We start from the raw sequence: 242096 nt of genomic DNA, 5'->3' as shown, positions 1-242096 counted from the left end.
CCAGGGGACCCTGAGGGCCACCCTGGGCCCGTGGCATGGGCTCGCCTGCGTCCCCGCACCCAGCCCTGACAAGGGCCGGGTATAAATAGCAGCCAGCTCTGTCACCTCCTGTCACATGCCCGGGGCTGGCAGGGTCCCCCCACCATCGGCCAGGGACACAGCTGTTCCCAGGACAGGAGGGACAGCCGTGGGGACACCCCATCCCCTCCCGCCAGCCCTGCAGCGGGGCCACAGGGCCACTGGGGACAGTCCAGGGGGGGACCCAGGGGTCTGGGCCACCCGTGTGGGGCATCGCTGTCACCTCCTGGGGAACACAGACCCCAGCACGGGGCCCTGGGACAGAGCCGGGATGGCCGGACCCCCCCCACCCCATGGGGACCCACTGCCAGCGCTGGGGACTTCCCTCTCTGGGGACAAGTGACCCCAAATTTCTGACCCCAAATCAGAGCAAGAAGGGAAACTCCCGGCAGGGGCTGGCGGGGTCCCAAAGCCGCCACCCCCCCCTCGCAGCGCCCGCTTCCGTGGGCAGAAATTGTCCCCGCCGGTCCCCGGGGGGGCGGCTCTAAAAATACCGCGTCCTCCTGACAGTGACAGCTGGGGGACAGGGCGGCGGGGGCCGTGGGGACCCGTGGCGGGGGGCCGGGGCCGTGCAGAGCAGCGGGGCTGCCAGCCCTGGGGTCCCCCAGCCCCCTGCCCACCCGTGTCCCCTCCGAGTCGTGACAGTCCCTCTCGCTTCCCACGCTCCGTTTTGGGGGCCCCCCCCCTCCATCCCGCCCCGCCGGGCCTGGCCCACCGCGACGCAGCGAGCCGGTGGCACCGTGCCCGGCCGCGGCCCAGCATGGGGCCTGGCCCCGGCACGCCTCGGTGGCTGTCCCCGCGCTGTCCCCCTCCCCGCAGCCCCTAATCCATCGCTCGCAGCAGGACGTGCCTAAGCCGCCTTTTCATGGCGCCGCGCCTCAATGGCGGGCGCTGGCGGGGGCCGTGTCGGACACGCGGACGGGACCCCCACCGCCAGCGAGGTCAAGGGGGGCTGATGCCAGCGGCCTCCCCCGGTCTGCGCCCCCCAGCCCGCCTCGCCGGGGGGTTGGTGTCCCCCACGGGCCCTGGGTGGGGGGTTTGGGACGCAGCGGGGTGTCAGGACAGTGGGACCCTCACCCGGGTGGGGGCTTGTCCCCCCGACCGCTCGCGGGGTCACCCTCAGCCCACGGGTCCCATCCTGGGGACCCTCCAGGGCTGCCCCTGCTGCTGGGGTGCCCCATGGCCCGCCCCATGGGTACCCCAGGGCATGGCTCACCCCACAGCTCACCCCATGGGTACCCCAGGGTATGGCTCACCCCCCAGCCCACCTGCCCAGTGCTGCTCACAGACCCCTCCCACCCCACGGAGCCATAGCAGACCATCAGACCAGTTTAGACCAGTACAAACCAGGCCCGAGAACAGCAAGCACTGGTTCCTGCCCGCCCCAACCCACAGGACAGCGTGTGTGCAACCCAGCTGGGCACAGGTGTGCAAACACGCACGCACACGCGTGCCAGCAGACCTGTCACACAAGCACCCCCCAACGCTGTCACCCCCTGGCCCCACACTCGCCTCTCCTGCGGGCGCTGCGTGTACGTGTGCACGTGTGTGTGTGCACGCGTGTGCCCGCTCACGCAGAGGGGTGCGGGGGGAGCCCCGCGGTGCCCGTGCCAGGGGCCCCTCTCTGTTCCCGTGGTGACAGACCCCCGTCCTCCGCTGGCACCTCGCGCCTGCCGCCAGCCAGGGCCTTTGTGCCTGGTTTTAATTAGAGGCTCTTAAGTGTGAAACAAAGCGGAGGGCAGGGGCCGGGGGGGCCCTTCCTCTGAGCTCCTGGGGGACCCCCGGGGGTCCCCGTCCCGCCTGGCATCGCCCGGCGCAGCCGCTCCGTCCCCCGGTTCCTGCTTCGCCCTTTCCGTGCCCGTCCCCCAGGGATGGGGGTGCTGGGAGCTGGTGCTGCCACAGCCCCCCCCAAAATATTGCCCTCCGAAGCGGTGCTGGCCGCCAGCCCAAGAGCAGGGCAGCGTGCGGGGCCGGTGCCACCCCAGTGGCACCCATGGGTGGGCACCGGGGCTCCTGTCCCCGGGGAGGAGGCTCGGAGAGGGGCCGGAGGTGCCCGTGGCTGGGCTGGGGGTGCTGGGCACCGCTCGGGGTGCTGTGAGGGACCCAGACCAGGAGCTGGGGGGTTCCCAGCTGTGTGTCCCCCTCCCGGGTGCAGGGAGGACCCCACAAGCACCCCGTGGCACCCCGTGGCGCGGGAGGAGAGGGGCTGCATGGGGACCATGCCCTGCTCTGACAGGGACACCGCAGCCACCAGCCCTCCGGAGGTGGTGGCACCCATGGGCCATCCCAGGGTGCTGAGGGCAGGCGACTGGCAGCACGGGGTGCCCACCAGCATCCCCCAGTGCTGTACTGGGATGAAGGGAGAGCGGAGCAATGGAGGGATCCAGGGTCCCCCCCACGCCAAGGGGACACCCCTGAGCAGGCGGGACCCCACCGGGTGCCTCCCTGGGGTGTCCCCTGAGACCCCCAGCCCACCCAGGGGTGCTGGGGGCACGCTGGCAGCTCTGCTCCGCGTTTCCCCCTCCCCACGAGGGCTCAGCACCCGCTCCGGGTGGGACCACGTCCCCGTGCGTCCCCAGTGCCCAGAGGTCCTGGGCGTCCCCTGTCCTGAGCCACCAGTACCCAGTGGCACCCGGGGGGACGGGGAGCGCGGGGACAGCCCCTGCCACCTCCTCTGGCAGTGACATCCCCCCGTCTGCCCCGGGAAAGAAGCCAAAATCCGAAGCTTTTGGGAAGCCAAGATCCACGTGGCTGCGCAGACACCCCACACCCCCTCTGTCCCCGTCCCCCCGAGGCTGGGGACACCGGGGGGGTCACACAAGCCAGACCCTGCGCCCCCGGGGCCGAGGGGAGCCGTGGCCGGAGGATCGACCCCGCGGGGAGCCGGGAAGGGGCCGGGGAGCAGCCGCTCGCCGGGATCCGGCCTCCGCCGCGGCCCCGCAGCCCTGCCCGGCCCGTGGCCAGCGGCTTCGCTGGGTGGCCGCCAAGCGCCGGCACATGGCGGCCGTGGGCTCGCTGTGTCCCCAAAGGCAGCACCCCTGGGTGCCCCAGCGGGGGGACGGGTGGGTGCCGGGCCGCTGTCACCCATCCCACCCTGCAACCACCACCCGGGCACCCCTCGAGCCCCTTTGCGAGAGCCACGAGCCCCCCACCATCCCCCCAAGCGCTGCGGTGACACGGGGACAGGGGTGCGGGGCCAGGAGCGGGTGTGCAGTGTCCCCCCCCACCCCGTAACCCCCCAGTTTGGGTCTGGGAGCCCCCCCCCGCCCTTCCCCCTCGCCCAGGAGCCCGCAATGGTTTCAATTACGCTCTGAAAGGCGCTGGGGCCCCTCTGCTGGGGCGGCCCCGCGCCTCCTGCTGCAACAAAAGCTTCAGTTACAGGAAAGGGGAGAGAAAGGGGGGGGGCACGGGCAGGGAGCCCCTCGCTGCCCCCTCCCCAGAACGGAGCGGGGGGGGGGGGGCGCTGGGCTGGGTGCTGCCCCCCAACCCCAGCACCCATCGACCCCTTGGGATGGGGCTTTGGGGAAGGCAGCCCCCCACCCCCCCCCGGGCTGTCCCAGATCCCCCCAGCATGTCCCAGATCCCCCAGCATGTCCCAGTTCCCCCCAGCGTGTCCCAGTCCCCCCTGCATGTTCTGGACACCCCCAGCCTGTCCCAGATACCCCCAGTGTATCCCAGTCCCCTCCTAGCATGTCCCAGATCCCCCCAGTGTGTCCCAGATCCCCCCTGCGTATCCCAGTCCCCCCGTGATGTGTCCCAGTCCCCTCCTGGCATGTCCCAGATCCTCCCAGTGTGTCCCAGTCTCCTCCCGGTGTGTCCTGGTCCCCTCTCAGTGTGTCCCTGTCCCCCCAATGTGTCCTGGTTGTCCCCCCGCCCCGATGTGTCCCAGTCCCCTCCTGGCACGTCCCAGATCCCCCCAGTGTCCTGGTCCCGCCTCAGTGTGTCCCAGTCCCCCCCCAGTGTGTCCCAAATCCCCCCAGTGTGTCCCAGTCCCCCCCTGATATGTCCCAGTCCCCCCCAGCATGTCCCAAATCCCCTCAGTGTGTCCCAGTCCCCCCCTGATGTGTCTCAGATCCCCCCAGTGTGTCCCAGATCCCCCCAGTGTGTCCCAGTCCCTCCCACAGCGTGTCCCGGCCCCCCAGCTCCCTCTCGCCGCCCCAGTTTTGGGGACGGAGGTGCCCTTCGCCACGGCTGGGGTGGGAGGTGTGGGGCCATGGTGGGGGGAGGGTGCGGGATGTCCCCTGCCACCCCCTGCTGATTTGGGGACCTCGGGGACACGCCTGGCTGTGCAGTGGCCTTCTGGGGCCACGAGGGGCTGGCTCCGGCAGCACCCCAGGGTGGCCACGGGTCCCCCCATGGGGCAGTGGCACCGCCTGGGAGATACCCGGGGACCGAGGGGTGTCGGGCCGAGGCACCCCTGTTTGGGGGGGCTGAGTGGGACCCTCGTGTGGGTGCCAGGGGCCAGGGGGGCTAATCCTGCCCTGGGGCACCCTAAAGGGGACCTGGGGACAGCGGGGGACCTGCTGCAGTGTGTCAGGGGGCATGTGGGTCCTAGGCTGGGGGGGGCAGGGGGGGAGCAGCCCCAGGGGTGGGGGGACACAGGGGGGACAGGGGACACAGGGGGCAGGGACACGGGGGACAGGGACATGGGGGTGCAGGGACACGGGGGGTAGAGGACACGGCGGGTGCAGGGACATGGGGTACAAGGGCACGGGGTACAGGGGACACGGGGGGTGCAGGGACACAGGGGGGAGAGGGGACACGGGGTACAGGGGACATGGAGGGAACCGGGGACATGGGGGGTGCAGGAGACACGAGGGGTGCAGGGACACGGGGCACAGGGGACATGGGGGGCACAGGGGACACAGGGGGTGCAGGGACACGGGGGGACAGGGGACACGGGGGGGACAGGGGACACGGGGGGGGCAGGGACACGGGGGCCGTTTCACCCCGTCCCCCCCCCACGCCGCGGGGGGGAGTTTTCACGGCGCGGAAAAAGTTGGCGGCAGGGGGGGCCCGGGCTGTCCCCGCTCCCCCCGGGCTGCCCCCGCTCCCCCCCGGGTCCCCCCAGACCCCCCCCGGTCCCGGCCCGTGACCCCCGGGGGCGGGGGGGGCGGTGCCCGGGGCGGGGGGGGGCGGGGCGGCCGCGGGGTTTGAATGTGATTGGCGGAGCGGCGGGGGCGGGGCCGGCCGGGGGCGGGGCTCGGGGGGGCCGCTCCGCCCGGCGGGGACGCGGCGCTGCCCCGCACAAAGGCGGCGGGAGCGTCCGGTGCGGCCGCTCCGCTCCCCGCGCCCCCCGGTACCCCCCCGGTACCGCCCCCCCGGCACCCCGCCAGCGCCACCGCCCGCCCGGGGCTCCGCGACCGCGCACCGGGATCTGCTCCCGCGGAGCACCGGGTCGGGACAGCGGGAGCACCGGGAGCGCCAAGTCCGGGCGGAGGGAGCAGCGCTGCGGAGCACCGGGAGCGACTGGTCCGGGCAGCGGGAGCGCCACGTCCGAGCACCGGGAGCCGTCCGGCCGTGCGGGGTGGACCAGGACACCGGGAGCCGTCCGGCCGGGCACCGGCCACACACGCTCCGGGCACCGGGAGCCGTCCTGAGTGTATCCAGTCACCGGGAGCCATCGAGGCAGCACCGGGCACGGCAGAGCCGGCCAAGCGGCCGGCTGGGCACCGGGCACGGTAAATCCGGGCGCAGCAGCTCCGGGCACGATGGGCCCCCGCCGCGTGCTGCCCGCCCTGGCCTGGCTGCTGGTGGGGCTGAGCGTGCCACCGCCGTGCCGGAGCCAGCTGCACGGCGAGAAGGGCATCTCCATCCCTGACCACGGCTTCTGCCAGCCCATCTCCATCCCGCTCTGCACCGACATCGCCTACAACCAGACCATCATGCCCAACCTGCTGGGGCACACCAACCAGGAGGACGCGGGCTTGGAGGTCCACCAGTTCTACCCTTTGGTGAAGGTCCAATGTTCGTTGGAACTCAAGTTCTTCCTCTGCTCCATGTACGCGCCGGTCTGCACGGTGCTGGAGCAGGCCATCCCGCCGTGCCGCTCCATCTGCGAGCGGGCGCGCCAGGGCTGCGAAGCCCTCATGAATAAATTCGGTTTCCAATGGCCGGAGCGATTGCGGTGTGAGAACTTCCCCCGGCACGGCGCCGAGCAGATCTGCGTGGGGCAGAACCATTCGGAGGACGGCGGTTCGCCGGCGTTGCTCACCAGTGCCACGCCGTTGGCAGGTCAGGGCACCCCAGGTGCCCCTCGTTATGCCACCCTTGACCACCCCTTCCACTGCCCGCGGGCGCTGAAGGTGCCCAGCTACCTCAACTACAAGTTCTTGGGCGAGAAGGACTGCGCGGCACCCTGCGAGCCCACCCGTCCCGACGGCCACATGTTCTTCAACGAGGACGAGATCCGTTTCGCCCGTATCTGGATCCTCATCTGGTCCGTCTTGTGTTGCGCCTCCACCTTCTTCACCGTCACCACCTACTTGGTGGACATGCAACGTTTCCGCTACCCGGAGCGACCCATCATCTTCCTCTCGGGGTGCTACACCATGGTGTCGGTGGCCTACATCGCCGGCTTCGTGCTGGAGGAGAGGGTGGTCTGCAACGAGCGTTTCCAGGAGGACGGCTACCGCACGGTGGTCCAGGGCACCAAGAAGGAAGGTTGCACCATCCTCTTCATGATGCTCTACTTCTTCAGCATGGCCAGCTCGATCTGGTGGGTCATCCTCTCCCTCACCTGGTTCCTGGCCGCCGGCATGAAGTGGGGTCACGAGGCCATCGAGGCCAACTCCCAGTACTTCCACTTGGCCGCCTGGGCCGTGCCGGCCGTCAAGACCATCACCATCCTGGCCATGGGACAGATCGACGGGGACCTGCTGAGCGGCGTCTGCTTCGTAGGCCTCAACAACATCGACCCTCTGCGGGGCTTCGTGTTGGCCCCGCTCTTCGTCTACCTCTTCATCGGTACCTCCTTCCTTCTGGCCGGCTTCGTCTCCCTTTTCCGCATCCGTACCATCATGAAACACGGTGGGACCAAGACGGAGAAGCTGGAACGGTTGATGGTTCGTATCGGGGTCTTCAGCGTCCTCTACACCGTCCCGGCCACCATCGTCATCGCTTGCTATTTCTACGAGCAAGCGTTCCGCGAGCACTGGGAGCGGAGCTGGATCAGCCAGAACTGCAAGAGCTTGGCCATCCCCTGCCCGCTCCACTTCACCCCCCGCATGACCCCCGACTTCACCGTCTACATGATCAAGTATCTCATGACTCTCATCGTGGGCATCACCTCGGGCTTTTGGATATGGTCGGGCAAGACCCTGCACTCCTGGAGGAAGTTCTACACGCGACTCACCAACAGCAAGCAGGGCGAGACGACGGTGTGACCCCCCCGCGCCCGGCCGCCGCCCTTTGGCTTGAATTTTATTTTTTGGCGAGGGGGATTTATTATATATTTTTTATTTTTAGATTTATTAACGGTTAAGGGGTGTCTCTCTTTCTCTTTGTGGTTTTTTTTTTTTTTGTAATTAAACCTGTAAATAGCATTTGTAAATTTAATTATATATTTGTATTTAAGATGTGAAAAAGAGGGGAAAAAGGAGAAGAGGGAGGAAAAAAAGGGAGAAAAGAGAGGGGAAAAGGGAGAAAAGGGGGGGAAAAAGGAGAAAAGGGAGGAAAAAAAGGAGAAAAAGGAGGAAAAAAGGAGAAAAGGGAGGAAAAAAGGAGAAAAGGGGGGAAAAAAGGAGAAAAGGGGGGAAAAAAGGAGAAAAGGGGGGAAAAAAGGAGAAAAAGGAGAGGAAAAAAGGAGAAAAGGGGGGAAAAAAGGAGAAAAAGGAGAGAAAAAAGGAGAAAAAGGAGAGAAAAAGGAGAAAAGGGAGGAAAAAAGGAGAAAAAGGAGAGAAAAAAGGAGAGGAAAAAGAAAAACTAGCAAAAGGGAAAAAAGAAAGAAAAAATGAGAAAAGTGAGAGAAAAATGAGGGGAAAAGCGGGGAAGGAAGAAAAAGGAGGAAAAAAGGAGAAAAAGGAGGGAGAAGAAGGAGGAAAAAATGGAAAAAAGGAGGAAAAAAGGGGAAAAAAGAGGAAAAAAAGGGGAAAAAAGAGGAGAGAAAGAGAAAAACCCCTGCCGGGACTGGGAGAGGGTTCTCGCCCTCCCGCTCCCTGCCCGTCCCCTGCCCGCACCCCGCTCCCTGCCCGTCCCCTGCCCGCACCCCCCGGGCACCAGCTGCTCCACCAGCCCCTGGAAAAAAATACGGGGAAAAAAAAAAAAAAGGGCAAAAACTCCATAAAAATCCCATTTTTCTCCCTTTTTCTTTTTTAGGAAACTCCCCCAAAAGTGGATTTTTTTATTAAAAAAGAAAAAAAATTATTTTTCCTCCTTTCCTCCCTCCCCCAAAGTGCCGGGGCTCTGCCTGTACCCCTGCCCGCACCCCCTGCCCGTACCTCCCCCCCCTCCCCGGAGACTTTTCCTCCCAAATAACTTTTTCAACAGCCCTTTGTGAATGCAAACAACACGCTAATTTATTCCTGAGGGGCTTTTATTCCCCCTCCCCAAAATAAAAAATCAAGAATTAAATGGGGTGGGTGTGGGGGGGGTCCCCATGGGTGCTACCGGACCCCCCACATCCATAGGGATGAGCCAGCGTCTCTCCCCAGCTGGAACAAAGCTCTTGGCAGGGAAAAAAATATCTATTTAACCCCAAAAATAAGGATTTTTAGGGTTGGGGTGTGGGGGTGCCTCTCCTGTGCCCCCCCCCCCGGAGGAAATAACTCGTATTTTCTATAGGATTAGGATTTTTGGGGGGCTGTGCATGGGGTCCCCCCGCCCTGATCCCAAATCTCCAGTCCCGACTCCGGTTCGGTTTAGTGGGATTTGGGGGATGTTGGAGTTTCAGCTGGGGGAGGGAGGGGAAGGATGGATTTAATCAGCTGGATTTAATTGTAATTTATATATATAAAAAAAATACTCTTCCCAAAATGGAGAAGGAAACCTGGCCGGGGAAGCGCTGACCCTATGGGTGCCCCAAAACCGGCCCCGCGGAAGCTCCGAACCTTTTTTGTCGTCATCATTTTGGGGGATTTGGGGATCTTCTGAGCACAAAGAGGGGGGGGTGGGGGTGGGTTGAGCTGTTCCCTTTTCCCCAGCAAAACCCCTGGGCTGATCCTAAAACATCCTAAAAAAAAAATCCCATTTCTCCTTGGGAGGCGAGAGGGTTAAGGCGGCGCCTTAATCCTCGGCAGCGCTTTTTGGAGAGGAAAAACTTTGGATCCGGTTGAATTTTCCAGCGATGACTTGGAAGGGGGGAGAGAAAAGGGGGGGGAACATATCCAGGGTGGGGTTTATTTTTTCCCCCTTTTTTTGGGTTTAAGAAGCAGTATGGGGGATGGGCTGGGCTGGCTGGGATCCCCCCCCCCACCTTGACACCCCCCTTAAAATTAAAATCGAATTAATTTTCTCGCTGCCGATGTCTTTGCCACCCTCCTGGGGCGGGGGGAACGCGCTGGTGGTGACATCGGCAGGATGAACCTCAACCAAGGGGACAAGGGACAGGGGACAAGGGACAGGGGACAAGGGACAGGGGACCCCCCCCTGCACCCCACAACTCCCTACCCCCAAAGATCCCGTCGCATGGGGGGGGTCACCCTTTCCATAGGGTGATGCCAGGGTCGCATCCAGCCCCAGCACTGGGTGCTCTGAGGGTGCTGCCGGGGGGTTCTCACTGTCCCAAAAAAGGGTCCCCCCAAAAAAGCTGCTCCCACCCAAGGGCGCTTTGTTTGCCGGAGCTCGTCGGGGTGGGGGGGGATGTAAACTCTCCGCCCAGGAACGCGGGAGCTGCGGGATGAGGGTTTTTTTGGGTTGGTTTTAAAAGCTTCGGTGCCGCGGGTTTGGTTAAACTGAGCTGGAATCGCCCCCGCTGAGCACCCCGTGGGTGCTGCTGGCACCCACCCGCGGGGCTGCCGCTGTGCCCCCACCCTCTCTCCAGCCTCACGGGGTCCTGGGACAATCAGGGAGGGCTGGAGCTGGAATTGGAGGAGTTGGGTGGGATCCTGCCCCCGCGGCGGGTGCGGGGCTCAGGCCAGCGCCCTTCCGAGGTCTTTTTGGGGGGATTTGGGGTTTTTTTGGAGGTTTTTGGCTCTCGGGGCTGTTTGAGGCCTGAGGCGGGGGGTGTCTGCAAGCAACGGTCAGTGTGGTCCTTCCGTCCCCTGGTGTGTCACCCCAGGGATGGGTCTCCTCAGGGATGGGTCACCCCAGGACTGGATCACCCCAAGTCTGGGTCACCCCAAGTCTGGGTCACCCAAGGGATGGGTCACCCCATGTCCAACTAACACTGGGGACAGATCACCCTGGTGATGGGTCACCCAAAGTCTGGGTCACCCCAGGGATGGGTCACCCCAGGGATGGGTCACCCTAGGTCCCACTAACACTGGGGATGGGTCACCCTGGGGACAGATCACCCCAGATCTGGGTCACCCTGAGGATGGGTCGCCCCTGGGTCCAAATAACACTGAGGACAAGTCACCCTGGGGACAGATAACCCCACATCTGGGTGACCCTGAGGATGGGTCACCCTGAGGATGGGTCACCCCAGGTCCCACTAACACTGGGGACAGGTCACCCTGGAGACAGATCACCCCAACTCCAGCTAACCCCAGGGTTGGGTCCCCCCATGTCCAGGTAACCCTGGGGCCAGGGGATGGGGACCTCCTCGCTGCACCCCAGCCCTCCCAGGCTGGGGACTCCCACCCTCCTCTTCCTCTTTTAAGCCAGGCCGAGAGGGAGCAAACGCCGGTGGCGTGTCCCACCGTGTCCCCCGCCCGGCCGTGCTGGGGGTCCTTTGATGTCCCCTGAGGAGCCCCCGCTCTGTTTTCACAGCTGCCCAACGCGGCAGAAGTTAATTAAAGCGCCCCCCCGGCCCCTCCTGCCCACAACCCCCCCCCACCCAGCCCCAGAGCACCCACAGCTCATCACACCAGTGCCCAGGGGGGCTCACAGGGCTTGTGCCAGTGGGGACGGGGACAGGGGTGTCCCCAGGAGGAGCAGCCATGGTCAGGTCAGCCATAGGGTGATGGCGCTGGGCTCTGTCCCAGTAAGGAGACAGCTCCAGGGGTGAAACCAGTGCAGGGGAGGGGGTGCTGGAGGAAGGAACTGGTCTCACTGGGAGAAAGACAGGTCTTGGGATGTCCCCAGCACTGGCTGTCCCAGTGCTCCTGTCCCCCAGGCCACGGTCACTCCTGTCCCCTGGTTATCCTGGACCATGGGCGCCCCATCCCCTGGCCACAAGCTCTCCTGTCCCCAAATCCACGGGCTCTCCTGTCCCCTGTCCCCTGGGGACCCTGTCCCTTGGGCTGCCCTGTCCCCATGGCCTTGGGCTCCCCTGTCCCCTGGGGACCCTGTCCCTTGGGCAGTCCTGTCCCCATGCCCTCGGGCTCTCCTGTCCCCTGGGCTGTCCCATCCCCTGTCCCCCAGGGGCTCCCCCCCTTTGCCCCGTGGGGACCCGTCCCACCAGCTCAGCCTCGGGTGACAGTTCCCTCGGGGCAGGGGGGTCCCCAGCACTGACGCAGGGGGGTGGCAGAGGGACGGGGAGGTGTCAGGGAGGTGACAAGGGACAGCTCGTGGTGACACATCATGCGTCCCCACTGATATTAGCCCTTAATGGTGTGACAGGTCCCAGGGCCTCGGTGGGGACATCGCTGGCTGTCCCCAGCTCGCAGCCTTCGTGTGCCTTAACCTCCACAAGGACGAAGCCAGCAGGGACCTGAGGCCACCAGGACCAGCACCCATGGGTGCTGTGAGCAGAGCGGGTCCCCCCGCGTGTTCCCAGCCCCACTTAGCCCCGATGTCCCCCCCCCGGCCCCGATGTCGCCTGAAGGGTGTGGGAATGGAGGACGTGGGGCCACCTCTCCATGCCAGCACCCTCCTGGAGCACTGGGGATGAGTAGATGGGATGTCCTGTCTCATTCCCAGCGTCCTTCCTCGAAAACATGGGACATGCAGGTGTGGGACCTCATCTCCATCCCAGGATCCCTCCTGGAGAACTGGGGAAGGATGGAAGTGGGATGGGTGAGCATGGGACCCCTCTCCATCCTGGTGTACCTCCTGGAGAACATGGGATGGACAGACACGGTTGCCCACCTCCATCCAAAGAACATGGGATGGATGGACATGGGATGGGTGGCCATGGTATCCCATCTCCATCCCAGTATCCCCCCTGGAGAACATGGGATGGATGGACACAGGATGGGTGAGCATGGGACCCCTCTCCATCCTGGTACGTCTCATGGAGAACATGGGATGGATGGACACAGTTCCTCACTTCCATTCAACACCCCATCCAAAGAACATGGGATGGATGGACACGAGATGGGTGGACATGAGACCCCATCTCCACCCCAGTGTCCCCCCTGGAGACCATGGGATGGACGCACACGGTTCCCCCCCCCAGCCCCTCTCACCCCCCCCATGCCCCCTCCTGCCCTCACAGGGCCCCACCACGGGGCTGACCCCCGGCCCCGCGGTTCCGGCGCAGCTGGCCCGGCCGGGGGGGCCCGGGGGGGGTCGGAGGGGCCCGGGGGGGCCCGGGGGGGCTCGGGGGGCTCCGGCCCGGCCCGGGGCTGGGGGGGTTCGGGGGTGGCTCCGGAGGCGGCGGGGACCGAGAGTGCGGGAGTGTTTGTGCAGCTGGAGGCGATGGGGGGCGGCGGGGGGGGTGAGGGGGGTGTAAGGGGTGTGTAAGGGGGGTGTAAGGGGGGTATGTGTAAGGGGGGTGTAAGGGGGGCATAAGGGGGGTGTAAGGGGGGGCGTAAGGAGAGGCATAAAGGGGGTGTAAGGGTGGTGTGTAAGGGAGGTGTAAGGGGGGGCGTAAGGAGGGGCGTAAGGGGGGTGTAAGGGGGGGGTGTAAGGGGGGGGTCTGGGGGGGTGTGTAAGGGAGGGTGTAAGGGGGGTGCAAGGGGGGTGCAAGGGGGGGTGTAAGGGGGGACGTAAGGGGGGTGCAAGGGCGTTGTGTAAGGGAGGGTGTAAGGGGGGTGTGGAAGGGAGGGTGTAAGGGGGGTGTAATGGTGGGGTGTAAGGGGAGGGGAGTGTGTGTGTGTGCAAGGGGGAGGTGTAAGCAAGGTGTAAGGGGGGTGTAAGGGGGGTGTAAGGGAGGTGTAAGGGGAGGGGTGTGTGTGTGTAAAGGAGTTGCAAGGGGGAGAGTGTGCAAGGCGGGTGTGCAAGGGGAGTGTGTGCGTGTGCAGGGGGGTGCAAAGGGGTGTGTGTGCAGGGGGAGCACGTGTGTGTGCGAGGGGAGCGTGTCAGGGCACGTGTGTGCACGGAGGGGAGCACGTGTGAGCGCGCAGCGGGGCGATGTGCGAGGGGTGCGTGAGTGTGCGCAGGCGTGTGAGGGGAGCGGGTGCCCTCGAGGAGAAACGTGCGAGCGCGCGCACACGTGTGCGAGGAGGGGACGCACACACCATGGCCGCGTGCTCGTGAGCGGGTGTGCAAACAAGGGTGTGCGGCACGGCGGGGCTGAGCACATGTGACACGGGCTGCACATGGCATGGCCACATGTGTGTGCATGGCCACGGGTGTGCAAGCAGCCACGCATGTGCTCAGGCTGCCTGGGGCTCACCGTGCCCCCCCCGAGATCCCTCCCAGGCACCCACATGCGTGTGCACACGCGTGTGCAGTGTGATGAGCTGGCCCGTCCTCAGCCTGCTTGGCCGGCTGTGACGTGGCCCGAGGCTTGTGCCGGGCAGCGGTGACACGGTGAGCCCCGGCCATGGGGACACGGGGGACACCGGGCCTGGTGTGGGGGGGAGTGAACGGCGCAGCTGTGCACACATGTGTGCACACGAGCACACGTGTGGGTACCGTGCTGCATGCCGTCGCCTGCGTGTCATGCAACCATGTGCGTGAACATGTCTGGGTACACAGGGATGGGCACATGCACATGTGTGCAAGCATGGGCGCACACACGTGTGCATGTATGCACATGTAGGCGTGCACACACACACGCAATGGAGGTTCCCCCAAGATGAAGGTAGCTGCCATGACGGAGGAGCGCCCCGTGATGGAGGTTACCATGTGGCTGAGCTATGCCATGGACACGCCATGCACACGCCATGCACACGCCAAGAACATGCCATGCACAGATGATGCACATGCCATGCACACGCCATGCACAGAGTATGCACACGCCATGCACACGCCATGCACAGAGCATGGACACACCATGGATATGCCATGCACATGCCATGGACATGCCAAGCAGACACCATGCAGACACCATGCACACGCCATGCACACACCATGCACATGCCATGCACACGTACACGCACACGCACACGCACACACACGCTCAGCCTGGGGTGAGGCCCTGGGGTCCCCCCTGCGAACGGGAGGAGGAGGCGGGGCTGGAGGCGGGGCTGGAGGCGGGGCTGGAGGCAGGGCCCCCCCGACCCCGCACCGGGACGCCCCGCCCCATCCCCGGGCCACGCCCCCGTCCCCGCCCCCTCCATCGGCTCCGCCCCCTCCCCAGCCCCGCCCCTTCCCCTCGGCCCCGCCCCCTTCCCCTCCCGCCCCCCTCAGCCCCGCCCCTCGGCGCCCCGCACCGGGACTGCGCCTCCCGTCATGCCGCGGGGCCGGAAAAGGGCGAGGCCTCCGCTGGCCGCTTCCGGGCTGGCGGTGAGCAGGGAGCGAGGGAGCGGTAAGATGGCGGCGGCGGCGGTGCTGGAGTTCCAGCGCGCGCAGTCCCTGCTCTCCACCGACCGCGAGGCCTCCATCGGCATCCTCCACTCCATAGGTGAGGCACCGCCGGCCGCCCCCGCCCCACCGACCGCCCCCGGCCGCCCGCCGCCGCCTCCCGCCCGCTACCGCCGCCGGCTGCTGACTCACCGTGCGAGCCGGACGGGAGCGAGGCCTGGGCCCGCTCCACCGGCCCCGACCCGGCCCGCTCCACCCACACGGCTTCTCCACCCGCACCGCAGGCCGGCGGGACGGGGCCCGGCCGCTGCCCGCCGCCGGTGAGGGCCCCGCGGGCCCGAGCGGCAGGGAGCTGCCGGGGTGAGGCGGGCGGCCGCGGCGGAGCCCGCTCGGGGAGCCTGTCAGCGGAGCCCCGGCCGGCTTCTCCTGCCCGTACACCGCGGTGTTTCCCCCGGGGGCAGGCACCGGCACCGGCGTGTGAACCTGCCCGCCTTGAAGCCCGGGGAGCGGCGGGTACCGGGGCTGTCGCGGGCAGGAGCCTGCCTGTACCGGCTGTTTGCTACTGGGGATCTCGGCTGTGGTGTTAGAGCGTCTGGGTGTTCGCGCTGGTGGCGGCGGCCTGCAGCGGGTACGGGGCGTGCGGAAGGATGAGAAAGCTGCTGAAAGTGGTATTTCCTCGTACGGCGCTAAAATACAGCCGCTGTTTAAATGACACTTAAAGTTCTGAGGAGTTTTCCTGGGTGCCGTGTGTGGAGTTTTACCTTCTGCTTCTTTCAAGACAGATGCTGTTTGCAGCAGTTACTTTGTCAGGCTGTGCCGGACGTTTAGCAGTGCCAAGGAGATGTTGGGGCTATAAAGTTGTTCGTAGGCATAATGTGGACGTCTCTGTTTATGTGGGGGTCGAGGCGTACGGGGTAGGGAGAGGGAATCCTTCAGAAACTGCTGTATAAAAGAGTAATTCTTGATTCTCATACCCTGTGGTGAACTCTGAAAAGACACCGTGACCCGCTGTCACCCCGCTGTGTCGGGCGAATAAGCCGTTTCCTGGTGTCCGTGGTAGACCTTGGAATTGCTCTATGGTCTTTAAAAGTTGCTCGTCCCTCTTGGTGTCGCTGTGGTTAATTAGTAGTTGGTGTTCTCAAGCCTGTCAGCACACCTACAGCTTTGCGTCCGGTCAGCCTCCGTCTGTGACAGCTCGTGGGGCTGGGTGGTGTAAGCTGGAGCAGTCAGAGAGCGTTGCTGCGATACTTTCCTGCTTGAGAGCAGAGTTACTTTCCTCTTGATGCTGCACATGCTAAATTAGGGGGGCTGAAAGCTGCAGTCTGTGCTCTGGGGCAGCGCGGAGGGTTTCGATTCCCTCTGTAGAGCTTGACAGCGGATTTTGGCTTTATCCGTGTAGAAGTTGGATGAACTGACCTGTGCGGGGGATGCTGGAGGTGAATATTTACAGGGTAGCAGGTGACAATATTTTGTGGATAACTTACGTGAAATTGGTGTTGTGTAAGCCCAGGTTTGGTGCTGCTGTGTGTCATTTGGCCCTTCGACGTGCTTCAGAGCCAGAGTTACTCACGCTGTACACAGAGTGACGGTGAGATTGTCAGAGCTCGGTGTGGGAAGGAGCGCTGCCTCCTGCAGCAGTTCTAACACCTGATCCGCTCCTGAGCGAAGGAAGCGGGCGAACTCGTGGAGCTGCTGTTCTTGTGCTGCATTTTGACCACGGGACTGCGACTTAATACACAAAGCAGCAACGTCAGAAATCCCAATACCAGAATACCCGACCCTGGAAATCCCATTAAACGTCTTTGATTTGGTTTTGTGGCTTCAGCGGGAGAAGGTCTGTTGGGTGGTGGTGTTTTTGAAATAAAGCTTGAACAGCTGAATGAGCTATATGAGACTACTTCAAAACTTAAATTATATTTGAGTTGGAGCGTGCGGTTGTATCTATCAGCTGGATTAAAGCCTTCGTGAAGCAGAGATCAAACGCTCTCTATAAGCTGTAATTTAACCTTTCCGCAGAATCTGCTTTCCAGATCTCACAGACCACGCTGAATTCACTAGTGCCTGTTGTAACAGTTACTTTTTTTCGGTGCCTTTCCAGGAGCTGGCTAGTAATGATTCTCTTCTAATTGAAATAGCATTAAAGGGAACTTTTCCCCTCTTTTGTAGTGAAACGTGATGTCCAGGAAAATGACGAAGAAGCGGTGCAAGTCAAAGAGCAGAGCATCCTGGAACTGGGGTCGCTTTTGGCCAAGACTGGGCAGGCGGAAGGTGAGTCTGAAATAAATAACTGAGGTGTCGGATAAGGTACATGCAAATAAATCTAGCTTCATTATTTAATGGAATAGGACTAAAAGCAGATTTTGGCAGGAAATGTTCTCTCAGTGATAGGACAGAAACTAAAAAAACTAGATAACATAAAATGTTAATCTCGTGTTACTTAGCTCAGTATTCCAAACGGTTGCTGGTGCATTGGATGGTTTATTTTATGACCCTTTGACCTGTGGCTGTTTTAGTACAAGTGACAACAGTTTTGTTAACTTGCCATGTTTGAGATGAGAAGTTTCTCTTGGTTTGTTTTTAATAATCTCAGAGCCTCGTTTCAAATTGGAGAGTTTGTCCCAAAAAGTCCTTTCTCACTGGTAGCTTCTTTCTCAATTAATTGATTTATCTACTGAAACGTTACATCAGAATATCCTCCTCACAAGAGCAAGACTTGACAGTCCTATTGTGAATGTGTGAAAGGACAGAAATGGAGTAAAATTCTCTATTCGATATTTTTGAGTTGAATCTGTTCACATCTTCTCTTCCCTGGGAAGCTCAAGGCAGCGTGTTTGTTATTTTGTACTCGGCAGTTTAGTTTCGTTTCTTTTGCTGTAGAATGCTTGTGCCTTTTCTGGAGCACCTTTCACCTCAAGCCTTTTAGGAGCTGATACACCACGTCCATACAAAGAGCGTCCTCTCCGTGGCAGGCAGCTGGCTGTGGTGCAGCCCTGATATTTTCTAACCGTGTGTGACAATAATTCAGAGTGGGAAGTGAAGCGTGTGTGCTTTTAACAGTCTGAAACCGGTTGGGGAAAAAGAGACCAGCAAATTTCAGTTTAATTAAACTGAAATTCGACTGTGACGCCAGAGCTAATGTTAGAGTAGTTCATGGAAAGCGGTATGAGGTCTCAGACAGCAGCCGATCAAGATCATGGTTTTATATTTATTCTGAAACTTGGTGTCCTACTATCCAGTCTTTGTAAACATCTATTTTGACTTGCTGTACAAGTGCTTGTTTCTCTAATTGAATATCAAAGGACCTGAAGTCAATTAACTCAGGGTCAGGTGTCTGTGCTGTGTGGGTGCCCTTTGCACTCTGCTGTTTGCTTCCGTAGAGATAACGAAACGTGGCTTTGCTCCTGGGCCAAGGAAGATGTGTGTGTGTTTGGGCTAAAAAGGGGGAAACCATCACGAGAATCTCTTAAAGTAAATGTGCTGCTGGTGTGCGTAAGCCTGAGAGAAGAGTTGTTGGGTGCACGATGGCCTCCTTACCGCTGCAGAACTTGGAGTAGTTTTGAGTTTAAAGTCTTGCACGACCGGAAAAAAACTTCCATGTATTCTCAGAGGGTGGCTAGCTAATAGGGAAGGCTAAATAATTGAAAATGACAATGTTAACTCGTCAAACCCAGATTCATGAAGGAGCAAATGTGAAATGTATTAAAGGGAACGCTGAACTGCAGAGCAGCTCTGTTCTGGAGAGAAGAGACTGAGTTTGGCAACATTAAGAAGTACGTGTATGTGTAGGTCGGAGTGAGATCACCAGGTTGTGCTTTCTGGAGATGCGATGAAGCTGGGGGATGAAGAAAGGAGATCCTGCAGCTTAGAGATGTGTTGATCCTGTGGGAAAGACTGTGTCACCTTCCCTGTCTGTCTGCTTTCTAGGGTGAAGGAGCCTAGTAGGAGTGACGAGCAGTCTGGAGACTGAACGAAATAGATCTCATCGTTGTGGCTGCACATGTTTTAGTTTTAGCTAGCGGAATTTCTTTGACGGATTCGAGGTGTTGCAGTGGCTCGTTGTCTGCTTTCAAGTCATAACTGCCCAGAGATGAAAGGGTCTGCGTGCTGCAGCCTTGGGGAAAAAAAATCAGCTGCAGTTTGGTGGGTTTGGAAAGCTACAACTGCTGTGCTGCTGATGGGCTGAGGGTGTAAAATGAACGTGGAGTTTTTAGAGGACTAACCTCTGGTGAACCTACAACCTTTGTTTAAAAAAAAAATAATGCTACAAATGACCCTCTTTATCTGCTTGATAGAGATTAAGGATTGAAGTGGTAGATTAATTACTTTCGTTTTTTTTTTTAGGACAGTTCTAGATTTTTATAGCATTGCTTAAAACTATCAGATTGGAATAACTCAGATCAGGAATTCAGATCCATGCTTGTGGAAGCACTTCCTCTGAGGATGAGCAGCAAGAGTTCATTTCCCAGAGCTGCTGCTCATCACTTCTCCAGAGCTGTCAGTCACACCATTACCAAGCATTGCATTTATGGAAAAAAAAAAAACAAAACCTAAAAATAGTTGACAGTCACATTGGTGGGAAAGAGACATTTCTATGGGAACTTTGTGCTTGCGTGTCTAAATGTGCAGTTTGCAAAATGTGCAGATAGATTCTAGCTGTTGGCTTCGAATCTGCTTTCTAGTGAATTCTGGGGCAGCTGTTGAGCAAATCAATGGAAAGATAAGTACTGCGGTATATTTCATGGGATTTTTTTCCTTTCTTTTCTTCTAAAGTTCCTTTCCCATGTGGAAGAGAGTGTTTAGCCTGGAGAAGAGGAGGCTCAGAGGTGACCTTAGTGCAGTCTACAACTACCTGAAGGGAGGTTGTAGTGGAGTGGGAGTCAGCCTCTTCACCCAGGCAACCAGCGATAGGACAAGAGGACACAGCCTCAAGCTTCGCCAGGGGAGGTTCAGGTTGGACATTAGGAAGCATTTCTTCTCAGCAAGGGTCATTAGCCATTGGAAGGGGCTGCCCAGGGAGGTGGTGGAGTCACCATCTCTGGAGGGGTTTACGAAAAGCCTGGACATGGCACTTAGTACCATGATCTAGTTGACATGGTGGTGTCAGGGCAATGGCTGGACTCGATGATCCCAGAGGGCTCTTCCAACCTGAGTGATTCTGTGATTCTGTTGTGCACTAAAAACATGATTCAGCTGGTTGTGAAGAGGCAGCAATGCACGGTATGAAGTACCAGGTACTTAAGAGCTGCTGGATCTTGGCGAGAGTCTCGCTGCCTTGATAAGAGAGACTGAAAGACTGGCAAATTCTTAGTTACAGAGCTCAAAGCTAAGGATACAGTGCTGTGACCTGATGGAAGCAAACCTGTTCCCTCTGTTAACTGCTGCGGTTTTAAGTGTTTGTGTTAATTGCATCAGGGAAGAGCGCAAGAACCAGCTTCTGGGCAACCTCAGCTTTAGTGCTGCTTCTCTTCTGAGCCCACCAAGGTGATGTGGAGCCCACCTTTCTCAGCTCACATTCAGAGAAGGGACGTTTGGGAGTAGCTTTGTGCAAAACTGCTGTGTTGGAAGCAGCTGGCTGCTGCTGTCATGGTAGTTTGCTTATTGGATGTGAAACCAAAGTGTTTGACTTTGATTAAAATGGTTGGGATTTGCATCCAGGAGTGGCACTGCAGATTGATGGTCCTCAGGACAAAGGCGGTGTGGGCGAAGTCATCGTCTGCCACGGGGCAGGAGGTAACAGTTCCTTGTTGATTGGAACGGTCAGTCAGCGGGGCTCAATCTTAAATATTCACGTAGCTGTACCTCAGTTCTGGAAAAACCTGGACATTTATTCTCAGGCAGAAAGCAAAACGTTTATGAAATCTGAGGCATGGCAGCCGTAGCGTCTTGTTTTGTTCCCTGTGCAAAGTCCGAGTGGTTCGTTGTAGAAGAGTCACGATTTGTTGCGCTGCTGTTTGGCAATTGAGGCTTCTCTGAGGATTCGGGGCACACTCGGGGTAAGTTCCATTTGTTCAAAACCTGCTCTTTCAGATGTGTAAAAACGCCAATACGTCACCGTGGGCAGTTGGATTGGAACACCCTGTGAGTTCTGCTTCTTAACAGTGTAAGAAATGAGTTGTATCAGGCTTGATTGAACTTTTAAAATAAATAGGTTGAAAAAGTAAAAAAAAAATATAAGGAATATTTTTTAGCTATTATTAAGATGTTCTTACAACAATTCTTTTGCATTACTGCTAAAGGAAATATGAAAGAAATCTTGTTTTCAACTGTTTTTATTGGAATCCTCCCAAACTGAAGTTCTGCTGATGCTCCTCTGTATGCTAATTTAAATAAAATTAGATTAGCCTCTTAGTTTTAGTTTTGATTTCGATACCAGTTTGGTATAGAGTATTTTGAAGATTTCTGAAACAGTCATGACAGGTTTTGGTTTGGGGTTGGTTTCTTTTTTTGTTTTCACTATCAAATCTTGTCCACATGGTAGTGCGAGAACTAGCTGATATTTGGGTGAAACTTAAAATTCTGGGGCAGATCAGCTGGGATTTCAGTGTGCGTCCCCACCTTTGAGTCAGCGCTGAGCCCTGTGCTGGCACAGCGTTAGTCTGCTGGAAGTATCATCTTCCCCCGACTGTAAACAGACATCGCTGCAGTCTGGCCCGCCGGCCGCGTGTTATTTGTTGCAGGAGAGGACTTTTAGCTCGTGCTGTGCAGTTCCAACACGTAACTCCCTTCTGCTTCCACCGACGCCGAGCCCTGAAACCGCCGTGACGTTGTCTGCTGCATCCCTGTGCTCTGTAGGAACGACATTTTTAGTGTATTGATTCATTCATAAAGACTTTTCCTTTGCCAGCCTGAGACTAGGTTTATAACTGTGAACTAGTAAGGACACTAGTAGAAATCTGGTTAATTAAGGTAAGAGCTGATCAGGTAATGTGGGGAGTTGAAGTGTTCAATGTCATTTTTTCAGCCGTGGAGCGCGGGGGGTGTCTGACTTTCTAGGGCGGGCAGATTAAAACCTCAAACTGTGAGTTAATAAAAACATACGTAAACTATAAACTCCATTGCCCATTTTATAGGAAAATCTCAAAGCGTTTAGCAGATGCTTACACTTTTAAAACGTGCCTGAGGCAAGTGTAGTGACAAATGGGGTTATAACTGGGCAAACTGGAGTAACGGGAAACATGCGCTGTGTGGGTAAGGCTGGAGCCCAGCAGTCACCTGTGCCAGTCCCCGTGTTCACTGCAAGGCATTCCTCCAGGGGATGTTTATCGCTCTTTTCCTGACAATGATGTTGAGAGAGCGCTTATAAAATATTTGGTGTCATAAATACTGCTGCCTATAGACGTGTCAGGTGCTCCCGCTGCGGTGGAGCTCTTGGCTGGGTGGTTGTGTTTCACGAGGTGGTTTTTCTCGCATACAGAGCTGGGAGGACTCCTGAAGTACGTTCGACCCTTCTTGAACTCCATCAGCAAAGCAAAGGCAGCCCGGTTGGTCCGATCTCTGCTCGATCTGTTCCTCGATATGGAGGCAGCTACAGGACAGGAGGTGAGATTGAAATTTTGGCAATAGGCTGTTCCTCAAAAGCCTGTAACACCGTGATCTATTTTGCTTCACGCTGAAGAATTATTCATGTCAGGAAACATTCGTTTAATGCATTTGGACATATTCTATTAATAAAACAGCAGATAATTTAATTCACTCATAAGCATGTTTTTCTGCAAGCCTCAGACTGCTGCAGGTTAGGAGTAAACTCTCACCCTGGGTGTTTTTCTTAGATTTGTGTTGCTCGCTGTTAGATGTACAGGATCAGTAGCATTTTGTGGTGTGATTAGCACTGAGGATACGAGAGGTGAGAGGTGCCACACTTGTTCTGGGGAGCCCGGTCTGGTGGCAAGGTGGGGACAGTGTGAGATGGCACAGAGCTGGGGGAGGGGGCGTTCAAGGCCTGTTCAGGAGTTGGGGGGATTAGATGGTGAGTATTACTTAGCATCCTTCACCTGGAGACATGAAGGTGCATTGCACGGGGACACAGTGCCGTGGATGTCTTATCCTACAGAGGGCTTCTGAGGCATGAAAGTTACTCCTGAAGTGGGAGTGGAAAAAGTTTTGCAGTTGTTGAGTGTAAAATACCTCCAGTGGATGAAATTATCTGCTAGAAAACCCATTCAATCTAAGATAACCCACAGTTAGGATTTACTCCATTCTCATTAAAGGCTACAGTTGTTTCTCTTCTCTTTTTTTTTTTTTTTTTTTTTCTGTCCACATGATTTGTTGTTATTAGGGAATGGGAGAAGGACAGGAGCAACTTGTAAATGATGAGCAGCCACTTACAAGCAGCGCTGACCTGCAGCAGTATGGGTTGTACTGGCACACCAAAGCTATTAGATGGAAAGGGGAGGCAGGGAGGGTCTGAGCAACAGGTTAAGGACAAAGCCCACGTAACAGTTACACACAGTGACTGACACATTAGTCTAGAAGAGGCTCTGCCATGTTGAGAGGCAGATGGGATTCTCATGAGCCAAATGAGCGCAGAAGTATCATCCTCCAGCTCAGGTTACCTCGCAAATGTTCTTCGTTTGCTGTTCAGTTCTTGTGGCTTGTACGATTGTTACTGAAAACAGTGACAGAATCTTTTGCTCCTCTTCTTTAACACAAGAGGTTAAGGGAAGCGGGGTGGGATGTGCAGGTGAGAAGGGAACCCCTAAAGGGGTCAGGAATAAAACCAGTGGCTTCTGCCTTTTTCTAAAGGTAACTTGATGTAAATGCTGATATTTGGATGCAGTCCCTAAAGGTGGCGTTTTATGGCAGGGGAAGAACTTGGAGTAGCAGCGATGGAACACAGCCCAGTTAGTCAAAACGTTCACTTTGAAGCATATTCAGAAGCCAAACCCCAAACCTTTAAGGAATTATAACACCTAACTGTGAGGTTCTTGATGCAGTAATCTGAATACTTTCAGAATTGTTCAGGGGGACATTTGCTTCCTCGATGTAACGTATATTAAGAAGACTCCCAGGAGTCCAGTAAAGCGATGAAATGAGAGATTTCTCCAGCTCCTAATGCTCCAGCTATCACTGTGCAATAAATTGCAACTTCATAATGGCTTTTCATGAAATGTCCCCATTTAATAAGCAGTGAGGAGGAGCTGACAAGTCCTGCAGCGTGGCACACTGCAGAGCTGTGATCCATAGATTTTGGGAAGAGGCATTCCTGAGCCTGGCACCTCGGGATGACTTACTGTGTGTTATTGGCCAGTTCTAAATCGACACCCTCTTCTAATTGAGGTGGATCATGACTACAACTGCTTTATCCATCAGGGGAATCTCAGCAGTCTTAAAAATATGAGAAGCCATTGGGTTCCTTTACTCTGCTTTGAAGCAATAGATAAAATATCCAGTGTGACTGACTGGCTCCTGTCACCTAACTCAGCTGGAAATAGTGGAGCCCAATACCTCTATTGCTTTGTACTACTACAGGACACACATGGTCTGACATATTTAGGCCCTAAAACACGTGCACTTCGTTTTCCTTTCTTCCTAGAGCAATTTAAAATACATTTTTCTCTATGGCCGAATGAAATGGTGCAGAACACGCTGGAAGGGACCTCAAAGTCTTTTAGTCCATCCCTTGCCCCTAAGGCAGAATCAGTTCTCGTGTATCCAGATGTTTTTATTTCAAACACAAACACAGCTGTTTAAGAAACGCTATTAGGATTTCAGCAGTAATTTTTACTGGTGAAATTTCGAAGCCAACTCTTTAGTTTCATATTCCAGTGTGGGTGGATTGTCCCTGGTGGTCAGAAAGAGTTATTGGAAGCCAAATGTGTTAGAAAAGGAATCAAAGAAGGTGCTCTGTTGGGGTTATTTTGTGACAGCTTAAACTGAACCTTAGTTTGCCTTCTGAACTTTACTTTCTCTTGCAATAGGTATTACGAGTAGTATAATACAGTGAATGTTGTTACAAAGTGCAGGAAGTTAATCTAGCTAACAGAATATGAAAATAGGTAGCACAGTGTAGCTGTTCTAGATGGTTTTGTGCAACATTTTGGTGAGTTTACCCTCTGGTGGCAATGTGATGCAGCCTGAGGTTAAAGTGTATTGTGTGTGGTTACCCCAGTGAGTCCTTGTTGAAGAGAAGTCCCTTCACCTTCCCCCGGTGAGCTGCAGTTCAACAGTGAACTATGCTTTACCCTGGTGATACTAACGGTGTCGTTCAGAGACCATTTGGGGTAGGCACTAACGATGAAGGCTAATCTGCAGGCTCATTTGAAAGTAAAACTAATTTGATGTTTAGCAATGCTGCTGTTCAGACAGGAATGACTTATTTCCTTCAAGTACATTGTGGAGATTCAGGCTTTGTTGTGTTTTTTGTTGCTTTGTAGGAAATGATTGAACCATAATGCTGTTTTAAAGAGGGGCAGCAGAAGGCTTTACAAATTTCTTTCTGCTCCCTTTAAGGTTGACCTGTGTTTAGAGTGTATTGAATGGGCCAAATCAGAGAAGAGGACTTTCCTACGCCAGGCTCTGGAGGTATGTTACGTTGCAGATCCCAAACCTGTGTGATTGCATCTTCCCTTTATCGGATTTAATACCTGTAAAAGTAGGGAATTTGTAGTGTGTTGTCCAGATCTTTGTACATGTAATGGACGGGTGATAGTGATGACACTAAAGTTAGTGACTATAGACAGGATTTTACCTGTTGTGTTTAAACTAGCCAGTCTTCCCCGATCACCCCGCTGTACTCGGCACTGGTGAGGCCGCACCTCGAATCCTGGGTGCAGTTTTGGGCCCCTCACGACAAGAAAGACCTTGAGGTGCTGGAGTGAGTCCAGAGAAGGGCAACGGAGCTGGTGAAGGGTCTGGAGCACAAGTGTGATGAGGAGCGGCTGAGGGACCTGGGGGTGTTTAGTCTGGAGAAAAGGAGGCTGAGGGGAGACCTTCTCGCTCTCTACAACTGCCTGAAAGGAGGGTGTAGCGAGGGGGGGGTCGGTCTCTTCTCCCAAGGAACAAGTGATGGGACGAGAGGAAACGGCCTCACGTTGTGCCAGGGGAGGTTTAGATTTGAGATCAGGGACAATGTCTTCCCCGAAAGGGTTGTCAAGCACTGGCACAGGCTGCCCAGGCCAGTGGTGGAGTCCCCGTCCCTGGGGGGGATTTAAAAGCCGTGGAGATGTGGTGCTGAGGGCCATGGGTTAGTGGTGGGCTTGGCAGTGCTGGGTTAACGGTTGGACTTGATGATCTTAAAGGTCCTTTCCAACCCAAACGTAATTAATACAAACTAATTTAGTGAAGTCTGTACAGAGGAGAATATCGTTTCATTTTACAAAATCCATCTGTACTACCTTTCTCTGGCTTTCCTCACGGCAGTTCCTTTTCTGTTCTCCAGGCGAGGCTGGTCTCGTTGTACTTCGATACCAAGCGGTACCAAGAAGCGCTGCAGCTGGGTAAGTCTCCCACTAGGTGGTGGTAGCTCTTTGCTTTGAAATTAGTCTGGAGGCTGACGAGGGAAATGATCCACTATGTCATGTTCCTTGATAAGTTTTGTAGGACTTGGGCATGAATTTCTCAGTGCTGTACCAGCTCTACCATCTTTTGCTATAGGTTGGTGATAAAAGCTTTTAGAGATCTCTTTGTTCTCCCCGTTTGTTCATTTCAAATAATTTTGGGAGCAAAGAGGAGCTGTATCCAGTTGAAGACCATCAGGTTGGGCTCCTGCTGGCACATACGTAGTATACTGCTGTGGTCAGGGAGGCTGAAGGGAGAAACCAGCTTCCTTCAGCTTGCTCCAGTAGAAGCAGTAGTAATGCCAGGAAATGGCAAACCTCGAAGGATGTAATTAGACAAGTTCTTGTGAAGTAGTGTCAAGGCTTTAAGAATTTGCTTCTGCACCACCTGAGATATGGTAATTAACCATGTGAACTCCTCTGCTGCAAAGCAGAGTAAAGCAGGTCATCCTACACAGCCCGACTCCCTTCGGTGCTTTTCAAATGCTCATTTTGCAAATGACTGCGGTGATGTAAAATGAGATTTTAGCTGTCCAAAGCGTATTTGTACAGACTGCTCTGTCAGCTCAGCGCGTGGGCATGAGCAGGGTTGGGGGATGGCTGCACTGACACGGGCAGAAGTGCTCACCCGGGCAGGGGTGATGCCTCACCAGGGACCTGGAACTTCTTAAACAGTGTGTTGGCAAGAGCATGTGTCATGTCCAGAGTCACCTGGGTGACTTGTGTCTGATCAGAATATCAAGTTAAGTGCTCTGATACATGGAATTCAATATCAAGTTAGAATTTGAGTGTGTACAGATATGTAATAAACTGGGGTTTAAACTGATCGGAGTCCACACTCCAAAGCTATGCTTAATTAACTGAACCACTGGGAAGGTGGGGGTACGGCTTAGGGAGTTGTGAAGGCCTGTACCTATAGGACAGCCTCTCTGAAAGCTCTGTCGAGGTGTCAATGGTGTGCGCTAGCGTTTCTGTGTGGCTGGCCAAGACATGGTTATGTCTGTGGCCGCGGGGAGCAGATGTGAGGAGAGAGTCTACGGGATGTTTCTAGGGAGAGTCCGTTCTCTTCCACCTCATTGTGCAGTTGCAGCTGTGGTTTTCAGCTTCTAAGCACAGCAAGTATGGATGAGGTTCTCACCTCTTCTTGCCCTAAGTTAGCTCTTTAGTTCATAGCTGGGGGGAAAGAAGGGGAAAAGTTTCCTCTAAGGCTGGCTCCTTCTGTCCTCACAAGGCTTTAACGTGATGGTTTATCTAGGCATTTCGTAGGCTGTCCATTCCTGCCTCCTGAATTTGTTCTGTAGATGTCTTGTGCTTAAAACATTCCTTCCTCATCCCATTTTCTTAGGAGTTGCTTGAAAATCCTCAGGTCCCACCCTAGGGGAATGATGGAGGAATGGGCAGTGCTTCAGGTTTGCTCAGAGCTCTGAATGTAGGTGGGAAATCACGCTGTCATCTGGGGAAGGGGTACCAGAGTGACCATCTGAACTGCACAACCCATCCTTGGCTTTCTGCTGAGTGTCTGCTGCCCACGATGAGGTGGCAGAGACACACTGTCCCCACACCCAAGTATTCTCACTGCCCTCTAACACAAAACTGGTTCAGTCTTCTCCAGCTGTGGACTGACACACTATTATTTCCTGTCCTTTGTTTCTTCTTGGAAGAACAGGTTGTGGAAGCCTGGCCTCCGTTCCTCAAAGCCAGTACTGCTGTGGGGGAAGAAGGGTGTCATCTGGAAAGACTTGGTTTGGGTTGTTGTTGATAGCAGGTTTCAAAGGTTCTTGTTCTTCCCCACTGCTAGGCTCCCAGCTTCTTCGGGAATTGAAGAAGATGGATGACAAGGCATTGCTGGTGGAAGTGCAGCTGTTGGAAAGTAAGACTTACCATGCCCTGAGCAACCTGCCAAAAGCAAGAGCAGCCTTAACCTCTGCACGGACTACGGCCAACGCAATCTACTGTCCACCTAAGCTGCAAGCAGCGTTAGACATGCAGTCAGGTAAAGCCCTGCAGCAGAAGGGGAGAGTCTGGGACTCATCGTGATGCATCAGTTGACTGATACTTGTTCTTTCCTGAGTGAATCATAGAAAATGATGCGAGGTGGGACCTCAAGTTACCCACAAGTCTGCCCAGCTGCCTCAAGGCAGGATAAGCTATAATTAGTGTCCCTGACACATGTTTTTTCAGCCCGTTTTTGAAAGCCTCCGGTGGTGGAGGGTCCGTAACCTCCCTAGGCACTACAGTGTTACACCGGGTTAGTATAACTGTAATGTTTTTCCTGACCTCGTTTACAGGCACTTGACTGAAGTGCTACAGGCTTGTCTTTCTCAACATGTCCTCTTAAGAGGAGGGCATGGATGTTCTTCTGATAGAGATAAGGTAAAGGGAGGCACAGAAGGAAAGGATTCCCTTTACTGAAGTACCACATAAAGCACCGGGCACCCAAATTGTTCTGTCCTCTTCCTGTCACATTCCAAATTAACTCTGATCCTGCCTGTTTGTTCCTCTCACCAGGTATTATCCACGCAGCAGAAGAGAAGGACTGGAAAACAGCCTATTCGTATTTTTACGAGGCGTTTGAGGGATACGATTCCATTGACAACCCAAAAGCCATCACTGCGCTGAAATACATGCTGCTCTGCAAAATCATGCTCAACATGTACGTGGCAAATGGTTCTGCGAAGAACACTTCCTACATTGAAATGGGGAAGGCGTTTTGTTTGTAAGACTAATGAAAGAACTCGAGCAGACAAGCTTGCTTGTTTGCCTTTAGTTATAACCTAATCGGTGCTTCTGATACGATGTTACTTGAATTGTAGTAATTTGCTATCAATTGGAAATTTTTCAGGCACACTTGGATTTAAACTGACCATGTTGTTGAATAAATGTTCTCTTCCCTTCCCTCCCCTCTCTAGCCCGGAAGATGTGCAAGCGTTAGTGAGTGGAAAGCTTGCTCTGCGGTATGCTGGAAGACAGGTATAGAAACCTAATGCTTTCTATCTTCCTGCTATCTCTGAGAATATCATGGTAGTCTTTTTGTCAAATACTTTGATCTTTTCGTACCAAAATACCCTTCACTTCTGAGTGTCGTGAACGAGATCCAGAACTGATTAAATTACCAGAAGTAATTACCAGAAGTCAATTGCCTTCAAAGGGAATACAGTGACTTTCACAACCTGAGAATCTGGCCTGCTCGCTTCATTTTCTCTGTTTTTCTCTCTGCTTTCTTCATGAACTGCTTAATGCCATTAAGCTACTCATGTCTCAGCCCTCACTAACTGCTCTGCAGCCACAGATCTGATGTATTTAAATCCAAGTCGTTCATTGTTTTTACTCCTGTGGTAGCAAATCCTGAAAATCCATTCACAGCAGTGTAGCTGAGCAGCTTGAGACCTAGATGACTGCAAGGTGGAAGCCAAGCAGCTGGGGAGTTGTTAAATCAACTGTTTATTCTAACATGTTAACTTGCCAGTCCGTGAATGCCACCCCCGTGTTAAACCCAGGGATGTTTATAATAAAGTACAGGGCCAAAAGCCAAGCGTGCCAGGGTCTGAGCCAGGCTTACGCGCTGCTGCCCTCGGTGGCTTTGGTCAGCCAGCTGTTTGCTTTGACGCAGGAGCTAATACTCACCTACTTCACAGAGGATTGGGGAAGCTGTTTAGTAGAGGAGGTCAGTGAGCATATGTGCGTAGAAAAGAGCCTGAAGTGGGGATATCCCTGCTTTATCCCTCCTGGATCACAAAGGGCAGCCCTGGTCCTGCCTTATCCCCTTCCCCTGAGCGACAGCTGAGTTGGAGGCTCCTTTTCGGACCAGGAGGGCAGTCTACCATGGAGGAGATCTCAGCTGTTCCCTGCACTGTCCTCCTGAGACAGCAGCGAGCATGAGTTCCTACTGTGGAAACTGAGATTAGGGAGCAGAGAGAAAGCGGGCAGCCTTGGGGACAGCTCGGTGGGAGAGATGGTAGCAGAAGCCCGGGCCTTGTGCACTGTAGCCACTGGGCTGTCCTGGTTGTCTCGTGCACTTGTGCCTCTCACCACTTGGAAACTGTTCTAGTGGTGTTACTGTTCTAATACAAATGTGGTAGGTTGGCTGTGGCTGAGTCTTTTGCCTTGTTACAGCAACTGTGGAGTAGACAAGAAATGTTTTCTGATGCTGTCCAGGGTAGGGTATCTGTAGGACTTCTGCCGTGCTGCTGCTGCTCAGCGGAGGCAGCGTGGCGTGCTGAAGGGGAGAAACCCAGCTTTAAGGGCTGAAAATGGCCACGTTCATGAAGCAAGTGCCAAAATGGGCCCTGGCCTTAAAAATGGGATCAAACTTGCTCCCAACCTGCAACCTGATAGGAACTGCAGCTGGTATTTTCAAACCTTGCAGAACTTGAGTTCTTTGTTCCTGTGAAGCTGATTTCATGCTGTGTCCTGCAGCTGTTCTGCCTGTTCTCCTTCTTAGCAGCTGTTCTTACTCCGCCTGGGTGGAAATAACACTGACAGGGCTTTGTAGCAAAAGGAACATTCCTGCTTTGCTTCTTAAGCACGTTTTCAGTGTGCTGTTGGCATAATAGCACTGAGATGAGAATCCAGAAAAATAACCTACTCTCATTATCTCTCTCTGCAGACAGAAGCACTAAAATGCGTGGCACAGGCCAGTAAGAACCGATCGCTGGCAGATTTTGAAAAGGTGAGTCAGGAGGCAGAAAATGGGGCCTGGCTGGACAAAAAACATTTTATTTTGGAAAGTTGTAGGAGCTGCTACATCCACAGCAGGAAACCATGGAAACTTTCATAGACAGCCACAGTGCATCAAGCAAATACCCCTCAATAATCAGCCGGTTTGGTTTTCGCAGCATGGGCAGTAATAGCTTGCTTGAAACTAGGTTTTTTCCTTTCTTTCTTTTTTTTTGAGGGTGAACTCAGAAGCAGTTTCTTGTGCTTTTGGTGCTGTTCACTGCGATGTGTATCTTCCTAAAATTTTTCTGGCTTCAGCAAGAACACCACAGAGGGAACGGAGGGGATTCCCATGTCAGGGAACAGTCTTATGCCATCTCTTGAGTGTAAACTAGAGATTCTGGCTTGCTAAGCTAGAGCAGTGTAAAGATGAAAGACACTTGCTGCACAGTGCTTGGAAGCCTGCTACGGTGTCATGACCTCCTGGCCTAAGTTATGGGATTGGATTAACCACTGATACTGGGCAGGGAGGGAAGACTCTTTCATACTCAGAGGGCCCTGAGGACAGGAGACCTGTTGCTACCTGAATGATTTGTTCCCTCTGTATCTTCGCAGGCTCTGACAGACTATAAGGTGGAGCTCAGGGACGACCCCATCATAAACACTCACTTGGCTAAGCTCTATGATAACTTATTGGAACAGAATCTGATCAGAGTCATCGAACCCTTCTCCAGAGTACAGGTAAATGTTTCCAGCGAGCACACCGACGTGCTGGTACCTCTGTCTCCTGCTGTTGGTGGGTGAGGGACTTGTTCCCATACAGAATACTTGTAACTCCAAGCTGCTCAGCGCTTCCAGAACTCAGGGTTCGTCATGTAGAGCTGAAAAATGATAAGGAGGGGGCTGAGAGGAGCTTTGGAGAACCACGTTCCAGAGTCAGTGCCCTTTCCACCTGCGTCACTCACACACACTGAAAGGTGGACTTGCTTTTGACACTGAAGGTGACAGCGTTTGGCTTTTAAGGGCTCTGACAGGGTGTGGGTAAAGCTGCAGTGATCTTGGAGAAGCAATGTTCTTTCGTATTTCAGAGTGAAATGGCTTTAGGTGTCTAGTCCCTCTTCAGTTAAAATTGGGTGAAACCTGAAGGACGTGAAGCTGCAAAGTGGAGAAAGCTGTTGGAGATTTTTAGGCCGGAGCATTTACAGGCCCTTGAGCTGTTCTGTGGAGGAGCCCTGTACCTCAGTGTTGTGTGACAAAAGTGCAGCTAAAGATTTACTTAACTCTGTTGGTCTCTCTTATAGATTGAACACATATCCAGCCTCATCAAGCTCTCAAAGGTAAGAACATCACTAGAAATCAGTGGCACATCTTAAGAGGGCAAAGGAATTGAGGTCAAATGGCATTTGCCACTGGGAAATAAACGTAGGCTGTTGGGTCTGACAGGTCAGCTCCACAGCATTCACAGGCAAAGATCTCTCTGGGGAACTTAACTTTAACATGTACAGTTTCCCTGAGGCATCAGACTGGCTTTGCTCTAACATTGCCTTCCTTCACAGGGGTTTTTACTCCCTGTGTTAGCACTTGCTTTTTATTGGAGACAAATTTTCCTCTGCTGTAGTAACAGCTCATGTTGTGACCAGCTCAGTCTTCCCTGTTGACCTACATTTAATCCTCGCGAGCGTACCCAGAGGAATCTTCCTTAGGCCCTTAAGATACAGGATCCAGCTAATCACTGCAGTTTCATTAGGGGTGCGTATGTCACACTGACTGTTGCAGTAACTGCTTTACGGATAATCCCACCCAGATTAAGTTTTAGGAGAATCCACTGCAGTTGGATCCTGGAGTGCTTTTGTCCTGTATGGGCATGAAGGCCAGAGGTTTGGAAGTGTACTGAGCTCGGCCTTTATGGTCGTTACGTCATCTATCCCCCCTTTCTGTGCAGTCTTTTCCTAGACTAGCCCTTGGTGTTTAACACACAGTTTGAGTAAAAGCTGGACTGCAGTTGTTCCTTAACTGCAGCGTGTGTCCTCTGCCCAAAGAGCAGAAGAGGAGCTGACTCCTGCGGGCTTTGCCTGGCGCTGGGCAGGAGGTCACCCCGGTACTGAGTGGCTTAGATAAAGTTTGGCCAACACTTGACTAAATACTTGCTGAACCAACTGGGCTGTTCCCCATCGCCTAATGAGTGGTGCCTGTATGAAATGGCAGATACACCGTCTTCTGCGGAACAAGGGGGCGAGACATCCTGCTGCTCTCATCATTAAAAGCTGCTGCTTCATTTCTGATGTCATCTAAAGTCTCTGGTAGTATCAAAGCAGCGTGCAAGGAGAGATCTGTCCTGGCATCGTGTTCAGGGATAAAAGAGCGGCTTTTAAGCAGTGCTTATACCCCACCAGGGCTGTTGAGTGTGGAGTAGTAAAATTCGCATTTCTTTATATAGTTCCGGGAGACTTTTAATTTTTCTGCTTCAATTTCAGGCTGAGGTAGAAAGGAAACTGTCACAGATGATCTTGGACAAGAAATTTCATGGTGAGTCTCTCCATCCTTCAGCCTTGCCTGCCTTGCCACCCAAGGCCGGGTCGTGTATGAGCAAGCTGTGCATAAGACTCCTCTTTATCACTGCGCCTTTGAACCCCGAGGGTCCTCAGACTGCTCTGCTTCAGACAGCAGAAGTGCAGGGTAACAGGCGCTGTGGGAAGAGGACTGAGCTGTGGAGTTCTTCGTTACTCTGTCCTCATGAAGGCTGTTCCTCTTGCTCCATCTGCCTTCATTAATCTCGAGGCTTAATTTCTCACAAATCACAAACCACGTTTAAGCCCTTCCTTGCTGCTGCTACATCCCAAGGTCAGTTATGAGACCCACAGGTGGGCTGTCTAGCAAAGATGTGCTCTTGCCTTGGAGCTAACTGAAATATGTGGTCACCTTCCCTGGATAATTTATGGCGAGAGCATTTGGTGCGTTGGTGGGGGGCACCCACACAGCCCAGCTCGTTGGTTTGGGTTTGGGACCACAGGAGGCTGCTTCTCTGATAAACCCTCAAGGAAACAGCTCTGTTCTTGTTTACATTGTCCCCAGTGTTGATTGAGAAAGCCCTCTTGATCTAGCTGAGCAAGATGAATGGCTAAAAGCAGCATATTGGTTAGAGAATGGCGCAAAAATGGCAGAACCCAGCTGGCACCTGGAAATAGTTTAATTACAAAATGGCTTTTTTTCCTTTTAACTTGCACCAGTGTTGTGCTGAGCCATCCTGCTGGGCACAGGGGCCTCGAGGAGGAAGGTAGCTCGCAGGGAATGTGCAGGCAGAAGCATCAGGGCAGTGGTGGAGTCCCCATCCCTGGGGGGATTGAAAAGCCGTGGAGATGTGGTGCTGAGGGCCATGGGTTAGTGGTGGGCTTGGCAGTGCTGGGTTAACGGTTGGACTCGATGATCTTAAAGGTCCTTTCCAACCAAAAGGATTCCATGATTCTGTGATCTCCCGGATGTCTTCTCGAGCCCCTCTCCAGGACGTGTTTTTTTTTTTTTCCCTGGGTAAGCTACTGCCAATGCAGTGCAGCCAAAAATCACTCAGCCGGTCCAGTACAGCTCGTGAGCCCCCTCCAAACCTGTACCAACGGGACCGTGTTCTGGGTAGACCCCTCAATTCCCGCTGCCTGGCAGACGTGATCTGCCGAGCGTTCGCCGCTGACCGCAGCTTTGTGCCCGCAGGCATCCTCGACCAAGGCGAGGGAGTCCTGATCATCTTCGACGAACCCCCCGTAGACAAAACGTACGAAGCCGCCCTCGAGACTATTCAGAATATGAGCAAAGTAGTGGATTCACTCTACAACAAAGCCAAGAAGCTGACATAGGTGAGTGGAGGCGGGAGCCGGAGGTCGCAGCTGCCCCGGACCTTTCGCTCCTCCCAGGCCAAGGTGCGGTTTGTGTCCTCGAGGCTGTTCTCTCTCCATTGACGTGACTCTGTTTTCTTTTCGCAGAGTTGAATTTGCTAGCTGTCGTTTGGCGAGTGTGTGTGACAGGAGAGTGAAACCTTTGGGAAAATGTTAGGAGACTTTTTTTTCCTTCTTTTTTTTTTTTTTTCCCCTTCTTTGTTCTACTTTTCGCTCGGAAAGTTTTTAAACTTCCCCATCCGGTGCATCTTGTATTCCATACGAGGCGTGTTCCAGTTTCCATGTAATCTTTACTGGCCGAACTTTGTATCTGGGAGTTGGGAGGGGGGTGGAATATTGTTTAAACAAAGAGGGTATTCTAAATAAAAGGAAAAAGGCTTACACTACCTAAACATGTGCTTTCCACTTCCTGAGGGATGGCAGAGAGTTAAGCAGGGACAAAGTTTTGTTACCGGTAGGTGCCCAAAACAAATTTGTTTCATCTCTCCCTCTGCTCTGAAGTCTGAGACTGACGCTGTGTGAGCAGCCAAGTTTATTCCATTTGTGCTGAGCCCCAAAGTACAGACTGCTGGTGTATTTTTAAATGGAGAAGGCCTCAGATCCCCTGAAAGCAGCTCTACAATGATCCTCCCGAAGGCTTGTGTGCACCTGAGGAACCTGCTTCAGGATGATCATTGTGCTGCGCTAGCCCAGACCCACCCCACGGCAGCCAAAACCCCCCGAGACGGCTGTGGCCACCGTCTGAAGCGTTAGGCCAGTTTCTAGTGAAGGGAACAGCGCAGGTTTCCCCGGAGGCCTGGTTTTGCATGCTCTTGTTTTTCAACTAGATTTAGATTTTAAATGTTTTCTCCAGTTTTTTCTGCCCTCCACCTGCATCGATGGGAAGAACAGAGGAGCCAGGCGGCCCCGTGCCCTCGCCTCCCCAGCCCTGGGCCAGCACAGGGGCGAGCCGCTGCCCCGGGCGCTGGGCGCTGTCGTTATTTAACCTCTGGTGCATTGGTATTTTCTTCTTTTATTTTTATTCCGACATCCGATGTGAGACAGCTTGGCCCTTCTGGAATAACCTAGTGCAGCGCTGGCTGGGGAGTTCTCCTCATTATTGTTCCCAAATCGTATCTGTGGGGGTTGGAGCACGGTGTATTCCAGCATGTTTCATTTGTACAGTGAGGTGACTAGCTAGGGTTTTAACGCCATTTGGGCAGTGTAAGCTTCTGCATCTCTGTCCTGTTGATCTTCCTTTTTCTTTTTTTTTCCTTTCCCCTCTGTCTCTCTCGCCACGTTTTTTCTTACAGAATTTATATTTTGTAAAAGGATTCTGTTTTATCAGGAAATATTTTGCCTTCACACTGAATCTTAGACTGGCTGATTCTTTCTGCTTTCTGTTCACATTTTAACCTCTTCCAACATTTTATTTTATTATTTTATTTTTAAATTTCCATCTCATCCAGTCAGTCGCTGTTTGGGTTTTTTGGCACCATCAATATCAAATGTACAAACGGTTCTTGCTAACCAACACCAGGTATATCTGATGTTCAGATGAGTTCCAATAAAATAATTTTTTTTTCAAAAAAAAAAAACAAACCAAAACCTGTCTCCTGTCTTCAGCTACCGAGGCAGATATGGCCGTGGTCGGTGCGTTTCTCTCTTCGCTTAGGGAAAGCTGGATTGCAACCCAGGCTGCGCGCGGGGACGGAGCTGAAAGCGTCGTCGGTGATGATGTTTGAGTGTGAGGGACCATGTTTTAAGCAGCATCTCAGGATTGTGACCAATTCCTGGCACAGCGAGTTTAAGTTTCACCAAATCAAGTGATGGTATTATTATTATGGTGAAAATTTAATTGCTTCTACCCTCTTGTACCTCTAGCCTTTCTTGAAAATACCCTGGTGCTGTGTTGGAGAGTCTCAGGTCGTGCACAGGCTCCTCTTAAGGCTGGAGAGGGGGTTTAGGGTGTAATTGAACTGATAAAACATCTTTAATTTTCATCTCTGAAACTCGTGCGTCTCAGACATCACCTGGTTGAGGTCTTTTGGGAAAGACGTGGCCTCGTAGGCAGGAAAACGTGCAGGGCTGAGCTCCTGCTCTTAGGCACGGCTTGGACCGCAGGGGAAGTGCTTGTCGAGTTTTCTCCATAGGTTTTTTGAACTATAACTGACTCAGAAGATATTTCCCACCTCACCCTAATGCCACTTCAGCGGCGTTTTCCCTGGGGATGCTTAGCTGGGGCTGTGATCTGCTGAGTGAGGTTGCTCATCGTAGGTGAATGAGGGGAAATTCACTCACGGAAGCAGAGCTGAAGCCCGTGTTGCAGCGGTGACGGTCGCACGCGTGGTCCTGAGGTGGGGAAAGGTGGAGATGGCCGCGACGTCCTGCGTGTCCTCATCGAGATATCGCACCCAGCTCCAGCTGGCGTCCCTCGAAGGGGACAGAATTGGTCCTGACCCAGCAGGTGACAACGGGGGGAGCAGACAAACCCCTGTGCTAGAGGTGGAGGAGACCCAACCAAGAGCGAGGGCAGTGCAGCAGGCGTCTGAGCGCCTGCCTTCCACCTCCGAGGGTATTAAGGCCAAAAAAAGCTCAGATCGGAGGGCTTGTTAAACCCTTCCAAAGGCTTAACTGAAAGAGCAGGCTTTAGCCCAGAGGCGACTGCTGGGCTCCGTGTCGTGTTTTTAATGGACAACAGGATTTCTCGGTGCGAGCGGTGCCGCTCGGGTGGGACTCACCCAGTCCCTTTCCCATCATCACACCGAAAAGCCTCCAAAACTGGGTGTAAAGAGGATGGAGGAAGGGGAGACCTTGTGACCATCCCTTCACAAACCAGCTCTTACCCCGGGCTTGGGGGCACTTCCAAGGACTTGGGGGGTTTTTGGGTGCTTTGGGAGTGGTCCTGAGCTGCCTCTGAGAGCTGCCCTGGAACCGGGATCGCAGCACGTGGGGACAGGCGGGTTTTTGAGCTCTGTTCCTTATTTCACACGGCTCCTGGGCGTTGGCCTCAGCACAAGCTGCTGTCCTCGGGCTCGAGGTGCTGAGGAAATTGCTGCCCTGGCTTGGGAGGGGGGAGAAATCAGAAGTGGATCAGAAAAATCTCCCCTGGTTTTTGCTACGTGGCTGCAGCTTGGACCCGCACGGCCGTGAGCGCCCGGCCCTGCGCAGCACCAGCCCCCTGAGGAGCAGCAGCTTCAGCAAAGCTTTGACCCAGGGTGAGATTTTTTCTTTACCTTCCACATGCTTTAAACCCCAAGCGCGCGGCGGGCTCCTCCCGGGTGGGTGCCCCTGTGGCGCTGCCTTGGGACAGCAGTTTTGGGGACAGACTTTTCCAGTGTCCCCCAGCTTCCTGGGCAGTTCGTGCTCCCCAGGCGCTGGGAGGGTGTGGTTGTGTCTGGATGAAACGGGTGATTTTGGGGGTTTTTGAAGACTTTTGTGTTGTGGGAAGGGGACAGGCAGCTGCACATGGGTGGCAGTGGTGGCTTCTGGGGAGTATAAATAAGCTCGGCGTAAGTCACGAGCCAAACCCTCATTAGTGCGGTGTCAGGATGAGACCTTTCCCTATTTTATTGCCACCAGCATCACCCGGGGGAGGAGGTGACAGCTGGGGACTGCTCTGGTCACCATGGCCGGAGCTGGAGCCCAGCAGCCTCTGCTGCCACCGCGCTCCACCAGCTTCGGCGCGGTCCCTGCCGCGGTGGAGCCGCCTTTGAGTGTCGCTACAGGTTGTGCGGAGCGGGGTGGGAGTGGGGCGGCCGCGCGCTGGCTGCTGCTTCCAGCTGGAGCTGCTGCTCCTCCCCGGCCCTGCGGGAAAGGGGTGCCCCTAACTGCGCTCCCAGCTGGGTGCTGGCGGTGGCCTTACCCGCCAGCGTGGTCCCTGTGGGGCCGTGGCACCCGGGGGCACCGGTGCTGACCCTCGGCCTCCCGGGGGCACCTCGGGCCTTGGTGCCGTTTTGCTTAAAACCCGCCCTGGCCCTTAAACTTCGGTACTTTGCACCCCGGTGCCTTGGGGGCGAGCGCTGGGCCCAGCGCCTTGGCCCGGGGCCGGCTGAGGCACCCGGGGGGCAGCCGGGGGGTCGGGGCTGGGTGGACGCGATTATTTTATAACCTTTAATTATTTTTTTTTAATATATTTGTCTTTGTTTTTTTTTTTTTTTTAAGTTTCCCCCCCCGTCGGGCTGGCCGGGGGCTCGGGGCACCCCCCGCGGGCCCTGCCCGAGCCGGTGGCACCGCGGGCGGGGGGGGGGGCGGGAGGCTGATCCCGCAGGGCGACCCCGACTGCGGGACCGCGCGGGGGGCGGGGCTTGGGAGGGGGCGGGGCTTGGGCAGATGGGCGGGGCTTGGGCAGATGGGCGGGGCTTGGGCAGATGGGCGGGGCTTGGGCAGATGGGCGGGGCTTGGGCGGGGAGGGGCGGGGCTTGGGCAGATAGGGAGGGGAGGGGCGGGGAGGGGCGGGGCTTGGGCAGATGGGGCGGGGCTTGGGCAGATGGAGGCGGGGCCTGGGTGGGGAGGGGCGGGGCTTGTGCGGGGAGGGGCGGGGCTTGGGCGGGTGGGGCGGGGCCTGAGCGGGGCTTGGGCAGGTAGGGGCGGGGCTTAGTCAGATAGGGGCGGGGCTTGGGCCGTGGAGGGCGCGGGGCGGGGCGCAGCCGTTGAGGGCGGGGCGGGAGGGAGGGGGAGGGGCGGGGCGCAGCCGGTAGCGCAGCCGCTGGGAGGGGCGTGTTCTGCGCGGCCGTTGGGGCGCAGCGGTTGGAGCAGACGCCTGTAGGGGCGCGGCTTGAGCGGTGGAGGGGGCGGTCTCTTCGCCCGGACGGGGCGGTCCCTCCCGGACGGGGCGGTTTCTCTGTGTCGGTGTGGCGTCTCCCTGTCGGTGCGGCGGGAGCACGTGGCGGCGGCGGGGCGGAGCGGCGGCGGGCTCGCGCACTGCGCCGCCGGTGAGCGCGCGCGGCGGCGGGGCGGGGCGAGGCGCGGCGCTGAGCGGTGGCGGCGGCGGCGGCGGAGCGGGCAGTGAGCGTGGGGCCGCGCCGGGGCCGGGGCCGGGGCGGGCGGCGGGGCCCGCCGCGTCGGCCGGCGCCATGGGCACGGTGCTGTCCTTATCACCGAGCTACCGGAAGGCCCCGCTGTTCGAGGATGGGGCGGCCACGGTGGGGCACTACACGGCGGTGCAGAACAGCAAGAACGCGAAGGAGAAGGGCCTGAAGCGGCACTCGCTCATCTCGGTGCTGCCCTGGAAGCGCATCGCCGCCGTCTCCGCCAAGAAGAAAAGCTCCAAGAAGGTGCAGCCCAACGGCGGGTACCAGAGCAACGTCACCCACCTCAACAACGAGAACCTGAAAAAATCCCTCTCCTGCGCCAACCTCGCCACCTTCGCCCCCCCGCCGCCCCCCGCCGCCGCCGCCGCCGCCGCCCTCGCCTCGGCTCAAAAAGCTCCACCGGCCGCTCCCGCCGCCGCCGCCGCCGCCGCCGCCGCCGCCGCTACCCCGCGGCGGGTCGTGGTCCAGGCGTCCACCAGCGAGCTGCTGCGCTGCCTCGGCGAGTTCCTCTGCCGCCGTTGTTACCGGTTGAAGCACCTTTCGCCCACCGACCCCGTGCTGTGGCTGCGCTCCGTGGACCGCTCGCTGCTGCTGCAGGGCTGGCAGGACCAGGGCTTCATCACCCCGGCCAACGTGGTGTTCCTCTACATGCTCTGCCGGGATGTCATCTCGGCCGAGGTGGGCAGCGACCACGAACTGCAGGCAGTGCTCCTCACCTGCCTGTACCTCTCTTATTCCTACATGGGCAACGAGATCTCCTACCCGCTCAAGCCCTTCCTGGTGGAGAGCTGTAAGGAGGCCTTCTGGGACCGCTGCCTCTCCATCATCGACCTCATGAGCCCCAAGATGCTGCAGGTCAACGCCGACCCGCATTACTTCACCCAAGTCTTCGCCGACCTTAAGAAGGAAAGCGGTTCCGAAGAGAAGGGGAGGCTGCTCATCGGCCTCGACCGGTGAGCGCCCGCCTGCTCCCGCTGCGCACCGGGGGATGCTGCTGGGCCCGGCCCCGCTTCGCTCCTCTCCTCCCCGCCCCGGGCTCCCAGCCGCTTCCCGGGGGGTTTTGGGGAAAGGTGGGGGCTGCTGCTGGCTCTGCGGCTTGGGGGGGGGGGGGGGGGGGAGGTGTCCGCCGCCGGACCGGAGTGCAGACCCCTCCCCCCCCCCCCCCCCCGGCCGCTGCTTCCCAGCCGCCGCCCCCTCCCCATCCCGCGGGCCCGGGGATGCTGCGGCTCCGCCACCGGCTTGATTTCATCGAGGGATGGAGCGGGGGCGAACCCCCAACCGAGCCCCTTTTCCCCCCAACCCCCGCGGCTGGCGGGGCGGAGCGGAGAGGATCGGAGCGGGGAGGGGGGGGTGCAGGAAAAACAAAAAAAAATATAAGGGAAAAAAATAAATATATGGAAAAACAAAAAAAAAAAGTAAGAAAAAAAATTGAGGGGGAAAAAAAAGCTCTAAAGGCTTCACCGGAGGTGGCTGAACGGGGCCGATCGTGACTTACCAGCGTCGGAACAGCCGGTAACCAGACAGAGACGCGCACGGCCCGGGGACCCCGGCCCCCCTCTCCTTTATTTATTTTCTTCGAAAAGACTCGAATTTCCCGAGCGGGTCCGGGTGAAGGGAAGTCACCGCTACTGTCTCACGGCATCAATGTGAAGCGTCTTCGTTCCCATCGTGCACTGACCATGAGTATTCGTGTAAAGGATCGACCTGAGTGTGCAAGCGAGGAAAGGATCTACATGCTGCTATAGGAAATACTTGGAGAACAACAACAAAAAAATCCCCCCAACTCCCCCAAACTACAAACCTACGGGGCGAGGTGGTGGGGGAAGAAAAAAAAAAAAACAAACCCCTTCTTTCTTCTTTCATTGTTGCTTTTACAGTGATATTGCGCATGCGACCAGGAGCATTTTGTGTCTTCAAAAAATAAAAAACATGTAAAAAAAAAAACCTTAAGGAGAGATGGCTGTAAAAAAAAAAAATACACCGATGCACAAAGACCTGACACCACCCTGATACCGCAGTCTTGAGCTGGTTATTCCCTTATCAGGCCTGGGGACTGATAAGTTATTTTGGGTTTTATTTTATTTTATTTTATTTTGCTCTCCGTGTGCACAGTTGTAGTTTAGTTCTGGTCCGTCGGGCGTTAAACCGGGAGAGGAGAGGGAGAAATAACGTGCCATTGTTTTTTTAATTATTTTTTTTATTTGTCACTTGAAGCTCTTCATCGCTGTACATTGGACCCTGCTAACGACATGTGTACATACGTTTTGGGTTTGTGGTTTTTTTTTTTAGTGCAATCTTTCTGTAGATCTTTGTTGACCAAATTGATGGGTATTGTTACTTATTAATTTATATTTGTCTCATTTCGTATGTATGTGTATAGTGTGTTTGTAAGTATGTGTGGTTTATAACCTGACCGACTGTGTCATGGGGCTCCGTGTGCCTGTAATTTAATCCCCTCCCCTTATTTTTATTTATTTTTGTACTGTGCTGATGAAATAAAAAAAAAATGCACTGACCATCCATTACACGGCAGCGGGTCGTGGTGGAGTCTTTTCTGCAGTCCCACACCTCTGGCCGGGGGGAAATTGGATTTGCTTTGACAGAAGAGGGGGGTGAGCCGCAGCCGCCGTTTAATCGCGTTACCGGCGTCGGGGTCACCCCTGGGCTGGGGCCCGGACGAGCGTCGAACCCCGCAGGCGAGAGGTGAAAAAAATCAGGTTATTGGGACGCCAAAACTCCACTTTCCATCCGTCCGTCATGAGCATCATCTTCCCCGAGCCACCGCGCCAGGCAGGAACTGGCACTGCCAGAGTGGGATGCAACTAATAGTGTTTTTTTTTTTAAAATTTATTACAGTGAATTATGTAAACAAAAAAACAGGTCCATGATAGCAAGTTTGTTTTTTTTCCCTACTCTTTTACACATTAAAATACCAGCAATTAAAAAAAAAAAAACAAACAAAAAAGGTTCATTGCATTATTGCCCCAGGCTGCAAATTGAAATTCAATTTAGAAATAGTTAATTTATGGGAAAAAACATGAATATATATATATATTTTATATATTTTTATATATATATATATATAAAACCAGAGCAGGAACAGATATTTTATAAAGACACATTTCATCACATACAATATTGCCATCTCGTAGTCTTAGAAGTTTCCTAACCCTGCGATTTCTTGCCGTCCATCGTGACTCGATGCGGCCGTTGCGTTGGAGGGGCAGCGTCTAAAAGTGCTGATTAAATCTCCTGCCACTACCTTGCCTATAGATTAGTGTTACCGGGGTGGGGGGAACACCGACGGTGGGACTAGTAGATATAAAAAAGCGAGAAGTGCAAATACGAAAGGCACAACAACGGCGAGGAGTTTCCGTCTGGTGCTTCCCTGGGAGGACGCAACCAGGAGTTGGGTTGGCCCATGGCATCCACGTTGGCGTTGCTCCTCCTGAGGAGGGATTAAATGAGGAGGTGGACTGTCCTCGGTGGTCCCATGTGCTTGGCGGGGTCAGGAGCTGTCGTGCGGGTGGGATGTCACCTCCTGATGGCCCCGCGGTGGTGGGTGACTTGTGTGTGCCAACATCTGGAAGAGCGTTGTCATGGGGACTTGGGACCGGTGGTCGGGACATGGCGCTGGGCTGCTGGCGGGGGCTGGTCCGAGGCCACTTGAGTGGGAGGGCTCTGGCGTGGGGCCTCCCCGGCAAAGGGCACAGGAGCCTTGAGGCTTGTCCCACCTAAATGCAGAGCTGGAGCTTCTCTCTGTTCGAGGTGCCCCTCAACCGCGGGGCTTGGTGTTGGGGGGGGAGGTACGAACGCTGCAGCGACCTGTTCCCTGTGTCCATGGCGTGGCTTTGGGAAGCCTTTCATTAACGGGTCGTTAGGTGACGAGCCTCTGCCAGGCTCTCCCATTCCTGTACTCAATTAACCTTGCGCCTGGAGCCAGGCAGTCCCCGAGGTGGGGGGGGGTCACCATGCAGAAACCCCCTCCATGTCCAAGAGGCTGCAGATCCTGACCTGACCAGCAGTGCCAGGACTCGGTATGCACCATCCCAACGGCCCCGCGGCCTCCTGCGCAGTGGGAACAAACCGCGTGTGAGGACACACGGCCCTCGCGTAAACACCAGCTCGGGGTTATCTGAGCCGGGCAGACGTGGGGGAACGTGGTGCCACCAGCCAAGCCGGGGTGATGCACAACGGCCCAACACCCAACGCCTGCAGGAAAACCCTTCAAAGGGCAGAGCCTGGATGGCCGCAGCCGGGTTTGTGCCGCTGCCCCTCGCCTGGCGCGGACGGACGTGCGCGGATTTAGTGTGAATTAGTGCAAAGTGAGGGAGCCGTGGCCTCAACCCCCCAAGCTCCACGTGTTTCCAGACTCACCCACCAGCACCGGGTCCTTTCAGCCCTCCCTGAACCTCAACGTTGGGACTAACATGACGCCACGTAGATCTAAAAAAATTCAGCGAGGCCACTTGGTCCACCTGGGACCCCACTGGGTTTTTAGGTGACCAGAGAGGGTAATTAAGGCAAAACCAACGTAGGACTAACAAATAAACCCTCTGCACTGTGAATCCCGCTCTCCTTTCTGCTGGCGGACCTGTCTCCAACCAAGGTGTCTCCATGGGTTAATGAGCTCCAGGCAGGAAAGCAGCAAGTCCAGAGGTGCATGGCCACGTACCATCCCAACCCCGCGCGCCGGCAAGGCTGGCAGAGCGGGAGCGTTCCCCGGCGTGGGAAGCCAGCCCTCCTTGCCAAACCTGCCCCCGCTTCCAGCAGGGTTTGGTCTCCCAGGACCAGCCTCCCTGAGCCGGGTCTCTTTGGTTCCTCCGGTGGAGGCTGCATAATATTGCAAAAAAAAAAAAGACACAAAAAGAAACGCGGAAGGGAATAGCAGAGAGGGTTCAAGAAATCAACGTGGGAAAGGGTCTAAGTACCTATAAATGTTTTTTTGGGACTAATTCAGAAGCATTTTCCTGCTATTCTGGGCTGGGCTGTAAGCTGGATACAGGTCACCGGCTATTTTAAGCCTTCGTTGCACCCTCTCCTGAATTTGGGGTTTGCTAAACCTCCGGCTTTAGAGCTCTTTTTAGGCGCACGACGAGTCACAGCTGAGCAGCTCGAAATCAGTCCCCTCGAAAAGGCCAAGCACGGGGAGGGCGATGGAAGCCCCGCTCCATCTCTCCACGCTCGCTCTCGTTCTCTCCGGGCTCGCTGCGCCAAACGGAGCTGGGGGGGGGGGGATGCTAATTTCCCGGCACGCAGAGGACGAAACCGGACCGATGTTTGGTGAAATCCGGTTGGGATTGGTTAATCTTGGTTTCCACGGAGACGGTGCATTTCCGCCCGTGGAGGCTGCACTGGACCGGGTTGGTGACGCTGACTTGCAGGACGCGCTTCTCGCTGCGAAGGAAAAGAGAAAAGAATCAGGCGTGAGGGCTGGGATGCGCTTGGCACCGGCGCTCAGCCCCCGGCACGAGGCAGGGAGAGGGGGTGTTGGGTCAGGACGCATCCTGCATCCAACCGAGGAGGCTGCGTTAAGCCACGCCTCAGCTCTAAGCCCAGCTTTTGGGCTCGACTGAGCCCCGCTTTGCACATGAAGGTCTCCCACGCAGGGAGAGGCGCACCCAGGGACGTTGGCATTGGTGCCCATGGGGGAATATTGCTTCATGGGCGAAGCAAAGGGTGGGTTGGAAAAGGCCGGGGGTCCACAGCCAGCTTGGCCACCCGTGCACTGGGTGACCTCGCAAGCAGTCGCCCCTATATCTGCAATTAGAATAACGATGATCACAGAATCAATGAGGTTGGAAGAGCCTTCTGGGACCATCGAATCCAACCGTTGCCCTGACATCACCATGGCAACCAGACCATGGCACTAAGTGCCATGTCCAGTCTTTTCTTCAACCCCTCCAGAGATGGTGACTCCACCACCTCCCTGGGCAGCCCCTTCCAATGGCTAATGACCCTTGCTGAGAAGAAATGCTTCCTGATGTCCAACCTGAACCTCCCCTGGCAAAGCCCTCCAGCAGATCAACACTCCCACCCAACTTGGTGTTGTCTGTGAACTTACTGAAGGTGCACTCAATAGTCAAACTCTGTTGACCCTTTTGCATGGCGATAAGGAGCCCAAACCGGGGGAGATGAATGTCATTCACCTGAATTCTGACCACAAGCAGGAGCCAGGCCTGGAAATCAGAAGGTCTTTGGTGTATTTGGAGCCCTGCGGTTGTGGGACCTTCAGCAAGAAGCTCAGTCTCTCTAGGTCTCAGCTCCTGCTGGAATGAGGAGAATCAGCTAAACCCATGTCTATGTGAAGCTAATGTGTCCTGGGATGGCGGGCTCTGGAGAAGATGCTCTGATCTTTGCTCCATGTAACATTTCCAGTAAATAAGGGCTTCAATTCCTCCACCGTGTTTTCCAGATCCCAACCTGACAGTACTCATTCACGCGTGATCATACGTTGCTTTTCTTCACGTGAGAAGAGGTTTCAGCCTCAAAACCTTTTGCTGGGGGAGCTCTTGAATGGCATTTAAAGAACAATCCACATTGGGATTTGCAAGTTCACGTAGAGATTACAAACCCCGTCCCTGGTCTTCCTTGCAAGGCAACGCAATGCTGAACCCTGCCACCAGCTCCAGGAGCAGCTGGACATGCTGGGACCTTGAGTCCCTTGGATGTTGTTCCTCTGCTTGGTCAATCGCCAACAAGGAAGAGGTTGGAAGAAATGTCAGTTTGGTCTCCAACCACATCATCAGCATCACAGCTGTTGGTGCGCTGGCAAAAAGGGGAGATGACAGCTGCTGCCTGCCCTGGAGGAAGATGGTTTATTTATTGACTGAAAGGGAGAAAACAGCTGCCTGCATCAGCCAATAAACCGGACTAAAGACCTTCCAAATCTCACTGCTACAATGAGATTTTACCCAGTAGCACAGCTGGGGAGACGCCTCCCAAGTTCCTGCAGAATTTAGATCCCAAAGGCAGAGTCTGAGATGAAGATGGCCCAGCATAATCCTGGCAGTCCAACAAAGCCTTTCACAAACAAAGGCAACACACAGTGAAAATACCCTTTGGGGATCACAGATGCTCTGTGAGACACCGAGCAAGACACCGATGGCAGCAAAGAAAGAGTCAAGTCCCACTTCCACCCAAACTTGGGCTAAAAACTGAGTTTTCACTGTATAAGCCTGTCCCACCACGGTACTTTGCTCTTCCACCTCTCCATCTCAATAAGACAATTCAGTGAGGAAAAGGTCGTTAAGGTATAATTAAGGTGGAAGAAAGTTTGCACTATTGAATTTCAAGCTTGGAAGCACACCTATTCACCACCCATGCTTTAATTCCTTCTGTATTTCAATGGTTGCTACTATTTAAGGAACATTTACGCATTTACTAATTACTTATGAATAATCTTCTGGCCTTCTGACAATTTAAAGGACCACCTGGGTTTCAGATTAGATGTGGAAGATCTTGTCATTCAAAGCCTTAAGGGCAGAACTGAATGTATTTATGACTGTTCTGCGGCTGAAGGCACAGTCACAGCGCAGAGCTAAGTGACATGACCAAGGGCACAGAAAACAGTGTCAGAATTAAGAGTTAAACCCAAATTCTCCAACTTTCAAGATCTTTTAACTGCAGGTGAGCAACCCACCACAGCAGTCCAGACGCCAGTCTCTCCTTTCATCCTGTAGATCTACTTGATTCAAGGATCTTGTGTTGGTTCACACATGGTTTCTTACCAAGAGCAACGTTCAAATTTAACAGGCAACGCCTGCCTGCACGTTACGGCCTCAAAAGACAGCTGGAAAGTTCTTGTTGCCTGGAGAAGACCCTTGCCCTTATCCTTTTGCTTTCATTCCCCTTGTCCTTACTGCATCCCAGCACCCCTTGGAGGTGCTGTGTCTGCCGGGGGGAGAGCCCTTCCCTGCAGATCCGACAGCGGGATGGCCAGGAGCCTCCAGAGCTGTCACTGCATTGTCCCTTACTACAGGCTGGTCACGGATGGAGTGATGCCCTTCACTCGTAAGAGAGAAGAGCAGTATGTTTATTGATATAAAGCAGCGATTTAACAACGTTGGATAGTAAATGAGACTGATTTGAGAAGATTTGATGGCAAGGCGCACTTGATTATTTACAGCATAGAAGACAGGGTCAGGCAAAACTGTCAGGAAGACCTTCTTGTTCAGTCATGAGGTTCAGAAAGGACCCCCCTTGCTTTCTAAACTCCTGCTCAAAGAGGAGTCCAGGTGCAGCTGGATCCAATCCTAGTCCTAGACTTGGTCAATGGGTTATGTGTAAGAGATACAAAGGGTAAGGAAAGGCTTCCCGTTGGGTCACGAGGTTCAGAAAGGACCTCAAAGAGGAGTCTGGGTGCAGCTGGATCCAGTCCTAGTCCCAGATTTCACCAGCGGTTTATCTCTAAAGGATTATATGTGTGCACAATCAATCCTATATATCACAGATAAGAGTTCAAGGTTTACTGTGCTACTAATCCCTTAGGGAGAATCTGTTGAGAAAGGAATCTCTCGACCTCGAGGAGTAACCCTGAGAAGTGTCCCTACTCAAGGGGAGAACCTGGCGTGCAGCCTGCTGTCGTTTCAGGAGAGCCCAATGGGCCCTGAGCTGTCCACTATTTATGGAGCAAGATAATTGACTTATAGTCATATTTGCATATTTCACTTGGCGCATGCTCAACTAGTCCATGGCTATTGTGGTGTTATCCGTCTACCCTGAGTCCACTCTGGACCAGATGAAGCCATCAAGACCACCACCAGTGGCTACTACTTCAGCAAAAGGGACACTTGCCTTTGTGGCCAAGGTGGTGTGGCCAATGGTGTCCTGGGGTGCATGAGGAAGAGTGTGGCCAGCAGGTTGAGGGAGGTTCTCCTCCCCCTCTACACTGCCCTGGTGAGGCCACACCTGGAGTAACTGTGTCCAGTTCTGGGCCCCCCCAGTTCAAGAGAGGCAAGGAACTACTGGAGAGAGTCCAGCGGAGGGGTACGGAGATGGTCAGAGGGCTGGAGCATCTCTGCTACGAGGAGAGGCTGAGGGAGCTGGGGCTGTTCAGCTGGAGAAGAGCAGACTGAGGGGGGATCTTATCAATGCTCACAAATACCTTAGGGACGGGTGTCAAGGGGATGGGGCCAGACTCTTCTCAGTGGTGCCCAGCAACAGGACATTTAGCCTAAACCAGGCCAATTTTCCTTTCAGTGATTTTTACTTTCAGCTCAGTCTCCTCTAAGTAACTGCACTTTCTGAAAGTAACTGCATGTTTTGCAGACAGTGTCTGCTTCCAGGACTGATAACGCTCGAAGTTTGTAGTTATCACTGAGGCACCGGTAGGGATGTTGTGCAGAAAGGCTCTTGCTGTGCTTAGTCTTAGAGAAACCAAGGTCACTGCTGAATTCCTCACTGCTTACGAGTGAGGAGCCGAAGAGGGGTCGCACCTGCAGGGAGGAGCAGACAGGGCAGGTGACCCAAAACTGACCAACGAGGGTATTCCATCCCATACACGTCATTCTCAGTATTAAGCGGGGGGATCACGAGGGTCTCGCCCCTTCGCCTCTTGCCCCTTCCGCCTTTCCCTTGCTGCTTCTGCTGTGTTTGGGTGTTTCTGCTGCTTCGGGCTGCTTCTGCGGCTTGAGCCTTTGGCCAGTGTCCAAGGAGGACTCTGTCCGTTTTCCTGCTGCCCCCAATCCCGATCCGTGCATCCCTGAATCCAGCTCTCGACCGTCGCTGGGCCCAGCCTGGGCCTTCCCGGAGCCTGCCCTGCAGTGCCGGTGGTGACGTGGCCGACATCGGAGGAGCTCGATCTTGGTTTTGTGTATATTTGTATATATTTGATTATTCCAATATTATTATTATACTCTTTTTCATTATTAGAGTTTATTAAAACTGTTCTAACTTTCCAACCCATAAGTCTCTCTCCCTTTCCCTTTCCCTTTCCCTTTCCCTTTCCCTTTCCCTTTCCCTTTCCCTTTCCCTTTCCCTTTCCCTTCGGGTGGGGGGGGAGGGTTAACAGAGAGCGTCTGCCACAGGTTTAATAGCCGGCCCAGCTTTAAACCGTGACACAGGACAAGGGGCAATGGGCACAAACGGAGACATGTGAAGTTCCATCTCAATATGAAGAAAAGTTTCTTGACTTTGAGGGTGCCAGAGCCCTGGCACAAGCTGCCCAGGGAGGGTGGGGAGTCTCCTTCTCTGGAGATATTCAAACCCCACCTGGATACGACCCTGTGCAACGTGCTCTGGGTGACCCTGCTTTGGTCTGGATGATCTCCAGAGGTTCCTTCTGACCCCAACCAGGCTGGGATTCTGTGACACCGTCACAAGGCTACGTAGGAGAATCTGTCCCAGCCATCAGCCTCTATTTTAGCAAACCCTTAACAGGCCTCTGAGGCACTTCTGCCCTCTCTCTTGTACAGACACATTTAGGAGACCATCTACAAGACGTCAGAGCTCATGTAGGTACCAAGCACAGCTCTGCCCGAGACCAGCCCTGTCTGATGGCAGCTTTGGCTCCTCACCAAGCGCCGACGTAACTCACACACCGACGGAAGTCAAGTCAATTAGGACAAAATGACGGATGCTGCTGCCGGGCATCTTCTGGGAAATAAAATTACTTATTTTTAACAACGATTCTATTAGAAGAGACAGTGAGATGCAAGCGCTGGCTGAGACTGCCAGGGAAGAAACGCCAGCTCCCAGCATCCAGGCATGAAACCGCCTGCAAAATGTAAAGGGAAAAAGAGGGAGCTCTTGTGGGGAAGTCAGGATCGACCCCAGCGCTTGCTCCAGCCCTGCCAGGGAACCACGTGATAATTTTTGTAGATAATAACCACCAAGGTGTTGGTGTTTTCTGAAAACACAGGTCTTTTTATAAAACCACAAACAATATTTCTGGGGGGAAACAGCCTCTCTTGCCATCCTGGCGGTACGAACCACAGCCACTGGTCGCAGCTGGTTGTGTGTGGCTTCTCTTTGCTCTCTGGATTTCATGGCTTGGTGAACTCTGCAGGACTGGGTGACTTCTCTCCCTTCATCTCCTCCAGTCCACCCCAGCACACAAACCGCCTTTCTCAGTTCCCTTCGCTCATCTATTGACTCACGCTCGTTAGAGGAGTTAACGGCAAGGAGTTGAGGCGATGGCTCCGGGTGTGAGCACACACGTGTGGCGAAGCACCATCGCGTGAGCAATGTCTGTGTGTACAGGAGAACCATGTCCTGGAGCCAGAGCATCACTAGAAATACGGCACGAGCTGAGCAGATACCTGGGTAAACGCCGGCAAAAGGGCAACCAGCAGAGAAGGGATGACTCCAAGTGGAAGCAGACCACTGGCCCATGAAATATGAGGGTTTTGACTAAGCATTTAATCCAAGACCTCAGGGAAAAGACAAGCCAAGTAGCGCACAAATGGCCACGGACATCTGTCAGCACTGTTGATGATACAAAAGCATCTCCGTTGCCAATAAAGCGGTGGGAAGCGAAAGAGTGGAGAAAGATCAGAGGGAGTCTTTGCAAAGACAGTGGTGTGAGACTAGAATGTTAAATAAATGTATTGTTAATTAATGTTAAACAGACGAGATGCTTAAGAGCAAACACCGATGACCTGGAATACCTTTGCAAGGAGCTGTAATAGGCATAAAAAAATACAGCAAACCACTTGTCAATGAGATGTTCTGCATTCGTAGCTGTGAGCTCCAGCAGGAAGCACAGTGGGCTGCAGAGACCCGGGAGGATGCAGTGCCCAGGGCCAGTGGTACATGACCCCAGAGTCTGGGGTGCTCTGGAGATGCAGCCCCATCACTGACAGGGCTGGGAAGATGGGCAAAAAAACAGGTAGTTGATGCAGGTTTTCCAGGATCTTTAAATGAGATGCTGCCTGCCTACAGACAGAGCTAACGCAGTCATGGAGTAGGAAATAAGTTCATAGAATCACAGACTGGTTTCGGTTGGAAGGGACCTTAAAGACCATCTAGTTCCAACCCCCCTGCCACGGGCAGGGACACCTTCCACCAGACCAGGTTGCTCCAAGCCCCATCCAACCTGCCCTTGAACACTGCCAGGGAGGGGGCAGCCACAGCTTCTCTGGGCAACCTGGGCCAGGCTCTCACCACCCTCACAGCAAAGAATTTCTTCCTCAGATCTCATCTCAATCTCCCCTCTTTCAGTTTAAAACTGTTCTCCCTCGTCCTGTCACTCCATGCCCTTGTCAGAAGCCCCTCTCCAGCTTTCCTGTAGCCCCTTCAGGTACTGGAAGGTGCTAGAAGGTCTCCCCAGAGCCTTCTCTTCTCCAGGCTGAACAGCCCCAGCTCTCTCAGCCTGTCTCCAGAGCAGAGGGGCTCCAGCCCTCTGAGCATCTTCGTGGCCTCCTCTGGACTTGCTCCAACAGCTCCGTGTCCTTCTTGTGTTGGGGCCCCAGAGCTGGACGCAGCACTGCAGGGGGGGTCTCACAAGAGCGGAGCAGAGGGGCAGAATCCCCTCCCTCGCCCTGCTGGCCACGCTGCTGGGGATGCAGCCCAGGACACAGTTGGCTTTCTGGGCTGCAAGCGCACGTTGCCGGCTTGTGTTGAGCTTCTCAGAATCACAGAATCACAGAATCGTTTTGGCTGGAAAGGACCTTTAAGCTCATCGAGTCCAACCGTTAACCCAGCACTGCCAAGCCCACCACTAACCCATGGCCCTCAGCACCACATCTCTATGGCTTTTAGATCCCTCCAGGGATGGGGACTCCACCACTGCCCTGGGCAGCCTGTGCCAGTGCTTGACAACCCTTTCCGTGAAGAAATCTTTCCTAATATCCAATCTAAACCTCCCCTGGTGCAACTTGAGGTCATTAACTTGAGGAGAGATGGTTCTCGTCAACCATCACCCCCAAGTCCTTCTCCTCAGGGCTGCTCTCACTCCAGTTCTTCCTAAGTTCTTCTTAGGAAGCAAAATTTGGGTAGAAGATGGCAAAGCTGAGTACATGAAGTGCCTGATTTTCACGACAACAAACCAGAGGGATTTAAATGAGGCTAAGCACGCAGCGCAGTGTGAAATGAGGGCTCAGCAGTAATAAACCGAATGGGATGTATTCTGGAGGGGATTTTTTTTTTTTTAAATGATCAAATCTTTCTACAGTTTAGATCAAGGCCTCTTTCTGGAACGGCTGGCATCACTGCGGACTCCTTGGTTAAGGCTTCAAGAGAGCATGCAGCTGCATCCAAGATGTTAGGGAGCATTAGGAGCAGGATGGAGAATACTGAAAAACCGTTAACACCTTATACAAGTCAGTGCTGCAGTCTCATCTGGGTACCGGCTGTGGCCTTCGAGGGGGCTCGGCGATGAAAAAAATAAATACAAAAAGGCTCACAGCTAAAGGGAGGCCATAAAAAAGAAACCAAACCAGCAGCAGCTCTATCCTGAACTAAGAAAATACGTAAGAAGAGGAGAGAGAAACTAGAGAGCTCTAAAAAAAGGGGCGGCTTTCAAGGCTCTGCTTCCTAACAACAGCCAAAGAGACAAACACTAATACTGAGAATTTCGAGGTGGGTTACAATGGTTTTCCAGGCAACGTGTCATCTCGCTGCTGCAGCTCGCTCCAGGCTGCGGCGCTCCCCGCTAGCGGTGGCACGGAGGTGAGAAAAAAAAGGAGCAGGGTCTAAAATACCATCGGTTGTAACATAGGTAATAAACATTTACATATCTGAGTGCCACCAGGTGCCATTTTCGGAAAAGATAAGTGTCTGCTGCGCGGGGTTTGGAGCCCGCGGGCTGGGCAGCGGTGTGTTTGGCAGGGGAGCGATGCGGGGGAAGGTGTATCTCGTGTGACCATGCGTGGCTTTCTGCATCTTGCAGGACAATGATACTGGGGATCTTTGGGCTCAAAGGAAAAGCTGTGAAAATTAACCCCACAATAGCTTAAACGGAGACAAAAATAGGAACATTTAGTTTCTCAACGTGTACAAACCGCACCGAAACCTCGTGTGCGTTTTGTAACCTCTCAGCTTTGCACGAGGAGCAGCAGGACCAGCACCGGCCACGCTGTCCTCAGCCGGCTGCAACCAGAAGCACCCCCAGCTTTGGGGAGCAGGGGCAAGCGCCGTCCCTGGGGAGCCACGGCATGAAGGGTGTCCCATGTCAATAATCCGGGGGGATATTTTATTTCAGAGAGGGAGACACGTCCTGCTGCAAGCATTCAGAGCCCGCGGGCTTGCCGGCGCTCCGGCACGCTTCATCCTCTCTGCAATCCCGCTGCCTCTCGGGAGGGCAGGAACATTTCAAGTGTGCGCAGCTTCAAAGCACCGGCTCCCACTTCCAGAAGAGATTTACACACTCGGAGCATAAATTTCCCTAAGTAAGAGTCTGATGGTTTCTGACAGCATCACCCCTGTGACTCCTGGGCACGCTTCATCCTTCTTTGCTTTGCCATCAGAGGGAGAAAACACCTTTTCCCATCCTGCTCTTATTAACACACCCTGGCTCACGTAGGAGGTAAAAGTGATGATTTACTGTCCTGAGCACCCGAGAAAATAATTTAATGTCCTCTTTGCCTCCTTGCGCTGGCTGCTGGATTGTATTAGCACCACCAAGGGAAATCCCCCTCCATCCAGCGATCCCTTTTCAGCGCAGCCCTGAAGCTGCAGCTGGCAACACTCCTTCATCCCACGGGTTTGGTTACCAACACGGAGATTAACTGGGACCCATTTTCGGGTGCAGATCATTCCTCTCTGCTCATAACTCAAGAGCGGCCGGATCAGGAGGGGATGAAGGTGGTAGCGTGACGCTCATTCAGCGTGCGCCGCATCGCTCGCACGTGCACCGAAGGGACGCGACAACATCCTAAACCACAACGGGGGTTTCAAAAAAATCTGCCTTGTGAAACCCTCTCTGACGTCTCGCAAGGCGAAAGCACAAAACAAACAGGATGTTTTTCTCCAACCGTTACTTGGTTTTTAGAGCTGGAGGGTTGCTGGTGTTGCAGAGCTCTTCTGTATCAGGTGGTCTCGGCAGAGAGGAGACGTTAAGATGGATCAAAGCTATGGAAAAGAGAGACTACAAAGGAGTCAAACACGAATAAAGGCGATCTCAAGGCAGGATCAAAAGGCAAATTTCCATAGTCGAAGGTCAGAACAAGTCCTCCAGGCATTTTAATACCAAGAAAGGTCAGCTCGGTTAAACGTGGCTGTGGCAGGTCCTTTCTCACTGGATGATGGCTCAAAATTATCTGCAGTCAAGTGACACTTGATACCATGAATTTTTTTTTTTTGGCCTTAAAAACCAGCAAATTTTTACGGCTTATTTCTAATACAGTTTTATACCTTATGGTCTATGTTCAGGCAAATCACCCCAGAAGCTGGAAGAAGTGGCTTTTCAAAAGCAATTTTTTAACCTGCAAGAGAAGGCCCAGGCTACAAACTGCAATCCCACGTCGCTCCACTGAAAACCCAACCACTCCACTTAAAAAGTGGTTTTCAATCTTTTCTGGCTCAGACTTGCCCATGTGTCATTTCTTTCTCCGCAGCTCACGCTGACATTTATTTACCAGCCCAAACCACAGAGCCGCTCGCCCTCGGTTTTGGGAACCGTACGGTACCACAGATTACAACATCACGCTAGCGAGTTGCGTCAGCAGTTCTATTTTTTGCCCTTTCAATGAGAAACAAGCCTTGTTAATATCTATATATTCCCAGGGAAAAGCGTTATGTACATCCAATACCACATAGCAAGGCAAAAGCACAGTCAGCTATTAATACTCGGGTCTGCTGGCGGCCGGTCAGTGCACCGAGACGGTTCCTCTTATTCATGTCTGAACCATAAAAGTCACTTTCCGAAGAAGACAGCAGCTGCCACAACCCTGATGGCCCTTTTTTTTTTTTCATGACGTGTCTGCGGTAAAATTCCTTCCCCTCTAGCTGAGGTGTAAACCTAATCCATTAAATGTTTGGCTCTCTCATTCTTAAAATGCGTTTATTCCTACTTGAACCCAAGGTCAGGCGGTCCCAGAGCAGCGTCGTCGCCCTGCGGTTTGTTCTTCATTTATTTAGTAACTGGGGCACTCGTGCATCCGTCCTCGCTAGCCAGAGAGTGCTTTCCCGAAAGTCAGCGAGCTGTAAAGTATTTCTGTCTCTTCCAGCAAACCCGTTTGGTTCACGTGCTGCTGGGTAAAGGAGGATCCCCAGGGTGACGGGGCAGGAGCTGCTCCTCCTCTCCCCTCTCCAGGGCTCTTCTCCTTCATCGGGAACTTGAGGTAACATCCAGATCTCAATAAAATCCCTACGCAGCTAAAAAGCAGGTTAATAGAGGGCAGGTCCCAGCCACACAGCCTCGCTACCCGTGGGGACTGCACCCCCGAAGCTCTTATTTTATGGTGGGAAAGCCCCAAAATGTGAATTTGAGGCGTCGCTTTGCAAGCACACTGCGTGGTGTACCCCAGCATCCCCTTGCCTCCACCCCTGGGAAATCTCATCGAATTAAAAAGTGAATGTAATTATCCCGTATTGCATGAAAGCCAAGAAAGGGATCAAAAACTCATTGAAGCTTCACCCTCCAGCCGAACCGGGGCGACTGCTCGGCTCCCAGACCCCAGCCCTAACACGACCACCATCTCCAAGCTGAAGGAGTTGGACTTTGGGGTGGGGGAGATGCACTTTAGGCACCTAAGCTCAGGTATAAACCGCACCCTGATCTCATTACCACACTTGGGCTGTTAATTAATCCCCTCTCTGCCCACCCCAGCACCGTCCCCCCACCCGCAGCAGGCAGGAGGCATCGGGTTCCTGATGCTCCCCAAGTTCTGCTCCCATCGAAGCTGAGAATTCATCTACACACTTCAAAACAAGAAGCCTCGGTCTTTTATTCTCCCCTCGTGTCGTCAGCGTTCAATGCCTGATGTAATTTAGTCCTTACAAAGCACTTGCTAAAGCCAGTCAACGGTTTTCTGGATGAAAAACGCGCATTCACTTAAACAGGGTGTTTTCTGGGAAATCTCATCAACAGAGCAGCTTTCAAAAAAAAAAAAAAAAGAAAAAAAAGCACAAAATGAAAAATTTCTAACCCCCTGAGCAGTGGAGGGAGAAGGCAGCTCCCAGCCGCCGTGGCAGTGCCATGACAGCACCCACCTACCAGGGCTGTGCCTAAAGAGGTGGGTGATTGATCTGACACCCTCACAGAGGCACCCCAACATGCTGCACACCCAGCTCGAGTGCTGGGGACTGCAGGGAACCCTAAAAACCCTAAAACTCCAGTTCTCTTTAATGTCTTTATCAATGATCTGGATGAGGGGATCGAGTGCACCCTCAGTAAGTTCACAGATGACACCAAGCTGGGTGGGAGTGTTGATCTGCTGGAGGGCAGGAAGGCTCTGCAGAGGGGTCTCGACAGGCTGGATCCATGGGCCAAGGCCACTGTGTGAGGTTCAACAAGGCCAAGTGTCGGGTCCTGCACTTGGGGCACAACAACCCCCCGCACCACTACAGGCTGGGGGAAGAGTGGCTGGAAAGTGCCTGGTGGAAAAGGACCTGGGGGTGTTGGTCGATGGCGGCTGCATATGAGCCAGCAGTGTGCCCAGGTGGCCAAGAAGGCCACCAGCATCGTGGCTTATGTCAGCACTAGTGTGGGCAGCAGGACTAGGGCAGGGATCGTCCCCCTGTACTCGGCACTGGTGAGGCCGCACCTCAAATCCTGGGTGCAGTTTTGGGCCCCTCACGACAAGAAAGACCTTGAGGTGCTGGAGCGAGTCCAGAGAAGGGCAACGGAGCTGGGGAAGGGTCTGGAGCACAAGTGTGATGAGGAGCGGCTGAGGGACCTGGGGGGGTTTAGTCTGGAGAAAAGGAGGCTGAGGGGAGACCTTCTCGCTCTCTACAACTGCCTGAAAGGAGGGTGTAGCAAGGTGGGGGTCGGTCTCTTCTCCCAAGTAACAAGCGATGGGACGAGAGGAAACGGCCTCAGGTTGTGCCAGGGGAGGTTTAGATTGGAGATCAGGGACAATGTCTTCCCCAAAAGGGTTGTCAAGCACTGGCACAGGCTGCCCAGGGCAGTGGTGGAGTCCCCATCCCTGGAGGGGGATCTAAAAGCCATGGAGATGTGGTGCTGAGGGCCATGGGTTAGTGGTGGGCTTGGCAGTGCTGGGTTAACGGTTGGACTCGATGATCTTAAAGGTCCTTTCCAACCAAAACGATTCTGTGATTCCATGATTCTAAAATCCACCTACTGCTCCTTCTCCCTCCCCTGCTCGCCATGTGCAGTTTGATACCGCAGGAATTAAATTCTCTCCAGAATTCAGTGTATTTTGCATTTGCTACAGTTAAAATTGTAACTTTTTACATCAAACCTTCAGTATTTACAGACCACTGATACACAACCGTGTTGTGGAGGAAAGGAAAAGGCTGGGGAGAGCCAGGTATGAGACACAGGGGGTATGTGGTACCTGCTGACATGGGAGCGTGGTGGCAGGAGGGAAGACACCACATCGTTTCCATCCTCTCAAACACCCGTGAGATTTCAGCAATAGCACAAGAAGAAGCATCACCCGGGGCTCACCCGGCAGCCCCCACCCCTGCCAGGAGCGGAAACCAGTTCTGGCGCAGGATGATGAAACAAGTGATCTCCTTAGGTAAGAAACCCTTTCTACGGCTGCGTAACATCCTCCCCGCCGTGGCTGGCTCTGCCCACCCGCGTGGTTCTGGTGTGCTCTGCGCCTCGTTTTACATATTTTTGGATAAACAGAGGAATTTCATTTCTGAGGATGACGGTTACACAGGTTATTGTCCGGCGACACGTGCCGCTTGCCTTCACCTACTCAACCCAACCCAGTTCTCACATCACCAGCGTTCCCTGGGGTGCAGCACCAATAGATAAACTACAGCTTCTTCTGGGATCTCCATTTACGCCTATTTTCTCAGCTATTCTGAGTCCTGGCAAAGCTTTTGAGAGTCAGCTCTCATCCGGCTTTCTGCTTTAGTAGGAGCAACCGTGGCTGCAAGACGCTGGAGCGTTACATATTTTATGAAAACCACTATGCCAAAAATACGACTCAAAGTCCTTGGCTGCAGACAGGATAAAAGCAGAACATCGGCTCATTGACGGGGTTATGCCAAGAATCTTGTGTTATAAATGCAGCAGCACATAAATAAAATAAGAGCACTTAGAAGATGAGTGCAGACTTGCCTCCCGTTTAGGACATCATGGACCTCGACTCCTGGGCAGGCTGAGAAGCAGCAAAAAGTCTTGCCTTACATTTTCTTTTCAGCTCCTGTCCTCGCCCTCACCCAGCCAGTGGGCTGAATTCCCTGGACCCACATTTGTTGGGGCGTATGCAGCCCATACTTGCAATGTCCCTCCTGAGAGGATGCTCTTGGCCTGGTTAGCAGACACTGATAAAATTCTGCTGGCGGAATTTTTGAAGTTTAAAGAAAGAAGAAAATCTGAAAAAAAAAATACTTCAAAGGGAATCTGGCACCTTTCAGTCATCTGGGATTTATTGATTCAACTCCTGCAAGAACGTGAGGTACTGGGAGCTGATGGTGAGGACAATGAGTATGGGATTATTCAGCTGTTTATCACTCAGATTTACAAGGGGGCAACAATTTTCTAGTATCAAACAGTGGTTGAAACAGCTGATGGGTGAATTACATCAGAAAATGATGCCACAGTGAAGTGCTGCTGTTGCCCGACCGTTTCCCTGTGATACAGCCATAACCTATAGTCAACCCGACGGATGAGCAACTCCCCGTCCCCACTGGTAGGTGCAGGGCTGTCAGTTAGTTTTAGAGTCTGGCAGAGGTCTGAAGGCACAAAATGGGGTAAGCTGTCACCGAGCTTCATAGAGATCCCCTAAAACTATTATATAAGCTCAGCGTCTGCCGGCACCGATGGCTGCAATGCCACCAGAGCCGTGGGAAATAAGCAGATCTGGGGGCTCGCAGCCACGAGGCCGACGGCGCGAGGGCTCTCCCCACGCGGAGGGGCTGGGAAGCAAGGTTGCGCCGTCACATCCCACCCACGGCTCCAAAAGCTTCAGTTCAATAACAGCTCCGTGGGGCGGCCGTGCCGAGGACCCAGCTGTCATCGTCCCCTGCCGCCCTGGCTGCGCTCCCACCCTGTAGCCTGTGAAATGTCAAGCTGCTGCACGGGCAAACGGCTCAGATCCATCAGCCACCCAGAGGGACCTGGACAGGCTGGAGAGCTGGGCCTTGCGAGCTGCATGAAGTTCAACAAGGCCAAGTGCAAGGTCCTGCACGTGGGTCGGGGCAATCCCAAGCACAAATCCAGGCTGGGCAGAGAATGGATTGAGAGCAGCCCTGAGGAGAAGGACTTGGGGGTGATGGCTGATGAGAAGCTCACCATGAGCCGGCAACGTGCGCTTGCAGCCCAGAGCCAACCGTATCCTGGGCTGCATCCCCAGCAGCGTGGCCAGCAGGGCGAGGGAGGGGATTCTGCCCCTCTGCTCCGCTCTCGGGAGACCCCCCTGCAGTGCTGCGTCCAGCTCTGGGGCCCCAACAGAAGAAGGACATGGAGCTGTTGGAGCGAGTCCAGAGGAGGCCACAGAGATGCTCAGAGACAGGACGAGGGGGAACGGTTTTAAACTGAAAGAGGGGAGATTTAGACGAGATATGAGGAAGAAGTTCTTTGCTGTGAGGGGGGTGAGACCCTGGCCCCGGTTGCCCAGAGAAGCTGTGGCTGCCCCCTCCCTGGCAGTGTTCAAGGCCAGGTTGGATGGGGCTGGGAGCAACCTGGTCTGGTGGAAGGTGTCCCTGCCTGTGGCAGGGGGTTGGAACGAGATGGGCTTTAAGGTCCCTCCCAACCCAAACCAGACTGTGGTTCTATGATGATATTCCGCACATGTCGCTGCTGAGCTCATTAAAGCCGGAGCTGGGAATTTAACGGGCGGGTTCTGACACCCCAGGGTACATCGCCTGCCAGGTGCACCCACACCGCACCGCACCGCGGCTTCAGCATGGGCAATAATTCACCCCTCTCGCCTTTGAACAGCGTGTGAGAGCTCATGTGTGCGTGCGGGGACGGGGGGGTGATGGAGAACGACTGCTTTTAGCACCACGGCTCTCGGTCGCTATGGCAACCTGGATATTCATCATCCCATCTGATGCTGCATTTCTGCCAGCCAACCCAGGGCTGATCAGAGCAACGAGACGGGTTCATTTACCGCCTCCGACGATCGCTGCTCGGTGCACCCCGGATAACCCCTGTATAAGCTAATTCTCCACGAATTCCCCTTTCTGAGGTTTGATTTCAGGTTTCCCGGGGCTGGTCCTGCTCAGCACCGCTGCAGCAGCAGCAGCGTTGGTGCAGAGGACGGTCAGGCAGGGTGTCACCGTGACCTACTTAGCGCAGGACGAGGTGACATCACGTTAAATTGCCAGTGGCTTCCCGATCCTCTGGATCACTTTGTCCAGCAGCGACGATGAACTAATCTGACCCCGAAGGCAGATTTCCGACCAGGAGGCACGTACAGTACAACCTTGCTTTGTCAGCGTGAGACACGTCTCCCCTTCCTCAGCTCCTCTGACCTGGAACAGCTGGGCTTGATCCTGCCTCTCTATTTCCAGATCTGATCTGAAAACCTAGATTTTTTTTTCTCCTTTTCTAATAGAAAAGAGAGAAATTAGCTAAAGCTTCAGGGGATAGAAAAATGCCACAGGAAAAAAAAAGAGGTGTTATTGTGCTGTATTCTCCTGCAGCATTTCTCCCAGAGAGAAGCAACGTTCCCATTCCCGTGCGACGCAAGATTTTTATCACCAAATGCCTGATGAAAGGCATTTTCACAAGCAACCAGCGACACACACGAGCATTTTCCCCAACGATTTCAGCAGGCAGCCCCAGGGCTGGCTTAGCCAGCCCCCCCCCAACCACCAGCTCGCTCCTCAAAGCTAACCCAGGAGTTTTTCTCGCCCGGAGGGGTGGGCTGGGCTCAGGTTATCGTATTTATGCCGGCGAGGCGACGGCTCCTCCTCTCCCAGCATCCCCACTGGGACATTTCAGCTGAGGAAGCTGAATCATCCTTCAGCTAACAACGGCTTTTAACCTGATGGTGAGGAGTCTCGCTGAGGTCTCCCTCCTATTAAAAACACCTCTTTCTATGGCCAAAAGAAGAATCACTCGAACACAGTGATTTTTCCACCCCTCGGGCTGACGCTGTCCCCTCCTCGGGAGCCATGCGATGGGAAAGGACGTGGCAGCAGGGACATCGCAGGCAGCGCTCGCTGTGAACACATCGTCCTACCAGGTGCCTCCCAAACCAAAGGCGGTTTAAAACACGTACCGGACCCCGTGGAACGAGGCAGGGAAGAATCATGAGGCGGAGGATGACGAAGGGGAAGGGGAAGCAAGAGGTCAGGGTGACTAAGGGCACAGGCCTCTTGATTGCTCCATCAGCACATTCAGGTTTTAGCTTTTTACAACTGCTACTTCCCTTTGGTGAGGCCACACCTGGAGTAACTATGTCCAGTTCTGGGCCCCCCAGTTCAAGACAGACAAGGAACTACTGGAGAGAGCCCAGCGGAGGGTACGGAGATGGTCAGAGGGCTGGAGCATCTCTGCTACGAGGAGAGGCTGAGGGAGCTGGGGCTGTTCAGCTGGAGAAGAGCAGACTGAGGGGGGATCTTATCAATGCTCACAGATACCTTAGGGGTGAGTGTCAAGGGGATGGGGCCAGACTCTTCTCAGTGGTGCCCAGCGACAGGACAAGGGGCAACGGGCACAAACTGAAACATGGGAAGTTCCATCTGAAAATGAGGAAAAACGTCTTTGCTGTGAGGGTGCCAGAGCCCTGGCCCAGGCTGCCCAGGGAGGGTGGGGAGTCTCCTTCTCTGGAGATATTCAAACCCACCTGGACATGACCCTGTGCAACGTGCTGTGGGTGACCCTGCTTTGGCCGGGGGTTGGACTGGATGATCTCCAGAGGTGCCTTCCAACCCCAACCAGGCTGGGATTCTGTGATTTCCTGGGGCAAGAACACAGCCCTTTTTGGAGGAGCCTGAAGAGAGAAAGCAAGTATGCAGGGCAGCGGAGTGAAAGGGACCTGGGGGTCCTAGTGGACAGGAGGATGACCATGAGCCAGCAATGTGCCCTTGTGGCCAAGAAGGCCAATGGCATCCTGGGGTGTATTAGAAGGGGTGTGGTTAGCAGGTCAAGAGAGGTTCTCCTCCCCCTCTACTCTGCCCTGGTGAGGCCGCATCTGGAGTATTGTGTCCAGTTCTGGGCCCCTCAGTTCAAGAAGGACAGGGAACTGCTAGAGAGAGTCCAGCGCAGAGCCACGAAGATGATTAAGGGGGTGGAACATCTCCCTTATGAGGAGAGGCTGAGGGAGCTGGGTCTCTTTAGCTTAGAGAAGAGGAGACTGAGGGGTGACCTCATTAATGTTTATAAATATGTAAAGGGCAAGTGTCATGAGGATGGAGCCAGGCTCTTCTCAGTGACATCCATTGACAGGACAAGGGGCAACGGGTGCAAGCTGGAACACAGGAGGTTCCACATGAATATGAGGAAAAAGTTCTTTACAGTGAGGGTAACTGAACACTGGCACAGGCTGCCCAGAGAGGTTGTGGAGTCTCCTTCTCTGGAGACATTCAAAACCCGCCTGGACGCGTTCCTGTGTGACATGATCTAGGTAATCCTGCTCTGGCAGGGGGATTGGACTAGATGATCTTTCGAGGTCCCTTCCAATCCCTAACATTCTGTGAGTCTGTGAAAAAGGGTTTTAAATACCAGTGATGCTCAGAACGTCAGAGGGAAGGGTTAGGAACAGATCGTACCAAGGTTGGTGCTACTGAAAAAAACACTGAGAAGAGGTCGAGAGTCTCAGGAACAACAACCCAGATCACAGAGTGACTCTGCATTTAGATTTGGCTGCCAACATCCCCATGGGCTGTCAGAGGAGTCCCAGACGTGGAGGGTGTTTTAGGAATGACGTTTGAACAAGTTTACAACCATTCTCGGAATGTCAGGGGCTGATGCACCTCGTCTACACTGAACTTCCCCAGCAACGCTATTTTGGTTTTGAAGGATTGAGAAGATTTGGCCTCTGTTCCCCAGCACAGGATGGCCAAAAGATGGGGGTGGGTGCTCATAAACCCAGAGGAGAGTTTGGATTACAGAAAAGAGAAGACAAGAGCAATAACCGCAGCAGGCAATCATGAGGTGGACAAATGAAGGAGGAAGTGGGGGGATTTCAGAAAGGTCAGGAAGGAAGAAAGAGGCTAGTTGGACTGTGCCGGGTGGTGAGCAGCCTCCATTCCCATAACGTAGGTAAAAGGTGCTTCTACTGCCTCGAAAACTCCATCGCATAAAATTGTCCATGCAGGCAAGTCCAGCTAGAACCAGTCCTGACATCACCTCTGTATCAGCATTACAGCATCCCAGTGAAACATTTTGGGTCTAATCAAATTTCAGGCATGATGAAAGTCATTACTGCTCCGGTTGAAAGCATCAGAGTGACTCAGGTTTGAAGAAGCGAAGCCTGGAGAGAATAAATGATGAAGCGGATTTTGTAAGAAAGATTTTCCTTCCACCACGAGACTTAAAAAGTCACGAAACAAAGGCCTTGCAGTAGCGCCCGGCACCACGCAGGTAGTTCAAAAGAGGAATTTCATTCTGGACTCCTCATGTCCTCTCCAAGGACCAAGAGCAGTCACATCAGCCTAAAACACCGTGACAGCTGACCTGCCCGGGGCTCGGATCAGCCACAGGCGCTCCCCGGAACGAAGAACCGAGCTGAAAAACAGCACCCACTGACTAATGACTAAAGGCAGCCCTATTGCTCTACATTTCAAGCCAGCCACTTCCTCAGAGCACCAAACTTTCACTGCGTTTCCTTAATATTATGGATTCCTGATGTCCTGCAGGGCGTCAAGGCTGCTGCTTAGAACCAGGACTTAGCCTATCCCAGGAAATCAATTTTTTTTATGCGATAAAACGATGGGCAGGTTTTTAAGTGAATCTTGTGTATTCAGAGAGGTTGAGCGGCCAATTCAGTTTTTGTTATTTCAGGAGTATTTGCTGAGATGTCGCAGAGAGGTCTGGGTATCACTTCTGCAAATTAAAGGGCTCTAAAGCTGCAATCCCAGAAATAAAAATGCTGGCCCTTCTGCTTCCCTTTGTTGTCTCGTCTGTATTCACCGACACATTAGCACGATTCACATCGCAGGCAAAAAGGCAACTTGCTGTGAAGACAGACAACTATGTCTTATTTCAATATCTGACCTATTTCTGCTTTTCCTTCGCCTAACTTATTCAACAAGAAATTTAGATTTGCAGAAATAGCTGAAATAACTGTGTTGGATCACATGAAAAATACTCTGCCTTGTGGCCAAGCTGGCATGAAAAACAGGTGCATAAACAAAAAGGTTTTTCCTTATGGAAATGAAAAGTTTGGAGGGGAAATGCACATTGCCAGGCTGACCCCCACTATATTCAGCATTTGCATTTTCATTGCACCAACAGATGATTTTCATTTGAGGTGACTCCACTGGAGGACAACACCGATACAAACACAATGTGGACGTACACATTCCATTGTCTGTCAGCAGCTGCCCAGCCTGGGAACGCAGCAGATCAACTCCTTGCTCGGTAGGCGGGGTGATCCCACATTGGAAATCCCAGCCTATAGCAATATCCCTGCCCCATTAAGCTGGGCTTTTAAACGAGCTCAGGAGCACAACACACAGGAGAGGCCTAGGGAAGGTGCGAGAGATGATTCAGATCCAATGGAGAGAGCAACAAAGAGGAGGAGGAGGAGGAGGAGGAGGAGGAGGGCTGAGCGACTGCTCGTGACCCACCAGCGAGGCTGTCGGTGCCCTCCATCTCCCCGGAATAAACACGGGTCTGTTCCCGAGCAGGCCTGGGATGAGAGCTTTAGAGCGCAGCCATGTTACTAGGCACAGTAAAATGCTTTTAATTACTGCCTGGCACAGTGTGCATTCTCAGCTGCGAAAGAATTCATCCTTCTTCCTATCTTTCCTTGCAGCAGAGGGTAGGGTTTTTCCTTAAATGCTATTTCTGTTGATGAGCCTCTTTCCTTCCCACCCCACAACCTGCTGCTTCGTGGAGACTGGAGCTCATGCCAAGGGCTGAAATTCCCGGCAGTCACAGGCAGCACCACGCCAACAATGTCGCCATTATACCAAACAACCCGGGACCCTCCGGGCGTTTGGATTCGTCCCTCTCCTGCGCAAACACCCCGCAGAGATTCTGCGATGCCCCGCACGGGCGCAGGAAAATGGACCTGGTGACCTACGGGGTTTTATGCTCCTATATAAATTTTATTGAATCATAGAATCACAGACTGGTTTGGGTTGGAAGGGACCTTAAAGACCATCCAGCTCCAACCCCCTGCCACGGGCAGGGACACCTTCCACCAGACCAGGTTGCTCCAAGCCCCATCCAACCTGGCCTTGAACACTGCCAGGGAGGGGGCAGCCACAGCTGCTCTGGGCAACCTGGGCCAGGCTCTCACCACCCTCACAGCAAAGAATTTCTTCCTCATATCTCATCTCAATCTCCCCTCTTTCAGTTTAAAACTGTTCCCCCTCGTCCTATCACTCCATGCCCTTGTCAAAAGTCCCTCTCCAGCTTTCCTGTAGCCCCTTCAGGTACTGGAAGGTGCTAGAAGGTCTCCCTGGAGCCTTCTCTTCTCCAGGCTGAACAGCCCCAGCTCTCTCAGCCTGTCTCCAGAGCAGAGGGGCTCCAGCCCTCGGAGCATCTTCGTGGCCTCCTCTGGACTCACTCCAACAGCTCCGTGTCCTTCTTGTGTTGGGGCCCCAGAGCTGGACGCAGCACTGCAGGGGGGGTCTCACGAGAGCGGAGCAGAGGGGCAGAATCCCCTCCCTCGCCCTGCTGGCCATGCTGCTGGGGATGCAGCCCAGGACACGGTTGGCTTTCTGGGCTGCCAGCGCACGTTGCTGGCTCATGGTGAGCTTCTCATCAACCAAATATAAGCAAGTTTGGCAAAATGGAGCTATTCTAAGAATAAGACATGGCTGATACATCCTTTGGTTTCCAGTCTAAGAGGGTTACAAATCACTTCACAGGGCTGGGGCAAGGATGAATAACTACAATCCCCGAGCCATGCTGGATGCTATTTGGAGGTACCAAATGGTGGTGGGCTTACCATTATCATATCCATCTTTTAGGAGGCAGAATGATCAATATTTTATGCTTCTATATTTCAGAGTCCGTGCTAGGAGAACTCAGCAGATTTACACATGGCACTGAGAAATTTGCTACATCAACCAAATGCCTGCAAAGCTCAAGCCATTAACAAATCAAATATCTACGGCGCAAGCATTCAGTATTAATTTATTTTGCTGCAGTCATTCCAGCTGAGCAAAATATCTTCCCCCACCTCAGTTCCTAATCAGCTTCCATCCTCCTCTGGGCTTACCAGAGTTAAATCTTTCACATTGGTCTCTCTGATAAATTGCAAAATTGAGCTGCGAATGGGGAAAAATGAGTTGCAAAGCAAACGCTTCCACTAGTAATAGAGTAACTCCTTGTTCCAAGGCTACCACATCATTTCAAGAGGTTTGCTATATGTTTTCTGAAGAGCCACGGCACTGACAAGATAAGATGCCACCACTGTGAAATAATCTCTGGGCAAAGAATCATTCCTGTAGCCTTGAAGGGTACGCCCTGCACGCGAGCTAGCTGGGGAGCTCAACGGTAGCGCTACCAAAACGGCATGTTAATCCCTCATCTCAAGACCTAACTTGCAAGAGGAGGATCTTACACTCATCTCAACACTTCCAAATACTTCCCACCAACATCACCACAAGGGATATTCTTCAATCTAATTTAAAAACTGCATCTGGATGTTCACGACGTGATTTTTTGTTTGCGAGTGACAGAGGTAGCTGAGGAGGGGTTTCAGTATATAAGATAAAAACAATGTATTTGCAAAACAGATCTGCTCTGAGTCTCATGATTCTCTCTTCCTGTCTACAGTGGAGTGAACTGGTCTTCCCCTTCGCAGTCCCGGAGCTTCTCCTTTCTAGCTCCAACAGCTCTATACACAGAATATACTAAGAAGAAACCAGTTGACAACATTCAGGGCATCTGTTAATACAACAGGTAGAAATTAGGAGATGGCAGGAGAATGACACAGCAGTCAGATCTCTTAATACGAGTGGCCGATCCCCCAGCAGGCCGTGCTGCCATTCAGCGAGACCTGGACAGGCTGGAGAGCTGGGCAGAGAGGGACCTCATGAAGTTCAACAAAGGCAAGTGCAGGGTCCTGCACCTCGGGAGGAATAACCCCACGCACCAGTACAGGCTGGGGGTGACCTGCTGGAGAGCAGCTCTGTGGAGAAGGACCTGGGAGTTCTGGTGGACAAGAAGTTCTCCATGAGGCAGCAATGTGCCCTTGGGGCCAGGAAGGCCAATGGTGTCCTGGGGTGCATGAGGAAGAGTGTGGCCAGCAGGTCGAGGGACGTTCTCCTCCCCCTCTACACTGCCCTGGTGAGGCCACACCTGGAGTAACTATGTCCAGCTCTGGCCCCTCCAGTTCAAGACAGACAAGGAACTACTGGAGAGAGTCCAGTGGAGGATATGGAGATGGTCAGAGGACTGGAGTATCTCTGCTACGAGGAGAGGCTGAGGGAGCTGGGGCTGTTCAGCTGGAGAAGAGCAGACTGAGGGGGGATCTTATCAATGCCTACAAATACCTTAGGGATGGATGTCAAGGGGATGGGGCCAGACTCTTCTCAGTGGTGCCCAGCGACAGGACAAGGGGCAACGGGCACAAACTGAAACATGGGAAGTTCCATCTGAAAATGAGGAAAAACTTCTTTGCTGTGAGGGTGCCAGAGCCCTGGCACAGGCTGCCCAGGGAGGGTGGGAAGTCTCCTTCTCTGAAGATATTCAAAACCCGCCTGGACACAACCCTGTGCAACGTGTGACCCTGCTTTGGCAGGGGGTTGGACTGGATGATCTCCAGAGGTCCCTTCCCACCCCAACCAGTCTGTGATTCTGTAATACATGAGCACGTGGTCACCGGACCACAGAGCTTGGAAACGTGTTGTACATAAAACTACAAACCCAACATGAAAAGCCAGAGGATGAAAAGGAGTGAGCGTAGGTGTGACCCCTTGTGAGGAAAGCGCTAATGCTCTCCCTGATCTCGTGTGCCTTGGTGCAGATCCTGCCCTTACCGAGGCGATGCATGGAACAACGTCCGTGTTATGCCAAGAGTTCGGTATTAAGCAATCTTCTGTATCGCTGGGTGAACTTCTACAGTTTGCGCAGTCAAGCGATTAGGTTAGACGATTAGAAGAGTCTGCCTGAACTCGAGATCAGTGACAGCCCTCCTTAACTCAGGTAAGTTCTCCAGGGCTAAAATCCTGCCCCAGACACGAAGAGCCAACGGGCTTATTCAGATCGCTGAGAAACAGAGGTCATAGCAAGCCTACTGCCACCAAGATCAGCTCAGCATCACATGACAGCCAGCGCGAGCTACTTAGGGAGCCAGTCTGCAAAAAAACCTACAAGAAAATGACCCAGCAGCTTATAAATTTACTTCTGTGCTTTTGTAAGGCACCGCCTCGGCAGCCCTGCTTATACGCAGCGAGGTCAAGCTTGCGGCGTACTATTATCATACCCCGGTCCTGATGCTGAAGGGAGATAAAGGCTCTTTTTAGAAGAGCTCTTCCCAAAGGTGATGATACTCACTTGACTCTCTTCTGGTGTATGTATCTTCACATGACACTGACATTCAGGGAAGAGCTACCTTTAAGTTGCTGCACATAATTATCTCTGAATTCCTGCAGCACAAGAGGGAAACAGCTGGAATGGCTGGCTCCATGTGTAAACACTTGTGACCAGGAGAAAGCAAGCTGCTGACAGGTAATTAAGTGCTCCTTAGCTAGTGTAAACACTTAGGTCACTAATTGGAGCAGCTTCTTACTCTTTTGCTCTCTCTGTCCCTCCCACAAGGAACTGAGCCACTGCCAGCAAAAAGTCAGCATAATTAAAGCTTATTAATCTGCAGTTCTAGACTCAAAATTAAAACCTTTGCAACTATTTTTCATACCCTCCGTGATCTCTGAGCTCAGATGGTGACCCACGTGCACTGTTGTGAGGATGAGAGGGGCAAGGTTCAGTGCTTGGAGAAGACATGGTGATAGAGGAGCAGGACCAAAGCCTCAGGACCCCACAGAGCGTTACCTGGGAATGATTTGGTTCCCGTTGAGTGAGGCTGCAGCCAGCACTTGTCAGCCCGCAAGTGTTGCTACAACTTTCAAAGCTGAATTTTTTGATACGTTACTTAAATTAAAACCAAGTTCTGATGTTGACTTTATAAAGGAGGCCTTCCCTGTACACACAGGCAAAAGCTCCCCAGGCCTGCAAATCTGATGCAGCCCAATGCCCTCACTTTTTTGAAGGTAATTCTATTAAACCCAAGCAGGGGCTGTATTAACTTGCCTGGTGACACCAAATCAATCCAACTGTAACAAGTATTTCAATATTATCATGCCAAGCGGACAGGTCATACATCCAAACACTTACAATTATTAGGAATCCTGGGTGCAGTTTTGGGCCCCTCACGACAAGAAAGACCTTGAGGTGCTGGAGTGAGTCCAGAGAAGGGCAATGAAGGTGGGGAAGGGTCTGGAGCACAAGTGTGATGGGGAGCGGCTGAGGGACCTGGGGGGGTTTAGTCTGGAAAAAAGGAGGCTGAGGGGAGACCTTCTCGCTCTCTACAACTGCCTGAAAGGAGGGTGTAGCGAGGGGGGGTCGGTCTCTTCTCCCAAGGAACAAGCGATGGGACGAGAGGAAACGGCCTCAGGTTGTGCCAGGGGAGGTTTAGATTGGAGATCAGGGACAATGTCTTCCCCGAAAGGGTTGTCAAGCACTGGCACAGGCTGCCCAGGGCAGTGGTGGAGTCCCCATCCCTGGGGGGATTTAAAAGCCGTGGAGATGTGGTGCTGAGGGCCGTGGGTTAGTGGTGGCCTTGGCAGTGCTGGGTTAACGGTTGGACTCGATGACCTTAAAGGTCCTTCCCAACCAAAACCATTCCATGATTAAGCGTTTGAAAACAGAGGTGCGAAGTGAGAGGAAGGCAAGGCTCACGCTACGGGTTTTGCTCTGCTCCTCGGGTAACCGCTGGCTCATTATCACATTTTCCCTTACACAGACAAACCGTATAAGTGAACCCTAAACACTCGAGATCTGCTCCAGAGATAACTTCCACTTGAGATAAAGGAGCAAGTGGTAACAGGAGATGATTAACAGCCTGACATGGAAAGTGAACCGCCAGCAGCACGGCCAATGCCTTACAAACTATTCTCCAGAGTGCGCTGGAGTGGGAGCCCAGCAGCCCGACAGCTAGTTAGAACAGCTGTTAACGACAGCGTAACGAAGCACGTTGAAGAGGTGTATTCAATTTCAAAGGCATTCTGGCTGGAATGGGGCTGGGCAGCACAAGAGGCTGGGCTCCTGCTCCCATCGCTGCCAAAGCCCCCTTCTGCAGCCGCCTTCGGTACGAGCACGCTGGCCGCTTGCCTGCGTGATAAAAGATATGAGACATCCAAAGAAACGATCAGAGGAAAGAGAAGTGAACTTACTGGTTGACTTAACACTCTTTCTGCTCCCCAAAGACAAGTTTGACAGCCAGGCACACAGCTTCCTCCCAGCCCTCCGTTAAAATACACCCCACCAGAAGGCAGGACTAGAAAACACAGTTTGTTCAAAGCCGCGAACAACCAACAAACCTCCCTTTGCACACACGAAATTTAAAAGAAGCCAGTTGCTTTATGGAACAGAAAAAATCCTGAAGCAAACAGGATATTACAGTGAAACCGCACTAATTGTTGTCTCTAATTTGCAGCCCGGGACAGGAGAGCACCTGAAAGCCGTCGTTTTATACGGACCACAAGTTCCACTTTAGTTCCCACCGTCGTTTAAGAGAACCCCAGAAGTACAGTAAGGATGCAGTGAGTTTGTGTTGGCCTATTAGTCCTTATTTTCACTGCCGAAAGCATCCATGTGCTCCTCCTATTACTCCTTTATATGCTCTCTCTTGGGTCTGTCACAAAATCCCCAACCTGCCCTACTGATCCAGCGTTCCCAGTTGAGTTTCCTACTGATCCAGTGCTCCCAGTTGAGTTTTAGAGGAGAGCTGGAGCCTCCTGTGCTGCAGAGGTTTTCCTGGGGCAGAAGCTGGACAAAGCACAGAGCAGCTCGTGTCACCTCTCCGCCGGCACCCAGCTGCTCTGCATCCTCTTTCGCAGAGGAAACCACAACCCAGACCCGGCCCCGCCATGGACTCACGTGGCCACAGCCCCCGAGCTGGCTCATGTCTTTGAAGAATTACACTATTTGGGTACATTTCTCTACGGGGGGGAGCACTATAGATGTGTGATGTTAACACCTGCTACCGCTTCTGACTATATTACAATCTCTTTTTTTTTTATTTCCAGGTTTATCCAACAAGGAAAAGCCAAAAGGCAAGTGCTGGGCTGCGGTTTGGCCATGAGCACAATGACAGCTTCAAAAGGGATTTTTCCAAAAATTCCACTTTAGCTTCTATACGCAAAGGTCAGAGCAGGAAGGAAAAACCCTCCGGTGAGCCGGGACTTGTGACGAATCTGAAACCCTCAACAGCACGATCCTGCTCAGATCTGTCTGTGCTACCCCGCTCTCTCAGGCAGTAAGAAAAGCCAAGATGTCTCTCCAGCTTTTTTCATGCATTTTTAATCCACTGCCTACAGGTTATTTTCCCAGCTCTGGAGGACGAGCAGTTCCTGCAGCCCATCGATACTGTTCAGCTGTCCAGAAGAGCTGTTATCGATGAGACTGAGCCAGCCACCCGAGGCTGAATGTGCACATTACCCACCCCCGCCCTGCTCCCAGCTTCTGGCTGCCCCAGAAAGCGAGAGGTGCTCCAGCTCAGTCCCAGCTCACCCCAGCTCAGTCCCAGCTCACCCCAGCTCAGTCCCGCACCGTCTGCTCTTCCAGCCCTGGTCCCTGAAAAATAAACTGACAGAATAATTCCAGCTGGAGGGGATTGCTGAGGTTACCTGCTCCAAACCCTGATCCCAAATGGGGCCAATTTGAAAATTAGAGCCAGTTCTGGGACTAGGCAGCAAGTAAATCCTATTATGGGTGATGGCTCGGGGAGGCTGCTCAGGGCCAGGTGCCCCTGAGCTGCTATGGCCAACCCTGGCCGAGAGCATCAGGACACAACTTGTGAAAAGCCGTTGTTGTCTATTAGCTGCCACTTCACAACCTTTAAGGACAAGGAGATGTTGATCCTAATCCAGATGAATTTAAGATTTTCCTAGAGGCCTCCAGACACAGGACTGCTTGACGTCGACAGCCTACAAGCTCCACAAATGTCAGAGCCAGGATGGGACAGAAAAGCTGTCGAAGGAATAGCCCACACCACCGGGGATGGAGGCAGAGTAACGGTTTTAAACTGAAAGAGGGGAGATTGAGATGAGATATTAGGAAGAAATTCTTTGCTGTGAGGGTGGTGAGAGCCTGGCCCAGGTTGCCCAGAGAAGCTGTGGCTGCCCCCTCCCTGGCAGTGTTCAAGGCCAGGTTGGATGGGGCTTGGAGCAACCTGGTCTGGTGGAAGGTGTCCCTGCCCGTGGCAGGGGGGCTGGAACTGGATGGTCTTTAAGGTCCCTTCCAACCCAAACCAGTCTGTGATTCTATAGTTCTATGAGAGCCAGCTGCGAAGGGGAGCACCTCCCACATCCCCAGACCTGCGACAAAATAAAAAGCAGGACTGGAAAAACGGAAGATGGATTTACTGCTGTGAAGTGTGACAGCCACCACGTTGCTCTCCAGAGACAGGGATGTGCCGGTGCTCATTCCTGGTGCCCTGAGCACCTCCTGAACCAAGAACAGCACCGATGGAGGCAGGGACAGGGTACAGCCACAGCTCTTGGCAAAGAGGGACACCCAACTGGTTTCAAACCTGAGGGCAGAGCCTTCAGCTCCAGGAGGACTGGAGGAAGATGGGATTGCCAACAGCTCCTCCTGTGAATCTCTAGCCTCGGGGCTGATCGCTACAGTGAAGGCTCCTTCCTTTTCTTCACGCCTTTATCTCTTCTCCTCATCTGCAGGATCCAAAGGAGATGAAAACCGAAGAGGAGGAGCTGTCTGCTGCCTGGTTGCACAAGGACACAGACAAAAGGGAGAAGAGGGTGCTGTGCTATTTAAAGCTGCCTCCTCCTCAATTCCGAGGGGTGGAATTTTACCTCTGGCACGTTGAGTGCTTTGTAGGAGGGATTTAAAGACTACTTATACAAAAATGATCATTAAAACCTAAATTAAACCTATGCCTAGTCAATATTTTCCATTTCAATTGTTCTCAAAATCCAGAATAACGCATCCCATTTGCCACAGAGATTTACTGCTGGTTTTCTACCATTTTACTAAACCAAAATCAAAATGCTGTTTTTTTTAATTATAAGTATGCAGAAAGCCCCTTTGACAATAAGCTTACAGCATGATTCCTTAACTCTGCAGCATCTAAAGTGACTTCAAATTAAAAGAATTTTGAAGTACTATGATTAGTTTGATTACTAAATCAACAACTTGATTTAGTAAAATTACTGGCAGCTCACAAAGTATTAACCAGAACAATTAACAAGTGTTGGTAGTTGTATTTACAAACTGAATTCAGACTAGAATAGATACAGCTGAAATCCTACCTTCTCTAATTCTTTTAACCTTTCTGGTTTGACTTTAGAAGAATAGAAAATGCTCAAAATAAGCAGCATATACTCTCAAGGTTAATGCTAATTACCTGGGCCAAAATGCCTTTGGTAAATCAAGAGTCCACAAAACCCATCGTCCAAGAAACTTGAATTTTTTTAGGTCAAAGATGGCTTTTAAAACCCCAAAATAGATTATTCCAGCCCATCTACACATGTGCCACTTGTCAGGAGAAATTAAATTAATACTTGGATGCCTAGGTTTGAAAACTGGAGGCATAAGCCACAGCAGGGGAGCAGGACATTGGAAATTAAGATGGTTTTAACAAAGCACGTGCGGGTTCAGCACTTGCTCAGGTTAAATTTAATGAGTCGTTGGGTTTTGATAACGTGAAGGCAATAGAGCGTGTGCCTCTATATATTCTTAAGTGTAAACAGATTTCATGAATAAGCATTTTCAAGTCATAAATGGGCTTCTCGTTAATAAAATGTGAAGTAATAAGTTGCTGTAGTGATGGGGATTGATGGCCAGTGCTGCCTCTGGCTATGGAAAGAGAGGGCGCAGTGCTCGCTCCGGGTCAGCCCTTCTCTTGGCACAATTTCTACCCATCTGCTTCGCAAGGAAACCTACAGAACTAAGGGAGAAGCTTTGCGCTTGGATCTAGGAGAGCTTCACCACCACAAACCCCCACCTGAGATACCAGCAGGGATGCTGCAACCCTCTGCCTCCCCAGTGCTCCCGAGGATGCGTCCCCGTGGCTTCCTGGGCATCAGGAAAATTTAAGTGCTCTAATTCTTTCCTCCTGAGTTGCTGGAAAAGTCATCTGTGCTGCCAGGAGGGCTGCGGGAGGGCTGCGGGCATGCTGGCGGCTCTGCTGCGGGAGCAAACTGACGGGGGCCAGCGAAGGGGCAATACCCAGAAGCCAAATTAACCTTCCTCGGGTGACAAAAGCCTTGGCCAGACAGCCGCCACAGGCAGGTGAGAGCAGGCGAGCTCGTGCTCGGCGTCATCACCTTCGAGAGCTGCCGGAGCTGTTTCACCCAAGCACCAAGTAACCAAAACCTGGTCTGAAAAGGGATAAAGCGGAGCCGGCTCCGTGGTTTAACAGCAGCTTGATTTAGCTCAAGCAGCTTCTTTATCAAGTCAAAACGAAACCAGGCCCAAAGCCAAGCAAGTGCCTCCGCACGGCTCTGACGCTGCTCAGGTGAAGCTGTTTTCACGCCCGTTCAAGGTAAGTGCAGCACCACGCTCATGTAAAGGTTTATTTTTTTTAAAAAAGAGCCAATGTGGTTCTTGGACAGCATGGGAAAGGAGCAGCAGATAGCAAAGGGCTAGGAGTGTGGTGGGAAGGTGGGGAGAAGGATGAGGGCGGACAGGGTGAGGGGAGCGGAGCGATGAGGCAGGGGACAGGCACACCGTGGGGCACCACTGCCAAACAACCCGGGACCCTCCGGGCCTCTGGATTCGTCCCTCTCCTGCGCAAACACCCCGCAGGGATTCTGTGATGCCCCGCCACGGTCGCAGGAAAATGGACCTGGTGACCTATGGGGTTTTATGCTCCTATATAAATTTTATCGAATCACAGAATCACAGAACGGTTTGGGTTGGAAGGGACCTTAAAGCCCATCCAGTTCCAACCCCCCTGCCACAGGCAGGGACACCTTCCACCAGACCAGGTTGCTCCAAGCCCCATCCAACCTGGCCTTGAACACTGCCAGGGAGGGGGCAGCCACAGCTTCTCTGGGCAACCTGGGCCAGGCTCTCACCACCCTCACAGCAAAGAATTTCTTCCTCATATCTCATCTCAATCTCCCCTCTTTCAGTCTAAAACCGTTCCCCCTCGTCCTATCACTCCATGTCCTTGTCAAAAGCCCCTCTCCAGCTTTCCTGTAGCCCCTTCAGGTACTGCAAGGTCCTAGAAGGTCTCCCCAGAGCCTTCTCTTCTCCAGGCTGAACAGCCCCAGCTCTCTCAGCCTGTCTCCAGAGCAGAGGGGCTCCAGCCCTCTGAGCATCTTCGTGGCCTCCTCTAGACTCGCTCTTGCTGTATTTCAATTTATACTGCCCCGAAGATACCACTTAGTTACCTAGGAATGTAAAAAGACACTGGAGAGAAGAAACCAATTCCTCAACACGCCTCTCCTAACACTGAGGGAGTATAAAGGGAGACTCCACATTATCCCATCTTTTTGTTTAATGCTGACAATTAATATTTATCATATTAATGCAGAGAACCTCTATGCCATATTATGCTTCAGTACAAACAACCAGCTCAAATTCCAAGAGCCAAGGTTGTTCTATCAGTGTCGACCACGCTGGCCGCGGCTCCCTGTAGGATTACCCTGAGGATATCAGTGATCATCCACGTGGGTTTACATTTCACAAGGGAAGAGGAAAAGAAAACACCAGCCCTTGATCTGTGCCACGTGGCAAAGCTAACGCTGCCAAACCAAACTCAACGAGGATATCCTGCACGTACTTTTGTGTACACATGAAAATAGACTATTTTTCTTTCCAGTAGAAACTTAAAAACAACGATATGAAATAAATTTCAGTCTTTTCTCACTGTGATTGATATTAGCTCTGAGCACCGTACTTCCCCAACTCCTACACGTAGTGTTTTGGGGAAGGGGCGAGGATGAACAGACTTCCTTTGGGAAGTTCAGGATTCTGTTTTGACCAGCTGCCCTTCATTTTGCATCAGCAAATGGACATTCAATCACTTTTACATATTCAGGCAAGATATTGCTGAGCAAATGCTTAAACACTCAAGGTAAAATAATCTACTGCCTGTTCTTAAGCTCTACTTAAAACAGACCCTGGCAACCAAACAGACTGTGGCCACTGATCTCTCAAAACCTTCATTTTGGGGTTTTACTCAAAGGGGTCATTTTGCTTTAAAACATGACCAGATGACTCCTGGTGTTCTTCACACACAGCGTGAGCCTCTACGGCTCATCCCACGCTGAACGTCACGGACAGGACTGCTGTAATGTGGGTCGATCACAGAATCACAGAATCAGCTGGGTTGGAAGAGACCTTTAAGATCATCAAGTCCAATCTTTGACCTAACACCACTGTGTCAACTAGACCATGGCACTAAGTGCCATGTCCAGTCTTTTCTTAAACACCTCCAGGGATGGTGACTCCACCACCTCCCTGGGCAGCCCCTTCCAATCTCTAATGACCCTTGCTGAGAAGAAATGCTTCCTAATGTCCAACCTGAACCTCCCCTGGCGAAGCTTGTCCTCTAGTCCTGTTGCTAGTTGCCTGGGAGAAGAGACCGACCCTCCCTCGCTACACTCTCCTTTCAGGCAGTTGTAGAGAGCGAGAAGGTCTCCCCTCAGCCTCCTTTTCTCCACACTAAACACCCCCAGGTCCCTCAGCCGCTCCTCATCACACTTGTGCTCCAGACCCTTCACCACCTTCGTTGCCCTTCTCTGGACTCGCTCCAGCACCTCAAGGTCTTTCTTGTTGTGAGGGGCCCAAAACTGCACCCAGGGTTCGAGGTGCGGCCTCACCAGTGCCGAGTACAGGGGGACGATCCCTGCCCTGGTCCTGCTGGCCACACTAGTGCTGATACAAGACAGGGTGTTGGTGGCCTTCTTGGCCACCTGGGCACACTGCTGGCTCATATTCAGCCGCCATCGACCAACACCCCCAGGTCCCTTCCCACCAGGCACTTTACAGCCACTCTTCCCCCAGCCTGTAGCGGTGCGGGGGGTTGTTGTGCCCCAAGTGCAGGACCCGACACTTGGCCTTGTTGACCCTCACACAGTGGCCTCGGCCCATGGATCCAGCCTGTCCAGACCCCTCTGCAGAGCCTTCCTGCCCTCCAGCAGATCAACACTCCCACCCAACTTGGTGTCATCTGCGAATTTACTGAGGGTGCACTCGAGTCCCTCGTCCAGATAATCAATAAAGATTAAACAGGACTGGGCCCAGTACTGAGCCCTGGGGGACACCACTAGTGACTGGACACCAACTGGATGTGGTACCGTTCACCACCACTCTCTGGGCCCGGCCCCATCCGATGGAGCAGAGCTGGGAGGCAGACAAATCCCATGCCAGGAAGGATGCTCCAAAGCAGTTGGAGCACACAGGTGCAGCCCTACCAAAATCCTCTTCTGAAAAAAAAATTGAAAATCCAAAGCTCGGCACGCCAATAACGCAGAGAGATCACAGGGATGGGGGATAACTTCCGCACTGTCTGAAAGAGGAGAAAAAGAACTAAAAAAGAGAATTTGGCATAAACTCAGGCAGCCCAGGAGACTTTGCTGGGGAAGTACCTTCCACCAAGAGATGTTCCCTGGCACTGGCCTGTCCGAAAGGCTACCAGGGCTATTTATTTGGGCAGTCCAGTCCGACCAGCACTACCTGTACTGTGCCTTACTGTATTGGCACGTGACGTGCTCAGACTTGCATCTGCAAGTGTTTCAGAGAGGAATTATGATGCATCCGAAGCGCATCACTTCTGACAAACACGCCACCTGCTTTCATCTCAGCACGTAGCTTTACTCGCAGGTCAAATCAAAGACGCCAAGTTAATTGCAGGGACAAAGAAAATCAACTAGGAAAAACAGAATATTTCATCAGGTCTGAAAAGCATCGGCGGATCTGTCATTGGATGTGAAAATAATGAAGACAGACGTGGTAACATGAACAGGAGAAAAAAAATGACAGGACAATAAAAACGTCATATGGACTGTTTAAAAATAGGTTTCAATTTATATCTGAGCAGCAATGTCCCCTCGTAGACATATTATCTGTATGGAAATGTGGGCACAGAGCTTATGTTTATTTCTTGAGTGAAACCTTCAATGAAGATGGAATATGAGGCAAGACAGGGAACACTCTGCACTTCCACAACAAGAATATTATGCAGAACGAGATGCAACGGAAGCAACCAAGGAGTCAAACATTTCCACCTCAAAGCTGATAATACAAGAGAAAAAGAGAAATTCTCTGACACCGCAACCTCTTGGTCCCACCGCTGTTAGATGCTGCAACTCTGTTGGGTACGAGACCACCCCACAGGGACCCGTTCCTCAAGCTCCCTGACATTCAAGACAGGCAAACACACAAGAAGGGAAAAATTTGTGAATTAAATTCGTTTTAGTCTGAGGCCCGAGATTGAATTCTGGAGTGAAATAAGTGCATTAAATAGACTTCAAAGTATTTATCCTGTCTTAGACTAAATCGCTGTTTTAATAACAGGTTTGTACGCCAAGGGTTTAATAGCTTCAGCAAAAAATATCTAAAACGTACGAGATGATATATGTTCTTGTAGGAGCCTTACAAAATCCAACCCACCTTCTAATAATAAACTGTTTGAGGCTTTCATTTTCTAAATTGTATGTGTACTTTGGCGAGAGGTTTTCTTGAACCTGCCGCATAATGAGAGATTGCAATAAATCTTGTCAAACCAGACAAACAGAACTCAATTTTAATTTTACTTTTAAATTGCAGCTGAGTGCTCCAGTAGATGTATTTTTTTTCCCTGTAATTGCCACATAACTAAGGCGGAGGAGTTTGCTTATTTTTAACAAGATAGTGTTATTGGCTCCATGTGTTAAAACATTTAGTTGTCTATAAAAATTGAACCTTTATATAGGCAGAAATAGATTTGTCTCCCCTGCTCTAGCTCTGGCCAGTCAGGGAGAGAAAATATTACAGGAGGGAAAGGGAGAGAAATATTATAATAATTGGAAAGGACACTTGAACCCCACGGTAAGGCTCAGTATGAAAAATTATACATTATCATATCATATAGCGCTGCACAGACTCACAGCCATGGGTAAAGCTGGGTGTAGTTTGAGAAGCGAGACGGCTTTTGTCGTTAAAGAAACAAAAGAGACAACCGAATTCATGGTACTTGTGAGAAATGGGCTTTTTGGGGCTATTTCCCCGTTTCTGTACGGTCTGAAGAGCCTCCAGCAACTCACCGCAGTTGTGCATGATGAGGGGGAGTTTTCAGAGCACTGAGTAATGTTCACGTTCAGGGTTTCTCGCCAGCACGCCGTATGGAAGCACAGTGCTAAAAATAAGGGAAAATGCCCTCCCTTGCAGCCCACGAGGATGCAGGCGGGTTACCTCCACCGCCCTCCTCCTCCTCCCCATCCCCGCTCCGGGAAACCCGAGTGTGGCTTCTGTGTGGAGAAAGGGGCAGCAGCGACCCCAAGGCCCCTCCGTCACCAAAGCCCCCCCCCCCCAGCCATTTTCATATTATTATTATTATTATTTTTAAGGATTTGGGAACGAACTCGTTAAATCACCAACGTGGTGTGAACAGCGGGCGGCTGAGATGCTGCTGCTGTAGCCATGGGAACCGTCCCCCTGCTCAGGGGACCTCGCCAGCCCCCTAATTACTGTCACCCCAATCAAGCACGGGCAGCCAATGCCACCGCGTGCCATCGCCATTTTCCCCTCCTCTTCACCAGCAGAGTCCCCGTGCACATCTGTATGCCCAGTCCCCGTGCACATCTGTATTCCCAGTCCCTGTGCACATCTGTATTCCCAGCCCCTGTGCACATCTGTACGCCCAGCCCAGGCTTTCCCCCCCGCATCCCTTCCCCTTCCCATCCCTCCCTCGCTGGCTCTGCTCCAGCGGTTTCCTAGAAAGGCTGAAACAAAAGATGCTCAGGCTGCGCCGCAGGATCCTTTGCGAGGCACCGCAGTGCCGTGCGGGTGATGCCGGGGGCTGCTCCCCTCCTGGGGGGGTCAAGGCGATGGGGATCGCTCCCAAGGCAGGCAGCAGCCACCCAACCCACCTATTTGGAGAAAAATATTCCTTGCCAAGGTTTAACTGGCAGGGACTGAAGTCCTGTGTTTGCAGAGTTAATAAAGCTGATTAAAAATATTCTACAATACTGAGTTTTTTTTAAAAAAACACAGCTTGGATTTGTATTGACACTTACGGGGACCTTAATCCCCACTCATCTAAATTAAATGGAGCACAGCGAGGGCTGCAGTGGACACAGCGACACATCCCTGCAGTCAGGTGGAAAGGACAAATGCTGAAATGCTTGTGCTGAAGAGACAGAGTCAGGCAGGGAGTGGGCAAGGCAGGGAGGCTGCAGGCAGGGCAGGGAGGCTGCAGGTAGGGCAGACAGGCTGCAGGCAGGGCAGGGAGGCTGCAGGCAGGACAGGGAGGTTGCAGGCAGGACAGACAGGCTGCAGGCAGGACAGGCTGCAGGCAAGAAGGACAGGCTGCAGGCAGGACAGGGGGGCTTCAGGCAGGACAGACAGATTGCAGGCAGGACAGGCTGCAGGCAGGAAGGACAGGCTGCAGGTAGTGCAGGGAGGCTGCAGGCAGGACAGGCAGACAGACTGCAGGCAGGAAGGGCAGACTGCAGGCAGGACAGACAGGCTGCAGGCAGGACAGGTTGCAGGCAGGACAGACAGACTGCAGGCAGGACAGGAAGGCTGCAGGCAGGACAGACGGTGCAGGCAGGACAGGGGAGCTTCAGGCAGGACAGACAGACTGCAGGCAGGACAGGAAGGCTGCAGGCAGGACAGACAGACTGCAGGCAGGACAGACGGTGCAGGCAGGACAGGGGAGCTTCAGGCAGGGCAGGGAGGCTGCAGGCAGGGCAGGGAGGCTGCAGGCAGGACAGGAAGGGTACAGGCAGGGCAGGCAGGGTGCAGGCAGGGCAGGCAGCAGCTCCTTCCCCAACATCTGCACAGCCCAGTGCTCTCTCCATGCCGAGCTGAGTCAAGGCTGCGTAAGATGATTCGATCCCAAACATTAAGAGCAAATCCCCCCGTCCGTGCTAACACCCTCCCCTTACAGACACACCATGAAACTCATATTACGCCGTCCTACAGATGCGGACCCTTGCCAGGTAAGATTATTAATAGCGTTTAAGTAAACGCTACCATCTTGTTGACTAGATCAGAAGGGTTTATGATAGTATCATCTCCGGTGTGGGGATCAGTTAAGTTACCGCTGCCACACGAGGAGGAAGCGAAACATTTGCATAAGCTAAAAATTGTATATTTTCCCATGCAAAGCGATGACACTGCAGCACGCCCCCGCCGTCACCTTACCACGGCAACATCCTCTCCCTGCTGTATCACTGCTATTCCTGCTCTACATCTCCACGCCTGAGTCATGGCAGAACAGAACAGCCTTTCTTTGCAAAAATATGTTTTCCCAACACACGCCGTTACAGGATGTGCTCGACTCCGCGAGCTCCCTGAGTATTTTTAATGACGCTAAAATAGAATAATTAAGTCAGGAGTTGCAATTAAGATGCTCTCGATCATAATTCTTACTTTCAGTCAGACTTTGACCTCGAATTCCTACTCTCTTGAGCTCAACTGACAACACGGAGCAAAACCAAGCACAGGATGTGGACGCTGTCAGCAGCTCGACGTGCGAACGACCCCACCAGAAGATCGTCACGTTTCTCTTTAGAAGAGGAATTTAAAATCCGACGCGGCGCAGCTTTAACGTGCGACTTCCCGCGCGCTGGTGGAAGCCCTTTGCGAGGCAAACGCGGGAGCTGGAGGGCAGCGTGTCAGCCAGGGCAGCGCGGCTCGCGCTCACGAGCACCCGCGGCTCCTCAGCTGCTGCGCGCGGCGGTTTTGGCCCTCCCTGGCTAAACGCTCCCGGGGCCTCGCAGGAACGCTGCAGGGCCGTTTGCTGGAGGATGCTGTCGCTGTCCTGAAACGCTCTGATAGATTTGTGCCACTCTCCCTATTCCTGGTAGAGGATGCTGTTCAAGGGAATATTTATCATGGAATGGTTTTGGTTGGAAAGGACCTTTAAGATCGAGTCCAACCGTTAACCCGGCACTGCCAAGGCCACCACTAACCCATGGCCCTCAGCACCACATCTCCACGGCTTTTAAATCCCCCCAGGGATGGGGACTCCACCACTGCCCTGGGCAGCCTGTGCCAGTGCTTGACAACCCTTTTGGGGAAGACATTGTCCCTGATCTCCAATCTAAACCTCCCCTGGCACAACTTGAGGCTGTTTCGTCTCGTCCCATCGCTTGTTACTTGGGAGAAGAGACCGACCCCCCCGTCGCTACACCCTCCTCTCAGGCAGTTGTAGAGAGCGAGAAGGTCTCCCCTCAGCCTCCTTTTCTCCAGGCTAAACACCCCCAGGTCCCTCAGCCGCTCCTCATCACACTTGTGCTCCAGACCCTTCACCACCTTCGTTGCCCTTCTCTGGACTCGCTCCAGCACCTCAAGGTCTGTCTTGTAGTAAATTTAAACACCTCGAAAGCAAACGATTGATTCTTGGGTCAGGTCTGTACTATCGCACGTGCTATTTCAGCAACAGATGGAGAGACCATCCCTTTTCTGTTCCAAAGCCCTATGCCATCAGCTGCACGACGCACAAGCAGCAGTCGAGAGGATCTCCTCTTTCGAGCCTTATTTCCCCACCAGTGGGGCTCTGATGCCGCTTCCCTGATCCTGCAGCATCTTGTGTGAGCCCCAGCTCAGGATCTGCTCAGCAGCCTGAAAGCTGAAGCCGTCGATTACAATTCCTTCTGATTCAGCTCTCCTTCGAGCGGCCTTCCCGAGCCGCCGCCCCTCTGACAGATCACGCTGCTGACCCCTTTCCAAGCCAGCTGAAGTACTCGAGGATTTTAGGATATTACACCCTCTCTCCATATCCATTTTGTTTCCCCAGACAAAAGGTTTTCCACTAATTTTTGGTCTCCTCCCTCCCTCACCTCCTCTTTCTCATACAGTTTCTAGCCTCACCTGGAGACCACGTTATACGAAATAGAAGGACTAAATTTAGCTTGTAAGGTCACCACAGTTTTTTTCTGTGTTTATCGCCGCTGTATTTAATTGCCTGCATCACAAGGATCAAAGACGGGCGAAGTGGGAAATTTAGTAAGCAGCAAACAAGCACCAATATAATTTGATGGCTGACTTTCTGCTCGTTGTTTTACGCTCATTAACCCCATTCCTTTGAACTCAAGCAGGAGAGGCAGTAACGCATCATTGGCAACCAGCCTCCTAAGGATGCCAAAAGGGCAAGCTGGAGAGAGACGAGCCGATGCCGTCGGAGTTTCCCAGCCTACATGGGGGTGAATGAAGCAGGAGCGCGGATCCCACATCGGTCTGCCGGAGGGGCTGCCGACACGGGGAACCTTGCATGAACCCTGGGTTCCACGCGCTTTCCTTCACATCTCCACTTTCCTTAGAAAAGAGCTTGTGAATTTAATGAACGGATTTGTTGATATTCTGTATCGTTCCTACAATATAGGGTAAGATCAACAACACCCCATTTAAAAGTATTTTAATAATTTAAGAAATGGCCCTACTGCTCCATATCTCAGAGCAAGCACTGGAAGCCACAGCCAGGTATGACGCACCATAATTGTGACTAAAATTCCTCCCTGTAACATTGTCCTCATGCTTATCTGGTATGAATTGGGTAACACAGATGAACAGGAACTCAATTTGATGATAAAACTGTGCTGCATCCTAGGAAAAGAAATGGAGTCAGACATTGGTCTTCAAGTCGAAGACAGGCAAGCATGGCTTGGTGTGACCTCTTGCTGGGTCGCAGGATGAAAGCTGGTCGCTGGTTGCTGTGATAAATGGTCACTGTCTCGGGGGTGCTGGCGAGATGGGGGCATGAAGGGACAACGTGGCTGGATAAAACCTTTTGCCTTTCAACTACTCTGCAGAAAAAACACCTCTTTATTTCCCTTTTTGAAATTCATGAGTTGGAAAAACCAGCAGAGGCTGCTATGCATAATCACACGTACATACCCACGGTCTGAAAACAGTCATTGCTACCATCACCCGTGACAACACCCGCTGCCACCGGCCAGCAAAAGGTGTTTCAGCTGACACAGCCGAAGCCATCAAGCTCATTAGCAGCGAGGATGCCTCAGAAGCTGGAGAAAGGGCAGCTCCACATCAGGGATCTAATTTGCTTCTTTCCTCGCCTTCATTTCATCACCTACCCACCTCTTCCTTCGCTTGTTACCTTTGTTTAAAAATTTATACAGCCCCTGCTTAAATATTCTGGTGTGCTTATGGGAATCTGTGAATGTGTGACTTGGGACTTGATGCGTATTTAGGGATATTCCAGCTGGGCAAGTACCTTGAAAAAAGCAGTTCTGAGTCTGTTGGAAACGAAACAAGGCGGATGACAGAGCTTCAGATGAAACAAAGGCCATTAGCCCTTCTTTCAACAGCGTCTGGGTAAAGCCCGGCACGCCTCAAATGAGACGGGGCGAGTGCGCCAGTCCGGGCAAAGCCACGGCCGAAGATCCTTCACTAACTGGCTACACAATGAAACCCACCTGCATTCCCAACCTGTCTAGACACAAAGGAACTCCGTTTTAATTAAAACTATTTAGCTAATCCAGCGCAAACCCCGTGGAGGCATTCAGTCCAGTAAGGCTTAGCCTAAATACAAACCTTCCCAGGAATAGCTGTCAGCAAGAGGTGGGAAGCTGCACAAAGAGACTGAGGCGGCGCTGAAAAAATACTTTTTATATAGACACAGCTGTACTGGCACAGCTTTTTTTGGCATGGGGGAGTGAAATAAATCCAGGCTGGGCAGAGAATGGATCGAGAGCAGCCCTGAGGAGAAGGACTTGGGGGTGATGGGTGACGAGAAGCTCAACATGAGCCAGCAATGTGCGCTTGCAGCCCACAAAGCCTACCGTACCCTGGGCTGCATCCCCAGCAGCGTGGCCAGCAGGGCGAGGGAGGGGATTCTGCCCCTCTGCTCCGCTCTCGTGAGACCCCCCCTGCAGTGCTGCGTCCAGCTCTGGGGACACCAACACAAGAAGGATACGGAGCTGTTGGAGCGAGTCCAGAGGAGGCCACGAAGATGCTCAGAGGGCTGGAGCCCCTCTGCTCTGGAGACAGGCTGAGAGAGCTGGGGCTGTTCAGCCTGGAGAAGAGAAGGCTCTGGGGAGAACTTCTAGCACCTTCCAGTCCCTGAAGGGGCTACAGGAAAGCTGGAGAGGGACTTTTGAAAAGGGCATGGAGTGATAGGACGAGGGGGAACGGTTTTAAACTGAAAGAGGGGAGATTGAGATGAGATCTGAGGAAGAAATTCTTTGCTGTGAGGGTGGTGAGAGCCTGGTCCAGGTTGCCCAGAGAAGCTGTGGCTGCCCCCTCCCTGGCAGTGTTGAAGGCCAGGTTGGATGGGGCTTAGAGCAGCCTGGTCTGGTGGAAGGTGTCCCTGCCTGTGACAGGGGGGTTGGAACTAGATGGTCCTTAAGGTCTCTTCCAACCGAAACCAGTCTGTGATTCTGTGAAATGTGATGTTCAGGACAGTTGTGCGCATAAATAAAGGGCACAAAAAGCCTTTAGAGAGCTGGATGCTTTCCCCTTCACAGCAAGTCCCTTCCACTCCACAAAGCTTCAACCCTCCATCTCCCCTGGACATTTATACTTGCTAAGTCATTTGAAATCCCAACCTGGACGCCCACGTCCCCAAGTCTGGTCAGATCACTGCTCTGAGGAACGGAGATAAGCGAGCTGTGAGGGACGGCCTATTTGAAGGACAGCGAAAATTATGCAGCAACCCAAGACCTAACAGGCAGGAATTCAGTTTGACCCATCGCAATTCACCACGAGGTTACCCCGGGCAGGGCGAGGGTCCAGCGGATCGCAGAGCACATGGAGGCAGCTACGGTTGGGCTGGCGAACGCTCCAACTGGAAGCAGGACTCTGCAGCAGAGATTTGCAGCGAGGCCTGCTTGGGAGGGGAGCTGAGCTTTTACAAGCGCAGAGGAAAGTCAAGAACTATCCCCTGAAATTTTAGAGTTAAAAATAAGCTCTTGGTAAAAAAAAATAACAAGATATTGTATATTTAACCTTTTCCTTCTTAAAATCCCCTCTGCTGACATTTGATATTTTGGTGGCTTGGGACTGAAAGAGGAAACACAGTTGTGTCTTTTGAAAAAGAAGGTTCTTTTCAAAGAAAGAACCATTCCAGCCTGGTTACCTTTGCTTGTACAGTCACGCTGCCCGTCCATCTGTCTGTCCCCACTCCACCCCCAAGTCTGACAGAGAGAGAAAGAGAAGACTAATAAATAAACTAAATGAAAAATTAACTGCCAGAGATATCCAAATAAATCCCTCGCTGACGGAAAGGCAAATCAAACCCAGCCCTTCCGTGTCCCTTCTGCTGGCTGCTGTCACACAAGCACATGTATTTCTCTGCACTGGCCACGTAACGCGCTGCCTCTTGCCTGGGAGGTTGTTGTGGGAGGATGAGCAGAGAGAGGAGGAATCAGCTGTTACACCAACAGTGCTGGTGTTTAGAAGAAAAGGAGCCAATCCTTAGGCAACCTGGCTTGATCTGTTCCACTGCTGCTGGAGTGCTACTGGGAGCAATGGACACCTCTGTTAAAAGCCACAGCCTCCATAAGTGAAAAATAAATGCACCATTAACCTGTAACGTGCCTTTTTCAGGCTTACATCTTAATCCCTTCTCTCCTTATTACTCATGAACCACCTCTAACCCAGAACTGAGGATGTTTTTGTTCTGGGTTAATAAGCTTTAAAGTTAGAAGTGAATTCATTTCCAAGCATCCAACGCTCGCCATGTGCGCAGACCCGACGGCCAAGTACCCCAGCTGAGGTGCTCCACTGTCCTGGTTGGGACTAAACCAGACCAATTTTCCTTTCAGTATTTTTCCTTTCAGCTCAGTCTCTTCTATGTCACTGCACTTGCTGAAACTCCCTGCGTGTTTTGCAGACAGCGTCTGCTTCCAGGGCTGACAACGCTCGGAGTTTGCAGTTATCGCTGAGGCACCGGTAGGATGTTACGCAGAAAGGCTCTTGCTGTGCTTATTGCCAGAGAGACCAAGGTCACTGCTGAATTCCTCCCTAATTACAAGTGCAGAGCCGCAGGGGGGTCGCAGCTCCAGGGAGGAGCAGACAGGGCAGGTGACCCAAATTGACCAACGAGGTATTGCATCCCGTACACGTCATCCTCAGTATAAAGTGGGGGGGTCACGAGGGTCTCGCTCTCTTCTGCTGTGGTCAGCGTCCCAAGAGGACTCTGTCCATTTTCTCCTACCCTCAATCCCAACTCGTGCATCCCTGAATCCAGTTCCCGTCCATTGCTGGGCCCAGTCTGGGCCTTCCCGGAGCCTGCCCTGCAGTGCCGGTGGGGACGTGACCATCATCAGTGGACTTGATCTTGGTTTTGCATATCTTTGTACATATTTAATTATTTCCACTATTATACTTTTTTTTCATTATTATAGTTAATTGAAACTGTTTTAACTTTCCAACCCGTAAGTCTCTCTCCCTTTTCTCTTTCCCTTCCCTTTCTGGGGCGGGGGAGGAGGGTTAATAGAGAGTGTCTGCCACTGGTTTAATCGCTGGCCCAGCCTTAAATTGTGACATCCAGGACTGGGCTTTTGCGTATCCCCATTTGGGGGGGCTGTCCCGGAGCAGCCCAGTAACCTCCCCAGCAGCACCGACAAAGCAAAACCTGGGCTATGACAGATGAAAACGCCCCAATTTTGCAAGCGCAGTGAATGATCTCAGGTTTTGCCGCAGAAACTCTTGCACCTTGGGCTAGGCTAAATGCAAGCGTTCAGATCCTGGCACCAACCGCCTTAGTAAACTGTGCAACGCCTCAAGCTTCGCCAGGGGAGGTTCAGGTTGGACATTAGGAAGCATTTCTTCTCAGAAAGGGTCATCAGACATTGGAAGGGGCTGCCCAGGGAGGTGGTGGAGTCACCATCTCTGGAGGGGTTTAAGAAAAGACTGAACATGGCACTTAGTGCCCTGGTCTAGTTGACATGGTGGTGTCAGGGCAATGGTTGGACTCGATGATCCCAGAGGGCTCTTCCAACCTGACTGATTCTGTGATTCTGTGATTCTGTACACAAATATTTTCAGTTCCTCCTTAGGACAAAGGCTTTAAGGTGATTTACGTATATAGGAAGAAAAATGCTGGGTGAACTCTGCAATGGACAGAGGATCACTGAATGTCTTACAGATTTCCTTCCAACCTGCAGTCAAGTCTGTATTGAGCTAAATTTGGTTGAGTTCTTTAACAGAAGCCAAAGGAAGTTGGCTTATCAGGGAACAATCTCCTGCAAAGAGAGCATCTCTTCAAAGCTGACAGGCAAACAGCTTTTATCTCTTTTACTAAGTCTTTAAAACAAAAAACAAACCACCAAACCCAACAACTAGGTCAGTGGTGGCCATCCTGCCATGTCACACTTTGTCTTCAGCTCTAGCTACTGGCATACAACAGAGTGAACACATTGCTATTAGCTATGGACAACGTGTGACCATAACTGACGTGTGACCTGCATGAAGAGTCCACCCTACACGATGATCCAGAGTCTCAGCAAGTTTATAAAGGCTGAGCCATCAGCACTAACCTCCCCTGAGTTCATGTAACATTCACTGATTTTGCTATTTTTTCTCAACATAAATATGAACAAAAAATGTCTCTAATCCCCTAAAAGCCACTTCAGATGTGAGTTCAGCAGCACAACTCCCTAACTACGAGGTGCACCCATTAACTGTTGGGAGCACAAGCAGATTTACAGCTCCCTGGCTCTGAAGATGAAATATTGGAGGCTCACAAGGATACCCAGCACTTCAACAACTCTAAAGCCACACAGCTCCAACCATTTATTGGCTCCATTCCCTGTCCTCCCTCCAGCACACATTGCACATCTGCAGAGGGGGAAAGAACAGCAAGGCCCTTAAAGAGAAGGAGGTTTCCTTGATGTTTGTAACATGCTCATGGCCATGGGAGGATGAGAAGGAGCTCAGGGCTGGCAGTCACAGCTAAAAGAGGTGGTAACAGAGTTCTGGGTGTAACCTCAAAGTCATTAATCATACCTGGTATCTCAAATTTCATAAATACAAAAGCACGTCCATTTTATTTAAAGTAAATATTGGGGCTGTTCAGCCTGGAGAAGAGAAGGTTCCGGGGAGACCTTCTAGCGCCTTCCAGTACCTGAAGGGGCTACAGGAAAGCTGGAGAGGGACTTTTGACAAGGGCATGGAGTGACAGGACGAGGGGGAACGGTTTTAAACTGAAAGAGGGGAGACTTAGATGAGATATTAGGAAGGAATTCTTTGCTGTGAGGGTGGTGAGAGCCTGGCCCAGGTTGCCCAGAGAAGCTGTGGCTGCCCCCTCCCTGGCAGTGTTCAAGGCCAGGTTGGATGGGGCTCGGAGCAACCTGGTCTGGTGGAAGGTGTCCCTGCCCGTGGCAGGGGGGTTGGAACGAGATGGTCTTTACGGTCCTTTCCAACCCAAACCAGTCTGTGATTCTGTGATTCTATGAAATATGTGGCAATAGCCTACACAGGAATAACAGTGATGACCCTGCCTTGTTCACCTCATTATCTGCATCAAGGCTTCTCCCATCTTGCACCCCGCCACCACCGCTCGTAGGCAGCGATGGCAGCAGCTCCCAGCTCCGTCTCAGACTGGGCACAGCCACACAAAACACACACCTCTCCCTTGCCCCATTGTGTGTCCCACAGCTCCCTAAACCAGCATTTCAACAAGTCCTGCCGCTCCCCGTGCGCACACTCCACGTGCCCTTCAATCTCCACCTCGCCCTGCCTCGCTTCCCCCGCAGGTCCCAGCACACGGATGCTGCTGGGAGGCCGGAGAGGTGGATTTTCCTGCCGAGCTGCCACCACCGGCAGCGCTCCTTTATAGTTTAATATGCACATGAGAAAAAATAAAGTCGAAGCCCCCAGCACCAAGAGGAGTCACCAGCACTAATCATTCACCGTGCAATTACTCAGCTACTCATCCTCCAGCCGCAGTCGGTATCTTCACACCAGTGGGAGATCCTTACAGGTTACTCATTGCATGACGTGGCGCATCCTCAACAGCTACTGTTTGCAAATGGGTACATGAGTACAACGTGGAGTTAAGCTGGGCACTTAAGTCTCACTTTAGTCATGCTGAGGTAGCAGGACTGGACTAGCCTAAGCTTTCTTTAAAGCATACTCCCTCCAAGTTGTTTTTTCTGCCCTGTTCTGAGCTCATCCGCATGCGCCTTGTTCCTTTGTCTTGTCATTCACGGTTTCTCCTGGCCAATTTGCAAGATACAGTACCAGTGGAACTGTAGGAGAGGCACAAGAGGACTATTAACATTCAAAAGTCTTCCTGTAAATCCTTATTATAAAGAACATTAATTCCACTCTGAGCCAAACTCAACCCAGACCAGCAGCTGGGCAAACACATACGCCTCCAAACTGCAAGCATACAACTAAAGCAAATATAAGGAGCTGATGAATGCTTTGGGAAATGCCATCCCTATCCCATTTGCCCCAAAGTAGTATCAGTTAAAACTAGTGGAGACATCTCCTGCTCCGATTTGAAGATGGATGGGGGAATTAAGGTTCTAAACACAGGCTTCTAGGGCCATTTTAGACACCCTGGGGGACATCCCCTTGCCTCAAGCTGCCACTGCGGAAAGGCACAAGTCTCCTTTAGGTCCTGTGTCCCACCTACCAGCCCTGCGCAGATTGTGACATACCCCAAGCATTTAAAAATGGTACTGAACACCTCTGCTTAGGCAAATCAATTTCACTCCCATCTATCAGTTCAGTCTGCTTCAAAACCCAGCTTCATGCTTGAGCTGAGACACGACAGCACGTGCCCATGGTGGGGATGCACCTTACCTTGACTAACTCTGGAAACCACAAGATCCTCTCCTGTGTCACCCTCAAACTGACAGATTCAGCAAGGCTGATTACGTGACAAATTTATGATTAAGTGTTTTACTCACCCATTTTACCCTCTTCAAAAGTTCCTGGGAAGAAGTGTCACTGCTCAGATGTGGATACTTACACCAAGCCCCTCCCAGTGCCTGTGTCTCTATCTCACATGTAGCTGAAAAGTTTGCAGCAGCTCAAGGTCACTGGGTTCAGGCACCCAAATCTGTTTCCTTTCCCCTTTTCTACAATAAAAAACAAAAGGATCCATCCAGCAGATGCTGAATGCAGCCCTGCACATGGCTGGAGAGCACCCCGAAAGCATCTTTTATGCTTCCATTAAAACCATCAAGCAAGATGCTCTATGACTGAAGGAATGACTACAGCCTGCTTTCCTAAAAGAAAACCCCAAAAGCCCCCACAAATCATGCCTTATACCACTGCCTTGTCCCTCAGCACCCTGCCCTCACACCGAGCTCTGCAATTCCATGCTGTGATACTTGGGGCCAGTCCTGTTCAATATCTTTATCAATGATGTGGACGAGGGGATCGAGTGAACCCTCAGTAAGTTCACAGATGACACCAAGTTGGGCGGGAGTGTTGATGTGCTGGAGGGCAGGAAGGGTCTGCAGAGGGGTCTGCACAGGCTGGATCCATGGGCTGAGGCCACTGTGTGAGGGTCAACAAGGCCAAGTGTCGGGTCCTGCACTTGGGGCACAACAACCCCCCGCACCGCTACAGGCTGGGGGAAGAGTGGCTGGAAAGTGCCTGGTGGAAAAGGACCTGGGGGTGTTGGTCGATGGCGGCTGAATATGAGCCAGCAGTGTGGCCAGGTGGCCAAGAAGGCCACCAGCATCCTGGCTTGGATCAGCACTAGTGTGGCCAGCAGGACCAGGGCAGGGATCGACCCCCTGTACTCGGCACTGGTGAGGCCGCACCTCGAATCCTGGGTGCAGTTTTGGGCCCCTCACAACAAGAAAGACCTTGAGGTGCTGGAGCGAGTCCAGAGAAGGGCAATGGAGCTGGGGAAGGGTCTGGAGCACAAGTGTGATGAGGAGCGGCTGAGGGACCTGGGGGGGTTTAGTCTGGAGAAAAGGAGGCTGAGGGGAGACCTTCTCGCTCTCTACAACTGCCTGAAAGGAGGGTGTAGCGAGGCGGGGGTCGGTCTCTTCTCCCAGGTAACAAACAATGGGACGAGAGGAAATGGCCTCAGGTTGTGCCAGGGGAGGTTTAGATTGGAGATTAGGGACAATGTCTTCCCCAAAAGGGTTGTCAAGCACTGGCACAGGCTGCCCAGGGCAGTGGTGGAGTCCCCATCCCTGGGGGGATTTAAAAGCCGTGGAGATGTGGTGCTGAGGGCCATGGGTTAGTGGTGGCCTTGGCAGTGCTGGGTTAATGGTTGGACTTGATGAGCTTAAAGGTCCTTCCCAACCAAAACGATTCCATGATTCTACGACTCTTTTTCTTGGTGGGCTGACGAAGCAGCAAGGCAGCACCTCCCCACGGGGACGGAGCATGGCTGAATCCCCCTCCCTTTGGCTATGCAGAGATTTTAGAGTTTGTCTCTTTAACCAAAATGAGTGATTTTTACGAAACTTAAGAGAGAATGATCTTTGCTACCTCTCTCCCTCCCTGTCAAATCTGAGGATAGAGCAGCCACATAAAACCATGTTTCCCTGGGAAACCAAGCTAAAAATAGCCAGGCTGCCTGGCTGGGGCGGCTGCTCTGGAGTTTTTGAAATTGCAGTTAGGATGAGATAGCACTGAGGGTTAATTATCTGTGTTACCGACCCTGAATGCTAAAGACCCCAGTGTAAAACATTGCTGTCCCCTGTCTAACTGGTGGCGAAAGCTGCCCTTCGTCCCCAGCACAGGGAAGAGCTCGGTCGTTCCAGCCGCCATCCTCTCTGCAACCCCAAAGCAGCAGGTAGTCTCTGATCTGCAACCCCAAGCTGGGGGACGTAGCTTGGTTTGAAACCACCTTCAGCCTGGGCTCAGCTTCCAGCACATGTGCAGCACGGAGGGGACGGCTGAAAGCAATCTGGTCACCGGTGCAGCTCAGTGGTGAGGGAGCGCAGTCACCGCGGGGGTATCTGTCCTCGAGGTGCGGAGGTGGTGGCAGCCGAGGTCCCGCAGGACCCACAGCTCAGCTGTCGGAACTCTCCTCCGATGGGCACCTCCACACCGAGATGAGCAAAGGAATGAACTTGTGCTCCAAGGAATTGGGGCTGGGGTGGATCGAGGGGGTAGAAGAGTACGGGCGGGGGCTTTATTTTATTGCTTTTGGCTGTTCTCAGCTGTACATGAATGAAACATCTTATACTATCAAAGCGACCTATGCAAACACAAATATAACGTATTTCTGCAAGAATAGAATAGAATCATGGAATCGTTTTGGTTGGAAAGGACCTTTAAGATCATCGAGTCCAACCATTAACCCGGCACTCCAAGCCCACCACTAATCCATGGCCCTCAGCACCACATCTCCAACGGCTTTTAAATCCCCCCAGGGATGGGGACTCCACCACTGCCCTGGGCAGCCTGTGCCAGAGCTTGACAACCCTTTCAGGGAAGACATTGTCCCTGATCTCCAATCTAAACCTCCCCTGGCACGACTTGAGGCCGTTTCCTCTCATCCCATTGCTTGTTCCTTGGGAGAAGAGACCGACCCCCCCCTCGCTACACCCTCCTTTCAGGCAGTTGTAGAGAGCGAGAAGGTCTCTCCTCAGCCTCCTTTTCTCCAGACTAAACACCCCCAGGTCCCTCAGCCGCTCCTCATCACACTTGTGCTCCAGACCCTTCCCCAGCTCCGTTGCCCTTCTCTGGACTCGCTCCAGCACCTCAGTGTTACAGCCAGTGGGGTTTCAATGTACACCATCTTCATAGATGCCAACTGACCTCATGGCTGTGTATACTCTGATGGCTGATTTCACCTTAATGTGCAGAGAGAGCGTGATCCTCGTTAAGGAGCATTGATCAGCAGTAGTGTCTTATCTCCTTATTGTCTTTAATTTCATTTAATCTTCCAGAGCCTGTGGTATAAATTAATATTCCTAGTCCACAGGGTGCCTTGTATAAAGCATTTTTACATATAAATGGCACAATATATCCTGTAACAGAGATGTGATTCATAGGCTATTACATGTTAAATCTTAGGTGGAAGCCAGCTAACTAATTTATAGGAAGTAATTAGATTCTGAATTAAATGCACAAAAGACTATTTTTTTTTCCCCTTCTTGCTTTTCCTTGTGTGAACTCTGAAGATGAGCTGATATTGGAGAAGGGGGTAGTGTTTCTTCCTTCTCTGTCGCCCTGTCCTGGTATCTGCTCGAAGGTCTTGCGGGGCAGGCTAAGGGAAGATGTAACGGAGCTGGCTCCATCCTCAGGGGGACTGTTCCTCCTTTAGCCTGGAGAAAAGAAGGCTGAGGGGAGACCTTCTCGCTCCCTACAACTGCCTGAAAGGAGGGTGTAGCGAGGGGGGGGTCAGTCTCTTCTCCCAAGTAACAAGCGATAGAACGTGAGGAAACGGCCTCAAGTTGTGCCAGAGGAGGTTTAGATTGGAGATCAGGGACAATGTCTTCCCCAAAAGGGTTGTTAAGCACTGGCACAGGCTGCCCAAGGCAGTGGTGGAGTCCCCATCCCTGGGGGGATTTAAAAGCCGTGGAGATGTGGTGCTGAGGGCCATGGGTTAGTGGTGGCCTTGGCAGTGCTGGGTTAACGGTTGGACTCGATGAGCTTAAAGGTCCTTTCCAGCCAAAACAATTCTGTGATTCTACGATTCTAAAGATCCTCTGATCAACGATACTGGAGCTGTTTCCTTCTGCCTGCTTGCTCTGGATGCTTTTAAATACTCCGTTTAACCTGCCCAGATTAACTCCTGTGGACACAGACCCAGGCAGACAATATTCCTCACCGTAATCTTCATTTTATTCCTTCCAGCAAGCCACATTCTGTGGCAAGAACTTTCCTGGCAGCTCTTCCAGTCAGTCCCTATCTATTTCCTGCCGATTTGCGAGCGCCACAGGGAAGAGCAATGAGAACGACCACGCCACGCTCTTCGTGCCTGAAAACAGGCACGCGCACCCCAATTTCCCTAACGAGGCAGCGACACCCACTGCAAAGGGTTCTAATTCACTTTGTAAAGAGCAGTCATCATGCAGGAGTTATTCCACCCAAAGGACAGGGCAAACAGCCACAGGCAGCAGCTGACTAAGGAGTCACACCAGGAGATGAGGTTCCTCCTCCTGAATCAGCAGTCTGCAACTCCAACAGCACGAAAACTCTTTTCATGTTTATGCTCCGTCCTGACCAGCTCCTCCTCACTACTTAAAAGAGAACAAAACATTACTTACAGTCTAATTTTAAGCTGCTGCCCTGCAGCCAGAAACTGAATTAATTTCCATAGATACTGAGTGGTTTTACCAGTATAGTGGAGCTAATTACCTTTTCTCCACCCCCATCTCCATTATTATTGTCACCTCCTGTAGGGACACCCCAGAAGCAATGTCCTACTCTACGAACGCAGCAGTAACCCAGAACTGTCGGGGAGAAGATGGTAAATGCTCCCTTAGCATCTCAAATATGCCAGAGAGCCCATGAAAATAACCCCTAACGCAAAAGTGTTCAGTGAGAAAACAAGAATTATCTGGACTGGAAAGCTTAATCTATTATATATCCCTAAAGACAACAGGGCTTTGCTCCAGTAACACACAGTCGGGGCAATCCCAAGCGCAAATCCAGGCTGGGCAGAGAATGGATCGAGAGCAGCCCTGAGGGGAAGGACTTGAGGGGGATGGTTGATGAGAAGCTCAACACGAGCCAGCAATGTGCGCTTGCAGCCCACAAAGCCACCCGTGTCCTGGGCTGCATCCCCAGCAGCGTGGCCAGCAGGGCGAGGGAGGGGATTCTGCCCCTCTGCTCCGCTCTCCTGAGACCCCCCCTGCAGTGCTGCGTCCAGCTCTGGGGCCCCAACACAAGAAGGACACGGAGCTGTTGGAGCGAGTCCAGAGGAGGCCACGAAGATGCTCAGAGGGCTGGAGCCCCTCTGCTCTGGAGACAGGCTGAGAGAGTTGGGGTTGTTCAGCCGGGAGAAGAGAAGGCTCTGGGGAGACCTTCTAGCACCTTCCAGTACCTGAAGGGGCTACAGGAAAGCTGGGGAGGGACTTTTGAAAAGGGCATGGAGTGATAGGATGAGGGGGAACAGTTTTAAACTGAAAGAGGGGAGATTGAGATGAGATATGAGGAAGAAATTCTTTGCTGTGAGGGTGGTGAGACCCTGGCCCAGGTTGCCCAGAGAAGCTGTGGCTGCCCCCTCCCTGGCAGTGTTCAAGGCCAGGTTGGATGGGGCTTGGAGCAACCTGGTCTGGTGGAAGGTGTCCCTGCCCGTGGCAGGGGGTTGGAACTGGATGGTCTTTAAGGTCCCTTCCAACCCAAACCAGGCTGTGATTCTGTGATTATGCACCAAGAAATGTAGAAGCCATCCAGCAGTAATTTTTTACATGTTGTGTTTTTTATACATCTGCTTAGAAATTCCGTTTCGATTTGAGAGAGGGGAATTTAGACCGGCACAAAACCACGGCACGCTTGATGCGACTGAAGTTATAACACCAGAAGGATTTTCGAGTCACTAGAAATGAACACTTTGGGTATGATCCGTTATACACGTGTTTCAGTGGACGTCTACACCCTTCTGTCGATGCTCTTTGTAAAGGTAGGATCAATTTATCCAGACCATGTACACGTTCAATCACGAGCACCCAAAATAGACAGTTTAATCCCAGTATCCACATAGACAGAGATGTGTGCCAGTATAACTACGTTCTTTTTGTCTAACAGCACTGGTCTGGTGCACACATGAGCAAGTAGGAACATCCAAGCCTTCTTCTAAAGGATTTTGTAAAGAAGAACATTTGAGAGATGCAATATGACCAATGCTGATAGCTTTCCACCCTGGACTGCAAACCCATTTACAATAACCCTACAAAAATATACCAGAGTAGGTATAAAGGGTTCGCTAAATAATCACCTCTGTTGGATTGTTTTCACCAGAAAAAAAAATGATGCTCAACACAGGCCTTTGATAACACAGCTCAGACTCTCCAGGATAGAGCTAGAAGCCTAATTTTCCTAAAACAAAAAAAGACTAAAGCATCCCATGATTTAATGGCACCTCTTCAAACAACAGCACTGCTTGCAATCAGAACACAAAGGCTTCTGAGCAGGGAGACCAAAAATGGGAATAATACATCACACGTGGAGGGGAGAAAGAAAAAGTCTAAATGATGCAATAAAAAAATAAACCATGTCTTTTCAGAAACTACTATTAAACAAACGAGGGGCCACATTTTGTATTCATTATCATTCTGCTAGCAATTTCTCAGAGTCTGCAAGCCAGCCAGCATTTTAGCACACCCCCTAAATGAGGATGAGAGAAGAGGATTTTAAGTAGGTCACCAGTAAATATGATCATGACGGAGCTTTTTTCTGTTCTTGTTTTTTGCTGTCAGCCACTGGAATCCTTATTTGAGAGAAATGCTGGAGAAGAAAAGAATTCAGGCAACAGCAGCGAGGCGGGGAGCATATCGAGAGGAAAATGCGTGTGACCTTGCTGAAACCAGCCTTGTACGTCTGACACGGGGAGGTCTTCGGAGCTGAGCTCGCTCACAGGGCTGCACGCACATCGCCACCACCACCCGTCATCAGGCCGAGTTGCCGCCTGGTCTCCGAGTGTGGAAATGGGAATTTAGAAGTAGCTGCTGCCAAGGAATATGGGGAAATGCAGGTTGCCCAGAGAAGCTGTGGCTGCCCCCTCCCTGGCAGTGCTCAAGGCCAGGTTGGATGGGGCTTGGAGCAACCTGGTCTGGTGGAAGGTGTCCCTGCCTGTGGCAGGGGGTTGGAACTAGATGGTCTTTAAGGTCCCTTCCAACCCAAACCAGTCTGTGATTCTATGAAATGCAGGTTATGATTTTATGCCAAGTGGATTTAATGGAACCAGAGCATTATCCTCTTTTCTTTCCGATTCCCTTTCCACACCCGTCAGGCTGCTTGGACTGAGAAAATCAACCTCAAAGTGCTCCTTGCTGCCTCAGTCGCCCCCCTGCCCAGGGAGCTTGTTCTGTAATGCATTTGGGGAAGATAAAAAAAAAGAGAGAATTGAGAAGAAAACCAAACTGCCCCTTTGTTTGGGGATCACTGTGTGTTTTCACAAAGATGGGACAGAGAAGGGATGGGAAAAGGCGAGGGAGGATGCCCACGGCAGTAGCTGTCGTGCCAGGAAGCCAAGGCCAGCAGAGCGAACGGAGGGACACACGGAGGCCAGAAGAAGAGCTTCACCATGTGGATGGATGCCCAAACTGCAGCGGCCACTCAAACCCCAGAAGAAGGATGACAACCCATCAAGCGAAGCCACCTCATCTGCCATTTTCTGAAGCTCCTCACCGCAGAGCGGTCTGTGGTGCTCTCGCGCTGCGGTCCACGCGCAGTACGCACTGGATCCAAGATGCTGCCGTGTTTGGCACAGGATCCCACCGGCTTCAAAGCAAGACCAGCACTGCGAGCTGCTCAGGTCCCATCTTTGCGTGGCTCCTTCCCCTCTGGCATACGAATACCACGCTCTGCCAGCCTGCACGGGTTGACAGGCACCAACACGGTTCATTTGGAGAGGGAGCTTTGAGAGGGAAGAAAAGGGAAAATAAAGGAGAAAAAGATATTCCCAAATATTCCACAAAAACTGGATTGTGGTTGAATGAGCAGGAAGAAGGGACTAGCTTGGGTTCGCTGTCAGATGCACAGGAGTAATGCTGCTGTAACTCTATTTCAAACCCAAGTTTATATCCTATACAAATCCTGCCTTTTGAAAAACAAACTAGCACGTTGTTTCTAAACCTTGGTTGCCAAGTTGTCTGAGAGCAGGCAGGGTGCTGGTTCTCTCGAGGTCCTCAGGGATATAAGCAGAGATGGACATTTTAGATAATGATGCTCCTAGAAAGTTTCAGCATTGCAGGAGTTTTCTGTTCCTGGAGGAATATCTGGCTGTTCCCCATGCCTGGCACATACTTGGAGCTCCTTCTATCATAATTTTCCCCATTAGTGGGGGAAAAAAAAAGGCCAATGAAAACAGACAAGCTCATACACCTTCGAGGCAGAGCGCAACGTCAGACGTGATCTGAAGGTGGAAGCAGCAGGTGCTATCTGGGCTTTTCCTAATTTAGTTTTGTATCATCTCGATTGCATTTAACTCTCGGTGCTGCAGCTAAATGAAATCCTTGAAGGAAACGAGCTGTAATGAAAGAGCCTAGAAACATAGAATAGAATCACGGAATCATTTGGGTTGGAAAGGACCTTTAAGATCATCGAGTCCAACCGTTAACCCAGCACTGCCAAGCCCACCACTAACCCATGGCCCTCAGCACCACATCTCCACGGCTTTTAAATCCCCCCAGGGATGGGGACTCCACCACTGCCCTGGGCAGCCTGTGCCAGTGCTTGACAACCCTTTCAGGGAAGACATTGTCCCTCATCTCCAATCTAAACCTCCCCTGGCACAACTTGAGGCCGTTTCCTCTCGTCCCATCACTTGTTCCCTGGGAGAAGAGACCGACCCCCACCTCGCTACACCCTCCTTTCAGGCAGTTGTAAAGCATGAAAATAAAAAAGAAAAAGAGCATAAATTACCCCCTCATCACCCATTAAGCCGCAGACTGCGGGGAGGCAAAGGGCTCTGCAAACAAACCTTCTCCCCTTGCCTACGTGGGTACCAACCCCATCGCATGAAGCGCCTTTTGCCGATTATTTCTCAAAGCAGCGAGTGTCGCTTGAAGAAAACGGCTCCTTGTTTTCCCCCGGGTAACAGCTGCAGCCGAACACCGCAGCGATACCGAAGGCACGTGTAATCGCAGCCGCTCCCACGTGAACCCCCAAGAAAAGCCAGGGTGCTCTAGCGTGCCTGAAGGACGCCGCGGAGCTGCTGGAGAGCCACCTACAGAGCCACCAGGCTCGAGCTGGGTGGCAAGATAAGCGCTGGAGCCACTGGGTGAAGGATTAAACAAAAGGATTGTTATGGCAGATCCTCCTTTGCAACAGTTCAAATACCACCGTTGGGGTTAGAGCTCATTTTGTCCCTGCAGAGAGAAGCAGCAGTTGTGCTGCGAGTCGTCTGCCGTCTCTCCCCACACACATCTCTCCGAGGACTTGATGTTCTGCCTCGAAAACCTGGGTTTTTCAGGCAAACCACCACGTCACTTCGATCATTTCCAGGCTTTACAGCTCTAAACGTGACCTGCCCCATTAGCCTGGTACCAGCAGCACTTCTTGAGGCCAGATTCTTTAAGGTGACATTTTCTAACGTGGAATTATTTTTTTTTTAAAGCGTCTCAAAGCGATCACGCAGCTCATGGCGCAGCAATCTGGAACAACACAGCTCATGGCAGTGTCATCCTTCAGAGCCTGTGATACACAAAGGCACGATCCATCCATTGCATCTGGGAGGGGAGAGATGTTTGAACCCCAGCTGGCTCCACTGAACTGACAGTTATCCCAGACACACGAACTCCTCGGGATGTCGCATACTCAGAAGATGCAAATTGACTGTTACACATTGGGGCTGTTCAGCCTGGAGAAGAGAAGGCTCCGGGGAGACCTTCTAGCACCTTCCAGTACCTGAAGGGGCTACACGAAAGCTGGAGAGGGACTTTTCACAAGGGCATGGAGTGATAGGATGAGGGGAATGGTTTTAAACTAAAAGAGGGGAGATTGAGATGAGATATGAGGAAGAAATTCTTTGCTGTGAGGGTGGTGAGAGCCTGGCGCAGGTTGCCCAGAGAAGCTGTGGCTGCCCCCTCCCTGGCAGTGCTCAAGGCCAGGTTGGATGGGGCTTGGAGCAACCTGGTCTGGGGGAAGGTGTCCCTGCCCGTGGCAGGGGGGTTGGAACTGGATGGTCTTTAAGGTCCCTTCCAATTCAAACCAGGCTGTGATTCTATGATTTATACACAGCACATGCATGACGCTACTGGAAGCTGATGGAGAGCAGTGCAGAAAGCCGTGGCAATACCCAGTGCTGAAGGAGAAACCCTTGGAGCAGCCCTAAATCTCACACCGCTCTCTACGGGGTGTCAAAAATAGCATCTTGAAAAGGAAGAAATTCTACTTTCTAAGAGAGAAAACTGTAAGGGGCTTTGCTCAGAGCCCGTCCTTAGCAGTGCTGTACTACAGAAACGCTATATTATGGAGGGAGAAGCCATCCAGGGCATGATCCATCCCCTGACGGATGCCTGGCCTTATCACTTATCCCTGGCCATATTGATGCTCTGTGCCTGCAAATCCTCAATTCTAGCACAGCACTTCCAACCCACCCCCCGACAGCAGGTTACAAACCATCCCCGACATGAGTTACTGATGGCAGAGCAGATAAACATGAGAGGGGACAAGTCGCTGGCGGGTAAACACGAGAGGGGACAGGCCGCAGAGGAGCAGGACAGGACTGGCCATCGGCCCTTCTGCGTGTGAGACTGGACACACCAGCAGGGTTTGTTATACTGGAGGCTCCAGCAAAAGTGCTGGGTAAGAAATGGAAATTGAGGAATTCACACCAGCACTCTCCGCTTTTTTTTGCCCCCTCACTTAGCATTAAAACATCCTATTTGGATAAAATATCTAACGAGCGATGGGCAGGAGCAAACAGCTTCAGTGTGACTTCATGCACAAAGCAGATTTACGGGGAAATTTGCCTCGGATCATTCTCAACGCATCTGTTTGGAAAAAGGGGGAAAAAAAAGCAATGTTGAAGCAATAGGAAATCAAAACTGATTTAGGGATCTGAAGGACTGAAACGAAGCCAACACATTAAAACTAACCACAAAAATTATCATCACTACGCTTATGCAAATCGTTTTCGTATTACATAAAACCCCCAACACAGCTTTATTTAGGAATTTGGCACGCTAAAGAGCAGAGCCATGGACAAAACATGGGAGCTCTTATTTCACTCAGATATTCGGGTGAGAAACACAGCAGCAGAATGACAAGCTGGCAAAGGAGAATTTCTAAGGAGAGCAATACACCAGGCTCGATATATTAAGTAGATATACTTCAATTTCATACTGGGAACTGGATTCTGCAGACTGGCTTTGCTTTTTAACACGAGCTTTAAAACCTGAGCTCAGAAGTTCTGGATCCATTGTAAAAAGACAAAATAAAAGCTATAAAGTCTGACAAGAAATAAAAGGTTGGGTTTTTTCCTCCCCCCCCCAAGTCAGGTTAGTACAGCCACAATTAAATATTAATTTATTTGACCTTGGCTTCAGAAGGAATTGCTGGAACCCAATGTTTTTACCAAATATTTAGTCTCTATGTAAAAACCAGAGTTCCTCAGCCATTTCCAAAAATGCCAAGCACCAAGCTAGAGGTCTTCACCACATCCAGATTTTATCAGACAGATGCTCCACACTTTCCATTGAAAGCAAAACAAAACCTACCCTCTAAGCAGAAAATTTCAGTTACGTGCCAAAGTCACTAATGCCTTTTGAAAGAGCAGCCTCAGAAACACCAAGTGTTGGGAGAACAATTCAAATACTGAGTTCACAAGATGCAAAGAACCAGGCGAGGGATAAATGGAAGGAAAGTGAGCTTAAAAGACAAATTTTTGGCTCTGCTGAGGATGCTATAAAGTAGAAAACCAGCAGGAAAGTGTTGTTAATGGGTACTTTTACGATACTTTGTTTTACATAAGAATGTAAAAAGTAGCAGAAATATTTCTGATGGGGCTTATCAAATACCCAAAGACCTCAAGAGAAAAATGTGTATTTTTCCCCACTGTTTCAGACATAAGACAAACCTAGTGAGCCTGTTTATTTTATGCCATTTTCAGCCCTTTAAAAATCGTATTAGAGCCTTGAAAATATTTTTTTTTGCCCTCATCTTTGCAAAAAACATCTTGTTTGATAGCTAGCAGCTCTCCAGAATTGAAGGTGTGCAGTTAAAAGGAAGAAGCCTGGAGCTGGATCTGATCCACAGAGCTGATGAACCGGCAGCCACTGAACACCTTTAATCAGAAATAATGAGACTGAGGGTAGGAAACCACCCCGCGAGTGACTCGCTATGAACAAATGGAGAATGCATCAACCTATGCTAATATTTCAGCATCACTTATGAAACATTTTTAATCTCTGACGGTTTATAACCAGTAGCTCCTGGGTGCTGATAACCCCAGCAGCAGCAGCATCCCACGTTACAGGGAAGGGAAGAGGTTACCCCATCGTGGCCAAGATCTGCCAGTCAGTGGAAGAGCAGAAGACCAAAATTCGCACAAGTTTGAAGTTGTGTTGACACCAAAACCGCACCTGCATCCCTTTTGAGTCCAAACCTGCATTTTTTTAAAAAAAAAGTTCAGTAAAACACGCTGGTAAAGTTCTGGCAGATCACAGGCTACGAGGGAAGCGTAAAAGATTACGTCTCTCTAGTAGCTTGTTTTCCAACGTAATATCCCTTCGCTTAAGCATGAGGCAGATGGCATGAATTACAACCCCCTCCCCAAATAAAACAAGAATCTAAAAGTTTTATATGCCTGAGATCGAGGAAGCAGGGAGGTTCCCAGCACATGGATCGGCGGATGCCAGGACAGCTGCTCGGGGCAGATGGGTCCTTTGACAGCTTGATAATACTGACTTGCTGGTGAAACTAAGCCCTGGTAAGGCCAGCCAACGTGGGGCCATCTGTTTGCTGGAGAGGAAAGGCTCTTGGAACAGCAGGTAGCCAATGCTTTGGTTGAGAATTCAACCAACAGCAAGATCATCACTATTTACAACCTTTACTTGCGCAACCACATACGTACAGCTGGCAGCAGACTGCTCCCGCAGCCCCGCGCTCGGTGTGAAGACACGGCTTGGGATTTTGTACCATGGTCTGTACCACCGAAGGCTCTTTAGAAGATGCTTTCTGCTTCTGTCTGTTTGTTAGCGGCGGGGAAAGGTGATGGTTCATGTCAAACTTTCAAGAGTCTTAAATGAATGCCAAGAGCTGGAGTTCAAGACTGCAAATATACAGGCTGGGTGGAGAATGGATTGAGAGCAGCTCTGAGGAGAAGGACTTGGGGGGGATGGTTGATGAGAAGCTCACCATGAGCCAGCAACGTGCGCTTGCAGCCCAGAAAGCCAACCCTATCCTGGGCTGCATCCCCAGCAGCGTGGCCAGCAGGGCGAGGGAGGGGATTCTGCCCCTCTGCTCCGCTCTCCTGAGACCCCCCCTGCAGTGCTGTGTCCAGCTCTGGGGACACCAACACAAGAAGGACACGGAGCTGTTGGAGCGAGTCCAGAGGAGGCCACGAAGATGCTCAGAAGGCTGGAGCCCCTCTGCTCTGGAGACAGGCTGAGAGAGTTGGGGCTGTTCAGCCTGGGGAAGAGAAGGCTCCGGGGAGACCTTCTAGCACCTTCCAGTACCTGAAGGGGTTACAGGAAAGCTGGAGAGGGGCTTTTGACAAGGGCATGGAGTGACAGGATGAGGGGGAACAGTTTTAAACTGAAAGAGGGGAGATTGAGATGAGATCTTAGGAAGAAATTCTTTGCTGTGAGGGTGGTGAGAGCCTGGCCCAGGGTGCCCAGAGAAGCTGTGGCTGCCCCCTCCCTGGCAGTGCTCAAGGCCAGGTTGGATGGGGCTTGGGGCAACCTGGTCTGGTGGAAGGTGTCCCTGCCTGTGGCAGGGGGGTTGGAACTGGATGGTCTTTAAGGTCCCTTCCAACCCAAACCAGTCTGTGATTCGATCAAAATGATAATATGGTTAGAAAGGTGTGATAATGGATACACTAAGTGTAGCAGAGAGCCCGTAAGAAATGTTTTTGTACGATGAAACAGTCCCATTCACCTATTCCCACAGTAACACCTTCTCTGGAGGAAAGCCACAGTACACAGCATCAAAAGGGAAGCACGAGTGGGAAGGCTGGAGCAGTAGCTGGGGAATGCAGAAACTCCCTATCGCTGCACCATGACGACTACTCAGGTGTAATTTCTTTAATTGTTTTTATATTCTGATCATCTCAAGGACAGGTAGGAGCTGGACAGAGCCTCGTGAAAGAGCACAGAAAATATGAAGTGCTCTAAGATGTTAACATGTTCATGCTTAGAAGTATGATGGCTTCTGTAACACCTAGAGAGGAAGAGGAGGAGGATGGGTTTGCATTTTCTATTCTAGGACACTGCAAAACACTTATCACAGCTTCTGACAGCCTAAATGCTATTTTTTTTCCCCCAGACCACAAATATTCCTTCCAGTTTCACGCTGCTGCTATAGACTGTCCAAGGACAGAAAAGATTCACCTGTTTAGCCCAGTAGAGCCACTAGCTGGAGAGAGGGAACTCAAATAGCCCTCTGCAAGAGGCTAATAAGGCAAAACATCATTTGTTAGTGATACATCACCCTGGTGTGGTGGGCTGGAGAGGACTTTTGGGTCACTGGAGGGCTATCTTCATAAGAATTACAGTTACTGTGGCAATTTGGTTTTAAATTTTCAAAGTAATCAATGATTTTTTAAGTGCCCTGAACAAGACTTCCCAAATACAAAGGAATTTCAGGAAACACCAAGCAACTAAACCATCGGAAAAGTCAACCTCCTTCAAAGCACATCAAGCTCTGATAACTTCTCATGTCTACCAAGATCTCCATCCTAGGACGACTTGGAACATTTGCATGGAGCTTTAGCACGTAGGTGCTGCTTACAGAACAGAAAGCACCGAAGTTACATGGAGATGCTGGTATAAAGTAACTCAAACATGTCCCAGCCACAGCAGAGACTGATTTCCAGGGGATTTTAGACAGAATTCATGCTGACAATGGGAGTAGGACCTGGGCAGGCCAGGGAAGGGAAAACTGACCACTGAACCCCTTCGTACTCAAAGGAAGGCCAGAAAATACAATAAATTGCTACGATTCACGTTATCGGACAGAAGAATTGACTTTTAGATGTAGAGGGCAAGTACTCAGCTAAAGGATTCACAACTTTGCTGCAAAAATTAAACTCAGCCTCTTGAAAGCCCAAGCCCTTCTCTTGAGCTCATTTGATTCTCAATATAACACATCCAGGACCGCAGGAGGCGAAGTTATTTTTGCCATGTCAGGAACATCCTGACATGTATAATAAAAATCTACTCCACTGGAATGTGAGATGGAGGAAGACTTGCCTGGCCAGGGAGTTCAGGACCCATTTCAGAGACAGGGAATGAACTCTGCCACAGCAGCAGCATCAGGAAGATGAGTTTTAGGAAAGGAAATTATTGTCTTCTGAGTCCCTTAATGAGTTCCCTTCTAGCAGGACAAGCGTTTAGAAAAGCTCCGTAGCATCAACAATTAAAGACATGTTTTCCAAAATATAAAAGAATTAAAAAAAAGAGAGTGCACTTCATCAGGGTGCTTTAATTCTGCCTCTTCACACCCAGGAGTCACTGAAAGCAACAAATCTTTAATCTATGCAGTGTATTTTCTGAAGGAAAACTAATTTCTTAACCCAAACTACAACTGTGGGGTTGACAAACCGCTGCAGGAATGACCACAGATGATTATAAAGATCATAAATCAGCCAAAGGTAAAGCTTAGAAAAATTTTTTGAGTCACTAAGACAAGCTAAGAGAATTAAGTCAATTTTTCCAGTTTATATATTTTTTAAAATTTATTTTGTATACGGAAACTGTTTTTCCTTTTGCCACTACTCTTCTGCAGGATCGAGTACCTGGTGCTTAAAAACCTGACAGTTAACTGTGGGTTAGGGATCCCCTCAAAACCCAGCAGAATTTGACTAAAAATTCATTATGAATAGAAATCCTGTATAAAAACAAAGCTCAAGCACTGAAAGAAACGATAGGGAAGAGTCTGATATGAATGAAGTCTGGTCCTTTGTCAGGCTCCAGCCGCCGCTAACAATGGTGTCAGCCACAGGCACAGCTGAATCAGAGCTAAACACGGGTTAGCTGGCAGCGGTGACAAAGGACATATCGTACTAAAGAGCAAGTTAGAGGCAGAGCGTTTCCAGCTCGGTTTGCCGAAGCAGCGCTCAACTCCTTTGCCGATGACCCCAAGCTGTGTGGTGCGGTCGCCACGCTGGAGGGAAGGGATGGCATCCAGAGGGACCTGGACAGGCTGGAGAGCTGGGCCTGGGCAAACCACATGGAGTTCAACAAGGCCAAGTGCAAGGTCCTGCACGAGGGTCGGGGCAATCCCAAGCACAAACACAGGCTGGGCAGAGAATGGATGGAGAGCAGCCCTGAGGAGAAGGACTTGGGGGTGATGGGTGGCGAGAAGCTCAACATGAGCCGGCAATGTGCTCTTGCAGCCCAGAAAGCCAACCGTGTCCTGGGCTGCATCCCCAGCAGCGTGGCCAGCAGGGCGAGGGAGGGGATTCTGCCCCTCTGCTCCGCTCTCCTGAGACCCCCCCTGCAGTGCTGCGTCCAGCTCTGGGGACACCAACACAAGAAGGACACGGAGCTGTTGGAGCGAGTCCAGAGGAGGCCACGAACATGCTCAGGGGGCTGGAGCCCCTCCGCTATGGAGACAGGCTGAGAGAGTTGGGGCTGTTCAGCCTGGAGAAGAGAAGGCTTTGGGGAGACCTTCTAGCACCTTCCAGTACCTGAAGGGGCTACACGAAAGCTGGAGAGGGACTTTTGACAAGGGCATGGAGTGATGGGACGAGGGGGAACGGTTTTAAACTGAAAGAGGGGAGATTGTGATGAGATATTAGGAAGAAATTCTTTGCTGTGAGGGTGGTGAGACCCTGGCGCAGGTTGCCCAGAGAAGCTGTGGCTGCCCCCTCCCTGGCAGCGTTCAAGGCCAGGTTGGATGGGGCTTGGAGCAACCTGGTCTAGTGGAAGGTGTCCCTGCCCGTGGCAGGGGGTTGGAACTGGATGGTCTTTAAGGTCCCTTCCAACCCAAACCATCCTGTGATTCTACGATTCCTTTTGATCCCATGTAGCCTACAAGAAATCACCAGCATCGATGGAAACTTCCAGTTCTAGAGCACTCATCACCGTCCCAGCTGCGGGCACTGCTGACACCCATCATCAGTTAACGGATAATTTTCATAGCATTCACAAAGCTGAAGTGACAGATTAATTCGATACCAGCAGTTGTAACACCCTTCCCCTTTGTGAGCAGCACACCACCACGTTTGTGTTTTCAAATACCACTTTGGACTTATCTTTCTTTCTTTGTCCCAGAAACCAAGAGTGTGAAGCCTCATCGTTTCCTCCAGCCTGTCCCTGACTACAGAGGAGATGCTTCTGCTTTAACTCGCACTGATCTATTAGTCTCAGCAGTTAACCAAGGTTTCTACAAGAGAAAGGTAAACGGCTTTAAAAGAACGGAACAATTTTAAACCGATTAAAATCAGTGCAGTTTTGTTGTGAAAGAGCATCTGTATGAGAAATTGAAGGGTTTTTAACCTGTTGCGTGATACCTGGGTCTGAGCTGGAAGGTCCATTTCTTCATATCAGTTGAAAAAAGTCAAATAAAAACTATTGAATCGATTTTAATCAAATTAGGCTCTCCTATGTAATGATTTGTGTTGCAGACCGTGCTCATAATTGAGCTGAGGATTTGCTCCTAAACAAGAAAAAATAAAATCGTGTTGAACCTCCTCTGCCTTTTTGTACAGACAGCACCAAAAATGTATAAAATGCTCGTCCTCCCCCTTGCACAACGGGTTGAAAATGTGTATTTACAGAGTGTTTCTTTCCATTTATCTGACAAACATCTTGGCGTTCATACTGTTAAGAACAATCACCCAGCAGGCAGCACTCTCGGAGCTTAACCTTAAACATCACTATTTAGATAATGGTGAATTTTAAAATCTTTCACTTAAATGTGTTTGCAGGAAGCTTTGTTTGCCACAACATGAACTGCTGCAAAGAGTAAAAAAAAACAGAAAAAACCCATTTGTGAGTTCTTTGATTTGTACCAAATATATTTAATGTCCCCAAATTGCCTGTGACTCTGCTTAGTGTTTATTCTGACGCCTGATTTCACAGAATCACTCAGGTTGGAAGAGCCCTCTGGGATCATCGAGTCCAACCATTGCCCTGACACCACCATGGCAACTAGACCAGGGCACTAAGTGCCATGTCCAGGCTTTTCTTAAACCCCTCCAGAGATGGCGACTCCACCACCTCCCTGGGCAGCCCCTTCCAATGGCTAATGACCCTTGCTGAGAAGAAATTCTTCCTAATGTCCAACCTGAACCTCCCCTGGCAAAGCCTGAGGCTGTGTCCTCTTGTCCTATCGCTAGTTGCCTGGGAGAAGCAGCCGACTCCCACTCCACTACAACCTCCCTTCAGGTAGTTGTAGACTGCACTAAGGTCACCTCTGAGCCTCCTCTTCTCCAGGCTATGCAAGATTAGCACGGGGAAGTGCGTCCTTACAACACGCACCTTTCTTTGCCTGCCATCGGCGGCGTGGTGGCACGTAGGGGATGGATCTGGGCATAAAGCTTTCTTATGATAAATACTATTAAACAAACTGATCCTGGTCCAAAGAGTTTATGGTCTAAGTGGACTGGGGAGGGTGGAAGGGGCAGCAGCAGCTTTGCGTTGCACTGGGGGAGCAGAGGCTGCTCAGCCCTTGGTATGGATTTAGGGGAAACCACTTAGCTTTGCTTTAGGACATTCAGAAAAGCTTTTCTTTGAAAGAAAAGTGCACTTCTGACTGATTTCCTGGTATTCAAAGCTTCAGCCGTAAATACTGATTTCACTAGAATTGCTTACAACTTTGGATGAGTGCAGCATGCCCCTAATCGCCCCGAACGCCATAAATCAAAGTGGGAGTCGGCCTCTTCTCCCAGGCAACTAGCAACAGGACAAGAGGACACAGCCTCAAGCTTGGCCAGGGGAGGTTCAGGTTGGACATTAGGAAGCATTTCTTCTCAGCAAGGGTCATTAGCCATTGGAAGGGGCTGCCCAGGGAGGTGGTGGAGTCACCATCTCTGGAGGGGTTTAAGGAAAGACTGGACATGGCACTTAGTGCCCTGGTCTAGTTGACATGGTGGTGTCAGGGCAATGGTTGGACTCGATGATCCCAGAGGTCTCTTCCAACCTCATTGATTCTGTGATTCTGTGATAGGGAAGCCTGAGCAAACCGCACACCTCACACCACACATGTTCCTATTTCAGTTTGTTTTGAAAGGCTTATGGCACAGATTTTCCCCCCAATATTTTTTATATATAGGTATATACGTATATTTCCCCCATTTTTTACATATGTATGTATAAATCATACATACACATTCACACTCCTGCATTACATACACACGACACACGTGCACATGACGCTAAGCCCAATAACCAAACCTCTTCTTTTCCACAATCAAATAAATCGCTCCCGTCTCAGCCAATGTAATGAAATGCACAGAGGGAGCAAAATTATAATACTTAAGGCGCGTAAAAGAGAAAGTCAAGGAACGTCATCTTCCGAAAGACACCTTCGTGCCAAGCCCTGAGTGGAATAAGAACGGGTAAGAGGCTTTAAAGGAACCTACAGCCCATCGCATTGGGCAGTGGGGTGGGTTGAGAACTGTCTGAAAGGCAGAGCTCAGAGGGTTGTGATCAGTGGTGCTGAGCCTAGTTGGAGGCCTGTAGCTAGTGGTGTTCCTCAGGGGACAGTATTGGGTCCAGTCTTGTTCAACTTACTCATCACTGACCTGGATGAAGGACTGAGTGTACCCTCACAGCAAGTTTGCTGACGACACCAAACTGTGAGGAGTAGCCGATACCCCAGCAGGCCGTGCTGCTCTTCAGCAAGACCTGGCCAGGCTGGAGAGTTGGGCAGAGAGAAACCTCATGAAGTTCAACAAAGGCAAGTGTAGGGTCCTGCACCTGGGGAGGAATAACCCCACGCACCAGTACAGGCTGGGGGTGACCTGCTGGAAAGCAGCTCTGTGGAGAAGGACCTGGGAGTTCTGGGGGACAAGTTCCCCATGAGGCAGCAATGTGCCCTTGGGTCCAGGAAGGCCAATGGTGTCCTGGGGTGCATGAGGAAGAGTGTGGGCAGCAGGTCGAGGGACGTTCTCCACCCCCTCTGCACTGCCCTAGTGAGGCCACACCTGGAGTAACTGTGTCCAGTTCTGGGCCCCCCAGTTCAAGAAAGACAAGGAGCTACTGGAGAGAGTCCAGTGGAGGGGTATGGAGATGGTCAGAGGGCTGGAGCATCTCTGCTACGAGGAGAGGCTGATGGAGCTGGGGCTGTTCAGCTGGAGAAGAGCAGGTTGAGGGGGATCTTATCAACACTTACAAATACCTTAGGGGTGGGTGTCAAGGGGATGAGGCCAGACTCTTCTCAGTGGTAACCACTGACAGGACAAGGGGCAACGGGCACAAACTGAAACATGGGAAGTTCCATCTCAATATGAGGAGAAACTTCTTGACTTTGAGGGTGCCAGAGCCCTGGCACAGGCTGCCCAGGGAGGGTGGGGAGTCTCCTTCTCTGGAGATATTCAAACCTGCCTGGACACGACCCTGTGCAACGTGCTCTGGGTGACCCTGCTTTGGCTGGGGGTTGGACTGGATGATCTCCAGAGGTGCCTTCCAATCCCAACCAGTCTGTGATTCTGTATTTGTTTGAGATCCATTTTTACTAATTACTGCTTGGTCAATAGTGCAGCAGTGCCAATGCAACCGGCTCTAAGTCATGCCAGTTTAAGGACCCAGAACTAAAGAAGATTAATCCAGTACACACTGACGATAAAAATTGGCTGACAGGTTTCAAAGTGCAATGGAAAATACAAAATTATCCTCAGGCAAGTGATTTTCTGCTGGAGTTCTGCAGTGATTGCTTTTTACTGCTCTTTTAACTCGCCCTTCCCTTCAGCAATCCTAGAAGAAAACCAGCGACTGGGGTTGCAGACAATACTGGGATTAGGGGAACAGAAAGCATCGAAGAGAGCAGGCCACTGATACACATTGATCTGAACCGCGTGGCTAAGTCAGACAGAAAAGACCGTGTGTGTTTTAGCACAGACAATAAAAATAAATTCTTTGAGTTAGGGTGTGCTGCAGAGCGGAGCACAGCGCTTGGGAACAAAGGATGGGTCTCGGTCACCTTTGGTGATGACATCTGAGCTGCCTTTACAATCCATGGTGTTTAAATCATGATGCCTCCACGCTGCAGGGAGGTGGTGACACACACAGTGCCAGAGCCACAAGAGGATGAGAGTAAAAACAATTAGGGCTTTGGAACCTGGCTATGATCAGGTCTTCTCTGGTGACGTACAGCTCTGAAGCACATCCAGAAAGAGTCCTCAGGACTGATCAGTTAAGACACCTTCTAGAGGCTTAAGGACCACCCGTTAACTCGACTATATTCAATTCACTGTCTTAACCAGCAAAGTCGCTACTCCAGAATTTTATAGCTCGTGGAAGCATCATGTTAGTTTTATGCTATATAAATAGTGACTTTTGACCACAACCTGAAAGTAAGAAAAATCCTACAAGGAATAATTTTAAAAATTGTTCAGCCTGGAGAAGACAAGGCTCTGGGGAGACCTTCTAGCACCTTCCAGTACCTGAAGGGGTTACAGGAAAGCTGGAGAGGGGCTTTTGACAAGGGCATGGAGTGACAGGATGAGGGGGAACAATTTTAAACTGAAAGAGGGGAGATTGAGATGAGATATGAGGAAGAAATTCTTTGCTGTGAGGGTGGTGAGACCCTGGCCCAGGTTGCCCAGAGAAGCTGTGGCTGCCCCCTCCCTGGCAGTGTTCAAGGCCAGGTTGGATGGGGCTGGGAGCAACCTGGTCTGGTGGAAGGTGTCCCTGCCCATGGCAGGGGGGTTGGAACTGGATGGTCTTTAAGGTCCCTTCCAACTCAAACCATTCTATGATTCTAAAAAGATGCAGCCTCAGGTAGATTCTCACAGGCAAAGGGAAAAGACGTGAACTCAGGCAATATGTTCCCAAATTCGAAGCGTTTATGCAGTGTAACTTCTCCAACAGCAGCTGCCAGGATACAGCATCTAAAGACGTTATCGCTAAACTTTATGCCTCAACTATTTTTTTTCTGAAAATTTCCCAAATTTTCCAACAGCATCGAAGTTCCCAGTTCACAGAGTTTGGAAAAATAATAAAAATTAAAACAAAGCATCTGAATTAGAAGGTTGAGGCATCCTTGGCATAGATGTCACCACCAGCTGCCTCCTCATCTTTCCTACACACAGAATGGCCTAGAATTTTACATTATTTTATTACACAAGTGTTTCAGTACCATTAATACCATGCTGCACATAACCGAGGGCAGCTGTGCCACCTTACCCCTGCCAAAACATCGTAACAGGAGTTTAGGACTGGTATCGAGATGGCTGGAAATTACTTTGTATGTTCAGAGACCTTAAGTGAGACCCTCCCTGTAACCCAGGACGCTGCTCCCCACGTCCCAGGTGGAGCAGAGCTCTGAAGTCCCATTACAGGGTCACCCGGCGATTGAACTTTCAGGCTCATGATTTTACGGCCGGATCCACTTTCTTTTCACAGCAACCACCTTCTGACGGGCAAGACAGAGAAACCTGACACTCACCATGAGGCACACGGTGACTTTCGGCTAATCCCGTTTAATGAGGAATTCCCAAAGTGCCTCTCAAGCAAGGGGTCAGCTAATCCCATTCCCTGACAGGATTTTTTTAACTCTTAGAAAACGGAAAGTGGCTGAAAACAAGAATATTTCCTTTTATTTTGATTTACAGATATTGCTTTGAACAGGGAAACCATGATATTTGGATATCTGGAAAATTAAACATGAGCTGTTCCTGTACATTACTGTTAAACCAGTAACTTTTATTAGATGTTGGAGAAAAAGGGGCTTTTAGACCAGCTCTCCCATTTAACCAGCTGTGCTGAGATTTGTCATTTGAAGCAGCAAAAAAACGCTAATATTGTTTTAAGTGAAGATTAAACAGCATATAACACTATTTAACCACCATTCTTCTACAGTGATTAGATAAAAACAAATTCTTTTTAAAGATCAAAATGTCATCGTTAAAATCCGTATAAGAAATTGGAAATCAATAGTTTATACCCTTAGGTGAAAGGCACAATATTTTAGACCGATGGCTGTACCAGATACACGACGGGTACTTTGTAGTAAGGGCCAAGCAAAAGGAACAGCAAACCAGGGCAGTCTGAACACTGAATATAGAGGATTTGGAGTGTAATCAACAGTTTCACAGCTCTTCCCAACATTAGAGACTTGTTAAGGCACTGAGGAGCATCAGCTGTCTGAAGATGTCACCTGTGTTCAAAACACGCCAGACATGAGAGAACTCGAGCTACTTCACAGGTTTCCTGAAATGAAGTGTGTTGCTTTACAACAGCTACCTTTGAAATTAAACTATACTTAGGGAAAAGCAAAACCAGAGAATGTTTTCTGTTGCTTTTCAGCACTGAATTTCTCCAAACAAGTTATGTCAATGCTGAGAATTCACTTCAAATGAACTTAGCACCTACCTCCAGCAGTACAGACAGCAGGGAACTTCACACAGTAGTGGTGAGGAGCGGCTAAACCGGCACGTTCGTCTTGAATTCACGAAAAAAAATTACCCAGGGACCTAATGTAACCTAAACTCACTCTCATTGTCCTGCCACTTGTAGCTCTGTATGAATATTTACCTATAGAGACTCCTCTTTATCGGTCATAAATGGAGGATGATGTTGTGAATGGCAAAACGCACGTGATGCTGATCAGCATCAGTCCTTGTGAGAATCTGTTCCATGGGAGCAAGGGACCAACTCCGAAGGTCTGTTCGCTCCACGCACCGTTTCTCTACAGAGTTACCTTTATGTGATTGCCTGCAATGAAGTCACAGCTGTGATGCTTGTCTGGACAGTCCTGAACTTGCTCGATGGTATAAAGGTGATTATTGCTAGTTCAGGTGTAGCTACAAGAAGCTCAATGCAAGACAACCGCTTAAGTGTTCGGTTCACCAATAAAACAGCTTTTGCACATGGATTTACAAGAGAGACAACTTTCAGGAAACAGAGATGACACTTTACAGCTCAAGCAATAAATCATCTACTGATACTGGGGGCAGGGGGAGCAATTTGAGAAAGGAATATCTACATCTAAATTCTACATGTTGAGAGTCTGACTGTAAGAATTATTCAGGAGACGTTGTGACACACTCAAAATGCATCTTCAGTGATATTTGTCCCCAAACAGCCATGCTCTAACACACACACACAGGGAAGGTACAACGGGCAAGTGAAGTGTTGTAGCTAAAAAGTACGTCCCAAAAATGCAAGGAAAAAGATGTTGCTCTGGTATCCCAGTAACACAGTGAAGTAACACAGATAAAGCTCAAGACTGGCATCAAAATGACTTCAGGAGAAGTTTCCGATTTGGCACGGTAGACTGAGGATTCAACAAAATCCATCCCCAACACTGACCTCTTGAAGTGACTTGCCAGGACTCCCACCAGCTCGCCAATCCTGCTGTCGTTAGAGGGGTCTTTACTGAAGAGACAGACAATGAGATCCTTGTTGTCTTTCGTGTGGAAGACCACGAGCTGGTCCTTTCCATTGGAGACACTCAATCCTATCAACTGGGAAGAGAAAGCAAGAACAATGTTATACACGTTGATATATCTTTGCTACTTGCCAGGCTAGTTCTTTCCAGGATGCCACGCTCACTCTCAACGTCTGCCTCTACCAGAAAGCTCAGGGCAATGGCAGCGTGCAGGTCCTCACACCTGCTGAAAAAGTGAAGGTTTTTCAAGTCAACAGGGTTTTTTGGAAGTCAAACGTCTCAAAGGTGCAAGGAAATGTTACTGTCTAGACTGGGTTCACTCTGAGATAACTCTTAGAATCATGGAACCATTTTGGTTGGAAAGGACCTTTAAGATCAACTCCAACCATTAACCCAGCACTGCCAAGCCCACCACTAACCCATGGCCCTCAGCACCACATCTCCACGGCTTTTAAATCCCTCCAGGGATGGGGACTCCACCACTGCCCTGGGCAGCCTGTGCCAGTGCTTGACAACTCTTTCGGGGAAGACATTGTCCCTGATCTCCAATCTAAACCTCCCCTGGCACAACTTGAGGCCGTTTCCTCTCGTCCCATCGCTTGTTACCTGGGAGAAGAGACCGACCCCCCCCTCGCTACACCCTCCTTTCAGGCAGTTGTAGAGAGCGAGAAGGTCTCCCCTCAGCCTCCTTTTCTCCAGACTAAACACCCCCAGGTCCCTCAGCCGCTCCTCATCACACTTGTGCTCCAGACCCTTCACCAGCTCCGTTGCCCTTCTCTGGACTTGCTCCAGCACCTCAAGGTCTTTCTTGTTGTGAGGGGCCCAAAACTGCACCCAGGATTCGAGGTGCGGCCTCACCAGGGCCCAGTACAGGGGGACGATCCCTGCCCTAGTCCTGCTGGCCACACTAGTGCTGATACAAGCCAGGATGCTGGTGGCCTTCTTGGCCACCTGGGCACACTGCTGGCTCATATCGAGCCACCATCGACCAACACCCCCTGGTCCTTTTCCACCAGGCACTTTCCAGCCACTCTTCCCCCAGCCTGTAGCAGTGCAGGGGGTTGTTGTGCCCCAAGTGCAGGACCCGACACTTGGCCTTGTTGAACCTCACACAGTGGCCTGGGCCCATGGATCCAGCCTGTCCAGATCCCTCTGCAGAACCTTCTTACCCAGCTTCTTGCTGGAAGCAGCACTCTCCCATGTTACTGCAGTGCCCTTCTGCATATCCAGTACCACGGGCCACCCACCAAGGAGTGCACCAGGTGGATTTCTACCGGCTGAAGCTTTCTTTCCCAAATATCTCACACTGGATGACACCACATTGCTCAGTGGCAGAGCCACAAGCCTGCTTTTTTTTTTGTTTTCAAAGGAAACCAACAATCATCATGAGTCTGAGCAACAACCATCTTCAAATTCACACACGCAGCACTGGGAACACAACGACACGCAGATAATGTAAGAACGAAGTTTCTTAGTGAAAGTCTAATCATCTTGGTGAATAAGTTGCAAACCCTGCAAAGCCGTGATGATTCCAGTATTTAGACATGGATTAAGGTCTTGCTGTTCTGACAAAATAAAAAGGTGTGGGGTTTTGGTGGGGTTTTTTTGTCTCTTAAGTAACTGCTACTTGGCACATTAAAAGCTTTGTCCTCATCATCTCACACAGCAGAAGGAGGAAGTTTTTAGGAGTAGCAATCTGGCTACAGAGGCTATTCAGATGAATATTAGAAAAAAGCACAAAATGAATCTGTGCTGGGGAAACAAACTATAAGGATGGCAAAAGAAACGTCAAGAGGCAAGTACATTTAACAAAACGGTGTTTAAAAAAAAAAGGAAAAAAAAAGACAGAGAGGGGAAAAAATGATGAGTACAGAGAGAGAATATAGCAGACCTTCCCTGTCCAGCAAAGGACTACACGACTCCTTCGAGTCATCCAGAGATTTGCAGAGAGAAGCCACATTCTCCTAAAAGTGAGAGGCACCAATATACCATTTTGTGGAAATGAAAGTCTCATTATTCCCTTCTTAAGGAAAAAAAGCCTTCTCTGTAACCCCCTGCCTGGGTTGGAAAGGATATTAGCACAAATGGAGCTGGAGACTCACTCCTTTCCGAAGCAGGAATGATATTCAGCAGCAGTGTGGGTCCGTGTGTTTGCTTTAGCAGTCACAGCGTGTTATTTCCAAGAAACCTGTTCCAGCCCTGGATGTCTGACACGCATCAGACAGCGGCACCGTCCCAGAAAAGCACGTCACAACCACCGTACAGCAGTGCGGTGTGTGCCCTATTTTCTGGATAAAACACTACACAAGTTTAGGATCACTCACCTTTTGTTGGTTTATTATAACACTCTGATGGTTTATTATAACCCTCTGTCTTCACTGCTGCAATCTCTGATATTTTAAAACCTGAGCAGAGACCTTCTGCTACCAGTTGCATACATCCAGTAGAGGTGGAGTTTATTCTCTGCCATTCACGCTATTTTGAGGTTACAAAATACTTTAAAAACAAGCTACACTTCATGCACAGACATTAACAGCTGCCTGGGTTTATAGGGTCCCTTAAAATTAATTTGCATGCTTAAATAACATCCTGTGAGCACAATAGCACCACAGGGACCACTGCCATCACGGTTTTAAATGTGCACCAAGTGTGAAAGATGACCGAGTTGAAATCTCTGGGTTTGAAAAGCCTGTTTAAACAGTAATTATTCAACAGAACCATGTTAGAAGTCCAAGAGCCCTTTAAAATTTTCCTATTTCACCCCTCCTCATAAGAATGAATAAATATATTTATTTATGAATGAATATTGAATTCCTATATGAATGAATTCCTCCTATATGAATTCCTCCTATATGAATGAACAAATAGAATACAAAAGAAACCATTTCAGAGAAGGTGCTTCTCTCAGTATTTACAAACACTAATATTAGCTCTGCTTGAGGATCAGGAAAAAATTCCCAGCATCAACAGAACATCCTTTATTACATTCACAACTGGCCCGGGGAAGGCAGTTGCCAGATCCTTTCTGCTATTCAGTCCATTTAATTCCTTTCTGCCATTCTCTGTTTATTTTCTCTCCAGGTAAGAACAAAGATAATTGTATATTGGTACTTCAGAACACTTGCACACAGAAAATCCCTCAAAGTAGCACCTCAATCCAGCAAAATAGGCAGGGTTGAAAGGAAAGTCATTGCTTTTGCTCATGATTTGCACAAAATTACAGATTCCTCACACAGGAGACGAAATAACAGGGACCCGAGCAGGCGTGTGGTACGGGCTGGACTTCAAGCATTTACATGTAAACATCTTTCAAGGAGATGGGGAACTGTGGTGCGATTTCTTCAGCTGAAAACAAGTTTATGGTGGTAACAGACATCAGCTGACTGTCTCCAGCGAGATTTCCATGGAAACACCATCCCTGAGGATGCTGCCGTGTTGACAGGGTGCTTTCGGGACGCCGACGGCGAGCAGCACAGCTCACAGGCAGGCGAATTTCAGCCGGGTTCACCTTTACGTGTCGGAAGGGCAATCCATCCCCCCCAGTGAACGCGCATCCTTCTAGTAGGACATATCTGACACACTGATATATATCAAGACTGGTGTAATTATTATCCGTTTGCTTCTCAAAAATCTTCTTATCAGCTCAAACCATTGTTCTTCCCCCCAAAGGAAGGAATATCTATATCACTAATTGGCTACTTACACCACCTCCTGTACCCTGTAAATGGGTTTCCACACAAGAGGGGATCGGGCACACAGGAAAACGAGAGAGAGAGATGCAAGGCAGCTCAAGAGGTGAAAGACAATGCATCTTTAAATCATTAAGTAACAAAATATAAAACATAACTACAAAAAGGAAAAAGCAACTGCATTACAGCATTAGCCTTTTGCTGGAGTTCAATTTAAGAAATCCTGGCAAAAGAAATATGAATATTTCATGTACTGAAATATATGTATATGTTCACATGTATATGAATCAAATACGTTTCCACACTGTCTCCTCCTCTCTTCTCTTCCTGCGGCACAGAGAGGGGTCAGCACTAAATCAAGGGGAGCAGTGAGCATGCCCTAGCACCAGGATGCAATCCTGGGGTGTACGTGCAGATTTGCTACTGTTTCCCAGGACCACAGCGCAGGAGAAGCAGGTTAAAGGAGAGGCTGTGGCCAAAAAAGCAGGAATTTATCACCACAGCATTTACCAAAGATAGCTTTCCTCAAATTTCCACACTGGAATATTATCCTGACACCTGTATGAGTCCCTGAAGGGTCTTTGGGAACCATCCTTCCTGCGCAAAGTATTCCAGGACCACTTCACAGTTACTCAGGTCCAAGAAACTGTTCAAGGTCAAGAAGCCTTGTGGTAGGTTGCTAAAGGGAATAATTGCAGATCTACAAATAAAGCTCATTTATATCCACAGGAATTTAAATGTTCTAAGAGCAAGAGATCTAGATGCACAGACCAGTTGTGGTTTTGCTGCCAGAGGAACTGCAAAGCAGACAACCAACACACAGCCTGCGCTACAGCACTTGGTATGAATGGATACTCTATTTTAGACACCTGTTTTTTTCTGAAAAAACGTTAATTGTTAACACTTCTAAGGAACAGATATTCTATAGGCAACCTACAAATTGTATCTGACTTAGAATCATATGGTTTGGGATGGAAGGGACCTTAAAGACCATCGAGTTCCAATCCCCCTGCCACGGGCAGGGACACCTTCCACCAGACCAGGTTGCTCCCAGCCACATCCAACCTGGCCTTGAACACTGCCAGGGAGGGGGCAGCCACAGCTTCTCTGGGCAACCTGGGCCAGGCTCTCACCACCCTCACAGCAAAGAATTTCTCCCTAATATCTCATCTCAGTCTCTCCTCTTTCAGTTTAAAACCGTTCCCCCTCGTCCTGTCACTCCATGCCCTTGTCAAAAGCCCCTCTCCAGCTTTCCTGTAGCCCCTTCAGGTACTGGAAGGTGCTAGAAGGTCTCCCCGGAGCCTTCTCTTCTCCAGGCTGACCAGCCCCAACCCTCTCAGCCTGTCTCCACAGCAGAGGGGCTCCAGCCTTGCTTGCCTCCTTTAATTTTTAAGGCATTAAGGATTTCAGAGGAAAATGTTCAGGCTACCAACACAGTGAGCTCATCTCTTGCTGTTACATGAATGTACAAGCTCCACCTTCAAACCCATCAGGCACACAGGTAAAGCAGACATTTTTCTAGAGCTGTGATAAATACAGATTTACCTATCACTACTAATGTAGTAAGTGAGTTGCAGCGGCCTAGACAATTTGTATAGGGTAACAGCTCAGAAAACCAACGCTGAGAAATTGTGATGGACAAAATTCCACCTTGCCCACTTGCGTTCACCTTGATCCTTTGCAAAAACCCACCCATCCAGGAAAAACACCCTGCTTAGAGTCTGTATGTATCTGAACAAGTCGGTTTGCACAAGCAGGAGTCGGCCATTTAGGAAGGTAACCTGCTGACACTGCTTTGCCACAGCAAACACTTACTGGGACCAGTAAACAAGGCAGACGAGGACGTTGCTCCACGCAGACGCTGCGGTGGGTGGTTGGTGCACAGCTTAGGTGGGGGACCAGCAAGGAGGTTAGGAGAGGAGCTATAAAACCAGCATGAAGGATGCAGCCTGGGCTAATCGTTCACTCCACATTTGCAGATTAGATTTTACCGTTACCCTAATCCCATCTCCGGCTCTTTTAGCAATATGGGGCCGCCAGGTTTATTATTTCTCCAACTGCAAACGTCCCAACAAATTTGCAAACGACATTTCCAAGCAACCCAGCCAGGTTCTGTAGGTTTAAGATAACCGTAGTAGCGTTACCTCAGGCTGAGGAAAACAAGCAAGCAGTTGAATCCACACTCCAGGATGAACTAAAATGAGGTTTTTTTCCCCCCCCATCCCCCTTCCTACCAGTGATAATCTGCTGCTTTGTCACTGGCAGCTAAACTCTGCTACCCCGAAGGCCAGATACCTCACCATAATTCCAAATTTAGCTTTGATAAGATTTACATTAAACATGAACAAATATAAAAAAAAAAAATTCAAACACGACACGAAGGATCAAACAAACCCCCAGAGACACAGAAACAGTGTCATAAGCTGCTGCGAAATGCCAACCCCCTCATGGGGCCAAGATTTTGCAGCACACAGCAAATAAAAAACAAAACAGAAGAACGAGCAGAAAAGGGTGTGATAAGCAGTTTGGCTTTTAGCTTTTATTTTATGCACTGAAATTAAAAGCTAACATGATGCATCAGTGTTGTAGATAATTGCACTATAACTCTTTTAAAGACATTAAATATAGTAAAAATTGTAAACCAAGGTCTTTTTCCACTGTATGGATATGAAAATAGAGCTAAACAGTAAATGCATGGCCCGTGACTACGAGAGCCTGAGATGAGATTCCCCCCTCCTCGTACTTACATTATAGAGGGGGATGGTCTTCATCACTTTGTACTGCTTCATGGGGTCCATCTTATAGAGGTGTCGATCAGTGATGAAGATCGCTCTGTCCTCCACCTTATTAAAGCGATTGACCTGTAAAGAAGCAAATTTTCAGTCCCACTAATCACTGCAAGAACAAGCAGAACAAAACCTTGCAGCAGTAAATACAGACAAGGAATACTGGAGAGAGTCCTGCAGAGGGGTACGGAGATGGTCAGAGGGCTGGAGCATCTCTGCTCCGAGGAGAGGCTGAGGGAGCTGGGGCTGTTCAGCTGGAGAAGAGCAGACTGAGGGGGATCTTATCAGTGCTCACAGATACCTCAAGGGCGGGTGTCAAGGGGATGGGGCCAGACTCTTCTCAGTGGTGCCCAGCGACAGGACAAGGGGCAACGGGCACAAACTGAAACATGGGAAGTTCCATCTGAAAATGAGGAAAAACTTGACTTTGAGGGTGACTGGCACAGGCTGCCCAGGGAGGGGGGGAGTCTCCTTCTCTGGAGATATTCAAACCCCACCTGGACGTGACCCTGTGCAACGTGCTCTGGGTGCCCCTGCTTTGGTCAGGGGTTGGGCTGGATGATCTCCAGAGGTGCCTTCCAGCCCCAACCAGGCTGGGATTCTGTGAAGGTACTTACAACTAAGAAAACCATAGTGCACTTCAAACAGCTTTAATACTGGCTTCCAAAAAGAGGCAAAGGTGTTTTAATCTTCAAATGACTGAACCCTCTGACAAAGGTGGGGTACAGAGGAGATGGAGCTAGACTTCTCGGAGAAGTACAGCAAAAGGACAGAAGGCAACGGGCAGAAGATGCAGCAGCAGAAACTGGACATAAAGGGAAAAAAATCTCCTGAGGATGGTGGCAGCCCTGGGGCAGGGCTCAGAGAGGCCGTGTAACCTTCATCCTCCAGGATTTTCAAAAACTCAGCTGACTCAGAGTCTGAGTGACCTCATCTAATGCTGAAGTCAGCCCTGCTTGGTGCAGGAGGTTGGACCACAGAGCTCCAGAGGTCCCTTCCCCCCTAAATCATCCTGTGATTTCATCGGCCCATACGCTACCATGAAAATAAACTGAAATATTCTGACAGTTTCTAGTAGTTCAGCAAACGCAGCTTAGTGTCACCATTGGGAAACATTAATATCATAATATCTTAATGTTGTCACTGGGCTCTGCAGTTGTAAATTTAAGACCAATTAGAGATGCATGTTATAATTCAATGAAGAACCATTAGCTGCCTGCTGAGGCAAACCACTATATTATCACCTGTAATCTCACTGGCAATCAACAGCAGCAGAGATTATCTGTATATATGTGTCCTAACCCTCACAAAATAATCTCAGGCATACCCAAGAAGTCGGTTTGGTTTAGTTTGAACTCAAAGTACCACCTGCCTGGGGTATCGCTTGCATAACCAGGCACTCAGTGCATGGGGAAAATAAGCTCCATCTTGTAATGTATTTACATTTTTTGTGTGGATCAACCCTAAAATGTTTTTTTCTTTCCCCCCTAAATACCAATTATATGTAACAGTTCTGATAAGGTAAAAATTAACTGTTGGAAGACAGCAATATGTGAGCCCCTCACCGTTGCAAACAGCCACAGGCACAGCCCCACCTCCCAGTATTTTGTTGCATTCATGCACCCAGTTTCTGTGTCATAAGAGTAATGGGAGAACAGATTATTGAAGCACCAGCTAATGATGCAAAATAACAGACAGCCCAGCAGCAAGCGATGTATAGGGGTCATAATTATATAATTTTCCTTAATTCTAAGTATTCTAAAGTTCTGAATTCATGTTTATTTTTGGCCACCAATCAGGTCTCCAGCAACATCATCCCTCCAGTGCCTGACAGACTAAATCACCGAAACCGCTGTCAAACGCCACAGAAGCACCTCTGGAAAATTATTGCAAAAATATGCAACTGTTTATTAAAAATGTACTCATTCAAAGGATACAAGATACTACATGGTGTAGCTGCACAGTAATATCTGATCTGGGGAAGATCCAGGAAGACTGAAGATAATAAATGGGAGACCCCCCCCCTGCAGTGCTGGGTCCAGCTCTGGGGACACCAACACAAGAAGGATACGGAGCTGTTGGAGCGAGTCCAGAGGAGGCCACGGAGATGCTCAGAGGGCTGGAGCCCCTCTGCTCTGGAGACAGGCTGAGAGAGTTGGGGCTGTTCAGCCTGGAGAAGAGAAGGCTCCGGGGAGACCTTCTAGCACCTTCCAGTACCTGAAGGGGCTACAGGAAAGCGGGAGAGGGACTTTTGACAAGGGCATGGAGTGATAGGACGAGGGGGAACGGTTTTAAACTGAAAGAGGGGAGATTGAGATGAGATATTAGTAAGAAATTCTTGACTCTCAGGGTGGTGAGACCCTGGCCCAGGTTGCCCAGAGAAGCTGTGGCTGCCCCCTCCCTGGCAGTGTTCAAGGGCAGGTTGGATGGAGCTTGGAGCACCTGGTCTGGTGGAAGGTGTCCCTGCCCGTGGCAGGGGAGTTGGAAGGAGATGGTCTTTAAGGTCCCTTCCAACCCAAACCAGTCTGTGACTCTATGATAAATCACTGTTCCACACCTTAGGGCATTAGTGCAATTGTTGACAAAAACAGAAGTGGGAGGATCGTGTTATGGCAGGAAACAAAATTATATTCTCTCCAGAGAAGCGTTTTATACGCCTTTATTCATATCTCCTCTCTAAACACAGATCATTTCAATTCCCCCCATCCCACCACAACTCATCACAAATATTATTCTAGGCTGCCGGGAACGTTAGGCTCCAGCAAGTGGGGTTTTCACAGAGGAAAACGCGTCTCACTAACATTACAACTAATTTGTCCAGGAAATACAACATCAAAGGAGAAAGTCTGATGCCATTTAGACTTTCAGATGCCCAAACAGGCCGGGTACTAAATAGTCACCAGGCAAGATGCAAAGTTCTGTCAAAAGTCAGTAAGAAAGTAGGACACAAAGTAGAAATTCTTTTTCACTAAGGCAGAACTGGAGTCATCGGTGTATCACAGTCACAGAGATATTTAATAATCAATTGAGATGGGTAGACAAGGCTGAGACGTGATGAGGTGGATGAATATAAATGGGACTTTCCTAGGTCAAGTCAGGAGACAACTGGAGAACTTCAATATTCTCAGTCAACAGGCAGCAGAGCGGCAAAGTTCAGAGCAGACAAAGGCACAAGATGCAAATTGGAGAGCTACATGACAGCTTTAAATTAACGGCACCAACTCAGAAAACTGTAACTGAAGATGATGTTAAGACAGTTCTGGATAGATCTTGGCACAAACACACGAGGCAGCTGAAAACAAGCACGGCAGTAAAGACTAGCACGGGGAATGGTGTCCTGGGTGCCACCATCTCACTGGGAATGGTGTGTGAAGCATGGGCATGGTGGACGTCAAGGAGACTCTAATAGTTCAGAGAAGGTAAAAAAATGATTGAAGGCCTGGAAAATCTGACAAGAAGAGATGCTGAATAACTGAGATCATTTTAGGAAGAGATGAATGGGAGGAAAAAAAAAATAAAGGCTCTGAAACACTGAGTGGCCCAGAGAAAGTAGGTTAGGAGTGTCTGGTGCTACACGCTGAGTTGTTCGAGCAGAGTAGCACAGGCTCCTCGAACCACCATTCGGCTGTGCAGCTTCCAGCACACCACACCCCGCGTCTTGGGAGCTGAGGCAAAGGCTTCTCCAGCCTGTTAGGCTGTGAGCTGCCCCACGCAGAGCTCAGCCCTGACGCTCTGTGGCCACGGATCCCAAACATGTCTCTCTGATTTATTTTTTTTGAAGAGTCTGACAACACCACCTGGTCACTGCCATGATCCTCCTTGTTGCTCCCATCACAACGCCCTGCCTGTTGTCTGTGCCCACCTCCAGCATGGAGCCCACAGTGGCGAAGGGAGCAGACCTCACTGAGCTGTGCAACCAGAGCCAGCCCAGCGCAGAGGTCCTGCAGCTGCCCAGAAATCAGGGTTGGGAAGCAAGTCTAGCTTTTGCAAGGCAATATAATATTGTAGCAGTTCTACAGGCATGTTTTAAATTCCACTTCTTTTTTGTGGTTACCTAGTTTTTAGTGTTCACACTGAACAACAAATTCAGCTGAACAGCTAAAGAAATGTACTGAAGGGCAAGTTCAGCAGCTTATCTCAGAAGTAAATTCTCACTGCTCTACAACTCGTGTCATAGAATCATGGAATCGTTTTGGTAGGAAAGGACCTTTAAGATCATCGAGTCCAACCATTAACCCAGCACTGACAAGCCCACCACTAACCCATGGCCCTCAGCACCACATCTCCACAGCTTTTAAATCCCTCCAGGGATGGGGACTCCACCACTGCCCTGGGCAGCCTGTGCCAGTGCTTGACAACCCTTTCGGGGAAGACATTGTCCCTGATCTCCAATCTAAACCTCCCCTGGCACAACTTGAGGCCGTTTCCTCTCGTCCCATCGCTTGTTCCCTGGGAGAAGAGACCGACCCCCACCTCGCTACACCCTCCTTTCAGGCAGTTGTAGAGAGCGAGAAGGTCTCCCCTCAGCCTCCTTTTCTCCAGACTAAACACACCCAGGTCCCTCAGCCGCTCCTCATCACACTTGTGCTCCAGACCCTTCACCACCTTCGTTGCCCTTCTCTGGACTCGCTCCAGCACCTCAAGGTCTTTCTTGTCGTGAGGGGCCCAAAACTGCACCCAGGATTTGGGGTGCAGCCTCACCAGTGCCAAGTACAGGGGGACGATCCCTGCCCTGGTCCTGCTGGCCACACTAGAGCTGATACAAGCCATGTCCTTTCCATCTCTTTCCAAGCAAACACTTTGTTTGGTTTCTCATGCACCTATGGAGTATTTATGTCAATAATACGTGCTGTGTTTTTAGAAGGAAACCATCACGTTGGTAAGCATGGACAGAAGAGATTCAGACAAATGCCAACACCATTGCAAACGCCACTATTATTCTGATTTTGTAGGAGTAGAGACAGTCCTTCCTTATGTTCTCAGATACAGCTTATACCCTCCCGGAGAACAGCCCTTCGTAGCATTGTGTTCTCTGCACCTTCTGGGCATTTTTTATTTATATCTTTGTTGATCCAAATGTGAATCAGTCCTAATTTAGCTTCTCGACTAGCTTATGGGGGAAAATGAAGGTCTGGCCTATAGCAGAAAGACCTCTAAACGAGCTTTTCAGGTCTCTGCCAGGGGCCTCTAGACACCGCAGGGCACAGGGCTTTGGAAGAGATGGTCCTCTCAAGGGAGCTTGGTGCCACAAATGACAAGGGAAAAAGTGGGAAGAAAAGCCTTATTTAAAAGAAAAAAAGAGAGAAATTGTTGTTTCCTAGGTGATACAACAAAATCTGGTCGTACGCATGAAATATGCATTTGGTTTCCCAAGGCAAAACAACTTGAAAATATCCTTTGACAAACAAAGAGCACCACAGTGCTCAGAAAAGATGTATTTTTCCGTAGGCAGAAATGAAATGACCTGCTTCTACCTATACCTACTGCGAGAAAGCAAGCACATGTACCTCCCATCAGCGAGACTTCAAAGGCTCTTCACAAACCTCCTATAAAAAGAGCTGTAAAAGCTTCAGTCCAAACAGATTCACCCGTTATTATTCATCTCAAGCTGTTGAAATTAAGACCCCCCGTACTCAAGCTAAAGAAAACTTTACCAACAGTTATCAGTACTTCAGGAGTAGTTCCCTGGCTGGTGAGAGCTGGTATCACTTCACTAGAACAATGTCAATCATCAGCTAAAAAAAATGTCTCAAAGAATTTAATGGTTAGCAAATATCTTACAGGTCATAAGATATGTTCTATACAAAAACATTTGTAAATACATGAACTCCAGGGTTAACTTGTGTCTATTCAAGTTGCCCAGGACTTATCTTTTTTATTTCTTTTCTTTCCAAGGGAAGAAGTGTATTAGACTGCAATTATCTGAAAATTTTAAGAAGCAGACACCTAATACTGCTGTTGACAGTCAAGAACCACTTCACACGCAGCGTGATGATTTGGTACCTTACTGAGAGCCCCAAAGGAAGGCTGATGCTGCTCCTGGAATAGCACATTCACCTCGACTCACCAAAGAGCGCTCTCGTGACTAGTAACACCTTCGAGCCTAAAGGCCCAGCAGTAACAGCACAGTTTTTGGTCAAGAATCCTCAAATAAGCTGAATCATGAAAATATACCACAAGTGAACTTGAGCAACCTTAGTCTGTGGCCTGATGCTTTGTTACAGAGCATTATTTAAGGGAAGCAATGAAATCACCTGATAATTAATTACATTTTCATTTCTATAACTCACTCTTCAGTCCCCTACTGAAGCTTTGTGTGAGCCAAATTTCAGCTGAGAAACAAACAGTAACAGCCAATTTGCAAACCCACAACAAACCAGGTTGAGCACAAGAAATCTGACAAACCTCCCTGCAGCAAACCTTTCTTTCCAATGCTCTGACCACCAAGACAGCCCGCACATGCCAACACCGAAGTGCCACACTTGTGCGAAGAACGTTTGGGATGACATGGGGAGGTTAGAGAAGGATAAGGCTAAAAGGAAAAAAAAAAAATTTTGTTTAATTTTTTTTAAATAAAAGGGAAGAATGTAGCAATCGGAAGAAATTCCCCCTGCCCCATAGCACTGAAAGCTGATCCTCAGACTGCCGTGACTTTTTGGGTAAGAGGCAGAATGCTACAGCTTGTATTTTTGACAAGAGAAACACCTTCAGTTTAAAAAGACAGCTTAGGATATAAATGGTTTAATGTGAAGAGAAAAAGAAGGCTAATGCTGTTTTCAGGGTAAAGACTCTGTTCTCGTAGTCAAAGCACGGAGTCACTTACAGGCTCTACAACAGTTTTCACTGGTGCTCAGCCTGCAAATCCGACGTTCAAATTTAAGGCACAATAGATTACCTACAGAAGTGCATTGGTTGGAAAGTGAAATGCTAAATCTTGAAATACTAAATCTTTGTCTTCTGAGCTTTCAAAGTTCAGGATTGTTTGTCTTCTCTCCTTTGTTCACTTCAGGCTTGCCTGGACATTGCTTGTCCATGCAAGAGGGAAGACAAATAGTTGACTCAAAAAGATATTACACGAAGCATGGATTTGAAAGGGGTCATTTGCTTTTGAGTTTCAACATGGAGATGTACTGAAATCGCCGGGCTTACACACGTCATTAAGGATCCTATGAACTTGCAGTCTTGCCCTCAACAGCAATGCTGAAATTATTTTATCCATTGAGGTGCTGGAGCAAGTCCAGAGAAGGGCAACGGAGCTGGGGAAGGGTCTGGAGTACAAGTGTGATGAGGAGCGGCTGAGGGAAAAGGAGGCTGAGGGGAGACCTTCTTGCTCTCTACAACTGCCTGAAAGGAGGGTGTAGCGAGGGGGGGTCGGTCTCTTCTCCCAAGTAACAAGCAATGGGATGAGAGGAAACGGCCTCAAGTTGTGCCAGGGGAGGTTTAGATTGGAGATCAGGGACAATGTCTTCCCCAAAAGGGTTGTCAAGCACTGGCACAGGCTGCCCAGGGCAGTAGTGGAGTCCCCATCCCTGGGGGTTAAAAGCTGTGGAGATGTGGTGCTGAGGGCCATGGGTTAGTGGTGGGCTTGGCAGTGCTGGGTTAACGGTTGGACTCAATGATCTTAAAGGTCCTTTCCTACCAAAATGATTCCATGATCCTATGATTTGTTGGAGGAGAGGTGCTCCTATTTGCTTCTTTAAGACCATCATTTTCCTACAGGCGATGCTGCATTTTCACTAAATTTAGCTCTATTTTTTCAGTCTAACACAGATCCTTAAGAATGAAGACCAGAAAAAGTACTAACGACCTCAAAGACTCGGGCACGGCCAGGTTGTGGACAAGCAGCAGTTCCCCAGTGCCAGCTGACCCATCACCCATGGCTTGGTGCACGTCTCAAGCTGCAGGTCAGCTTGTCTCACCTTAGCCCCGCTGTCGCTGAGCCTACGTACTGTACTGCCACGCTCGTGCACGTGCTTCCTCTACTGCTGATTTCAAAAGCCAGGCAAAGGTACCCCTAACTAAGGAGGCAAGTGGAGGATTAAGCCTGACCTCTCTGATAGAAGAAAGTGACCAACAATTTAACTTTAAAAAGATCCAAAAAGTTACAAGAGAATTTAAAACCCACGAGACAGTAAGTCTAGAACCTCGCAGTCTCTGCGGTATTTTCTGGTTTCAGCTGAGCTACTTTTTTAAGCACCCAGGGTAAGCTAAAGCTTTCTTCACCTCTGAAAGCACGGCAAGTAACCTTTCAGGCTCAGGAAGAAATCCACTTGATGATAGGTAACACCTACTCCATCTCCAGACTGCTTTTACTATTGAAGCCTGGGACATCAACGCAACAAACCCCAGCAGAAAAGGGATTTTTCCAGCAAGTAAACACAGTAACAGGATGTAAGAAACAAGGAACAATCCTTGTATGCTCAAGGATTTCTTCATACACCATAAACAAAAAGGAGCTGCTCAGACACTGGCCTAAAGGCAGGAGCTCTGGGCTTCCAACGACCGAACAGGTTAAGGTATGGATCCATGTCTCAGAAATCTGCTTTCCCCTACGCTTGCCCAGGAGATTGTCCTTTGAAGCTGAATCAGGAGCAAGTGAGAGAAATATAAGGACTTAAAAGTTGCATAACAGTGAGCAAAATTAAACTCCCACACCAGGTATACACATATTATACACCCTACACGCCCCAAGCGATTCCCCTCAAATTCCCCTCCACTCCCATTCAAAACAAGTCCTATAAACTTTAAGATTCCTACATCTTTTAGAACTGAACATTGTATTTTTACAATTTTTCCAGTTTAGCTAGAAACAGCAACAATTAGGAAATAGCTCATTAAATGAATTAGAAGAGGAATTCTTTTGTTTGCAGCCTGAAGTGAAAAAAGCCAGGGGGAAATTCTCCTGCATCTCCTTGTCCCTCACAGAGGTTCCAGCCAAACTGCTGCAAGACTGTAGAGAGGAGGTTTGGATCCAGCCCCACCTGATCCCCCTTTAATCCTAACAACAGAAACCAATATTCACTCAAACCACTCATTCAATTAGCAAAAAGCTAATTAGCTAAAAGCAACAGAACACTCCACTGAAAGATTTTTGTTTGGAAAACAAGAAGAGATTTCTATTTTTATATTCACAAATCCCTGTTTTATAAATCATATAACTCCCTACCACCAGGAAAGAAGTTTTGTTATACAGTGAGATTTTATGCTGCAAAGTGAATTTTGTTCTTACTGTTAAATCTAATATTTGCAGAATCACAAGCAATAATCACGCACACGCTCCACTTCTGGCAAGTGGGGACCAACTGCAAAAGCACATTTTTAGAAATAAAAATAATATGCAGCTTCTTAAAAACACTTGAACATCAGCAGCCCCGGCCTGCCATTGGATTTGTTTTTGTCTGTTGGCTTTGAAAAATTCAAAATATCCTCTGCTGACAGACATTTAAAAACAACATCATTTAGATAATTATGATCTACCCATTAAAAAATCATGCAAGTACATTTTCCTAATTAGTTTTTTAAACCTTCCAACCAATTTAACAAAAAAAACCCCATTCTGCTATGAAAAAAGTCAGACCCAAACCAGTTACACAGAATCAAGTGAATTTATTCATGTCTCCGACACGAAGAGGCCAAGGCCACAGAAGCCCCTCACACAAAGCACCCCTCGGTGCACGAGGCTCAGAGTTACGTATCCATCAAAAAATCACTGCTACCATTCACGGAACAGGGTGGCGTTGACCTGCTGCCTGTTAAAGCATCTCCAGGACAATCTCCTCGCCCTCGGCTTCCCAAGATTTCACCTTGCCCACAAGAAGCTCCCCCACCCAACCCACGCGCCTGCAGCCCACGCAGACGCCCGTTACCTTGCGGACGTGACAGGAGAAGAGGACGTTCATGTACTTGTCTTTCCGTTTCAGCTCGTTGGTGACGGGGATGAAAGAGCCCGTGGTCTGAGGGTTATCTGGTTTCTGAAAGAGCAAAGACGGGCACGTAACTCTTCTTGCTTACTGGAGAAAGTCATTGCATCGTGTCACGGCAGGCCAGAGAGGACTGCAGCTGCACCACCTCGTCCGAAGGCTTCCTCCAGTCTCTGCCTCGGCGAGGAGCCGGCAGAGCGTCAGGAGTCTGATGTGCTTTGTGAAAGAAAGCCTTAACAAAGCAAAATGCTTAAAGGAAGGACGGAGTAAAAAGAAGCGATGCAACTTGCCTAGAGAGAACGGCTTTGTTCCTTTTCATTTTGTGCTATTTTTTAACATCCCTTTATATCTAGAATTTTAGTTTTACATCGACTTCTTTCCTAGCTTTGGCCATTTGAAGAGCCAGCTGACGGCATTACTCATTATCTTTTAACGCTGCTTGTGATGCTCAAGCTAGAGAAATTCAGCAAAAGCACTCAAAGACTCTGAAACTATTTAAACCCGTTTACAGACGAAATTTCAAAGTCCTTCTCCCTCCCAAGAAACCAACAGTCACTTTTTCAAATTTCCACCCCTGTAGCATCCTAAGCCCCAGCCATCGCATCCATCACTTCACTTGTACTCACCAGTGCGATGTAATTCCCCTCCCATGCTCTTTGTAGGCCGATATCAGCTCTGTGACCCTTCAGCACTTCCATGGCAGCAACCTTGGCCCTCAGTTGAGGTAGGACTTCTGGTGGGACGCTCCGGATGAGTTCACCTGCTCTCCACCTGCCACAAAACGCCTGAATCAGTTCCACAGTCTGTACCACATATTATGAGGACTACTTCTGCCAGCTCAGCACAACAAGGACACCCCTAGACTATAAATGTCAGGGGAAAAAGAAGTCCTTCCATTGCATTCATAAAGCTGGAAATATCAGTTATCATTTTAAAGTCACATATAATCTGACTCCTAGCAAGTTTGGCTGGAGTACTCCCCGTCCCATACCCAGAAGTCAACTACTGGCACATCTGTTTGCAATAAAGTATTTGCAAGCCCATTTTTTTGGCTCATTTACAACATCATTCTCCTTTAATAGCTGAATTTGGCCCTACAATTGAAACCTACCCAACTGTAACACGAAACAGGGCAGGGTAGCCCATCCGTTACTCCACACCACGCTCCAGCCTTCAGCAGCAACACCAGGTCTCCAGGATTAATGCTATGAAAAGTCTTTCAGCAACTAAAATTTTATAATTATGATAATTGAGCTTATTCAGAAAGCGGGACTCTCCACCCAGCTAGGTTGTGGATGGCTTTCAAGAGACAGCTGGGGAAAAAAACAAGGCTGACTTGATCTAGTGCTGGTGGTGATACCCCTCCAAGCAGATGGCTGCACCGGAGCTCTCCAGAGGCCATATCCAGCCAACATTTGTCTTGTTCAGTGACATTCACAAGTCATCATTTTTCAAATTGGAATCGTAACTTCTTTGTCTACAACTCACCAGATAAAAAACCACCAGCTTTTAGATATTAGGAGGTTGTAATAAAGGTATAAAATACCTCTTCTGCACATAGAATACGGGCAGATAGTAGAGCATTGCTTATTCTAGTGCAGAAAAGTACTGACTTACTATAAGAAGACTTGATGAAGTCTAAAAGATTCCTTTTCTCTCCCCCCACATCTAACAGCAGCGGCTCTTTTCTTTCAAAACCAACCAGAAAGGGGCCAAGGAAGGAAATACAATGTCCACCCTGACTAGATCTTTGAAACAGAATAATTATTTGCCTGGTCAAGGGTACCAAAAGCCACCGACATCTTCATCTATGATGTCCAGTTCATTTTATTCAGTCATTTTTCCAACTTTCATGGACCAAGCAGTAGCTGTTCACTCCTCTAGGCAGACTGAAAAGACGAGAGGTTTGCTTTGTACCTATGGTAAATGGTCTGGAGGGCCTCTTCAAACCGGCGCAGCACTTTGGGTGGAGTGGGCCATTGCACGTGCTTGCCATAATCCTTCATCTGCCTCACGTTGTGGAAGCGTCGGGCAACCTCACGGATGTAGGCCTTCACCTTGTAGCGGCGGTAATACTTGAGTATCGTGAGGGCGGCCTTCGTCCTCTTGTAGCGAAGGCGAGCCAAAGTGCCCCTCCAGACCTGAGAGTCAGTGGAGAAGACAGTTTGAGCAATAAAAAGCAGGATTTTTTTTTTTAATTTCTGGACTCCTTCTACACTGCTCAAATCCATAACCATATTAGTTTTATTTTAAAGTGACTTCTCTGTGCTCATTAAATCCAATTAAAACATTGCTGAAAAAACACTGTGTTTACCAGTGTAGCGAGAAACAATTTTAACACTGATTAAAAAAGATTGCTTTGAAAATAGTTTGGGGAATATCTATTGAGGCCACGTGCTGAAAAGCAAGCAGATATGTCGTACAAATGGTATCTCCAACTCGCCGGCCGGGAGGTCAGCTCTGCCAGCACCACTGCGAGTCTCATTTGTGCCTGGGGAACTCCACAGGTAGGAAACACTCCACATTCTGGACTTCTCCTTCCACCACCCCGTGCAAAGAGGCACCTTGGGACTTGGTGTAGGAAGATGTGCAGTGCTGACGTGACTATACGGTGCTACTAACTCCTAACCTGAAGCCCCCCACGCATGACGCAGCGCTCGGCCGGGCTGGGCAGGTTGGGCTGTTTCTATCCCGTAACCAGAGAAATGCGTATTCACCCCAGCGCTCTCGAGCCGACGTGCACGACACCTGAGGGATTTGTCAACAGCTGCACTTTCCCTCTACTATAATCTGCCAAGATGAAGATTGTATTTTTGTTTCCTTGTAGAATTAAACTGGAAGGATAACGAGGCTCCTACATGTGAAGAGTGTTTCACTACCCGCTACGGGCCCTTCTGGAGAGTTTACTTCCCTCCTGAGAAACATCCCATAGCATCATCGATGCATATCAAGCCTTCTATTTACAGAAGAATTAATTAATTAATTACCTGAGGCAATTTTCAATGTGATATTCGCTTTGTGAAGCCGATGTCAAAGGTGCTCTTGACAGCTTTACTGACAATCCTGATATGTGGCTGAGAAAAACTCTATGTAGCAAGGAGTATAGCAGCTGTGAGGGGCTGCTCTTCTCTATATATTCAAAATTCAAAGAGGAAATAGAGACTTTGGGTTCCAAACCCCTCAAAAGCAGAGGACTTTCCTCTTCCAATCTCTGTCAGAGCAACCCCTCCTCATTCACCTTTGGCCTCGCTGTCCTTCTGTAGGATATCTCCCGTTCACAACAGACATGGCCCACGTAGCTCTGGTAGAGCCTGAGGAGGTGCTTGAGCACCCACCACTTCACTCATGCATTCGATGCTCCATAAAACACATTTGTGTTCTAGTCAAGACCCTACATAATGCTGCCCCAGCATCCAACAGTACGGCTGAGCCAATCCATCCCTCACTTGTATTTTATTGTGTCCACTGACTGTAAGAATACAACCTCCAACATTAGTGGGCCCCGCACCTCAAGCAAGATGTTGAGGTGTTGGAGCGAGTCCAGAGGAGGGCGACCAAGCTGGTGAAGGGTCTGGAGGGTCTGACCTACAAGGAATGGCTGAGGGAGCTGGGGGTGTTTAGCCTGGAGAAGAGGAGGCTCAGAGGTGACCTTAGTGCAGTCTACAACTACCTGAAGGGAGGTTGTAGCACAGTGGGAGTCGGCCTCTTCTCCCAGGCAACCAGCGATAGGACAAGAGGACACAGCCTCAAGCTTCACCAGGGGAGGTTCAGGTTGGACATTAGGAAGCATTTCTTCTCAGCAAGGGTCATTAGCCATTGGAAGGGGCTGCCCAGGGAGGTGGTGGAGTCCCCATCTCTGGAGGGGTTTAAGAAAAGACTGGACATGGCACTTAGTGCCCTGGTCTAGTTGCCATGGTGGTGTCAGGGCAATGGTTGGGCTCGATGATCCCAGAGGGCTCTTCCAACCTGATTGAGTCTGTGATTCTGTGATTATTCCAAGATAGAAACCAATCCTCAAAATAGTATGAAATCACCCTACCCCCTACCCATTCTGTGGAACATTTAACATGGTGAAAAGCAAACTGCAGCTTCTCAGTCCCATACGGCTGAGAGGCAGATGGAGCCCAGCTCACTCCTACACTGTACGTTGTATATTGTTGGTAGGAAGAGGAGGAGGGAAATGAAGCACAGCAAGCAACCAGGGAAACAACTCAACACATGCAAGGTGACCGAAGGCAACGTGCTCCTTACCAGGCCCCAGCCCCTGCCAGGAGCCCCTCTCCTAAGGAGGGTGGGGGAACAGAGACTGTTTCAGTGATCACAGGGAAGAGACGCACAACATGGGACAGCGAAGGGAAAGGTAAGAGCAGGCAGCCCAAAAAGCAGTCCCTGTAATCACGGCAGGAAATCAGCACTGCTGTACTGACCAGACAAATAAAACCAGCTGGAAGAGAAAGCACCAGTTAAGCAGTGAATACTGGACTGGTACTGAAAATCTCAACACTGCATAAATGTAAAATAATATGTAACATTTCCCTTATTTATTCTTTGAAATCATAAGACAGATTGAGCGAAAGCATCATCCTTTGCTTAACATATGCTGTTCTTAGTAGTCACTTTTAGTGCACTTAATTATAATTGTAGTTTTAGTTCTGTATAACCTGCATATCAGGAAGAGATACAAGAACATTGCCATACAAAGGGCATCAGAGCTCCTGAGATGCTCAGCGCTTCCTGAAGCCACAAGCAAAAAAACCAGCCTGCACAGGGCCTGGATTTCACCCAAGGTGCGTAAGGCTGATTTAAACCTCAAATTTCCACGTCTGAGGGCATAACAGACTCAGAAACGGTATGAATTTGACAGAATCAGCAACTAGGATAAAACAATTGAGCATCTAAAAAGTACTGAAGTAATTTGTGCCCTTTTTTAAAGAAAAGTGAAGGCGACTTGCATTGCTCGAGACATTTAAACAAAGACTGAAGCGTCACAAAATGTACCTGCAAGGAAGTCCAAAGAAGGGCAATGAAGCTGGTGAAGGGTCTGGAGCACAAGTGTGATGAGGAGCAGCTGAGGGACCTGGGGGTGTTTAGCCTGGAGAAAAGGAGGCTGAGGGGAGACCTTCTTGCTCCCTACAACTGCCTGAAAGGAGGGTGTAGCGAGGGGGGGGTCGGTCTCTTCTCCCAAGGAACAAGCGATGGGATGAGACGAAACAGCCTCAAGTTGTGCCAGGGGAGGTTTAGATTGGAGATCAGGGACAATGTCTTCACCAAAAGGGTTGTCAAGCACTGGCACAGGCTGCCCAGGGCAGTGGTGGAGTCCCCATCGCTGGGGGGATTTAAAAGCCGTGGAGATGTGGTGCTGAGGGCCATGGGTTAGTGGTGGGCTTGGCAGTGCTGGGTTAACGGTTGGACTCGACAATCTTAAAGGTCCTTTCCAACCCAAACGATTCCATGATTTGATGATTCTATGAATATACGTACAGTAAACAAGATAAACTGGGTAAAAACCTACTGCCAGCTTCTCATTTTTTAATTTAATAAGAATCGAAATGAGGAACAAAGGGTTCCAGGTCGCAGCTAAACACCCCTCTGAACGTTATAAAGGATCTCAAGAAAAGAACATGGACGGTAAATTTGTATAAGCTGGTAGTAACTTTGCAGAGCTTCCCTTCTGTCACAGTTTTTCCCAAAAACATTCTGAATTGTTTTCAGATACAGAACAAGGTCTTGATTTTGCTTCCTTGCGCTCGAAGTAGGCACGCTCTTGAGGAAAGTCTCTTGCTGTGGTTATTTTTTTTACACCAGTCAGACATCTGCGGAACAAAGGCGCTGTAACAGATTGCCCCGATGTTGTATCCGCTGCATCGCTGCAGAAATTGGCTTCACAGCAAGAAGTGCCACCGTTGCTACAAACACCAGCCTTCCCAAATCCAATTATCCAGCCGAGGCATGCCCCTTGGCTACACACAAGCAGGAAACTATTAATGGAAAGTGCATCCTCAAATCAAGTTGTTTATCCACAACTGGATAACTTCACTCCTAGTAAGGACCTTTCTAATAGCCACAATGGCAGCTCCTCCCAAAAGTAAGGAGAAAGCGAGAGGTAAAAACAAACCTCTCCCAGGGAATGGGGTACAAGTATTTTTAAAATTAATTCACCTCGAGGGAGTGGATTCTGCCCCTCTGCTCCGCTCTCCTGAGACCCCCCCTGCAGTGCTGCGTCCAGCTCTGGGGCCCCCAACACATGAAGGACACGGAGCTGTTGGAGTGAGTCCAGAGGAGGCCACGGAGATGCTCAGAGGGCTGGAGCCCCTCTGCTCTGGAGACAGGCTGAGAGAGCTGGGGCTGTTCAGCCTGGAGAAGAAAAGGCTCCGGGGAGACCTTCTAGCACCTTCCAGTACCTGAAGGGGCTACAGGAAAGCTGGAGAGGGGCTTTTGACAAGGGCATGGAGTGACAGGATGAGGGGGAACGGTTTTAAACTGAAAGAGGGGAGATTGAGATGAGATATGAGGAAGAAATTCTTTGCTGTGAGGGTGGTGAGAGCCTGGCCCAGGTTGCCCAGAGAAGCTGTGGCTGCCCCCTCCCTGGCAGTGTTCAAGGCCAGGTTGGATGGGGCTTGGAGCAACCTGGTCTGGTGGAAGGTGTCCCTGCCCATGGCAGGGGGGTGGAACTGGATGGTCTTTAAGGTCCCTTCCAACCCAAACCGTTCTGTGACTCGATGAATTGTTTTTCTGGGTCAGGGTTTTCTTTCCAACCCCAGGGCTCATTCCTGCTTACAGCAGTCCATCAGGAATGTTGAACTGCCACAGCAAGCTGACTGCCTGATGGTCTCGCAGTCTCTTCCAGAAACATGGACCCTTCAAACCTACAAACAAGGGGAGGCTGTCAAAGCAACAAGCTCCTTGTTCAGCAGCCACTTTGTGTACTCTGCATTGTGTAGGTGTGAGCAATGGGTCAGAATCATACACAGACAAAGGAGGAAGCTGGAGTGTTTCCTACCAACACACGCCATTCTCACACACAAACGCTGGGAGAGCACTACCTCTCTCAATGTACCTTCCCAATTCTTCCCTCCACCTCCAGTTCATAACTCAAGAACCTTAAGCACTGTAAAATGAAAAAAAAAAACAAAATAAAAATCAAATTTCCAGGGTTAAGTTTACCATGGCATTTAGCAGATATTCTACACAGGTTCTCATGTTGCAAAAGATACTTTTCTGTTATGTGCTGCAGGACAATAGTAGAGCCATGGCCAAACACGGGAGACCCACATGCCAAAAACCCAAAAGCAAGAAGATCTGTGCATCCAGGATTCTACTTTCTTTCTGCCCTCTGTACCCAAGATAACATCCAAGTCATTTTCATACATAGTTCAGAGAGGATTCAACAGCTCACATGCATGACCTTCCTGAAACTCAACCCCCAGTGAACAGCTTGAACTTAAATCAAGGCTACACATCGGCAAGCTGGTAACGTCAGCACTTGGTGTTAGCAAATCTTGCAAGGACAGGACAAACAAGGCAGAGAATCATAGTGCCCTGTGTCGGTCCTCCTACAGGCAAGAATAAAACGACACTTCCTTTGCCACCCTTCTGTGGCTTTCACTTCTGGTGAACTTGGTTTCCCATAGAAATGAGACTAACGATAACCCTGTCCCAGTGTGACCTCCTGAGATTGCTCTGATCTGTTCTGAATCTCCAGCCAGCTTCAACCAAGTCTGACAGAGGAACAGAAGACTCGAAGAGGCAAGTCCATATATCTTTCAGGAAAAATCAACAGCAGGGTAGAGCAAGCCTGAAATTAGAGTGACATTGCTGGAAACGCTTCAGAACGAGCTCAAGAGCCATCTGCCTTCTTCGATCTCCAAATCCCAACCAGCACATGCGAAACTCCTAGCCAGGCACAGCCACAAGAGACTGTGTAACGAGCCAAACAGGTAGAAGACACCAGAAGGATCTGGCAGTGTTTCAGGGGGATGAGAAGGTGTGCAGGACACAGGTAAGGAGCGGAGGATACAGTGAGGAAGATCGGGGAGTACTGGCAGCGAAGTGGTCACAAGAAGAAGACTGATGGTCATCATTGTGGGGTGTCAGCAGCGCAGGACAAACCCAGAGGAAGTCAGGCTCAGAGAAAAGTTTCTTTGATGATAATTTCCAAAGTGACAAACTGAAGAGGAGACTCCAAAGCAATCGATTTTGTCAGCAGTTAGCGCAGTGCCCAGTGACCAAGCAAGAGCAAGAGGCATTGTGCAGGACACGCTATGGAACAGATTGTCCTCTACAAGAAGAGCTGCCCAAGGAGACAAGGCAGGGCAGGGTATAGGAAGGGGAACAAGCAGCAGCACGTGTTGGCTCCACAACGTGTGTACGCAGGGAAGGGGACTGTAAGCAAATTAAGGACTCAAGAGCAGAGACTTATAAGCAAGGTTACATTGAAAATGGAAAGAAAAGGTGTTTCTAGGCTTTTTTTTTTTTTTAATTAAAACTATTCCCCCTTATCCAGTCCTCACCCAGAGTCTCCTCACATCTCTTTCAATAACTCTGCCTTCTCTATGCTTTGTCCTCCTGAAAGTCAGGCGAAGACAAATTAAGAAGGCAAGTGAAACTACAACTAAAGGGCTCGGAGGAATGGATAGAGAGAAAGGAAAAGGTTGGAAAACAAAGTCTGAACAACACAAGAAATTCCGTCAAAGCTCCTGAACATTAGAAAGAGCAGATATTTCTATGGCTGCTTCCAGTGAGGAGAGTTCCTTGATGTTTCCTTTACCACAGTTCCTTTTACTCCTTCACTTATGGCCAGCGAGGCAGAAGTGACCACTGGGACCATGAAAAGCTCCAGACCAAGACAGATCCTCCTGCACAGCTCCAGGTGCTCGGTGACCCCATCGGTGGTCCCTCTCCTCCGAGCACGGCAGCTGCTTTGGCAGCTTCTGAAACTGGGACTGGCACAAAAAGAAATGGAGCATTCATCCAAACTAAGAGTCATAGCTCAGCTTATGGGAAGTACTGAGATCTTTTCTGCAGTACTTTGAATTCACATGTTTTTTGATTAAAATTTAATCAATTAAAATTCAAATGAATGAAAAAGGAGATCTGGACATGCCTTTAGAATCAGTTTAAAAACTTCAGTGAGCTTCTAGTGAAGTTTCTAAGATTAAAGAAACCTAACACAGAGCAAGCCCATCACCTCAGCAGAATATAAATCCTATATACCAACCTACGCATTATAGGCTCGTTTGCAGACTGCAGTCTGCTTCCAAGCCCAGAATTTCCCATTAAAAAAAAAAGGAAGAAAGAAAGGAAAACAATCAAACGGGCCCTGCAGAGCACAGGGAAAGCCAGCAGACCGGATAGGGTGGGCTCAGAATGCCAAGATCGCCTCGCCTGTAGTTCTGCCATGGAAAAAGGGATAATCTAGATTTGACCTAGATGCTGCAATCACTGCGAACGTAGAAGAAAACCCACACAGCGCGGAACCGAAACATGAGCAAGCAAACAAATGCCCAGAATTCAGCAAACAAACCAAGCTCATCTAAATTAAACACCGGTGTTATATTTTTGAGCAGTTCTGCAGCTAACTAAACCCTTGGGAACTCTTTCATGCTCGCTGTAACACAGCGCACCTCCTCCCCCCAGGCCTCCTGCGCACCAGCCTGAACTGCTTCGCGATCAATATTTCATGCTGCCCTAGCACAAGCTGCCCTCCAGGCATCCAAACTGAAGAGAATAAAAGAAAACCTAGCTGGAAATTCACATAGGCATGAACCAGGCTTTAAAGGATCTCCAACAGGAAAGGTTATTAAATATTTAAGTCAATAGCGCGGCGCAGGAGCCGTGGGCAGCTTTGCCACGGGGTCCTCCGAGGCACTGCAGGTTGGATAAATGCTCCAATCTGAAGCAAGCTTTAATTACGCTGTTCCTGATTGCTTTTGAAAGGGGTCATCTCCTTCGCTACAACGGAGCGGCTGATATTCACAGACAACTCCCACCGGGTACTTGGCACCCACCGTGATTTGTGATCTGCGTTTTCCCAGTTCAGATCCTAGAGAAGGTTGGAGGCAAAGGGTTTTCAGTCCAAGCCTCCCCGTTCTCGTAGATCCCGTTACAGAGCACACAAACGGCGAGTGGGAAGAGCTGCTTCGTTTACTAAATGCTATTTTCTCTTTTCACATGAGTCAGCTGAACAACGGTCATTCTGTCGCTCTGCTTAATAGAAACAATATTCCACGAGGTAGAAGGAGAGAAGGGTCCCACTCGGAGATTAATTAGATTGTACTAACAAGACCGTGTCCAACAATAAACATAAAAATTATCAAAGGAACGGTGGTTATAAGCAAGTTGCACATGAAGGGCTCGAGCACATACACATGACGTGCTGGATGCAAAGCCCTAACAGAGCTGCTCTGGGTTTCTCCTGCAGCTCGTTCTGCTGCTCAGCAACGGCTACAGCAGATGTCATGCTGCTGCCCCCGTCCTCCTTCGAGGCCAAGCCTGAGCTGCTGCAGTTCAGCCTGAAAGCCTCAAGAAAGCTCTTTGCCATCCTACTCATCCGGAGTCGCTACGTCCGTTTGGTGCCCTTGGCAGTGCTCTATTGGCAGTGCCCCACTGTCACGACAAAGGGCATCCGATCACTCCATCCTGGTTGCACTCGACAGAATTTCCCACCTCTGGCAACGACCAGGGAAGGAAGATGTTGGGAGAAAGGAGATAACTCTGTATGAACAGATGAAGAGAACAGACAAAGCTCCTGTATTAGGAAGCAGAGAAGTTTGCAATCACCAGAACAAGGTTGCTGCCATGAGAAGGCAGCAAGAACCTTCTCTCACACCATGAAAATCCAAGGTAGAGTTTTTCATGCTGAAAATAATTAAAATACAGGTATATCATGATCTTCAGTGTTTTAGAATCATAGAATTGTTTTGGTTGGAGAGCACCTTTAAGATCATCGAGTCCAACCGTTAACCCAGCACTGCCAAGCCCACCACTAACCCATGGCCCTCAGCACCACATCTCCACGGCTTTTAAATCCCCCCAGGGATGGGGACTCCACCACTGCCCTGGGCAGCCTGTGCCAGTGCTTGACAACCCTTTCAGTGCTTCATTGCTGGTAAAGACTGCAAAGACAACCAGAAGCACAGAACAACCTCCAAACATGGAGAAGTTAAATAATCTAGGACATTCCTCTGTGGGAAAAGGGGACTGAGAGGGGATGTGACAGTCGTTCACAGAGCCCTGAGCAAAGTCCTGCCTTGTCGGTACAGGAATGAGTGGGTACCAAGTGAAGCTGGCAGATGCAAGAACCCAAACAAAGCAAGATGTCTCCATGCAATGGTTAGCTGAGCTCGGCAAAGGCAGCTACAACACCTAGAAGCTGGTGGCACAGGTTTGAGGACAAGTTCAGGGAAGAGAAATCATAGAATCATGGAATCGTTTTGGTTGGAAATGACCTTTAAGACCATCAAGTCCAACCATTAACTGAACACTACCAAGCCCACCACTAACCCATGGCCCTAAGCACCACATCTACTTGTCTTTTAAAAACCTCCAGGGATGGTGACTCCACCACTTCCAGCAGGTGTTATTGAATAAAATAAAAACAACCATGCTTAGCTTAGGTCATCCCAAGTCCAAATGTCTGAAGGGACTGGGAAAGTATTCAGGACAGGGATGATGCACACGTGCCCTGCTGTCCTCCTGAAGCATCTCTTGGAGACACGACTGTGGTCCCGAGGGACCTTCAGTCTGATGCAGCACAGCAGCTGCTACAGTGTAAAACCTACATCTGTTCAGCGAAGTGGCTGAGGATAAAGCTCCAGCTCCATTTCGGAAGTTGTGACAGCAACGTTTTGCCTTTCTAGAACAAAGAGCAGATACAGGAAAAACAGAGCCATGCAAAGACCTAGGAAATATTACTCACCTTTGCCTAAAGGACACAAACACCACTAAAACATGCATTTTTGCTAGGGAGGACAGTTTTAATCATGGTAAAAAAAAAATAATCCAGAAATATTTCAGGAAACACGGATCAATCACTGTACACTTCTTTTCGCCCCAAAGCCCCATAACCAACGTGTGGGGCTCACTGCCCATCCCCACAAAAGAGGGGTAAACCCCTCAGAGGGACCGTGATTTATAGTGCAGCGTCCTGTTGGGAAAGAAGACACACACCGAAATCATCTGTAGATCTCTACGTTATTATGGACACAGTTCACGTGATCCTGATATTTTTACTATCGTGTTAAATTAAGATCTTTTCCAAGTGAAGGTCGCTGGACGCTATTTGTGCTTGCTTGCACTTGAATTTACACCACACTGGCAGAATTTTTACAGATTGAACAAGGCTTAAAGACATCTGGAGGTGCAGCAGATCAGTACTGTTTCAAAAACAAAAAGCTCAGGTACAATAAAAAATAAACCCCTTCCATGAAAACAAGAAGGAAGCATCAGTAGCTATGGTTGCAGAATCTGGTCTTCCCAATTTGTTCATGATATACACAAATAACCATGAAAAAAAATCCCCAAACTGTGAAAGGACAGAGTTAGAACCTGAAACACTCAATTTACAAGATCAGAACTACAGTTTGCTTAACGAAGAGGGCACTGCAGAGATGTTTGCTGAAAGAAGCCCATTCGAGATGGGAAAAAAAGCCACAGTTGAGAAAAAAAAGCACAAATATATTCTCTGTGATGCTGGCAACAGGCTTGGGGAAGAGCTTGGGGGGTTTTTTGTTTTTCCCCACATGCACAGGAGTTAATAAAGCAAGTTTTAAGGTGACCCTAACAGCCGTGAAGCTCCAGGTCTCAAAGCTGGGACACAAGAGTCCTGGACCAGGCAGTTGTCCTGCCATCCATTTATTGCTGGACCATATTTTTAAATAGTGATGCACATACACAGTACACTCTCTCTTCCTCCCTTGCTCAAGAATAAATGGGTTTTTACATTTTTTGAGATTAAAGCACGTTTTCACAGCATTTCCTGGCGGGGGGAAAACAATAATAAGCAAGTATCCAGGTGCCCCCCTGCGCCTGCTGCTGAAAGGGCAGGAGCCACTTCTCCCCTTTTTGCTTTTCCCCACGGACATGTCCCCGACTCCGCTTTTTACCAGCATAGCTGTTCATCTCAAGGAGGGTGAGATGGTTGGGGAGCTAACCTGGCAGAAAATAAGCTCCTCTTTTTTCTGTTTTTTTTTTGGTGGGTTGGTTTGTTGGTTTTGGGTTTTTTTAGGGGGGGGGGGGTGGGTTAAGATTTTTTTGTTTTGTTTTTCTTTGTGTTTGAGAAGCCTCAATGCATTCACTGGAAGCAGGCAAGCCGAGTTACTAGCACAAGGGACGTGAGCAGCACCGGAGAAGCAGTCAGATCGGTCCGCTGAGAGATCAGCTTGGCCACACCGGCCAGCGGCACTGTCAACGCAGGGGACACAGCCAGTTCTTCTTGTTACTTGGTCCTTCACAGCACCCACGTGCTGCTCCTTTGGAAGGAGCCACAGCATCTCCTTCCACAGCTTCTCCCTGCCAAAGCCTCTCAAGATCAAAGCCTCAGTTCACGGTACAAATCCACATGTAATTACATATCTATTTCCAATTATATTCAAAAACATCACAACCACATTCCCTCAAGATGGTAAATGCCTTGAGTCCGGCCGGCAAACGCGTTGCATCACCTTTTATTTGGGTCACTGAACTGAAGCCCTCATCAGATTACTACTGAGCATCCATAATCTGACACGAAAACGCCTTCCTTGTCAGAGTGAAGCTTCCCCGTGTGGGTAACGCTTCCAGCGCGCTGTGCTTCGAGGACTCGTGGGGATAGAGAAGAAAGGGAAGGTGAAACATTAAATTATGACAAGTCAGCTACGGTTCTCTTTTTTTCCTGCTCTTCCCCGCCGGGTTTGGGGGAACGTTGCCATGGTGATCGCAGCTGCGGGGCTGCGAGGCACAGCCCTCCCGAGAGCAGCCTTGGTTGATGGGCACGGAGGGGCAGCTCGGCCGCGCCACCAGGCCGCGTTGGGGTACCCACGGCTGCGGCCAGCGCTGCCGCCTTTGCCTGCACCCACCTCGGGGCTTAGAGGGCTTCTGCGCACAAGGACTTTTGTCCGAGGAGGTGCTGGGCTGCAATACAAGAACAATTCTGGCTTCCTCTGCATCAGGCAGCAAAGATTTAGTGAAGCGATTACCATACGCAGCTGTACCGGTCTGATAAAATTACACTGAAATAGTGCACTAAATTATACTGACAAGATGCCTCATCTTTGCATACCGCACGTGCTGGCTGGGCTTTTTTTCTTGAACAAAGCACTATTCTGCAAAGCTAATGAATACGTGGGAACGTTTCCAAGGGCAGAAAAAGCGATGGAGCTTTATGGCAGCTTTTTTTTTCTAATTTTATTTTTTATTTTTATTATTAACATTAGAGCTGCTCCATTTGCATTCACAAAGACAATCATATAGATGGCAAGACCACAGGTATAGTAAACAACCTCAAACCAACCATGTAGAAAGAAGTGATGTTCTCAGCTGGTGCTTCTAAAATGACCATTGGAGTTGGCTCCAACAGCGATGCCTCTGCTGCCATATGGGTTTTCTAATACTGGACACAGCTCTCGCTTGCTAAATTCTCCTGGAGCCAGCAAGTTGCCACGGTTAAATCACATCACATCTGCTTACTGACTTGGTTTGGACTGAAGTAAAATCACAGCCTGGAATCCCACTAACATTTCATCACAGAAGAAAAAGGAGTGTTGAAGATAAAGCTAAAGGAGAAGACATCCAGGAGACGTGGAACAAAAGAAAGGAAAATTATCCACTTAAACTGGAAGTCAGTTTTAATTCAGTTTAACCAAACTCATGAGAAGCAAATTCTTGTCCTCACTAACCAAAAGAACCAGCGTTATTTTAAGGGTTACTCACATGATAAAGCTCTTAAGATAATTACCAAATCTCTGAAAATCTTGTGATTTGTATGAGAGCAATAAACCACATAACATGAGAAATGAAGATGTACATTTAAAAATACCATGAAGCAGAACTGCTAAATGCAGATTCTTCTTTCATTTAAAATCATTCTTGTGCAAAGAAAAACATTCCTGGACCCCAGCCTGTGACCGCCTTACCTTTTCCCTCAGTTTTTATCACACAAGCACCTATTGTCACAACAATTTTATCCCCAGTTGTCTTTTCTTTCCTAAATTCAAATTTGAGGAACTCCAATGCAACACAAGGCACAACTATTGTTAAAAAAATCAAGTTAATCTCTCTCCTTCCTTTCAGATGTAATCTTGTGACTCTCCAAAGCATCACAGTTTGCCTTACTCAGCCTTTGGTGTTTATAGGCAGAACTAAAGCAAGGAAAAAGAAGCAAGAATTACATTTTCGTGCCAGGTTTTAATCAACAATTGGAAGCAAGTTGAGAACAGAAATTAAGATACAGGCAAAATTGCCCTGATGTTTTCAGAGCATAGAGAAGGCCTCTTCAGATCCTGACTCGGATTTTATTTTTTATTGTGTTGACTGGTCCTTTTTCAGCACTGCCAGTCTCCAGCTGCCCCACCTACTGGCAGCAGAACACGGTTGGTGCGTGAACACAGGAGGGATCTGATACAGAGCAGAGAACGAGATCTAACAGCAAAACAAGAGAAATACAGAAAGTGGAAGAGAAATTCAAGCATTTTCCAGATAGATTTAACACTGTACAAGGTAATTACATACCTACAGACATCAACTCAACACCTGCTCTTTTGTTGACAAGCTCTTTAGTAAGCATTTAGATTCATTAGTGTTTCTTGTCTTTAGTTCATGGAATAGAACATCACAGAACAGTTTGGGTTGGAAGGGACCTAAAGATCATCTAGTTCCAACCCCCCTGCCATGGGCAGGGACACCTTCCACTAGACCAGGTTGCTCAAAGCCCCATAAAGAGCTCTCCATCACTTCACAAGCATTTTAGAGCCTGGTTGGAGAACATCCAGTAAGTACCAACAGAGATACAGGTGAACCACAGCGGGGTTAAGCTCCAGAAAAGGAGTTCTGGCCATTCAGATTTCTTCAAAGTCTTCACTACCTTGAGCACTTGAGGAGGAGCTCGTCTTTTCCCCACAAATCTTTCATTAGGTGAATTAGAAGCTCACTAGAGATTTCTCAGAGAGAAATAACAAAAAGATGACCCCACCTGCCCTATTTCAATATTTTGTACAGAAAAAGACATCTCCATGTAGAGCTGTTTTAGTCCCTGTGCACTCCAGGGAGAGGAGAAAACAGAGGAGGGAGGTTTGTGAAGCTAGAGGACAACGTGCACCAAGAATTTAACTTCTGTCACTTCTGTTGATTGTCACAATAAGAGAAGGCCCAAAGCACTATAGTTATTCTATACATAATCCAGCACGCCCAATGCCACACAAAACCACAACAGCAAAATCCCCTCCAGAGCCAGGGAGTTGATCCATTATTCCTAACCAGGTACTCACCTTCCAGAGGCAAAAAATCTTTAGCCCTGCTCTCCTCCAAGGTTGTTGAGCCCAGTCCAGATCACAGCCCAGACTATATAATTCTGACGTTTCCAATCTAAAGGAAAGGCCAGCAAACACACAAAAACTGACGTGGTGCTGTCAAACATTGTGCCTCATGGTGTTTGGTGGATTTTATCTGAAGGACAAGCTTCAGCGCACACCTTGCAGTGAGACATCATCTGTTCCCACAGCACAGACAGGCTGGGTGTCTTTTAAATTATTCTTCACTAACAGCACCTTTCAATTTCAAAAAAGGTCACCTCTCAATTCCTCAGATGTTTAATCTGAAAACTTGGGTCACCTGGGAGCAAGGTGTCCCCCCTGCAGCTTTATTCAACAAGGAACTCATTAGCTTGCCTCATACCACTACGGGAAGAAAGAGAGACTCCAGATTAGCAGCATGACCCAGTGAACTCACTGAATGCACCAAGTAAGACCAACGTGCTTGGAAAAGTGGCTGCAGATGGGAATTCCTCCCAAGAAACCAGAGTGAGCACGGTGGGAGTGCACCTACTAATCCAGAAAAACCAAACAGAGGTGTATGAGAGGGACCCCACAGATCAGCCTCGTTTCACTCCAGAAGAATAAGCCAGAATAAGCTGTTGGAAAAATATGCTGTCATTTCCAGGGAAGAGACCTGGAAGAAAATGACGAGTAGTCCAAGGAAGCTGTTGGGAAGCTCATCAGCAGGGCAAGGAGAACACTGCTATAAAAAGGGAAGAAATGCTGAACCACAAAGCTCAGAAACAGGCAGGTCCTGCATCCTGTACACAGCCTGACCTCTGCATTTCCAGAAAAACTAACCACATACGTAGATGCAAACCTTACAAAATTCCTTGCTAAACATGATAAACCACAGAATCTGGCACAACAAATACCAACAGAGATTCAGCCCTGGCCTTGATACTTTCTCTTTCCATACTGGTCAAATTGTTTTGCTTTCCAGAAAGGGAATCACATCAAACGCATTGTAAACACAACAAATAAGTTTCACAAAACCATCACAGCGCGCAGTGGATAACTTTTCCTTCAGGGTCTTAGTCTTCACCAAAAGTGATTCAGTCCATCGGGTTGAGAAAGTTTGTGCAAACTTATGTTAACTGCTGGCTTTTTCTCTGTGCAGTTTCTACCCCATCCGTCAGCAGTTTCTATTTCTGATGGGCAAAAAGGGTTTCAGAAGTTCTCTTTTTTCACGAGTTCCAAGAATGAGGAAGGAAAAATGCATTTTAAGAAATAAATTCCTAAAAATCTTGAAGTAGTCAACAACCCCTGTCAGTTAGGACAAAGCCAGCTCCACCATTTCTGTGGCTGTGCAAGTCAGAAGCTCTTGCTGATCTGTCTATGATCTAGACAGATCACACTCACACAGAACACAGTTTTCAGCAAGTACTAAAACCAGCTCTTGTGTATTTTCCCCTCCGGTGTATGTTGCTTTTTGAGGTTACAAAACCAGCTTCTGTTGTGTTGTTGTCGCCCCAAAAAGCACCTCACTGATTTAGGAGCTAGCCAAGTCACAACAAACTCCCGTGGCTTACACAAGTACCTCCGTAAGCAAGGTCTGAGAATGTGTTTGCCCTGAAGTCAGGGAATCATAGAATCGGTTTGGTTGGAAAAGAACTTTAAGATTATCAAGTTACAGAATGTAAAATTATTTATTCTAAGGGTAAAACCAGAAAGATCTCAAGCTCAAACTCCATGTTCAGAGAGGAAAGACAAGAGCACAGGTCCTGTTGCACTGTGCCTTAAGTGTCCTACCCTTTGCAATGCCAAGGACCTTCTATTTTCTGTTCTGTAGGCTGCCTTTCCCTCTGTTACCCTCTCACCCAGGCTGCTGGGGCAGCGTTTTCCAGGGCCTCTGCAGCAGTGCTTTCCCTTGTTCCTGTGCTGTAACTCTCCTAGGCTTGCACCTGCAAACCCCAAGACTGCACGGCACGGCAGGTTCTTATGGGAAGTGATGGTCACTAGTGTGCAAATCACTTCTTTCTGTCTCCCTCGGCTGTTATTACTTGGTTTACTTTAGGGGACTCAATAATACGGATGCTCAAAGCTTAATAAGCCAATAGGCAGCAGCACCTGCCCCCAGTCACTGTATGCTCCAGTCAGCACTAAGAGTATCATAAGAAAAAACAACAGGGGTTTCACACAGGTCTGGCTAAAAACTCAATAATTATTAACGGAATAGTATGATGAGGGAGACCACAGGCAAAGGACGCTCTGGGAGGATGCTCATTTGTGAATCCTGTCCCTTCTCTCCCTAGCTGGCCTCTGGGGAAAGTTTTCCCTGTCTCTTTTCTCACTCTGTCTTCCCCTCTTACTTTTCTCCCCACACCCCCAAGAGTTTTACCATTGGAGTTGATCTATGCCGTCAGCTACGGATCCACTAATGAACTTTTACGCACGTAAGCCTGTCTCAACAGCCGTTGTGCATCACTGTGCTGGTTTGGGCTGGGATAGAGTTAATTTTCTTCATAGTAGCTAGCATGGGGCTAGAAACTAGCACAATCACTCTTATACATTCATCCATAAAAGTTTCTTTAAGTTTCTAGGTAGCTTTGACTAAAGAGGAAGTTTTTTAAACAGTAACCTCAAGCTTCACCAGGGGAGGGTCAGGTTGGACATTAGGAAGCATTTCTTCTCAGCAAGGGTCATTAGACATTGGAAGGGGCTGCCCAGGGAGGTGGTGGAGTCACCATCTCTGAAGGGGTTTAAGAAAAGACTGGACATGGCACTTAGTGCCATGGTCTAGTTGCCATGATGGTGTCAGGGCAACGGTTGGACTCGATGATCCCAGAGGGCTCTTCCAACCTGGTTGATTCTGTGATTCTGTGATCTTACAGGTCCTACAGCTCACAGTACATCACACCACATCGAGAGTTCAGTGCAGCTACAGAGAGCACTACTTCAAGAGCTCTAGAAAAAATGAAGCAGTAATCAAACTGCGGTATTCTAGAATCAGTGCAGACTTATCACTTTTGCAAGTGAGCCCGAAAAGGGAGCAGAGATGTTTTAAGGAACTTGAACTGAGTTTTTAATGCAGTAAACTAAGCTTTACCTTCTGTAGGAAGAGGACAATCCTCACAAGCATCTTGGCATGCAGTTCCTCCAAGGTGAACAGAGTTCGAGGCGTGCGGATGAAAATCTTGGTCTTGCCATAAGCAACGTCGTGCTGAAATCCGTGACACTCTATGAGCTTCTTCACAGCATCTTTGTCTGAAGGGAGGTCGTGGTTTGGCCAAGTGAATTCGGAGATCATCTTGTACCTGGAATTACAAGGTACAATTTATAAAACTTGTGATCTAGGTTCTCAAGAAGGCCAACCTTCAACACGTTTTAGAAACAATTATGGCCTAAATTGTAATAAAACGGATTGTAGATAGAAGAGTCTCAAGACATCCCCCATGTAGGAACCGCTCACTTCATCAACACCGAACAGATGCACCACAACAAACCTCACCATTGTCTTCCTGCAGAATTGGCAGTTCCATTATTCACACTCTCAGGACTCAATTTTAAATTTTTCTTTTGTGAGCAACAAAAGCTTTGTTTTTTTCACATTCTGTGTAAGAAGCCAACTGCAATCAAGTGTTTAGTCAGAAAACCTAGAGTTAAAAATTCTGCAAATAATGTTCTTGGTCATCATTTTGGTCACCATTTCTAACAAATGTTATTATTTACCAAAGCAGCAGACAGCTGACTGCCACAGTTTGTGCAAACACCACTGCTGCCTGTAATTGCTGTTCAATCATTCCTTCCCATCCTCACTCTGCAAACTCATTTTTACACTAAGAGAGAGAATGAAGATTGCAACCGAGACGACTACAAATCAAACACCAAAGTAACTGCGTCGGACTCTGCTCTCTGTAAGATTTACCATCCTTGCAAAGTGCTGATTAGGTGAATAGATGTTTGCAAAAAGCAACAATGAATTTTCTGCATAAGATTTATGGACATAATCAAAAATGTAACAGCCATTTTCACTGTAACAGCACCCGCATTCATGTTCTAAATAAAACCAGCATGCGGCAATCTTAACCACTTCTCTAGTTAAAAGCCCACGATCCAAGTCAAGCATCAATCTCAATGTTTTAGACATTCAGAATTTTCAGCTACTATTAAATGGACGCAGCAATAAACCTTTTTACCGGGGAGCGGGTACACTGCGGGAGTGACTAAACCGACTAAAACCAGCCTGAATGGAAACACGACAGTTGCTTTCATTCATCAAATTAGCCTTTCTGAATGAGCTGTTGAAGAGGGGAAAAATGGAGGTGCACACACTGTGTCTAAGCAGGGAACACCATCAGTTACAGCATGCAGACTAGGGATCTTCTTGATAAATAAAACAAGTATATAAAAAAAACCCCTCTTCAGACTCACAAAAGATTTTGTATTTATATTTGGCTGGCAAAAGCATTCCTTCTCTGAAATACACGTACACACGGGACATAAATATTTTACACTGGTTTCTCTTTCCTATTCTCACCAGGAAAATGTTCCTGCAATAATTAATTCACTGGGAAAATCTTCCATCTCGAGACATTTACACTAAGAAAAAAGACAAGCAGGGTGGCAGCGCAAACCCACGCTTATTAAACAAGCTCGCTCCGCCGAAGGGGCCAGAAAAAAAGGGGTAAGGTGTCACAGACCTGAAAACCTGCCCAGAAGGAATGTTAAAGTCTCTTTGTCCTTTACAACAAAACCAGGGTTACGGTATTTAAAGGCATCCTGAGGCAAACGGACCACCTCCCTCCTAGCCCAGGGGTGGCGGGACCAGCAGTGGAATATCCTGGCAGTCCTTTTGTTCCCTTTGTTCCTCCCACGGCACGTGCGGTGCGATGCCACAAACTCCTTCCCCGCGGCAGAGAGCACGACCCGGATGCCTCAGCAAGTCAAAAATCCCAACCTGGCTGCTACAGACAGTGGTGCAGAACCCAGAAATCGGCTCACTGACACCACAACCCTTCCCTTCTCCAGCCTGAGATCTTGACAGCTTTCAGGGTCACTTATACTTTAAACATCCATTTGCCTACAGGAAAGTGGAGAGGGACTTTTGACAAGGGCATGGAGTGATGGGATGAGGGGGAACGGTTTTAAACTGAAAGAGGGGAGATTGAGATGAGATATGAGGAAGAAATTCTTTGCTGTGAGGGTGGTGAGAGCCTGGCCCAGGTTGCCCAGAGAAGCTGTGGCTGCCCCCTCCCTGGCAGTGTTCAAGGCCAGGTTGGATGGGGCTTGGAGCAACCTGGTCTGGTGGAAGGTGTCCCTGCCTGTGGCAGGGGGTTGGAACTGGATGATCTTTAAGGTCCCTTCCAACCCAAACCAGGCCGTGATTCTATAATTCTATGATTCTATTTCTACCTCACCTTTGTTTCTCCTCCTTCTCCTCCGTACTCAGCTACAGAAACACCCGGCGTGCACGAGGTTGCTACTAGAGTCTACAATTCCCAGTACAGTTCTCCTAAGAACCACGATTTTTGCGAGCCACTAAATTACGAAGCTTTAATTAAAAATATTGTGTCTGCACGTGAAGCTGGCTCACACTCCTCTCTCACCACCATACAGTTCACAGCTATCCCGGTGTCGTTTACACGCTGTGTTTAACATCCTCGCCTGGAAATAGGCGTGTGGATGCCTTCATGGGGAGGTGTTGGGTTACGCTCACACGCTGCCGTGCCTGCACATGCCTCGCAGGTGCCGTCCTTCCCCCGGCCCCACGCACATACCCCGTTCTGAAACCCAATCAGCTTTTTTTTTTTTGATAGTAAGTTATACATTAAAACAAAAGAATGCATCCCATCTATGTAAGATACGCGGTCCTGACACGCATTTCACACAACTGGGAGATGTAGTTACCAAGTGAATGCACAACATCTCTTGGTCCAACAAAAAAATATTGAGATCTTACTTTCTACAAATTGGTAAGGGCAGGTTGGCTTGCTCAGAGCTCACATAAAAGTTTTCTTCATTTCAAGGAAAGCTTGAAAAGGACATTTATTAATGGTCTTAACTGGGCTTCACTTTATTTCCTACCGCTAGATACGAGATACCAGCTACCTTACAGTATTTTAGGGCTAAATAGCAACAAACTCTTTTCCTACAGAAAGGAAAGTTATTTCTTATATGTTTTTATATACACATGTACATACATATATATATAAAAAATAGGCATACATGCACTCATATATATATATTTTAATATACATATGTATTTTTTATCTATAGATATCCTGGTATATATCTCCTGTCCCCTCTAAGAGGAAACAGCAAAACAAAACAAAGGTTATCTGTGGGGTTTTTTTATATATATATCTCTTATCTCTATATATCCTGATATATATCTCGTGTTCCCTCTAAGAGGAAACAGCCAAACAAAACACAGGTTATCTGTTTTGGGTTCACAAAATCTGAAAGCTTCAGAGGCCTGTAAGGGAGTTAAACATCTGTTTGTGGGACTGAACTTTTACAATATCTTTTGCAAATGTAAGCAAACAAATGACCAAGTTATGACCCAAAACAGCCCCTCGCTAAGTTACTCTGGATCTATCTTAAAATATGCCCCACATGCAGTGCAAGAGTCCAGAGCTGAAGGGCCTGGAGCCTCCTCCGTGTTCCCAGTCTCCCAATAAGCCCATTTAAATATAAAGGAACAGAAAACCCTTGTGATCCCTGTTCAAAAACCACTCGAAAAAATGTGCGGCTTGTACCCCAAATCATATCCCCCAGCCCCTGTAAGAGGGTACGTCTCACCCAAAGACAAGGAACAAAGAATTTTGGAAAAAATATAAATGATATCTAGGCCAGAAGATATTTTTTTTAATTTAGAAAAGTCAGGGTAGACTGGATTCAGTAATACCACGATATGCAAATACAGTGTTTGACACCTTACACTGTAGCTGTTTAATCCCACTGCAGCGTCCAGCAGAACAAATGTGACACCAGCCTGAAAGCTGCACCAGTTGCCACGTGCTAATTCGGTTTACTGGCTGTAAACACTACTACTGGTTTTAAGCTTACAGGAGCTCATCAAACATTCATTAAAAACAAAGCAGCTGTTTATATTAATAGTAATTACACAAATCTTAAGAGCAAATTGGAATGAATTGCACATGTGAGGGCAAAAGCATGCTCTAACCACTGCCTAATGTTTAAGAAAACTGATACACAGCACTGCAGGCTGGATTTAGTAAGCCAGACCTTTTCGTTCCACTTCACCTATCATGAAATATCCAGGCAAATCTCCACTGTGAACAGCAAAAGATCTTTCAACAGCACTTCATTTCTTACACAAAACATCCCACCTGCTTGAATAGTTTAATTCTTTCCTCCCCTCATGGCCTTTTCCTCACCTGATTCAATAACAAAAGTAAAAATCAATTCACCATTTCATCAGCAAGAGGTTGAATTCTTAGCACCCATGCTGATGTACTGAAGCTGTAGGACAAATTTCAATCTAAAACACTTCATTTATCACAAGTCTGGTAGGAATTTAGAGGGCAAGAAGTATCAAAACCCCATTTTAATGGGGTCACGTTCCTACCCCCTTTTCAGACTTCAGTTTTAAGGGCCAGAGGTTTCCTCCTGTCACCGTGCGCCATCAAGCACTTCCCAGGACACACCATGTCTGTCTGTCTCTCTCGCTGCAACAATTAGACAACGTTCGGAAAGAAAACAGAAGTTAATTAGGTCTGGTTTTAGGGTTATGCTCTGGGGAAGAACCTCATTACATGTTCCTGCTGCAGAGAGTAAGACAGCAAATGAATTTAGCAGAAAAGCAGTTGAGCCCAAGTGCCACGTAGTCATCTCTCAACACACCTGCTGCCACAAAATGAGAGCAACCAGAGTCTCTGTTAGATTCACGTTTTATCACACCCACCAGCAGATATTAAACCAAACCCACCACCACCCATAAGCTCAAGAGTGAGGATCAAAAGTCCAGAGGACTTAAGACTTACTCTTCACTCAAGGTGAGACAGCCAAATCACACAGCTCGTTCCAACATCTGAGTTTTCCTGCAAAGAGCTGAACCGAGTCCCCTGCCAGCGCCCTTCTTACCTGTGAAGAAACTTCTCGTACGTTTGGCGGTAGGCAAAGCCTGCTCGGCGCACTCTCACGTTCTCCAAAAGGCCAAGGTATTCAACCTGATGCCTGCAACGCTCCTCGTCAAAAAGCTGTGGTGACTTCTTATCATTGGGCTTAATGCAACGGACGTAATAGGGTTCCTAAGGGGATAAATCAAACCGCGTTTCACTCACAAAGAAAAAAGTCTATGCAGACACAACTGCTTCGTCATGAACACACTGAGATGTCAGTCCACCCCAGCCATCTGAAGGAGGTTTGGTTGCTTAACAGGAATTACGAGGTTAGAACAGAAATGACTAGAGTGGCACATAACACGTTCCTCCCCTTTGCACGCTGCAACATCTGTTACAGGATCCATGTGTTACTCATTCGAGTTCAACTGTCCTTTGCTATATCATAGAATCACAGCCTGGTTTGGGTTGGAAGGGACCTTAAAGACCATCTAGTTCCAACCCCCTGCCACGGGCAGGGACACCTTCCACCAGACCAGGTTCCTCCAAGCCCCATCCAACCTGCCCTTGAACACTGCCAGGGAGGGGGCAGCCACAGCTGCTCTGGGCAACCTGGGCCAGGCTCTCACCACCCTCACAGCAAAGAATTTCTTCCTCATATCTCATCTCAATCTCCCCTCTTTCAGTTTAAAACCGTTCCCCCTCGTCCTATCACTCCATGCCCTTCTCAAAAGCCCCTCTCCAGCTTTCCTGTAGCCCCTTCAGGTACTGGAAGGTGTTAGAAGGTCTCCCTGGAGCCTTCTCTTCTCCAGGCTGAACAGTCCCAACTCTCTCAGCCTGTCTCCAGAGCAGAGGGGCTTCAGCCCTCTGAGCATCTTCGTGGCCTCCTCTGGACTCGCTCCAACAGCTCCGTGTCCTTCTTGTGTTGGGGGCCCCAGAGCTGGACGCAGCACTGCAGGGGGGGTCTCACGAGAGCGGAGCAGAGGGGCAGAATCCCCTCCCTCGCCCTGCTGGCCACGCTGCTGGGGATGCAGCCCAGGACACGGTTGGCTCTGGGATGCCAGCGCACATTCCCGGCTCGTGTTGAGCTTCTCGTCACCCATCACCCCCAAGTCCTTCTCCTCAGGGCTGCTCTCAATCCATTCTCTGCCCAGCCTGTAGTTGTGCTTGGGATTGCCCTGACCCACATGTATCAGAACCGGTTCCACATCCCTCTTCTCCACAGACTTTGACAATAACCAAAATAGCCTTCATAAAAGATAGAACGAACAATGTAATTCATTGCCCTGATTGTCGGATGTGGCTGTTCCGGTACCAACATCTAAAAGCAGCATCGATTACTCCATAATATTTAAACCATGCTGAAACATGTCCTCTAAAGCCTGCAGGAACATGCTCAAACGATGGAAATCACTGAACACTCCCCTGAGCAGGGCAAAGCCCAACTGCTTTCCATCCCAGTTCAACACCACCAAGCACCACACCTTTCCACAGGACAAACACAAGCCACCAGCACGCCGGTTCCTCTTTCTGCACCACCTTGGACTTGCAGGCGGCAGAGAACATTGAACGGAGACTTGGGAACTGGTGGCTTTACTCCACCCAGCAAAGCCCAGGTGGTCCTGCCCCGAGCTGGCTGGGCTGACCCTGCATGGTCAGGTGAGAGTCCCACAGGGTCGCACACCTTTCACTGCCAGCCAGCCTGCACCCTTGAGATAAGCCCCACATACAGTCCTGCTAGACTGTTTTTGATGTTTACTTGTATTTTTATGAGACTAAAGGCAGCTTTTGCTTTGGTCTATAACTAGCACCAGCCTACAAAGGGTGGCTGTAAGTCTTTTAAATGTGTGTGCTTTCATCTCACTGCGTTTTGAAGTCCATTTACTTCTTTCTCTTCCTTGTTAGCCCTTGCTATCCCATTTCTCACTTTATTGGTAGGGGGAAAAGCAATTAATAAGCATCATTTTGTCAGGGCAATGGTTGGACTCGATGATCCCAGAGGTCTCTTCCAACCTGGTTGATTCTGTGATTCTGTGATCATAAAAGCCCACCTTAGTTTTTCAAGGTAAAACTGTATTCTTATACCTTAATATATATTACTTTTTAAGTAGCCCTTGCAAAAGCGGTGGCATATTCCGCAGGCTGGCACAGCCTACTGCCCACCAAGTCTCATCACTAGCCAAGGAGAGAACTCAAGTGAGGATCCGAGTCAGCTCAGAAAGTCACAGTATATCCAGAGATTTGCTTCAGAGGACACGTCAAAGATGCACCTAAACTGGAGCCTTTCAAAAATCAGTTTACAGCAGCGCTAATATGATAAAGGGACACAAGCAGCCTGTCTGAAATCTTCACATTAGAAGATGTCACCTTTCATAATCACAATTGATAATTAAGAATTAATTTCAGCAATTTTCCCCTGGACTAGATGAAACAGGTGGCTGTGAAACCACCTGTAAAACTTCTCTGAATAACCAGAGGCCCTTTCTCAAAAGGAGAAGCCCCAAAGGTTCTCCAAAGGAGTCTGCTCTGTTCCAGTACTACCAGATGGTTTCAACAGCGATTGGAATGGAGGGCTACAATGTGGGTACTAAATCTGTAGGCAATACACAGTTTCAGAGTGCAAGAACCCACAACGTTAATAAATGGGAGGAGTGGTCTGGGAAAAAGAAAAAAAAAGATTAATTGAGTGAGGAGAAATGCAAAGTTCCACATTTAGGCAGAACTAGTTGTATAATAAAAGCATGAAAACCTGATTTGATGCTACTGCTAAAAAGAAAGATTTAGGAGTTCCAGCTGAACGTGAGTCAAGTTCATGTTTTTCTAAGGAAGGGGTACAGGAACAGGAAAAATGTAAGACAAAAACCCCAACAGATTTCTACTTGTCTGAACCTTACATTCAGTTTGGGGCACTGCAGTTCAAGTGGGACGCAAACAGCAGCAAGTCAGTTCAGGGAAGAAGAAGAACGATCAAAAATCCAGAAAATGTCACTCAAGAGGAAACACGGTTTTAGTCTTGAAGGACTGAGGAGCCACCTGACCATCCTGATGTTAGATTTTAGTCACTTAAAGGGTAGATGTGAAGCAAAGCAAATATTCAGTTTTAGGGCAAAGAAGCACTGGCTTTAACCACGGTATAAATATTCAAATTAGGCATCAGGAGAACGAGGAATGGGAGCAGAATGCCCACAGAAAGGAAGGGAACCTCCATCACTTGAGAGGAAGAGCCTAAACAAGCACCTGCATAGCAAAGGTAGAGGCAGAGGTGTCCTCAAACAGGGGATAAATTCCCAAGGTCCCCTTTAGCCTTATTTTCTATGATTTGTCTACGATTTAGGCCTATTTTCTATGATTTTAGGTCACTTACCTAATCTCAGGATAATATAAAAGGCCCCAAATTGCTATTTTTCCCTTCAGTAATATTGAAGAAACAGGATTATCCTTGAATATCCTGGCTTAGTCCTGACGTAACCTGGAGGTACGCAGTGCTAATGACAGGCACACGGAGCTTCCCCTCACTAATGAGTATGAATATGCTAAATCTGAGTAACGAACAGGCTAAGGTATGGAGGTCTTGGAAAAGTAGAGCCTCGTATCGTAGAAACTGATACAACTCACTGGACCTCCTGGGGAATGTGGTGGACTGGAACGTTTCCCTGCTTTCTGAAGCATGCAATCAGTAGCATCAGGCTGTGCTTTTCTCCTGGAAGGTTGTCCTTGGGGTAGGAATATACGGCACTGAGGAGAGCGAGGAAAATCGAAGCCAACCACCCATACGAGAGCTGGCAGCACCCCTGTGCCGCCGACCCTTCATGGGGCAACCCAGGAGTGCGTAAGTAGGTATGGGGAGCATGTGGGCAAACAGAAGGATGCGTGGGCAATATACGTTCTTACATCACCTCCCTTCTCCTCTAGTGACTTCATCTCTCCCCACGAGGTGCAGCAGGGATAGTTCTTTCATGGTTTTGAAGCTCTGCTCTTATCTGTAAGCTCTATTTCTTACCAGGGAGACTGAGGTAAAGCTGCACGCAGCGGAGAAAACTGCCCTGCTTCCAAATAACCGGCTGAGCCTCCAAATAACCGGCTGAGCCCCCTGGTAGGGCAGCACTCTCCTCATCCTGCTCTTCTTTTCACATCCCCAGAAAGAGGTAGGCTCAAAAAACGAAGGGGCACTAAGGACACAGCTTCCCCAGGACACGAGGAAGCCGAGCGACAGCTCTGTTCTGCGTGAGGTCTTCTACATAGGTCACCACCACACCGAGCACTTTCTTCTGCTATGCTAATTCAACATAACCCACACTTATTCCATTTGTTCTCCTTTCCTTAAGGAGAGGATGGTGAACTATAACGTGCTGGTAGAATTTAAAGAGTTTTAAGAGATTTACATATTAACTTTTTTGGTTTTCTCCTGAAAATTATCTCTGCACTGAAGGCAAGAAGGTTTACAAAGGTCTTTATTCACTTGACAGTCTCCTACCAGCTCTCAGAACTAGCAGTCTGCGTGGGTGATGATTCTGCCTTCAGCTGTAGAGCTCGGCTGTGCCATGGGAACGCAGCTGTCATCGGCGCTCTTCACGCTCTCTCAAACTCTGAAGGCAGAAGCAGCCCTTTCCGAACTTCAAATCGGTGCTGAAGTAGGTTTGACATGGTCATGGCACCTATAGCTGATGAGTAGAAGTTTGCTGGACTCAATGCCTGCAATTTATAAGCTCTGTGTTGTGATCTCTCAGTTGTATGGCAAGAAACAAAGGCCAGGTCATTCATCTGCTAGAACAAGCCTCCTATATGACTGGAAATAAGCTATTTAGGGAAAATGCAGGATATACAGAGAACTCCCTGAATTACACCTGAACTGAGAAGCTGTGGAAGAGTCTGCAGTTGTGAAGGTGAATGGGCTGCAGTTCTCCTCATCCCCTCTTGCTAATACTCAGCTTGGGCCACGTCTCCATCCACACGTTAGTCACCCTTAAGGACAGACCTATCCCAGTGTTAACAGGGTCACTAACATCAGAACGATGCCAGATCTGCCAGATCCCTCAATACTGTTGTGTTGTATCTGATGTCAAGGTGAATATAAATCACAGAATCACAGAGTGGTTGGGGTTGAAAGGGACCTCTGGAGATCATCCAGTCCAACCCCTTGCCAAAGCAGGGGCACCCAGAGCACGTTGCACAGGGTTGTGTCCAGGCGGGTTTGAATATCTCCAGAAAAGGAGACTCCCCACCCTCCCTGGGCAGCCTGTCCCAGGGCTCTGGCACCCTCACAGCAAAGAAGTTTTTCTTCATGTTTAGACAGAACTTCCCATGTTTCAGTTTGTGCCTGTTGCCCCTTGTCCTGTCACTGGGTACCACTGAGAAGAGTCTGGCCCCATCCCCTTGACACCCACCCCTGAGATATTTGTAAGCATTGATAAGATCCCCCCTCAGTCTGCTCTTCTCCAGCTGAACAGCCCCAGCTCCCTCAGCCTCTCCTCGTAGCAGAGATGCTCCAGCCCTCTGACCACCTCCATACCCCTCCGCTGGACTCTCTCCAGTAGTGCCTTGTCTATCTTGAACTGGGGGGCCCAGAACTGGACACAGTTACTCCTTTGATGAGATTGATGGTATGGTTGGACTCAATGATCTTAAAGGTCTTTTCTAACCTAAATGATTCTATGATTCTATATCACAAATATTCTACGTTTCATCCACGGAACTGCAACATCTTGAGAGCACAGGGACCAAATTAAAGAAGTCATTAGGAGCATGGAGTCAATAAAGTGCATCCCACCCCTCTGCCTCCAGGGAAATGGTGTCACTCCTTTGTTACCGACGTTACAGTGTTCAGTCCACAGCTATTTATTATTGCTGATACACAAACTCCCTTCGCTCCTGCAAAGCTGGCTGCTTGGGTTGTCATTCACGTCTCTGTCATTCAAAAATATAACAAACCTCAATGCAAAAAACCCGTGACTTCAAGCCCAGCACAAAGAGGAGTGACAATATCTGTGTTTGATGTAAAAGGTAGAAGTCAAGACGCTGCTTTGTTTTTGGAAAATGGAAATAGGAAGTTCCTGCACAGACAGGAGATCATCTGTCAGTGCAATTACAGTGTAATTAAAGCCTCTCAGCAATGACAGCTACTAGGGTAAATTCTAAAGCAGATTATTCCACGCTTACAATCCCACCAGCCTCAGCTCTTCAGGGGGATAATTACGCAGCTCCCATTATTCTACCATGAGGTTGTCAAACCTGGGAGCTGCATTTTATAAATGGAAGAACTGAAATACAGAGACACAAAGGCCTCAGTTCTGAAAGCTGTTTAGATGCCTCATTGCAACTGATTTTTTGCTTTAAATCAAGCTGAGAGATTTTTAGATTTTTTAAGTGTTAAAAAGAAAACAAATCAGTTCAAAGTCATCGCACCCTAAACAAACTCCTCCTTGAGAGATTTCTTTTCCACAGTTTATAGCTCGTTAGGTGAGAGAAGGGATACACACAGGACTGACAAATTTGTGCTGGATATGTCCAATCAGTCACAGTGATGCCATTATAACTTACTAGAGATGAAGCCTGTCAACCTGGATAGGAGAGGAGAGAGATGGAAGAAAGAAGAGTCAGACAAAAGGAGTTACAGAGAAGGAGGGGAAAAAAAGGAAAGGGGGGGGAAGATGCACGTCCAGAGAGAGTTCCTAGAGAAGCTCATCATTTACAGCCATGTCAGGCAAAGGACTGCCCCTGTCAGTATTTAAAAAAAAAGCCACCCAAAGTAATCCATCACAGAAAGACCAAATCCTCAGCAGACCAGCACGGGCAGTAAAACATGTGCTTCAGAAATGTTACATGGTGACTCTGTAAAGCCAGTTTTTGTTTTGGCTCGTTTGTTTTTTGAATAAAAGCACTTCTTTCTACCTACCAGAGGTTTCTGCCCAAAAGATACTCACGAGAGTCTGGAGGACTACAGTATTATTGAGATACCAGCACTGATAAGTGCCACTTCCACTCAGCATCCTCCATAAACATACTTCCTGAGTCTTCAGACTTGCATGGACACGTGTATACACAAGCTGAAGTTAAAACTGTATCTGTGAACGGTTCATGCAGTGTTAACACTCCTCACCCTAACAGAAACCACACCACCTGCCCCTTCCCCTCAAGGACCACAGAACTCTGCTTCATCACCCAATTCCAGATTTAAAACCAGAACACCAATAAACCAGAATTTTAAAAGTGGTTATTTTTAAATACTGAAAAATCTAAATAGCCAACTAATGCTGCAGGTACCGTATTCACAGACTTTGAGCTTTGTTTCTGATATTATTATTATTCCTGCCCACCAAATTAGCATTTTTGGACCCTATTCCCCCAAATGACAGATTTAAAGCTACTGTTGATGCTGCCAAAAAAACCCTGCAGCTTTCCAGGAAGGCCAAACGAGTATCAATGAAGAAGAGCTCTTGGACTGCCATTCTGTTCGAGGACTACAGAAACAGAGCACATAAATATGGTTTAAAACAGTTTACAGAGAAACATGAAGCAAGTAAGAACAGCCCAGGTGGAATGGGAGGCCAGGATGAGAAAAGTAGCACTAACTGCACTTACATACAGGGCACACTCCGGTAATGTTAATAAATCATCAGCTCAAACCGCAACAAAATTCAAGCCTATCTTCATCTTGTTTTTTTGAGAAACAGCTGAGAAAAACGACCTGATATTACCTCTCCCTATGGAACCTCATTCCTCTGACACCCACAGACTGCAGCAGCTAACACGGCTTGTGCGGCGCTGTTTTCGGAGCTGTTTTCATCAGCTGTTACCACAGGCTTCCCCCAAAAAAAGTCCTGCAGGGTCCAAATCGCAGTCAGCCACGTAGATGTTGTCATTGTTGATCCCCAGAAATGCAACTCCCATCCCAAGTTAAGCACGGGGAAAATGAGTAACATGACCCAAGGGAAGAATTACAGTGCCCGTAACCACGAGTGGTGTCCCCAGAAGAGACAGTGGTTTTACCAGCCCAGGAACGGCAGCTGTTCACCTGCTCTCCAGCCCCCAGCAGAAGTAAGAGAGCCGAGACAAGTATCCAAGCTGGCAATGACTCAGGGGCAGAGCATCCCATTTATTTGTGCACACCCAGTATCTAAGGAAAGCATGGCTTGAATGCTCAATTATCTTGCTAATAACATGCACATATCATAAACTGTCCGAAAAGTCACCTCAAAGAGATCCTCAAGGGAGGATGGCCAAACAGAAGCACTGTCTGCGCTCTGGTTTACCATGTGAAGTACACAATGATTATGTTCAGGACCCTTATCTAAGCAACCTCTCCTTTCTAGGACACACTAAAATCTAGACCCTTTAAAGCAACATAAACTTGACTTCAGGATGGGTCTCACCAAATTTTGGGGGTTTTCAGTTGTATAACAGCCAGGATCTCCACTAAAAATCGCTAAAGCTCAACTATGTAACTTAGTTTGCAAACTGAAGTACCTACAAACGCTGCTCTGCAAGAGAGATTAGCCATGTAAATTTTAAAACAGCAGACTCCAAAGTGCGAATTTCACCCCCTTCGTTCCAGCCCTCCATCATGCTAAAGGTTGGCCGTAAAACACTGCACAACCGAGACGGCCCTTGGCTCATCCTGCTTGGCAAGAGCCCTATTTAAGTCCTGACAAACACGTCTGTTTAATGTCAGCCTTCCTTTTAATGGGATCCATAACTCTCTGGAAATACAACACTCTAAGATAATTTTCTCCATTGTTATTCAACAGAAAATCAGGAAAAACCCAACATCTTCAATACAAGTTTCTCAACGAACGTTTAGGGAAGGTGAAGAATGGGAAAGGACTATACCAAGACACACAGAGGAACCTCCTAGTGAATTCATGAGCTTAAAAGTGACTTGGAAACAGCTCCTGGTTATGGTCTCTCCTTGGAAAAGGCTGGCATTGTGATAGAGATACCGATGATAAATGGACTGAAAGTAACTACTTTCACATAAGCCAGCCAGCCTTCAATGATGAATTCTGGTACCTACTGACTCAAGATGGATAACATGCAATTTAAACTCTTCATCTCCTGCTCTGAGTTGCAGGAGTTGTTCAAACCACCACAGTGCACGGCACTGTCTTGACTACTCTATTTTTACAAATACCAGGGTGCCCTAGAATAATTTTCCCCATAAACAAGCAAATGAAGTTTTGCCAGGAGCACTTGCCGAACCTCCCCACCAAGAGCTCCCTGCCATCCCCCCTCGATCACAGCCCTCCACTACAACACCCCCAGCAGTTTCTGTCTGTATTGCTTGAAACACCTCACTGCGGCGCGTCAGGTTCCCTACCCGTTCGGCCAGGCAAGAGACAACGTGACTGCTCTGTACGACAGAGAACTGCAGGAACAACAAGAGGCATCTTACAAGAAGGAAATCACACAGGTCTGCCTGCATTTTCATGGAAGTCACTTGGCATTGAAAGCCAGACAGAGAGAATCTCTCCCCCGTGAAACTACATTCTCTGGGCCCTCTGCCAAAAGAGCTTTGTTAAAGATGGTTATTTATTTGATATAATAATTCTTACCTAAAAGAGACTGGCTTTCCTACAAGTGAAAGATACACTGGTCACAGAGGAAACAAAAATCCACCTTCTTTAAGCGGGGATGGCAGCTAACTCTCCTACGAGATCTTCACAGCTGCCATTGTCACAACCAAAGCTCATCTGCCATCGATCAGCTCTGCTTCCCGACGGATTGCAGCGCTAGGAAGGTGGCAGCCTCTCCAGGGAGAAGCTACACCTACTAACCAGAAGTTGGAGTCGATTTTGAAACAGAAATAGTTACCTTCGATGCCAGGTTGTCCACTAGTGCAATCATGGAGTTCTTAAAAAGAGTAGCAGCTGTCAGAGGTCGCTTGGTTACCTCAGTGATGCTCAGTTTACCTTCAGGCCACATCATCTTCAACACAGGGTTAGAGCTAAAAGACAATCTCTTTAATTGCACAGTCTAACAGCATTTCCACTAAATTCAAACTTCAACAGCTTGCTTCTGGTCCAGATCTACTGGTGTTTTCAGCTCAAAATGTATCAGCCAAACCAATATGACACTCCAGGGCAAAATATCTCTTGCTCTTGAGCAATATACGGTTCAAGCTTACAACGGAATAGTCTGGAAAAATGACAAGCACGTTCTCTTCCGATAAAGATGTGCAGTAATGGGATAGCAAAAATCCTGCAGAAGTGATCTATCAAAAGCAGAGTCTGCCTTACTGACACAAACATAAAGAGTTTACTCAAATCAGAAAAAAAGACCATAGCCCACAATATCCTCCCTTTAAACTTGGTATCTGATTCCAAGCTGTATTTCTGCGCCATTCTTGATATATAAAATAATTTACACATTTTAGCCTACATCTTTTTGAAGGGCTGAAGGTGAGGTAAAATGGCTGTGATGGATGGCAAGAGCTGGAATAGACAAAAGCTGAAAGCAGTTACAGCAATCTAATAGCCAAACTATCGTGTGCTTTGATACGCTGTAAGTGGTCTTTGTGAACAGTCTTTACCAGAGACTTAATGGAAAACAGAGGCTAAATTTAATAAAACCTCTGCAGAGCAAATATTTTGCAGGTTTTTGGTTAATGTGAAGTCTTGAAAACAGCAAGACTGTTCAAGGGAGTACACCGAGTAAACATAACGGGACTGTAAACTAAGTTACTAGTTGTACTAGCTTTTACACCAGGTAAGCAGAGCTGTCCAAGCAGCTGCAGGCTATTTTTGCCGACTTCCACCTCCGAGCAAAGTCTCCAAGAGGTTGAGATAGGCCACAGTTACAAAACAATTAGAACGTGTTTAATGCCAGCTGTCAAGGAAAACAGCTTTCCAGCACTTATACATACCCTCACATTTTGATAGGATTTCAAATTTGCTCATCAACGGCAACTTTTACTTGCCTAATTAGTATTTATAACACGTGACTACGTGGTTTAAATTTTTCATGTCACTGCGTGCTACGAAAAAGATTAAAACCTACTTGCCCATTTTTTCCCCTCACCCCTATATTTTCTTTCCAAACAGGGACTCCCAGCTGGGGCCAAGGATATCTGTTGTTGACCAAACACTACTCAGTATCTTCAGCATTGATTAAAGAGAGATCAGTAATAGAACGTTTGCAACTGGTCCAAAAACCTGGTTAATGCTAAATCAAGCAGCACAGGTAATCTCTGCACAACTATCTTCATTGCACGATGAGCTGGGTTCAAACAAACACTTAAAAATCAGTTACTTTAAAGGTTATATCAGAGAATATAGGACAGAATAAGGACTTTATCCTGAAAAATCCAACTAACAGCCTTCAGGTCACGGTAGGTATATAAAGATCAAATCCCAAAGCAACGTGTTTATTCACGTGCACTGCACACACAGCAGAGATAGCACCAGTGAAAACATTGCTCTCTTCTAGCATCTGCTCTATAAAAATGGATTCTGACAAATCAGATTTAAATTCACCTCATTAATATTTTTATTCCTACCTGTTGTACATGAGGCGCTTGAAGTCTTGAAATAAAGTGTCCTTGTTTTTGTCAATAAATCCAGTGACTGAGTAACTAAAAAAAAAAAGGAAAATAGAGTTAATTGCAAAGAAGCAAAGTCCTTCTCTGAGCTGCTGGTACCAGTGTGGAATCAGCACCCTTGCACTCCTACAGATACAGCAGATGCTCATCAGGAATCCAGCTCTGTTTCCCAACCTATCACTAATTTGCTGCCTGAGCACTGTGCGAGACTTAAATCCTTCTGCCCAGCTTTCCACCTCCAGTGCAGGAACAGCACACATCTAGTTTTACAAAGCTATTTGAACTCTGCAGGTGAAGAGCATGATGGCTGGGATATCTACCAGGACATGAGCAAGTTGTAGGTGGCCCAAATTCCAGAGTTACACTCACGACTATGAGTATGTGTTTGTGTTAAATCCTACAGAAATTAAGTTTTCCTTTTCAGTATGTCTAGTCTGTCCCTCTCTTGGTGTGAAGGAAGATGCTCTAGTGGGAGAGTGCCTGAAATCAAGAACAGCCTATAAGCAGTGACTATAGGGAACTCTCTTGGAAATCAACACACACAAATTTTGGACTCTTTCCTTCCTTTATTCCCACAGAAATACCACCCTGAAAGTTTACCATTGCAGAATTTCATCTCTTCTCCAAGACTCAAGACAGACAGCGCTCTGTCCTCAAAGAAAAGGTCCAAAATCTCCCCATTCAGTGACTCCCACTCAGCTGCTTCCCAAGCTTCAGATTCCCTGGAAACGCTGCACCTAAACTGCAGGCACTGGGATCCAGAGCCCCACAATATCCAAATCCCACCCCCAAATCTTACTGCTTCACACAACAACAGTTCAGGCTCAAATATTATCTGCAAATACTTCCACGTTTCAGTTTTCTTTTACAACATTTTTCAGCCACTGGCAGTGCAGAAGGTTCGACCACTAATACAGCACCTTGTATTTTCTCCTCCTTGGCAAAATGCTTTGCAATCAGGGATGTCTCTGAGCAATCGCTCAGCAAAGACTCCAGAACACAACCCAGCTGCGCTGAATGGTCTCCAGTATAATCCCACTGGTTACCCTTATAAATTAAAGGTAAATTTAATCCCAAGGTAAAAGAAATCCTGAATTATTTCCTCATTAACTCCCTTTAGATTCTGCTGGCATGGGGAGTTACATCAATCCTAAACCATTAAATCACTCCAGTGATATTCCAGACAACAGCTTGCCCAGGGAACAGTTCCTAACATATGGGCATCTTTCACTCCTACTTCATCTTCCTCCGTATTCCTGTCACCGGCTGGAGCCATTTCTGTAGGCTTCAGGTACAGAAAACTTTTCAACCTGAACAGGGAAGGCTCCTTGCACTGATACTCATTTCAGTACAACACTCCTCTGTATTTTAAGTCTGTGTTTTGAGAATTTAAAGCTAGAGAGTTACATAATCACACTAAACAGATGTCTAAACCAGATTTTATTAGCTCAGTACAGCTTTCTTGCACAAACAGTGCTGGCTTATTTTAATACTTCTTTTTCCTGAAGCACTGCCCTGCCCTCACCCCCCCTCCCCTTATTCTCCTTTTGTTTCTATTCCAAGTACAAAATCACCTTCTGTATAGCAAGTAACCAGTGAAAGATTTAATTGATAAGCAATGGCTGCACTCTGTAATTGTGTTTGACAGCTATTCTGGTTCCTACCAGAAGCAGCATTAAAGCAGAATATTGTACCACTTCAAAGCTGACTAAAAGACCAAAACAGAAGGTGCAACTTTATTTCTGAAAGAAACTTACATCACGTCCCCGGCGTAGTGCTTGATTCGAAAGTCTCTGTCAAACTCCAGCGTTTTGTCAGTTGCGCAAAGCTGAAATAAAGTCATACACATTAAAACATTAAAACATTAAAACATTAAAACATTAAAACATTAAAACATTAAAACATCGTCTGTGGTTTTCAGGTGTCATGGAAGAGCAATGTGCATTGAAAATAGAAACAGAAACTATAATTATTCCACTTCATAGATGCACGTGTAATCCTGTTATAACACTGCTTTGTAATATTTTTTTCATGGATGCATTGGAAGAACATATATTCGTACAAAATCAAGTTGCAGGAGCCTATAGTTTTATTAAAAAATTGATACAACCTCAAAAACACCATTAAGCAAAAAGAACATTTACGCATATAGAGAAACACTGCACCTGAGTTAATTTATTACTTTTTTTTTTAAGTCTTCCTTTTTTTTTCCCCATTGCAACATCCCTCCTCAGCAAAGGAATGAAGCAATCACAACATGACAGTTACAAAGCAAAGCTTGTTCTGCCCCAAATCACTCCAGATCATCTAAGACCCCTCAAACAGTGACCGCCCCTGCAGATCCACCCAGGGTGGGCACAGCTCCGACCCTCTGCTCTCAGTTCCTCCACTACAAGGACGATGCCACGCGCACACGGCAGCCATTCAGTAGCGCTGGCCATAACACACCCATCCCTTCAGGAATAACACAAGCCAAAACATCCATCAGGCTCAGCTTAATTAAAAAAGGAGAACAAGATCAAAATAAGGATTAAGCCAAAAGGGGCAGGTAGATCACTTAAGTCTTTGCAGGAAGCATGGGTACTATTTAAAAACACCGAGGGCTCTGAGCAAATATCTACTGTCCACCAAAAGTCCTGGGAAAATAAAAGAGGAAATTAGCACGGTTAAACTGCAGAGCAGGAGAGATTGTTAGAAGCAGGAAGATATCCTGCCAAAAACTTTACCTGTGTCCAAGAGTAGAAAATAGATTGGCTCAAACCGACAGAACAGAGGTAAAAAAATAAAATAAAATATTTAAAAAAAAAATAAAAATCACAAGGAGGAAACCAAAAAATCTGAGTAACAAGGTACACAGAAGGTTACAAAGGTATAAGAAGTCCAGCACAGCAGGAGCAGGAAGCACGACAGGCTCTGAGGAGCTGATAGATGACCAAGGTGCAGAAGGAACCCAGAGAAAATGAAGAAATGAGGCCATACCAGGAAAATAAAGTAATTTTTCATTTTGCAGCTGTGCTCACCAGCAAGGGGCTATGAAGGATGTAATGCCTTTTTTCAACTCAAAACATTGATCTCAAACCAACATGTCAACCATATCCTGGGCTGCATCCCCAGCAGCGTGGCCAGCAGGGCAAGGGAGGGGATTCTGCCCCTCTGCTCCGCTCTCCTGAGACCCCCCTGCAGTGCTGCGTCCAGCTCTGGGGCCCCAACACAAGAAGGATACGGAGCTGTTGGAGCGAGTCCAGAAGAGGCCACGAAGATGCTCAGAGGGCTGGAGCCCCTCTGCTCTGGAGACAGGCTGAGAGAGCTGGGGCTGGTCAGCCTGGAGAAGAGAAGGCTCCGGGGAGACCTTCTAGCACCTTCCAGTACCTGAAGGGGCTACAGGAAAGCTGGAGAGGGACTTTTGACTAGGGCATGGAGTGACAGGACGAGGGGGAACGGTTTTAAACTGAAAGAGGGGAGATTGAGATGAGATATTAGGAAGAAATTCTTTGCTGTGAGGGTGGTGAGAGCCTGGCCCAGGTTGCCCAGAGAAGCTGTGGCTGCCCCCTCCCTGGCAGTGTTCAAGGCCAGGTTGGATGGGGCTTGGAGCAACCTGGTCTGGTGGAAGGTGTCCCTGCCTGTGACAGGGGGGTTGGAACTAGATGGTCCTTAAGGTCCCTTCCAACCCAAACCCTTCTATGATTCTATGTCAATAGAAGAGGTATAAGACAAGCAAAAACATACTGAAATGAAGCAACTCCTGCTACCAGACAGGACATGGTTGGCTGCACAAGCTTCTCACTTAAAACTCGTCCCGTACTGGAGAGACTGGAAGGTGGCTTAACATAATGCTTGGTTGTTGTTTTTTTTTGAGGAGTAATTCTCTCTGAACTTTGTTGGCAAATCAGTTGAAATTATTAAAAAAGAAAAAAAAAAAAGAACAGCAAGTGTTTTGATACAGTTGATAGAGTGCTTGGATTTCTATGAGCCTTTTCACAAGGTTCCTCACTAACAACTCAAAGAATTTAAGCTGTTATGAAAGATAAGGGAAAGGGTCCTCACACAGGTAACTGCTGGCAAGATGGGAAACAGGAGTCCTGCGGGGGCCTGTGCTGTGGTCTACACTGTTAACATCATCTTAAATGAGTTATGATCTGAGGGTAATAGGAAGGTGATCAAGCTTGTTGCTGGTATTTAATTATTCAGGGAAGCAAAGACAACGGCTGGCTGTGAAGAACTTCAAGAAGACACGAGAAGCTAAAGGAATGGCAAAAAAGAGCAAATGAAATTCAACATAAATACAGTGATACACAGAGAGAAAAGCCAAAGCTCATAGTAAATGATGGGCATCAAACTGTCCATTTCCAACCCAACAAGCACTTTAACTACCCTCCATCTCAAAAAGGATGCAGGAGAACTGGAAGAGGCTTGATGAAGGACAAAACAGTCAACAGTACTGACTGTCTGCTACAGAAGGAAGGGCCAAATGAACTAAGCCTCTTCAGGGTGAGAAAGAAATGCAAGGAGACGATGGCAAACGACATGGAGATGATGTATTAGAATACACAGTGAACCGTGTTTTGCTGTTCAACAACTAGGAGGCAACAGATGTAACCTAAAAGGGAAAAGGAAGGAAAAAAAAAAAAGAAAAAAACTATTAAGGACACCAGCCCTGATTCAGGAGGTTCCTGGACTGCAGATCACTGGAGCCTGGGAGCACATCAAGTTACCATTACATGTTTGTCCCATATTCTTCTCTCACTTAGACCTTCACTATTGCCTAGTGTCTTGGAAAACACCACGTCAGGTGGACTAGAATGGACCTTCTCATATTCTTCCCTTCATAATCAGTTTGTTGACATTGACATTTTCCACACTTCGAAGATTTAGGACTTCACAGACTGTCTATCACCGCACTTGATCCTTCAAAAGTATAAAATCAACTGAAAAAATCAGAACTTAAAGAGGCTGAGAAAATGAACCTGTGATGTTGAGAAGTACTACCAGCATAGTCAGCATGTCTACAGATCTAGATTAGCATTAGACAATTCAGAGAAGGATGACCCGTGCTCTAGGAACATAAAATTTTGCCACAAATACTCATAGTGGAAGAGTTTGTCAGTATTTTTCCTGGAGTTTGGCTTTCACCAGGACAACCAAGCAGCCAGCAGCAGATCAGACATGGAGTACCCAAACTAGGACACTATTATTTAGGGCACAGCAGCCCCTTAGAGCTCATCCACATGGAGCCAGTGTGCAACATGCTCTAGAGGGGAGCAGTGAAGCACTAACTCACGCTGAAAGATGGGAGCTGTTCCCACAATGTATCAGCACATATACTTTAACTCTTTAGGAACAGCTTTGATCTAAGCTGAACTTTATAGTATCTGGACAGAACTACTGCAGCCTACAAAGGTAAATCGTGAAAATTTCTACAGCAATCATGAAATGAAATCAAGTCCTTTGTTTTAATTCAAGGTAGAAGAGGCTGGCTTAGAAAGCTCAGGTTTCCTACAGCAGTTCTAGATGGGACTGAGGAAGATATCTTAGATAATGGTAAAGGACATCTGCAAAGACACGAGAGGGGGGGAAAAAACAATTACAATGCTGAGAGTTTTATGGGTCAATTTTTTCAAGGCTATATTGATTTAAACTAGAAATTAGCAACCCAGGAGGATACATCATACCCTCCATAAACATTATTTATAGCAGTATTCCTTGTTTCCCTCCTAGTCTGTGCAAACAGTTTCTGACGATGCCAGCACCTACTGAGGAATGCTGCAACCGGCAATATTTTCTTTTAATGTTCCCTGTGCTGTGAAGGGACTCTGGAAGGTAAGGACTCAAATAGAATTTTTTTTTTTTTTTTAATTTTCATTTTATAGCCTCCTACGTGCTTTATGAAATTCAGTCCTCTTCCTCCGCTGGATCAAAGTACCGCCCGCTCTCTCTGTGCTGGAACCACTGTGCTAGCACACATGGGACCAAAGACAGAACAGAAACTGAACTCATTTCTCTACCAGCTTCCCTCTATTGACTAGACAGCTTCAGAAACTGGACCACTTCCCACACTGCCCCACTGCAGAGGATTTCAGACTCCATGCCCCCAGGCTTCACTATTCACAATCATTAGTACTACTAAAGGAAGCAATTTGCATTAAAATGTAGAAACCCAGACAAGGCTTCATGGAAATACTTGTTTGCAGGTGCCATGCTATGCCTAACTCACTCATCTTCTGCTTAAGCAGGTAAAATCCAGGTTAAGGAGGAAAGCAAGGTTCCCTGTTCGCCCTCTTTCAGCCAGGATGCGTGTGGCAGATGACAGATGTGCTGCAGCTAAAGGGCACTTAAGGAAAGCCACGTTTGGGAGAAAAAAGTGGTTATTTTATTTTTATCCCAGCCTCTACCCAAACAAGCCACATCCAGACCTATTGTTTCTGTTCAGCCTCCCTGGAGGCAGCCTTTAGCACATATCTTATACAACCACGCTAATTTTGTAGTTCTGACCTACATAAAATATCGTACTGGGGTGGGAGGGAGAAGGGGGGAACCAGCATTCCGAATGATGTATTTCAAACAACGGTTCTGAGTAGAGAGACATCAATAAATTAAAGGCTCTTATTTGATTGCTCAGTGTGAAAGATTCTCAAATTAATCAGGCTGGTGCCCGTGTTTTCAATATGCTGCCAAGTGAGGAATAAATAAAGCCTTTTAATTCGTACATTGTACCAAAAACAAAGCAAGTCGAGGGGCCTGGATGATCATAGGTACAATCTGAGATGAACATGTTTTGTAGCCAATGACGATGGGAAAAAAAAAATCAGTGCTGTAATAAAGCAGAAGTGTGAATAATTTCACTGTCACTATGTATTAGAGCAGGCTGGGAAGAACGTCACGTGGGTTGAAACTGCGCATCCATTGGTTACAGATGACATCATGATATGTCAAGGCACGAGTTGACGCTTCTTTTATGCCTGGAATAAAACTGATCTCACATTGGACATACTTGAGCTCCCTCTGCCGGGTATGGGGCTGCCCGAGGCACGACCTAAACCCAGACTAGACAGCCTCTTCTGCAGTTAGGGGCTGCTGCTGCTCTCAGGCATTTCATTTCACACTTGACAGTAATAATTCCAACCCCAGCCACCCTTCAAGTCTTTTCCCGTATTCCGTTGCGCCTACAAAAATAGAAAAGGCATCAGACAGGAAAGGAAGCAAGTTTTAAGGACACAGAGGCATACGTTACCTTTCTGCTGGAGAAATGAGCATGCTTCCCCAGCTTGTTATTAAGAGCCTCGAGGAACATCTCGTCTGTAACTTTTCCAACGTTCATGCAGGCATCGTCCAGAATGGCAATGATCCCTTTGTGCTGCTGCTCGACCAGGTCGACGATGACCTGATTGTTAAAGTAATCAATCTGCAAAACACAGAGAACGAGTATATTTGTGACTTTGGCTAGTGAAAGAGGAGCATTAGCATTGGCCAGTGATGAACAGTACCATATGTCTGACAGAGAGAACTGGGCCCACCATGCACAGCAGAAACAATCAGCTTTCAATATGTTGATCACTAACTCAAAATTAAGCAGGGTGCTCTCCAATCACTAAACAGCAGAGAAGGTGATCTTCCATATACCTCCCATGAATCTCAAGGCCTCTGCTAAAAATCAGCTACTACAGAACACACTTTAAAATGTCTTTTAAAATTCAACTGTGCACAGACACCACAGTGAAAACTGCACACCTTGTCCTTGGCATTATGAAAGGAATTTGAACAGAACTCAAGATTTTTACACTTGAATATCTACAACTAGACAAAATACACAAGCACTCAGAACAGAAACACACGGTGATGCGTGTGGCATCATGGAGATGCCACAATATGTTTTAACTCAGACCTGGAGTCACTTATTTTCCCAAACCATAGCAAATAAAGAAATGTTGTGAGATAATTGGTCAGCTTCTTCCACAGCCTGATTTCCAGACAGCGAGTCTGATAGTACAACTGCTGTGGACACAGATGTCCTGTCGACTTCAACAGGAGCAACTTTAGATCTGGGGCTTATGCTGGTACACTGACCTCAAACCGACCTCTCCCTCCCCTGCCAAATCACTCACATGCTTCCAGGGAATTCCCTCTCGCTGGTACTCTTCCTGCTCCTGCTTTAGAACCAGCTGAATAAAGAGCTGCTGGAGCTTTTCATTGCAGTAATTAATGCAAAACTGCTCAAAACTGCAAAAACATAAGAAAAAAAGGTGATTAGTTTTCTGGGAAAGGAGAAGGCTCAGCGCTGTGCTTTAACAACGTGGCTCACCTGTTATTGTCAAAGATTTCGAAGCCATAGATATCCAGGACGCCAATGACAGTGTTTTTCCCATGTATTGTAGTGTCATAGTTCTTCACTTCAATCACATCATTGATGTGTGTCACAATCCAACAAAAGAGGCGCTCGTATATAGCCTGCCAGGAAACAAATACTGAGGAATTTTGCCTGCATCTGCCTCAGTTCTGGCTGGTAAATGCAACACGTGGTGCTACAAAGCTTAATTCAAGATGCTGCCCTAACCACACAAAAGCTACAGATAACATTCTGCTAAAAGTGAACAGCTACTGACTTGAAGAAAATATTCTATGAAAATATTTTTTTTTCTTTCTTCCAAAACTCATTTACACCAAGTCTAAATCCCAGTAAGGTCACTAGGTACAGCAGTTCCCTTAATTTGATTCCAGTCTGCTTTTCAGCTGCCTAATAACTTCCCTTCCTGAGAATTATTTAACAATATTGAAGAGCAAGTGAGAGGTCAGTTATAGAAACCTAACAATTGAACACAATGGCAGTAAAATATTCCTGTTCACCTCATAAAGGAAGTGTTCTGTCGTTATAGGTATCTTGAAGTTCAAAACGTACTGCGAAGCTGTGCAAACATATCATCTTAGGAAAAAAAAAAAGCCAAGTTAATAATAAAGGATCTTCATAACTTCATCCGTTCTTCCCTTATCATTTGATTTCTTAGCAAGGACAACTGCCACTCCTTCAGTCACCACCTTTCCAAAAAAAAGATAACACTTGAGGTTTCCAACCTGAGCTCTAGATGTTACAGTTCTACTCTCTGAATTTAACTGCTCAATGAAGTCATGAACCTTATTTTGCAAAATGTTCAGCCCTGTACAATGTATTCCTTTTGCAGATGCCAGCAAAAGCCAGGCTGGCAGCTCCCTGCCCTCTCCCGCGCGCCGCAAGCACTGCTGGTTGTGGTGCGTGCTGTGTCACAGCTGGGAAGGGCAGGGGTGGTGCTGCTCTGCAATGCCCCTACAGAACACAGGAGCGCACACATTCAGAAATAAATCTGCATGAAGTACAGACTTCCCGTGTCTCAGCAAGCACTATACTTACTGATCCACCCAGGAACCCTACTGGGACCTGAGCATTGAAAAATGTGCAATTATGAAGGCAATTCAATCTTGAATGCCGTCCTCCGGCATCGCCGTTCTTTGCTGCACCAAGTACAACTCAACCAAAAGGCAAAAGAAATGTGTCTGAGTCACTGTCACATACAAAATCAGATGCAGAGAAAGGAAATTTAAACTCACTTTTGCAAAGGCATCTCTGCCATAGGTGGCTTCTTGTTCAGTATGTTGTTTGTCAATGACATCCCGACCTGTAGCTACAGTTCGATACAAAAGAGCCTTCTCCACCATGTCAGATTTTGTTGACAGCAAGTCTGCGATGATCGACACGACCTTGCCATTTTCTATTACAGGCGTATCCCCATCCACAGAAAACTTCAAGTTCCCCTGCAATAAGTAGCAAGAAACTAGATTTCTCAAAGTCTTATGAGCATAAATCTTATGAGGAGCGGCTGAGGGACCTGGGGGTGTTTAGCCTGGAGAAAAGGAGGCTGAGGGGAGACCTTCTCGCTCTCTACAACTACCTGAAAGGAGGGTGTAGCGAGGGGGGGGTCGGTCTCTTCTCACAAGGAACAAGCGATGGGACGAGAGAAAACAGACTCAGGTTGTGCCAGGGGAGGTTTAGATTGGAGATCAGGGACAATGTCTTCCCCAAAAGGGTTGTCAAGCACTGGCACAGGCTGCCCAGGGCAGTGGTGGAGTCCCCATCCCTGGGGGGATTTAAAAGCCGTGGAGATGTGGTGCTGAGGGCCATGGGTTAGTGGTGGGCTTGGCAGTGCTGGGTTAACGGTTGGACTCGATGAGCTTAAAGGTTCTTTCCAACCAAAACGATTCCATGATTCTCTGATTCAATCTGTCTTTTATCAATATGAATCAGTACACCCTAAGTTCATCCATATTCCACCTGCTATTCAAGTCAGTAAATCTCCTAACACATTACAAGGGTGGGCCTTGTGTACCCACGTACCCTCAAAGCTCCAACACCAGTTGAAGCAGCAAACCCTGACTCAAAGAAAAACAGTTCTTGTCATGCTATTGCCCACAAAGGTAATGTGAATATTGCGGGGAAGCTGACAAGTCAGCACCGCTAACAGGACTGGACTGACAGCGCCAAACACAACAGCTTTGTCACTGAATACCTGCAGTGCCAGGATTAACACGCAATACCACGGCATTATTTGCAGGAGTGGTCTCATACCCTATCTGCATGGCCTGACTCTGTCTCCATTCCCTTCCCCAGCACTGCGGCAGGACTACCCCAAGGAGGAGAAAAAAAAGGAAAAAAGCAACAGTTTTCTTTGCCACCTTCCTCTTGCCCACCCGCGGTGCCCTTCTCCTCAAGGGAACGTAAGATCTGAGGTACAAGGACACTGCGCAGGGGAAGAGACTCTGTGGGTCTCAGGAGAATATGGGTGAAGGAATGGATTTCCTTAGCACCAGAATACAGAGGATTGAGGTGTCCTGTATCTGGCTGTGCTCATGACTCCACCATGAAGTGAAGCACCATCCCTCCAGCAAAACCACAGTGGTGATGGTGAGTGTGAGGGTAAAAGGGGACAGAAGGATAGCAAGGCGAGAGCTCCCTACCCATTCACTGCCAAACCCAAACAGTTCCTGTTCAGAACATTTAACAGCTCCCAGTACTTAGTGGTATCTCTGTTTTGGGACCTGGAATATGCAGGAATAAATGTGATCTTCCATCATTACTGCAGTGTATGGAAGTCAAATTGTATACACTTTTCCAGCCAATAGATCTTCCAACTGCTTCTGCAGTAAAAAAATTAGAGCTGCTGGAAGTACAAGTACGCTGCTTGACCCCTCCTGAAGAACAGCCTACTCACACCTGCAGGCAGAGAGCTTACCAAGTGAAGAATGGCTGCCACAATTTTGTAGACAGTCTGAATCTCCTCTTGCTTGAAGCCTATCACTTTCATGGCATCAGCTACTGCTTTGAACTCTGCACCATCATTGATGGAACACTGAGGGGAAAGAGATGTTTGGGACATGAGAGGCTTCATGGAAGTGAACTGTGAGAAAGCAAAGATTTTGCAAGCCCATGGGAAATAGAGATGTACTTCACTATTTTTCAGATGCAAGACACTGTCATGAGATTTCTCAACTTATTCGAATGCCATATCGTATGCCTGTATGCTGAGCACTGCGTGGGACACACAGGTACACTAGCTGCAATGAGACACAGAAATCCATCACAGCACGATTCAATAGTTCAGTACTTTCCCAGTGGAATTTATTGTGAAAGAGTAGAAGTGATTCATAAAAAAATCAGAACAGTTACAAGTAGTGCAGTCACCCTCTGAGTAGAAGCTGCAGAGCACCAGCAGTAAATTTCTGCTCACCATCTTTCTCAAGATGAGCCTCTGCCCCCCTCCCCTCCCAACCATCCGCGTTTGTTTTCACTGCAGACTTCTAGAGAAACTGATAATGGCATCTGAGAAGGTCTGTGGGCTGGTTTGCCAAAGAGCATCTGAAGAAAGCAATTAGGAAATCGGGGAGCCTCTTGAATGGACCCTGCTTCAGAGGGTCAACACTAAGGACAACTGCAGACGTATTTAAAGTGTTCAGGAACTTGCTGTCCTAAAAAGTTTATGGGTGTGGTCCCTTCTTTCCTGCTCAGAGGCCTCATCGAGGATAACTCAGACAGGAAGAATGAATGTTTCAGTAACTGAAATGGTCCTACTGTAATGAGTCCTTATGGTTTTTTTATGGCTTAAGTTACCCATTATGAAGCATGAAAAGTCTGTCACTGATAACAGGTCAAATATCTATGCCTGCATTTATTAACAAAGGTGGTGTCTATCCTTTTATATTTTTATAAAAAGCATTTTATTGCTTTTTATAAGCAGACACAAATGCAGTATGCACAAGTACACGTGTGCTTTGTCTTCTACGGCCAGAAACTCCATTAAAAATAGCACATCGGTGTCACCTTTCCATATTCATCCCATAAATATTGTTCTCAAAGTACAGCTTCTGCCAGCTCAGCAGTACTTTAAGTATTTCAAGAAGCATTTACAATTTTAAGACAAGTAACCTCTAATTCACTGCAACACCCTCACCTTTAGCTGTGCTCCGGGACAGATGTAGTTGTAGGCAGATGCATCCTTCTGAAGATGTAGAGAACGTAACATCTGGTCAGAACCCCCTTGGAGGAGCTGTACGAAGAGTATTTTAAGAAACGGTGAATGAAAAGAAATAAAAATCCTTCCTTTTTCTGTTTCTTTTTCATCTGCTTGACAAGCAAAATAATAAAAAGAATTAAATTACTGCTACAGAAGGATCAGCTACAGTATCTGGAGTCACAAGCACGTGCGCAAGTACACGGTCTGCATCGTTGTAGGGCTCTGACCACCAGAAAGAGGTTGCCTAAATGACTGTCCTTTTGAGTGACACAACTGTTTAGAAAACAAGCCTGAACCTCTTCACAAACCAGACATGTTTACATCTGTGACACGCCACAGATGCGTCCTAGCAAGCACACTTATCTTCTCTGCTATACAGAGACTTTCCAACACGGAAATGACACATCCATGAGAAAGGTGCTAACGTGCCATCATGGAGTACTGAATAAGTGGGGAAAAAAAATAAACAAACCTACATTTCCCTCACTGCAAAACTGAGAATAAAGGTTATACTAATCGGCTGACCATTTCCCCCAAAGGACACCCAAGGGAACCACCATCCAATATGGAAGATATTAAAAAGAACACCCCAAAAAAAAGAAAGTCAACTTGCTGTCATAAAATTACTTCCATATGGACTAAAGGCCTCAAGAGAAAACAGAGGGATTAGACTTATTACAAATAAAACAGTGACTCAATGGCCAATATTCTCCCATATTTGTTTAGTTAGCCTCCTTTTAAGTTTACAAATGTGTTAATATGGGACTGGAGCATAGAAAAAAATAAATCTTCCCATGCTCCTTCCCCAGCCCAGGCCTCTTCGAAGAACTAAAGAACCTAAGATCACCCAAGATGCAACAACAAGGGGAAACCTTTGCAAAACACACGAGAGGGTGAAAGCTTTAAATATTTTGCCTGTCGTGTCTGGGAAACTTGAGAATCGAGTCATTTGTTTCTGCAAACGAATACAAACCTGGTAAAAAGAATGAAAGCTCCGTTCTCCTGGCTGCTGCACAATCACACGAGACTGCAGGGAAAGAAAATACAAGATGGGTATTTCTGGATGTGGACAGTCTGCTTCCCCAGCACCTCCCCTTAGACACCGATAACATCGGTTCACCACTGCTAGGACACCTCCAAACTCAGCTTAGCTTACAGTCAGTCTCTTATGACCATTATCAGCTAGGCGTGACCATGGAGTCTGAAGTCTATAATCCAAAAGACCAGCTTGTGTAACAGCTGCAATGTCCTACTTCCAACCAGGAATCCCACGTGGCAACTACGGAATTACAGAGTGAAATAAAACATCATTTGAATTTAAGAGTTATTTAATGGCTGGAAATGAAAAACAAGACTCTCTGACTACCAGAAAATACTCCATGGGCCATAGTTAGGGCCTTATGGTAACCACATCTACAGCCCCAGGACAGGCTGACCACCAGCACCCACCCGCTGTACCAGTGACCGCTCTGCTCTAACACAAGCGCACTGTTTTAGGGAACAAGTGTCAGCTCCATCTTCAGAGCACTTATTCCAATCAGCATAAAACAGCACACACACAAAAAAACCCATGTTAAATGCAGCAGAAATTCAGTCAACAAGCAACATATCCTTGTTTTATGCTACAAGTTTGGGCTATGGAGAGTGATGAGGCATGTGTTCCTGCTGCAGTGCAAAGCCACTGGCTGTTAACTGCTTGTGTTCGGGCCAGAACCTCAACTGCTTTCAAAATGGAAACAAATTGAACTTGGTAGAAGTCAAGAATATGAAATAAATGATCAGGATTTAAGTCACTGCAGCTGTAGCCCCACCCCTTTTTTGCATGGAAGTATCACATGGTAAATGTTTGGGTTTGTTGTTTTGGTTTTTAAAACAAAGTGTTTACTCTCAAAATAGACTTCAGGGAAATAATGGGAGAAGTAAAAAACACAAACAAAAAAGCATGTTAGCAGATGTGGTCAAACATATAAATTAAAGCCAGATGTGTGTCTCACACATAACGAGAACTGTTAATAGATCAAGCCCAGCCTCTCAACAGAGTTTTACATATTCCAATGTTTTCGGTCACCACTTCATGACATTAAAAAAAAAAGTTATGCTTAGGATCACTTGGAATATATAAAAATAAAGTTACTAAAAGACCACACAAGGCTGTGGCATTATTCCAGAATAACACTTCTCAAGCATATCGTTGCTACTTACAGACCTAAATATCTTCTGCTCTTATTCACCAGTGAGATCGCAGTGCAGGAACTTACAAAGGAGTTTTGCAGACATTAATTAATCTCAGCTTTTATTCTGGATACAAAGTACATAAAGGCTTATGTGCATATAGGTGTTGAGTAACACTAGTCCCTGATGTGGTGAGCTCTGAAAGCAGAGCTGTTACAGTACAGGGCAGTGCCAGTGCTTCAGCAGTATTTCAGTTATTTACACTGACTCTTGAAGAAATATTAAGCCCTAGAATTAATGAGATTCTATGCCCTCATACGTCACCTATTGACATACCATGTTGGAAAGGAAAACTTTGTATTGGCAAAGCACGTATTACAAAAGTAACTACACAAAAGCCTTTAACTCTACAAGGGAGCGAGCCTTACCTTTTCTAGTAAGTAATTATTGATGTGCCCACCTATTGGGTCTCCTTTAAAATCAAAGTTGATATCCATATACTTTCCAAACCTGCTGGAATTGTCATTACGGTTTGTTTTGGCATTGCCAAAGGCCTCTAACACACAGTTGGATTTCAGCAGTATGTTCTTCACTCTGTAGTACAGACAAATGGAAAAGAGAACAGGGTTAAGTCCAGACTTGTATACTCAAACCACGGAATTTTTTTTTTCCACAGGCATTTGTAGAGAAGAATTTAGTAACAGCAGAGATGCTCTTTGATGATGTCTTTGGGCAGATGTGTACGACATTAGCAATCCCACGGGAAATCAGCTGGGAGCTTTCGGTAATGTTCCTCAGAGCAGAGCAAATGGGAACCAAAGACTACATCCCCCGCTGAAAACAGCATCGAAAATTCAGTTCCTTTACGTATGTAATTTTGAAATCAATTCCTTGGATTCTTTTGCAAGTAATTTGCAAAATTTTTGTCAGGGTAAGTATTAAGTCTGTTTCAGCAGAAAGCCACAGTCTTTGTGTAAAACCTTTTACTCGCAGGCTGACAGGCACATTTTGCAATTCAGGAGCACACAAGTCTGAAAGGTCATGGAATATGCTCCTCACCCTCAACATGCCATTCTAACGGACACATATTCCAGGCAACTTGCCACAGGAAACATGATTTCTAGATACTGTTTTTATTTTGAAAGTTCAAACTTTCAAAATAAACTTTTCTACGTGATTTTAGCAATGAATATTGCAGAACTCCCAGAGTAAAAGTATCTGAAGACATTAGGTAAATGCTGTAAAAATCAGCATGTAATTAGTACAAGAGACCATCTAATAACATGGTGCTGCACAGTTCATAGAAAGAGATATACAAACAAGATTTCACTTCTTTCTCTGCAAAGCCCTTACCTTTCCACCTCTGCTCTCTGACTGGGGTTGGTAATGGCTGCTATGTACTGCATAATGTATTTACTGGCCTCAGTCTTCCCAGCCCCGCTTTCACCTGAGAGCAGAAATACAAAGATGACACAACAGTTCAAAAAAAAGCAAAGCAAATCACTGAAAAGTGTATCTTAACTCTACCCAGACAGGGTTTGGGTTTTTTGTTGTTGTTATTTTTTAAAGCAATCTTATTTGTGTGGACTTGGAACGTTTTCTAAATATAGCCATAACCCTGCCTGGTTGTTGCTGCTCTGCTGACTCCGAAGCAGATGTGATGTGAGATCTCACAGGTCGGTTAAAGGCCTGGCACACAGAGGATCAAAAGGAATATTGTTAGAGGAGAAAGACTGGCACGCAGAGGCTGGGCTAGCAGCAGTGCCGGGAACTGCAACACAAGAGGCTACTGTTTGGGTCCCTCACTTTTCAGAGCTGCTAAAGCACGGGAACATCAAGGAAACGAAGTGCCAGGATCCAGATAGCGACTGTTCATGGTACAAGCGCTGCTCCCACTGTTACAGCGACGACGAGCAATCAGTGCGGCCATCGAGACAGAGAACAAAACATCGGCTGGTCATCGAAGGGACAAAAATCAGCAGTTCCCTAAAGCGAGACAGGAACCCTGTCCTCACCCACCTCCACTCACACAGGCAGAGCAAGCAGAGGACTCACGTTCAAGTCATCCCTTTGTATGCACAGATTAAGCTAATGACTGACACCAGCTCTTGAATTAGAGAAGAAATAATTGTTAAGGTCTCCACACACGGATTCAAATGCAAATAAGCAGTTTTAAGATTAATGAAGTTTTCTTTTATAAAATGCTGTCATTAGCCAAATCATTCTGCTTTCTCTGCCCAGAATTTCACAAAGATCAAGTGTTCATCAAAATGAAAAGCTCTTTCAGCTTACCTGATATTACAATACAGGTGTCTTTTGATCGCCTCTTCATCGCTTTGTAAGCGGCATCAGCAATTGCAAAGAGGTGAGGAGGCCTCTCGTACAATTCCCTTCCCTTGTACTGCTCAATCATGTCACGCCCATAGATGTTCAAGTTCTTGTAAGGATTCATGGAAACGACCACCTCCCCAATGAACGTGTAAATCCGTCCTTTTTCAAACCTACCCGGGATGAGATAAAAGGGAGAAGGGGAATTAGTCAAACAGCTTCACAATGTCTTTCAAGTAAGTGGCCACCATTGAAGGTGAACTCTTCAATCCATCATCGTACTGAAATATTCTAATAAAAGATTGACTATGGTCATTATCACAGAATCACAGAATCCTTTAGGTTGGAAAAAGACCTTTAAGATCATCGAGTCCAACCGTTAACCCAGCACTGCCAAGCCCACCACTAACCCATGGCCCTCAGCACCACATCTCCACGGCTTTTAAATCCCCCCAGGGATGGGGACTCCACCACTGCCCTGGGCAGCCTGTGCCAGTGCTTGACAACCCTTTCAGGGAAGACATTGTCCCTCATCTCCAATCTAAACCTCCCCTAGCACAACTTGAGGCCGTTTCCTCTCTCTCGTCCCATCGCTTGTTCCTTGGGAGAAGAGACCGACCCCCCCCTCACTACACCCTCCTTTCAGGCAGTTGTAGAGAGCGAGAAGGTCTCCCCTCAGCCTCCTTTTCTCCAGACTAAACACCCCCAGGTCCCTCAGCCGCTCCTCATCACACTTGTGCTCCAGACCCTTCACCAGCTTTGTTGCCCTTCTCTGGACTCGCTCCAGCACCTCAAGGTCTTTCTTGTCATGAGGGGCCCAAAACTGCACCCAAGATTCGAGGTGCGGCCTCACCAGTGCCGAGCACAGGGGGACGATCCCTGCCCTGGTCCTGCTGCCCACACTAGTGCTGATACAAGCCAGGATGCTGGTGGCCTTCTTGGCCACCTGGGCACACTGCTGGCTCATGTTCAGCCAGACAGTATTATCTGACCAGTGTGGCCCGGCTGGCATGTCAGCATGTTACATAGAGACCTGATGTTACAAGGACTAAGAACTAGGGCTAGCTTTGAATCTTACCCCCTACAAAGGAAACTTCTACACCTATGTCATGTACAGATCCACGACTGATCAGATTACTGAGGTACAAAAACCAACCGCATTTCTGAGTACAGCAAACTTTTGCTTTGCTGACACAACCAAGCCAGCTTGCTGCATACTCAGGTATTTCTGTTGCCATTAACATGCTGCCAGGAACAAAGGTTTCTGAGAAATTCTTTAGTAAGATTTAAGTGAATACAATTTACTGTTTCTACAACTGACAATAAAATGAGTTTGTGATGAGTTCATATAATCTGCTTCATAAAGGGGATTTAAAGGCAAATTCTTTTTTCACATTCTACAGTTGTCCAAAGCCCAGCTCAGCTCAGAGAAGCAGAAGTTTTGAAGCCACTCACTTAGAGGTCTAATCATATTTGCAAGAAAGCAAACAAAGATACAAGCCAAGAAGCAAATTACAGCCTTTCAGCTCCAGCAATTAGCTTCCACTCCATCCTTTTCGCTAGAAGGCACTTTGATAACATCACTGCTGCTAAACCTGAAGTGAAAGCTTTTTAAGAACATGTTGAAAACAACCCCAAACTACACCTTTCGTAAACCCTACCTGGTCCTTCATATTCTTTCTGCAAATAAGACGGAAAATAATTTGAAGCTTGTTTAAAAAAAAAAAAAAGTGTTTTAAGTTAAAAGATGTGTCCAAAGAAATTCACATTTTATCAAGAGTTATTTAGCAGAAGAGCACAGAAGGAATTTCAGATTCACAGCTGGAGAATTCATAGAGCGTTTGCTTCTCAGGAGGAGGAAGGACAACAGCAGATTTAGATATCAAAGTGCAATCGATGGCATTTCTACCTGTCTGCACCCTGTACCTACATCTTACAACATTAGATGGCACCAGAGCACCTCCACAGACTGCAAGGGCCCTCCGCACCCTGGATGGACGCCGGCACAAATTCTAGCCTCACTTTATTGAATTTATTACCACCCCCGTGTGGTGACAGGCTTGACATTTGTTATTGTTCATTTGAGAATTCTCTGCAGCATCTTGGCAGTGTGAAGTTTTCAGCAGGTGTGATAAAAACCAAGAAACAGAATCTAGCAACCGACATTCGACTTTCTAAAAGCGATTTTGCCTCTAATTGCAGCTTCCTCCAGAAACACTTCGCTAAAAAGACACAAGGATTACAAAAATATCTTTTCATTCCTGCATTGTTTTAACTGAACGTAGTTCTGATAGGCATTTCCCAAAACATTAGCGAGCTTAAAATGCAAGGGTATTTTACATTTTAAAGATATATACTGTTTGAACCTACCAAAAACGTTTTAGAAAAGGTAAGGCCATTATAATTGGCAATACCACCTCCAGCTCAGTAGCTAACTAGTGCAACAAAAATGCTGGATAACACCCAGGGAACAACACCAAGCAACCGCTACGCCAGCCTGGTATGAAATACAGAATCACAGCCTAACTCTTCAAAAACCAGTTTATTCACTGGGAAACCAGAACATGGACTTAGGTACACAGGAAGCCTCACGCACTCAGTCCTTGTCATTTACCGGCCCTAATTTTAATTCTTTGAAGCACAAAGCAGTTGGGAGTTGTGGTGGTGGGAAGACAGCAAACAGGCAGGAGAAGATACACGTGAGTGCAAAGAGATAGGATACCCGGCTGCTCATCTTCTGCCCTCTCAGGAGCACACCAGGGACTCTACATATACACAGGAGAGCTTAAGAAAAACCAAACACACACAACACTGCTTCTACTAAGGAGATCAAATCACCCTGGGACATACATACGTAATGGAAACCATGACAAGGACATCAAAATCAGTAGAATCCTTCCCATCTTTCTGGAGTTGAGCCATCCAAAAAAGGCAAGTTGCCTAATAGAGGACGTATCTCTCCGAAAGTCACTGCACAGCCAGCACGTAACCACCGCTGAAGGCACTATTAATGATAAAAATAAAGATATAGCAGTTTCTGGAGAAGATTTTAAGCCCCACCGTACTGCCAGACGCACGGCCACAGGGTTCGTGGTCAGCACAGAGAAGTTAAGGGGGTTTGTTTTAGCTGAGGAGAAGAGAAAAAAAGGACAAAAGGGCATCCCTACTGAAGTGTCGTGCCAAGTCACCATCACAGTACCCAATACTTTGACCTCTTCCTTCAGTAATGAATTATGTAGACTTCCAGTAGCAGAGCACAGTTTAAGTTTCCTCCCTTGCCAGTTCAGTGTCCCCGACTGCCTCGTAAGCAGAACCTACAGATTTGCTGCTGCCAGCCTGCCCCCCCGCCGGGCGTTGGGAGCCCACAGCTCCGCAGGAGCCCCCTCGACCAGGGGACGGCTCGGCTTTGGCGGCGATACAGCTGTGACCCTGCCACGGACAGCAGGGTGATGTGCTGCCTGCTTGCTTCCCCGACAGCTCCGGGCTTAGGTGGCAGATCTCACATTTGGCCTCCAAGTCAAGTTTTAAGAGGTTTTACTAGACTCGGACGAGTTGTGTCTTTAACCTCTGTGGCAAAAGGCAGATGGAGAGGAGGGAGAAGGATCCATCTCCAGACTTGACAAATGGGCATCTCTTAAGCTTGGCTTTAAGGATATGGAGTTTGTGAACAACTGACGTGCCTGCTTACAGAATCCCAGCCTGGTTGGGGTTGGAAGGGGCCTCTGGAGATCATCCAGTCCAACCCCTGCCAAAGCAGGGGCACCCAGAGCACGTTGCACAGGGTCGTGTCCAGGTGGGTTTGAATATCTCCAGAGAAGGAGACTCCCCCCCCTCCCTGGGCAGCCTGTCCCAGGGCTCTGGCACCCTCACAGTAAAGAAGTTCTTCCTCATATTCAGATGGAACTTCCCATGTTTCAGTTTGTGCCCGTTGCCCCTTGTCCTGTCACTGGGCACCACTGAGAAGAGTCTGGCCCCATCCCCTTGACACCCGCCCCTGAGGTATCTGTGAGCATTGATAAGATCCCCCCTCAGTCTGCTCTTCTCCAGCTGAACAGCCCCAGCTCCCTCAGCCTCTCCTCGTAGCAGAGATGCTCCAGCCCTCTGACCATCTCCGTACCCCTCTGCGGGACTCTCTCCAGTACTTCCTTGTCTTTCTTGAACTGGGGGGCCTCTCAGTTCTTTTTTTTTTTTTTTTTTTTACATGTCTTAGCTCCGGAGTTAAAATTCCAAAGCTGTGCTTAGACGTTCCTAAAAGGAGCTGTCGCTCTTCGTCCCTCTGTGCTGATAAAGCCTCTTTTCATCAGACAGGGCAGCTCAGCACAGCAGCAGGCCAAGAACAGCAGTGCCTGTTTTCCTAGCTGCATTGCTTCGGTGTGAGAGTCTCGGTTTTCCTTGCCCAAGAAGAACTCCTGAAAACTTAAGAAAACAACCAACGACGCAGTCCAAATGGGGAGGTACAAGCTGCGTTAAATTTGTTATTCTACTGCAAGGCAAAGTCACAAAACCAGAGGACGAAGCTATCCGGTGCTTTTTGGAAAGGCTCATCAGCCGGAGCATTGCACTCCATCAAGGGGAAGCTCATCAACATAAAAGGACGGTGTAATCATTTCAGTACCGAGTGTATAACACGTAGGAGTGGATTTTTGTTATTAAAAGCCATCTACAGCACATTTGATAAAAGGAACCCCTGTACGTAATCCTGGGGTCGACACCCCCACGGTCAAACCTCGGTTTGTATGTACCATGAAAATCACATCACCTTGTGCTGCAGCTTGGAGGAGAAAAGATTTCCCTGTAATGATGCCATTTGAGTAATTTCTGTATCACTGTCTTCTGAATTTTCCACTTATTACTCTGGCATCTGAAATCCAGCTCAGCAGCCAAAGAGAAAGTCACAGTATTTAATCCTTGTGTGTTATTTTGATGAAGAACACCAACCCTTTCATGAGAAGTTTTTATACGAGTTTTTATTACCTTGTTAAAACATCAATTGATAGTGAGAAAATATAAACCCATAGGTCACAGAATATAAATCATTTAAAGGGATAGAAAGGATTGCCTAGGAAAGACGACTGCCAAGGAAATAAAAAGGCTCTTATTTTATTTTGTAGTTTTTATTTTGAGGGAGTTGGAAAAAAAATATATATCCTTAAGTCCAGACTCCTGTGTTCACATCCAGTTGCCACTGGAAAATACTCTGCAGAAATCAAAAAACTGAAGCAGAAATCTTCGCCACCAGAGAGCACTCACATTTAGGATTTCTCCCACCTGACAAACCCTCCAGTCAAAAATAAAACTGTTCTTACCGAGGAAATGATGCAACTTCAAATGCACTCAGTACAAATAAAGAAAAGAGTTAGCTGGCAAGACTTGGAACCCACACTCCAAAACAACATCTGCAGAACGCAGACCGTTAAACAAAGGCACCCTGGCATGCAATCGCCACTCCAAATGCTGCAATGCCAATTATAAAGGGACTTTCTAATTAATCATTTACATGGTAACTCCTCTGTCCCGACAGATAAACAGAAACTTGCCGGGATCACAGACAGCAGGCAGCACTCCGCGGGCTTATTGCTATTTCTAGAATCCAGCATACTTTGAGATAACCTCCGCCAGCTCCCAGGGATGGTTCGCAGTGAGATCACAGGCTGGGCTTTGCTGGGGTGTGAAACGGCTCCTCAAACACATTTTGCCAGTCTTTCCCTCCATCTGTCTAATATCCGAGGAGCAGAGCAACTGCTGGAAAAATCACGTCAAGTCACCAGTCGTCTCATTTTCTGTTACTTTGAGACAGATGAAGTATAATTATTGGTATTATGGATTATTTTCTCCTGGGAAAAGACTTTTTCTCATCTGGAACTACTTTCTCACCTCTGAGCACAGATTGACATCATATTCTGCTTTACACACAGGCAGACACACTAAAGCTTCCCCACATTAGCAGGTGCTCAGTAAAGCTCCTTGGTCTCACCCCTTCCCACTCCCCAATGCTCCAGAAACAGAACATCTTCACGACAAGAAGTCACCACACAGCCATCAACTGAAGAGAGACTTTCAGGTTAACTGTGCAGCAGTGGCTTAAAGTAAAGGAAACGTTAAGAGAAAAAACAAAAGCAAATAATTCAGGACAGATACAGGAGTGCTACAGATGCATCAGCCTGCACTAGGTAGTCACCAGCTAACCTAGTACCACTGACAGTTAAAGAATAAAAGCTAATGATTTCAAACTATTATCCATTTCTGACTTATTAATTAACTCCAAAGCAACTGAAATATTTAGTATGAGCATGCTGCTTTTTCTTCCTCCCTCCTTTGTGCATGGGAAGAAGAACAACCGAGCAGCTGCACACCTCTCCGGCACGTGGAAGAGGGACAATTCCTTTTGCTGGTGCAAACACTCCATGTGATTCAGGTTATTCCCCCAAAGGGGGTCACAGTTCTCAGCTATTTCTTCCCACCAAATTATACATTAAAAATCCATTATTGCAGGCTTTGACTCCATTCTCATTGCAAACACGCATGAAGACATTTAATTAAAACTCATATTCAAGAAGAGATGTACATGGATCGTCAAGGATGGGCCTTTCAGATGTTTTCACTAAGCAAGGGAATTTAAGTAGACTTCTGGCAATGAAATCATATTTACCTGTTTTTAAATGCAAGAATGTATAGTCAGCTGCTACTTAAAGACTTTATTTCAGGTAAACCTTGCCATAAACTCAGCTGTCAAGCAAGAAAATTACTTTCAAGTCTTTCAGTGAATTGCTCATAAACTGTATTATAGCGAATCATCCTCATCACAAGAGAGCTCAGATAAACAGGGTTTGCGTTGGCAGAACTATAGCTAAACTATTCTTGCCACACTTGGAAAAACAGACCCAAAAACTGTCCAGTCAGTATCACCTCCCTGTGCTAGGAAAACATCCCAGGTCTGTCCCGATTCTGAATATGCATGTCTGCAACGTTTTGATCCATCCCGAGGGCCAGAAAAACTCGAATTTAAGTTCATTCAATGTGCAGGTGAAATTTTTGCTTGCAGTTGTCCTGCGTGGATTTAGTTCTCAGATGTTGCCAGTTTAACAAAATAGGAAATGCCATCGGGCGCGCGTTCTGCACCACTCCTTTCCTGTACAGAGGGAGCAGAAAGGGCAGGGTGAGGAATATTCATTCATCGGCAGTTTTCACAGTCAGCTTTGGAAATAAGGTTAAAAGAGTCCTTTGTAATGATGGTTTTTTTTTTTTTCAAAAGAAAAAAAGTAAATGATGAGTGACTGGTGCCACATCTTCCTCAACAAACCAACGTTTAAGCAAACTGACTGTAATTTGACAAGGCTGATTCAGCTCCAACACAGCTGACCCTTGAGTCACGTATGCAGCTTTGCAAATCCACTAGGTCGGGGGAAAGGAAAATGGAAGGTGGATGCTAAGCTAGCTCTAACGAACGCTGAATAAAGGCTAAAACTGTGAAACGCAGCTAGCTAGAAAGGGGAATAATATGAAAATCCCTCTCCTTAAACATGAAGTACTAACCATGCACCGAAAAAAATGCCAAACCACTAAACACAGGAGTCACTGAGCTATTTCTATTCGCGTCAGACAGCCTGAGCTGTCTCTGCTACAGCAGGGAACCACTCCGTGCTCTTTTTACATTTCTAGAAGCATAGCAGAAGGCGCAAGCAAACTTGAAATAGATAATGAGACAAAAGGAAGTTCTTTGAAAAGCTTCCAGGGACAACATAATGCTTTGTGGTTTTATTCCGATCCACACGTGAGAAAGTTGCTCTCGAGCACAGGTAGAGGGAAGCATCTTGATCCCGATTTCTCTGCGTAGAGCAGTAACACACACCCCACTTTCCATGGGAAAAGTCTGGCTGGAACGCTGTAAAATCCTAATGCAGTAATCAGGTTACTCTGCTTTGAGCAGGAGATTGCCCTGAATGACCTCCTGAGGCTGAATTATCCTACAATCAAACCAGGAAAGAGTAGAACAGGCTTGGGACAGCAACAAACAAGAGACTGTCATCTACCCACGATCTCTGACTTTTTAATCTGTCAAATAAAAGCACATAATCTATAAAAGGATAGTAAAAGAAAAAGAAAGCTCAAAAGTCAGGTAGGTTCTTCTATCTGCTCCCATCACACGTGAAGTCAACTGGAGCACGTGTGCAGAAGAGCCTAGAGCTTGTCATGCAAGAGAACTAACTTAAATGCGTAAGACTCATAAAATCACTGAGGAGGAGGAAAAGGTGGAAGTAATCACTCTATAAATACATCAGCAGATGAATAGCATCTTGCCAGGTAGCCAGAAAAACTAATGAAACAAAAAACTACAAATAGAAAAGAAAAATGGGAATGGATTTACCCTGGCCAACACAGGCTTGAAACTGGAAGCTCGCTGTCAAGGGAGCAGTCCTGGCAGAGCGTGTCACCAGAGGCAGAAAGGACTGGTTAGCCCTGCTAGATATTGCTGAACTCATTGATGGATCCGTTCAGAAGATTTGGCTTCCTGCACTGACCAGCAACTGTCTTCATGATCCATTATGTTCCTTCCACTCTGATGTTACAGCATTCAGGTACTTAAAGACACTTTACTTTATTCACCACCTCTGCTTTCCAAACCCCATGCCCATATTAACTGTAACCTGCCACACCATGATTATCTCAGCCTTCAATTTTGGGAACTCAGCTTTGTTCACCAGATTATAAACTACTGTGTTAAAGGGTACACTACCTTCAATATATCAGTGGACGAAATTGCAGCACAAAAGGCAAAAACCAGACTGACGACTGGTGGTTGGACAGATTTGCATCACGCAGAAGATACCACCCAATTTCGTTGTCCTGGTTCAGTGGTGCACAAATTCTGCAATGGTACGTTTGTCTGAACAGTGTCCAGGCAAGGACGAGCTTATACTTCTGAATAACAACCTTTCTTTCAAGGGATGCTGAAGGAACTATAAAATCCTGCAACCCAACAGAAAAATCCAGGAACATGCAGAAAAACAAAGACCACGACTGATACCCTGTTCCTTTCTTCAAACTTCTCCAGTAAGTTCAGGAAACAAAAACCATTCACGTCGCTGCTGATGACCCCAACACAGCAGCATCCTTGTATAAACAAACATAAGCTGAAGCCCCATCAGCAACTGTACTGATGACTTTCAACCTTATTTTCTAATTCATCTCTTTCTGACACATACATGGTATATTATACCACCTTCCCATGTTTCTGTACACACCGCACAATTAACAGAACTTTGTACTGATGTCTAACTACACTTCACAGAATCACAGAATCAATCAGGTTGGAAGAGCCCTCTGGGATCATCGAGTCCAACCCTTGCCCTGACACCACCATGGCAACTAGACCAGGGCACTAAGTGCCATGTCCAGTCTTGTCTTAAACCCCTCCAGAGGTGGTGACTCCGCCACCTCCCTGGGCAGTCCCTTCCAATGGCTAATGACCCTTGCTGAGAAGAAATGCTTCCTAATGTCCAACCTGAACCTCCCCTGGCCAAGCTTGAGGCTGTGTCCTCTTGTCCTATCGCTGGTTGCCTGGGAGAAGAGTCGTTTATTTATTATATTATTATATATTATTCTATTTATTCCTCGAGCCTAGGTGCCAAGGGACAATCACAGTATTTCACAGGTTTTCTTTCTACATGCTCGGAGACTCCTTTTGCAGTCAGCTGGCCATGAGATGCTGATGTTCAGATGCTTCATTGTTCTGCTGTAAAGGAATATTCTGCATTTGTTAAGCTCGTGCCCAGTGCTGATCTGTGAATGCTGCTGGAGGCTCCTGAATACAGCATTGTTTTGATACAGGGCTCAAAAACCCCAAGAATCATCTTGCAGTATTAAGATACAGTACACCATCTGCAAGCACTCCAGAAGGCTTGCTTAGTCCTTTGGTAACGTTAGATCTAAAATAAATAGATACCTTATTTATAGTGACACAGGCCACGCGAATCACGCAAAAATAATAATGCAAAATACGCAAATAATGCACAAATATGACTTATGTAATTAGGGTTTCTTTTAGAGTTGGCACAGTGATCTGCACCATCGCACCTAAACACAAATAGTGAGTGTGTAGTCCTTGAACAGGACTGTTTGTTTTCTGCTCATGAAACCAGGCAGACTTCTTTAAGCATTTATGTGTTTTACAGCATATTGTGACTTAACAGAGCTCTTGTGGTTTTGGCTCGTGAGCTGTCCTAGCAGCACACTGGATTACCAACTAAGGGCTTCGGCAGACAAACTGCTGAGTCTCAAAGCAGCAGATGACGATATTCCACCTACCGCTGCCCATGCACCTCCTTTGCCAAAGGTTCCTTTCTGCCACGTCTGCTGAAGGGACAATAAAGGACAGCCGTGATCTCGGCCACCCCAAGTCCAGATCATCCCTGACACCATTCCCTGCGGGACAGACGCCAACAACTTCAGCCAGCTAACGTGAAGAAAGAGCCATCAGCAATGGAGGGAAAAACTAAGTTTGCAAATCACAAAGCAAATATGTTTCACCACAACACGTCCATTAACTGTTCGGGTTGAAAGGACGGACTTTTCCTTGTGCTTCCTTGAAAGCACGTCTAGTCAGGAAAAGCTTCCCACTTTTTGGTGATGGGTTTGGCTCATGTTTGTTGTGGGACTGTTTTTCATATATTTCTGGTTTGTATTGGAAAAGCTTTATGTTACCTAAGGGCAAACTGAACCAGAGCTGCAGTGAAATCCTCTCTTCGCCATGTCAGTCTCTGCCCTGTTAGCAAGAACTGAGCAGCAGGTGCCCTGGAAGATAAACCCTCAAGCCCCACAGAAACAAGATGAAGTATGCTGTGCTGAAAAGGCCTAGTAAATACACAAGGTTTGGTCTTTCAAGTAAAGAGCAATGAATATTTCACATAAAGTTTGGTTTAGAAATAAAAGGGGTTTTTTAGTACAACCAAGTGTAGGGCTTTCAGTTGAAGAAATGAATGTGACCGACCTGGCAGATTCAGCATCAGGATGTTTTTTCCTGCTCACTGAAAGGACAACTTCAAAAAGGGAAGAAGAGAAGGAAGGATACAGGGAACTCTTCAAACATCCTTGTGGATATGGAAGGTAGCATAGGCAAGATAAGCAGATGAATTTGCACAACAGTCTTTAAGTACTTCACTTCACATTCTTTGAATGGAAAAACATCTGAGCAGTAGGAGTGCTGTTATTTATGAGTTCATCATTCAGTGCAAAAGGAGTGAATTTCTAAATGCCAACTGCACTGAGCTGTTAAACAGTGATAATGCAAGGGGGACATTAGCAATATGGAAAAGGACTTAAATGGTTTGATTAGTAAAACAGATTACTTGATCTACATGCTGCTTGTTTTATCGCTTTAAATTATCGCTGGAAGGATTGTGTTCATTTACTTCCTTTAGATTTTACATATTTTTCCTGTCAAAGATAGCTCCCACTCAGAAGCTGAATGATTATTCAAATAATACTGTGAGACAGACAGCACAAATACCACTCAGAATTAATATGCAGATAACCCGTGAAATATCTACAACTCATCTTCCACACGCTGGGATGAATCCGACCACACCATTGCATCGTTAATTCTAGGCCAGTGGAATCCAGAGCCCTGTGAAATGATTTAAAACAGGATCTTCTCAGACAACGTACCAGCCCAAGAATTCAGGCAGGCTCCTACTTCTGTAAAGTATCGTTTGTTGGGTAATGAGCCTTAATTAGCCACAATCACTGAAAGTCAGAGCAATGCTACACTGTTTATCAAAAAGTTTAATAACAAAGTTTTCAGGCACTAATTATTTACTGGAAGCACAATTTTAGCCTACAGTGGTGGTCAAGCGCAATCTCTCAGCTTTGGCAGGTCTATTTACACACTCGAAAGCAGCAGCCCAGAGTAAATCTGCACCACTGCTCAGTTCCAGGATTATCACATTCATTTTCGACACAGGTAACAAAGCAGCCGGCCCTGGTTAAAGTGGGGTGTTAGATGAAATGACTTCCACAGGTCCCTTCCAAACAGCGCTGCTCCACGGCTATGACATACACGTTGCAGTTTCAAATAATAGCTGAAAGTAATTGTAATTTCCAATAATAGCAGCACAGGTTTTCAAATTAATTTCGCTATCGGCCTTATTTAGATTAATCATCGTTTTAGAAATCAGTTTAATTAACACTTCGGAGCTATGACACATCCTCCTCCAAACACAGCTATGTTTCTCTTTCCCTCCTATGAGCAATCGGCTGCTGAGCCCTTGCAGAACAGCAACATACTGCAATGAATCACAAAGAAAACACTTTGAATCAACAAGTCTGGCAGTCACTAACTGTCAATCTCTTTAAACCTTCTAAAAATATATATGAAATCATCTATTAGATGGACAAATTCTTGTCTATATTATTTTTCCTATGTTTTTTAAGTTAAGAGGTTGTAGTGAAGTGGGAGTCGGCCTCTTCTCCCAGGCAACTAGCGCTAGGACAAGAGGACACAGCCTCAAGCTTGGCCAGGGGAGGTTCAGGTTGGACATTAGGAAGCATTTCTTCTCAGCAAGGGTCATTAGCCATTGGAAGGGGCTGCCCAGGGAGGTGGTGGAGTCCCCATCTCTGGAGGGGTTTAAGACAAGACTGGACATGGCACTTAGTGCCCTGGTCTAGTTGACATGGTGGTGTCAGGGCAATGGCTGAACTCGATGATCCCAGAGGGCTCTGCCAACATGATTGAGTCTGTGATTCTGTATTATCCTTCCCACATTCATCCAATCGTCTCTTCTGCAGCAGGGATATCTCATCAATACTTGTACTGTTGGAATAACACACATCATAGTAAATTACTAATGATTAGGAACTTAGACATGTTCACATATCAGCTCCCCAACACACTTAGCGCTCACCTTCCAGCAGGCAATAACAAATGAGGGAAATGGATCCATTGCCAGTTTTCCAAGGACTTCTGAAAACAATGGGGTGCTTCAAGTTTCTCAAAATATTTTGCTTTCTTATTGGAAAAACATTGCCAATCCATACATTTAGGTGTCTGCTAGCAATCCATAGTGGGAGACAACTGTCAACAATTATATATCAAATACCCACACCTCGTGACTTCAGTTCTGTAAAACCCACATTAAATGCACACTGAGCAGATGAGAAGCAGCAGCAAAGCTGACATCCTCACCCCAAAGAAGCCTTTTGTTATTCAATGCAATTCTGTTCTGATCTGGCTCAAGCACAACACTGTTTTCCACACCTATTAATGACAGAATTTAAACCTGAAATACACAGAACCCTTATTACTTGCATTTTAAATATTTACTATATTACAGTGCAACAGTCACTGCTACATTACTCTGTGTGCACATATAGCACACACACTGAGTATAGTATTTTAATGATCATTTATGTGTGTGTATATATATATAAAAAATAATATAAGGTTTATATTTACACAAGGCTCCTCCTAGCAAATATTGCACACACTCTTCTGGCCTGCTCCTAACTAAATCCGATGAATAAAATGATCTTTTATACAATTCCAGTAAGAAAACGCATCTATAGCTTTGGGATACAATGAAATGGTTTGACGGGTTTGCAGATAGGGACAGGGTTCAAGTGTTTCATTCACAGCACTTTCATGCAGCGCCAACAAAATTGCTACAAATCCTGGTTTTGTCAAAAGGAGAGTGGAATGTATTTATGAAATGACTCTTTTCCTCCTAAATATATTCAAGAGAGACTTACAGGAAAAGAAATAAAGCTTAGTTATTTCCTGTTCGCATCTTTGTCCTTTGAGAAAGAGAACAAAGGAATTTGACACTTCATATCTACACTCATCCTTGGCCTTTTAACTGGAGTACAGACTCGCACTAACAGTTAAGGAAACGCTCCTACATATAGAAAAATCAGCAGCTTTGATAAGTTGCTGCTACAGTACACAGGTCATCAATGCTGATAAGCAAACACCAAGAAATAAGGACAGTTATTAACACCATATCTTCACTTCTCTCAAAGTCCCAGGTCAGAGTAGATTGAAAACCAGGTAATTATTTCTCCTCCTCTGTCATGCAAGTAAGCTTCGTCTTTTGAAGCTACTTGTTTGTGTAGTGAAATTTCTGTCTCAATTCTAAAAGAATTACAGTTCAGCAGTGGAAATGCCAACGGTTCTAGGAAACCAGCCATGCAAAAAACCCTTCTAAACTCTCCAGTAACCTGATACAAGAAAAAACCTTTCCTTAGTCCAAATCTGTTGATGTAACCTCAAGCAAGACAGACCAGGGATCCAAAACAGTTTTAACACCACTTGAAGCATTGGTTCACCCTGAAAATCCTCATCTGGGCTGCGGCTCATCTGATTCTGGAGAACAATAGATACCCACTAGCCAAAGCAGGGTGCCAGGACCAAGGATTCCTGCGTGGCCTCTGCAAACCCTAAGTGGAAGCCCTAAAACACAGGATCAATATGTTAAAACAAACCAACCAACCTGTGCAAACAGCCAGCAACGGTAACTCACCATTTCCCCTCTACCACCTAGTGCTGCTTTACCAGTGTTATTCCTTAAATTCTTTCTCTTTCCTCTGTTTTCGGTGGGTATAGGGTGAGTGAGGAGAAGCAGGGAGAGAAGGAAGGCTAGAGGGAGAAGAGAAAATGGATAAAGTGTAATTCCATCTGCTCAGGTTTGGGGGTTTGTCTCCATTTTTAGTTTCAACAAGTCAAACTTTATTTACTGACCTTCCACAAACCACTAGTAACTCTTCACCACAATAACCATCTCTTTCTTCTAATTTATCCTATTTTAAATACAGAGAAACAAAACTGTTTATAGTTATTAAAACAAAAGCCTGCTAATATTTTATGAAGTCATGCCAACATCTCCTTGTCTTTTACTGACTCCATCTCCTCCCACTGCATCCTTGAGCCTCATGAACATTTTCTAGAAGCACACTGAACTGGTGGCTGGTATCACACAGTGCATGTAGTGCCCTCCAATCCTCCTCTGCCACCGATCCATGACCTTGCAATTTCCAGTACGTTACTCATCTGTAAACGAATGGCTCAGCATTTTATGTAATTGCATTTCATCCACGAGGCGATCCAGGCATCTTCAGGAGGAGCACCAACTCCCCCATTCGTGCCATCACTAATGTTATGAATCTTACTTTTACACAGAGACAACCTCAGCAACATCTGGTATCATCTTTGCAATCCGCTGCGGGGAGATTCTTGTTCCACAGGCCAGTCGATGCAAAGCAGCTCCCAAGCACAGCATCCTTGCTAGCTCCTTGTCAAGCAGACGTTTTGCCAGCCACGCTGCCTAGCATCTGCAGCAGTCCTGGGAGAAGGATCTTTCTCAACAGGTCTCCCAGAGCTCTCCAACAGACCACGTTCTGCACCACACACCATGGCTGCTCCCCCAGGGCACCTTAATGTAGGCCAGGTTACTTTTTTTTTAGTTTGAGTAGCCCTGCAGGACAAGGCCAGCTTGCCAAACCCCTGTAGAAAGCAGCACTTGCGTTTCCAGCCTGCCAACCAGCACACTGCTACAAGCCTTCCACTAGACACCTACAATCAGGCAGGTCAAGTTTTGGGGTTGATTTATCAGCTGCATTGACCAGGTTTCCACTGAATATATAAACAGATTTTAACATCACTAGCTCCTGTATGGTGTCCAGGTTGCAAAAGTGGGGTTCATCTCCTGCTAGGAGACCTCTGCAGCTTCTTCCCTGGGGTCCCTGCTCTGAGAATACGGTGGCAAAAGCCAGCTCTGCGTAGAGCCACCTCAGCTCTGCAGCTTCATTAGCTGGAGCTCCACAGGGTGAGAAAACAGTGATACCACTCCCAGGTCTGAAAGCAGCAAGGGCTGCTCCCAGCACCTCTGCCAGGACGGAGCTGCTTCTGAATGGAGCTCAGGACGCCTTTATCAATGGTATGGTTAATTTGTAACCAGATCATCTGCTCCAGGGCAACTGAGGATTAAAAGCACAGGAGATAAAAAAGATATTACTAAAACTAAACATTAACTTAAAGCTGCTTGAGTCTCTTGTTTTTAAGCCCCCCATCTCCCTCATTAAGGAGGGAAAGAAGATGGTGCTAATACCCAGGTGTCACTGACAACAAAGTTTCAGACAGTGTAACAGCATGCACACAACATAAAACATTACCTCCATGAACTAGGGAGACTCTCAGAAATTTGGGACTCTTTTTGATCATTTATTGCTGGCCTCCTTACTTACTGCTCACCCCCTCCCAAACGAGGGCAGGATTCATCTTCCTGTTTTAACTGGGTTGGTTCAGATTGTTTTGCTCCTGAAGTCCCTCCGTGATCATCTGGGGATGAGTTAAACACAGGCTCTTGCTACACTTCTCTGGTTCTCTACAGCACTGATCGCTTCGTAAACATGTAATTATAATGCAAAGATGGACACGTGTGATGTTTTCATCACATCCTAATCAGATATAAGCAGCATACAACAAAACAAAGGTATCAGAAGGGAGTATTTTAAAAGCTTCTCAACTCTACCACCACGTTGGCCAAGCAGTGGTACCCACTGTCAAATTACAGCTTGTTGGATGACAATTACTTCTACACCACTGCAATTATTGAGGCTGTTATCTTCATGGTTTGGTCAGAAATCGCAGCGTGCTGTGCAGCTGAGTGTTATTTGACACGTTTTGCAACTATCAAAATGACCCAGAGAAACAATCAAAAATTCACAAGGGACCAATCCCTCATATTCAAACCGAAAAGACTGTCAAAATTTCTAAACAGATTAAAGAACCTTTATTAAATCAACGGTGTCAACCCAGTAACCTACATTAGCAGATTGCAACCCTTTACAAGCTGTTGCTCATTTATAATAGCACCTTTATTGCCGCTTCATGAACCCTGGAATTGGTTCATGGCCCCCTCATGTTTCTCTTTCTTCTTCACATTGTACCCCATCTTAATTAAAAAAAAAAGAAAGAGGGAAAATTGTCAGACACAACTGTCTTCACACCTCAACTGCAAGCAACGAAGAGGGAAGCCCAGCTAGGCTTTGATTTTTAGCCATGGTCAGCCAAAAGTGAGGCAGGTGGCCTGCACTGGCGTTCCCACCATTAAACCCCCCCAGGAAGTTCACTGGTTCACAAGGAGCGTTGGAAGACTGAGATAACCCCAAGCGCAGACAAGACTTGGGCTCAGACCAGCAGAGCAAGCAGTTTGTACACGTTACATTAACCGGTCACTAACCCAGCAGAGCTATAGCAGAAAGGGCAATTCAGGAGCAAACCGAGCTGCAGCGCGAGGAAAGACAGTTTATTAGCTGTGACTACGGAACTAGGCAGCCAAGCAAGCGGGATTCCTGGCAGCCCCACTTACTCTGGGATCAAGGTATTATTTCAGCTATTGACAGATTATTCAGTGAGGCATCCAAACAAAAGTCTGGTTCAAATAAAAAAAGTCTGACATTATAGAAGGACACATGCAGCCAGGCACTCCCAGGCAGAATTGCAATTACAGGCACAGCTGGCACTAACAATCTATAATCATAATAAAAAGTAGGACGTTAAAAGAACGAGCATCCTGTATAGATCCGAAGGAAACGAATACAATAAAAATAGCTGTAAACTGGTTCCAGTGACCTGTGGACCATAAAACTCTCCAGCAGAAAGACCTGTACCTTCCTCCATAGCAAAGTAAGTCTGTGCCAGGGCGGTACCTTCAGTAAAAGGGGCATAACTTTGAAAATCAACCCCTCGGGCAGTTTGTCCAAGGTTTGTGCAGCTGGTCTGTCAGCAACTCATTGACTTGGTTCATCCCTTTAGTGTGTGATAAACCCGTAGTAAATATACGAGAAGTATTTTGACCATATAATACTAATCTGACCTTGATTGCCAAGTTGATGCCATCTCGCAGACAGAGAACCATAAAAGCTTTAAACAGAAAACAGACTTTTACCTAGTTAATTCCTTCACTGCTGATAACATTCCCTACTTTGTCTTAGGGCTGAGAAGCTCCACAAAACTTCCATGCAGGTACGGAACTGGAATGCAGGGCTGTTCTTACTTCTTAGGACAGAGGGATCGTCGTGCCAGAGCATTCTTCATGACTGCTCCTGGACCGCCTTCAATCCCTGTTCACCAATATCATAGAATCAGACTGGTTTGGGTTGGAAGGGACCTTAAAGACCATCTCGTTCCAACCCCCTGCCATGGGCAGGGACACCTTCCACGAGATCAGGCTGCTCCAAGCCCCATCCAGCCTGGCCTTGAACACTGCCAGGGAGGGGGCAGCCACAGCTGCTCTGGGCAACCTGGGCCAGGCTCTCACCACCCTCACAGCAAAGAATTTCTTCCTCATATCTCATCTCAATCTCCCCTCTTTCAGTTTAAAACCATTCCCCTCATCCTGTCACTCCATGCCCTTGTCAAAAGTCCCTCTCCAGCTTTCCTGTAGCCCCTTCAGGTACTGGAAGGTGCTAGAAGGTCTCCCCGGAGCCTTCTCTTCTCCAGGCTGAACAGCCCCAACTCTCTCAGCCTGTCTCCAGAGCAGAGGGGCTCCAGCCCTCTGAGCACCTTCGTGGCGTCCTCTGGACTTGCTCCAACAGCTCCGTGTCCTTCTTGTGTTGGGGCCCCAGAGCTGGACGCAGCACTGCAGGGGGGGGTCTCACGAGAGCAGAGCAGAGGGGCAGAATCCCCTCCCTCGCCCTGCTGGCCACGCCGCTGGGGATGCAGCCCAGGACACGGTTGGCTTTCTGGGCTGCAAGCGCACATTGCCAGCTCGTGTTGAGCTTCTCATCTACCATCACCCCCAAGACCTTCTCCACAGGGCTGCTCTCCATCCATTCTCCGCCCAGCCTGGATTTGTGCTTGGGATTGCCCCGACCCTCGTGCAGGACCTTGCACTTGGCCTTGTTGAACTTTATGCGGTTCATACGGACACGAATGCTGGAGAACTCAGAGGAAATCAAAGTTTATGTTCAATGCAGTAGTGAAACATCATCTGAACAGTTCGTACAAGTCATAAAATGAGTTAAGAGGAGGAAAAGGAAGTAAGTTTCCAAAACAGGATTAGACACTAACGTGAAAATTCAAGCTGCACTGACGAGCACACGCACAGCCTTAGCTGCTCCTGATACAATCTAGTTCTCATCACGCTTTGCTTGCCCAGAATTTGAATGTTGGAGGAAGCATGACCCAACAAGGAGCTGCTCTCCAGAACCTTCCCTGGTGCTGCACTAAGGCACAGTTTCTCCAAAACTTAAAATGTGCCCAGGATCTTGAGAAATCCTGTGTCTCCAGGGTACTTCTGGGAAAATGGAACATTTTCAGCACCAGACCTTTTCTCTCCTGCTGCAACTGAGCAGGACACGAGCAGGGCACTAGCCCTTAGCAGTCACCTGCCACTGTGCTCGGTACGTCCCTGCTCTGCCCCATGGACTACCTCACCCCAAGAGCTGCTTCTGCTGCCACATCTGCTGTCACCCCTCTAAAAGCAGTCCAGTTTATAGTAGTTTTTGTGTCAAGTTTTGGAGGACACGCAAGAAGGCAATTTACTATCAGAAAACAAACATTTAAAATGCTGATTCTATCTAAGCCTCTCCCTCAATAATATCAAATGGTTTAAAGAGTCCCTAAATGGAAATGCAACTAATACAAGGCTTAAAGGTCATCTCAAAGGAAAACTGTATGCAACAAAAAACACGTCCTGTCGATTCCACACACATTATTCCAGATTGCCTTGACTCCATCTAGGGCAAAGAAAAAAAATCAAGGAAAATAAAGTAGCTGGTTAAAGGGAATTTAAGGAGGTTCTTAACAATTCTTTTCAATATCAGGGAAAAGGATTTAAAGGCACCTCAGCTGTGGCTACCAAGCCAGCAGGACCAGACCTCTTGATCCTCTGAATACATCTCTGATGACAGGCTTGAGCCCACCTCATCCCAGTAAAGCCACACAAACCGTTCCTCTGGGCTGCCCCGCTGCTCAGCAGAGCCCACACTGACCGTGGGGCACCTCTTGCAGTTGTTCCACAGGAACAAGACACACAGGAGTCACAAGCTGCAGCCCCAAAGCACTCTGGATAACATGAAAACAGAAGGCTTTTCTGATTGTTTCCTCATTTTCCTGGCTGTTGCCACTCAGGATAGTCACCAATAGTAACTGGAGGGGAAGGAGACACAGCTACTGGGATACAGTAAATAAACTGTGCCTTTATAAACATACCTCACCTGTGTTTTATTCCTGTATGCACTGACACTTTGAATGTTAACTGCCACAACAGAGACCACATCAAGCTGTAAACTGTTCCCTTGTTAAAACCACTACTTTAATGCCAAATAATTATATCTTACATAATATGGCCTCTATCCAAACTAACAAAAGCTTTCTGATGAAATCAACATGCCTTAGAGTTGCTTTAAGATTTTAAGTAAACTTAATAAACTCTTTAAGATTTTAAGTAAACTTAAACTCTTTAAGCCATCCCCTCTCTCAGCAGTTTCAGATGTATGATATGCCTTACTACCTTATCAAAAAACACAAGCAAAAGCATCTGCCAGCTGGTTCTTTGCACTAGGAACTCCAACTATCATATGTGGCCATAAAATATGACTTTGAAACTCACGTAGAGACAGGCCTGTACTTTTAGTATTTTTAAGTTCTCTTGATAGGCTGCATTTACTATAGATAAAAAGCAAATCACAATCTTTTCACAAATAACCTTCCCTTGAATTACTCAAAAAAGTACCTTAGAGTCAACATCAATTCAGCACAAGCCCAGTGACGAGTTGAAGCACGCACCAGCCAAAAGGAAACCAAACTACTAAGGAAAATGGAATTACATCCTGCCAGACGAACAACTCGTCTGTTTGCAGAAAGATTGACCGTTTGAAATAGATGTTATTTTTTTTTTTTTTACAGGGAAAACACTTACTATAACACACGGTCTTCAGCGGCTGTTCCGTGTCCACCGACTACGTTTACTTTCAGCACAGCATCGGTAAAAAAAACAGCACACATGTCACCACTGCTGCTGGTTAAAGAAAGAATTAATAACACGGGGCAAAGCCATAACCAAAAATAATGCTGTCACTGTGACGGCTGGTTGCATATATCTTGCATCTCGGGCAATAACAACATTACATAAACATTCAACAGGCATTTTTAGTCCTCCTACCTAACCATTACAAGCAGAGAGAGAGAGGCTGAAAGTTTTCTAGAGCGTACAAAATTTAGGTTCAGGTAAGTGCTTTCTGCCCTGAACAGAGCCTCAGTAAAATAAACAAACTTCCATGAAATTTGTGGATGCACCAACAATAACTCTTGTTGGCCAACAAGGAGAGATTAAAAAAGAGAAATGCCAGCAACCTACTCCTGAAGTCAAAACTAAATTCCTGTTCAAACTAAAATACAACAGTAGAGCTGCTGAGAATTTGGAACTTTTGAATCAAAAATAATTCACATCTTGAATGTTGCTTAAATTATCAGAATAATCAATTCTCCCTTATCACTTGCTTCTGAAGGATCTTTCAAATGTGGGTTACTGTCTCACTAAATCTAAAAAGCTCCAGTCTTAATCCAGGACACTAGTAAAGAAATTGCTCAGATGAACCCAGTTACTTTTTCACCTTCAGAAAGATTATTATAAGAATATTTGAAAAATTCAGTCTGGCAGGCTGATCCATCACTTTATCCCGTACAGTTTCACAGAAGATATTCAGCATTGTTTGCAATGCCAGTTCATAAGGCTCAAAAAGACAAACTTTAGAATAAAGCTGTAGTGTCACCATGTCAATTCAGAAGGATATTTCATTCCTTATCCATAAGTATGTGCATTCTCTGAAGCAAGAAGCAATGGTACTTCTGATGTTTAGTGAGGGTCTGAAAAAATGTCATTCCACGTTCTCACATGGATGGCAAACATGTTAGAAAGAGATCTGTAAAAATTAGGAGATTTCAGTACTGCAGCTCTTGCTCGGGTAAAAGTGAGACAGGAGACAGCATGAGAAAGTGTTATGGCAGATAAAATGTGGTTCTGACTCTTCACAGTAACACTCCACTACATGGCAGCGATGACTTTCTCAGTCTCCACCTGCCAAAATAAATTTACTGCCATTTAAGGTTGTTAAAATTTTTCCCCGATTAATCATTGCTTCACTGCAACATCTGTCCAAGACGACTGTTTTGCTAAGGCTGGTTAGCCCACTGCAGTACGTTATGCAACCGCAGGCCATGCCGACGCGCTGGCGTCACCTCAGCCTGTGCCAGCCACGAAGGGAAGAGCAGCAAAAGGAGTGGGAGCTTTCAAGGGTGGAGTGTATCTAACAATCACAGGACTGAAAAGCACCATCCCTCCCCGTGACACAACCAACCTGAATCCGGTGAAGCCAGACCACCGCTGAGCGGGCAGGATCCTGCTAAAAACATTTCCCAAGAGTTATTCCTGTTTCGACAGAAGGAATTTAAATTGAGAAGAATGATCCCGTTTAGGTTTCCTACAGGTCACCATGTCGTTGGAACCCCAACGGAGCACTAAAGCACTGTAACAATCTCCTTTTAGGAAGTAATATCTGTAAATATTAGGAAGTAACTCTGTAAATTATGGAACCCCAAAAGAAGCATCTTAACAAGGCTAATTTCATCCTGGAAATATATAGCTCACACTTTTATTTAGACCTTTATGTTTAGCTTCACTCATTTAATCCATAAGTGGAGGGAGATAATTGCCTCTCATTTAACCATCTCATTAATTTCAAAGACAATTCTTCTTGAAACACTGGTCTGATACACATACAGCAAAGACGACTGCTCCTGGCTCCAAATATAAAGGACAAGACAGGCCAGAGGACAAAGATGTTAGCAACAAAATGCTGGGGAAAGGAAAAGAATGGGAAAGAGTGTCTTGAGGAGACAAAAAACCTGCAACTCCAAATCTTTTTAAGTTCTTTTATTCCAGTTGTGTGTTCAAGTTCATCACACGAGTATTTGAGAACTGCCACACAAGACCCAACTGCAGACGCTGCTATCGGTGAGGAACCTTCTCATGAGGAACTTTTACCTTCCTTCTGGCCGTTTCAGCAGCTGATGCTCTCAGAAGAGATCACCATGCTAGTAGCTGGGGTACTGTTTTCTGTACCTGATCAGATCAGTTCTTGTTCTCTGGGGAATCTGCACAGTTTCCAGATTACACGTGTTTTCCCCCCAGTTCTCTCATGCCCCATCCCATCAGCTCTGCCATCTGCACAGCCCCTGAGAAATGCAACTACACGGCGGTTCACCAACACAAAACCAGGTCCCTGCTGCAGCTGTAGTTTTGCAATGGCGAAACTATCATTGAAATGGAGATTATCCAGGGACTATCTAGGAAATTAAAAACTGGGACTGGTGCAGCTCACGCTAATTAACCACCAGTACTCCCACAGGCTGCTGCAAGCGGGAGGCTGAGGTCTACAGAAACCAGCCAAGAGGTAGAGTCAATGGCAGGAATAACACGTTATTGCTTTCCAAAAGATGACCTGGGGCAATTTCCACTCCCAGTTATAAAATCAAGGCAGATGGGAGGGCAGGGCAGCAAAAAAAATGAATGGAGACACACTCCAACTTCACCTGGGGTTTTTGTTTGTCTTTAGGTAGGCAAATGGGGGAAGAAGCAGCAAGCTCACAGATAAAGGCTACCAGTTAAAGTTAAGTGACTATCAGATAAAATATTAAGTAGCCTAAATAATACACATTGTACCAGCATGTCCTATTTTTGCTATACATGGATCTGGCAAATATGAGTCATCTTTGGAGGAAATCCCACACTGCTCTCCTAGCACAGTCCTATCTGCACACAGAAAAGAAGGAACTAAGTCCATAAGAAAAAAAAAGCCACCTTCATGTTGACACTGGTGTGGGCCAAATTTGTCAGGGAATTGCCAGCTGGACAATTTTAAAGCAACTGCTGATTACGATCAGAGGATGGTTATATTTGGGATAAGAGGAACAATCTCATATACTATCTTCACAAATACAATCTAATAAATAAGCTTTCAGGAGATCCCAAAATACACTTGGTAAGAAAGCAAGACAAACCGAGACAAGTAGATGCTATCTACTTAATAGGATTTATTATTACTATTGCAGCTCTATGATGTAATTCAAGGCAAATCTAGCAAGAAAAATCCAAGCCACATGAAGAGTGGCTAGTTAAACTCTGCAAACGTGAAATCCAAAAGCAGAGGAGTGGCAAACACTGCAGTGGGATCCAGAAGCACGAGCAAATGATTAATAGCGTGCACAATTACAGAATGTAACAGCAAAGCAAAGACTTTGTACCAGGGTGACACAAGTGATGCTTCTGTGGCTTCCAGAGGGTCAAGTGCTGGCTAAACAGCAAGGCCCTTAAGAACATTTCTGAAGACTGACACGTAATATGACTATGCCAGAAAGAAAAACTTCACAGAAATATGCTCAGAAAAGAGGGTTTCCATTGACACCTTCTACGAGCTCTCTGATGGGGCAGGCTGGAGCAGGGTGGGGTCAGTGAGCAGACGGTGGGAATCAAGTGCAAGGGAGGAAGGTCTGTCACCCTGAGTGAGCAGGGCCCCAGGGCACCCAGCATCACCCTGTGCCACCAGTTCCCACCTTGGAAGGCTCTTGGGGATCCTGAGCAGAGAAGCAACAGATCCTTTTTCCAGCCAAATCGGTTCCCAGGCATTAGCACCAGCACCCGAAAGCACCTAAGGGCAGGGACATCCCCCCTGAAAGCCCTCAGTTCTTGCATCACATTAAAGTTCCTGTGAAAGTAAATTCTGACATTACCTGCTCCACAAAATCCTTCTGTTGCCGATACCTTCTCTGTGTTCACACAAAATGTCTGTGAGACTGAAAACTGTTCCACTCTTCCACTCCTGAGTGAGAGATGGGGCCATGGTTTAGTGCTGGGCTTGGCAGTGCCAGTTTAACGCTTGGACTCGATGATTGTAAAGGTCCTTTTCAACCAAAACAATTCTATGTAATTTCAAAGGCAAAATCCCTTGGGCGAAAACTCTACGGCAGGACAAGTTAATACAAGTTAATACCGGACAACCCACAGGGTCGGTGGCAGTGACAGCAGCGCTGAGCAGGGAGGTAAACACAAGGCAGGGTTACAGACTGAGAAATAATATTCACCACTGGCACTTGTGATTTATTTCATGGGTCTCATGATAACTACTGGGTTTTTTAAAATACATCCTCCTAGAGGAAAATGAACACAACCGTCTTCACCCTTATTAAGAGAGGTTTTTAGCTTTCATCACTGTGAAGGAAAGTTTGAAAGCAACCACAGCGTATCCCACAGGCTTAAACGTCGGAAAGCAGAAAACAATCAGGGAATGGTTGAATTTGCCAGTGCTGCTCACTCACCACTTCCACACAGCGAGTGTCCTTGCTGATTGATGGAGGGTTTGTACATGATATGGGATAGGATGTTTTTACATGTTATTTCCTCCCCACATTAAAACAAAAAAAAGGACTATTTGGCACTCATAGCACTGGAGTGCACAGAGAGTACCAACACCCAGGTCAAAACTACAAAGAAATTGCTGTCTTCAGTGATGGGAATTTTTAGTTTGCAAAATATCCATTGCACTTTATTACTCCGAGAATGATAAAATGAGAGTATCAAAGGCTCCACTATCCATGCGGACACCCAGTGATGACCAGATGGGTGGCACAATTGTGCAATTTTCCTACATGCTGTTACACAGCAAATTACTTGGGATCTGGCCATGGGTGCTATCAGCTTCTACATCAAATGCCTCATTAAGATAAACAGAGGCTGCTCATTTATCTTGAGCTGTTTTGGGCTAAGACAAGCCAATACATCTACATATGAAAAGTTAGAGGGTTGGGGTTTTGTTTTTCCCCTGAAAGCTTTCCCAGATTGTTTATGGGGCTTACCAGGCTCATCAAGACAGAGAATTTGGCACTTGAGGTGAAAAATACTTTGGCACTGCACAAAGGATGTGAAAGCGGTGTGGGAATTACTACTAGCACAAGATTTCTGACACACAACCAAGGCACAGGTATGGAGGAGCCTTCAAAAAGGCAGCAAAAGGGTCTTGATAAAAATAACCCACAATACTGATCCTGACTACTTAAATGTTTGAGCTCTCCAAAGTCTTCCCACATCCCTAGCACAACATAAACCAGACCTACTGACCAAGCCAGACTTTCTGTAAGAATCTGTTAATTTGTTCCATCCAGCAATTTATTTTGGTTTAATAGTGTATATTAGTAATGTAACCCCAGCAAATTTTTCCTTTAGTTTAGTCAAGGCGCTACAAAACATCTTCAAAATGATGATGGTAAAGCTGTGGATGTGGTCTATCTCGATTTCAGTAAAGCGTTTGACACGGTCTCCCACAGCATCCTTGCAGCTAAACTGGGGAAGTGTGGTCTGGATGATCAGGTAGTGAGGTGGATTGTGAACTGGCTGAAGGAAAGAAGCCAGAGAGTGGTGGTCAATGGGACAGAGTCCAGTTGGAGGCCTGTGTCTAGCGGAGTCCCTCAAGGGTCGGTACTGGGACCAGTACTATTCAATATATTCATTAATGACTTGGATGAGGGAATAGAGTGTGCTGTCAGCAAGTTCGCTGATGACACAAAACTGGGAGGAGTGGCTGACACACCGGAAGGCTGCGCAGCCATTCAGAGAGACCTGGACAGGCTGGAGAGTTGGGCGGGGAGAAACTTAATGAAATATAACAAGGGCAAGTGTAGAGTCCTGCATCTGGGCAAGAACAACCCCATGTACCAGTACAAGTTGGGGACAGACCTGTTGGAGAGCAGCGTAGGGGAAAGGGACCTGGGGGTCCTAGTGGACAACAGGATGACCATGAGCCAGCAGTGTGCCCTTGTGGCCAAGAAGGCCAATGACATCCTGGGGTGTATTAGAAGGGGTGTGGTTAGCAGGTCAAGAGAGGTTCTCCTCCCCCTCTTCTCTGCCCTGGTGAGGCCGCATCTGGAATATTGTGTCCAGTTCTGGGCCCCTCAGTTCAAGAAGGACAGGGAACTGCTAGAGAGAGTCCAGCGCAGAGCCACGAAGATGATTAAGGGAGTGGAACATCTCCCATATGAGGAGAGGCTGAGGGAGCTGGGTCTCTTTAACTTGGAGAAGAGGAGACTGAGGGGTGACCTCATTAATGTTTATAAATATGTAAAGGGCAAGTGTCATGAGGATGGAGCCAGGCTCTTCTCAGTGACATCCCTTGACAGGACAAGGGGCAATGGGTGCAAGCTGGAACACAGGAGGTTCCACTTAAATATGAGGAAAAACTTCTTTACGGTGAGGGTGACCGAACACTGGCACAGGCTGCCCAGAGAGGTTGTGGAGTCTCCTTCTCTGGAGACATTCAAAACCCGCCTGGACGCGTTCCTGTGTGATATGGTCTAGGCAATCCTGCTCCGGCAGGGGGATTGGACTGGATGATCTTTCGAGGTCCCTTCCAATCCCTGACATTCTGTGATTCTGTGAAAATTCACTAAGTTTACTGTATTTAACTTATTTTAATTTTTTCTAGATACAAGAACAATCCAGGAAAGACAGAGGTTAAAATGTCTTATCAGATGGAGTTTAACATTTTAAAAGATTATGACCCAATTCAACAGCTTCCATAAGTCAACTACAATGTCTGCTACACAATACATTTTTACCGCTCCCAAGCTACTTTGTGCAATAAAACAAGTGAAATTGCTCTGATCTGTCTATCTGTGCAGGGTCTACTCACTAACTTCAGTGAACAGCCGCTCAGTGAAGCAGCTGAATTGCCAGTTAGGAATCAACTATGGAAAAAAAACTCCTGGAAGGAGACTGAGATCAACTAAAGAGTTTTCTCCCCAAATTCAGTTAAGATTAACTCTGAAGTTAATCACGGCCTACGGTGTGTCACCAGAGCCCCAAAACAACGTCATCACCTCAGAGAAGTCATGGAAACGGTGAAGATTATCTCCTCTAAGCCAGCTGCTTCAATTGTTCCTGTGTACAGTGAGCAGCAGGTGCCACCTTGGCTCCTCGATGAGAAGATCAAAGATCCAGAAACCCAATAGAAAAGCAGGAAAAAAATTATCAGGCATTCTTTAAGTAAATGAAAATGTTGAGATTTACATTGCTACTTGTTTCTCGCAGGAGGAGGGATGATACACATAGCATGTCTTAAAAGATGAGTGTCCATCGTCACACTTTCCTGGCTTTCATACTTCTACCTGCCAGCTGGAAGTCTAGCACACCTCTGCTCCCCAGGGCAGGAGCCCTCAGCACCCAAACCCCACAACACCCCTCGCTTCAGGCATTCGGGGTGACTGACTGCAGGAATGGAGTGACAGCATCCACGAAGAAAGAAGGAAGCCAAAGTGTTTTGGTTAAAAACAAGACTCGTTTTGACAATAAGCAGCCCCCCTTTAAGTCTCCAAAAACGTAAGCCCTTAATGGAAAACATGTTTTCTATCAACTGATTGGAAAAATTAAGCAAAATATTCCCAATTATTTCGAAATTGTTCAACTTGCCTTCAGTTTCCTATCAAGCCCAGCTTGTATAGTTTTATACCAGGCTTAAAAAGGTTGACACGTATCTACTTTTTCTTGGCGTTTCCTCAAAGGGGTTTAAGTTCAATATAACTAATAAAGATTCAGAGAATTAGCTGCCAGAGACTGGAGATGTCTAGCTCAGGAATGTCTGCATCCTTGAAAGCCAGGATGCAGTACGGCCCAAAAAACAAGAACAAACGAAGACAGGATTTCTATTGTTTGTTTTGCTAGAGACATAAATGCTACATTTAATAGGAAAAAAAGGGAAACGAATATACTCCTTTTTATATCCCAACGCCTGCAGGCATATGCAAACGTCGTTAGTGTTCTCTTCACCTAAGAGAGGTCAGTACACAAACCACATAACGCAAAGCTACTTTCTTGCTGCGACACAGACGAAGCTCGAAAAAGGAAACACTTTATTATCAAGAAGTATTGTCCGCAAAGTTATACATCTAACCCTCGGTCTTATTTTAGAAAGTCTCCCTGGTAATTTGCCTGTGCTTTTGCAAAGCAAGTAATATGTTTTGAATTATAAGAGGTTACAGGGACATTTTTGTGGTAAATTTGGACTTTCATTTGCAAAAAAAAAAAAAAAAAACCAACCCTCAGTGCTACAGAAATCCTTTCGGAAATAACATTTTTTTGTCATTGCTAAGCACTTTTCAACAAAGTTTAATAGCTACTGTTCCAAGGAGGTGTTTACATCCAGCTTTAAAAGAATACTGGGGTACTCCTGTCCCTGCAAGCAAAAGGAAAAGCAGCACGGTGTCTTTCCGATAGTTTGAGAACCAAGCAGAAGAGAGTATATTCCCTACAGTATGCAGGGGTAACAATTTTTCTAAGCAAGTTCATTTAAAGACTCCCAGTGCTCAGGATCTGGTATTCTGGGATTTTTCTGGAGGCCTAAGTTATGCTTAGAGCTCTTTGGGTCTTCTTCCATTCTTTCCTTTGGTCTTTACACCCAGGATCAAGAAGGACCAAAACACCAAATAAGCTGGTTTTAAGAAGAAATGGAAGGTACTATTTCTAGCCTCGGAAGTTTATAAACTCGATATCCAGTTGCTTTATAAACAGTGCAGGGGAAGAGAAGCCTTCAAACAATGGTAGCTGGATTTTTCCTTTGAAGGTGAAACTTACTTTATCATTCATTCTTGTAAACAAAATAACCTCTTTAGTTGAAGTTTAGCGATATGAATAAAAGCAAAAGTTTTACTATAAACATCTCAAAGACGTCTAGCCACATGAAAGCTTCATTGTGCTCTTGATAACCGTGATGTAAAGGCTTTTACAACCACTGAGTTCTCGCAGGCCGACACGCCAGATTTTACCACCTCAATATACCATAGAAGAGCTCTCCCAAAAGAAAGCCGTGCTGTTCATACAGTGGGAAAAGAGACTTTTTTGTTTTAGTTTGTTTTTCTTTGCTATTCATCGTGAGACAGCCTTCACTGCCATCCAGTAAGCTGTTAAAATATGGGTTCCCATTACTCCTTGGCTGTTTTGCTTCCTGGACAGAACGATGCAGTAAATTGCTCGAGCTCCCTTTAGTTTCCCTACTGCAAGTTTGTCCTGGGCATCATAAATAAAACCCAGTACAATGATGAAGGCACTGACCAGTCTGATGCTTGGAAGCCAGATATTAAAAGGGAACCTTTTCAGAAAGTTTCAGCTGGTGCCCCAAAGTATGATTCATTTGAGGGGTAGCAACATACACCTGCTCTACATCAGGAGGAGATTGAAAACCTTTTCATCAGGAGCCCCATAATAAAATGACTTATTCAAAGGCCGTCAGAAATTCCAGTGAAACACTGCTTAGGTTGGCTTGATTTAAATAAAGCATGCAAGATTACATGTTGTCAGGGGAAAACACAAACTTAAAACATTATGCTTTGGAGATGGAGTTAGACACACTACCCTAAACTAAACATTCATCTCTTGCAGCACATCATATACCACATATTGCACGGAGCCCTGCCACACAGCTTCTCTGTTGGTTTTTTTATTTCCCAGGAAGATGTAGCAAGCCTTCAGTTTCCCAAATTACGTTACATCAACCTTAAATGGGAACAGATCACAATACTATAAGCAAATTATTCTCTACCTGAACAACCTCAGACAGGATTGCATCGGGCCAGGCTCTGTCCAGACCCAAGAGCACACGAACTCCCCCAGGCATGGATCCAGTACGGAACCAGGAAACGACTTGAACAGATCAACACGATAATCAGCGGTTACAGCATACCAAACCTCCTACCATGACAAAGTTTGTGCAGGCTTCATAAATTAGATATTTAAGGAGGAGGCAGTGTCTTTGTTGAAATTTATGTGGCGTTTCTGCCATGCCAAAAGGAGCAACTGAGGGAAAAGTACACGAATGCTCGTCAGAAAGTTCTCAGACAGGTTAACAGATCAGTGCTGGGGGAGAAAGTGATAAACATTGGAAGGAGATAAGCTGTGTTTGAGGTGGAACAGGACAAAGGCAAAGAGACAGGTGAAGCAGATAAAACAGAAAGCAAAAACAATCTCTGTAGATACACTTTGAACAAGCACATGTGGGAAAGGGGGGTTTGCCAAGGTGTAAGACAAGGAGCGAGCACAAAAAAATCAGTGCGAAGGTGACTAGGCAGGAGATTTAGCTCTGTGTGAAGCTCAGACTTGGGTCTGATACACTAGAGGGGAAATATCAAGGTTTGACTTTGAATGCAAAGGCCTAGAAAGGACCGAGCCAGATGGTGCAGGAAGAACGAGTGAATTGCTGTCCAGAAGAGCTCGCTCCCTCCAGCCCAAGAGAACTCCAACTGACTCACTGGGAAAGGCTGAAAAGATCACACCAAGATCAGAGAAGACATCTCTGCTGTTGGTGAGATGAAGGCAGGTGAACCAGCAAGAGGGAAAGTTGGGCAGAGGTGTCCATCTGTACAAAGAAGGTACTGAAGGCAAGAGAGGAGAGAGAAGTCACCAAGGATGACCAAGAGGATACTGTAATTATAAAAATACAGCCAGGAAGTCAGCAAAAGGAGAAAGGAAGGGTCAGGTGGGATAACACTTCTCGGAGGGACAGTGAGAGTCAACAACTGACACCCTGGAGTACAGCAAGAAACATCCAAGGATGAGAAATGACATCATGGCAGGTAAGCAGCTGCCTAGGGACCACCCAACAGGTTTAATGCCATATTTTCACCCAACGGTACATTTTTCTGGAAAGAATGCTCTGGATCAGAGCAGCCCAACAGTCACACACTAACTGTTCTCTGAAGTTTCTTGTATCTCAAGGCTGACATGTCAAAGCAGCCAAACAGCAGCAACTGGGCAGACTGCTGTCAACTTCTAAATCAAGAAGGGATGGCTAGCAACATCACAGCAACCAGAAATGTGTGCTGCAAAACGCTTCAGCAGACAGGTAAATAGGACAGAACACAATAGTGGCGAGACACAACTATTCCAATACCATTCAAGGAGAAAATTTAAAGTCTGCACAGAAAAATGCTCTGAAATTAGGAGGCAGAATGGAAAGTACCATCACCATCAAGAATTAAAGCAGGAACAGACTTGTTATGCGCCAGCACTAGTCACACTTCTACTGATGAGCACTGCAAGACCATCTATGATGATGGTGGTGGGTCCTCTGGCTTATAATTAACGACTGTTTTATTTAAAAGGTCTTTACATTGTTGGAATGAGTCCAGAGGAGGCCATGAAGATGCTCAGAGGGCTGGAGCACCTCTGCTATGGAGACAGGCTGAGAGAGTTGGGGCTGTTCAGCCTGGAGTAGAGAAGGCTCCGGGGAGACCTTCTAGCACCTTCCAGTACCTGAAGGGGCTACTGGAAAGCTGGAGAGGGACTTTTGACAAGGGCATGGAGTGACAGGATGAGGGGGAATGGTTTTAAACTGAAAGAGGGGAGATTGAGATGAGATATCAGGAAGAAATTCTTTGCTGTGAGGGTGGTGAGAGCCTGGCCCAGGTTGCCCAGAGCAGCTGTGGCTGCCCCCTCCGTGGCAGTGTTGAAGGCCAGGTTGGATGGGGCTTGGAGCAACCTGGTCTGGTGGAAGGTGGGGGGCTGGAACTAGATGATCTTTAAGGTCCCTTCCAACCCAAACCATTCTATGATATGATTCTATGATATGATTCTACATGATACTCCCCATTTCCTTCTACCTCAGCTGCTCACTGCTGGGCTCTGGCAGTGTTATCTGTTGTCTATCAAAACCACTACTCACACACAGAACTACTCCGCCGTCCCCTGTCAGCTTGCAGCAGCTGGGCCCCGCGCAGGCCAGGTGAGAAGAACACTAGCTGAAACAAATCCCAGGAACGAGAAAAACCTCATTCCTAGCAAAAGAGAGAGGTTATCTGAGGAACAGTTTAATGGGTTAGATTTGAAGGGGAAAAAAAAGTCTTTTCAACAGGTTACATCTATCTAATGTCCCTTTTTCTGCTCCCAAGGACAGAACAGCCTCATATCTGAGCTGTTCTCTTAGCATTTGAAAGCACCACAATGAAAACTTGCTTCTCCTTCTGGTCTGTTTAACAGAGACAGAAACATCAGTACGTGAGAGCAGCAGTGTGAGCTGAGATCTCATCGGATCTAACCAAAAAGCCCTGAAAGGAACAGAAATTTTCTTCTAGGAATTTTATTTCTGCTTCTGAGAACTGGAAATAAGTATTTGCTACAAAGGGACACACACCTCCCTTATTTAACACTTACAGGCAAACCTGTGTTCAGACATCTTCTTGCTTCTCCCCCCTCTCAGAATTTCTTCCTTCCATAAAAAGATGCAATCATGACCCAGGGACCGAGAGAATGATGATGTAACAGCCAAATATCTAGCGAGATCTGCATCTCTAAAAGGAATTTGAATAAGTGTGACTAAAGGGGAAATGTTCAGGTAGTGTAAAAGCTTGCTCAGCCCAAAAGGAATGCAATGGGTCGGTGGAGTGGTAGATCAGCAAAACCATCTGAAGAGGTAGATTTTTGAACAAAGGACTCTTGACTAAAGGACACCACGAAACTCACTGGAAATATTAGCTAATATTTACTGTAAGAGTTTGGCAGATCTTAAAGCCATCCTTTAGCTAGTGAAATTCAGAAGGTGATGATGACTTCAGTTAAGACGATGCAGGTTATAAAAGCCATCTCAAACCTGTGGTAGTCAAAAACAAGAACAGGATTCTGCTTCACAGTATCACAAGCAGATGCACTGCCCACTCTGAGGATGTGCAGGACCCATATTACTTCATCAGAAACTACAAAATAATTGCAGAGAAGAGGCAAGGATGAAAGCAAAAAGGTTGCTGAGGAATTCCTGAATTAGCAGCTGACTTTCTGTAGAGATCCTTTGTGTAAATAGCAGAAAAAAATAATTTATTAAAAAAAGATGCAATAAGGAGTGTCTCCTATTGAGCTAATTCAAAATAGTTCTGGTTACAAAACTGATTCTGCAGGGCTTTTTCTTCATACCTGACACCTTGTGACATGAATGTCCCTCCCCAGCTTGTTACCTACAATTAAATTTTGTTATCTGTGCTCTGACAAGTACCATAAACGCAGCTCAGCGTCAGCTGGCAAGCCAGGACCAGCAGGTCTGGTGCACAGCATTACCAGTGTAAAAACTCAAAACTGTAAGGTACCCTGAAAGACTACTCTCGTTCATAAATCTGACCTCGCATATTATTCAACACCCATGTGTTAAAATTATTAAACACCACCTCACCCACACTGCTAGAAAGACTGCTGTAAAATTTCACTCTGAGAAAAGAAGGTATTCGTAAGTCAGGGGAGGGCAGATGTGCAAAAGAAGATTCAGGGAAACGATATAAATTCAGCACATGCGGAGGCAAAACAAATCCCACGCGGGACATCATCTCGTTCCATGCTTCGCTCACACGAACGCTGTCGGGAAGCACAGAGCCCACCTGCAGCAGCCGTCGGTTTCCGTAAGCTCAACGGTGAAGTCCCTGCAGCAATCGGAAAGCTGGCCTTGATGCTCCCTTTCGCTACTTGTGTCGTTAGCATTTGGTTTTTAAGTGAGATCGATGGCCTTTTCCATCTATGAAGATCACGCTGGACCCTGTCCAAGCTTGTAAATCAAATTTTGATGGACTAAGGGGAATTTTCATTCCATTCATTCCAAATTCTGACACAAGACAGCTCTCTGCAAGCCGAGCAATTCTGAAGAAGCCAAGAAGAGCGGATGAGACTGAACTGCTGACCATCCAAGCAGCAGTGAGGAGCGTCCTGCAGCATCCACGGTGGCAGGCACCACTCTCCAGGAAGAAAACAGACTCTTCCCAGCAGCTTTTTAATTCAACACCCCATGAACAACTCAAATATTCATATCTATTTAAAATGAGGAAATTAAAATGGCTTAAAGGCATAAAAAGCTTGTTTATTAAGCATGAATGTTTCATTACCAGAAGCACAAATGAACCCAAGCATTCACATATTTCCTCTGCCAGGATTAAAGATACTTTACTACCTAGTGCGACGCCAAACCTCTCCCACCACAACTTCAATCAAAAATACGGATGTTTAAGATGGTGCTTGAAAGATAAGAAAGCTGGTGTAAAAACATCAATACAATACAGACAGCACCCCTTCGCCCCACCACTTTAAATAAGATCAAGTCAACAGAAGAGCAGTAAGGGGGCTATACAGATGGAGAATTAAGTGCTAGCAATGATCCACAGCCCTGATGAGAAAGAATTGTTCCTAATGTATTTATGGGGACTCTGATCCTCTGAAGACAGGAACAAATTAAAGTGTCTGGTCAAGCCCAGAAGTTGTGCATGTTTTGCCAGACGTGTTGAGGGCAGATAAAAGGAAAATAACCGAGACTCCAGATCTAGAGTTTAGACTTTCAGAACTGCAAGATGAGTGAACATCTGTGTATTTACACAAAAAAAACCCTCACCCTTTAATACCACCTACTGAAAGAAGCTGCTAACAACTGCATTATAGCTTCTTTTCAGGTCACCTGGGCAATTATGAAGCCTATACATTTTCGGTACCATCTTCAGCTTCTTGTATCCAAAACTGCCTCCACCAAAGTATGCTGTAAAAACAAGAGGCTAACAGCTACTTACACCAGTCATCCCAAACACAAACCACATCATTTTTAAGACTGACAGATACTACGAACTCAACCCACTACATCATCCGGAAGAAAAAGGTGTCTTTTTTTATTTTGGGAGAGGTCCGAAAAGAGAGAGGCCTACACACAACTGGCTCCAGAAAATCTCTTCAAGGGATCCCTCTTCAGCATTTGAAGCCCACTTCCCTGTTTCAGTTTGCTCCAACCTTTTTATAGGACTACAGCCTACGCCTCACCCTTGCCTGCACAGCGAACACTTGCCTCAGCAGCAAACACACACAGAAAATTCTGAGGAGAACCAGATTTTCTTTACAGATTCTTGATACCAAAAAGGTTATTAATCATAGCAAATATTATCAGTCTTTCAAAAGTAGCTGCAATAAATATAAATTTAGAACTGTTGCCTTAATGTAGGACAGCTTTGAAAATGCTGGGTTTGCACTGCAAGACATAGTTGAGAAACAGTAGAAAAGACACTTCTGCATATTTTTAACTAAATGCAGAGTTGTGTTTTTATTAAGTGTTGCTTTAAGAGAACAGAAAACACAAACTCTGCAGGGAGATAACTATGAGGACTATTAAACTGCAGTTCTTCACACCACATCCTCAGGCTCAGGTGGGCTGGGATGACCAGGAACTATTTGAGCAGTAAGTACAGCTTTCTACATCGGGTTTCATGCTGGAACTAGTTAAAAAAAAAAAAAAAAAAGAAAAAAAAAGAGGAAAACAACCCAAAATTCATTTCACGATCATTACACCTTACCATGTGCTTTCACAGTCTTCCTTTCATGCATCCTTGAATTCTTTAATAACTGCGACAAAGATCTATTCTGTTCCCAGGAGGGGATTTGCACAATGCTTACGACAAATGAGCAACTCACTATAAATCAGGAAAAGATGAGTCAAGTAGCACCTGCTCACAAATTAAATGTGAGAACAGAAAGACCTTGAGCACACAGCTCATACAGGGCTACCCTGAACACTACCCTGCTCCTGTGATACATAATAATCTACTTTCTTCCTGCATTTCAACATGGCCTTTCACTTACAGTTGATTAAGAGGCGTTGGGTTTATCCACAGTCGGATCCCCACATTATGTCACCACCCAGCACCACGGGGATCACATCTTACTCTCCTGCAAAGCATTCGAGACCTTGTGAGGAGAAGCTGGGCTGAAGTTATTCCTGAAGTTATCACTAAGGCTGCAGAACAGATCATTCAAGAAATCAAACTATCGCTTTGCATGCCGTAGATACCATTTTTACAGCTCTGAGTTTTGATTTGTTTATCAAGATAAATGCTAGTTGTACAGGATAGCACAATGAGTGGTCGTTGCAGGATAATATAAGAAATCATATATAAAACAGACTATGTAATACTAGTGAAAAATAACCTTCTTGCCCTCTTCCTTACAAGGAAGTAAACTAAAAATGATAACTTTTACCACCTGAAATTTTCACGACGGCACGATGAAAAACGAGGTGATGTACAGTTTTGTGTTTCTCTTACTCAAAAGTTCACATCCCAGGTTCCATCTATGCCACAATTTCTGCAAAACGTTACCAACTCCTGCAAGACCACTGCTCCCTTTCCACAAGCACCATCTCGCTCCCCCTGCTCTGGAATAGTCACAGTCACGTTAAGTCAAAACCACCCACTGAAATAAGTGTTTTAACAAGTCCAGAGCAGGATGTTCTCCCTTAGATAACAGGCAGGTAACACTCGGAGTACAGCTAAATGCTTGATCGCCAGACAGAGGACCTGTGAGCTGTCTGACATTAAAAAGATCCCCTGTTTTAAGGAGTCTTTCCATTAATCTTACATCCTCTGATAGCAATTGAAATGCCAACTACTACTGCAGTAATCAGCCTGCCCACAAAGGTCAACAGGGAACGGATGGAAGGGAACGCCAGACTATCTGCTCAAGTGCAAACTGCTCAAATACGGCTGTTATAATAATTCATACTTGTGACGACTTAAGGAGCAATTACCTGTTAAAGCTTTGGAGGTTTTCTATAAAGAAACAAAGCTAGCTACTGAGTCCACACTGACTCTTCCAATACTCCTGTGCTTTTTTTGTTGTTGTTTTTCTTTAATTATTCTGATGACTAAGAATCACAACCAGACACTGGTACGAAGCCCACTCAGAGCGAAGGAATTCAAGGACCGGATGACTTTTATTTACAATTAATGTGTAACACGCAGTGACTGCTTCAGTGTCCACACGAAATGGCCAGTTTATTAAGTAGCTGTAAGACATGTCCATGAAAAAAAATACTGACACTATGATATCCTTGCTGAATCACTACACAAACCTACAAACAACAGGGTACGGAGCATATGGATTGGGAAACAAGGTAGCAAATGCACATTGCATCCTACCTACCCAGGCAGGTACTTACAGCGACAAAACAAATCAGCCACACTAATCCAGCCCGCCTCAACACCACTAAATTCAAATATTAAAGTAATGAAAAGTGCAACTTCACCATTTCTCTTTTTCCCACTAGAGACATCCTTGGGGAAATATCCTTGCATGCACCAAAACTGGTATGATTTCAATTCCACCCACATCTGGGCTCACTCGGGAACTAAATCCAGCACAACCCGCCTTGGGTCAGCCAGTGACCCCGAACAAAAATAGCTCCGGCAGAAAGCTGGATTTATGGAATAGGGTGGAGCCCATCCAAGTGTAAACCCAACAAACTCACCACTTGGAAGTTAATGACGGAGAAGCAACAATTTCTCCATTCTGTTCAGCACGTGACAAGCACGAAGGCAACTCATGCCATCTATGCAACGTGACAAAACACAGCATGACCTAATTAACCCTCCAACAGGTCAGAATCTCGGGTGTAATTTGGGCCTGACACAATTTAAAATGTAGCAGCAGCAAGCAGTAATTACTGTCTCCAAAGCAGGAAAAATAACAGAAGCAAATGTTGCTTGAGAATTGTAATAACACCAGCAGCGAAGCTGGGTCAGCAGGCCAGGGCCACAGCTCTACCGGCGGCATCAATCAGGGCTTAGCAGAGTTCAGCAATTTTACTGAAAAGTCACGCTTTTGCTAAATTGAGATTAGCTTTCCCAGTGCAGACAAGCCTAAAGTCAGGGGACGACAGCACAAAGGTTAGAAAAATTAACAGTATTAGGGGTTTTTTTTAACACAAGATTATTCTGCCCACAGCACAGACAGAAGACAACCTTGAGCTGCAGGCAGAACTCTGCCTGCAAACTGCAGATTACGGCCAAGGTAACGCCCGTGTTCTCATGAGAAAGAAACCAGAGTTTGAATTGGTGTCACAAGGAAAAGCCTGTTTTGGAGTACCAGTGACCAAGGTATTGGAGGTAAAGGGACACACGATGGTGTCTCAGATACAGCAGGGATGTCCAGACACCATCCTTAGGCAGGATCAGCGTGCAACAGGACAGAAAAAAAATCAAAGTACATATCAATTGTAAGGATCCAGACTTGCTACCTTGTTCTACTTATCCTCTTTCATACATAATTAGCAAAGTCTACCAGTGCAAGGCACCTCTCAATTAATTAATGATTCCTAAACACAACCAACCTGCTACGTTGATTTTGAAGTTACCTAACAATCCATTTCCAACACTTCATTTAGAATTCTAGTACAAGGAATAAAAACCCCAAGAACAAACCGTTACATGCGAGTTTCCTGCTAATTACGACAACTTTGTTTGTAAGCCCTTTGTAATACAATTAGAGGGTCATGGCATGCACAAATGAGAAGCAAATTTAAGCTTTTAGAAGCACTGCAAAATTTATTTAAATCTGACATTTCCTCAAGTTCAAAGCTCAATTGTTCGCATTATGTTTTTCTTAGTGTTTCTGTACAGACGCCCTCCCCACCCAAATAGAAATCAAAAATATAAAAGAAAAAATACTTTTCAAATACACCAGTTGTTATTATTATATCTCGCACTGCCAGGATCTGAGCCCTGACCTTGCAGCACCACAGAAGACAGGTACACCCCAGCAGCCAGCTGTGTAGCACAAAGATTCCTGAACACTCAGTGGCTGATGCAGCCAGACCTCAAAACCTACAGATTTCACCCAGAGCAGACATCACAATTGCCTGAAAGAGCTTAATTTTCTCCTTCCTCTGTAGTTTTATGCCAGCTGAGGAAGCTTAGCCCACCTCTCTTCCCTTGGCTATTGCCAGAGCCACTCTTGGGTACGTCCAACAACTGCACAGGCCTGACAAGTTATTGATGTCAACCATCTTCTCCAGAAGGCAAGTAGCAGGAGAGGAACAGTCAGTAAAGCCCGAGCAAAACTGGGGAGGAGGGGGAAGGACACAGCCAATAAGTCACATTTTTCTCCCAAAGGCTTCCCTTTGGTAATTATCAAATCCTTGCACAAGCAGGGGCATAAGAGTTTATCAGGAAGAGCTCACATGAATCTTTTATAACGGAAAGTGAAAGACAGCCGCAGACTTAGGGTCCCCACCGGCTGTCCTCTCTATCAGTGCTGCTCAGGATTTAGTTGTACTTCACAGAGGAAACAGGGATGAAAAAGCAGATCTTCCCGAAGCCCATCGCGTCTAGAAGGGAAATAAAACCATAAAGATCATGAAACGTTAACGCAGCGAGTCTGCACCGGTGAACAGCTGTAACGCTCCTACGGGGCTGCAGCAACTTTGGACTTGGTGACTTTTATTGCTGTTTTTTTTTGTCCATCCCAACTTTGCCCGCATGTCAGCATAGGCGCGATACCTGTTAGAGGGGAGGTGTGAGGGGGAGACTGAAGCAGATGGGAGCAGAAGAGGAAGGTTTTCCACAGGGGTGACAGAAAGCCCCCACGGACCCCAAAGGCAGGGCTTAGCGCTCCCTGCCTGCACCCTGAGCACCCTCCTGCTCACTTGGCTCTCCTGCGTCCCAATTTTATAGAAAATCCCCCTTTTTTGTGCAGGGTTTGCTCCGCTGCGGAGCTCAGTCACCTCAGGCAGGTGGGGGTTGAGGGGGCCGCTGCCCGCCACAGCCCCCTCAGCGCGGGGCCGGTTCAGCTCACTAACCCGGCACAGCGCACCCCCCTCCCCACCCCCGGTAACCGAACTGGGATGAAGTCGGGGGGAGAAGCGGGAAGACGAGGCCTCACAACCCCTCACACACCCTGAGGCCACGAAGGGGAGGGGGTGGGGGGGTGTAGTCCCACCGCCCGTTCCGCTCCTCACACCGTCCCCCCCCTCCCCGCCTCGCCCCAGCGCTCACCGCAGACGGAGGTTAGCCATGAACTCGGGCATGGTGACGGCGTCCATCAGCACGAAGTCAGCTTTGCCGAACTCCAAGCTCTCCTGTTCCGCCATGGCGGCGACGGGGACGGGTCGGGCTCGCGCGCTGCCCGCCGCTCCCCAGGGCGGGAAGGCGGGGGGGGGGGTGCCCGCCTCGCGCCCGCCGGGCCCCGCCTCACCTGTGGGTGAGGCGGGGCCCGGCGGGCGCGAGGCGGGCCCTGCGCAGCGCCCCCTGCAGGCCCGCGAAGAGAACACACACCCCCCCCGCCGGTACCGCCCCCTCGCCCACCGCGGGAGGGAGCAAGCGCGCCCTCTGCCGGCGAGAGGCGCGTACTGCACATACTCCCCCCCAGTTTGGGGGGGCCTCATCCTGCACCTGGGAACACACACACACCCCCCCACACACCCCCCGGTACCCCAGGGCCGCATCCTGCACCCGTGGGACCTCCATGCCAGGGTGCTGCAGGGGCAGGGCTGGATCCTGCACCCAGGGGGACACCTTCCCCCCCCTCCCGCCCCGGGGTGCAGACCCTGTACCCCAGGAACCCCCACCCCTCTCCACAGTGTCCTACAGGCCTGCACGGAAGGATCCCCCACCCCACATGCTGTAGGGCCACATCCTGCACCCACGCACGCCCATACAAACACCCTGCAGGGTGGGGTGCTGCATCCCAGGGAACCCCCACGCTCACACACATTCATCCCCCTCAGGACAGGGCCACATCCTGCACCCATTGGCCCCCTTTTTCCTGTACTCCAACCCCTTGCGCCCCAGAACATGGTCCTGCACCCAGAGACCCCCCCTGCCATAGGGTATCACTGGGCAGGGCCAGATCCTGCACCCAGGAAAACCCCCACCCTGGGATCCCAGTGGACATGGCCAGATCCTGCACCCAGGGGACACCCATCCCAGGGCCCCACCACACAGGGCCAGATCCTGCCCCCAGCACCCCTGGGTGCCCTCCCAGACCCTGCTCACTCTGGCGTTTACAGAACCCCCCAGAACCCCCCCAAATCAACGCAGAATAAAACTCCACAGAAGCTCCCACAGGAACACCTGGGCACCCCGAGGTCTGGTACCACCCCAGAACCAGCCACCTCGGGCTAATTAGATTAATGATACTAATTAGGGCAGCAAGGGCAGGGAGGGAACGGGAGCAGGCACAGCCTCACTAGAAAGAGTTATTTTGGGCAAGAATTGCTGGTTTGGGTATAGGAATCCAGGGGTGTGGGTGCGAGGCTGCATGGCCATCCCTGTTCTTGTCATTGTTCTCATCCCTGTCCCCATCCCTGACCCCGTCCCCACAGGCCGGTGGGTCCCGATGGGCTGCAGCCCCCAGCTGAAAGCAATGAACCCCCCTGGTTATAGGCAGGGGCTCCCAGCTCCTTCCATGCCTGTTCCTGGGGGAGGATGAGGCTGGGACTGATGGAGCTCTTGGAGGTGAGCTGGGGGGGGAACATCCCAAAGACCCCGTACTCAGCACTGGTGAGGCTGCACCTCAAATTCTGGGTGCAGTTTTGGGCCCCTCATGACAAGAAAGACCTTGAGGTGCTGGAGAGAGTCCAGAGAAGGGCAACGAAGCTGGGGAAGGGTCTGGAGCACAAGTGTGATGAGGAGCGGCTGAGGGACCTGGGGGTGTTTAGCCTGGAGAAAAGGAGGCTGAGGGGAGACCTTCTCGCTCTCTACAACTGCCTGAAAGGAGGGTGTAGCGAGGGGGGGGTCGGTCTCTTCTCCCAAGTCACACGCAATAGGAGAAGAGGAAACGGCCTCAAGTTGTGCCAGGGGAGGTTTAGATTGGAGATCAGGGACAATGTCTTCCTGGGGTGTCAAGCGCTGGCACAGGCTGCCCAGGGCAGTGGTGGAGTCCCCATCCCTGGGGGGATTTAAAAGCCGTGGAGATGTGGTGCTGAGGGCCATGGGTTAGTGGTGGTCTTGGCAGTGCTGGGTTAATGGTTGGACTCAAGGATTTTAAAGGTCCTTTCCAACCAAAATGATTCTATGATCCTAAAATACCCTACTTGTGTTTTGTTTCTCTGTTGTGTTTGGCTCCATGGGGAGGATGTTTTCCACTCTTGTTTTATGCAACATGCTGAATATTTTTTGTCTTATTGCAAGTGCCTAATTTGTATGATGTAAATTAAATGCCTGGGAAGCCCAGGGGCAGGCAGAGGTGCCTGGTGTGAGGGCAGCGCCCTGCTGCTGGGGCTCCTGCTCTGCTCTCCCTCTGCAGAGGCGTCAGGGTGGCAGCAAGCGCATGTTAAACCAGCGCCATGTGTGGGCGGCAACGATGGACCCTGACCCCCCTGCCCACCCGAGGAAGAAGGCAGCAGCTGGGCACGCCTGGCAGAGCATCCTCTGCCTCCGTCCCCGCAGGCAGAAGAAGAAGGTGGCTTATTCCACCTACATCCACAAGCTCCTGAACCAGGTATGCTCTAGCTAGGCTTGGGTGCAACCACCTGCTTTCCAAGCTCAGCTTGGTCATCTACATATCCAAGCCTGGATGCTCACCAGGGAAGTGGTGGAGTCACCATCTCTGGGGGGATCTAAAAGCCACAGAGATGTGGTGCTGAGGGACATGGGTTAGTGGTGGACTTGGCAGTGCCAGGTTGGCTGAATCTAGAAAGTTTTGACTTAAATTAAAGTGGTGGGATGGGACTGGGGGGCCTCTGACTGACCCGTGCCTGAAGGCAGCTCCTCAAGCCATGCCACCACATGGACGGCTGAGCTCATGCTCTGATGGTTGCTCTCCCTGCAGGCGTGGTCCACCGGAGCCTCCTGCCTGGCAGCTGCCATCCTTGTCTGGCTGGGCAGCCCCCAGCTACTGGGAGACATGGCGCTGGAGGCTGCCCGGCTCTCTCGCTGCAGCAGAAGAAGCCACCTCAGCCACCGGGAGGTCCTGCTGGCCATGAAGCTGGTGCTGCTACATGAGCTGTCCAAGCCTCCTCTGGGATCCCCAAGCTGTGAGCCACTACTGAAGGGACCTGGCCGGATGGGACAGTCTTAAGAGTATTTTAATGCAGTTTTGGTAAATAAAGTATTTATTAGCATTGTTTAACAGATCCTCCTACCTGGGCTGGCAGCTGCCAGCACCGAGAGCAGCAGGTGGGCTTGGACCACCATGGGTCTGGCTACCTACAGGCCCCGAGAAGGGGTGTGGGAAGGAGGGTGCTCACACACATCTGCCTCGATAAATATTTGTGGAGCAGCCCAGCTGGTGGGTGAATGGTCCCCAGAGGTCCAAGGGGTGCTGCCCGGGCAGAGAAGCCTCTTTGCTCTGACAGCCCAGGCTGCCTGGGGGCTGTTGGGCAGCTGGACACCTCTTTGCACCAGCTTTGGCCAAGAATGGGGAGAGCAGGACAGGTGGCTGTTATTCCAAGTCCTGGGGAAATGTCATGCTCGGAGAGCAGCAGCATCCCCTGGTGATGCTGTGTGAGGTGGTGGCACTGAGTGACTTGTTTCCAGGCTCTCCATGGAGCCCCTTCACACGCCGGTCCCGCCTGTGCCCAGGGATGTCTCCAGGTTCTCCAGCCTCCTAACCCGCAGCTTCAAATCCAGCTATGGGGACGGTTGGGGTGCCTGGCAGTGCCCGGTCACCCACCTTCCCATGAGGGTGTTCTCAGTCCCAGCTAAGTGCCACCAGCTCCTGGCAGTACTGGAACAACCTCCCTGCATCAGCCTTTCCAGCTGTTGAGTTTCTCTTCCCAGGAGCATGGACAAGAGGCTGGAAAAGGGACGGATCCTTCCAGAAGGATCTGGCCCTCATCACCTCGTGATACTGGCATGAGCTGAAGGTTGTGAAATGCCTCTTCAGTGGGTTTGAAGTGGGAGGTGGTGACAGGTCTGCCTGCCCCTGAGCCACCACCTGTGGCTGCCTTGGCTGGTGGGCCACCATTGGTGTTTGGGGAGACTTGCTGGACTGTGTGGTGGCAGACAGGGTAGGGGGCGTCACTGGTGTAAAGCAGCTCATCGTTAGAGCTGATGGTAGCTCTGGCTGTGTCCCCAAGCTGCTCCTTTTTGCTCTCTCCCCTCTCCTGTGTGTATCTAGACCTGCATAGCATGATGGACTGTCACCTACCAACGGCCTTTGGCTGTTTCCATAGCAAATATAAGGATAACAGTTGCCTTCAAGGAGCAAGTTCTGCCCAGGGACTGAGGGTTCAGGAGCTGCTGCCCAGAAGAAGGTTGAGTTTTGATGCCCCAACTGCTGTCTCTGCTGCATGTGATGCACTGCCTCATTGAAAGTGTCCATGGCCAGCTTGGATGGGGCTCTGAGCAACCTGGTCTAGTGGAAGGTGTCCCTGCCCATGGCAGGGGGGTTGGATCTAGATGATCTTTAAGGTCCCTTCCAATCCAAACCAGTCTGTGATTCTATGAAATGGAAGGGTTAAACATTAAGAGGTGCTTTTTTCAGTCTGTAGATCCAAAATGAATACAGACTTCTGTCCTTCAAGAGCTCTGAAGGAGGACCATGGTGCTCATGGTTCGCTACTCTAAAGGATGAACTTGTGCCATTTGTGTTGCCTTTGCTCGGGATCGTGGCGGCCTTTCCAAAAATGAGATCTGAAACCAACTCAAGTCTCTCATCTGCAGAACACAGCTGTGGGTTTTACAGCTCTGGCTGGAGACTTTTAAGTAGACGATTCTAAATCAGGCAGGAAACAGCTTTTGAAAAACAAGCAGTGGGGCTGCTTCGCACTCCAGCACAGCACGGTGGGAAAGGACGGGGAAAAGCCATTAAAGGTTGGTGCTTCGTCCCCCGCGTAAGGAGGGACGAGCACACTTCCCCTCGCCAGGGTGCCACAGGGCGATGAACTGAAAATGGGCTTTGGAGCACATCCCTGTGCCTGGGCAGGAAACCTGCCAGGGAATCCCTGGTGTCTGGTGGTTTGCTTTTAGATATTCGATTGTGTTTTAAGCTGATCACAGAAAGTAAGTGGGGCAGGACTGGGGCTGTGGTTTCTTTGGGCTCTGGGAGCTGGAGTGAGTCAGTGTGTGAGGTGCGTGTCGGTCGGCAAAGAGACGTGCAGTGGCTGGCAGGTTGCTGGGGACAGCAAAAGGGATGTGGCGTAGAATCACAGAAGGGTTTGGGTTGGAAGGGACCTTAAAGACCATCTAGTTCCAATCCCCCCTGCCACGGGCAGGGACACCTTCCACCAGACCAGGTTGCTCCAAGCCCCATCCAACCTGCCCTTGAACACTGCCAGGGAGGGGGCAGCCACAGCTTCTCTGGGCAACCTGCGCCAGGCTCTCACCACCCTCACAGCAAAGAATTTCTTCCTCAGATCTCATCTCAATCTCCCCTCTTTCAGTTTAAATCCCTTCCCCCTCGTTCTGTCACTCCATGCCCTTGTCAAAAGTCCCTCTCCAGCTTTCCTGTAGCCCCTTCAGGTACTGGAAGGTGCTAGAAGGTCTCCCCGGAGCCTTCTCTTCTCCAGGCTGACCAGCCCCAACTCTCTCAGCCTGCCTCCATAGCAGAGGGGCTCCAGCCCTCTGAGCATCTTCGTGGCCTCCTCTGGGCTTGCTCCAACCACTCTGCCCATGCAAAAGAGACGGGAGCCAGGTCACCCATGTCCCCATCACTGCAGAGCCCAGATGAGGGGCTGTGGAGGCTCTAGCATCCCTGCCAGCCCCTGCTTACTTGAATCCACCCCGAACCCAGCTGGTTTGGGTACCAGCGGGGGCGAGCTCAGGCCATGCAGCTCTGCCCAGTGCAGGGACGTGCACTTGTAGGGTACAAAATGGCAGCTGTGTGCCAGTGAGTATTGGAGTTCAGCCATGACATCAGCCTTAAAGTCCACCCGAGTTGGTCTGGACACATCAAAATCACATCTCTGGAGCCCACTGGAGACTAGGCACAGAATTCCCCAAGACCCGGCTTCTCCCTGAGATGGAAGGATGGAATTGAGGACAAAAGAGAGAACGTAAATACAGAGATTTCTCTGAAGGATGTTCTCGATGCCTTAACTCGTCATCTGCCTGGTCTCCCTTTAAAAGCATGTTTTACTTTTGATAAACTATATTGATACTTCATTTCTTCTTTCTTAGCTTCCTCTGATATTTTTTCTTCTATTTTATTAGTCAGGTCACCTTCCTCCTTTCTACAATTTCACTGCTGGTAAATGGCTACCGTGGGCCTCCCCAGCATCAACCGTTCGTGAGTGGCTAACATATGCTGTTCCCTCTTTGGTTTTTTTCAAAAAGGGAAGTAGAAAAGAAAATTACACATCAAAATTTCCAGTCTGTCACATGCACAATAATATTATGGTCTCCAGCCAATGAGGAGGATGTTAAACTGTAAACAAAACTAAATATTGAGTTCCCAGGAGTTTTGTAATTATATAGAGTGGATACTGTGTTTTCTTTTATGGAGTTTTCCAGGAAACATTATGAAGACAGAAATGAGACTTCCCAAGTCTCTAACGTGACTGTTGCACAAATACATAGTGATTTCTACTGGGAGAACATTCAGGGGTGTTTATTAACATCCCCTTTCAGTATAGAGCATGACAGAGCAAGACATCCTGTAAAAAAAAAGAAGATAGATACACTAGAGTCCATAACTCCTTTGCTTCTAATAAGGGGAAAATCTTTCCCAAACCTATTCCTGAGAATCCTTTTGAGGATGTTTGTCTTTCTGGGAGGAGAGGGTGGAGGAGCCGGAGGCAGCGTGATGGGTTATGGGACTGCCTTGTCCCTCGGCAGCATCCAACATGTTTGTTTTCTCCTTCCTGGAGAGGAAGGAACTTGCCCTATGGCAAAAGCTTCATTATGAGCTGCTTTATATCTACATATAGGCTTGTGATTCCCCAAGCTAAGGAGAGGTGGGAATCCAGCCAAAACCACCAGACTCGTCTGAACAGAAGGGAAACACCTTGAGATGTTCACCAGTTATGACTGCAGATGATTTTGCAGCAGCCTGGATAAAAATGTCATCCCTCCTTGCCCGGAGATGCGGTGCTGAGCCTGAACTACCCCTTGCAACCACAGAAGTGACGGAACCTCAGGTTGACCGTTGAAACCCTGAGCTCCTGTACTCTTGACTTCACGGCATAGTGTTGGGGGGGGTTAGGTACCCTGTTACCCCATTGTATGACATCCAAATTGTTTTCAGTAAAACTCTTTTTTTTAAAAAAAAAAATGAAGCTTTTTGGAGTCTGGAGATCTTTGAAAAGGCTCAGACAGCTCCATGGTCCCTTCACGATGTTCCCAGGGCGGTTCTCCATCCTTCCCCCACCCCACCACAGGCCCAAGGCAGCACGGCATAGCACTGCTTCCCCTGCAGCAAGGCAGCTGGGTTGTCACGTTGATGGGAGTGAATACCTCATCCAAAAATCCACTCTTGGAGAGGAGGATTTGGTTCGAGGCTGACTGCAGTTAAACAACTGCCTGGAGCTGCAAGGTTGTTGAAAATAGAAGTAGAGAAGCAGAGAAAACAGAGCTGGAGGGGTGCCTTGATGGACTTTAATCCCCCTGTTCCAACCCAGGTTAAGCACAACTTCAACCCTTCCTGATGGATGTTTGTCTGATCTGTGTTTTTTTTCTTTTTTCCCCCCTGAAACTTCCACTAATGGAGACTTGACATCAGGCAACCTGCTCTGGCACATTGCTGTATCTAGAATCATTGAATCATAGAATCATTTTGGTTGGAAAGGACCTTTAAGATCATCAAGTCCAACCATTAACCCAGCACTGCCAAGCCCACCACTAACCCATGGCCCTCAGCACCACATCTCCACGGCTTTTAAATCCCCCCAGGGATGGGGACTCCACCACTGCCCTGGGCAGCCTGTGCCAGTGCTTGACAACCCTTTTGGGGAAGACATTGTCCCTGATCTCCAATCTAAACCTCCCCTGGTACAACCTGAGGCCGTTTCCTCTCGTCCTATCGCTTGTTCCCTGGGAGAAGAGACCGACCCCCACCTCACTACACCCTCCTTTCAGGCAGTTGTAGAGAGCGAGAAGGTCTCCCCTCAGCCTCCTTTTCTCCAGGCTAAACACCCCCAGGTCCCTCAGCCGCTCCTCATCACACTTGTGCTCCAGACCCTTCACCAGCTTCGTTGCCCTTCTCTGGACTCGCCCCAGCACCTCAAAGTCTTTCTTGTAGTTAGGGGGACACTTGTGGACTTGACTACATTTAGTCAGTCCCCAAATGTCCAACTAAAGCTCCCTTACCACAGCTTCATCCCATGATTTCTCATTCTCTCCAGGCAGACATAGAGAAGAGTTTATTCCCTTCCTCTTCGTAGCAGCCTTTTATTTATGGGAGGACGGTTCTCACCGCAGTGCAGGAAACACAGCTGCCAAAGGAGAGTCTGGAGGTCAGCTAGTCCACAGCTGTCTCGTCTTCCCCCAGGCTTCGCTTCTCTGGACCAAACAACCCAATTCTTTCATTCTTCTCTCATAGATCATATTTTCTAGACTTCTGCTAAACCATGCTGCTAGCAGAAAAGGGAAGGTTTTTCAGAAGACCGGTTGTAGTAAGGAAGGAGCAAGTCCTCCATCCTTGGAGGTGAGGAAACCCTGCTGGGTCACACGGCGTGAGCTGTGGTTTGTTTAGTGGATTCACTGTGGGATCTGCCGAGGGATTGCAAACTCGCCCATCATTGTGTGAGCATTGCAATAGCACAGGACTAGGAGAGAAGCCAGCAGGATGGCAAGCAAAGGCAGCAAAGCAGGAGTTTTGGAAGGACTGACCGCCTTTGTCCAGGCTTCAGAAACCAAAAGGGTTGCACCAAATAAATATGCAGCTCCATCAGAATTCCTCATCCCTACTGATGTGACCTAAGAGATCCTGAATTTGGTTGCTTTCATGAAAATAGGTGATATCTTGGGTCTTCTTTATCTATCAGCTCTCTCGCTTCCTGCAGATGTCTCAAGCAATAAACCAGAGCACCTTCACCCGCAGCAGCAGCCACTTTCCCTGCCCTCCTCTTAGTGAAGGGAGAAGGTGCCCAGACCACACCTTGGTTCCTTGATTCAGGGCTGCTCATCCTGACCATAAAAAAAACCCCAGCTCCTAATACACCTATCAAAAAAAGGCTTTGAAGGCAAATTACAGTGTCCTTGTATTGCTTTCTCCCTGGAAGTTAACCCACCTGCAATGGGATGCAGTTTCCAAGGGGGAATTCTAGTTTAAGGGGCAGGTTTCCAGATATCTAAGGTGCAGCGAAATGCCAAGGAAGATCCCTCATAGATACCTGGGCTCCCAATGCCAAAAGAATGTAAAAAATCTGCATAGGTATTTCCCTTTATCTCAAAATCTTTTAAATCCCTGTATCTTAAAAAAAACAGGCACAGTGATTTCAGCTGCATGGTATCAGCATAACTCAATATGACAATCATCCATTTGTCATCAAACATGGTGCCGTTCTAGGAAAAGGCCTCCTGAGGGCATGAACTTTCCCCGTTAAAAAAACGTGTTGCAACTGTTAACAAGCTTCCTGCCAACTACTGCAAGCACAGCAGCCACCAGCCTGGAGCTCTCCTAGATGTGGGAGAAGAATCCCAGACATGAGTCAAACATGGCCAAGAGCAGTAGAGTGTGCTAGCAAGGACCTTCAAAAAAGGTCATTGACCAAAATGACCAAAAAAACCCACCCCAAAATCAAGGACTAGAGTTGGGTGTAGCTTAGCAGAGATTCAAAACAAATACAACAGCCAAAGACAGGTCCTGGATGTGCACCTCAGTGGTTTCCAACTAGCTTGGCATGAAAGAGTTTTCCCTAGACCCTGAAGCCCAAGAATTGTCTGACTTGACTTCTGGCTACCAGAATTTGTGATCAGCAAATCTGTGATGGGCTCAGACAGAGAAGAGTTTTGTGGATTTAAAGAAGTGAAATGATTGAGGGCATGTTATTAGCCCAAGTCACAGCAGGCCCCTTTGGAAGGGAGCTGGGCTCTGCCTCCCCAGGCCCACCTACCTGCCTCCTTGATGTCTCTATGGGCATGAGTCAGGCAGGCAGAGCTTGCTGTCATAAGACAAAGCAAGGACATAATATTCCATACAGAAAAGATGCAAAGATGGTGAGTTTGACCTAGAACAACCTGAAGGCCAGAGGGAAAACAAAAGAGAACAAGAGACGTTGAACTGCATGAAGTTCCTGTAAGCCCATTTCCCCAGGTCCCTCTGGATGGCAGCAAGACTCTCTGGTGGATCAGCCACTCGCCCGGTTTTGTGTCATCAGTAAACACTGTGCCCCATCATCCAGATCGTTAATGGAGATATTTTCTCTGCAGAAAGCTCCAAGGAAGAGCAGGAGGAAAATGTCTAAAGTAGTAGGAGTCAAGAAGAGGATACAGGGTTGCTGTGCTCCAAAAAAAGCCAGAAACAACTGAGTGTTCAGCGAATGAGTCTTACCATCGCCCAGCCAGTGACTCCTACAGTCTCCCCACCACAACTCCCACTTCTCTTTGCGGTTACAGGGTTGATCTTTGGGGGTACAGGGTTTCTCTTTGGGAACTGTCAAGCTGTGCTGGCAGGAGAGGCAAGATGGGCAGCTGATGCTGCACCGCCCTCGGTCCTGCTACAGGCATCTGCTTCCCAGTGTCCCCATCCCTGTTTACCTTCTACTCAGGGACCTGTTCTAGTCCTACAACCATGCTCTGATCAGAGCAAGGCCACCCAAAGTGCTTAGGAATATAAAATATTCCCAATATAAAATGCACAGTAAGGGTTTCTCCCCACAGTTCTTTCTTCCTCCCGACTCCTTTCTACTGGTACCAGTCCAACCACCAAGCAGCAGTGACCAGAAAAGGCCCAGACGCCTTCACTGCTCCCCAGCACCCTGGTCTCTCCTCCTGGCACTCTCCCATACTCAGGGAGGCCAGGAGAGCATGTCGCATGGTTGGTAGCCTTCATCCTCATTAAAAGAGTCAAAAGAAGCTTACGCAGCCTCTTCCTTGGCGCCAGCTCTCTCTGTCACCCCATGATGTCTGCAGGGATGTAAATCACAGACACCCCAACTCAGACCTTTTGAGGGGATAACACCCAGGCGCCGAGCTGCTGAACATGTCCTGGTCTGACCCAGGTCCTCCGCTCGTCCACCCTACCCCGACACCAGCACCCAATCAGGGTCATGGTCACACTGTCCCACCAGGCTGAGGACAAGCACTAGATGGAGCCACTCAATCGAGAAACCAGGGTCTGGTCCTGCCAGCAGCATCCCCCCCACAGCCCCTGCACACCCAGCCCAGCCTGAGCAAGGGGGCTGCAGCCTGGGACAGGCCCTGGTCTGGGGATGGAGATGCCAGGGACATCCATGCTATGCGGCAGCTGGAGGCTGGAGGTGGTAAAGGAGGTCGGTGCCACCTCCATCACTTCGGGAGCTGGATACGAACAAAGAGAATGTGTTTTAAGAAGGTCATACATAAGTTTGTGTAACTCAGAAGAACATATGAAGGCCATGTAGAATAGAATAGAATGCTTCAGTTGCAAGGGACCTACAGTGACAATCTATTCCCACTGTCTGACCACTTCAGGGCTGACCAGAAGTTAAAGCACATTATTAAGGGCATCGTCCAAATGCCTCTTAAACACGGACAGGCTTGGGGCATCGACCACCTCTCTAGGAAGCCTGTTCCAGGGTTTGACCCCCCTCTTGGTAAAGCAGTGCTTCCTAATGTCCAGCCTGAACCTCCCCTGGCACAGCTTTGAACCATTCCCACACGTCCTGTCACTGGGTACCAGGGAGAAGAACTCAGCACCTTCATCTCCACGTCCCCTCCTCAGGAAGCTGTAGTGAGCAATGAGGTGGCCCCTCAGCCTCCTTTTCTCCAAACTAGACAAGCCCAAAGTCCTCAGCCGCTCCTCAGAGGACATTCCTTCCAGCCCTGTCACCAACTTTGTTGCCCTCCTCTGGACGCTTTCGAGGACCTTCACATCCTTCTTAATGGGTGAGACCCAGAACTGCCCACAGTTCTTATGTGTAGGACGGGGTGTTACTGTGTAAATGTGATGTAGGATGGGGAAATTGGGATCTAGAAGGTGGGATGAGGGACCACAGGCAGCTTGGGATCTCACAACGACAGGTTGGGGAATCTGGAGCAGGACTGGGATCCCACACCCGCGGTGCTATCCATGGCTCAGGGAAGACTTGATCTCTGGCAGTTCCCATGGAGGAATAGAAGTTTGACACTGGAGGGTTCTTCAGTCTGGCAGAGAAAAGAAAAACACATGCCAGCACTGTTGGCCAACCGAGGCATATTGAGACTGGAAACACAGCACATATTTTTAACAGGGGAGGTAACTAATTGTCGGAGCCACTCATTAAGGTATTGGCAGGCTCAGTCATTGAGAGTCTGAAATAGGTTTGCATAGCTTTTCTATAAAATGTTTTTCTTCAAGCACAAGTTAATTCAGGGCTGTCCTGCATCACCCAGATGGCTTCTTCAGCGTCAGTCCCTCTGGGCTGTAACACCGGGTTTAAGTATGGCCTTTGGTGTCGGGGAGTCACAGCCGAAGGTGATGCTCCTGCAGGCGTTGATGCCTGAAAGTGCAGTGTCCTCCAGCTATGGCGTGGACAAATACATCGCACAGGTCTTTACTCCACCCCTAAGCAAGGGAGTCCTCTTGCGCTCTCACTTAATCCCAGCGTGGTTGCAAGCGCTGCAAGGTCCTCACCAAGTGACAGCAGAGGCGCCCGTTCAGTTTTCTCTTGTAGCACCCTCCTGATGCTACGTGGCGTGAGTTGTTCCCAGTACCACGGCAGTAACTCTTGGCCACGGCCACTCAGGACTGGATTAGACCCTAGATCATTTATCAACTTCTATCGAGGTCTTTTCTTGGTTTTCACACTTGGCACCATGCAGATGCTGTCTCTGCACTGGCCATCATTGCATCCAACCGTGTGGGACTTCACAGGGCTGGGAACAGCCACCTCCGTTCCCAGTAAATGGGGAAGTAACCCCTTTACCACTCCTTGGTAAGAAAAGTGGGAAAACCAAAATATCTCTGGTGTTTCAGGGATGCAAGTTTTTTGCCGCACTACCTTTGCCCAGGGTGTTTCTAGTTAACAGCTTATTTGTGAGCGTGAACATCAAAACCGCCACTCAGCGAGGTGAACTGAGGCTCCCCCCCTCCCAGCGCCGAGCGTCGGTGCCAAGAGGCTGCACCTTGCCAAGTGTTTACAGTAATCCTTGGCAGGTATCCAGGTTTTCAACAAAGACATCTGCTAATCCGCAGAAATGAGCTTTCAGGAAAGAGAAGCTTGAAGGTTTCACGAAACTCAGCTCCTAGACGGGCTATGAGAGTTGCAAACCTGCCTGTCCCGGCTGGGGAAGCACACCTGAGGCTCCCGAGAGTGGGATTTGTCTCAGACAACAGTTCCCAGTAGGTTTCCTCACTTGGCTTAGTTATTCTGCAGCGGTTGTGACCTCTGTCCTTGTTTCTGCAGCCTCCTCGCTGCGCACCGATCAAAGGGGATCCTTGTGAGATGTCCACATGGGACCTGAGTCAGGCCAGGCACTCAACGCCTGAGCAGAGCTGCTCTCCCACCCCCTGCTCTTCCCTTCCCTTAATCACGAGGCTGCAGGAAAATAGGACAAGGAATGGAGGTGCTGGCGAGAACCCGGGTGCAGAAAAAAGCCTCGTCCTGCTGCCATGGGACTCGGCAGCAATGTTTGCCCCATAGTAGGGACTACTGTGGGACTAGTGTGGGACTGGGGCAGGGATTGTCCCCCTGTACTTGGCACCAGTGAGGCCGCACCTCGAATCCTGGGTGCAGTTTTGGGCCCCTCATGACAAGCAAGACCTTGAGGTGCTGGAGCGAGTCCAGAGAAGGGCAACAAAGCTGGTGAAGGGTCTGAAGCACAAGTGTGATGAGGAGCGGCTGAGGGACCTGGGGGTGTTTAGCCTGGAGAAAAGGAGGCTGAGGGGAGACCTTCTCGCTCTCTACAACTGCCTGAAAGGAGGGTGTAGCGAGGGGGGTCGGTCGCTTCTCCCAGGGAACAAGTGATGGGACGAGAGGAAACGGCCTCAGGTTGTGCCAGGGGAGGTTTAGACTGGAGATCAGGGACAATGTCTTCCCCAAAAGGGTTGTCAAGCACTGGCACAGGCTGCCCAGGGCACTGGTGGAGTCCCCATCCCTGGGGGGATTTAAAAGCCGTGGAGATGTGGTGCTGAGGGCCATGAGTTAGTGGTGGCCTTGGCAGTGCTGGGTTAACGGTTGGACTCGATGATCTTAAAGGTCCTTTCCAACCAAAATGATTCCATGGTTCTATGATATGGCCATAGGAGCCAGGTGCTATAGGCTATGTGCTGTATGGGGTTAAGCAAGCTGAGGTTTCCTTGCACCCCCTTGCCTTAACACAGGCAGGTGCATCCACTCTGCTCCGATTCAAACTCCCTTTTTGGAAATCTGCATCAATACTTTCATTGCTCTGAGAGAAATAAGACAATTTCCCAGGAAACAGGCTCAAAATCCAAAGACATATCAAAAGTTTTAAGTGCTTTCCTTCTCCAAAGGCAGCTGCCTATCCTCCTCTACGGTGCTCCAGAGGTCCCATCTCCTGTGGCAGGGGTCCTGCTTGAACACAGCCTTCTTGGAGAACGGATAAAGCTTTTCCTCCTGAATCCCAGCTGGCTCTTGCACAGCTTCTCTCCCTCTCCTGGAGAGAGGCTCCTTTCAGTTTCAGGGCTGGGAAATCACATGCTTGACGGCTTCAACATGATGTAATTGTTTTTGGAAGAGACCTGAGCGCTGGTTGGGTTTGCCTGTTTTTCAGGCACACACCGATGCTGGGAAGGGGCAGATGGCATGACCGTGGCCAGCCTGGCACTCCCGGCAGCGCTGGGTGACCCTGCTGCACCGGTACAAACACGCAAGTGCCGATTTTCAGCGTTAATAATTCCTGCAGAGAGGAAACATGCAGTGACGCTGGAGAATGCCTCGGTGTGGGTCACAGAGACCTTTCAGTCTCCTCCTGTGCGCTTGTCTCCAAAAGTGGGAGCAACCACGGGGGCTGATAAGCACCAGTCCAGAGACAACATCCAATTCAGAAAGTCCCAAAGCTGGAGATCGCTGGAAAGCAGGAGGGTTTGCTGGGAAAGGACCTGTCCTTGGGCTCCTTCCCATGTACCCTGGTAGCTCCTTAGGGATTTCCCCCCAGCACAGCAGGACCAGAGGCTGTAGCAAACCCACCATTCATCTCCA

At 48.7% G+C, this 242096-nt stretch overlaps 4 protein-coding genes across 5 annotated transcripts; 3 read left to right on the top strand and 1 right to left on the bottom strand.

Moving 5' to 3' along the window:
- The first annotated feature begins 5349 nt into the window (after positions 1-5349).
- Positions 5350-7749, top strand: FZD2 (frizzled class receptor 2). The gene has a single exon (XM_068418497.1). It carries the CDS (start codon positions 5790-5792, stop codon positions 7461-7463), a length of 1674 nt encoding a protein of 557 aa, XP_068274598.1. The 5' UTR covers positions 5350-5789; the 3' UTR covers positions 7464-7749.
- A 6968-nt stretch (positions 7750-14717) lies between these two features.
- On the top strand, positions 14718-35178 carry PSMD11 (proteasome 26S subunit, non-ATPase 11). Its single transcript, XM_068419054.1, has 14 exons — positions 14718-14851; positions 16918-17019; positions 22166-22290; positions 25201-25272; positions 26129-26186; positions 28045-28239; positions 28755-28899; positions 29156-29216; positions 30853-30915; positions 31518-31643; positions 32204-32239; positions 33377-33428; positions 34605-34747; positions 34874-35178. Exons 1-13 carry the CDS (start codon positions 14761-14763, stop codon positions 34745-34747), a joined length of 1269 nt encoding a protein of 422 aa, XP_068275155.1. The 5' UTR covers positions 14718-14760; the 3' UTR covers positions 34874-35178.
- A 4662-nt stretch (positions 35179-39840) lies between these two features.
- CDK5R1 (cyclin dependent kinase 5 regulatory subunit 1) lies at positions 39841-40868 on the top strand. Its single transcript, XM_068418830.1, has one exon. The coding sequence runs from the start codon at positions 39841-39843 to the stop codon at positions 40753-40755; it is 915 nt and encodes a 304-aa protein (XP_068274931.1). The 3' UTR covers positions 40756-40868.
- Positions 40869-41981: 1113 nt separating this feature from the next.
- On the bottom strand, positions 41982-227063 carry MYO1D (myosin ID). 2 transcript variants are annotated; one of them, XM_068419052.1, is made up of 22 exons: positions 226927-227063; positions 186027-186235; positions 185088-185181; positions 184163-184328; positions 182536-182589; positions 181500-181595; positions 180285-180401; positions 178606-178809; positions 177329-177474; positions 177132-177246; positions 176261-176431; positions 170790-170860; positions 168991-169065; positions 167307-167439; positions 157522-157688; positions 152522-152729; positions 134885-135108; positions 133594-133738; positions 132914-133018; positions 123009-123122; positions 116494-116648; positions 41982-45195 (listed from the first exon to the last, which is right to left on the bottom strand). In XM_068419052.1, exons 1-22 carry the CDS (start codon positions 227019-227021, stop codon positions 45039-45041), a joined length of 3021 nt encoding a protein of 1006 aa, XP_068275153.1. In that variant the 5' UTR covers positions 227022-227063; the 3' UTR covers positions 41982-45038. The 2 variants fall into 2 exon arrangements, with proteins under 2 accessions (XP_068275153.1, XP_068275154.1); XM_068419053.1 differs by lacking the exon at positions 41982-45195 and adding an exon at positions 109643-109675.
- Between the last annotated feature and the right edge of the window lie 15033 nt (positions 227064-242096).

Source organism: Nyctibius grandis, chromosome 26 (genome assembly GCF_013368605.1).
Source record: "Nyctibius grandis isolate bNycGra1 chromosome 26, bNycGra1.pri, whole genome shotgun sequence".
NCBI classification, from domain to species: Eukaryota; Metazoa; Chordata; class Aves; order Nyctibiiformes; family Nyctibiidae; genus Nyctibius; species Nyctibius grandis.
This window is presented reverse-complemented; position numbering and strand designations above follow the sequence as displayed.

Excerpts from the sequence above, each read along its gene's own strand:
- CDK5R1 (XM_068418830.1), top strand. The coding sequence starts at position 39,841 with ATGGGCACGGTGCTGTCCTTATCACCGAGCTACCGGAAGGCCCCGCTG.
- PSMD11 (XM_068419054.1), top strand. The coding sequence starts at position 14,761 with ATGGCGGCGGCGGCGGTGCTGGAGTTCCAGCGCGCGCAGTCCCTGCTC. Across the intron at positions 14,852-16,917 it reads CGGCATCCTCCACTCCATAG|TGAAACGTGATGTCCAGGAA; the intron begins GTGAGGCACCGC and ends CCTCTTTTGTAG. Across the intron at positions 26,187-28,044 it reads CCAAGAAGCGCTGCAGCTGG|GCTCCCAGCTTCTTCGGGAA; the intron begins GTAAGTCTCCCA and ends CCCCACTGCTAG.
- FZD2 (XM_068418497.1), top strand. The coding sequence starts at position 5,790 with ATGGGCCCCCGCCGCGTGCTGCCCGCCCTGGCCTGGCTGCTGGTGGGG.
- MYO1D (XM_068419052.1), bottom strand. The coding sequence starts at position 227,021 with ATGGCGGAACAGGAGAGCTTGGAGTTCGGCAAAGCTGACTTCGTGCTG. Across the intron at positions 182,590-184,162 it reads ATAATTACTTACTAGAAAAG|TCTCGTGTGATTGTGCAGCA; the intron begins GTAAGGCTCGCT and ends CTTTCCCTGCAG. Across the intron at positions 133,019-133,593 it reads AGGGGAATTACATCGCACTG|AAACCAGATAACCCTCAGAC; the intron begins GTGAGTACAAGT and ends TTGCTCTTTCAG.